This window comes from Trichomycterus rosablanca, chromosome 13, assembly GCF_030014385.1.
Source record: "Trichomycterus rosablanca isolate fTriRos1 chromosome 13, fTriRos1.hap1, whole genome shotgun sequence".
In the NCBI taxonomy this organism is placed as follows: Eukaryota; Metazoa; Chordata; class Actinopteri; order Siluriformes; family Trichomycteridae; genus Trichomycterus; species Trichomycterus rosablanca.
In genome coordinates, this window is record NC_086000.1 from 932321 (window position 1) to 1183386 (window position 251066).

A 251066-nucleotide genomic window follows, 5' to 3' on the forward strand; every position below is an offset into this window, starting at 1 on the left:
TTTCTGAGATACTGAATTTGGGGTTTTCATTAGTTGTCAGTTATAATCATCAACATTAAAAGAAATAAACATTTGAAACAATCAGTCTGTGTGTAATGAATGAATATAATATACAAGTTTCACTTTTTGAATGGAATTACTGAAATAAATCAACTTTTTCATGATATTCTAATTTTATGACCAGCACCTGTATACCACACACCAGCTTACATACAGTGTCATTAATATAATAATAATAATATAATAATAATAATAATAATAATTATTATTATTATTATTATGTTTTACAAATTTATGAGGATTTTGGTAAGTAAAAGACTTGTATTATTAAAAAAAAAAAAGCTCTTTGATAGATCTACAACATAGTGACGTCACACTAGTAAATGAAAGTGAAACTGGATCCATCATGAAACTCTTAAAGTTAGGCTGTTTAATCCGGCCCGCTGAGTATTTACAAAACTGTCCTAAAACCGCATTAATTTAATCTTTTTCCTGCACTAAACTTGCGTTTCAATTGATTCCACTAGATGACGCACACCAGGCGGTTATTGCACCTATAAAAAATATAACGTGTCTCACACGTCATAGGAACATTGATTCGGCTGTTTAACATTTATTATTTTTATTCTTTATAATAATAAACCAGAACCATGTTTTAGGCAAAACAACATCCATTAAGAACATCATGTAATCATGTAACAACAGTGCAACAACATTTTTACATAATCCATATAGCGCCGGCCCTGCCTGCGTTACTTTAGTTTGGTCCTAAGCCGGATTCGAACCTAGGGCGGAAAAACATGAGCGACGCGCTCTGCCCACTGCGCTACTCAAACAGCGGTGTAATAAACAGTTTATGCTGATATAACCTGCACACACACGGTGTTACTGAGACTAACAGTAAACACTACTTATAATAATAACCAAACGCTTTCCAATTCCCACGGCAGCAGCAGTTTCCTTCTGTTTCATACATATCACCCTGTGTCAGTCTAATCTGCTGCATTTCTCTCCCATTGATAAAAAATACAGAACAAAGCGCGTCCAGTATCAGTTCAATACAGAACGCAGCGTTTAGTTTCCAAATAAGGAAGGATTCCGTATTTTACGGGACGGTTGGTGACCCTACTATCACCCCAGTGTGATCAAACCACCTGACTGGTTTAAAATGTTACACATAAACCATTAACTTATGTTGAAAGTGCTGCTTTAAAGGCTGAATTGGTTTTGTTTAGACGGCGATACACCAAGTAGAAACAATGATAAAAATAATAAAAAATACATTTAAAAAATCACATTCACGCATGTGTAAACGTGCACATAATAGGATGAGTCTGGCGTTTCATTTATATTCAAAAATTCATCCTTTAATCACGAAAATAAAGGTTTAAATGTGAATTAATGTTAGTTCCAAACCCCCGCACCCACCCACATCTGTCAATTTTCAAAACCCAGTGTGGCCCTTGAGCCGAAAAGTTTGCCCACCCCTGGTCTAAGGATTAAAAAGGAGGCAGAGAATGAAAATGGCAGAATCTTCACCACCAATCATTTGATCTGATTACCTTAAAACACACATAATAATTTTAAAAAATATTGTATTTTAAAACATTCAGGTCCGAGTCCAGATCAGAATTGATTTGTTATGGCATCCCCAGAAGAAAGTGGATCTTTAAAAAAAAAGAGCAAATTCTGATGGACTCTGGCACTCACTCACTTTCTTAACCGCTCATCCAACCTGGGTCGCGGGGGGGTACTGCAGCCTATCCCAGCTTTTCAATGGGCGCAAGACACACAGCAACATCCCAGGCGGAGCACCAGTCCATCACAGGGCACACACACAGACTCATACACACACCCATTCACTTATAGGGCAATTCGGTGTCTCCAATTAAGCTGGGAGGAAACAGGAGCTCCCGGAGGAAACCCATGCACACACGGGGAGAACATGCAAACTCTGCACAGAAAGGACCCGGACCGCCCCACCTGGGGATCGAACCCAGAACCAGGGCCGCTTTTCTGATGGACTGAAATGCATAAATATCAGATTCTGTGAGCAATGCACCAATTCAGACAAGTTCAAAAACTTTTTTTGCAACTTTATTTCAACTGGATTTTGAAAATGTACAGCACTTCATAAAAAGAACCAGATGATGGCGACCACAGACTGTTGAGCAGCTGAAGTGTAGTACCACGCAAGGATTGGTGTCCATGGATGTCCAAACTTTTTTTGAGTGTGTTGCAAGCATGAAATTATTTTTTTATATTTACAAAATGCAATAAAGTTGGTCAGTAAAAACATTTAAATTATTTTCTTTCTTTTATCAGTTAAATAAAGATTTAAGAGAATTAAATCACAGATTCTTCTTACTGCATATTACAAAATGTCTCAACTTTTTTAAAACTGTTTTTTGTAATATAAACACTTAAACTGGATGAATCAAATATATATATATTTATATATATATGTTGTATATATATAGTGTCTCACAAAAGTAAGTACACCCCTCACAGTTCTGCAAATATTTCATTATATCTTTTCATGGGACAACACTATAGAAATGAGACTTAGATATAACTTAGAGTAGTCAGTGTACAGCTTGTATAGCAGTGTAGATTTACTGTCTTCTGAAAAAGTTATCTTGGTACTCCTCACCAGGGCGCCGCCACACATGCTGGACGCCATCTGAGCCAAACAAGTTTATTTTGGTCTCGTCAGACCACAGGGCATTCCAGTAATCCATGTTCTTGGACTGCTTGTCTTCAGCAAACTGTTTGTGGGCTTTCTTGTGCCTTCTGGGATGACGGTCATGCAGACCGAGTTGATGCAGTGTGCGGTGTATGGTCTGAGCACTGACAGGCTGACCTCCCACTTCTTCAACCTCTGCAGCGATGCTGGCAGCACTCATGTGTCTATTTTTTAAAGCCAACTTCTGGATATGACGCCGAACACGTGGACTCAACTTCTTTGGTCGACCCTGGCGAAGCCTGTTCCGAGTGGAACCTGTCCTGGAAAACCGCTGTATGACCTTGGTCACCGTGCTGTAGCTCAGTTTCAGGGTGTTAGCAATCTTCTTATAGCCCAGGCCATCTTTGTGAAGAGCAACAATTCTATTTCTCACATCCCCAGAGAGTTCTTTACCATGAGGTGCCATGTTGAATATCCAGTGGCCAGTATGAGAGAATTGTACCCAAAACACCAAGTTTAACAGCCCTGCTCCCCATTCACACCTTGGACCTTGACACATGACACCAGGGAGGGACAACGACACATTTGGGCACAATTTGGACATGTTCACTGTGGGGTGTACTCACTTATGTTGCCAGCTATTTAGACATTAATGGCTGTGTGTTGAGTTATTTTCAGAAGACAGTAAATCTACACTGCTATACAAGCTGTACACTGACTACTCTAAGTTATATCCAAGTCTCATTTCTATACTGTTGTTCCATGAAAAGATATAATAAAATATTTGCAGAAATGTGAGGGAAGTACTTACTTTTGTGAGATACTATATATATATATATATACACTTTTGGCTGAATGTTGAGGTAAATGTCTTCTGTTTTACAAATACAGTATAAATGATCATATGGTTCTTTTATTTATCTGCTAGATCTGTCATAGTCGCTCATGAATCCAGCAACATCCTGTCTGAAGATCAGCTGCTGTGTCTCATCTGTATGGATGTGTTTACTGATCCAATCACCACTCCATGTGGACACAACTTCTGCAGGAGCTGCCTTACACAATACTGGGATAAGAGTCCACAATGTTACTGTGGTAGCTGCTGCCTTGTTTGTACACACTTCAGTCGACGCGTTTATGTATAGTGCATAGTGGTTTATTGTTCATTGTTACATCCACAAAATAAATGATCTCTTCGAATGTCTTTATAATTCTAAAGTTCCAATACGTCGCAAAGTGGTCTAAACTGTTTGTTCCCACAGCGTGACCCACATTTAGCACATCAAACACCTTTTTTCCCCCGTTTTATCACGTGCTCTACGTGCAGGTGTAACGTACCAAAAACACGCCCCCCAACTTACGTAATAAATTTATAAACACAAAATCAATAATAAACAGAAAATAATATCAACTTTTTATATATATATATTACTACTAACGGCTACCACAGTTACTGTCCATTATGTAAAGAGAAATTCACCAAGAGACCTGAACTCAAGATCAATACAACACTGAGAGAGGTTGCTGATCACTTCAGGAAGAAAAGTCAAGTTGATAAACCTGAGGTTCTTTGTGATGCCTGCACTGGAGAGAAGCAGAAAGCTCTGAGATCATGTCTGGATTGTGGTCTGACTTTCTCATCTAGAGCCTCATCATAATACTTGGAGGACTACATATGTCAGAAGCATGAGAAACCTTTCGACCGGTTCTGTAGAGACGATCCACAACATTATTCCTATAGAGGAGGAGATTGATAAGAAGAAGGTAAGAAAGACTAGTAAAATAGTGTAAATCAGTCTTTATGAAACACAAGGAAGCAATTGAACATTTACTATTATCTTCTCAGACCCAGCTGGGTCAGACACAGACGGAGGTGCAGCAGATGATCCAAGATCGACTGAAGAAGATTGAAGAGATCAACCACTCAGTAGAGCTCAGCAAAGTGAGTAAATATAATGTAGTACACTCTAACAAAGAACATTAAAATAATAATAGTTAAAATAAAATTCTTCTTCCTACAGAAAAACACAGAGAAAGAAAAATCTGACAGCATTAAAACCTTCACTGATCTGATTCACTCCATTGAGAAGAGTCAGACTGAGACACTGAAGATGATGGAAGAGAAGCAGAAAGTCGTAGAGAATCAGGCTGAACGATTCATTAAAGATCTGGAGCAGGAAATCACTGAACTACAGAGGAGAGAAACTGAACTGGAGAAGCTTCTGAACACTGAGGAACATCTCAACCTCCTACAGGTCAGTGTTCCTCTATCTGTCAGTGTTCCTCTATCTGCTCAGTGTTCCTCTATCTGTCAGTGTTCCTCTATCTGCTCAGTGTTCCTCTATCTGTCAGTGTTCCTTTATCTGCTCAATGCTGCTGCAGAACATCACTGAACATCTTTCACTATAGTGAGAAATTTCTCCTCTTTCCTGACCTGCTGTAGGTTTATCCAACAACCTGCAGCCCTCCAACCACCAAGAACTGGACCGATATTAGTATCAACACTGATCCAGATGTGAAGACTCTGAGAAGATCTCTCTCTCAGCTTCAGAAAACTCTGGATGAGATGTTGAGAGAAACAGGTGAGCAGTTTCATGTTCCAGTGTTTAGACGTTGGTGGACAGTAAATGTAGTTCATGTCTTAAATGTTAAAGCTTTAGTAGATTCTGTGTTTACATTAAAATCACATCTTTATAATCATATCAATGATTTTGTTGTAAACATTCTCCACAGAACTGAAGAGGATTCAGCAGTATGCAGGTACAGAGCAGCTTCTGTTCTTCTCTTTAATCATTCATTCATTTTCACTAACCACTAACTACCAGAAGGAGAACATACTAAATGCCTTACAGACAGTGATCATGATTAAAAGAATGAACCCACTTTGATACAAATACAGTGTGATATAATAAACAATTTTTTTAATGATCTCACATACTGTGTGTTTATTTCAGTGGATGTGACTCTGGATCCTGATACAGCAAATCCTTATCTCGTTCTGTCTGATGATGGAAAACAAGTAACACAAGGAAACACAAAGCAGAACCTTAACAGATGTGTAAAGTAATTTAGTAAATAAACTTTGTTATTGTACATAGTAATTAATCTGTGTAATTAAACTGCTTCTTTTACTCCAATAAATGTTCATCCACCTTCGTTATCTCATAAATAAATAAACAATTGTTTACTTCATTGTGTTTGATTATAAAAATGGAGTGAAGCTGCTCACTCTCACTGCTGCACACAAAGACAAACAGGACGATGCTGCACTGGACGATCTCACTGACCAGTCACTCCTAATAAGTGAACCTTCTAGTGCAAAAGTTAGAATATCAGTATTTTACTGTTAGTGCATTAAATCCTCATAGTCATATTGTTACTCGAGCAAACGCGGCTGGAGTGTCTGTCTTAAGCTGTTGCAGGATGTTGTAAGCAAAATAAGGAAGAACGATTACCACAGAACGGCTTACACCCAAGCTTTAGAGAAAGAGCTGAAACTGTAATATGACTAGAGCAGTATAAAGGGAGGCCCACAGTCCTGTTCTTTGTTCTTCTGCTGATATTTTGCTGTAGGAACCCACGATGGTGCTTATCAATTCTTCAATCCAGTCAACTGTAATCTGCTTTAATCATCTGACCTTATTTTTCTACGACGACCTCTAGTTGTGTAGGTACTATTATAGGCTAAAAAAAATGTGTATTTATTTTTTTGTTGATTATATAATTTCTAATAAAAACATTGTGATACATTTTAAGAAAAGTGCAAAATAAAAGCATTTTTACTTGAGGTCCCAATACTTTTTTAATTATATATATTATAATTTTTTATTATGTGGATTTTAATTTTAGGAATAGAATATTTAAAAGTAATTTTAAAAAAAATATAGAATTATAATATAAATACAAACCACATTTTTGGAAAAGGTTTCTAAAATATCATCAGTATTTTAGTGCTTCACTGATAAACATCATTTTATTATGTAAACATAAACACGCCCTTAAATACCTGCAACACACTCAGAAAACTACTCAATGCTCTCAATGCTTTCTTTATTATTACTAATTCAGATCTTGTCCATTTTTAAATTGGACAGTATGTATTTTTCTCTGTCAGTATGTATTTCATTATAAGTGCTTTAACTTTGTTTACAAATTTGAGGAGAGTTTGGCAAATTTAAGATCCCTGAGTGTCCATACATTTAATATATGAGACACACCGGCTTAAACAAAGTGCCATTAATATAATAATAACAATAATAATATTAAAACTGCTCTTCAGTAGATGTACTAACTACAGGGAGGAAGTGACGTCACACTAGTGAAGTGAATGTGAACTTGGATCAGTCAGAACACGTTTCAGCCAGGAACACTTCTCCTTAATCTGTACTGAATTTAATTACAGTTTCAGCAGAAAAAACAGCATAAAACAGCCAGTTCTGACACCCCAACAAGAGAGAAAAGGGTACGTACCTTAATTACTACTGATTTATAGTGTAGAATGTGTACAGGTGAGTCTTTGTACAGGTAAAGTATGAACGGTGTCATTTCATACACTTCTGTAGCAGAAGGAACGTGATTATATAACATTGTTTTTAACTCGTCCTTTAAAAAGAGAAATTTAACCTCAGTAACCAAACCTGTACATTAGTTTAGAGAAACAGAATATTAAATCCTGAACATTTAAAACACTAAACATTAAAAGTTACTGTAATAATGTTTTACACTTTGCTCGTCACAATGCTGAACCTATATTTCCACTTTTCTCTGCCCGCAGTTCTTGCCTGTACAAGCAGTGAATTCTTATTGATGAATGAATCAGTTCTTTTATTTGCTCGGTGATGTTCAGGTTAAGAGATACAGAAAATAAGTTTTATCAGCTTTTATCAATTTAAGGTTTTATATCCATAAAAATACAATGACATGATCAGTAGCGCTCCAGTAGAGATTCATTTGTGCAGCTCATTTAAAAGCAGCTTTAGTGTTTTATTCTGTCTGTAAAAGTGTGAATTTTATTATTGAGTGGAGCAAAAACACTCTTACACACAACAGTAAGTAAACAATTATTATTGATTCATTACTAATCAGAGACCTCTGAATAAAAATCTGTACTGCACAAATGATGGTTTTATATCGATATTGTGAGAACTAAGTGATGTGTTTTCCTGATTTAGGGATTAAAAAGCAGGAGGACAAAAAATGGCAGAATCATCATCACAACTAAAAAGACGCCGCACAGAAAGCATGGATGATCCACCTGAGTGTAAGTTTCACTGTTCATGTACAAGACATATAGATTCAGAGTTTATCTTCTTTTTAGTTCCTTGTCTTTCAGACAGTTGGACAAAAATGTAAAGATTGGTTCAGAATCAACCTGCATTAATTCATCATAAAATCTGGTCTGATCTTCATCCAAATATTTAATCTACTTCAACTTATTCACTCATAATTATACTAAACAACAGAATTACAACAGAATCATTAAAAGAAAAAGTGTTTTGTAAAACAGGTCAGAGTCCAAATTAGAACCTAAATGAGTTGATGTGGCATCACCAGAAGAAAGTGAATCTTAGTAAAATCTGACAATTGCTGATGAACTAAAATGCATGAATATCAGATCATTTGAGTAAAGCAATAATTCAGGTCATTTCATTTATGTACAAAAAGCTTTTTTGTAAATTCATTTCAACTGTATTTTGAAACGTCCAGCAACTGTGACCACAAACTGTTAATCATTCATAGTAAATAAGTTAAACATCTGTCCCAACTTTTCTGGAAATGGGGTTTGTAATATAAATGATAATATTTATCATTTTAATATAAATGAAAACTAAATTTCTGCTTTCTGGGTGTTGAGGTGAAAGTCTACAGTTGTATAAAGTGTATAAATGATCTTTTGGTTCTTTTCTGTTTCTGTTAAATCTGTCAGTCACACGTGATTCCAGCAACATCCTGTCTGAAAATCAGTTCCAGTGTTCCATCTGTCTGAATGTGTTTACTGATCCAGTCACCACCTCATGTGGACACAACTTCTGCAGGAGCTGCCTTACACAACACTGGGATAAAGGTCCACAATGTCACTGTCCATTATGTAAAGAGAAATTCACCAAGAGACCTGAACTCAAGATCAATACAACACTGAGGGAGGTTGCTGATCACTTCAAGAAGAAGAGTGAAGATGATAAACCTGAGGTTCTGTGTGATGCCTGCACTGGAGAGAAGCAGAAAGCTCTGAAATCATGTCTGGATTGTGGTGTGACTTTCTGTGAGTCTCATTTAGAGCTTCACATTAACGTCCTAATATATAAGAAACACAAACTCATAAATCCTGTGAAGAACCTGGAGGACTACAGATGTCAGAAACATGAGAAACCTTTAGAACGTTTCTGTAGAGATGATCAGACCTGTGTCTGTCAGTGGTGTATCGAGGCAGATCACAAGAACCACAACATCATTCCTATAGAGGAGGAGATTAATAATAAGAAGGTAAGAAACACTAAAGCTTCATCTACACACCTGTGTCATGACAAAAAGCCTCTTTATAAATGCAGCAAGCTTTAAAATATCAGAACAATGACCACCACTCAGGGCCATTTGATGAGACACCATCAACAACTTGCTGTCCTCAGCTTAACCTGCAGAAAATAACTTCTCATGGCTAATTCTGGTCAGTTCATGGTGTCTCCTGTGTTTGTTCGTGGTCCCAGATATACCAGATTAAGAGAAAGTATGAGGAGATAACTGTTTCAGTCTTGCTCACCCTCTCTCTTGTTAACTGGTTTTCATTCAAAAAATCAGTGAATGCCTACAGCCTTCAGTACAGTAGTGAACAGGACACCAATCCTTTGTGTGGTCTTTCCACCCATGACACAGCCAATCACGTCTTTTTGTATGCCTGACTGGTTGACAGCACCAGCAGGGATTCAAATCTGGTTCCCTGAACCTGATTACCCAGGTTTCTGACCTAAAAGTTGTTCTTTTTCTTTGACTTAAATCATGTGAAACTGAACAATAAAACAGTGCAATAATTCATTAAAACTGGATGTTTGAGTACAATTTGTAAAACAAATAATATCAGAAATAATCAAGTCTATATGAAACTTGAGGAAGGAATTTAATCTTTAAAATGATATTATCTCCTCAGACTCAGCTGGGTCAGACACAGACGGAGGTGCAGCAGATGATCCAGGATCGACTGAAGAAGATTAAAGAGATCAACCACTCAGTAGAGCTCAGCAAAGTGAGTAAATATAATGTAGTACACTTTAACAAAGGAACATCAAAATAAATGATTATTAAAATAAAATTCTTCTTCCTACAGAAAAACACAGAGAAAGAAAAATCTGACAGCATTAAAACCTTCACTGATCTGATTCACTCCATTGAGAAGAGTCAGACTGAGATGCTGAAGATGATGGAAGAGAAGCAGAAAGTCGTAGAGAATCAGGCTGAACGATTCATTCAAGATCTGCAGCAGGAAATCACTGAACTACAGAGGAGAGAAACTGAACTGGAGAAGCTTCTGAACACTGAGGAACATCTCAACCTCCTACAGGTCAGTGTTCCTCTATCTGCTCAGTGTTCCTCTATCTGTCAGTGTTCCTCTATCTGCTCAGTGTTCCTCTATCTGCTCAGTGTTCCTCTATCTGTCAGTGTTCCTCTATCTGTCAGTGTTCCTCTATCTGCTCAATGCTGCTGCAGAACATCACTGAACATCTTTCACTATACTGAGAAATTTCTCCTCTTTCCTGACCTGCTGTAGGATTATCCAACAATCTGCAGCCCTCCAACCACCAAGAACTGGACCGATATTAGTATCAACACTGATCCAGATGTGGAGACTCTGAGAACATCTCTCTCTCAGCTTCAGAAAACTCTGGATGAGATGTTGAGAGAAACAGGTGAGAAGTTTCATGTTCCAGTGTTTAGACGTTGGTGGACAGTAAATGTAGTTCATGTCTTAAATGTTAAAGCTTTAGTAGATTCTGTGTTTACATTAAAATCACATCTTTATAATCATATCAATGATTTTGTTGTAAACAGTCTCCACAGAACTGAAGAGGATTCAGCAGTATGCAGGTACAGAGCAGCTTCTGTTCTTCTCTTTAATCATTCATTCATTTTCACTAACCACTTCATCCTGGTCAGGGTCACAGTGGCTAAACAGGAGCAAACATTCACCAGGGTACCAATCCATCACGGGGCAACACACACTCACACATCCACTCACTCACACACCATGGAAGACTGTAATAGCCAATGCACCTTCTGCATGTTTTTGGAAGATACAGTACCAGAAAGAGAACATACCAAATGCCTTACAGTCATCATGACCAAAAGCAAAAGTCTTTCCTAAAAAATAAATTTTCACATTTTAAACTACACTACAAAAAATGTGGAGTAAGAAAGTAAAAAAAAAGCTTAGGAACGTTTTTCCATGTAAAAACTGCTAGTAAATTTAACAGACCATATATTCAAGTAAAGGTTACTCACAATTCTATCTGAATTCTACTAGAAATTCTTCAGTAAAAGTTACTTTGCAACACGCTGCTTCAAGTGTATTTTAATAGCTGTATATTAGTAGATTTTACTCAAACAGTGCAGCACTATATTAAAACATGGCTTTTAAAATGCCATATTATAAAATACCAAATATTTTTACATTATGGAATTCATTTTCTGAAGTGTTAACATGGATGATTACCATATACAAAAGCCACTATAACATTGACAGACAAAGTTTTTGTCAAACTTAAACAGCGTGTTTGTAAAGTCTCACTCGCTACACAAAAGTAAAAACTGTAAATGGAAAACAAACTATAAAAGTGTCACAGTGTAAGGACAAAATAAATATCAATCTTTAGAACTTTTTCTGAAGCCTTGCAGCAAAAAATCGCTCCAGGTGGACTGTAGTTATCTTCTTAAACTCATCTTTCACCTAAGACAAAGATTAAAAAATAACATTATAAGTTAGTAATTATGAAGTTTATGTAGACCTCAGAATGTTATGTGTAATTCAATTTTACTTTCTCACGGTTTGCTCACAGGTCGCCTAATAATGCACATTTGGATTTGAAAGACCTGGGGCTACATCCTCATACACATTTATCTTCGAGTAATAAAATGGGCTCATAATCATGAGACAAAAGAACTATTTCAGAACCAACATTTTAAGTCCATGTACATTAAAAGGAACATTTTGTCACGATTAACTTAACTACATAACATTAATTCTGCGATGCTAACGGGCGCTAATTTGGCGCCATGAGTGTAGAAAGTTAAACAATGTTTTGGCACTGGCACAGTAATGTAATTTCTTAAAAAGTGAAAACCTACCGTAAAACAGTCCCCTTTGGCCAAAGTATGCTCATTGTATAAAATTTTTTTTTTAACTTTTTTTTTAATAGAAAAAACATTTGTGTTCATTTTTTTATTTAACTAATCTGCTAAAAGATTTTATTCAGTATGATACAATCAATGATTTATTAATGATCTTATTTTCATATTACATACTGTGTGTTTTTTCTAGTGGACGTGACTCTGGATCCTGATACAGCAAATCCTTATCTCGTTCTGTCTGATGATGGAAAACAAGTGTCATATGCAAACACGATGCAGAACCTCCCAAACACCCCAAAAAGATTTTCCAGATGCTGCATCATCCTAGGAAAGCAGAGTTTCTCCTCAGGTAGATTTTACTATGAGGTGCAGGTCAGTGGGAAGACCAAGTGGAATTTAGGAGTCGCCAGAGAGTCTGTAAACAGGAAAGATGAGATTACACTAAAACCTCAAGATGGATTCTGGATTGTAATTCTGAGGAATGGGAATGAATATAGTGCTTGTGCTGATCCCTCTGTCCTCCTCTCTCTGAAAGAGAAACTTCAGAAGGTCGGAGTGTTTGTGGATTATGAGGAGGGTCTGGTCTCGTTTTATGATGTGGAGAACAGGGTTCATATCTACTCTTATACTGGTCAGATGTTCACTGAGAAACTCTATCCATATTTCTGTCCTAGTAATAATGATGGAGGTAAAAACTCAGCACCACTCATCATCACTCCTGTAATAAAGACAGAATAAAATTAATTAATCATTGACTTATAAGACAGAATATACAGGTGCTGGTCATAAAATTAGAATATCATGAAAAAGTTGATTTATTTCAGTAATTCCATTCAAAAAGTGAAACTTGTATTTTATATTCATTCATTACACACAGACTGATATATTTCAAATGTTTATTTCTTTTAATGTTGATGATTATAACTGACAACTAATGAAAACCCCAAATTCAGTATCACAGAAAATTAGAATATTGTGACAAGGTACAATATTGAAGACACCTGGTGCCACACGCTAATCAGCTAATTAACTCAAAACACCTGCAAAGGCCTTTAAATGGTCTCTCAGTCTAGTTCTGTAGGCTACACAATCATGGGGAAGACTGCTGACTTGACAGTTGTCCAAAAGACGACCATTGACACCTTGCACAAGGAGGGCAAGACACAAAAGGTCATTGCTAAAGAGGCTGGCTGTTCACAGAGCTCTGTGTCCAAGCACATTAATAGAGAGGCGAAGGGAAGGAAAAGATGTGGTAGAAAAAAGTGTACAAGCAGTAGGGATAACCGCACCCTGGAGAGGATTGTGAAACAAAACCCATTCAAAAATGTGGGGGAGATTCACAAAGAGTGGACTGCAGCTGGAGTCAGTGCTTCAAGAACCACCACGCACAGACGTATGCAAGACATGGGTTTCAGCTGTCGCATTCCTTGTGCCAAGCCACTATTGAACAAGAGACAGCGTCAGAAGCGTCTCGCCTGGGCTAAAGACAAAAAGGACTGGACTGCTGCTGAGTGCTCCAAAGTTATGTTCTCTGATGAAAGTAAATTTTGCATTACCTTTGGAAATCAAGGTCCCAGAGTCTGGAGGAAGAGAGGAGAGGCACAGAATCCACGTTGTTTGAGGTCCAGTGTAAAGTTTCCACAGTCAGTGATGGTTTGGAGTGCCATGTCATCTGCTGGTGTTGGTCCACTGTGTTTTCTGAGGTCCAAGGTCAACGCAGCCGTCTACCAGGAAGTTTTAGAGCACTTCATGCTTCCTGCTGCTGACCAATTTTATGGAGATGCAGATTTCATTTTCCAACAGGACTTGGCACCTGCACACAGTGCCAAAGCTACCAGTACCTGGTTTAAGGACCATGGTATCCCTGTTCTTAACTGGCCAGCAAACTCGCCTGACCTTAACCCCATAGAAAATCTATGTGGTATTGTGAAGAGGAAGATGCGATACGCCAGACCCAAGAATTCAGAAGAGCTGAAGGCCACTATCAGAGCAACCTGGGCTCTCATATCACCTGAGCAGTGCCACAGACTGATGGACTCCATGCCACGCCGCATTGCTGCAGTAATCCAGGCAAAAGGAGCCCCAACTAAGTATTGAGTTCTGTACATGCTCATACTTTTCATCTTCATAATTTTCAGTTGGCCAACATTTCTAAAAATCCTTTTTTTGTTCTGGTCTTAAGTCATATTCTAATTTTCTGAGGTACTGAATTTGGGGTTTTCATTAGTTGTCAGTTATAATCATCAACATTAAAAGAAATAAACATTTGAAACAATCAGTCTGTGTGTAATGAATGAATATAATATACAAGTTTCACTTTTTGAATAGAATTACTGAAATAAATCAACTTTTTCATGATATTCTAATTTTATGACCAGCACCTGTATACCACACACCAGCTTACACACAGTGTCATTAATATAATAATAATAATATAATAATATAATAATAATAATAATTATTATTATTATTATTATGTTTTACAAATTTATGAGGATTTTGGTAAGTAAAAGACTTGTATTATTAAAAAAAAAAAAGCTCTTTGATAGATCTACAACATAGTGACGTCACACTAGTAAATGAAAGTGAAACTGGATCCATCATGAAACTGAAAAAAGTTAGGCTGTTTAATCCGGCCCGCTGAGTATTTACAAAACTGTCCTAAAACCGCATTAATTTAATCTTTTTCCTGCACTAAACTTGCGTTTCAATTGATTCCACTAGATGACGCACACCAGGCGGTTATTGCACCTATAAAAAATATAACGTGTCTCACACGTCATAGGAACATTGATTCGGCTGTTTAACATTTATTATTTTTATTCTTTATAATAATAAACCAGAACCATGTTTTAGGCAAAACAACATCCATTAAGAACATCATGTAATCATGTAACAACAGTGCAACAACATTTTTACATAATCCATATAGCGCCGGCCCTGCCTGCGTTACTTTAGTTTGGTCCTAAGCCGGATTCGAACCTAGGGCGGAAAAACATGAGCGACGCGCTCTGCCCACTGCGCTACTCAAACAGCGGTGTAATAAACAGTTTATGCTGATATAACCTGCACACACACGGTGTTACTGAGACTAACAGTAAACACTACTTATAATAATAACCAAACGCTTTCCAATTCCCACGGCAGCAGCAGTTTCCTTCTGTTTCATACATATCACCCTGTGTCAGTCTAATCTGCTGCATTTCTCTCCCATTGATAAAAAATACAGAACAAAGCGCGTCCAGTATCAGTTCAATACAGAACGCAGCGTTTAGTTTCCAAATAAGGAAGGATTCCGTATTTTACGGGACGGTTGGTGACCCTACTATCACCCCAGTGTGATCAAACCACCTGACTGGTTTAAAATGTTACACATAAACCATTAACTTATGTTGAAAGTGCTGCTTTAAAGGCTGAATTGGTTTTGTTTAGACGGCGATACACCAAGTAGAAACAATGATAAAAATAATAAAAAATACATTTAAAAAATCACATTCACGCATGTGTAAACGTGCACATAATAGGATGAGTCTGGCGTTTCATTTATATTCAAAAATTCATCCTTTAATCACGAAAATAAAGGTTTAAATGTGAATTAATGTTAGTTCCAAACCCCCGCACCCACCCACATCTGTCAATTTTCAAAACCCAGTGTGGCCCTTGAGCCGAAAAGTTTGCCCACCCCTGGTCTAAGGATTAAAAAGGAGGCAGAGAATGAAAATGGCAGAATCTTCACCACCAATCATTTGATCTGATTACCTTAAAACACACATAATAATTTTAAAAAATATTGTATTTTAAAACATTCAGGTCCGAGTCCAGATCAGAATTGATTTGTTATGGCATCCCCAGAAGAAAGTGGATCTTTAAAAAAAAAGAGCAAATTCTGATGGACTCTGGCACTCACTCACTTTCTTAACCGCTCATCCAACCTGGGTCGCGGGGGGGTACTGCAGCCTATCCCAGCTTTTCAATGGGCGCAAGACACACAGCAACATCCCAGGCGGAGCACCAGTCCATCACAGGGCACACACACAGACTCATACACACACCCATTCACTTATAGGGCAATTCGGTGTCTCCAATTAAGCTGGGAGGAAACAGGAGCTCCCGGAGGAAACCCATGCACACACGGGGAGAACATGCAAACTCTGCACAGAAAGGACCCGGACCGCCCCACCTGGGGATCGAACCCAGGACCAGGGCCGCTTTTCTGATGGACTGAAATGCATAAATATCAGATTCTGTGAGCAATGCACCAATTCAGACAAGTTCAAAAACTTTTTTTGCAACTTTATTTCAACTGGATTTTGAAAATGTACAGCACTTCATAAAAAGAACCAGATGATGGCGACCACAGACTGTTGAGAAGCTGAAGTGTAGTACCACGCAAGGATTGGTGTCCATGGATGTCCAAACTTTTTTTGAGTGTGTTGCAAGCATGAAATTATTTTTTTATATTTACAAAATGCAATAAAGTTGGTCAGTAAAAACATTTAAATTATTTTCTTTCTTCTTTTATCAGTTAAATAAAGATTTAAGAGAATTAAATCACAGATTCTTCTTACTGCATATTACAAAATGTCTCAACTTTTTTTAAACTGTTTTTTGTAATATAAACACTTAAACTGGATGAATCAAATATATATATATTTATATATATATGTTGTATATATATAGTGTCTCACAAAAGTAAGTACACCCCTCACAGTTCTGCAAATATTTCATTATATCTTTTCATGGGACAACACTATAGAAATGAGACTTGGATATAACTTAGAGTAGTCAGTGTACAGCTTGTATAGCAGTGTAGATTTACTGTCTTCTGAAAAAGTTATCTTGGTACTCCTCACCAGGGCGCCGCCACACATGCTGGACGCCATCTGAGCCAAACAAGTTTATTTTGGTCTCGTCAGACCACAGGGCATTCCAGTAATCCATGTTCTTGGACTGCTTGTCTTCAGCAAACTGTTTGTGGGCTTTCTTGTGCCTTCTGGGATGACGGTCATGCAGACCGAGTTGATGCAGTGTGCGGTGTATGGTCTGAGCACTGACAGGCTGACCTCCCACTTCTTCAACCTCTGCAGCGATGCTGGCAGCACTCATGTGTCTATTTTTTAAAGCCAACTTCTGGATATGACGCCGAACACGTGGACTCAACTTCTTTGGTCGACCCTGGCGAAGCCTGTTCCGAGTGGAACCTGTCCTGGAAAACCGCTGTATGACCTTGGTCACCGTGCTGTAGCTCAGTTTCAGGGTGTTAGCAATCTTCTTATAGCCCAGGCCATCTTTGTGAAGAGCAACAATTCTATTTCTCACATCCTCAGAGAGTTCTTTACCATGAGGTGCCATGTTGAATGTCCAGTGGCCAGTATGAGAGAATTGTACCCAAAACACCAAGTTTAACAGCCCTGCTCCCCATTCACACCTGGGACCTTGACACATGACACCAGGGAGGGACAACGACATATTTGGGCACAATTTGGACATGTTCACTGTGGGGTGTACTCACTTATGTTGCAGCTATTTAGACAGTAATGGCTGTGTGTTGAGTTATTTTCAGAAGACAGTAAATCTACACTGCTATACAAGTTGTACACTGACTACTCTAAGTTATATCCAAGTCTCATTTCTATACTGTTGTTCCATGAAAAGATATAATAAAATATTTGCAGAAATGTGAGGGAAGTACTTACTTTTGTGAGATACTATATATATATATATATACACTTTTGGCTGAATGTTGAGGTAAATGTCTTCTGTTTTACAAATACAGTATAAATGATCATATGGTTCTTTTATTTATCTGCTAGATCTGTCATAGTCGCTCATGAATCCAGCAACATCCTGTCTGAAGATCAGCTGCTGTGTCTCATCTGTCTGGATGTGTTTACTGATCCAATCACCACTCCATGTGGACACAACTTCTGCAGGAGCTGCCTTACACAATACTGGGATAAGAGTCCACAATGTTACTGTGGTAGCTGCTGCCTTGTTTGTACACACTTCAGTCGACGCGTTTATGTATAGTGCATAGTGGTTTATTGTTCATTGTTACATCCACAAAATAAATGATCTCTTCGAATGTCTTTATAATTCTAAAGTTCCAATACGTCGCAAAGTGGTCTAAACTGTTTGTTCCCACAGCGTGACCCACATTTAGCACATCAAACACCTTTTTTCCCCCGTTTTATCACGTGCTCTACGTGCAGGTGTAACGTACCAAAAACACGCCCCCCAACTTACGTAATAAATTTATAAACACAAAATCAATAATAAACAGAAAATAATATCAACTTTTTATATATATATATTACTACTAACGGCTACCACAGTTACTGTCCATTATGTAAAGAGAAATTCACCAAGAGACCTGAACTCAAGATCAATACAACACTGAGGGAGGTTGCTGATCACTTCAGGAAGAAAAGTCAAGTTGATAAACCTGAGGTTCCATGTGATGCCTGCACTGGAGAGAAGCAGAAAGCTCTGAGATCATGTCTGGATTGTGGTCTGACTTTCTCATCTAGAGCCTCATCATAATACTTGGAGGACTACATATGTCAGAAGCATGAGAAACCTTTCGACCGGTTCTGTAGAGACGATCCACAACATTATTCCTATAGAGGAGGAGATTGATAAGAAGAAGGTAAGAAACACTAGTAAAATAGTGTAAATCAGTCTTTATGAAACAGAAGGAAGCAATTTAACATTTACTATTATCTTCTCAGACCCAGCTGGGTCAGACACAGACGGAGGTGCAGCAGATGATCCAAGATCGACTGAAGAAGATTGAAGAGATCAACCACTCAGTAGAGCTCAGCAAAGTGAGTAAATATAATGTAGTACACTTTAACAAAGAACATTAAAATAATAATAGTTAAAATAAAATTCTTCTTCCTACAGAAAAACACAGAGAAAGAAAAATCTGACAGCATTAAAACCTTCACTGATCTGATTCACTCCATTGAGAAGAGTCAGACTGAGACACTGAAGATGATGGAAGAGAAGCAGAAAGTCGTAGAGAATCAGGCTGAACGATTCATTCAAGATCTGCAGCAGGAAATCACTGAACTACAGGAGAGAAACTGAACTGGAGAAGCTTCTGAACACTGAGGAACATCTCAACCTCCTACAGGTCAGTGTTCCTCTATCTGTCAGTGTTCCTCTATCTGCTCAGTGTTCCTCTATCTGCTCAGTGTTCCTCTATCTGCTCAGTGTTCCTCTATCTGTCAGTGTTCCTTTATCTGCTCAATGCTGCTGCAGAACATCACTGAACATCTTTCACTATAGTGAGAAATTTCTCCTCTTTCCTGACCTGCTGTAGGTTTATCCAACAACCTGCAGCCCTCCAACCACCAAGAACTGGACCGATATTAGTATCAACACTGATCCAGATGTGGAGACTCTGAGAACATCTCTCTCTCAGCTTCAGAAAACTCTGGATGAGATGTTGAGAGAAACAGGTGAGAAGTTTCATGTTCCAGTGTTTAGACGTTGGTGGACAGTAAATGTAGTTCATGTCTTAAATGTTAAAGCTTTAGTAGATTCTGTGTTTACATTAAAATCACATCTTTATAATCATATCAATGATTTTGTTGTAAACATTCTCCACAGAACTGAAGAGGATTCAGCAGTATGCAGGTACAGAGCAGCTTCTGTTCTTCTCTTTAATCATTCATTCATTTTCACTAACCACTAACTACCAGAAGGAGAACATACTAAATGCCTTACAGACAGTGATCATGATTAAAAGAATGAACCCACTTTGATACAAATACATGATGATATAATAAACGATTTTTTAATGATCTCACATGCTGTGTGTTTATTTCAGTGGACGTGACTCTGGATCCTGATACAGCAAATCCTTATCTCGTTCTGTCTGATGATGGAAAACAAGTAACACAAGGAAACACAAAGCAGAACCTTAACAGAGGTGTAAAGTAATTTAGTAAATAAACTTTGTTATTGTACATTAATTAATCTGTGTAATTAAACTGCTTCTTTTACTCCAATAAATGTTCATCCACCTTCGTTATCTCATAAATAAATAAACAATTGTTTACTTCATTGTGTTTGATTATAAAAATGGAGTGAAGCTGCTCACTCTCACTGCTGCACACAAAGACAAACAGGACGATGCTGCACTGGACGATCTCACTGACCAGTCAGTCCTAATAAGTGAAGCTTCTAGTGCAAAAGTTAGAATATCAGTATTTTACTGTTAGTGCATTAAATCCTCATAGTCATATTGTTACTCGAGCAAACGCAGCCGGAGTGTCTGTCTTAAGCTGTTGCAGGATGTTGTAAGCAAAATAAAGAAGAACGATTACCACAGAACGGCTTACACCCAAGCTTTAGAGAAAGAGCTGAAACTGTAATATGACTAGAGCAGTATAAAGGGAGGCCCACAGTCCTGTTCTTTGTTCTTCTGCTGATATTTTGCTGTAGGAACCCACGATGGTGCTTATCAATTCTTCAATCCAGTCAACTGTAATCTGCTTTAATCATCTGACCTTATTTTTCTACGACGACCTCTAGTTGTGTTGGTACTATTATAGGCTAAAACAAATGTGTATTTATTTTTTTGTTGATTATATAATTTCTAATAAAAACATTGTGATACATTTTAAGAAAAGTGCAAAATAAAAGCATTTTTACTTGAGGTCCCAATACTTTTTTTATTATATATATTATATTTTTTTATTATGTGTATTTTAATATTAGGAATAGAATATTTAAAAGTAATTTTTTTAAAAATATAGAATTATAATATTAATACAAACCACATTTTTGGAAAAGGTTTCTAAAATATCATCAGTATTTTAGTGCTTCACTGATCAACATCATTTTATTATGTAAACATAAACACGTCCTTAAATACCTGCAACACACTCAGAAAACTGCTCAATGCTCTCAATGCTTTTTTTTTATTACTAATTCAGATCTTGTCCATTTTTAAATTGGACAGTATGTATTTTTCTCTGTCAGTATGTATTTCATTATAAGTGCTTTAACTTTGTTTACAAATTTGAGGAGAGTTTGGCAAATTTAAGATCCCTGAGTGTCCATACATTTAATATATGAGACACACCGGCTTAAACAAAGTGCCATTAATATATTAATAACACTGATAATAATAAAACTGCTCTTCGGTAGATGTACTAACTACAGGGAGGAAGTGACGTCACACTAGTGAAGTGAATGTGAACCTGGATCAGTCAGAACACGCTTCAACCAGGAACACTTCTCCTTAATCTGTACTGAATTTAATTACAGTTTCAGCAGAAAAAACAGCATAAAACAGCCAGTTCTGACACCCCAACAAGAGAGAAAAGGGTACGTACCTTAATTACTACTGATTTATAGTGTAGAATGTGTACAGGTGAGTCTTTGTACAGGTAAAGTATGAACGGTGTCATTTCATACACTTCTGTAGCAGAAGGAACTTGATTATATAACATTGTTTTTAACTCGTCCTTTAAAAAGAGAAATTTTACCTCAGTAACCAAACCTGTACATTAGTTTAGAGAAACAGAATATTAAATCCTGAACATTTAAAACACTGAACATTAAAAGTTACTTTAATAATGTTTTACACTTTGCTCGTCACAATGCTGAACCCGGACTTTCCACTTTTCTCTAAACACAGTTCTTGCCTGTACAAGCAGTGACTTCTTGTTGATGAATGAATCAGTTCTTTTATTTGCTCGGTGATGTTCAGGTTAAGAGATACAGAAAATAAGTTTTATCAGCTTTTATCAATTTAAGGTTTTATATCCATAAAAAAACAATGACATGACCAGTAGCGCTCCAGTAGAGATTCATTTGTGCAGCTCATTTAAAAGCAGCTTTAGTGTTTTATTCTGTCTGTAAAAGTATGAATTTTATTATTGAGTGGAGCATAAACACTCTTACACACAACAGTAAGTAAACAATTATTATTGATTCATCACTAATCAGAGACCTCTGAATAAAAATCTGTACTGCACAAAACATGTTTTTACATCGATATTGTGGGAACTAAGTGATGTGTTTTCCTGATTTAGGGATTAAAAAGCAGGAGGACAAAAAATGGCAGAATCATCATCACGACTAAAAAGACGCCGCACAGAAAGCATGGATGATCCATTTGAGTGTAAGTTTCACTGTTCATGTACAAGACATATAGATTCAGAGTTTATCTTCTTTTTAGTTCCTTGTCTTTCAGACAGTTGGACAAAAATGTCATGATTGGTTCAGAATCAACCTGCATTAATTCATCATAAAATCTGGTCTGATCTTCATCCAAATATTTAATCTACTTAAAATTATTTACTCATAATTATACTAAACAACAGAATTACAACAGAATCATTAAAAGAAAAAGTGTTTTGTAAAACAGGTCAGAGTCCAAATTAGAACCTAAATGAGTTGATGTGGCATCACCAGAAGAAAGTGAATCTTAGTAAAAATCTGACAATTGCTGATGAACTAAAATGCTGAATATCAGATCATGTGAGTAATGCAATAATTCAGGTCATTTCATTTATGTTCAAAAAGCTTTTTTGTAAATTCATTTCAACTGTATTTTGAAACGTCCAGCAACTGTGACCACAAACTGTTAATCATTCATAGTAAATAAGTTAAACATCTGTCCCAACTTTTCTGGAAATGGGGTTTGTAATATAAATGATAATATTTATCATTTTAATATAAATGAAAACTAAATTTCTGCTTTCTGGGTGTTGAGGTGAAAGTCTACAGTTATATAAAGTGTATAAATGATCTTTTGGTTCTTTTCTGTTTCTGTTAAATCTGTCAGTCACACGTGATTCCAGCAGCATCCTGTCTGAAAATCAGCTGCTGTGTCTCATCTGTCTGAATGTGTTTACTGATCCAGTCACCACCTCATGTGGACACAACTTCTGCAGGAGCTGTCTTACACAACACTGGGATAAGAGTCCACAATGTCACTGTCCATTATGTAAAGAGAAATTCACCAAGAGACCTGAACTCAAGATCAATACAACACTGAGGGAGGTTGCTGATCACTTCAAGAAGAAGGGTGAAGTTGATAAACCTGAGGTTCTGTGTGATGCCTGCACTGGAGAGAAGCAGAAAGCTCTGAGATCATGTCTGGATTGTGGTGTGACTTTCTGTGAGTCTCATTTAGAGCTTCACATTAACGTCCCAATATATAAGAAACACAAACTCATAAATCCTGTGAAGAACCTGGAGGACTACAGATGTCAGAAACATGAGAAACCTTTAGAACGTTTCTGTAGAGATGATCAGATCTGTGTCTGTCAGTGGTGTATCGAGGCAGATCACAAGAACCACAACATCATTCCTATAGAGGAGGAGATTAATCATAAGAAGGTAAGAAACACTAAAGCTTCATCTACATGCCCGTGTCATGACAAAAAGCCTCTTTATAAATGCAGCAAGCTTCAAAATCAGAACAATCACCACCACTCAGGGCCATTTGATGAGACACCATCAACAACTTGCTGTCCTCAGCTTAACCTGCAGAAAATAACTTCTCATGGCTAATTCTGGTCAGTTCATGGTGTCTCCTGTGTTTGTTAGTGAACACAGATATACCAGATTAAAGGAAAGTATGAGGAGATAACTGTTTCAGTCTTGCTCACCTTCTCTCTTGTTTACTGGTTTTCATTCAAAAAATCAGTGATTGTCTACAGCCTTCAGTACAGTAGTGAACAGGACACTAATCCTTTGTGTGGTCTTTCCACCCATGACACAGCCAATCACGTCTTTTTGTATGCCTGACTGGTTGACAGCACCAGCAGGGATTTAAATCTGGTTCCCTGAACCTGATTACCCAGGTTTCTGTCTTAAAAGTTGTTCTTTTTCTTTGACTTAAATAATGTGAAACTGTACAATAAAACAGTGCAATAATTCATTAAAACTGGATGTTTGAGTACAATTTGTAAAACAAATAATATCAGAAATAATAAAGTCTATATGAAACTTGAGGAAGGAATTTAATCTTTAAAATTATATAATCTCCTCAGACTCAGTTGGGTCAGACACAGACGGAGGTGCAGCAGATGATCCAGGATCGACTGAAAAAGATTAAAGAGATCAACCACTCAGTAGAGCTCAGCAAAGTGAGTAAATATAATGTAGTACACTTTAACAAAGAAACATTAAAATAATAAATTAAAATATGTCTCCTTCTACAGGAAAACACAGAGAAAGAAAAATCTGACAGCATTAAAACCTTCACTGATCTGATTCACTCCATTGAGAAGAGTCAGACTGAGATGCTGAAGATGATGGAAGAGAAGCAGAAAGTCGCAGAGAATCAGGCTGAACGATTCATTAAAGATCTGGAGCAGGAAATTACTGAACTAAAGAGGAGAGAAACTGAACTGGAGAAGCTTCTGAACACTGAGGAACATCTCAACCTCCTACAGGTCAGTGTTCCTCTATCTGCTCAATGCTGCTGCAGAACATCACTGAACATCCTTCACTATACTGAGAACTTTCTCCTCTTTCCTGACCTGCTGTAGGTTTATCCAACAATCTGCCGCCCTCCAACCACCAAGAACTGGACCGATATTAGTATCAACACTGATCCAGATGTGGAGACTCTGAGAACATCTCTCGCTCAGCTTCAGAACACCCTGGATGAGAAGTTGAGAGAAACCGGTGAGCAGTTTCATGTTCCAGTGTTTAGACGTTGGTGGACAGTAAATGTAGTTCATGTCTTAAATGTTAAAGCTTTAGTAGATTCTGTGTTTACATTAAAATCACATCTTTATAATCATATCAATGATTTTGTTGTAAACATTCTCCACAGAACTGAAGAGGATTCAGCAGTATGCAGGTACAGAGCAGCTTCTGTTCTTCTCTTTAATCATTCATTCATTTTCACTAACCACTTCATCCTGGTCAGGGTCACAGTGGCTAAACAGGAGCAAACATTCACCAGGGTACCAATCCATCACGGGGCAACACACACTCACACATTCACCCACTCACACACCATGGAAGATTGTAATAGCCAATGCACCTTCTGCATGTTTTTGGAAGATACAGTACCAGAAAGAGAACATATCAAATGCCCTTACAGACATTTAACTAATCTGTTAACAGATTTTATTCAGTACAATACAATCAATGATTTATTAATGATCTTATTTTCATATCACATACTGTGTGTTTATTTCAGTGGACGTGACTCTGGATCCTGATACAGCAAATCCTTATCTCGTTCTGTCTGATGATGGAAAACAAGTCACATATGGAAACACAAAGCAGAATCTCCCCGACACCCCAAAAAGATTCACCAATTACTGCCTTATAATAGGAAAGCAGAGTTTCTCCTCAGGTAGATTTTACTATGAGGTGCAGGTCAGTGGAAAGACCCAGTGGAGTTTAGGAGTCGCCAGAGAGTCTGTAAACAGGAAAAGAAAGATTACACTGAGACCTCATGATGGATTCTGGTCTGTGGTTCTGAGGAACAGGGATGAGTATAAAGCTTATGCTGGTCCCTCTGTCCTCCTCACTCTGAAAAAGAAACCTCAGAAGGTCGGAGTGTTTGTGGATTATGAGGAGGGTCTGGTCTCGTTCTATGATGTGGAGAACAGGGTTCATATCTACTCTTATACTGGTCAGACGTTCACTAAGAAACTCTATCCATATTTCTGTCCATGTATTAATGATGGAGGTAAAAACTCAGCACCACTCATCATCACTCCTGTAATAAACACCGAATAAAATGTATTAATCACTGACTTATTAGACTGAATATATACTGAACAAAAATATAAACGCAACACTTTTGATTTTTATTGTGGCCAGCCTAAGGCACACCTGTGCAATAATCATGCTGTCTAATCAGCATCTTGATATGCCACACCTGTGCTCAGTAACACAGATTTAGACCAATTTAAGAGAAAAAGGCTTTTTGTGTACATAGACAAAGTCTTAGATCTTTGAGTTGAGCTCATGAAAAATGGGAGCAAAAACAAAAGTGTTGCGTTTATATTTTTGTTCAGTATACTTGTCATGACAAACACGTCATAATTTCTTGATGTAACAGAGGTGGAAATGTGATGGCAAACACTGTGTAGAATGCAACAGACACTGCTGAGCTGATGGACTGGACATTCCTCATGTGCAGGCATTGGAGTCTCCTAAACTTTGCCGAAGGCATGCTCAATGACCACACGGCCAGTGTTTAGTTTGCGCTTCTGCCTAGCTGTCAAGTGCCCATTGTCTCTGTAAGGCCTCATCAGTTGGGGCAATAGAGGGTAGGCTGAATCCCCAATTATATACATCCCTTGTGGGACCAGGGACAGGGGATCTTCTTCTAAAAGACGAGCAACCTCTGTGAGGCGAAAGGCTCTGGCATCATGCCAGCTACCAGGATGACCCACACTGATGTAAGTGAACTGCCGGTGATTGTCACAAAATCCAGTGAGAATGATAGAATAGAACTGTTTCCTGTTAAAATATGCCAGGGGGTTGTCACAGTGTGGCTTCTGAATATGAATGTGGCATCCATCTACTGCACAGATAGTGTTTGGAATTCCAGCTGCTTGAAAGCCTAACAACGAATTGTGCAGGGTTTGTCCTAAAGGCCAGGAAATGTGGTGTGCCATGTGCATATTTACCAGAGTACAAAACTCATGGAGATGTTTGGCAAGAGTGGATTTTGTGATATTGAATCTGTCTGAAATACCCCTATATGACTCCTGGTTCGACAGTGTCCATAGACAGGCTAGGACACTCTTTGTCAGTGGCAATTTTATCTGCTGTGGATTCATATAGACAGGGCCAAGGGTGCTTATAAGATCCTACATAGTAAGTGAGAGAAAAGAAGGTTATCATATCGTACCTCCACTTGTCCTTTGGAGAGTCTGAAATGACCTCTAAATTCTGAGAGACTATAGAGGGGGACAACATCCTCTACAAAATGTTGTATTTTTGGAACAAGCCTAAAGAAGGGTAAATGTGATTAAGTCCTTACGTAGACAATATAATTAGACAGTTTGGACTTTAAGCCACTTTGACACAATATAATTGAAGTCTATTTACCATATACACAACCATAATGATGATTAAGGTCTGATTGAGTGCACTTTATAATTTCCATCTAATTATTTCTAGAACAGTTTTACGTACATTGTTTTATCATATTCACTACCTTGAACAAACCGTATATTTGGAATTATGTATTTACACGTTTTCATGTGAAATGTTTCAATAGACAGTCTTGAAAAATAGGCTACTTAGTTTAGGTCTATTCATTTAAATTGTTGTAGACAAATATTTAAATCTATTCAATAACATAAATATGTGTTTGATAGCATGTTTGTTAGAACTTTTCTTTTTCACCAATCTACAAGATAAATGAATGATGAGTAAAACTATATTTATTTACAGATTTTACAGAAACTTAGTTTGACACTTTATGGTCATCTATATTCACCACTATGGATTTGGAAAACAAACGCTGGGTTTAACCTGCTCAATGATCAAGAATGTTTAGTTCGATTTCACGCAAAAGCAGAGCGATTTCTACTGCATTCACTTCATCAGCCACGAAGAACGCAAACGGCGCGAGATCCGCTGTAGCTCACGTGGGTTGCAGGTGGCGACTGTCCGACTTGACGGCTTTCTTTTAACCTCCTCCCCCAACTGCAACCGGCAGCTCTCGCTGACCACCAAGGCGAGGCGCAGTTCATCTCGAACAAGCCTTTTCTCTCTCACTCTCTCACACACATCCTTCAGTACAGCTGTGTTTTATACTGACAATATCATTATCAATGTATACATTCATTAAGACTGAATTAATTACACTTACCGCGTAAACTTGAGAGGAGAAAAATGGTGCCGTCGTCTCCTTGTCTCCAACCGAAGAAGTAAAATGCATGTGTGGAGTTTAATTAAATCTAAATGCATGGGCAAAGATTAAGTTAATCTAAGTTAGGTTAACACCGATGCAATCAATTCTGCCAAATAACTCCAACACTGAACACATTTTAAACCTGAATGTGTTAAAATGACACTTTGAGAGTGAAAATCAACTCTGAAATGTTTAACTCTGAAATTTCAACACAGTTTTTGCTGTGTAAGGATTAAAAAGCAGAATGGCCGAATCTTCACCACCACGACTAAGGAGAGATCGCTCAAACAGCATGGATGTACCACCTAAGTGTAAGTTCCACTGTTCATGTACTAGAGATGTGTGGATGAATTTTTTGTATATAAACAAAATACAATTAGGTTGGTCAGTAAAACACTGGAAATCAATTTAATACAGATTCAAGAGAATGAACAAATCACAGGTTCCTTTCTCTGCATTTTACTAAATGTCCAAAATTCTTTGGAAATGGTGTTTGTAATATAAAACTTCATAATGGAATTACAGTGCCTTGCAAAAGTATTCACCCCCCTGGGCATTTTTCGTGTTTTGTTGGCTCACAACGTGAAATTAAAATGAATTGTTTGAGGGTTTGCATCATTTCATTTACAGAACAGGCCTACAACTTTGTGTGGTGACAGAATTCCAAAATTACACTATAATAAGACACTTAGAGTCAGAGCTGAAGTTAGTAAGAAGATGATAGTTTATTCTCTGCAGAGGATCCAAACAGTCAGCAAAGCGTATGCAGGCTGAAGGACAAATTTTCATTCTTTGTAATGCTTTTTATAGATAGAGGTTCAACCCATATAGATAAGAGCAATGATGTTGTTAAACTGTTAACTTGCTATCAAACAGAAGTGGAATATTCTGTTCTAGTACATCATGTTCATTTCACATATTAAGTAGCTTAAACAGTATAAACAAACTTATTCAAGGTTCGAGTTTCAGTGACAAACAACTTAATTTTTTCTTCCACGACAACTCCTCCCCATGTCACTTGGACACTCGAAACCTTCTACATTCTGAGGAAAAAAGAATACAATATAAAAAATAAAGAATAAAAAAAAAAAAAAATCAGGAAAATAAATGAGATTAGCATAATGGTGGAGTGTGAGAGCGAAAAACCCAACAGGCAGTCAAAACTTTCAAAGATACGTTCTTTTACCAACTAGAAGGGAAAACTCTCTCACGGTCCATCTGCCTATGCGACCACTTAAGGTACTCCACCGAATACTACATAGGATAAACAAACACATTAGAAACAAATGGAAAATAGAAAAAATTCACATGAATACAGAACACAGAGAAGTACATCCATCATTACATGTTTATCACTTTCTGCAATGACTTCATTTACTCTGTATACTATTTTCACCTTAGGTTTCACGGTATTGAATTATTTGTTTGTTGCACTTCAATATCACCAAATTCCTTTAACGCGATCTTTTCCCATCCAGGTGGAGGAGGAAAAGCAAAATCTACCTCTTCCTTGTGTGCAGATTCATACCGCTGTCCAGATAGATGCAGCCATCATGATGAAAGCGACTGCAAATGCAAGTCCCTTACAGAGTTTGAAACAGTTGCCCGTTTCCTTCGCCATGGTGAAATGTGAGGTTACTCTGGAGTAGGAGCCTTTTTGCAATGTGAGATGTGGATCCAGGTGTCCCTCTCAGCAATCTTTACTGCAGTGTGAGTAACCAACAACACCTGGAATGGTCCTTGCCAGCGATCAGCTTTCCAGTTAGCCCTCTTGTAGACCTTAGTCAGGATCCAGTCTCCTGGTTGTACAGTGTGTCCCGTCACTGCCGGACTAGGTAAAGACTGCTTCACCCTCCTGTGCACATCAGACACAGAACACAGAACACAGCGTTGCACAATATCTTTGCATGTGATCGTCTTCTAGGGCTAATGTGTCCCTTTTGGGAGCACATCCCGTGTTTGGTGGCCGTCCGAACATTATTTCAAACGGCGAGAGTTTTGTTCTTGATGACACTCTCTGTCTCAAACTCATACAGACTAATGGAAGGGCTTCAACCCAATTTAACCCTGTCTCCTGACAGACCTTCATCAATTTTTGCTTAATTGTGCCATTTGTTCTCTCTACCACGGATGTCCGTGTGTGTGGGTTTTTTGAACTGCACCTGCTGAATTTACCTTCAGGCAGGTTAAGCACTTTTTTGAAAAAGTTTGTGAGTAATTTGAGAAGCCTTTAACAAACCACTGTTGTTTAACTGCATCTACCATTCCTCCCCTCGAACAATGATCCACACCATGGGCCATTTTCGCAAAATAAGGAAAGTAATAGGAAGGTAGACATGGTTTGTTATCAGGGCCTTTCCAAATCTTCCCATTAAACATACACCCCGAACTACGCCAGGCTTTTACATCCTTGGATGTTCTAGCCTGTTGAATCTCATCAGCAGTCACGTCCTGAGGTTCAATGACTGTGGCTTGTATTGAAAAGTAAGTCGGGTCTCTAGCAGCTTTTTTTGCAGCTGCATCAGCTCGTGCATTGCCCTGTGCTTCAGGGGACGAGCCGTTTGTGTGTGCACGAACATGTACCACTGCAACTTGTTTAGGTAGTAAAACGGCATCCAGAAGAGCTGACACAAGAGTGTGGTGTGCAATCGCCTTACCTGATGACGTTAGGAAGTTTCTTTGCTTCCACAATGTCCCAAAGCTGTGAACAACCCCAAAACTGTACCTGGAGTCTGTGTAAATGGTTACGGTATGGCCTGCTGCAAATTTACACGCCTCCGTGAGAGCTACAAGCTCAGCTGCTTGTGCAGAGTAAGAAGAAGGCAGGCTACCTGTAATCAAAGAGTCAGTCAAAGTGACAACAGCAAAACCAGTTTTAGTCACGCCCATGGGATCCTTGTAGCTAGATCCATTAACTTACAGGATTAAATCAGCATTATCGAGGGGCACATCTTTTAAATCAGGCCTAGGTGAACAGACAAGATCCAATGTGTGCAGACAGTCATGGGGTTCTCCTTCCTGTTCTGTGGGAAGGAGAGTAGCTGGGTTCAGTACAGTGCATCGTTTTACTGTCACATTTGGCATTTCTGTCAGAAGTGTGTGATAACGCAGCCATCTCGCTGCACTAAGATGAGATGTCTGTTTTTCTAACAGAATCATAGATACTGCGTGTGGAACATGAAGGGTAATGTCAGCATAACCCACTATCTCTCTAGAAGATATGATAGCCTTTTCAGCTGCTGCTACAGCGCGTAAACAATATGGGTAGCCTTGAGCCACTGTGTCGAGTTTACCACTAAAATAAGCCACAGGCCTCAGTTTGTTTCCATGTTCCTGTAACAGAACAGAAGTCTTATATCCTTGTTTTTCGTCCACAAATTGTTCAAACCGTTTCTCAGGGTTTGGCAAAGCCAGGACAGGAGAGTTTTGTAGAGCTATTTTTAGATTTACAAACGACTCCTCCCCTTCGGGAGTCCACTGGACTTTAGAAGAAGCCACTAAATTATTTTTGTGTGCCATATCATGCAGCGGTGAAGACACCTGCGCATAATGTGGCATCCACATTCTACAGTATCCTGTCATACCGAGAAATGAAAGTAATTGCTTCTTTGTGGTTGGTCTCGGAATGTGTACAATAGCAGAAATTCTCTTAACACTTAAAGACTTCCCTTTTTCTGACAGAGTGTGACCCAAGTATGTGACTGTTGATTGCACAAGCTGCATCTTGTCTTTGTCCACTCTGTGTCCATTCTGGGCTAAAAAATGAAGCAAAGAGATAGTATCAGTCACACAGGTGTCATAATCAGGCGAACAGATCAATAAATCATCAACATATTGTAGAAGAACGCTGCAGCCTGAAAAAGAAAACTTAGACATGTTATCCTTCAGTGCAGCATTGAAGAACGATGGGGACTCAGCATACCCCTGTGGAACACGAGTAAACGTATATAGTTTCCCATGAAAAGAAAAAGCAAACCAAAATTGAGAGTCTTTGTGCACTTTCAGACTGAAAAACGCGTTTGCAAGATCGATCACAGAAAACCATTTTGAGGTTTCAGGGACTTGACTCAAAATGGTGTGTGGATTTGGAACTTCTGGTGCTCGAGCATGAGTGGCCTTGTTTACTGCTTGCAAGTCTTGCACAAATCTCCACTGAGCAGGTTTACCCGGGATAGTGGCTTTTTTTACTGGCCAGATAGGAGAGCGACAAGGTGAGTCCGGACATTCTACTATAATCCCTCTCTCCAACAAACTGTTGAAGACAGGGGTTATACCTTCAAGGGCCTCTTTCTTTAGAGGATATTGGACAGTGCATGGTCTGTAATCACCTTTGGGTGATATGATTAACTCGGGTGCACCCTTCATGAGACCTACGTCATATTTATCTTTTGACCACAGCCATGGTTCGATTGAATCCAAGAAATCAGCTTGATTTACTAAATTTACATGCTGTGACAAAAGAGAAACCTCAGCCTGTGCTGAGAAATTTTGATCTACAAGCACTTTGTGTACTTTAGAGCTTTCTGAATATTCCCAGTTATCAAATTCACAAGGCTGCCAATCAGAAATTTTTAGGCAGCATAAAATAAATTTAGACATGTCTTTCCACTGTGTATGTTTTTCCTTTGCTAGAGAAATGTGAGGCACATCCCCTTTGAACCAATTATTCTGATCAGGTGCTAGATATACTGTACAGCCGGCCCACTGTTCACCCACGAACAATGTTTTTACAGAGATTGACTCACTATCTCGGTTTTGAAACAAACACATTTGTTCCATATCAACAGGAAAAGGTTCAACACCCACAGTACAGTGCAGATCATTCACATCCTTAACAATGTCATAATTAATTCACACAGAATGGATAACCAGAAATTTGAGTATTCTAAACGCCATCCCATCCAGACGCGTGTAGAACTGGAAGGGATTTGGGGTAAATTTAGCGTGGTTATATCAATTCCCTCTGTCGTACAAGATAATTTTAACCCTAACTTACACATTAGGTCCCTAGCCAAGAGATTTACAGGACAGGTTGGCGATAGCAGGAAGGCATGTTGTAGAGTCGTGTTACTATCAGCATGGTAACACAATAGCTCGTCAGTGAAAGATTCACTCAAAGGAATCCCACCCGCTCCTACTACAAATGTTTTTCTTCCTGATAATCGCGGCTCAGACTGTAGAGCTCCCGTTTTTAACACAGAAATAGTAGCACCACTGTCTACTAGAAATGGGACAATCTGATCTGCAATTCTTAACTCGAGTGTGGGCAAAGCAGAGGGTTTTGTCAATATAATTTGATAATTTAGAACAGTCTTACCGGATTCTTGGTGTCTGGTGGATGTGATGTTCATTCCCTGTACCCCTCATTCCACCTCCTCCTCAAATTGTTCGTCTCGGACATTGTCCTTTTTAGGGCAGTTTCTAGCAATGTGCCCAAGTTGGTTGCAGTTGTAACACTTGTACTTTGAGAAATCCTTTTCGCCATCTGGACCTGACTTTCCTTTTCCTTTTTGTTTTCCCTTTCCTCGACCTCGACCTCGTCCACGTCCGAAACCACCTTTTGCAGCTTCTAAAACTGCGCATTGAAGCTGATGCTCTTTTCTTTCTCTGTCTTCCTTACTTCTCTGTTTCTTTTCGTTCAGTCTCTTTTTAACATGTACCGCAAATGCCAAGATTGTTTGGAGTCTTCCAGTTTCTGCTTCTACACAGTCGTCTCTTACTTTCTTCTGAATCTCAATTCTCAGACCGCTCAGGAATCGTTCCTTCAAGTGGCTCTCCCAGGCTGAGAGGACTAGACCAGGATAATCCTCTGGTTTGTCAATCCCGCAATGAGCTTCATGCACAGCCTCCAGTCTGTGGAGAAAATCGTTGACATGCTCCCCTTCCATCTGTCTGGTTTGAGACAGTTTTGTGAGATCCAGTCTAACTGGAAATCCTTTTTCGATTCTGTTGCACAGGTTTGTATACTCAGTCTGAAATCTGCCTCCCACTGTGGCATCATAAAAGATATCAGTAGTAAGAGGTAGTGGTCCTTGGACTTTTGTCCAGTCCAGCTTGAGTTTGCATGCACATGCTCTTGCCAGTTCATTGATGGATGGCTTCCAACCCTCAACAAACAGTCTCAGTTTTCCCACAAACTTTGGTCCTCCCTCAGAAATGGGTGGAAGATCTTCACACACAGTTCTGATATCCTCCATAGTCCATGGTCTGAAAACATAATCCGGACCACTGGGTCCCATGACCTGAATGTTGGGCATCTGGAAAGGGTCGTGCCTGTTTTCGTCGTAGGAAGGTGCCGACGGCAGCCCTCTCGTTGCTGCTTCTTCAGGAAGCCTATCTTTATTCTGTTTATTTTCCAGCCTAGCGAGTTCCTGATTCAAGTGCTTCTCCTTCTCTTTCATCTTTCTCAATTCGCTTTCAGTCCTTTTGCGTTTCCGTGTCTGCATTTGGGGCGAATCAGGTTCCCCTCCTGCGCTTCTTTCTCGTTCCACATTCTCCACTCCTTCCTCTTCATCCACATCGCCCTCGGCTCCTCCCGGTCCATGGTGAACGGGAGGTGATGGAGGAGGAAACGGAATGAAGTCATCCAGGGAATCCTTCTGTAAATTCAGAAACTGACCACAGGTTACTGTTTTCCTTCTAGTGTGTGTGTTTTTTCTCGCCTGTTCTTTCTTATCTAACTCTTTTTGTGCTTCCTGTCTCCACTTTCCATAGGCGTGCCAACTCGGCTTCCATGGAAAGTTTTCAGGCTGTTTCTTAAGTTTCTTATTTTTACAGTACTCTATGGCTTTATCATAGGCATCTTGTTGTAATTGCAATTGTTTTTTAAACTGAACTAGTTCATCCACATTTAATGTCCCCCCCGGGGGAAAATGGCAGAATTTGACCCATTCATTTATTTGAACGCAGCTATCTGGTTCCCTTTGTTTCATATTATCTATTAATTTTCCATAAGGTGGAATGCTGCAATGCACTATGGGAGGTGGAAAAGGGTTCCCTTTACCCCCTTTTGAATTTCCTTGACCCATCTTTAACGTTTTTCTCGGAACGACCGAGTAAATTTAGGAGTGACCTAAATTTAGCCTAAGTACCCTTCACACGTTAGTACTTACAATAAACTATCAATATCAGACCAAGATCAGCTCACCGTTTTGGAGTTTGCAGAAGTCACACCATAGATTCTTTTCTGGATTTCAGCACGCCGAGGCGGGAGTCCTCCTTTGTTCCTTTGCTCAAACTGGTGAGGCCAGGTGGGAAGAAGGGGTGATCAGTTCCTCAGTCCCCAGAGATGTCCCTCCACGACGGTGTGGAATCCTGCCGACTACGCCAAATTGTGGTGACAGAATTCCAAAATTACACTATAATAAAACACTTAGAGTCAGAGCTGAAGTTAGTAAGAAGATGATAGTTTATTCTCTGCAGAGGATCCAAACAGTCAGCAAAGCGTATGCAGGCTGAAGGACAAATTTTCATTCTTTGTAATGCTTTTTATAGATAGAGGTTCAACCCATATAGATAAGAGCAATGATGTTGTTAAACTGTTAACTTGCTATCAAACAGAAGTGGAATATTCTGTTCTAGTACATCGTGTTCATTTCACATATTCAGTAGCTTAAACAGTATAAACAAACTTATTCAAGGTTCGAGTTTCAGTGACAAACAACTTAATTTTTTCTTCCACGACACTTTGAAGCTGTGATTTTTTTTATTTTTTTTTATTGTGAAGCAAACAACAAATAGGACAAAATAACAGAAAACTTTAATGTGCATAATTATTCACCCCCCTAATGTCAGTACTTTGTAGAGCCACCTTTTGCAGCAATTATAGCTGCAAGTCACTTTGGATAAGTCTGTACCGCTCCAGCTTTTTAAGCTGGATGATTTCCGCTGGTGAACAGCAATCTTCAAGTCTGACCACAGATTCTCAATTGGATTGAGTTCTGGGCTTTGATGAGGCCATTCCAACACATTTAAATGTTTTGCCTTAAACCACTCGAGTGTTGCTTTTGCAGTATGCTTAGGGTCATTGTCCTGCTGAAAGGTAAACCTACGTCCCAGTCTCAAATCACTGGCAGACTGAAACAGGTTTTGCTCAAGAATATCCCTGTATTTAGCACCATCCATCTTTCCCTCGATTCTGACCAGTTTCCCAGTCCCTGCTGCTGAGAAACATCCCCACAGCATGATACTGCCACCACCATGTTTCACTGTGGGAATGGTGTTCTTGGGGTGATAAGATGTGTTGGGTTTGTGCCAGACATAGCATTTTCCTTGGTGGCCAAAAAGTTAAATTTTAGTCTCATCTGACCAGAGCACCTTTCCCCATACATTTGGGGAGTCTTTCACATGCTTTTTGGCAAACTCAAAACGCTCTTTCCTATTTTTATCTTTAAGTAATGGCTTTTTTCTGGCCACCCTTCCATAAAGCCCAGCTCTGTGGAGTGTACGGCTTATTGTGGTCCTATGGACAGATACTCCAGTCTCTGCTGTGGAGCTCCTTCAAGGGTTACCTGTGGTCTCTGTGCTGCCTCTCTGATTATTGCCATCCTTGCCCGGTCTGTGAGTTGTGGTGGACGGCCCCCTCTTGTCAGATTTGTTGTGGTACCATGTTCTTTCCATTTGATGATGATGGATTTGATTGTGCTTCGGGGGATCATCAAAGATTTGGAAAAATTTTTATAACCCAACCCTGACTTGTACTTCTCAACAACTTTATCCCTGACTTGTGTGGAGAGCTCCTTGATCTTCATGGTTTTGTTTGGTTAGTGGTGCCTCTTGCTTAGTGGTATTGCAGCCTCTAGGTCCTTTCCGAAAAGGTGTATATATACTGACAGATCATGTGACACTTAGATTGCACACAGGTGAACTTTATTTCACTAATTATGTGACTTCTGAAGGTAATTGGTTGCACCAGAACTTTTTAGGGGCTTCATAGCAAAGGGGGTGAATACATTTTTACAAAATACAAATTTTTATATTTATTTTTTTTTTCTCATTTCACATCACCAACTTAAATTACTTTGTGCAGATCTATTACATAAAATTCAGATTAAATAGACATTTAAATTAGGCTGTAATTTAACAAAAGAGGTAAAAACTCAAGGGGGGGTGAATACTTTTAAAAGGCACTGTAAATATATGTAGTTTCTGCTGAATGTTGAGGTACATGTCTTCAGTTACACAGTTTTAAAAAGTGTATAAATGATCTTATACTTCTTTTATTTTTCTTTTAAATCTGTCTGAAGATCAGTTCCAGTGTTCCATCTGTCTGGATGTGTTTACTGATCCAGTTACGACTCCATGTGGACACAACTTCTGCAGGAGCTGCCTTACACAATACTGGGATAAGAGTCCACAATGTTACTGTCCATTATGTAAAGAGAAATTCACCAAGAGACCTGAACTCAAGATCAATACAACACTGAGGGAGGTTGCTGATCACATCTAGAAACCTGAGGTTCTTTGTGATGTCTGCACTGGAGAGAAGCAGAAAGCTCTGAGATCATGTCTGGATTGTGGTGTGACTTTCTGTAAGTCTCATTTAGAGCCTCACATTAATGTCCCAAAATATAAGAAACACAAACTCATAAATCCTGTGAAGAACCTGGAGGACTACATATGTCAGAAACATGAGAAACCTTTAGAACAGTTCTGTAGAGACGATCAGATCTGTGTCTGTCAGTTCTGCACTTTAGATGATCACAAGAACCACAACATTATTCCTATAGAGGAGGAGATTAATAATAAGAAGGTAAGAAACACTAGTAAAATAGTGTAAATCAGTCTTTATGAAACACAAGGAAGCAATTGAACATTTACTATTATCTCCTCAGACTCAGCTGGGTCAGACACAGACGGAGATGCAGCAGATGATCCAGGATCGACTGAAGAAGATTGAAGAGATCAACCACTCAGTAGAGCTCAGCAAAGTGAGTAAATATAATGTAGTACACTTTAACAAAAAAACATTAAAATAAATAATTATTAAAATAAAATTCTTCTTCCTCCAGAAAAACACAGAGAAAGAAAAATCTGACAGCATTAAAACCTTCACTGATCTGATTCACTCCATTGAGAAGAGTCAGACTGAGATGCTGAAGATGATGGAAGAGAAGCAGAAAGTCGTAGAGAATCAGGCTGAACGATTCATTAAAGATCTGGAGCAGGAAATCACTGAACTACAGAGGAGAGAAACTGAACTGCAGAAACTTCTGAACACTGAGGAACATCTCAACCTTCTACAGGTCAGTGTTCCTCTATCTGCTCAGTGTTCTTCTATCTGTCAGTGTTCCTCTGTCAGTGTTCCTCTATCTGCTCAGTGTTCCTCTATCTGTCAGTGTTCCTCTATCTGTCAGTGTTCCTCTATCTGCTCAGTGTTCCTCTATCTGTCAGTGTTCCTCTATCTGTCAGTGTTCCTCTATCTGCTCAGTGTTCCTCTATCTGTCAGTGTTCCTCTATCTGTCAGTGTTCCTCTATCTGCTCAGTGTTCTTCTATCTGTCAGTGTTCCTCTATCTGCTTAATGCTGCTGCAGAACATCACTGAACATCTTTTACTATAGTGAGAACTTTCTCCTCTTTCCTGACCTGCTGTAGGTTTATCCAACAATCTGCAGCCCTCCAACCACCAAGAACTGGACCGATATTAGTATCAACACTGATCCAGATGTGGAGACTCTGAGAACATCTCTCTCTCAGCTTCAGAAAACTCTGGATGAGATGTTGAGAGAAACAGGTGAGAAGTTTCATGTTCCAGTGTTTAGACGTTGGTGGACAGTAAATGTAGTTCATGTCTTAAATGTTAAAGCTTTAGTAGATTCTGTGTTTACATTAAAATCACATCTTTATAATCATATCAATGATTTTGTTGTAAACATTCTCCACAGAACTGAAGAGGATTCAGCAGTATGCAGGTACAGAGCAGCTTCTGTTCTTCTCTTTAATCATTCATTCATTTTCACTAACCACTTCATCCTGGTCAGGGTCACAGTGGCTAAACAGGAGCAAACATTCACCAGGGTACCAATCCATCACGGGGCAACACACACTTACACATTCACTCACTCACACACCATGGAAGATTGTAATAGCCAATGCACCTTCTTCATGTGTTTTTTGGAAGATGAGAGGTCTTTACAATTCCAAAAGGAGAACATACCAAATGCCTTACAGACAGTGATCATGATTAAAAGAATGAACCCACTTTGATACAAATACAGTGTGATATAATAAATGATTTATTAATGATCTCACATACTGTGTGTTTATTTCAGTGGACGTGACTCTGGATCCTGATACAGCAAATCCTTATCTCGTTCTGTCTGATGATGAAAAACAAGTAACATGTGGAAACACAAAACAGAATCTCCCCGACACCCCAAAAAGATTCTCCAGATACTGCCTTGTACTGGGAAAGCAGAGTTTCTCCTCAGGTAGATTTTACTTTGAGGTGCAGGTCAGTGGGAAGACCGAGTGGAATTTAGGAGTCGCCAGAGAGTCTGTAAACAGGAAAGATGAGATTATACTGAGACCTCAGGATGGATTCTGGGCTGTGTTTCTGAGGAACAGGGATGAGTATAAAGCTTGTGCTGATCCCTCTGTCCTCCTCTCTCTGAAAGAGAAACCTCAGAAGGTCGGAGTGTTTGTGGATTATGAGGAGGGTCTGGTCTCGTTTTATGATGTGGAGAACAGGGTTCATATCTACTCTTATACTGGTCAGATGTTCACTGAGCAACTCTATCCATACTTCAGTCCTGGTAATAATGATGGAGGTAAAAACTCAGCACCACTCATCATCAATCCTGTAATAAAGATTCAGTCAATTTTACTAATTGATGAATGGGAAGATTGAATACATATACTCATTTACATTTATTACATTTATTTGCCCATGGTTTTAGAATGTAGTGAATCTAAAGTAAGACAGTTGTAATCATTCATAAATCAGAAAGAGAGAATAGTGTATTAATAAACTCATCAGCTTGTTCTGTATCATCAGGATAATAAATAAAGAATAATGAAGGACGCTTGATTACCTTTAAAGAAAACTAAAAACATTAAAAATGCTAAAAGGTTTAATATGTGATTATTGCTGAGTACCTCAACATTACATGGAATCAGATTTTCCAATTGCTACAGAAATGACCAGTGTAAAGAAAATTATAATGATGTTCCATTTAATATGGTTTCATTCATTTCTTGATGTTAAAACATAAACATTCATTGGGTCAACATAAATGCTTGTGGGCTTTTTTTTATTTACAGTACTAAAAAAACTGGTAAATAAAGGAGACGTTGGGGGATGTTTTACTTCTTTTTTCTAAATGTAACAAAAAGAAAATGCTAAATGAAATCATTGTGTATTTAAATTTGTTTTGTTCTTTTTACTGTTTTAGAAATCAGTTATTATTGATTAATCGTTGATTTTGGAGTATTTGTAATTCTTGGGATTAAGACTAGGTGATATGTGGATATAAACCATATAAGAGTATACATGTATCTGTGGTTATAGATTCTGTTTTAGTGTTTATACTGTAACCTGAGAGTAAATGTTGCTTCTTATTTCACTGTAACTGCACATAGCTGATTTATAGCATTTCCTTGTGCTACAGAAGATAAAACCTGACAGAGAAACGTGAGATTTTACTTGTAAATGACAATAAATAATAAAGAGTTTGTACTGAAAATGGCTCACCAGCTTTGTTGTGTAACAACTTTGGAATAAATTGACACATCACTTAAAAATGAGTTCTTCTCATCCAGCATCAGCACCTGACCTAGCTGCAAAGTGAAATGAGGAAGTACTTGGCAACCCAATATTAATGTACATGGATTTGAAACAGGATTTCCAACAAGCTCATGGTCAGGTGTCCACATACTTTTAGCCATATGAGTAACAAAATATATTGACCATAAACTTTAGTGATGCAAACCTGATACATGAGGTGTAGATTTCTTACATTACTGATGAGTCTGGTGTAGTCTGAGATCTGCTTTCTAAAGTAACACTAATGTAGTAACTTGTGACGTTCACTTTTATTTTGAATCATTTGTTGTCAATGATTTTTCTCTTTTTATTCCTTTTCCCTGAAGCAGTAAAATAAAACCATTCCCTGATCATCATGATTCCTTGTGTATTATGATAAAACCTTTATGAAGAGAAGTGTCCAGTATATGTGAGATTATAACAGAGACAGGAGAAGCAACTCTTCGGTGGTTTCCAAATAAAAAAACAACAACACTGCAACCGTTCTTTCAAAAACAAGACGTGACAAGTTTTTGGTTCGTGGTTTAAGAAGACAAGGATCAATCCTGACCAACTTAAAAGTATTTTGTTGGGGGGGGGGGGGGGGGGGTGTTAGTGCCAATGACATGGGTAACTTGAACATCTGAGAAGGTGCCAAAAATTCTGGGGGGTACAAACTTGTTCTGAAGTGAGATAAGCCTTCATGTAAATCACCTATTTTTCAGGTAGGTGGGTAACAGATGACCACCACAAGCAAAGAGAAGTAGACGGGAGAGCAGAGACGATTCGGTTCAGTGTAAGTTACCCATCACATACTTATTTTTTCTACTGTACCAACTATTTTAAAAACTTGAATAACAATTACAAAAAACCTGTAGTCTGTAAATTCTGCCATCTTGCCACTTTGTTTTTTCATCATTAAAAAGTTATTGGTTGTTTTGTGTGGCAGTCACTACGTAGCTGTAATGAAATGTTGAAAATATTTTGACTGGTACAGTTTAGTACACATTTTAAGTCCTAGATTAATCTAAAACTTCTGAAACTATTCATGTAAAAATGTTTTAATGCTTTAATAATGCCTAATCATGTCATTAACATGTACACACTAGAGTGGTTTGTTGATAGGGGATTTTCCTGCCCAGTGTTCGCTCCGTTCTAGTGCTTTGTGTGCACTGTTATGTTTTTAGTTTCTGTTCCCCGTCTCCACCCCTCGTGGGGGATTTCCTCCCAATCATTGTATACACCTGTTTCTGTAATTAGTGATTAAGTTTGATTGTGTGTGTACAGGTTTGTCGTTTCCAAACCATATACTGTACATATTCAAAGCATTTCGTAAACATGTGATTGTTCCTGGGTTAGGGTTTTCTAGATAGAGCCTAATCCTCTTATCCTGCCTTTGTTTATATTGTTTAGTTTGATTTTTACACTTTTTTGTTTCCTTGTTGTCTGATTAACTGAAAATGCTTTTGGATTTTGCCTTAAATAAAGAGTTTGTCAAACGTATGCATGTGGCCAGCCTGCTTCATCAACCCACCATCACACTGACTATACAGTAATATATAAATGAATGAATTCTATTTATCCATGTTCCTTCATCATTTTTTTATATTTTACATATTGTTCGTTCAGCAGTTTCCTGTCTGAACATCAGTTCCAGTGTTCCATCTGTCTGGATGTGTTTACTGATCCAGTCACGATTCCATGTGGACACAACTTCTGCAACAGTTGCCTTACAAAATGCTGGAATCTGAGTCCACAATGTCACTGTCCATTATGTAAAGAAAAATTCACCAAGAGACCTGAACTCAAGATCAATACAACACTGAGAGAGGTTGCTGATCACTTCAGGATGAAAAGTCAAGTTGATAAACCTGCAGTTCTTTGTGATTCCTGCACTGGAGAGAAGCAGAAAGCTCTGAGATCATGTCTGGATTGTGGTCTGACATTTTGTAAGTTGCATCTAGAGCCTCGTCATAATGTTCTAAAACTTAGAAAACACAAACTCATAAATCCTGTGAAGAACCTGGAGGACTACATATGTCAGAAACATGAGAAACCTTTCGAACGGTTCTGTAGAGACGATCAGACGAGCGTGTGTCAGATCTGCTGTTTGGATGATCACAAAAACCACAACATTATTTCTATAGAGAAGGAGACTGGAGAGAAGAAGGTAAGTCGTACTGATTCATGTCTTGCTTTCTTCAGTGCCCAGCAGTGTTGGTACAGTGTTGGTACAGGCAATACGCCTACCTCAGTTACAAACCAGTCCACAAACCAGCTGAATGGAGTTAATCTGACTTGTCATTTTGTAACTAGCTATACAATCATATATTTTATTTGGTAAAAGCCAAAGAACTTTGTAAACTTGTTTAGTCTCTGTGAAGTCATGGTATTGATTTGGTCTTCTGTAATGACTCTATGAAACCCATTGTCTTTTAACCTTTTTATCCCTAAGACTCAACTGGGTAAAACGCTTACAGAGGTGCAGCAGATGATCAAGGATCACCTGAAGAGGATTCAAGAGATCAGACAGTCAGTAGAGTTTAACAAAGTGAGTAAAACATAAACTCGTTCCTTCTTCTAACACCAAACATATCTCCACTGTTCTGTTATAAAAGTTAAAATTTCCTTTTTATTTAGAAAACCACACAGAAAGAGAAAACAGACCATAATAAAGTCTTCACAGATCTGATTCGCTCCATTAAGTCGAGTCAGGCTGAACTACGGGAGGTGATGGAGAAGCAGCAGACAGCTATAGAGAACCAGGCTGAACGATTTATCAAAGATCTGCAGCAGGAAATCACTGAACTAAAGAGGAGAGAAACTAAACTGCAGCAGCTTCTGAACACTGAGGAACATCTCAACCTTCTACAGGTCAGTGTTCCTCTATCTGTCAGTGTTCCTCTATCTCAGAGTCAGAGTCAGAGAGTCAGAGAGGTTTTATTGTCATTTCAGCTACATACAAGTACATATTGAAACGAAACAGCGTTCCTCTAGGATCACAGTGTAACACGGTACAAAAAGTGCAAGACGATACAAAAACAGTGTAAATACAACAATAAATACTAAAAATCCTATAATAAATAACTACAAAATATATTCCTAATTATCCCTAATCTAAACAAGTAATTAGAAGACAGGACTAAAGACAAGTGTTAGTACATGATGGTGAATAGATGGTACAATGGTTCATGAGGTAGTGACATGTTGTACATTAGCAGCGTAAAATTGGCAATGCCAATAAGGTGCCTAAAAAGTAAATAAGGTGCAAAAATACAAGTAAGGTGCAGAAATTACTTGTCCAGTTCCAGGAGGTGTGCAAAAAATGCAAGTAACATAGTCAATACAGTTCAGTGTGTGGCAGCAGAAAATTTCCAGAGGAAATTGTTACAGTACTGAGTTTAGGAGTCTGATTGCTTGTGGGATAAAACTGTTACACAGTCTGGTTGTGTTGGTCCGGATGCTGCGGTGTCGTCTCCCAGACGGGAGCAGAGTAAAAAGTCCATGTGATGGATGGGTTGGATCGTCCACAATGCTTAGAGCTTTGCGGATGCAGCGGGTGTTAAAAATGTCCGTGAGAGATGGAAGAGCGACCCCGATGATCTTTTCAGCTGTCCTCACTACTCGCTGGAGAGTCCTGCGGTCCGACGCAGTACAATTTCCGAACCAGACAGTGATGCAGCCGCTCAGGATGCTCTCGATTGTTCCTCTGTAGAACGTGGTGAGAATGGGGGGTGGCAGATGAGCTTTCCTCAGTCTTCTCAAAAAGTAGAGACGCTGCTGGGCTTTCTTGCTTATAGAACTGGTGTTGAGGGTCCAGGTGAGATTCTCTTCCAGATGAACACCGAGAAATTTGGTGCTCTTGACGATCTCAACAGAGGAGCCGTCGATGTGCAGTGGGGAGTGGTCCCTCAGTGTCTTTCTAAAGTCAATGACCATCTCTTTGGTTTTATCCACGTTCAGAGACAGGTTGTTGACTTGGCACCAGTCCGTTAGATGTTGTATCTCCTCTCTGTACGCTGACTCATCGTTGTTGCTGATGAGTCCCACCACAGTTGTGTCGTCTGCAAACTTAACGATGGAATTCGAGCTGTGCATTGCTGTACAGTCGTGCGTAAGCAGAGTAAACAGCAGTGGACTGAGCACACAGCCTTGGGGAGCGCCGGTGCTCAGTGTGGTGGTGCTGGAGGTGTTCTTACCGATCCGGACGGACTGAGGTCTCTCAGTCAAGAAATCCAGGATCCAGTTGCAGAGAGAGGTGTTCAGGCCCAGCGTGCTCAGCTTTCCAATTAGATGCTGAGGAATGATGGTGTTGAATGCTGAGCTAAAGTCTATGAACAGCATCCTGACGTAAGTGTTCTTTCTGTCCAGGTGTGTAGAAGCCAGGTGAAGTGTAGTGGATATGGCGTCGTCCGTTGAACGGTTAGGACGGTACGCAAACTGCAGTGGGTCCATGGTGGGAGGCAGTAGGGTCTTAATATGCCTCATGACTAGTTTCTCGAAGCACTTCATGATGATAGGCGTGAGTGCTACGGGACGATAGTCGTTGAAGCATGACACAGATGACTTCTTTGGCACGGGTAAGATGGTGGTCGTCTTGAGGCATGTTGGAACGATGGTGCTGCTCAGGGAGATGTTGAAGATGTCAGTGAATACATCTGCCAGCTGGTCTGCACATCCTTTGAGCACTCGGCCAGGAATGTTGTCTGGTCCAGAAGCTTTCCGTGGGTTGACTCTGTGCAGAGTTCTCCTCACGTCCGCTGTGGTGAGACGAAGCACCTGGTCATCACAAGGTTGGGTCTGGAAGTGATGGTTCTAGTGGTAGTGACGTCCTCAATGCATTTGCTGATGTAGCAGGTCACTGAAGTCGTGTACTCCTCTAGATCAGTGTAATCGCTGTATGTTGCAGCCTCCCTAAACATGTCCCAGTCAGTGCACTCAAAACAGTCCTGAAGAGCAGAGATGGATCCTTCTGGCCAGGTTTTCACCTGTTTCTGTACAGGTCTGGAGCGCCTGACGAGTGCTCTGTATGTTGGAATTAGCATTACAGAGATGTGGTCTGAGTATCCGAGGTGGGGGCGGGGCTCCGCCCGGTATGCACCGGCAATGTTCGTGTAAACATTATCCAGCGTGTTCGCTCCTCTCGTAGCAAAGTCCACATGCTGATGGAATTTAGGGAGAACAGACTTGAGATTTGCATGATTAAAATCCCCAGCGATAATAAACAGTCCGTCTGGATGAATGTTCTGCAGTTCGCTGATGGCTCTGTAAAGTTCGCTCAATGCTTCCTTCGCGTTCGTGCTGGGCGGAAGATACACCGCGACAATAAGCACGCTGGTGAATTCCCGTGGTAAATAAAAAGGTCTGCATCTAACAATAGCAAATTCCACCATCGGAGAACAGTACGCCACAACAAGCACAGAGTCCTTGCACCATTCGGTGTTAATGTAAACACAAACGCCTCCTCCTCGTGTTTTACCGGACTGAGCTGCATTTCTATCGGCGCGATACGATGCTAGCCCGTCTAGCTGAATGGCACTGTCTGGAATGTTGTCGCTAAGCCATGTTTCAGTGAAAATTAAAACACAACAGTCCCTGTACTCACATTGGGTAGTTCGCTGAAGTCTGATACAGTCCAGTTTATTCTCCAGAGAGCATGCATTTGCGAGGAATAACGATGGTAGAGCCGGCCGGCTTGGGTTAGCTTTTAGCCTAGCACGGACCCCGGCTCGCTTTCCACGCTTCTGCTTCCTCGAGCACCGCTTGCGGCGCCCCCTCCCCCGGTCACCTGCTTCAGGTAACACCGAGGACTGCAGGCCTGGTTCGCGAAGTAGGCAGAGTTCATGCAGAGTTCGCTGCAGATCATCTTGCAGGTTGGTTTCTGACTGTTTTCTCAATTGTAGCAGTGTCTGGCGGTTGTAAACTAAGTCAAAAGTGGTTTCCATACGTTTATAAACAAAACTGTCCTAAACAAACTTACAAACTTTTCTTGAAAACAACAAAAAAACACAATTTTTCGACCCCAGAGCGGCCGCTGCGTGTTAACGCGCCGCCATCTTGGATAATCTGACATCTGTCATTCCTCTATCTGTCAGTGTTCCTCTATCTGCTCAGTGTTCCTCTATCTGCTCAATGCTGCTGCAGAACAACACTGAACATCCTTCACTATACTGAGAACTTTCTCCTCTTTCCTGACCTGCTGTAGGTTTATCCAACAATCTGCAGCCCTCCAACCAACAAGAACTGGACCGATATTAGTATCAACACTGATCCAGATGTGGAGACTCTGAGAACATCTCTCTCTCAGCTTCAGAAAACTCTGGACGAGAAACTCAATGAAACTCTGGAAGAGAAGTTGAGAGAAACAGGTGAGCAGTTTCATGTTCCAGTGTTTAGACGTTGGTGGACAGTAAATGTAGTTCATGTCTTAAATGTTAAAGCTTTAGTAGATTCTGTGTTTACATTAAAATCACATCTTTATAATCATATCAATGATTTTGTTGTAAACATTCTCCACAGAACTGAAGAGGATTCAGCAGTATGCAGGTACAGAGCAGCTTCTGTTCTTCTCTTTAATCATTCATTCATTTTCACTAACCACTTCATCCTGGTCAGGGTCACAGTGGCTAAACAGGAGCAAACATTCACCAGGGTACCAATCCATCACGGGGCATCACACACTCACACATTCACTCACTCACACACCATGGAAGATTGTAATAGCCAATGCACCTTCTGCATGTTTTTGGAATATGAGATGCCTTTACAATACTAAAAGGAGAACATACAAAATGCCTTACAGACAGTGATCATGATTAAAAGCAACAGAATGATCCCACTTTATCATCTGCATTATCATACAAATCTCACCAGATCTTTCCTGGAAAATAATTTTCACATATTAAACTATACAAGATCTTTATTCACAGAAATATTTATCACCATTCATCTTCAACCTGATATTTAACTAATCTGCTCACACATTTATTTCAGTATGATACAGTAAATAAATTATTAATGATCTCACATACTGTGTGTTTATTTCAGTGGACGTGACTCTGGATCCTGATACAGCAAATCCTTATCTCGTTCTGTCTGATGATGGAAAACAAGTAAAACATGGAAACACAAAGCAGAATCTCCCCGACACCCCAAAAAGATTCACTTATCATCCCATAATTCTGGGAAAGCAGAGTTTGTCCTCAGGTAGATTTTACTATGAGGTGCAGGTCAGTGGGAAGACCGAGTGGGATTTAGGAGTCGCCGGAGAGTCTGTAAACAGGAATGATAAGTTTACACTGAGACCTCAGGATGGATTCTGGGCTGTGTTTCTGAGGAACAGGGATGAATATAAAGCTTGTGCTGGTTCCTCTGTCCTCCTCTCTCTGAAAGAGAAACCTCAGAAGGTCGGAGTGTTTGTGGATTATGAGGAGGGTCTGGTCTCGTTTTATGATGTGGAGAAAAGGGTTCATATCTACTCTTATACTGGTCAGACGTTCACTGAGCAACTCTATCCATACTTCTGTCCTTTTGAGAAAGATGGAGGTAGAAATGCAGCACCACTCATCATCACTGCTGTAATAAAGACTGAATAAAATTAATTAATCAATAAATTATAAGACTAAATATACTTGTCATGACAAACACAAACCTTAATGTTACATCATGAAGTCCATTATTTTTTTTAACAGAGGTGTAAAGTAATTTAGTAAATAAACTTTGTTATTGTACATTAATTAATCTGTGTAATTAAACTGCTTCTTTTACTCCAATAAATGTTCATCAATCTTCGTTATCTCATAAATAAATAAACAATTGTTTACTTCATTGTGTTTGATTATAAAAATGGAGTGAAGCTGCTCACTCTCACTGCTGCACACAAAGACAAACAGGACGATGCTGCACTGGACGATCTCACTGACCAGTCAGTCCTAATAAGTGAAGCTTCTAGTGCAAAAGTTAGAATATCAGTATTTTACTGTTAGTGCATTAAATCCTCATAGTCATATTGTTACTCGAGCAAACGCGGCTGGAGTGTCTGTCTTAAGCTGGTGCAGGATGTTGTGAGCAAAATAAAGAAGAACGATTTCCACAGAACGGCTTACACCCAAGCTTTAGAGAAAGAGCTGAAACTGTAATATGACTAGAGCAGTATAAAGGGAGGCCCACAGTCCTGTTCTTTGTTCTTCTGCTGATATTCTGCTGTAGGAACCCACGATGGTGCTTATAAATTCTTCAATCCAGTCAACTGTAATCTGCTTTGATCATCTGACCTTATTTTTCCACGATGACCTCTAGTTGTGTTGGTACTATTATAGGCTAAAACAAATGTGTATTTATTTTGTTGATTATATAATTTGCAATGAAAAACATTGTGATATATTTTAAGAAAAGTGCAAAATAAAAGCATTTTTACTTGAAGTCCCAAGACTTATTTTATTATATATATATTATCATTTTTATTAAGTGTATTTTAAGTTTAGAAATATTATATTTAAAAGTAATGCTTGTTCTTGTGTGATACATAGTTTATATTAAATATAGAATTATAATACAAATACAAACCACATTTTTGGAAAAGGTTTCTAAAATATCATCAGTATTTTAGTGCTTCACTGATCAACATCATTTTATTTTGTAAACATAAACACGTCCTTAAATACCTGCAACACACTCAGAAAATTGCTCAATGCTCTCAATGCTTTCTTCTTTAGTAGTAATTCAGATCTTGTCCATTTTTATATTGAGTTTTGCTTTTTCTCTGTCAGTATGTATTTCATTATAAGTGATTTAACTTTGTTTACAAATTTGAAGAGAGTTTGGCAAATTTGGGATCCCTGAGTGTCCATACATTTTATATATGAGACACACCGGCTTAAACAAAGTGCCATTAATATAATAATAATAATAATAATAATAATAATAATAATAATAAAACTGCTCTTCAGTAGATCTACTAACTACAGGGAGGAAGTGATGTCACACTAGTAAAATGAAAGTGAATCTGGATCAGTCAGAACACGCTTCAGCCAGGAACACTTCACCTTAATCTGTACTGAATTTAATTACAGTTTCAGCAGAAAAAACTGCATAAAACAGCCAGTTCTGACACCCCAACAAGAGAGAAAAGGGTACGTACCTTAATTACTACTGATTTATAGTGTAGAATGTGTACAGGTGAGTCTTTGTACAGGTAAAGTATGAACTGTGTCATTTCATACACTTCTGCATCGAACTTGATTATATAACTTTGTTTTTAACTCGTCCTTTAAAAAGAGAAATTTAAACTCAGTAACCAAACCTGTACATTAGTTTAGAGAAACAGAATATTTTATTTATTTCTTTTATTTAAAACACGACAATTTTTATTTTAAAAAACCCCAAACATAAGTTACTTTCATAATGTTTTGCACTTTGCTTGTCACAAGGTTAAACCCGGACTTTCCATGTTTCTCTCCCCGCAGTTCTTGTTTGTACAAGCAGTGAATTCTTGCTGATGAATAAGTCAGTTATTTTATTTGCTCAGTGATGTTCAGGTTAAGAGAAACAGAAAATAAGTTTTATCAGCTTTTATCAATTAAAAGTTTTCATCTCCATAGAAAAACAATGACATGATCAGTAGCGCTCCAGTAGAGATTCATTTGTGCAGATTATTTAAAAGCAGCTTTAGTGTTTTTTTCTGTCTGTAAAAGTATGAATTTATTATTGAGTGGAGCAAAAACACTCTTACACACAACAGTAAGTAAACAATTATTATTGATTCATCACTAATCAGAGACCTCTGAATAAAAATCTGTACTGCACAAACCATGTTTTATATCAATATTGTGGGAACTAAGTGATGTGTTTTTCTAATATAAGGATTAAAAAGCAGAAGGAGAAAAAAATGGCAGAATCATCATCACGACTAAAAAGACGCCGCACAAGAAGCATGGATGATCCATTTGAGTGTAAGTTTCACTGTTCATGTACAAAACATTTAGATTCAGAGTTTATCTTCTTCTTAGTTCCTTTTCTTTCAGACAGTTGGACAAAATGTCATGATTGGTTCAGAATCAACCTGCATTAATTCATCATAAAATCTGGTCTGATCTTCATCCAAATATTTAATCTACTTAAACTTATTCACTCATAATTATACTAAACAACAGAATTACAACAGAATCATTAAAAGAAAAAGTGTTTTGTAAAACAGGTCAGAGTCCAAATTAGAACCTAAATGAGTTGCTGTGGCATCACCAGAAGAAAGTGAATCTTAGTAAAATCTGACAAATTCTGATAAACTAAAATGAATGAATATCAGATCATGTGAGTAATGCAATAATTCAGGTCATTTCAGATACAGTGGGGGGAAATAAGTATTTGATCCCCTGCTGATTTTGTAAGTTTACCCCCTTACAAAGACTTGAACAGTCTATAATTTTTTGGAAGGTTTATTTTAACAGAGAGAGACAGAATATCAACAAAAAATCCAGAAAAAAAACATTAAATAAAAGTTATAAATTAATTTGTATTTAATTAAGGGAAATAAGTATTTGATCCCCTACCAACCAGAAAGAATTCTGACCCCCACAGACCGGTTATGTGCACAAAAGGCACACAAATTAGTCCTGTCCCTGTATAAAAGACTCCTGTCACAGAATCAGTTTCTTCCATTCAAATCTCTCCACCACCATGGGCAAGACCAAAGAGCTATCAAAGGACGTCAGGGACAAGATTGTAGACCTGCACAAGGCTGGAATGGGCTACAAGACCATTAGCAAGAAGCTTGGTGAGAAAGAGACCACTGTTGGTGCGATCATTCGAAAATGGAAGAAATACAAGATCACAGTCAATCACCCTCACTCTGGAGCTCCATGCAAGATCTCACCTGGTGGGGTAAGAATGATTCTGAGAAAGGTGAGGTCAGTCCAGAATTACACGGGAGGAGCTTGTCAATGATCTCAAGGGAGCTGGGAGCAGAGAAATGCTGGATATGACCCCAAGAACACCATCCCCACTGGGCATTTCTTTGCCTCCAAACACGGCGAGTGGAGATGATGCCAAAGAGCTCAGTTTTGGTCTCATCTGACCTTATCACATTCTCCCAAGCTTTCTCTGAATCATTCAGGTGTTCATTGGCAAACTTCAGACGGGCCTGTACATGAGCCTTCTTGAGCAGAGGGACTTTGCGGGCACTGCAGGATCTCAATCCATTACGGCGAAGTGTGTTACTAATGGTTTTCTTGGTGACTGTGCTCCCAGCTCCCTTGAGATAATTGACAAGCTCCTCCCGTGTAATTCTGGACTCACCTCACCTTTCTCAGAATCATTCTTACCCCACCAGGTGAGATCTTGCATGGAGCTCCAGAGTGAGGGTGATTGACTGTGATCTTGTATTTCTTCCATTTTCGAATGATCGCACCAACAGTGGTCTCTTTCTCACCAAGCTTCTTGCTGATGGTCTTGTAGCCCATTCCAGCCTTGTGCAGGTCTACAATCTTGTCCCTGACGTCCTTTGATAGCTCTTTGGTCTTGCCCATGGTGGTCGAGAGATTTGAACGGAAGAAACTGATTCTGTGACAGGAGTCTTTTATACAGGGACAGGACTAATTTGTGAGCCTTTTGTGCACATAACAGGTCTGTGGGGGTCAGAATTCTTGCTGGTTGGTAGGGGATCAAATACTTATTTCCCTTAATTAAATACAAATTAATTTATAACTTTTATTTAATGTTTTATTTCTGGATTTTTTGTTGATATTCTGTCTCTCTCTGTTAAAATAAACCTTCCATAAAAATTTAAGACTGTTCAAGTCTTTGTAAGGGGGTAAACTTACAAAATCAGCAGGGGATCAAATACTTCCATATTTCCCCCACTGTATGTTCAAAAAGCTTTTTTGTATCTTCATTTCAACTGTATTTTAAAACGTCCAGCGACTGCGACCACGAACTGTTGAGCAGCTAAAGTCGCATCAAGCAAAAACTGCAACAATTAAATTAATAATTCATAGTAAATGTGTTAAACAGTTATTAACATGCACCTGTCCTAACTTTTTCGAGTGTGTTGCAGGCATACATTTAATTTTCATATTAACAAACTACAATAAAGTTTGTCAGTAAAAACACTGTAAATCTTTTCTTGCTCATTTTTGTAGTTAAATAAAGATTTAAGAGAATGAAATCACAGATTCTTCTTACTGCATTTTACATAATGACCCAACTTTTCTGGAAATGGGGTTTGTAATATAAATGATAATATTTATCATTTTAATATAAATGAAAAGCAAAATTTCTGCTTTCTGAATGTTGAGGTGAAAGTCTACAGTTGTATAAAGTGTATAAATGATCTTTTGGATCTTTTCTGTTTCTGTTAAATCTGTCAGTCACACGTGATTCCAGCAACATCCTGTCTGAAAATCAGCTGCTGTGTCTCATCTGTATGGATGTGTTTACTGATCCAGTCACGACTCCATGTGGACACAACTTCTGCAGGAGCTGCCTTACACAACACTGGGATAAGAGTCCACAATGTCACTGTCCATTATGTAAAGAGAAATTCACCAAGAGACCTGAACTCAAGATCAATACAACACTGAGGGAGGTTGCTGATCACTTCAAGAAGAAGAGTAAAGATGATAAACCTGAGGTTCTTTGTGATGTCTGCAATGGAATGAAACAGAAAGCTCTGAGATCATGTCTGGATTGTGGTGTGACTTTCTGTGAGTCTCATCTAGAGCTTCACATTAATGTCCCAAAATATAACAACCATAAACTCATAAATCCTGTGAAGAACCTGGAGAAATATAGATGCCAAAAACATGAGAAACCTTTAGAACGTTTCTGTAGAGATGATCAGATCATGGTCTGTCAGTGGTGTATCGAGGCAGATCACAAGAACCACAACATCATTCCTATAGAGGAGGAGATTAATCATAAGAAGGTAAGAAACACAAAAGCTTCATCTACATGCTCGTGTCATGACAAAAAGCCTCTTTATAAATGCAGCAAGCTTTAAAATATCAGAACAATGACCACCACTCAGGGCCATTTGATGAGACACCATCAACAACTTGCTGTCCTCAGCTTAACCTGCAGAAAATAACTTCTCATGGCTAACTCTGGTCAGTTCATGGTGTCTCCAGTGTTTGTTCGTGGTCCCAGATATACCAGATTAAGAGAAAGTATGAGCAGATAACTGTTTCAGTGGACTCTCAGTCTTGCTCACCCTCTCTCTTGTTTACTGGTTTTCATTCAAGAAATCAGTGAATGCCTACAGCCTTCAGTACAGTAGTGAACAGGACACCAATCCTTTGTGTGGTCTTTCCACCCATAACACAGCCAATCACGTCTTTTTGTATGCCTGACTGGTTAACAGCACCAGCAGGGATTTAAATCTGATTCCCCAAACCGGATTACCCAGGTTTCTTGCTTAAAAGTTGTGCTTTTTCTTTGACTTAAATAATGTGAAACTGTACAATAAAACAGTGCAATAATTCATTAAAACTGGATGTTTGAGTACAATTTTTAAAAAAAATAATTAATATCATAAATAATAAAGTCTATATGAAACTTGAGGAAGGAATTTAATCTTTAAAATTATATAATCTCCTCAGACTCAGCTGGGTCAGACACAGACGGAGGTGCAGCAGATGATCCAGGATCGACTGAAGAAGATTAAAGAGATCAACCACTCAGTAGAGCTCAGCAAGGTGAGTAAATATAATGTAGTACACTTTAACAAAGTAACATTAAAATAATAAATTAAAATGTCTCCTTCTACAGGAAAACACAAAGAAAGAAAAATCTGACAGCATTAAAACCTTCACTAATCTGATTCACTCTATTGAGAAGAGTCAGACTGAGATGCTGAAGATGATGGAAGAGAAGCAGAAAGTCGTAGAGAATCAGGCTGAACGATTCATTAAAGATCTGGAGCAGGAAATCACTGAACTGCAGAGGAGAGAAACTAAGCTGGAGAAGCTTCTGAACACTGAGGAACATTTCAACCTCCTACAGGTCAGTGTTCCTCTATCTGTCAGTGTTCCTTTATCTGTCAGTGTTCCTCTATCTGCTCAATGCTGCTGCAGAACATCACTGAACATCTGTCACTATAGTGAGATATTTCTCCTCTTTCCTGACCTGCTGTAGGTTTATCCAACAATCTGCAGCCCTCCAACCACCAAGAACTGGACCGATATTAGTATCAACACTGATCCAGATGTGGAGACTCTGATAACATCTCTCTTTCAGCTTCAGAAAACTCTGGATGAGAAACTCAATAAAACTCTGGACGAGAAGCTCAATACAACTCTGAATGTGAAGCTTAATAAAACTCTGAATGAGAAGTTGAGAGAAACAGGTGAGAAGTTTCATGTTCCAGTGTTTAGACGTTGGTGGACAGTAAATGTAGTTCATGTCTTAAATGTTAAAGCTTTAGTAGATTCTGTGTTTACATTAAAATCACATCTTTATAATCATATCAATGATTTTGTTGTAAACATTCTCCACAGAACTGAAGAGGATTCAGCAGTATGCAGGTACAGAGCAGCTTCTGTTCTTCTCTTTAATCATTCATTCATTTTCACTAACCACTTCATCCTGGTCAGGGTCACAGTGGCTAAACAGGAGCAAACATTCACCAGGGTACCAATCCATCACGGGGCAACACACACTCACACATTCACTCACACACACACCATGGAAGATTGTAATAGCCAATGCACCTTCTGCATGTTTTTGGAAGATACAATACCAGAAAAAGAACATACTAAATGCCTTACAGACATTTAACTAATCTGTTAACAGATTTTTCAGTACGATACAATCAATGATTTATTAATGATCTTATTTTCATATCACATACTGTGTGTTTATTTCAGTGGACGTGACTCTGGATCCTGATACAGCAAATCCTTATCTCGTTCTGTCTGATGATGGAAAACAAGTAACATGTGGAAACACAAATCAGAATCTCCCCGACACCCCAAAAAGATTTTCTTGTCTTCCCATAATCTTAGGAAAGCAGAGTTTCTCCTCAGGTAGATTTTACTTTGAGGTGCAGGTCAGTGGGAAGACCGAGTGGAGTTTAGGAGTCGCCAGAGAGTCTGTAAACAGGATAAGGAAGATTACACTGAGACCTCAGGAAGGAGTCTGGACTGTGGTTCTGAGGAACATGAATGCATATAAAGCTTGTGCTGGTCCCTCTGTTCTTCTCTCTCTGAAAAAGAAACCTCAGAAGGTCGGAGTGTTTGTGGATTTTGAGGAGGGTCTGGTCTCGTTTTATGATGTGGAGAACAGGGTTCATATCTACTCTTATACTCGTCAGACGTTCACTAAGAAACTCTACCCGTTTTTCAGTCCATGTAATAATGATGAAGGTAAAAACTCAGCACCACTCATCATCACTGATGTATTAATCACTGACTTATTAGACTGAGTATATACTGAACAAAAAATATAAACGCAACACTTTTGTTTTCGCTCCTATTTTTCATGAGCTGAACTCAAAGATCTAAGACTTTGTCTATGTACACAAAAGGTCTTTTTCTCTCAAATATTGTTCACAGATGTGTCTAAATCTGTGTTAGTGAGCACTTCTCCTTTGCCGAGATAATCCATCCACCTCACAGGTGCGGCATATCAAGATGCTGATTAGACAGCATCATTATTGCACAGATGTGCCTTAGGCTTGCCACAATAAAAGGCCACTCTAAAATGTGCAGTTTTATCACACAGCACAATGACACAGATGTCGCAAGTTTTGAGGGAGCGTGCAATTGGCATACTGACCGCAGGAATGTCCACCAGAGCTGTTGTTGTGAATTGAATGTTAATTTCTCTACCATAAGCCGTCTCCAAAGACGTTTCAGAGAATTTGGCAGTATATCCGACCGGCCTCACAACCACAGACCACGTGTAACCACACCAGCCCAGGACCTCCACATCCAGCATCTTCACCTGCAAGATCGTCTGAGACCACCCACCCCGGACAGCTGCTGCAACGATCGGTTTGCATAACCAAAGAATTTCTGCACAAACTGTCAGAAACCATCTCAGGGAAGCTCATCTGCATGCTCGTCATCCTCATCGGGGTCTCCACCTGACTGCAGTTCGTCATTGTAACCGACTTGAGTGGGCAAATGCTCATATTCGATGGCGTCTGGCATGTCGGAGAGGTGTTCTCTTCACGTATGAATCCCGGTTTTCACTGTACAGGGAAGATGGCAGACTGTGTGTATGGCGTCGTGTGGGTGAGCGGTTTGCTGATGTCAACGTTGTAAATCGAGTGGCCCATGGTGGCGGTGGGGTTATGGTATGGGCAGGCGTATGTTATGGACAACGTATACGACAGCATGTTCCAGTTCCTGCCAATATCCAACAACTTCACACAGCCATTGAAGAGGAGTGGACCAACATTCCACAGGCCACAATCAACAACCTGATCAACTCTATGCGAAGGAGATGTGTAGCACTGCGTGAGGCAAATGGTGGTCACACCAGATACTGACTGGTTTTCTTTCTTTAGATCTTTGAGTTCAGCTCATGAAAAATGGGAGCAAAAACAAAAACGTTGCGTTTATATTTTTGTTCAGTATATTCGTCATGACAAACATCATAAATTCATGATGTAACAGGTGGAAATGTGATGGTAAACATGCTGCTGTCCCAACATTTTTGGAAGATGTTCAAAAACAAATATTTGATTGTTTTTAATAAAAGTTGTGTGTTTGATTTTCTACTTTATTGTTTTTATTTACAAATCAATGCTTTAAGTTTTATTTTATAATTCACAACCTGTCATATTTTCTATAAATTGAGGTATGTATTTATTTCTGTGGGCCAGTATACCGTGCCAACACAGAAAAACAACACAAAAGTCTATGTGTCTTTGGTTTTTTTTATTCTGGCATATATTTATTTAAAACTGTAAATTAAAATGAAATTAAAATAGTTTTCCAACTCCTTCCTTGAATCTTTGAACACAAATGGATCAAAATGTTTGGATCAAATACAAAATACATAGATAAATAAAATAAATAATTGAATACGGTAGTGGGTAACAGTACAGTCTAAACAAAGGACAAAAAAACACAATTAGCCACCCATCTCTGGAACTTGCACTTAAAAACAAAATACACCACAGCATTAAAGCAACTTACAGTGTGTGTGGCTGCACCCACTAATCACATGGCACATTTGCAATGTACAGATTTATTTATTTATTATTTATTAGGATTTGAACGTCATGTTTTACACTCTTTGGTTACATTCATGACAGACACACGGTAGTTACTCGTTACACAAGGTTCATCACTTCTCAAGTTTATATCGAACACAGTCATGGACAATTTTGTATCTCCAGTTCACCTCACTTGCATGTTTTTGGACTGTGGGAGGAAACCGGAGCACCCGGAGTAAACCCACGCAGACACGGGGAGAACATGCAAACTCCACACAGAAAGGACCCGGACCGCCCCACCTGGGGTTCGAACCCAGGACCTTCTTGCTGTGAGGTGACAGTAATACCCACATGTACAGATTTACCTGAAGACAATTTGTGTAATAAAGTAAAACAATTAGGCATAAAGAAATACATTAAATAACATTTTTGAACTTGTTTTACTTTACAAACATCACCTTATCATCACATGTCTATTTGGACGTCTATTAAACTCACCAGGCAACGTTGTGAAAAATCGCCATTAAACCACTGTACAATCCAATGTAATCTGGTATTAATAAACACCATCTACACCTGAACCATGAAAAATATACATCTATTGGTGCTTATCTTTACTTATTGATGAAAAGTATTAAGATAAATCTTAATATTTACCACTTATCTGCCGATGCTGCACACACACTCAGCACTATAACCAGCCATGCTTCAACTGCCATTAATATAATAATAATAATAATCTGTACTATTATGTGTATTGTTTGTACTACTATGTGGACTGTTGTGTGTATCATTGAGTGTATCACCAAAGCAAATTCCTCGTATGTGTAACATACCTGGCGAAATAAAGTGATTCTGATTCTGATTCTGAACTGCCTATTTTACCTGTGCATCATTAGCGCTACACTTACACTGGTGAAAGGGGAGTCTTAAAGCTACAGCACCTCTTTTTCACCCTTTGCTCATCACTTGGCTACATCTAATATTTCTAATTAAAGTGTTTAATTATGATTAAAGTGTTGAAAAATTTAGAGAAAGTACGATTATAATAATGTAGAGCAAATTTAGGATCCCTGAGTGTGTCTGTATGTTATATATACCACACACCAGCTTACACACAGTGCCATTAATATAATAATAATAATAATAATAATAATAATAATAATAATATAAATAATATTTATAATAATACATTAATAATAATAACTAGAGATGTGCATTTCCGGAGAAAATGCGAGTGTGATTGCCGTGTGCTGGTCGGGCGGGAGCGCGTAACCCAATGCTTTATCCAAGTTGGGGTGTCATCAGGGGGCTTTACGATTTAAAATTGGAACGGCGTCGATATCTCGAACTTTCAAAAAATGAATGGAAGTGAATGGAGCCGGAAACCGGGCGTGGCAGGTGGGCGTGGGTTCGAATCCCCATGCTGTACCCATGTTGGGGCGTCATCAGTGGGCTTTACGATATAGAGTTGGAACGGCGTTGATATCTCGAACTTTCAAAAAATGAATGGAAGTGAATGGGACCAAAAACCGGGCGTGGCAGGTGGGCGTGGGTTCGAATCCCCATGCTGTACCCATGTTGGGGCGTCATCAGTGGGCTTTACGATATAGAGTTGGAACGGCGTTGATATCTCAAACTTTCAAAAAATGAATGGAAGTGAATGGAGCCGAAAACCGGGCGTGGCAGGTGGGCATGGGTTCGAATCCCCATGCTGTACCTGAGTCGGGGTTACATCAGGGGGCTTTACAATTTAGAGTTGGAACGGCGTTGATATCTCGAACTTTCAAAAAATGAATGGAAGTGAATGGGACCAAAAACCGGGCGTGGCAGGTGGGCGTGGGTTCGAATCCCCATGCTGTACCCAGGTAGGGGTTACATCAGGGGGCTTTACAATTTAGAGTTGGAACGGCGTTGATATCTCAAACTTTCAAAAAATGAATGGAAGTGAATGGGGACAAAAACCGGGCGTGGCAGGTGGGCGTGGGTTCGAATCCCCATGCTGTACCCAGGTAGGGGTTACATCAGGGGGCTTTACAATTTAGAGTTGGAACGGCGTTGATATCTCGAACTTTCAAAAAATGAATGGAAGTGAATGGGGACAAAAACCGGGCGTGGCAGGTGGGCGTGGGTTCGAATCCCCATGCTGTACCTGAGTCGGGGTTACATCAGGGGGCTTTACGATATAGAGTTGGAACGGCGTTGATATCTCGAACTTTCAAAAAATGAATGGAAGTGAATGGGGACAAAAACCGGGCGTGGCAGGTGGGTGTGGGTTCGAATCCCCATGCTGTACCTGAGTCGGGGTTACATCAGTGAGCTTTACGATATAGAGTTGGAACGGCGTCGATATCTCGAACTTTCAAAAAATGAATGGAAGTGAATGGGGACAAAAACCGGGCGTGTCAGGTGGGCGTGGGTTCGAATCCCCATGCTGTACCCAAGTTGGGGTTACATCAGTGAGCTTTACGATTTAGAGTTGGAACGGCGTCGATATCTCAAATTTTCAAAAAATGAATGGAAGTGAATGGGGACAAAAACCGGGCGTGGCAGGTGGGTGTGGGTTCGAATCCCCATGCTGTACCTGAGTCGGGGTAACATCAGTGAGCTTTATGATATAGAGTTGGAACGGCATCGATATCTCGAACTTTCAAAAAATGAATGGAAGTGAATGGGGACAAAAACCGGGCGTGGCAGGTGGGTGTGGGTTCGAATCCCCATGCTTTATCTGAGTCGGGGTTACATCAGTGAGCTTTACGATATAGAGTTGGAACGGCGTCGATATCTCGAACTTTCAAAAAATGAATGGAAGTGAATGGGGACAAAAACCGGGCGTGGCAGGTGGGTGTGGGTTCGAATCCCCATGCTTTATCTGAGTCGGGGTTACATCAGTGAGCTTTACGATATAGAGTTGGAACGGTGTCGATATCTTGAACTTTCAAAAAATGAATGGAAGTGAATGGGAACAAAAACCGGGCGTGGCAGGTGGGTGTGGGTTCGAATCCCCATGCTGTATCTGAGTCGGGGTTACATCAGTGAGCTTTACGATATAGAGTTGGAACGGCGTCGATATCTTGAACTTTCAAAAAATGAATGGAAGTGAATGGGGACAAAAACCGGGCGTGGCAGGTGGGTGTGGGTTCGAATCCCCATGCTGTATCTGAGTCGGGGTTACATCAGGGGGCTTTACAATTTAGAGTTGGAACGGCGTTGATATCTCAAACTTTCAATAAATGAATGGAAGTGAATGGGGACAAAAACCGGGCGTGGCAGGTGGGTGTGGGTTCGAATCCCCAGGCTGTATCCGAGTCGGGGTAACATCACTGGGCTTTACGATTTAGAGTTGGAACGGCGTTGATATCTCGAACTTTAAAAAAATGAATGGAAGTGAATGGGACCAAAAAACCGGGTGTGGCAGGTGGGTGTGGGTTCGAATCCCCATGCTGTATCCGAGTCGGGGTAACATCACTGGGCTTTACGATTTAGAGTTGGAACGCCGTTGATATCTCGAACTTTAAAAAAATGAATGGAAGTGAATGGGACCAAAAAACCGGGTGTGGCAGGTGGGTGTGGGTTCGAATCCCCATGCTGTATCCGAGTCGGGGTAACATCACTGGGCTTTACGATTTAGAGTTGGAACGGCGTTGATATCTCGAACTTTCAAAAAATGAATGGAAGTGAATGGGACCAAAAACCGGGCGTGGCATGTGGGCGTGGTTTCGAATCCCCATGCTGTACCTGAGTCGGGGTTACATCAGTGAGCTTTACGATATAGAGTTGGAACGGCGTCGATATCTCGAACTTTCAAAAAATGAATGGAAGTGAATGGGGACAAAAACCGGGCGTGGCAGGTGGGTGTGGGTTCGAATCCCCATGCTGTACCTGAGTCGGGGTTACATCAGGGGGCTTTACGATATAGAGTTGGAACGGCGTTGATATCTCAAACTTTCAAAAAATGAATGGAAGTGAATGGGGACAAAAACCGGGCGTGGCAGGTGGGTGTGGGTTCGAATCCCCATGCTGTACCTGAGTCGGGGTTACATCAGGGGGCTTTACGATTTAGAGTTGGAACGGCGTTGATATCTCAAACTTTCAATAAATGAATGGAAATGAATGGGACCAAAAACCGGGCGTGGCAGGTGGGCATGGGTTCGAATCCCCATGCTGTATCTGAGTCGGGGTTACATCAGTGAGCTTTACGATTTAGAGTTGGAACGGCGTTGATATCTCGAACTTTCAAAAAATGAATGGAAGTGAATAGGACCAAAAACCGGGCATGGCAGGTGGGCGTGGGTTCGAATCCCCATGCTGTATGTGAGTCGGGGTTACATCAGTGGGCTTTACGATTTAGAGTTTAAATGGCGTTAATATCTCAAACTTTCAAAAAATAAATGGAAGTGAATGGGACCAAAAAACGGGCGTGGCAGGTGGGCGTGGGTTCGAATCCCCATGCTGTACCAAGGTCGGGGTTACATCAGTGGGCTTTACGACTTAGAGTTGGAACAGCATTGATATTTCAAAATTTCAAAAAATGAATGAAAGTGAATGGGACCAAAAAATGGGCGTGGCAGGTGGGCGTGGGTTCGAATCCCCATGCTATATCTGAGTCGGGGTTAAATCAGTGGGTTTTACGATTTAGAGTTGGAACGGCGTTGATATCTCGAACTTTCAAAAAATGAATGGAAGTGAATGGGGTCGAAAAACGGGTGTGGCAGGTGGGCGTGGGTTCAAATCCCCATGCTGTATCTGAGTCGGGGTTACATCAGTGGGCTTTACAATTTAGAGTTGGAACGGCGTCGGTATCTCAAACTTTCAAAAAATGAATGGAAGTGAATGGGACCAAAAAAACGGGCGTGGCAGGTGGTCTTGGGTTCGAATCCCCCATGCTGTATCTGAGTCGGGGTTACATCAGTGGGCTTACTATTTAGAGTTGGAACGGCGTTGATATCTCGAACTTTAAAAAAATGAATGGAAGTGAATGGGACCAAAAAAACGGGCGTGGCAGGTGGGCATGGGTTCGAATCCCCATGCTGTATCTGAGTCGGGGTTACATCAGTGGGCATTACTATTTAGAGTTGGAACGCCGTTGATATCTCGAACTTTAAAAAAATGAATGGAAGTGAATGGGACCAAAAAACCGGGTGTGGCAGGTGGGTGTGGGTTCGAATCCCCATGCTGTATCCGAGTCGGGGTAACATCACTGGGCTTTACGATTTAGAGTTGGAACGGCGTTGATATCTCGAACTTTCAAAAAATGAATGGAAGTGAATGGGACCAAAAACCGGGCGTGGCAGGTGGGCATGGGTTCGAATCCCCAGGCTGTATCTGAGTCGGGGTTACATCAGTGGGCTTTACGATTTAGAGTTGGAACGGCGTTGATATCTCGAACTTTCAAAAAATGAATGGAAGTGAATGGGACCAAAAACCGGGCGTGGCAGGTGGGTGTGGGTTCGAATCCCCATGCTGTATCTGAGTCGGGGTTACATCAGTGGGCTTTACAATTTAGAGTTGGAATGGTGTTGATATCTCGAACTTTCAAAAAATGAATGGAAATGAATGGGACCAAAAACCGGGCGTGGCAGGTGGGCATGGGTTCGAATCCCCATGCTGTATCTGAGTCGGGGTTACATCAGTGGGCTTTACGATTTAGAGTTGGAACGGCGTTGATATCTCGAACTTTCAAAAAATGAATGGAAGTGAATGGGACCAAAAAACGGGCGTGGCAGGTGGGTGTGGGTTCGAATCCCCATGCTGTATCTGAGTCGGGGTTACATCAGTGGGCTTTACGATTTAGAGTTGGAACGGCGTTGATATCTCGAACTTTCAAAAAATGAATGGAAGTGAATGGGACCAAAAACCGGGCGTGGCAGGTGGGCATGGGTTCGAATCCCCATGCTGTATCTGAGTCGGGGTTACATCAGTGGGCTTTACAATTTAGAGTTGGAACGGCGTTGATATCTCGAACTTTCAAAAAATGAATGGAAGTGAATGGGACCAAAAAACGGGCGTGGCAGGTGGGTGTGGGTTCGAATCCCCATGCTGTATCTGAGTCGGGGTTACATCAGTGGGCTTTACAATTTAGAGTTGGAATGGTGTTGATATCTCGAACTTTCAAAAATGAATGGAAGTGAATGGGACCAAAAACCGGGCGTGGCAGGTGGGCATGGGTTCGAATCCCCATGCTGTATCTGAGTCGGGGTTACATCAGTGGGCTTTACAATTTAGAGTTGGAACGGTGTTGATATCTCGAACTTTCAAAAAATGAATGGAAGTGAATGGGACCAAAAACCGGGCGTGGCAGGTGGGCGTGGGTTCGAATCCCCATGCTGTACCCATGTTGGGGTGTCATCAGTGGGCTTTACGATATTGAGTTGGAACGGTGTTGATATCTCGAACTTTCAAAAAATGAATGGAAGTGAATAGGACTAAAAACCGGGCGTGGCAGGTGGGCGTGGGTTCGAATCCCCATGCTGTACCCATGTTGGGGTGTCATCAGTGGGCTTTACAATTAAGAGTTGGAACGGCGTCGATATCTCGAACTTTCAAAAAATGAATGGAAGTGAATAGGACCAAAAACCGGGCGTGGCAGGTGGGCGTGGGTTCGAATCCCCATGCTGTACCCAAGTCGAAGTGTCATCAAGGGGCTTTACGATTTAGAGTTGGAACGGCGTCGATATCTCGAACTTTCAAAAAATGAATGGAAGTGAATAGGACCAAAAACCGGGCGTGGCAGGTGGGTGTTGGTTCGAATCCCCATACTGTACCCATGTTGGGGTGTCATCAGGGGGCTTTACGATATTGAGTTGGAACGGTGTTGATATCTCGAACTTTCAAAAAATGAATGGAAGTGAATGGGACTAAAAACCGGGCGTGGCAGGTGGGTGTGGGTTCGAATCCCCATGCTGTACCCATGTTGGGGTGTCATCAGTGGGCTTTACGATATTGAGTTGGAACGGTGTTGATATCTCGAACTTTCAAAAAATGAATGGAAGTGAATGGGACTAAAAACCGGGCGTGGCAGGTGGGCGTGGGTTCGAATCCCCATGCTGTACCCATGTTGGGGTGTCATCAGTGGGCTTTACGATATAGAGTTGGAACGGTGTTGATATCTCGAACTTTCAAAAAATGAATGGAAGTGAATGGGACTAAAAACCGGGCGTGGCAGGTGGGCGTGGGTTCGAATCCCCATGCTGTACCCATGTTGGGGTGTCATCAGTGGGCTTTACGATATAGAGTTGGAACGGTGTTGATATCTCGAACTTTCAAAAAATGAATGGAAGTGAATGGGACTCTTATAGGTTGAATAAACGTTATAGAAATAACCATTCAACAACCATTCAAAGAAAATGAATGGAAGTAAATGGGACCAAAAATCGGTACAAAAGTGGGCGTGGTGGGTGAACGGACGGGCGGATCAAAAAACTTTTTGTCAATAAGTGACGCCAATAACGGGCTGGACGATCTAGAGTTGGAACGGCGTCGATATCTCAACATTTTTTTGAAAATGAATGGAAGTCTATGGGAAAAAAAACGCTACAAAAGCGGGCGTGGCGGGCGAACGGGCGGGCGGATCCGAAAGCTGTATACAAGCCCGCGTCGCATCAACAGGCCGGACGATTTGGCGTTGGAACGGCATCGATATCTCGAAAACTGCGGGGCGAGATAGCCGGCGACTAAAGTGGTGGAATAATAAAAAGAAAAATAATAACTAGAGAGTGCATTTCCGGAGAAAATGCGAGTGTGATTGCCGTGTGCCGGTCGGGCGGGCGTGCGTATCCCAATGCTTTATCCAACTCGGGGTGTCATCAGTGGGCTTTACGATTTAGAGTTGAAACGGCGTCGATATCTCGATCTTTCAAAAAATGAATAGAAGTGAGTGGAGTCGAAAAACGGGCGTGGCAGGTGGGCGTGAGTTCGAATCCCCATGCTGTACCCAAGTCAGGGTTACATCAGTAGGCTTTACGATATAGAGTTGGAACGGCGTTGATATCTCGAACTTTCAATAAATGAATTGAAGTGAATAGAGCCGAAAAACGGGCGTGGCAGGTGGGCGTGGGTTCGAATCCCCATGCTGTACCTGAGTCGGGGTTACATCAGTGGGCTTTACGATTTAGAGTTGGAACGGCGTCGATATCTCAAACTTTCAAAAAATGAATGGAAGTGAATGGAACAAAAAAACAGGCGTGGCAGGTGGGTGTGGGTTCGAGTCCCCATGCTTTATCTGAGTCGGGGTTACATCAGTGGGCTTTACAATTTAGAGTTGGAACGGCGTTGATATCTCAAACTTTCAAAAAATGAATGGAAGTGAATAGGACCAAAAAACGGGTGTGGCAGGTGGGTGTGGGTTCGAATCCCCATGCTGTACCTTAGTCGGGGTTACATCAGTGGGCTTTATGATTTAGAGTTGGAACGGCGTTGATATCTCAAACTTTCAAAAAATGAATGGAAGTCAATGAGGCTGAAAAACGGGCGTGGCAGTTGGGCGTGTGTTCGAATCCCCATGCTGTACCCATTTTGGGGTTACATTAGTGGGCTTTATGATTTAGAGTTGGAACAATGTTGATATCTCAAACTTTCAAAAAATGAATGGAAGTGAATGGGGCAGAAAACCGGGCGTGGCAGGTGGGTGTGGGTTCGAATCCCCATGCTGTATCTGAGTCGGGGTTACATCAGTGGGCTTTACGATTTAGAGTTGGAACGGCGTTGATATCTCGAACTTTCAAAAAATGAATGGAAGTGAATGGGACCAAAAACCGGGCGTGGCAGGTGGGCATGGGTTCGAATCCCCATGCTGTATCTGAGTCGGGGTTACATCAGTGGGCTTTACAATTTAGAGTTGGAACGGCGTTGATATCTCGAACTTTCAAAAAATGAATGGAAGTGAATGGGACCAAAAAACGGGCGTGGCAGGTGGGTGTGGGTTCGAATCCCCATGCTGTATCTGAGTCGGGGTTACATCAGTGGGCTTTACAATTTAGAGTTGGAATGGTGTTGATATCTCGAACTTTCAAAAATGAATGGAAGTGAATGGGACCAAAAACCGGGCGTGGCAGGTGGGCATGGGTTCGAATCCCCATGCTGTATCTGAGTCGGGGTTACATCAGTGGGCTTTACAATTTAGAGTTGGAACGGTGTTGATATCTCGAACTTTCAAAAAATGAATGGAAGTGAATGGGACCAAAAACCGGGCGTGGCAGGTGGGCGTGGGTTCGAATCCCCATGCTGTACCCATGTTGGGGTGTCATCAGTGGGCTTTACGATATTGAGTTGGAACGGTGTTGATATCTCGAACTTTCAAAAAATGAATGGAAGTGAATAGGACTAAAAACCGGGCGTGGCAGGTGGGCGTGGGTTCGAATCCCCATGCTGTACCCATGTTGGGGTGTCATCAGTGGGCTTTACAATTAAGAGTTGGAACGGCGTCGATATCTCGAACTTTCAAAAAATGAATGGAAGTGAATAGGACCAAAAACCGGGCGTGGCAGGTGGGCGTGGGTTCGAATCCCCATGCTGTACCCAAGTCGAAGTGTCATCAAGGGGCTTTACGATTTAGAGTTGGAACGGCGTCGATATCTCGAACTTTCAAAAAATGAATGGAAGTGAATAGGACCAAAAACCGGGCGTGGCAGGTGGGTGTTGGTTCGAATCCCCATACTGTACCCATGTTGGGGTGTCATCAGGGGGCTTTACGATATTGAGTTGGAACGGTGTTGATATCTCGAACTTTCAAAAAATGAATGGAAGTGAATGGGACTAAAAACCGGGCGTGGCAGGTGGGTGTGGGTTCGAATCCCCATGCTGTACCCATGTTGGGGTGTCATCAGTGGGCTTTACGATATTGAGTTGGAACGGTGTTGATATCTCGAACTTTCAAAAAATGAATGGAAGTGAATGGGACTAAAAACCGGGCGTGGCAGGTGGGCGTGGGTTCGAATCCCCATGCTGTACCCATGTTGGGGTGTCATCAGTGGGCTTTACGATATAGAGTTGGAACGGTGTTGATATCTCGAACTTTCAAAAAATGAATGGAAGTGAATGGGACTAAAAACCGGGCGTGGCAGGTGGGCGTGGGTTCGAATCCCCATGCTGTACCCATGTTGGGGTGTCATCAGTGGGCTTTACGATATAGAGTTGGAACGGTGTTGATATCTCGAACTTTCAAAAAATGAATGGAAGTGAATGGGACTCTTATAGGTTGAATAAACGTTATAGAAATAACCATTCAACAACCATTCAAAGAAAATGAATGGAAGTAAATGGGACCAAAAATCGGTACAAAAGTGGGCGTGGTGGGTGAACGGACGGGCGGATCAAAAAACTTTTTGTCAATAAGTGACGCCAATAACGGGCTGGACGATCTAGAGTTGGAACGGCGTCGATATCTCAACATTTTTTTGAAAATGAATGGAAGTCTATGGGAAAAAAAACGCTACAAAAGCGGGCGTGGCGGGCGAACGGGCGGGCGGATCCGAAAGCTGTATACAAGCCCGCGTCGCATCAACAGGCCGGACGATTTGGCGTTGGAACGGCATCGATATCTCGAAAACTGCGGGGCGAGATAGCCGGCGACTAAAGTGGTGGAATAATAAAAAGAAAAATAATAACTAGAGAGTGCATTTCCGGAGAAAATGCGAGTGTGATTGCCGTGTGCCGGTCGGGCGGGCGTGCGTATCCCAATGCTTTATCCAACTCGGGGTGTCATCAGTGGGCTTTACGATTTAGAGTTGAAACGGCGTCGATATCTCGATCTTTCAAAAAATGAATAGAAGTGAGTGGAGTCGAAAAACGGGCGTGGCAGGTGGGCGTGAGTTCGAATCCCCATGCTGTACCCAAGTCAGGGTTACATCAGTAGGCTTTACGATATAGAGTTGGAACGGCGTTGATATCTCGAACTTTCAATAAATGAATTGAAGTGAATAGAGCCGAAAAACGGGCGTGGCAGGTGGGCGTGGGTTCGAATCCCCATGCTGTACCTGAGTCGGGGTTACATCAGTGGGCTTTACGATTTAGAGTTGGAACGGCGTCGATATCTCAAACTTTCAAAAAATGAATGGAAGTGAATGGAACAAAAAAACAGGCGTGGCAGGTGGGTGTGGGTTCGAGTCCCCATGCTTTATCTGAGTCGGGGTTACATCAGTGGGCTTTACAATTTAGAGTTGGAACGGCGTTGATATCTCAAACTTTCAAAAAATGAATGGAAGTGAATAGGACCAAAAAACGGGTGTGGCAGGTGGGTGTGGGTTCGAATCCCCATGCTGTACCTTAGTCGGGGTTACATCAGTGGGCTTTATGATTTAGAGTTGGAACGGCGTTGATATCTCAAACTTTCAAAAAATGAATGGAAGTCAATGAGGCTGAAAAACGGGCGTGGCAGTTGGGCGTGTGTTCGAATCCCCATGCTGTACCCATTTTGGGGTTACATTAGTGGGCTTTATGATTTAGAGTTGGAACAATGTTGATATCTCAAACTTTCAAAAAATGAATGGAAGTGAATGGGGCAGAAAACCGGGCGTGGCAGGTGGGCGTGAGTTCGAATCCCCATGCTGTACCTGAGTCGGGGTTACATCAGTGGGCTTTACAATTTAGAGTTGGAACGGCGTCGATATCTCGAACTTTCAAAAAATGAATGGAAGTGAATTGAGCTCAAAAATGGGCGTGGCAGGTGGGTGTGGGTTCGAATCCCCATGCTGTATCTGAGTCGGGGTTACATCAGTGGGCTTTACGATATAGAGTTGGAACGGTGTTGATATCTCGAACTTTCAAAAAATGAATGGAAGTGAATGGGACCAAAAACCGGGCGTGGCAGGTGGGTGTGGGTTCGAATCCCCATGCTGTACCCAAGTCGGGGTTACATCAGGGGGCTTTACAATTTAGAGTTGGAACAGTGTTGATATCTCAAACTTTCAAAAAATGAATGGAAGTGAATGGAGCCGGAAAACGGGCGTGGCAGGTGGGCGTGGGTTCGAATCCCCAAAACTGTATCTGAGTCGGGGTTACATCAGGGGGCTTTACGATTTAGAGTTGGAACGGTGTTGATATCTCAAACTTTCAAAAAATGAATGGAAGTGAATGGAGCCGGAAAACGGGCGTGGCAGGTGGGTGTGGGTTCGAATCCCCAAAACTGTATCTGAGTCGGGGTTACATCAGGGGGCTTTACGATTTAGAGTTGGAACGGTGTTGATATCTCAAACTTTCAAAAAATGAATGGAAGTGAATGGGACTCTTACAGGTTAAATAAACGTTATAGAAATAACCATTCAACAACCATTCAAAGAAAACGAATGGAAGTCAATGGGACCAAAAATCGGTACAAAAGCGGGCGTGGCGGGTGAACGGACGGGCGGATCAAAAAACTTTTTTTCAATAAGTGATGCCAATAACGGGCCGGACGATCTAGAGTTGGAACGGCATCGATATCTCAAAATTTTTTTGAAAATGAATGGAAGTCTATGGGAAAAAAATCGCTACAAAAGAGGGCGTGGCGGGCGAACGGGCAGGCGGATCCGAAAGCTGTATACAAGCCCGCGTCGCACCAACAGGCCGGACGATTTGGCGTTGGAACAGTGTCGATATCTCGAAAACTGCGGGGCGAGATAGCCGGCGACGAAAGTGGTGGAATAATAAAAAGAAAAAAAATAATAATAATATGACTAACGGATAACAATAGTGTGCTTGCCCATAGGCAATCACACTAATAACTAGAGAGTGCATTTCCGGAGAAAATGCGAGTGTGATTGCCGTGTGCCGGTCGGCGGGCGTGCGCAGGTCGGGGGCGCGCATGCGTTTAGAAGTGGTGCGGTGCGTGGGGTGTGAATACTTTCTCCCAGACAGGCCACTGTATCTGTGCACAAGCTGTGGTGTGAGCACAAGTTCACTCTGGGTGTGTTTGAAAAGCCAAACCTGTAAAAAAATGCATTTCTGCACGTTTGTACTGCTTACAAATCAGTACTCATTCATTTACATGTGATTATCACTGCAGGGGCCATGGTATTGCGCAATCTATGATCGGCTGTGTCTCATTTACAGATTTCAGGCATAGTGCACTCAGACTTCGGTCCCTCTTTTAGCATTTAGCAATTCCCATTGATTTCAATGCATCCGTTAGCCTTGAAGCTAACGGATATAAATATCTTTGTTTCTGTTGCAGCGCGAACGATATGACGCTCACTGCAAAGTGTAACTGCACTATAATTTCATTCTGTGCAGCGTTTTCATCTTAAAAATCACTAATACTTTAGTTACAGACCAAAATAAGTCAGATTTTTTGGCGGCCGCCATTTTCTATTCTCAGAACGGCCTGAAGATGCCGTCTACGTCATCACGTTGACGTTCTGTGGAAAGCCAAAGGTGTCAAGATTTTTGTCCAAAAATTCGGGCAAAAACGGGCATAAATGCCACACGGATGGGCGTATCCGGATGATTTTTTGGATTTGGGCGCTAATTAATGACCCGGTCGATCAAGGGTTGGAACGGCGTTGATAGCTCGACATTCATTTCAAAATGAATGGGAGTCAATGGGGAAAAACGGGCACCTTAAAACGGGCACTGTGCCCACAGTGTTGGTTCGATCAAAAAGTTGTATACAAGCGCTCTATTCCCGTATGGGCCGGACGATTTGGCGCTGGAACGGGGTCGATATCTCGAAAACTGCGGGAGAAGAAGCACGGACAAAAAACGGGCAGAATAATAATAATATATTGAAAACGAAAATAACAATAACAATAGTGTGCTTGCATTCTGCAATCACACTAATAACTAGAGATGTGCATTTCCTGCAGAAAATGCGAGTGTGATTGCCGTGCAGCAGTAGGAAACGCCGCTCACTGTAATCTCACATAAACATTAAAATGTAGTTGTGATATAATGATGATAAACAAAACCAGCGTTTATATAAAGCAGCAACATCTCTGTTACTTACATTACCTTACTGATACAGTCACTCAGCATCTCCTCTGCAGAGACCGTGTACATACCATGTATATGTGGAACTTCTGTATGTTCAAAAGCACAGCTGATAATTGTTTATGAAGGATTTTTAAACCACTTAACATTCAATAGTCATATTTTACTTTTATAAAATTATAGATTATAAAAATCACACTATTTAATTTTTTAGGATTTTTAAGACTAAGAAGTTAATGATAACTGAAACTGAAAACACCATTATTAAGGGTCTTTATCACCAACAGGTTATTTGTTGGTAGTCACATGCTGTGGTAATGACATTTTTAAACATTACAATCCATGGATTTGCTAATACTACTCAACAGCCAGTATAAAATACACTTTAAATCCATAGAAATTATGTTCACATTTAAGTGTTTTTGATAATGTCATCAATGCATAAAAGCTAATGAGACAGAATAAGTATACTCCATGATTAGGAGGAACTCATGTTTAAATTATTCACTGTTCCACACATCAAAATGTCTTTCTTCTCAGATTTTTGGTATAGTCAATACCTTTGCTATGTACTTATTTGTTTTAATGATGTAATTTGTAAACATAACATATAAGCTACCCAATAAAAGTAAACCTTAGATTAAATTGTAGTAACTAAACACAACAGGGCACCATGAACCACAAAATCACCCAGGCAGACGGATCTAAATGATAAATCATGAATCATTTAAAATCAGTACACATATGTATTCACTGTAAATGATACATAACTCTGAACATAAATGTTACATAACTCTGAAATACTTAAATGTCATTAAAATATTATACAATAAGACACACAAATACACCGCTAAATAATTGTAACATTTTATTGCTTACAATAACAACCTTTTCCACAACTGTTAAATAGTAAATAGAATAGAAAGGTATATACATTTATATGCATATTATGTGGCTTTTTCTAGTTCACACTGCACCATGAAAGCTGGGCTGGTGTAAAGGATTATGTATTCATCTTGAATATATATATGTGTGTGTTTAGCATCACTGTCCATCCCAGCTTACGCCCTCGTTACCAGAATATTCCAGATGAATACATAACACTCTATATCCTTTATACCAGACCTGATGATGTCTTATCTCATCAAGATAAGAAAAAAAAGAACAGGTGTATAAACATAAATATGCAAGCACAGAACATCTACATACACGTTGGAATATGAATATATGTGTAATGTGTGCTGCCTTTTCCTAGATTTCAGAAGTACACACTCACACTGCACCATGGCGGCTGGGCTGGTATAAAGCATAATGTATTTATCTCGAATGTATATGTATACATATGTGATGGACTCAGACTCTAGACAGCTATCATTCATCCTACATTGAGGAATATCAAGCTTTTATGTCTGTTTAGCATCATTGCCCATCCCAGCTCACGCCCTCGTTACCAGAATAGTCCAGATGAATACATTACACTCTATATCCTTTACACCAGACCAGCTGACATGGTGAACGTCAAACTTCTGAAAAATGGAAACCAGGCACTACAACATACACAGTTCCTGCAGACATGCATAACAATGTTAAGAATAAGAACAAAATAAAAAAAAACACCAGAACAGGTGTATAAAACTCTGTAACATTTTTTTTTTTTTTGTCAACTGTAAAAAAGAAACAATCTTGTTAAGAAAATCACATATGTACATTACACCAAAATCAGTCAGTCCAGTTGCACACATAGCTGTAAAGGTGCATAACATCTGGATAGTTTCTGAAAAACAGGGACATGGTTACAAACACAAATCATGTGCATACACATTCACGGAACGCATGAATAATAACGTTACCAACCACCACCAGAACAGGGGTATAAAAATTCTATAAGTTAATTCTAAATTTTTTTTTTTTTTTTTTTTTTTTTTTTTGTAAGCTGCAAGAAAAAATTAGAACAGGTATACACTACAATAACATACAGTAACATACAGTACAGTTGTATTAATAACCTCTGTGACTAAAGCTATTTCCCACCCACTGTCAGAAATTTAACTTTTGAATTAAGATGCAGGAGTTTATGTTATTACGGTGAGGCAATTCTTTGTTGCTGTGGCCGTTTAAGATCCTATCAGCAACATGTGAAACATTTTTAAAGTTCTTCCACTGTGGCATCATTTAGAATTTCATTAGGAAGTTTTGAGTTGTCTGTGGTTAAACAAGCAGGAGTTTCTCTTATTTTGTTAAGGCAATTCTTCGTTGCTGTGGCCGTTTATGATCCTATCAGCAACATGTCGGGAGTTTCTCTTCTTTTGTTGAGGCAATTCTTCGTTGCTGTGGCCGTTTATGATCCTATCAGCAACATGTCGGGAGTTTCTCTTCTTTTGTTGAGGCAATTCTTCGTTGCTGTGGCCGTTTAAGATCCTATCAGCAACATGTCAGGAGTTTCTGTTATTTTGTTGAGGCAATTCTTCGTTGCTGTGGCCGTTTAAGATCCTATCAGCAACATGTCAGGAGTTTCTCTTATTTCAGTTAGTTTTGTATTAACCTTTTTGATCTAAGCTATTTCCCACCCTCCCAGAACTTTTCTTCACACTTTTATTTGGGTTGCTGGCGTCATTTACAGTGTCATTGGGAACAGTTTCAGTTGTTAAACTTTTTTTGGTTTTTTTGAAGTGAGACAATTCTACGTTGCTGTGGCCGTTTAAGATCCTATCAGCAACATGTGAAACATTTTTAACAATCTTTCACAATGGCATATATTGGGCTGTGGTAGCTGTAATATGATCTTAATGATCCTGATGAAAAGCACTTATCAGGCTGTGAGATGAAGATAAGATCCAGAGTTGTATTTTTTTCGGTGGTAGCTTCTTTTATCATCTGGGTGTATCCTCTTCTTAAAAATAACTCACGGATAGGCTTTGCATTGGTTGAAGTAGAGTCTTCATTGAAATCCCCACAGATGATAACAAGTTCTTCGACCATCATGTCGATGGCATCCAAAAGGTTTCTGAGGTTTAATAAAAAGTCTTCCATGTTGTAGCTTGGTGGTCTATAAATAGCAGCTACTACAGCTTGTACTGGGTCACTGACTTTGAGAGCAAGGAACTCCATATCAGTGACACCCAAAACATATTGTAGAACCTGGGCATTTAGATGGTTCTTTGCATATAATGCAACACCACCACCCTTCTGGTTTGCCAACTGAGGGAAGCTGCTATAAGACACTTGCCTGTTCCTTCTATACATGCTGTATCCTTCCATTTCAAGCTCCCGTGGGACTGCCGATCCGAACATGTGTGTTTCAGTGAAGCACAAAATATCTCCCAGGGATATTTCATGATGTTTTTTGATGTCATCGAAATGACAGTGTAAACCTTCAACGTTATGATGAATGACAGTTAGGCTGGTATTGACCGTGCTTTTGATATGCACCAGAAGTGGCATGACAGTGCTAAGGTTTGCTTCTGCCATGTTTTCCAGTGACGACAAAACTTCTTCATTACAGAAAATCTTCTTTTCGTTGAAGTCAATGATGTGAAGTCCTTGCAATGAGGTGGTTCTGCTGAGGGCTACATAAGCCATACCAGGTTCAAAAACCCGCCTCAGAGATACCACGGCTGATGATGAGGTCATGCCTTGTACTTTATGTGAAGTGCAGGCATATGCAAGTTTCAAAGGAAACTGGCACCGTACCAGTCCCTTTTTCTTGCATCGCTCTTCCACTCTCTCTATGAAAACAATTTTGTCAGCACCACATCTCTTGACTCCAGCTGTAGGGTTATCCAGCTCTAATCCAACTAACTCCACATACGCATTGCCTTTATGGTCAGTCTTACTGATGATTCGTGAGACTTTTCCAAAAGTCCCATTAACCAAACCATCTGCTGTATCCAAATTCCGTGTTATGACCACACGTGCACCCTCTGACAACAATAACGAATCCGGTAGATCTCCTTTGCGTCCTTGAAATGGAGCTGTTTGCCTTACCATTCTTCCTGTTCTATCGTCCTTTATATGGTCTTCTGCATCAATCCGAATTACAATAGAACTAAAGGCAAACAGGGTGTTATTGTTGTGATTATCCACTTCCTTGTTTGTGGCAAAGATGTGTAACACATCTGAGGGGCAATCATCCTTGCTGGAAAAAGTGCGTGAAGCTAGCAGGGCTCTATTACAATCAAGGAGTGGCTCAGCTTTCTTCTTAATTCTAAGCCTATTAAGCATTTCAGCGAATGCTTTGTCCTCTTTTTGCCTCATTATTTCTGTTAGGCTAATAATCTGAAAGCGATCTTGCCAAATATCCATTGTGTTGTCTTCATAGACACACAATGGCTTAGCCTTTCCCACTGGTGGCAATTGAAAAAAGTCTCCAACGGCAAGCACTGATACTCCTCCAAAGGGTTTCTTGCTACCTTTGACCTGTTGAAGTCTCAGGTCCACATATGCAAAAAGCTCTTTAGAAACCATGGATATTTCATCAATAACCATGATTTGCACATGTGAGAGAATGATCCTCATCTCATCCAAGGAATTTCCAAGTCCTTGGTATGGTGGCTTCAAGTTTTTTGGCAGCTTTAATATTGAATGCAAAGTGTTCCCAGAAATGTTAAATGATGCTGTTCCGGTGAAAGACGTTAAAAGAACAGTTGGCCTTGATATGCCATCCTGCTCATCCATAGTGGGCAATCTTCTCAAAATCTTCGTCACTTCATGGTAAATACACTTGATGAGATGGGATTTGCCAGTGCCAGCTCCACCAGTAACAAAGTAAAAGAACTGGTCAGGCTGTTCACCATTTACAAGGCGTAAGCTCCAGTCCCTTACTTTATAAAACACAGCTGCTTGTGTTTGATTTAGCGATTGATACATCTGTCGAAGGACCTTAGAGCTTACTACTGGGCACTCAATGAGTGGCACTGCAGCTGTTTTGTCAGCCTTTCTTTTGTACTCTGGCACATCATCTTGCTCATTTTCTTCAGCTGGATCTACTGGTTGACGGTCTGCATTTGCCTCGATTCGGATGAGCTCTGTATTTGGAGCAAAACTGGCCCATGCGTCCTCAATGGGTCCAGTTTTTACAAAATCCTCAATTGCACGGTCAATAGCTTCACTGTCATTTTCATACCGTTTCCGGTTATCCTTCACAATATCAAACACACGTGTCAATATCTCTGAACCAGGGAGCTTGATACAAGCACTAACATAGAAGGACTGGTAAGAATTAAATGGTACTATCTTAAGCTGACATTCACTCCTGTATGGAAGGTAAATCTTCAGTAGAGTTCCATAAAACTTTTCAGGTTCCTTCTTCTGTGAAAAACGTGCATACCTGATGACTGCAGGTTTGCCTCTTGTCCTCTTCTGAATAAATCCCATTTTGTCTTGAAGTGGGATAACATTTTTACTATTCTTTTCTCTTCCATAGACAACTCTGTAATTTGATGCAAAGTCAGCCATGCACATTGTTTCAAATTCAGGAGTGTGAGGCCTTGCTTTATACTTTTCTAGCAAGCCAGTCATCCACACTTGGTCTGAATCTGGGTCTTTCATTTCCAGATTTTTTAATGGCAGACTCATCTTCAGTGCATCATCGTCTGTGGGAATGAAGATAACATTGCGTGAGCAAGACTTGAGTTTTAAACTGCACACACGGGTGACAGCCTCTTGCACACTGACCTCACGGTTTTTGGAGTATGCTTGCATGATCTTTTTCATTTGGTCAAGGTCCGATGAATTGTCATGGCTTGATTCTGTCACAATCCGCTTGAGATAGTCACTCATCTCATGCTCTGCCTTACTTATGTATGACAGCATGTACATTATGCAGCTATAGGCATCCAGCACATACTGAATGTCCATATTTGCATTCCATGCTCTCAACAAGTGCGGATTGTAGCCATTGACCCAACAGTCCTTGGGGTCACGTTTCATCATTACAGCAGTTTTATCTGTCATCGTCTCAAGATAACGGAGGAAGTTGTCGTAGGTTAAATTGCACTTCGCAAGGATTTCATCAATACTTCCAAACGAAGCTGCTGGGTCATGCAGCAAGTCCCAAACAGGCTTAAGCTTGGCTCTTGACTGTTGTTTCGGGCTTGGGTCATCACGTTCTGATGGCCTTGGTCTACTAATAAAAGTAGACTTTACTGGTGGCTTGGGAAACCCAAAGCGGCAATGTTTCTTTCCTTTCTTGCATGACTTTGTGTGATTTTTGCTGTGGGACTGTACTTCCTTAACAATGCCGAACAATTCAGGGTCTGTTTTTTCATCAGGCAGCTGACAGGATATGTAATTATCAATGAATGCCACAACAGTTTTATCTGGATCATCCTCAAACTTTGGTGCATCCTTAATCCAAAAAAGGCAATGTATATGGCCTGATCCTCTAGCCTGGAACTCCACCCTATAAAACCAGTCCACTACTTCACCTATAGGTTGAGCAGGTGATAAAATCAAATCTCTCATTAGGGCCTCCACCCTTTTTTCGAATAATCTTATCACGGTCACTGGGTTGCTTCGCAGGATGTCACATTTAGTGGTCCAGTCCAACTCAGAGAAATTCACAGTTTCTCCCTGTTGCCTCTTGATTGCTCCAATAACTTCTGGCCATCTCATCTCAGCAGCACTGAAAGTGCAAAAAAATGTGGGCAAGCCTAATTGTCTTAAACAGGCAAAGAGGTCCTTCATAGTTTTCTCCCAAAAAGCAGGTGTCCCTCTTAGTGGCTGCATGAATCTTGTGGCCTCCCCATGTCTAACGAGTTTCTTAACCTCATGCTCGTCTTGCAATAATCTTGTTGTAATTCTTCGTCCATCATTGGTGAACACTTTGCCTTTGCGCAGCTGAATGGACATACTTGACATAGCAAGGTACATCTCAGTCACAAACTGTGCAAAGAATATGTAATTAGTGTCCATGGCAAAACGATTGTCAGCACTAAACAGCCTTGCATTAAAATACCTGCTTGGGGAGATCTTTTTGGGTCTGTCTGATTCATCAAGTGTGTTCCTGCCAGTGTTAAACTGCACAGGAAATGCCATGGACTCCAATTTGGGAGTTTTGAAAAAGCTGACTGGTTGATTTCCTTCTGCTGGGGCAATTGAGTAAATATTGTCTCCAAATGACAATATTTCTTGGCCAACATCAGCTGGCTGCAGACAGGAATCAAAAGCAATGCCATAGTTTTGAGCAATGCTGACCTCTTGCTCTTCAGGTGGGTTTTCAGAGTCAGACTCACCCTCTGGACAGAAATCTTCATTTCTGTGGTCAATATTCTCTGCATTATGCTCCTCTGGTGCACATTCCAGGTACTCAGATTCTGCATCCTCTCTTAAACATATGTCTCTGTATTCTGAATGGATTTCCTTTAATTTTAGTAAGGCCGTTCTTACCTTTTTCATGTCCAGATTCTGAAACTGAAAATGTCCTTTGTACTGTAAACGACGCTTCAGCTTTACTCTAAGAAGTTGTGATTCCGAAGATGGTCTGGGCAAACACTGAACTGTTGACTCAGCCTCAGATGGAACACATACCACTGCTCCATGAATTGCACGCTGTTGTCCCTTTGGAAGTGAAATAATCTTTGCAAAAGGTATGAATTTAGCAATGACGTGCCTCTCAAGAACATTCAGCCCTTGCAATTCATCTGGAATTGAGTCAAGTTTAAGATTATTTGCCACTGCGATAGGTGGTAAATGACCAGACTTAAGATGTTCATTACAGCTATAACAAATCCATTCATCTTTTCTTTCAGGCATTTTACACTCACCTTCTGCACAGCTGTCTTCGCAAACATGGACATACGTACCAGTTAAAGACAGGGACACAAGCTCAGGGTCTTTTGAATAATTTGATAATTTACATAGTCTGACCTGATTAGAAAATAAACATCTGTGGCAAACAGTACAAATATATGTTGGCCCTTGTTGCACGTTCAATTTAAACAGTAATTGTGCCTCTTTTATTAGCGGATTTTCCCTACTACGCTGTGTTGTAGCTAAGTTTTCACTGCTGACCTGTGCTGGAGCATAACAAACAATGGCTCTATACTTGTTTCTAATACGGTTACTACACCTTATACTGTTTAGTGCTTTAAGATCTATACTTTGTCTCAATTTAAAGCCTTGCGACATATACTGTACTCTGTGAAATCTTCCATCTTCAGCATAATGCCTTTTAAAGTATGTCTTCAAATAAACCTTATGTTTAGCACTAAACGAAGAATCTAAATTGTATCGTCTCCTTATATATTCTTTTTGCCTCAAACAAAAAGAAGGATCTTTACTGTATCTTTTTTTGATGTAGTCTTTTTGCTTTAGACGGAATGCAGGCTCATTCCTGTAACGGTCCTTAACATGTTTTTTTTGTTTTTGCTGGAACGCTGAGTCATTTTTGTATCGGTCCTTAATGTGGGTTTTTCGTTTTTGCTGGAACACTGGGTCATTTTTGTATCGGTCCTTAATGTGGGTTTTTTGTTTTTGCTGGAACCCGGGATCATTTCTGTAACGATCTCTGGTCTGCTCTTTTTTCTTCATCTGGAGCACAGGGTCATTCCTGTATCGGTCCTTAAAGTGTTTTTTTTGTTTTTGCTGGAATGCCGGGTCATTCCTGTATCTGTCTCTGGTGCGCTGTTTTTGTGTTTGCTGGAAATAGGAATCGTTCATATACCGATGTCTAATGTACTGTTTTTGTCTTAAATAAAAAACAGGATCATTAAGATATCGGCTTCTGATGCTGGTCCTCTTCTCAGATAAATGCAGTCTATATCGATCCTGATCAGCTTTTTTCCTTTGAGAATTTAACTGTTTTATTTTTTTCGTTTCATTTGGTGACTGTTCGTTCTGTTTGGTGACTGTTAGTCTCTTTAGCCTCCTTGCAACTTTTTCTCGTCTAGGTTTGTCAAGTTTGATTGACTTAGACAAAGAAGAGGTTTGTTGTGACATCTTTTCTTGTTCATGCTCTATTGCTCTTACTTCCTGGTCTTCAGACATTACTGTCTCAAAGCAAACTGGTAGCAAATCATATTGCTGCCCTGCATCCAGTTCCAATGAAATGTAGAAGAGCTCTATTAGCCGGTTAGCTAGATCAGACACAGTGTGGAAAGTAACCATCACAGCCTTCCCATTTTCCTCACAACATGTTCCATTGGCATTACGAGAATGTGGATCGAAAAAACCATAATGGCCATGTTGATCTTGAAAAACACTTATGCACAAAGCACCTATAATCAACAATGCTTGTGAATATCTGGCTCCAAGACCTTCAAGTCGGAGTGATAGATTTAAAAAGTCTTCCCAGTCTTGGGGTGCATCTTGCAATAACATCCCGCTTAGAGGATCGGATTTCTTCACAATATAACAGCCTCTGTCTGTTTTAACTGTGTCTGGTAATTCATCAAAATTCAGATGAACAGAAACAAACCTTTTCTCTTTCTCCAGTCTGCTTCGTATCGAACAATACAATTGGTCTCCTTTTGTTAAAACACAATCCAAAGTTTTTCTATCCATTGGTTCTGTCTCCTGCAGGTGGGCTAGAAACATTAGTGAATTAGCCACACATTGGCTACCTCTGCTGTATTCTGAAAACCTGCAATCAGATTGACTAAATGAGGCGCTCACTGAAATCTCATTTGCTTCATATGTACTGTTACTACTGACAACTCTCTCATGACATTCCACCATCATGTTAACGTTGTCAGACACTTCTTTGGCCACACACTGGCTTCCTCTGCTGTGCTCTGAGTTCCTGTTATCAGATTGGCTGTTTGAGGCGCTCGCTGAAATAGTTTCTCCAGATTCAAAGTTACAGCTCATAGCTCTGTCTTCATCAACCACATGTTTTTCTGAAGCAAAACGTGATTTCCACTGTTCTTTTTTTGCACAGGATTTTCTGTTTTTTCGTGGCATTTTGGTGTGGGTTCTTTTTGTTTCTACAGAGAAACGGCCTGATCAAACAACCCAAACTGAGAATGCAAATCCTACCTAGATATTTATAATGCTTACCAATTTACTTACTGCGGCAAACTATAGTCTGTGAACAGCTATGCCATGCAATAAAAAAACTTTAAAGTAAGGTTAGCACTCACCAATCTGTATCCACCATTACCACCCTAGTGAAAAAAGTGCATTAGTGTATTTAAAATATACTGCAATTTGTCTAAATATACTATAAATAAACTAGCATGTATGTGCTTATTATAAACATCTTAAAAATATAATATCATACTTAAATCAAATAATTGCAATTACAATTTTAAAATACTTTTCAAATATTATCAGAAACAATAGTTTTAATAAATACATCATAAAGTACACATGAAGTTCAAATTAAGTTTAATTCAATTTAATATACTTCTTAACTACTTGTTTTAATAGATGTTTGGTATATTTTTGCAATGTATGTTAAACAACTTCTGTAGTAAATCAGGTAATTAAGGTACACTTTGAACATGCTATGCAAAGGTTTACTTAAGTGTGTTTTTTACTTAAGTTACTTTTTCATGATGAAAAAGGTACACTTTAGTATACTAATCTTTAATTTACTATAGTGCACTACAGGATATTGATTAACTACTGATCATTACACTAAAAGAGTGCCAAAATAGAACAACTATTTTTGAACTTGTTATACTTTAATTGTACAAACATAACACAAAAAAATACTAAACTGTACTAAATTTAGACTAATTTAAGTATATTTAATTCAACTTCAGTATACTACTGCATATGAATTTACTAGAAATGGAACGATCGATCGGCTATAAATCGATATCGGACGATTTTTAATCAAAATATGATATCGCCGATTTCTCAAATGTAGCCAATCTGATCGTGTGATATAAAAAGAGCATGCTAAGCTTAACAGCTCAGTGGATTGATCCAGACTTTGAGCTACAAAGCACCAACCATCACATCACCATTCATCAACCATTGTACAGAAACCATTGTGAAATCTCTTCACGACCTAAAATAACATCATTAACGTTGTCCATCATACATAGTTCAGAATCATCTGCTCTGACTGACAGAAAACTTTTAGCTCCACAGACAGAACAAGTCTGACTTGGTTACAGATCTGTGGTAATAGCAGTTTAATTAAGCTTTTTAATGTAAGAGAGTCACAAAATGTTCTGTAGTAGCTGGTGTTTATTTAAAACCACGACATTAATTAATAACAGTAAACACGGAGAGATAACTGAGAAAAAAACTTACGCTTCGCATAAAATTATTCGACTCATGAATCACTTACATCGATACCGTCAACAGTGTCTTTCTTAAAGGCACACACGTCAATGCTTCTGTCACCGGTTTATCTTCACTGTTCGTCCTATTTTTAAGGTTTTTTTCAAACTGAACTGTATAACATCTAACGTGCGTGTGTGCGTGGTCAGTGAGACTAATGAGATATGTCTCCCATGAGTGAAAAATCAATTGCTTTAGTTTTAGAAGTAAAAGAATCTCGCAATGCCGGCACACCCCCTGGTCAGGCACTCGCGCCCTGGTTGAACCCCCCCTTCCCGATCGGCATTTCATAAAGTGAAATTCAAGCACATTTAACCAGTATTTCAAGTGCACTTTGACTACATTAAAATACTTTTAAAATAAACTTCAAATATATAACATTCCTGTCTTCTAGACCTGATTTTTTGTAGTAATTACTAATATATTTATTTATATGTGCTGTAATCATGTATGTAGTAATACCAACCTTACATAGGTATACTTGTAGGTATACTTTTAATAAATACATTATCATGAAGTATGCTTATAGTTAAGTTTCATTACATTTAATAAAGTTATCAAATACTTGTTTTCAAATAGATCTTTGGTATATTTTTGCAAAGCATGTTAATCAACTGCTGTAGTAATTCACATAAGGGACACTTAAGGTCCGTGTACCTTTGATAATTCTCAAATCCCAATACTGAAAAATGGGAAAACGGGGCGTTATTCGTTTTTCGTTTTAGGATCAAAAATGAAATAACAAATAAGCAGAAATTGAAAAATGGGTTGTATTTTAATTTTCCAAAATCAACATTTTTATCAGTTCAACCAGAAATAAAAGTGCACGCGCTGACATGCGAATACATGCTTCATATAAACTATAAATCAGGCACAAATATTGAGAAAACGAAGCAAAAAGTTATAACGTTACACAGCGTCCCCTGTTATATTACTGTACATAACTCAATTCTGTAATACAGGCGTAACTAAAATTGTACGTCACAGTGAAACTATTACATCTAATGTTTTTTTTAATCAGCGTTCTGCTTATTATTTACCAAATAACTTTTTGAAATATATTTTTAGTGTGATTGCAGTAAGGCAATCACACTATTGTTATCCGTTATTGTTGTTTGCATCTTGTTTACTGCAGAGTTAGTTCGTGCAATTTTATTAATTTTTTGATGTTTATTGGCCGAGAACAAGAAATATTGATTCGCCTCGTTTAAGGATTCGAATCTTCGTACTGAATCAGGAATCACAAGTCCGAGATCTCAATTAACCCGGATCCTATGAGTCCTCTGATCGGCACTGGCTCTGAGTGCACAGAAGATAAGTGACATTTGCTTATTTGTTTTTTTTCAATTTCGTTGTGTAAGTGTACAAGTTCAATGTGCAATGACAACAATACAGGATTCGTATTTGGATGCATTTTCATGCAGTAAATCAATCGTATAAATACTGTAAAACGTGTGTGTGTGCTGATGTATTCTGATATAAACTATATTATCCCCCTGTCCCACCTGTTTACACTCCTCTCCTGTGTTTCCCCTCACACCGTATCCTGCGTTCTCATTGGCTGTTCGACATGTCACTCATTCCCAGCCGTGCGCTCGGCGAGCCGGTCGGATCGAGTTGCTGGATAGTTCACACTTAGCGATCGAGAGCCGAGTTTTAGGGACATGGTATCGGATGTTTAGTATCGGAGCCTCGTTTGCGAGTACGAGTACAAGTTAATGAGCAAATACCCGATACCAGTATCGGTACTCATGCATCTCTAGTAATAATAATGTAAAAAATAATGCAGCATTCTTTTTTCTTAGAATACCCCCTATCTTTTTAGGATGAATAGTTCAATAGTACAGCAGACACAGAAGTTAGAACAGGAGATGCGGCGTAACGTTATTATAACTTTTTGCTCCGTTTTCTCAATATTTGTGCCTGATTTACAGTTTATATGAAGCATGTATTCGCACATCAGCGCGTGCACTTTTATTTCTGGTTGAACTGATAAATATGTTGATTTCGGAAAATTAAAATACAACCCGTTTTTCAATTTCTGCTTATTTGTTATTTGATTTTTGATCTTAAAACGGAAAACGAATAACGCCCCGTTTTCCGGTTTTCCAATATTGGATTTTGAAACAAAAAACCCGTTATCTTGTTTTTCAACTTTGGGATTTGAGATGAAAAACAAATTACCAAAGGCACACGGACCACTTAACACATTATACAAAAGTTTACTTAAGTGTGTTTTTTTCATAAACTGACTTGTAAAATGATTTTACAATTTTTGTTATATTCAAATATAAAAATTTTGAACATTTTAGTGTTAATTCTAATGTGGAAACAATATTAATCATATTAAAGAACATATTTAGGTACTTTTAAATACTATGTTACGTAATTTCACTTCACATGGCATTAATAGGTTTCATTTGATGCTGTAATTACGCTTGCAAATAATTCACTAAATAAATATTCATTCTTTGTAGTTTAAATAGTAACCTGTATGAACCTCATTGGATAAATGCTTTTAAAAATACAGCTAATTATGCGTTTTACCCAATGAGCTCTTGATTAAACTTTAGCACCTACATGACCCTAATTATGATAAGAAGCTGATTAATGAACGAGTTAAAATACACACAGCTCACAGTAATGCTAAACAGTTCATGTAACATACTGTCAGTATTACAGATCAAATTAAGCAGATTTTAAAAACATTTACTTCAATAACAGACTGGTATCCCTGCACATGCACAAAGAATCTGTACACTGTACCTTTATAATTTTAGACACTTTAACGCGATATTTATTGTTACTGTATTGAGACCTGGGACTCGCGATTCCTGATTCAGTACGAAGATTCGAATCATTAACCCGGGTGATTCAGGAACCGGTCCCTTAGAATTTCAACGCATTGATTCCTGATTCAGTAAGAAGATTCAAATCATTAACCCGGGTGATTCAGGAACCGGTCCCTTAGCATTTCAACGCATTGATTCCTGATTCAGTAAGAAGATTCGAATCATTAACCCGGGTGATTCAGTAACGTTCCTTAGCATTTCAATGCGATTGAACATCACAACAGCTTTAAATAGCTTTCAATAAAAATTAACAGAAAAGTCCGTTTATGCAGTATTACTTATTTTGGATGTTTATTAGCCGAGAAGAAAGACAAAAGAAACTCGAAAGTTTAATATAAAACTTCACGGTGCTACAGGTACACAGATAGCTCGCAACCAGCATCCAGATAGGCTTTAGCTAGCTTAGCTGGCAAACGATACGTTTAAATAATAAACTACTTAAAAATGTACCTGTTTAATTTAAAATCTAACCTCACCTATGTGAAATCGCGTCACTTATATAATGATTACTTCAAGAAAATAGAAGCTAATAATGAAACAAATTAAACTGTTTGACTTACCAGATATTTGAAGATGTAATTCAGCTCAGATGAAGTCTGGTCAAATGTGGATTGTAGAAAAACTCGATTCGTCTCCAAAGTGTGTAAATCCGTTTAAGGCAGCAAGAATAATTTGACTTTCCTCACCTCAGTGTCTCAGTCAAATGTGAGAAGTTTCTGGAATATTTCTGACAGATATCACACGCCCCCCCCCCCCCCCCCCCCCGCGCCCCTCCCCCTTGTTATGTCTGTCTGAGATTTTCATATAAAAACACTCAGCTCATTTTACACCTGCAGGATTCAGTCTGCTGTTTTTTTCCACTCTGCTTTTAACTCGTGTTCAGTCACCCAAACCTAAAGGACCAAACTGAGCAATTAACTTCTATTTTAAATAGTGAATTTGTATCACATTAAATCCAATTATGGAATTCAAACACTAATTGTAATGCTATAATACTATACCCAGTACAGTTAACTGGTAGCAAACCTTCTAAATAAAAAATAAAAAAAACCCACAGTAGTCAATTTATATATATATATATATATATATATATATATATATATATTAGGGCTGTCAAACGATTAAAATTTTTAATCGCGATTAATCTCAGAATTTCATATAGTTAATCGCGATTAATCGCATTAAAAAAAATCTGTGTACATGTTATAGAAAACAAGGATTTTTAAGTGAAATGTTACAATTAAAATGGTGTTTTTCATTTTATGCTAAATGTACTAATGTTAAAAACTGCTGGGACAAGAGAAAACTGTAAGGGAGTACATACTAGGCAGTAATACTATCCAATGGTTTGATGGACGTTTCTACACGAAGTGAGTGTGTTTTGACCCTTTGGGGCTTCCATAGCTCATGAACTAACGTGCTTGACTCAGCTGTCCGGTATTCTTTACCGTAACAGAATAAGTTAATAAAGTCTTCTGCTCCCGACAACTTGTGAATATAGCGTGTATTTATTTCTTTATTATGCAAGTGCAGATGCTACGACGCTCTTTTGCATTTTGTTAACAAACCGCAAATGAAAAACGGTGACATGTCCGACATTAAAACGTTTGTTCTACCAGTCAAGTCTCAACATGAACTAGAATTTGCGTTAATGGCACTATTTATCTTAATCGCGTTAAATTGAGATTGCGTTAATGCGTTATTATCGCGTTAACTTCGACAGCCCTAATATATATATATATATATATATATATATATATACATCATAAATCATGTTAACAATTCTTTTGTTAAACATTTTTTTTGGTAAAAACAATTGTTCTATATAAAACCACCAAGAACCATTTGCGTGCTTTAATGGTTATTTGCATGGTGAAAGGATTCTTGAGACTGATGGAATATGGTTCTATATTTTATATTAGATTTTACTTTAAAAAAAAAGAAAGTTTGCATATAGCACCGAAAAGAAGCTGTTGCATAACATTAGATTATTTATTTGTGGTGATTAACAGTACACAGAAAAAAACTGCTGATTTTATGAAGATGGCAGATGTCCTGGATAGCTGTGGGTGTGATTTTGAAACATTGGGGACTGGTGAAGGATTCAGTCAGGTTGGGACAGCATGTACAATGTAAATAATAAAATAATTACTTTGACTTTTATTTTTTATTTTTTTGTCAGACAGGATTAACCTGACATATTTCAGGTTTTGTCTGCTCAACTTCATTTCATGTATTAATAAAACTGAAATTCCTCATAAATTTCTTGAATCATTTCATTATATTATGCCCTGAAGAGGGAGAATTATGAAAATCCCTTCCTATCTTTCTTTAAGATACATTGTTTTTAAACATTTCAATCATACTTTTAAAAAATGAATGGAAGTGAATGAGACAAAAAAATTGGTGTGGCAGGTGGGAGTGCATACCCAAATGCTATATTTATGTCAGAGTGTCATCAATGAGCTGTACGATTTAAAGATGGAACGGCATTGATATCTCAAACTTTCAAAAGATGAATGGAAGTGAATGGGGACAAAAACCGGGCGTGGCAGGTGGGTATGGGTTCGAATCCCCATGCTTTACCCAAGTCGGGGTGTCATCAGTGGGCTTTACAACTTAGAGTTGGAACGGCGTTGATATCTCGAACTTTCAAAAAATGAATGGAAGTGAATGGAGCTGAAAAACGGGCGTGGCAGGTGGGTGTGGGTTCGAATCCCCATGCTGTACCCAAGTCTGGGTTACATCACTGGGCTTTACGATTTAGAGTTGGAACGACGTTGATATCTCGAACTTTCAAAAAATGAATGGGAGTGAATTGGACCAAAAACCGGGCATGGCAGGTGGGCGTGGGTTCGAATCCCCATGCTGTATGTGAGTCGGGGTTACATCAGTGGGCTTTACGATTTAGAGTTTAAATGGCGTTAATATCTCAAACTTTCAAAAAATAAATGGAAGTGAATGGGACCAAAAAACGGGCGTGGCAGGTGGGCGTGGGTTCGAATCCCCATGCTGTACCAAGGTCGGGGTTACATCAGTGGGCTTTACGACTTAGAGTTGGAACAGCATTGATATTTCGAAATTTCAAAAAATGAATGAAAGTGAATGGGACCAAAAAATGGGCGTGGCAGGTGGGCGTGGGTTCGAATCCCCATGCTATATCTGAGTCGGGGTTAAATCAGTGGGTTTTACGATTTAGAGTTGGAACGGCGTTGATATCTCGAACTTTCAAAAAATGAATGGAAGTGAATGGGGTCGAAAAACGGGTGTGGCAGGTGGGCGTGGGTTCAAATCCCCATGCTGTACCCAGGTCGGGGTTACATCAGTGGGCTTTACAATTTAGAGTTGGAACGGCGTCGGTATCTCAAACTTTCAAAAAATGAATGGAAGTGAATGGGACCAAAAAAACGGGCGTGGCAGGTGGTCTTGGGTTCGAATCCCCCATGCTGTATCTGAGTCGGGGTTACATCAGTGGGCTTACTATTTAGAGTTGGAACGGCGTTGATATCTCGAACTTTAAAAAAATGAATGGAAGTGAATGGGACCAAAAAAACGGGCGTGGCAGGTGGGCATGGGTTCGAATCCCCATGCTGTATCTGAGTCGGGGTTACATCAGTGGGCATTACTATTTAGAGTTGGAACGGCGTTGATATCTCGAACTTTAAAAAAATGAATGGAAGTGAATGGGACCAAAAAACCGGGCGTGGCAGGTGGGCATGGGTTCGAATCCCCATGCTGTATCTGAGTCGGGGTTACATCAGTGGGCATTACTATTTAGAGTTGGAACGCCGTTGATATCTCGAACTTTAAAAAAATGAATGGAAGTGAATGGGACCAAAAAACCGGGTGTGGCAGGTGGGTGTGGGTTCGAATCCCCATGCTGTATCCGAGTCGGGGTAACATCACTGGGCTTTACGATTTAGAGTTGGAACGGCGTTGATATCTCGAACTTTCAAAAAATGAATGGAAGTGAATGGGACCAAAAACCGGGCGTGGCAGGTGGGCATGGGTTCGAATCCCCATGCTGTATCTGAGTCGGGGTTACATCAGTGGGCTTTACGATTTAGAGTTGGAACGGCGTTGATATCTCGAACTTTCAAAAAATGAATGGAAGTGAATGGGACCAAAAACCGGGCGTGGCAGGTGGGTGTGGGTTCGAATCCCCATGCTGTATCTGAGTCGGGGTTACATCAGTGGGCTTTACAATTTAGAGTTGGAATGGTGTTGATATCTCGAACTTTCAAAAAATGAATGGAAATGAATGGGACCAAAAACCGGGCGTGGCAGGTGGGCATGGGTTCGAATCCCCATGCTGTATCTGAGTCGGGGTTACATCAGTGGGCTTTACGATTTAGAGTTGGAACGGCGTTGATATCTCGAACTTTCAAAAAATGAATGGAAGTGAATGGGACCAAAAAACGGGCGTGGCAGGTGGGTGTGGGTTCGAATCCCCATGCTGTATCTGAGTCGGGGTTACATCAGTGGGCTTTACGATTTAGAGTTGGAACGGCGTTGATATCTCGAACTTTCAAAAAATGAATGGAAGTGAATGGGACCAAAAACCGGGCGTGGCAGGTGGGCATGGGTTCGAATCCCCATGCTGTATCTGAGTCGGGGTTACATCAGTGGGCTTTACAATTTAGAGTTGGAACGGCGTTGATATCTCGAACTTTCAAAAAATGAATGGAAGTGAATGGGACCAAAAAACGGGCGTGGCAGGTGGGTGTGGGTTCGAATCCCCATGCTGTATCTGAGTCGGGGTTACATCAGTGGGCTTTACAATTTAGAGTTGGAATGGTGTTGATATCTCGAACTTTCAAAAATGAATGGAAGTGAATGGGACCAAAAACCGGGCGTGGCAGGTGGGCATGGGTTCGAATCCCCATGCTGTATCTGAGTCGGGGTTACATCAGGGGGCTTTACAATTTAGAGTTGGAACGGTGTTGATATCTCGAACTTTCAAAAAATGAATGGAAGTGAATGGGACCAAAAACCGGGCGTGGCAGGTGGGCGTGGGTTCGAATCCCCATGCTGTATCTGAGTCGGGGTTACATCAGTGGGCTTTACAATTTAGAGTTGGAACGGTGTTGATATCTCGAACTTTCAAAAAATGAATGGAAGTGAATGGGACCAAAAACCGGGCGTGGCAGGTGGGCATGGGTTCGAATCCCCATGCTGTATCTGAGTCGGGGTTACATCAGTGGGCTTTACAATTTAGAGTTGGAACGGTGTTGATATCTCGAACTTTCAAAAAATGAATGGAAGTGAATGGGACCAAAAACCGGGCGTGGCAGGTGGGCGTGGGTTCGAATCCCCATGCTGTACCCATGTTGGGGTGTCATCAGTGGGCTTTACGATATTGAGTTGGAACGGTGTTGATATCTCGAACTTTCAAAAAATGAATGGAAGTGAATGGGACTAAAAACCGGGCGTGGCAGGTGGGTGTGGGTTCGAATCCCCATGCTGTACCCATGTTGGGGTGTCATCAGTGGGCTTTACGATATAGAGTTGGAACGGCGTCGATATCTCGAACTTTCAAAAAATGAATGGAAGTGAATGGGACTAAAAACCGGGCGTGGCAGGTGGGTGTGGGTTCGAATCCCCATGCTGTACCCATGTTGGGGTGTCATCAGTGGGCTTTACGATATAGAGTTGGAACGGTGTTGATATCTCGAACTTTCAAAAAATGAATGGAAGTGAATGGGACTCTTATAGGTTGAATAAACGTTATAGAAATAACCATTCAACAACCATTCAAAGAAAATGAATGGAAGTAAATGGGACCAAAAATCGGTACAAAAGTGGGCGTGGTGGGTGAACGGACGGGCGGATCAAAAAACTTTTTGTCAATAAGTGACGCCAATAACGGGCTGGACGATCTAGAGTTGGAACGGCGTCGATATCTCAACATTTTTTTGAAAATGAATGGAAGTCTATGGGAAAAAAAACGCTACAAAAGCGGGCGTGGCGGGCGAACGGGCGGGCGGATCCGAAAGCTGTATACAAGCCCGCGTCGCATCAACAGGCCGGACGATTTGGCGTTGGAACGGCATCGATATCTCGAAAACTGCGGGGCGAGATAGCCGGCGACTAAAGTGGTGGAATAATAAAAAGAAAAATAATAATAATAACTAGAGATGTGCATTTCCGGAGAAAATGCGAGTGTGATTGCCGTGTGCTGGTCGGGCGGGAGCGCGTAACCCAATGCTTTATCCAAGTTGGGGTGTCATCAGGGGGCTTTACGATTTAAAATTGGAACAGCGTCGATATCTTGAACTTTCAAAAAATGAATGGAAGTGAATGGAGCCGGAAACCGGGCGTGGCAGGTGGGCGTGGGTTCGAATCCCCATGCTGTACCCATGTTGGGGCGTCATCAGTGGGCTTTACGATATAGAGTTGGAACGGCGTTGATATCTCGAACTTTCAAAAAATGAATGGAAGTGAATGGGACCAAAAACCGGGCGTGGCAGGTGGGCGTGGGTTCGAATCCCCATGCTGTACCCATGTTGGGGCGTCATCAGTGGGCTTTACGATATAGAGTTGGAACGGCGTTGATATCTCAAACTTTCAAAAAATGAATGGAAGTGAATGGAGCCGAAAACCGGGCGTGGCAGGTGGGCATGGGTTCGAATCCCCATGCTGTACCTGAGTCGGGGTTACATCAGGGGGCTTTACAATTTAGAGTTGGAACGGCGTTGATATCTCGAACTTTCAAAAAATGAATGGAAGTGAATGGGACCAAAAACCGGGCGTGGCAGGTGGGCGTGGGTTCGAATCCCCATGCTGTACCCAGGTAGGGGTTACATCAGGGGGCTTTACAATTTAGAGTTGGAACGGCGTTGATATCTCAAACTTTCAAAAAATGAATGGAAGTGAATGGGGACAAAAACCGGGCGTGGCAGGTGGGCATGGGATCAAATCCCCATACTGTATCTGAGTCGGGGTTACATCAGTGGGCTTTACGATATAGAGTTGGAATGGCGTTGATATCTCGAACTTTCAAAAAATGAATGGAAGTGAATGGGGCTGAAAACCGGGCGTGGCAGGTGGGCGTGGTTTCGAATCCCAATGCTGTACCTGAGTCGGGGTTACACCAGTGAGCTTTACGATTTAGAGTTGGAACGGCGTTGATATCTCAAATTAAAAAAAAATGAATGGAAGTGAATGGGACCAAAAACCGGGCGTGGCAGGTGGGCATGGGTTCGAATCCCCATGCTGTACCTGAGTCGGGGTTACATCAGGGGGCTTTACAATTTATAGTTGGAACGGCGTTGATATCTCGAACTTTCAAAAAATGAATGGAAGTGAATGGAGCCGAAAAACGGGCGTGGCAGGTGGGTGTGGGTTCGAATCCCCAATGCTCAGTGGGAAGTGAGCGTATCTAAATGCTGTATGTGAGTGGGGTTACATCAGTGGGAAGTGAGCATATCTAAATGCTGTATAGAAGAGCTGCAGTGTGTGTGTTTGGGGGGGGTGAAGACTCACACAGGCGACTCTGTCTAAATCCTAGCTCTCGATTTGAGCCGAAGGAATGGAAGTCAATGGGACTCATTGGTTACATAAAGGTTGTAGAAATAACCATTCAACAACCATTCAAACGGTAAAAAGAGGGCGTGGCGGGTGAACGGAAAGGCTGATCGAAACGCAAAAAACAAGAAGTGACGACAATAACGGGCCGGATGATTTAGAGTTGGAACCGCGTCGATATCTCAACATTTTTTCAAAAATGAATGGAAGTCTATGGGAAAAAATTTCCGGAAAAACGGGCGTGGCGGGCGATTGGGCGGGCGGATCGAAAACCTGTATACAAGCAGTCCATTCCCGTATGGGCCGGACGATTTGGCGCTGAAACGGGGTCGATATCTCGAAAACTGCGGACGAAGAAAGCCGGACAAAAAACGGGCAGAATAATAATAATAATAACTAGAGATGTGCATTTCCGGAGAAAATGCGAGTGTGATTGCCGTGTGCCGGTCGGGCGGGCGCGCGTAACCCAATGCTTTATCCAAGTTGGGGTGTCATCAGTGGGCTTTACGATTTAAAATTGGAACGGCGTCGATATCTCGAACTTTCAAAAAATGAATGGAAGTGAATGAGACCAAAAACGGGCGTGGCAGATGGGCGTGGGTTCGAATCCCCATGCTGTACCTGAGTCGGGGTTACATCAGGGGGCTTTACAATTCAGAGTTGGAACAGAGTTGATATCTCAAACTTTCAAAAAATGAATGGAAGTGAATAGGGCCGAAAACCGGGCGTGGCAGGTGGGCGTGGGTTCGAATCTCCATGCTGTACCTGAGTCGGGGTTACATCAGTGGGCTTTACGATATAGAGTTGGAACGGCGTTGATATCTCAAACTTTCAAAAAATGAATGGAAGTGAATGGGACCAAAAACCGGGCGTGGCAGGTGGGTGTGGGTTCGAATCCCCATGCTGTATCTGAGTCGGGGTTACATCAGTGGGCTTCACGATATAGAGTTGGAACGGTGTCGATATCTCGAACTTTCAAAAAATGAATGGAAGTGAATGGAGCCGAAAATCGGGCGTGGCAGGTGGGTGTGGGTTCGAATCCCCATGCCGTACCCAAGTCGGGGTTACATCAGGGGGCTTTACAATTTAGAGTTGGAACGGCGTTGATATCTCGAACTTTCAAAAAATGAATGGAAGTGAATGGAGCCGAAAAACGGGTGTGGCAGGTGGGCATGGGTTCGAATCTCCATGCTGTACCTGAGTCGGGGTTACATCAGTGGGCTTTACGATTTAGAGTTGGAACGGCGTTGATATCTCGAACTTTCAAAAAATGAATGGAAGTGAATGGGACCAAAAACCGGGCGTGGCAGGTGGGTGTGGGTTCGAATCCCCATGCTGTACCCGAGTCGGGGTTACATCAGTGGGCTTTACAATTTAGAGTTGGAACGGCGTTGATATCTCAAACTTTCAAAAAATGAATGGAAGTGAATGGGACCAAAAACCGGGGGTGGCAGGTGGGTGTGGGTTCGAATCCCCATGCTGTATCTGAGTCCGGGTTACATCAGTGAGCTTTACGATATAGAGTTGGAACGGCGTCGATATCTCGAACTTTCAAAAAATGAATGGAAGTGAATGGGGACAAAAACCGGGCGTGGCAGGTGGGTGTGGGTTCGAATCCCCATGCTGTATCTGAGTCCGGGTTACATCAGTGAGCTTTACGATATAGAGTTGGAACGGCGTCGATATCTCGAACTTTCAAAAAATGAATGGAAGTGAATGGGGACAAAAACCGGGCGTGGCAGGTGGGCGTGGGTTCGAATCCCCATGCTTTATCTGAGTCGGGGTTACATCAGTGAGCTTTATGATATAGAGTTGGAAGCGCGTCGATATCTCGAACTTTCAAAAAATGAATGGAAGTGAATGGGACCAAAAACCGGGCGTGGCAGGTGGGTGTGGGTTCGAATCCCCATGCTGTATCTGAGTCCGGGTTACATCAGTGAGCTTTACGATATAGAGTTGGAACGGCGTCGATATCTCGAACTTTCAAAAAATGAATGGAAGTGAATGGGACCAAAAACCGGGCGTGGCAGGTGGGTGTGGGTTCGAATCCCCATGCTGTATCTGAGTCCGGGTTACATCAGTGAGCTTTACGATTTAGAGTTGGAACGGCGTCGATATCTCGAACTTTCAAAAAATGAATGGAAGTGAATAGGGACAAAAACCGGGCGTGGCAGGTGGGTGTGGGTTCGAATCCCCATGCTGTACCTGAGTCGGGGTTACATCAGTGAGCTTTACGATATAGAGTTGGAACGGCGTCGATATCTCGAACTTTCAAAAAATGAATGGAAGTGAATGGGGACAAAAACCGGGCGTGGCGGGTGGGTGTGGGTTCAAATCCCCATGCTGTATCTGAGTCGGGGTTACATCAGTGGGCTTTACGATATAGAGTTGGAACGGCGTCGATATCTCAAACTTTCAAAAAATGAATGGAAGTGAATGGGACCAAAAACCGGGCGTGGCAGGTGGGTGTGGGTTCGAATCCCCATGCTGTACCCGAGTCGGGGTTACATCAGTGGGCTTTACAATTTAGAGTTGGAACGGCGTTGATATCTCAAACTTTCAAAAAATGAATGGAAGTGAATGGGACCAAAAACCGGGCGTGGCAGGTGGGTGTGGGTTCGAATCCCCATGCTGTATCTGAGTCCGGGTTACATCAGTGAGCTTTACGATATAGAGTTGGAACGGCGTCGATATCTCGAACTTTCAAAAAATGAATGGAAGTGAATGGGGACAAAAACCGGGCGTGGCAGGTGGGTGTGGGTTCGAATCCCCATGCTGTACCCGAGTCGGGGTTACATCAGTGGGCTTTACAATTTAGAGTTGGAACGGCGTCGATATCTCGAACTTTCAAAAAATGAATGGAAGTGAATGGGACCAAAAACCGGGCGTGGCAGGTGGGTGTGGGTTCGAATCCCCATGCTGTATCTGAGTCCGGGTTACATCAGTGAGCTTTACGATTTAGAGTTGGAACGGCGTCGATATCTCGAACTTTCAAAAAATGAATGGAAGTGAATAGGGACAAAAACCGGGCGTGGCAGGTGGGTGTGGGTTCGAATCCCCATGCTGTACCTGAGTCGGGGTTACATCAGTGAGCTTTATGATATAGAGTTGGAACGGCGTCGATATCTCGAACTTTCAAAAAATGAATGGAAGTGAATGGGGACAAAAACCGGGCGTGGCGGGTGGGTGTGGGTTCAAATCCCCATGCTGTATCTGAGTCGGGGTTACATCAGTGGGCTTTACGATATAGAGTTGGAACGGCGTCGATATCTCGAACTTTCAAAAAATGAATGGAAGTGAATGGGGACAAAAACCGGGCGTGGCGGGTGGGTGTGGGTTCAAATCCCCATGCTGTATCTGAGTCGGGGTTACATCAGTGGGCTTTACGATATAGAGTTGGAACGGTGTTGATATCTCGAACTTTCAAAAAATGAATGGAAGTGAATGGGACTCTTATAGGTTAAATAAAGGTTGTAGAAATAACCATTCAACAACCATTCAGAAAAAATGAATGGAAGTCAATGGGACCAAAAAACGGTAAAAAAGAGGGCGTGGCGGGTGAACGGGCGAGCGGATCGAAAAGCAAAAAACAAGAAGTGACATCAATAACGAGCCGGACGATTTATAGTTGGAACGGCGTCGATATCTCAAAATTTTTTCAAAAATGAATGGGAGTCTATGGGAAAAATTTTCCGGAAAAACGGGCGTGGCTGGCGACCGGCTAGGCGAATCGAAAAGCTGTATACAAGCAGTCCATTCCCGTATGGGCCGGACGATTTGGCGTTGGAACGGGGTCGATATCTCGAAAACTGCGGACGAAGAAAGGGAGACAAAAAACGGGTGGAATAATAATAATAATAATATGACTTTCGGATAACAATAGTGTGCTTGCCTACAGCAATCACACTAATAACTAGAGAGTGCATTTCCGGAGAAAATGCGAGTGTGATTGCCGTGTGCCGGTCGGCGGGCGTGCGCAGGTCGGGGGCGCGCATGCGTTTAGAAGTGGTGCGGTGCGTGGGGTGTGAATACTTTCTCCCAGACAGGCCACTGTATCTGTGCACAAGCTGTGGTGTGAGCACAAGTTCACTCTGGGTGTGTTTGAAAAGCCAAACCTGTAAAAAAATGCATTTCTGCACGTTTGTACTGCTTACAAATCAGTACTCATTCATTTACATGTGATTATCACTGCAGGGGCCATGGTATTGCGCAATCTATGATCGGCTGTGTCTCATTTACAGCTTTCAGGCATAGTGCACTCAGACTTCGGTCCCTCTTTTAGCATTTAGCAATTCCCATTGATTTCAATGCATCCGTTAGCCTTGAAGCTAACGGATATAAATATCTTTGTTTCTGTTGCAGCGCGAACGATATGACGCTCACTGCAAAGTGTAACTGCACTATAATTTCATTCTGTGCAGCGTTTTCATCTTAAAAATCACTAATACTTTAGTTACAGACCAAAATAAGTCAGATTTTTTGGCGGCCGCCATTTTCTATTCTCAGAACGGCCTGAAGATGCCGTCTACGTCATCACGTTGACGTTCTGTGGAAAGCCAAAGGTGTCAAGATTTTTGTCCAAAAATTCGGGCAAAAACGGGCATAAATGCCACACGGATGGGCGTATCCGGATGATTTTTTGGATTTGGGCGCTAATTAATGACCCGGTCGATCAAGGGTTGGAACGGCGTTGATAGCTCGAAATTCATTTCAAAATGAATGGGAGTCAATGGGGAAAAACGGGCACCTTAAAACGGGCACTGTGCCCACAGTGTTGGTTCGATCAAAAAGTTGTATACAAGCGCTCTATTCCCGTATGGGCCGGACGATTTGGCGCTGGAACGGGGTCGATATCTCGAAAACTGCGGGAGAAGAAGCACGGACAAAAAACGGGCAGAATAATAATAATATATTGAAAACGAAAATAACAATAACAATAGTGTGCTTGCATTCTGCAATCACACTAATAATAATATGACTAACGGATAACAATAGTGTGCTTGCCTACAGCAATCACACTAATAATAATAATAATAATATGACTAACGGATAACAATAGTGTGCTTGCCTACAGCAATCACACTAATAACTAGAGATGTGCATTTCCGGAGAAAATGCGAGTGTGATTGCCGTGTGCCGGTCGGGCGGGCGCGCGTAACCCAATACTTTATCAAAGTCGGGGTTACGTCAGTGGGCTTTACGATTTAAAATTAAAACGGCGTCGATATCTCAAACTTTCAAAAAATGAATGGAAGTGAATGGAGCCGAAAACCGGGCGTGGCAGGTGGGCATGGGTTCGAATCCCCATGCTGTACCTGAGTCGGGGTTACATCAGGGGGCTTTACAATATAGAGTTGGAACGGCGTTGATTTCTCGAACTTTAAAAAAATGAATGGAAGTGAATGGGACCAAAAACCGGGCGTGGCAGGTGGGCGTGGGTTCGAATCCCCATGCTGTACCCATGTTGGGGCGTCATCAGTGGGCTTTACGATATAGAGTTGGAACGGCGTTGATATCTCAAACTTTCAAAAAATGAATGGAAGTGAATAGGGCCGAAAAACGGGCGTGGCAGTTGGGCGTGGGTTCGAATCCCCATGCTATACCTGAGTCGGGGTTACATCAGTGGGCTTTACGATTTAGAGTTGGAACTGCGTTTATATCTCAAACTTTCAAAAAATGAATGGAAGTGAATGGGGACAAAAACCGGGCGTGGCAGGTGGGCGTGGGTTCGAATCCCCATGCTGTATCTGAGTCGGGGTTACATCAGTGGGTTTTACGATTTAGAGTTGGAACGGCGTTGATATCTCGAACTTTCAAAAAATGAATGGAAGTGAAAGGAGCCGAAAAACGGGCGTGGCAGGTGGGCATGGGTTCGAATCTCCATGCTGTACCTGAGTCGGGGTTACATCAGGGGGCTTTACAATTTAGAGTTGGAACGGCGTTGATATCTCGAACTTTCAAAAAATGAATGGAAGTGAATGGGACCAAAAATCGGGCGTGGCAGGTGGGTGTGGGTTCGAATCCCCAGGCTGTACCTGAGTCGGGGTTACATCAGGGGGCTTTACAATTTAGAGTTGGAACGGCGTTGATATCTCGAACTTTCAAAAAATGAATGGAAGTGAATGGGACCAAAAACCGGGCGTGGCAGGTGGGTGTGGGTTCGAATCCCCATGCTGTACCTGAGTCGGGGTTACATCAGGGGGCTTTACAATTTAGAGTTGGAACGGCGTTGATATCTCGAACTTTCAAAAAATGAATGGAAGTGAATGGGACCAAAAACCGGGCGTGGCAGGTGGGTGTGGGTTCGAATCCCCATGCTGTATCTGAGTCGTGGTTACATCAGTGGGCTTTACGATATAGAGTTGGAACGGAGTTGATATCTCAAACTTTCAAAAAATGAATAGAAGTGAATGGGGACAAAAACCGGGCGTGGCAGGTGGGTGTGGGTTCGAATCCCCATGCTGTTCCTGAGTCGGGGTTACATCAGGGGGCTTCACGATTTAGAGTTGGAACGGCGTTGATATCTCGAACTTTCAAAAAATGAATGGAAGTGAATGGGACCAAAAACCGGGCGTGGCAGGTGGGTGTGGGTTCGAATCCCCATGCTGTACCCAAGTCGGGGTTACATCAGGGGGCTTTACAATTTAGAGTTGGAACGGCGTTGATATCTCAAACTTTCAAAAAATGAATGGAAGTGAATGGAGCTGAAAAACGGGCGTGGCAGGTGGGTGTGGGTTCGAATCCCCATGCTGTATCTGAGTCGGGGTTACATCAGGGGGCTTTACCATTTAGAGTTGGAACGGCGTTGATATCTCAAAATTTCAAAAAATGAATGGAAGTGAATGGGGCCAAAAACCGGGCGTGGCAGGTGGGCGAGGGTTCGAATCCCCATGCTGTATTTAAGTCGGGGTTACATCAGGGGGCTTTACGATTTAGAGTTGGAACGGTGTTGATATCTCGAACTTTCAAAAAATGAATGGAAGTGAATGGGACCAAAAACCGGGCGTGGCAGGTGGGCGTGGGTTCGAATCCCCATGCTGTACCCATGTTGGGGTGTCATCAGTGGGCTTTACGATATTGAGTTGGAACGGTGTTGATATCTCGAACTTTCAAAAAATGAATGGAAGTGAATAGGACTAAAAACCGGGCGTGGCAGGTGGGCGTGGGTTCGAATCCCCATGCTGTACCCATGTTGGGGTGTCATCAGTGGGCTTTACAATTAAGAGTTGGAACGGCGTCGATATCTCGAACTTTCAAAAAATGAATGGAAGTGAATAGGACCAAAAACCGGGCGTGGCAGGTGGGCGTGGGTTCGAATCCCCATGCTGTATCTGAGTCGGGGTTACATCAGTGGGCTTTACGATTTAGAGTTGGAACGGTGTCGATATCTCAAATTTTCAAAAAATGAATGGAAGTGAATGGAGCCGAAAAATGGGCGTGGCAGGTGGGCGTGGGTTCGAATCCCCATGCTGTACCTGAGTCGGGGTTACATCAGTGGGCTTTACGATTTAGAGTTGGAACGGCGTCGATATCTCGAACTTTCAAAAAATGAATGGAAGTGAAAGGGACCAAAAACCGGGCGTGGCAGGTGGGCGTGAGTTCGAATCCCCATGCTGTATCTGAGTCGGCGTTACATCAGTGGGCTTTACGATTTAGAGTTGGAACGGCGTCGATATCTCGAACTTTCAAAAAATGAATGGAAGTGAATGGGACCAAAAACCGGGCGTGGCAGGTGGGCGTGGGTTCGAATCCCCATGATGTTCCCATGTTGGGGTTACATCAGTGGGCTTTACGATATAGTGTTGGAACGGTGTTGATATCTAAAACTTTCAAAAAATGAATGGAAGTGAATGGAGCTGAAAAACCGGGCGTGGCAGGTGGGTGTGGGTTCGAATCCCCATGCTGTACCCAAATCGGGGTGTCATCAGGGGGCTTTACGATTTAGAGTTGGAACGACGTTGATATCTCGAACTTTCAAAAAATGAATGGAAGTGAATGGAGCCGAAAAATGGGCGTGGCAGGTGGGCGTGGGTTTGAATCCCCATGCTGTACCCAAGTCGGGGTGTCATCAGGGGGCTTTACGATTTAGAGTTGGAACGGTGTTGATATCTCGAACTTTCAAAAAATGAATAGAAGTGAATGGAGCCGAAAACCGGGCGTGGCAGTTGGGCGTGGGTTCGAATCCCCATGCTGTACCTGAGTCGGGGTTACATCAGTGGGCTTTACGATTTAGAGTTGGAACGGCGTCGATATCTCAAACTTTCAAAAAATGAATGGAAGTGAATGGGACTCTTATAGGTTAAATAAACGTTATAGAAATAACCATTCAACAACCATTCAAAGAAAATGAATGGAAGTCAATGGGACCAAAAATCGGTACAAAAGCGGGCGTGGCGGGTGAACGGACGGGTGGATCAAAAAACTTTTTTTCAATAAGTGACGCCAATAACGGGCCGGATGATCTAGAGTTGGAACGGCGTCGATATCTCAAAATTTTTTTGAAAATGAATGGAAGTCTATGGGAAAAAAAACGCTACAAAAGCGGGCGTGGCGGGCGAACGGGCGGGTGGATCCGAAAGCTGTATACAAGCCCGCGTCGCACCAACAGGCCGGACGATTTGGCGTTGGAACGGCGTCGATATCTCGAAAACTGCGGGGCGAGATAGCCGGCGACGAAAGTGGTGGAATAATAAAAAGAAAAAAAATAATAATAATATGACTAACGGATAACAATAGTGTGCTTGCCCATAGGCAATCACACTAATAATATGACTAACGGATAACAATAGTGTGATTGCCTTACTGCAATCACACTAATTAACGATAACAATAATATAATAATAATAATAATAATAATAATAATAATAATAATGTAAAAGAATGAATTTTAATATTGAGAGGAGCAAAAACACTGAAATTGAAATTTTAAAATAGCTTAATAGGCAGCATATTAAGGCATCTAGGATTTTTTCTCAGGAGCGCGTATAGGATGACAAAAAATGCTGTCTATGTAGAGAGCTCACTAGGTTTTCAAACACACCCCTCATGTTTTATATTGATTTTATTGGAACTATGTGATGTGATTTTATTAATCTAAGGATTGAAAAGCAGAATGGCAGAATCTTCACCACCACGACTAAGGAGAGATCGCTCAAACAGCATGGATGTACCACCTAAGTGTAAGTTCCACTGTTCATGTACTAGAGATGTGTGGATGAATTTTTTGTATATGAACAAAATACTATTAGGTTGGTCAGTAAAACACTGGAAATCAATTTAATACAGATTCAAGAGAATTAACAAATCACAGGTTCCTTTCTCTGCATTTTACAAAATGTCCCAACTTATTTTGGAAATGGTGTTCATAATATAAAACTTCATAATGGAATTAAATATATATATAGTTTCTGCTGAATGTTGAGGTAAATGTCTTCAGTTACACAGTTGTATAAAGTGTATAAATAATCTTATGCTTCTTTTATTTTTCTGTTAAATCTGTCTGAAGATCAGCTACAGTGTTCCATCTGTCTGGATGTGTTTACTGACCAGTCACCACCTCATGTGGACACAACTTCTGCAGGAGCTGCCTTACACAGTGCTGCCTTACACAATGTTACTGTCCATTATGTAAAGAGAAATTCACCAAGAGACCTGAACTCAAGATCAATACAACACTGAGGGAGGTTTCTGATCACTTCAAGAAGAAGGGTGAAGTTGATAAACTTGAGGTTCTTTGTGATGCCTGCACTGGAGAGAAGCAGAAATCTCTGAGATCATGTCTGGATTGTGGTGTGAGTCTCATCTGGAGCCTCACATTAATGTCCCAAAATATAAGAAACACAAACTAATAAATCCTGTGAAGAACCTGGGGGACTACATACAGTGGGGAAAATAATTATTTGATCCCCTGCTGATTTTGTAAGTTTACCCCTTTACAAAGACTTGAACAGTCTATAATTTTTATGGAAGGTTTATTTTAACAGAGAGAGAGAGAATATCAACAAAAAACATTAAATAAAGGTTATAAATTAATTTGTATTTGATTAAGTGAAATAAGTATTTGATCCCCTACCAACCAGAAAGAATTCTGACCCCCACAGACCGGTTATGTGCCCATGAGGCACACAAATGAGTCCTGTCCCTGTATAAAAGACTCCTGTCACAGAATCAGTTTCTTCCATTCAAATCTCTCCACCACCATGGGCAAGACCAAAGAGCTATCAAAGGACGTCAGGGACAAGATTGTAGATCTGCACAAGGCTGGAATGGGCTACAAGACCATCAGCAAGAAGCTTGGTGAGAAAGAGACCACTGTTGGTGCGATCATTCGAAAATGGAAGAAATACAAGATCACAGTCAATCGCCCTCGCAGCAATGCTGCTGCAGAACATCACTGAACATCTTTCACTATATTGAGAAATTTCTCCTCTTTCCTGACCTGCTGTAGGTTTATCCAACAATCTGCAGCCCTCCAACCACCAAGATCTGGACCGATATTAGTATCAACACTGATCCAGATGTGGAGACTCTGAGAACATCTCTCTCTCAGCTTCAGAAAACTCTGAACGAGAAACTCAATAAAACTCTGAATGAGAAGTTGAGAGAAACAGGTGAGAAGTTTCATGTTCCAGTGTTTAGACGTTGGTGGACAGTAAATGTAGTTCATGTCTTAAATGTTAAAGCTTTAGTAGATTCTGTGTTTACATTAAAATCACATCTTTATAATCATATCAATGATTTTGTTGTAAACAGTCTCCACAGAACTGAAGAGGATTCAGCAGTATGCAGGTACAGAGCAGCTTCTGTTCTTCTCTTTAATCATTCATTCATTTTCACTAACCACTTCATCCTGGTCAGGGTCACAGTGGCTAAACAGGAGCAAACATTCACCAGGGTACCAATCCATCACGGGGCAACACACACTCACACATTCACCTACTCACACACCATGGAAGATTGTAATAGCCAATGTTTACCAATAATTATAGTATAAATACAAACCACATTTTTGGAAAAGGTTTCTAAAATATCATCAGTATTTTAGTGCTTCACTGATCAACATCATTTGATTTTGTAAACATAAACACGTCCTTAAATACCTGCAACACACTCAGAAAACTGCTCAATGCTCTCAATGCTTTCTTTTTTATTAATAATTCAGATCTTGTCCATTTTTATATTGAGTTTTGCTTTTTCTCTGTCAGTATGTATTTCATTATAAATGCTTTAACTTTGTTTACAAAATTGAAGAGGTTTTGGCAAATTTGGGATCCCAGAGTGTCCATACATTTTATATATAAGACACCGGCTTAAGCAAAGTGCCATTAATATAATAATAATAATAATAAAAATAATAATAATAATAATTAAACTGCTCTTCAGTAGATCTACTAACTACAGGGAGGAGGTGAAGTCACACTGGTAAATGAAAGTGAACCTGGATCAGTCAGAACACACTTCAACCAGGAACACTTCACCTTAATCTGTACTGAATTTAATTACAGTTTCAGCAGAAAAAACAGCATAAAACAGCCAGTTCTGACACCCCAACAAGAGAGAAAAGGGTACGTACCTTAATTACTACTGATTTATAGTGTAGAATGTGTACAGGTGAGTCTTTGTACAATGCGTAATTTCATACAGATTCAGAGGCAACTTGATTTTTTAACATTGTTTTTAACTCGTCCTTTAAAAAGAGAAATTTAAACTCAGTAACCAAACCTGTACATTAGTTTAGAGAAACAGAATATTTTATTTATTTCTTTTATTTAAAATCCGATAATTTTTATTTTAAAAAAACCCAAACATAAGTTACTTTCATAATGTTTTGCACTTTGCTTGTCACAAGGTTAAACCCGGACTTTCCATGTTTCTCTCCCCACAGTTCTTGTTTGTACAAGCAGTGAATTCTTGCTGATGAATAAGTCAGTTATTTTATTTGCTCGGTGATGTTCAGGTTAAGAGAAACAGAAAAATAAGTTTTATCAGCTTTTATCAATTTAAAGTTTTCATCTCCATAGAAAAACAATGACATGACCAGTAGCGCTCCAGTAGAGATTCATTTGTGCAGATTATTTAAAAGCAGCTTTAGTGTTTTTTTCTGTCTGTAAAAGTATGAATTTATTATTGAGTGGAGCAAAAACACTCTTACACACAACAGTAAGTAAACAATTATTATTGATTCATCACTAATCAGAGACCTCTGAATAAAAATCTGTACTGCACAAACCATGTTTTATATCGATATTGTGGGAACTAAGTGATGTGTTTTTCTAATATAAGGATTAAAAAGCAGGAGGAGAAAAAATGGCAGAATCATCATCACGACTAAAAAGACGCCGCACAGGAAGCATGGATGATCCATTTGAGTGTAAGTTTCACTGTTCATGTACAAGACATATAGATTCAGAGTTTATCTTCTTTTTAGTTCCTTGTCCTTTAGACAGTTGGACAAAAATGTAAAGATTGGTTCAGAATCAACCTGCATTAATTCATCATAAAATCTGGTCTGATCTTCATCCAAATATTTAATCTACTTCAACTTATTCACTCATAATTATACTAAACAACAGAACTACAACAGAATCATTAAAAGAAAAAGTGTTTTTGTAAAACAGGTCAGAGTCCAAATTAGAACCTAAATGAGTTGCTGTGGCATCACCAGAAGAAAGTGACTCTTAGAAAAATCTGACAAATTCTGATAAACTAAGATGCTGAATATCAGATCATGTGAGTAATGCAATAATTCAGGTCATTTCATTTATGTTCATAAAGCTTTTTTGTAACTTCATTTCAACTGTATTTTGAAACATCCAGCAACTGCGAACACGAACTGTTGAGCAGCTAAAGTCACATCAAGCAAAAACTGCAACAATTAAAGTTAATAATTCATAGTAAATGTGTTACAGTTATTAACATGCACCTGTCCTAACTTTTTTGAGTGTGTTGCAGGCATGACATTTTTTTTTTCATATTAACAAACTACAATAAAGTTGGTCAGTAAAAACACTGGAAATCTTTTCTTGCTAATTTTTATAGTTAAATAAAGATTTAAGAGAATGAATCACAGATTCTTCTTTTCTGGAAATGGGGTTTGTAATATAAATGATAATATTTATTATTTTAATATAAATGAAAAGCTAAATTTCTGCTTTCTGAATGTTGAGGTGAAAGTCTACAGTTGTATAAAGTGTATAAATGATCTTTTGGATCTTTTCTGTTTCTGTTAAATCTGTCAGTCACACGTGATTCCAGCAACATCCTGTCTGAAAATCAGCTGCTGTGTCTCATCTGTCTGGATGTGTTTACTGATCCAGTTACAACTCCATGTGGACACAACTTCTGCAGGAGCTGCCTTACACAACACTGGGATAAGAGTCCACAATGTCACTGTCCAATATGTAAAGAGAAATTCACCAAGAGACCTGAACTCAAGATCAATACAACACTGAGGGAGGTTGCTGATCACTTCAAGAAGAAAAGTGAAGTTGATAAACCTGAGGTTCTTTGTGATGTCTGCAATGGAATGAAACAGAAAGCTCTGAAATCATGTCTGGATTGTGGTGTGACTTTCTGTGAGTCTCATCTAGAGCTTCACATTAATGTCCCAAAATATAAGAAACACAAACTCATAAATCCTGTGAAGAACCTGGAGAAATATAGATGCCAAAAGCATGAGAAACCTTTAGAACGGTTCTGTAGAGATGATCAGATCTGTGTCTGTCAGTGGTGTATCGAGGCAGATCACAAGAACCACAACATCATTCCTATAGAGGAGGAGATTAATCATAAGAAGGTAAGAAACACTAAAGCTTCATCTACATGCTCGTGTCATGACAAAAAGCCTCTTTATAAATGCAGCAAGCTTTAAAATATCAGAACAATGACCACCACTCAGGGCCATTTGATGAGACACCATCAACAAGTTGCTGTCCTCAGCTTAAACCTGCAGAAAATAACTTCTCATGGCTAACTCTGGTCAGTTCATGGTGTCTCCTGTGTTTGTTCGTGGTCCCAGATATACCAGATTAAGAGAAAGTATGAGGAGATAACTGTTTCAGTCTTGCTCACCTTCTCTCTTGTTTACTGGTTTTCATTCAAAAAATCAGTGATTGTCTACAGCCTTTAGTACAGTAGTGAACAGGACACCAATCCTTTGTGTGGTCTTTCCACACATGACACAGCCAATCACGTCTTTTTGTATGCCTGACTGGTTAACAGCACCAGCAGGGATTTAAATCTGATTCCCCAAACTGGATTACCCAGGTTTCTTGCTTAAAAGTTGTGCTTTTTCTTTGACTTAAATAATGTGAAACTGTACAATAAAACAGTGCAATAATTCATTAAAACTGGATGTTTGAGTACAATTTTAAAAAAAATATCAGAAATAATGACGTCTATATGAAACTTGAGGAAGAAATTTAATCTTTAAAATGATATTATCTCCTCAGACTCAGCTGGGTCAGACACAGACGGAGGTGCAGCAGATGATCCAGGATCGACTGAAGAAGATCAAAGAGATCAACCACTCAGTAGAGCTCAGCAAAGTGAGTTAATATAATGTAGTACACTTTAACAAAGGAACATTAAAATAAATAATAGTTAAAATAAAATTCTTCTTCTTACAGAAAAACACAGAGAAAGAAAAATCTGACAGCATTAAAACCTTCACTGATCTGATTCACTCCATTGAGAAGAGTCAGACTGAGATGCTGAAGATGATGGAAGAGAAGCAGAAAGTCGTAGAGAATCAGGCTGAACGATTCATTAAAGATCTGGAGCAGGAAATTACTGAACTACAGAGGAGAGAAACTAAGCTGGAGAAGCTTCTGAACACTGAGGAACATCTCAACATTCTACAGGTCAGTGTTCCTCTATCTGTCAGTGTTCCTCTATCTGTCAGTGTTCCTCTATCTGCTCAATGCTGCTGCAGAACATCACTAAACATCTTTCACTATAGTGAGAAATTTCTTTCCTGACCTGCTGTAGGTTTATCCAACAATCTGCAGCCCTCCAACCACCAAGAACTGGACCGATATTAGTATCAACACTGATCCAGATGTGGAGACTCTGAGAACATCTCTCTCTCAGCTTCAGAAAACTCTGGACGAGAAACTCAATAAAACTCTGGACGAGAAACTCGATAAAATTCTGGACGAGAAACTCGATAAAATTCTGGATGAGATGTTTAGAGAAACAGGTGAGAAGTTTCATGTTCCAGTGTTTAGACATTGGTGGACAGTAAATGTAGTTCATGTCTTAAATGTTAAAGCTTTAGTAGATTCTGTGTTTACATTAAAATCACATCTTTATAATCATATCAATGATTTTGTTGTAAACATTCTCCACAGAACTGAAGAGGATTCAGCAGTATGCAGGTACAGAGCAGCTTCTGTTCTTCTCTTTAATCATTCATTCATTTTCACTAACCACTTCATCCTGGTCAGGGTCACAGTGGCTAAACAGGAGCAAACATTCACCAGGGTACCAATCCATCACGGGGCAACACACACTCACACATTCACCCACTCACACACCATGGAAGATTGTAATAGCCAATGCACCTTCTGCATGCGTTTTTTTGGAAGATGAGAGGTCTTTACAATTCCAAAAGGAGAACATACCAAATGCCTTATAGACAGTGATCATGATTAAAAGAATGAACCCACTTTGATACAAATACAGTGTGATATAATAACTGATTTATTAATGATCTCACATACTGTGTGTTTATTTCAGTGGACGTGACTCTGGATCCTGATACAGCAAATCCTTATCTCGTTCTGTCTGATGATGGAAAACAAGTCACATATGGAAACACAAACCACAATCTCCCAGACACCCCAAAAAGATTCTCCAGATACTGCATCATCCTGGGAAAGCAGAGTTGCTCCTCAGGTAGATTTTACTATGAGGTGCAGGTCAGTGGGAATACCGAGTGGAATTTAGGAGTCGCCAGAGAGTCTGTAAACAGGAAAGATGAGATTATACTGAGACCTCAGGATGGACTCTGGACTGTAATTCTGAGGAACAGGGAGTATAAAGCTTGTGCTGATCCCTCTGTCCTCCTCTCTCTGAAAGAGAAACCTCAGAAGGTCGGAGTGTTTGTGGATTATGAGGAGGGTCTGGTCTCGTTTTATGATGTGGAGAACAGGGTTCATATCTACTCTTATACTGGTCAGATGTTCACTGAGAAACTCTTTCCATACTTCAGTCCTGGTAATAATGATGGAGGTAAAAACTCAGCACCACTCATCATCAATCCTGTAATAAAGATTCAGTCAATTTTACTAATTGATGAATGGGAAGATTGAATACATATACTCATTTACATTTATTACATTTATTTGCCCATGGTTTTAGAATGTAGTGAATCTAAAGTAAGACAGTTGTAATCATTCATAAATCAGAAAGAGAGAATAGTGTATTAATAAACTCATCAGCTTGTTCTGTATCATCAGGATAATAAATAAAGAATAATAACGAAGGACGCTTGATTACCTTTAAAGAAAACTAAAAACATTAAAAATGCTAAAAGGTTTCATGTGTGATTATTGCTGAGTACCTCAACATTTCTTGGGATCAGATTTTCCAATTGCTACAGAAATGACCAGTGTAAAGAAAATTATAATGATGTTCCATTTAATATGGTTTCATTCATTTCTTGATGTTAAAACATAAACATTCATTGGGTCAACATAAATGCTTGTGGGCTTTTTTTTATTTACAGTACTAAAAAAACTGGTAAATAAAGGAGACGTTGGCGGATGTTTTACTTCTTTTTTCTAAATGTAACAAAAAGAAAATGCTAAATGAAATCATTGTGTATTTAAATTTGTTTTGTTCTTTTTACTGTTTTACAAATCAGTTATTATTGATTAATGGTTGATTTTGGAGTATTTGTAATTCTTGGGATTAAGACTAGGTGATATGTGGATATAAACCATATAGGAGTATAAATGTATCTGTTGTTATAGATTCTGTTTTAGTGTTTATACTGTAACCTGAGAGTAAATGTTGCTTCTTATTTCACTGTAACTGCACAGAGCTGATTTATAGCATTTCCTTGTGCTACAGAAGATAAAGCCTGACAGAGAAACGTGAGATTTTACTTGTAAATGACAATAAATAATAAAGAGTTTGTACTGAAAATGGCTCACCAGCTTTGTTGTGTAACAACTTTGGAATAAATTGATGCATCACTTAAAAATGAGTTCTTCTCATCCAGCATCAGCACCTGACCTAGCTGCCAAGTGAAATGAAATGAAAATGAAATGAAATACTCAATAACCCAATATTAATGTACATGGATTTAAAATGGGTTTTCCAACAAGCTCATGGTCAGGTGTCCATTTGCATAATATGCAAATATCAATTTAGTGATGTAAACCTGATAGATGAGGTGTAGATTTCTTACATTTCTGATGAGTCTGGTGTAGTCTGAGATCTGCTTTCTAAAGTGACACTAATGTAGTAACTTGTGACGTTCACTGTTATTTTGAATCATTTGTTGTCATGATTTTTCTCTTTTTATTCCTTTTCCCTGAAGCAGTAAAATAAAACCATTCCCTGATCATCATGATTCCTTGTGTATAATGATAAAACCTTTATGAAGAAAAGTGTCCAGTATATGTGAGATTCTAACAGAGACAAGAGAAGCAACTCTTCGGTGGTTTCCAAATAAAAAAACAACAACACTGCAACCGTTCTTTCAAAAACAAGACGTGACAAGTTCTTTGGTTCGTGGTTTAAGAAGACAAAGATCAATCCTGACCAACTTAAAAGTATTTGGTTGGGGGGGGGGGGGTGTTAGTGCCAATGACATGGGTAACTTGAACATCTGAGAAGGTGCCAAAAATTCTGAGGGGTACAAACTTGTTCTGGAGTGAGGTAAGCCTTCATGTAAATCACCTATTTTTCAGGTAGGCGGTAACAGATGACCACCACAAGCAAAGAGAAGTAGACGGGAGAGCAGAGACGATTCGGTTCAGTGTAAGTTACCCATCACATACTTATTTTTTCTACTGTACCAACTATTTTAAAAACTTGAATAACAATTACCAAAAACCTGTAGTCTGTAAATTCTGCCATCTTGCCACTTTGTTTTTGCATCATTAAAAAGTTATTGGTTGTTTTGTGTGGCAGTCACTACGTAGCTGTAATGAAATGTTGAAAATATTTTGACTGGTACAGTTTAGTACACATTTTAAGTCCTAGATTAATCTAAAACTTCTGAAACTATTCATGTAAAAATGTTTTAATGCTTTAATAATGCCTAATCATGTCATTAACATGTACACACTAGAGTGGTTTGTTGATAGGGGATTTTCCTGCCCAGTGTTCGCTCCGTTCTAGTGCTTTGTGTGCACTGTTATGTTTTTAGTTTCTGTTCCCCGTCTCCACCCCTCGTGGGGGATTTCCTCCCAATCATTGTATACACCTGTTTCTGTAATTAGTGATTAAGTTTGATTGTGTGTGTACAGGTTTGTCGTTTCCAAACCATATACGGTATATATTCAAAGCATTTCTTAAACATGTGATTGTTCCTGGGTTAGGGTTTTCTAGATAGAGTCTAATCCTGTTATCCTGCCTTTGTTTAGATTGTTTAGTTTGATTTTTTTACACTTTTTTGTTTCCTTGTTGTCTGATTCATTAAAAATGCTTTTGTATTTTGCCTTAAATAAAGAGTTTGTCAAACGTATGCATGTGGCCAGCCTGCTTCATCAACCCATCATCACACTGACTATACTGACTATACAGTAATATATAAATGAATGAATTCTATTTATACATGTTCCTTCATCATTTTTTATATTTTACAGCTCCTTGTTCCTTCAGAAGTTTCCTGTTTGAAGATCAGTTCCAGTGTTCCATCTGTATGGATGTGTTTACTGATCCAGTCACGACTCCATGTGGACACAACTTCTGCATTAACTGCCTTACACAATGCTGGAATCTGAGTCCACAATGTCACTGTCCATTATGTAAAGAGAAATTCACCAAGAGACCTGAACTCAAGATCAATACAACACTGAGGGAGGTTGCTGATCACTTCAGGATGAAAAGTCAAGTTGATAAACCTGCAGTTCTTTGTGATTCCTGCACTGGAGAGAAGCAGAAAGCTCTGAGATCATGTCTGGATTGTGGTCTGACGTTTTGTAAGTTGCATCTAGAGCCTCATCATAATGTTCTAAAACTTAGAAAACACAAACTCATAAATCCTGTGAAGAACCTGGAGGACTACATATGTCAGAAACATGAGAAACCTTTCGAACGGTTCTGTAGAGATGATCAGACGAGCGTGTGTCAGATCTGCTGTTTGGATGATCACAAAAACCACAACATTATTTCTATAGAGAAGGAGACTGGAGAGAAGAAGGTAAGTCGTACTGATTCATGTCTTGTTCTCTTCAGTGCCCAGCAGTGTTGGTACAGTGTTGGTACAGGCAATACGCCTACCTCAGTTACAAACCAGTCCACAAACCAGCTGAATGGAGTTAATCTGACTTGTCATTTTGTAACTAGCTATACAATCATATATTTTATTTGGTAAAAGCCAAAGAACTTTGTAAACTTGTTTAGTCTCTGTGAAGTCATGGTATTGATTTGGTCTTCTGTAATGACTCTATGAAACCCATTGTCTTTTAACCTTTTTATCCCTAAGACTCAACTTGGTAAAACGCTTACAGAGGTGCAGCAGATGATCAAGGATCACCTGAAGAAGATTCAAGAGATCAGACAGTCAGTAGAGTTTAACAAAGTAAGTGGAACATAAACTCGTTCCTTCTTCTAACACCAAACATATTTACACTGTTCTGTTATAAAAGTTAAAATTTTATTTAGAAAACCACAAAGAAAGAGAAAACAGACCGTAATAAAGTCTTCACAGATCTGATTCGCTCCATTAAGTCAAGTCAGGCTGAACTACGGGAGATGATGGAGAAGCAGCAGACAGCTATAGAGAACCAGGCTGAACGATTTATTAAAGATCTGCAGCAGGAAATCACTGAACTAAAGAGGAGAGAAACTGAACTGCAGCAGCTTCTGAACACTGAGGAACATCTCAACCTCCTACAAGTCAGTGTTCCTCTATCTGTCAGTGTTCCTCTATCTGTCAGTGTTCCTCTATCTGCTCAGTGTTCCTCTATCTGCTCAGTGTTCCACTATCTGTCAGTGTTCCTCTATCTGCTCAATGCTGCTGCAGAACATCACTGAACATCTACTATCTGCTCAGTGTTCCTCTATCTGCTCAGTGTTCCTCTATCTGCTCAGTGTTCCTCTATCTGCTCAATGCTGCTGCAGAACATCACTGAACATCTACTATCTGCTCAGTGTTCCTCTATCTGTCAGTGTTCCTCTATCTGCTCAGTGTTCCTCTATCTGCTCAATGCTGCTGCAGAACATCACTGAACATCTTTCACTATAGTGAGAACTTTCTCCTCTTTCCTGACCTGCTGTAGGTTTATCCAACAATCTGCAGCCCTCCAACCACCAAGAACTGGACCGATATTAGTATCAACACTGATCCAGATGTGGAGACTCTGAGAACATCTCTCTCTCAGCTTCAGAAAACTCTGGATGAGAAGTTTAGAAAAACAGGTGAGAAGTTTCATGTTCCAGTGTTTAGACGTTGGTGGACAGTAAATGTAGTTCATGTCTTAAATGTTAAAGCTTTAGTAGATTCTGTGTTTACATTAAAATCACATCTTTATAATCATATCAATGATTTTGTTGTAAACAGTCTCCACAGAACTGAAGAGGATTCAGCAGTATGCAGGTACAGAGCAGCTTCTGTTCTTCTCTTTAATCATTCATTCATTTTCACTAACCACTTCATCCTGGTCAGGGTCACAGTGGCTAAACAGGAGCAAACATTCACCAGGGTACCAATCCATCACGGGGCAACACACACTTACACATTCACTCACTCACACACCATGGAAGATTGTAATAGCCAATGCACCTTCTGCATGTTTTTTTGGAATATGAGAGGCCCATACAATACCAGCAGGAGAACATACAAAATGCCTTACAGACAGTGATCATGACTAAAAGAATAAACCCACTTTGATATGAATACAGTATGATATAATAAACGATGTGTTAATGGTCTCACATACTGTGTGTTTATTTCAGTGGACGTGACTCTGGATCCTGATACAGCAAATCCTTATCTCGTTCTGTCTGATGATGAAAAACAAGTCACATGTGGAAACACAAAACAGAATCTCCCCGACACCCCAAAAAGATTCATGAGCTACATTTTCATCTTAGGAAAGCAGAGTTTGTCCTCAGGTAGATTTTACTATGAGGTGCAGGTCAGTGGGAAGACCGAGTGGAATTTAGGAGTCACCAGAGAGTCTGTAAACAGGAAAGATGAGATTACACTGAGACCTCAGGATGGATTCTGGACTGTGTTTCTGAGGAACAGGGATGAGTATAAAGCTTGTGCTGATCCCTCTGTCCTCCTCTCTCTGAAAGAGAAACCTCAGAAGGTCGGAGTGTTTGTGGATTATGAGGAGGGTCTGGTCTCGTTTTATGATGTGGAGAACAGGGTTCATATCTACTCTTATACTGGTCAGATGTTCACTGAGAGACTCTATCCATACTTCTGTCCATGTTTGAATGATGAAGGTGAAAACTCAGCACCACTCATCATCATTCCTGTAATAAAGACTGAATAAAATTAATTCATCAGTAAATTATGAGACTGAATATATTTGTCATGACAAACACAAACCTTAACGTTACATCATGAAGTCCATTATTTTTTAATAGAGGTGTAAAGTAATTTAGTAAATAAACTTTGTTGTTGTACATTCATTAATCTGTGTAATTAAACTTTACAGGAGTAAAAAATATTTTATACTTTTATTTCATCACATTTCCATTCCAAGCAAACTGTTTCTTTTACTCCAATAAATGTTCATCCACCTTCGTTATCTCATAAATAAATAAACAATTGTTTACTTCATTGTGTTTGATTATAAAAATGGAGTGAAGCTGCTCACTCTCACTGCTGCACACAAAGACAAACAGGACGATGCTGCACTGGACGATCTCACTGACCGGTCAGTCCTAATAAGTGAACCTTCTAGTGCAAAAGTTAGAATATCAGTATTTTACTGTTAGTGCATTAAATCCTCATAGTCATATTGTTACTCGAGCAAACGCGGCTGGAGTGTCTGTCTTAAGCTGTTGCAGGATGTTGTGAGCAAAATAAAGAAGAACGATTACCACAGAACGGCTTACACCCAAGCTTTAGAGAAAGAGCTGAAACTGTAATATGACTAGAGCAGTATAAAGGGAGGCCCACAGTCCTGTTCTTTGTTCTTCTGCTGATATTCTGCTGTAGGAACCCACGATGGTGCTTATAAATTCTTCAATCCAGTCAACTGTAATCTACTTTGATCATCTGACCTTATTTTTCCACGACGACCTCTAGTTGTGTTGGTACTATTATAGGCTAAAACAAAATGTTTTGTTGATTATATAAAATGTAATAAAAACATTGTGTTTTTTAATACAAGCCTGTTCCAGCATGACTGTGCCTCCCTCTTGTTGAGAATATTAAGCTACTTCACATTTCTGGCAAGCTTTTATTTAAGTAGATTGAGGTTCAACAAGACTGCAAAATTTGGGATCTCTTAGTGTGCATGTATTTTATATATGAGACACAACAACCTAAACACTGTGTTATTAATATGGAGGTGTTTTTTTATTATTATTGTAGTAGTATTAATAATAATATTATTCACGATTATGAGGATGTTGGTAAATAAAGTTTTAGTGTAATGAAAAACTAAAAACTGCTCTTCTGTAGACTTGCTACAGGGAGGAGGTGACATTAGTAAATAAACACACAAGTAAATAAAAGTGAAACTCAGAACACACTTCAACCAGGAACACTTCTCCTTAATCTGTACTGAATTTAATTACAGTTTCAGCAGAAAAAACAGCATAAAACAGCCAATTCTGACACCCCAACAAGAGAGAAAAGGGTACGTACCTTAATTACTACTGATTTATAGTGTAGAATGTGTACAGGTGAGTCTTTGTACAGGTAAAGTATGAACTGTGTCATTTCATACACTTCTGTAGCAGAAGGAACTTGATTCTATAACATGGTGATGGTGGACGCTGGCGCATTTGGCTGCCGCTACCGTTACCGTATTTTACCGTATTTTACCGTATTTTATTGTATTTTTATCGTTTTTCGTTTTCATCTTTTTACACACCTTGTGGATCTATTTCTTTTATGTTACTTTTGATACTTTTATTTGTGCTTTTGATACTTTTTGTTCTTTCTACTGTACATCGCGTCTGCGGCCGGTGGTGAACGGTGGATGAGTTTTCCTGGGATCGGCACGATGTTGAACTATTCCGTTGACCAGCTGAGGAAGTTCAACAATTGCACTACTCCATCGTGTATTTCAGTCATCAAACAGCTTGGACTCCTTCGCCGGCCTCGTTATATTCACAGGGGCTCCCGGAGAAAGCTTGTTTATCTTCGAAACGGTAACGCTATTCCATCCTTCTGGTCAGCCGTGCGCACTGTCGCTCCGCAAACACGTCATCAGAGCGCTGCTGCCTTGCACACCAGTAGCGGTGTAGTCTCCATGACAACGCTGTCCACGGAGTGGGATGGGAAACGCGGAGTGGACTTAGCAAATCTCCGTTCTCTTCCTCGTTCCTCACAGCCAACTACACAACAATACCACTTGAAAATGGCATTGCTTAATGTTCGTTCACTCAACACAAAAAGTACTGTACTCAGTGAATTTATATCTGACAGTGAACTAGACTTTTTCTGTCTCACTGAAACTTGGCATAAACCCTTGGATTATTTTACGTTAAATCAGACCACGCCAATGGGATACTCGTATATTGATGAACCTCGTATGGAAGGGCGAGGTGGTGGTGTTGCTGCAGTCTATAGGGATGATATTAAAATAACCACTTTGTCTTTTCCTGCTGCTCTTTCTTTTGAACACCTGGCTTTCAAGTTGTCAGGGCCTACTCCTCTGGTCACTGCTGTAGTTTATCGTCCGCCAAAGCCAAACGCTTCCTTTCTCTCTGATTTTTCAGATTTTTTTAACCCAGCTTAGTGCCCTCTCATCCTCTGTACTGCTTATGGGTGATTTTAACATCCATATTGATGACAACAACTGTAAATTTGCCAGGGAATTTTTGGAATTGTTACAGTGTTTTAATTTCACACAACATATACATTTTCCAACTCATAAAAAAGGTCATACTCTTGACCTTGTCTGCTCTACTGGTGTCCTAGTTCATCAGCCGTCCAGCCATGACCTTACTGTCTCTGATCATTTGACAATCATCATGGACATTGAGGTCACTAGGCCCATCACTAGAGCTAAACGTAAAATATCCTTCAGGAATCTTCAATATATCTCTCCCTCTGCTTTCTCAGATTCTCTTGTTAAAAAGATGTCTGTCTGTCCTGTACTGTCTAGTAATTCATCTGACCTTGTCGATTACTATAATGACATACTCGCCTCATGTCTTGATGAGCTGGCTCCTTTGAGAACCAAATTTGTTTCATTTAGTCATTCCGCACCATGGTACACAATTGAGCTTCACCAAATGAAATCCCGTAAACGCCAGCTTGAAAGACTTTATAAGAAAACCGGTCTAACAGTACATTATCAGATTTATTCTGATTATCTTCAACATTACAAAGACGCTCTTACGGCAGCCCGATCCACTTACTATTCCGAACTCATACATGCTGGATCAACAAATCCTAAGACTCTCTTTTCCACAATAAATAAACTTCTCAAACCAGTTGACAATACTACCAATTCCTTTACAGTTGACAAGTGTAACTCTTACCTCTCATTTTTTCAAACAAAAGTTGAGAATATCCACAATTTTCTGACAGTTTCCCCTGTCATCTCTGTTTCTCCGCCTATCTCATCTCAATTTATTACCCAGCCTCTGTCTCAGTTCTCACCTGTGTCTCATTTGGACCTATCTGAGATCTTAACAGGGATGCGAAGCTCCACTTGTGTTTTGGATCCTGCTCCATCAAAACTTGTTAAGGGTTGTTTTCCAGTTATCTCATCACTTATCACAGAGATAATCAATTCCTCTCTTAGTTCTGGCTCAGTCCCTCAATCACTCAAATTGGCTGCTGTTACTCCCATACTTAAAAAACCTGGACTTGACTCTAACATTATGAGTAACTTTCGGCCCATTTCCAATCTTCCATTTCTGTCGAAAATACTGGAACGTGTTGTTGCCTCACAGCTCAAAGATCACCTAAATTCCAATAATCTATTTGAATCATTTCAGTCTGGTTTCCGCCCCCAGCACAGCACTGAGTCAGCCCTCCTCAAAGTCACAAATGACCTTCTTCTTTCCTCAGACTCTGGACAAATTAATATTCTCGTCCTCCTTGATCTTACTGCAGCTTTTGACACCATTAATCACTCCATTCTTCTGTCCCGCCTTGAATCCTCTGTCAACATCACTGGTACTGCCCTTTTGTGGTTAAGGTCATATCTCATAAACAGACAACAGTTTGTTAATATCAACAATTGTAGTTCTGCCATTGCTCCACTGTCCCAAGGCGTTCCCCAAGGCTCAGTGTTAGGTCCCCTTTTGTTTATTCTTTATATGCTCCCCCTTGGTGACATCATACGTCGGCATGGTTTACATTTCCACTGCTATGCTGATGATATTCAGCTTTACATCTCCTCCAAATCCATTAATACTGAACTTCACTCCACTCTGACAAATTGCATCACTGAAATGAAATTGTGGATGAAAGCTAATTTCCTCAAATTAAACTGTGAAAAATCAGATATGATCATCGTAGGTCCTACAACCCTGGCAAAAACCACAAAAAATTTTCAAATTACCATTGATAATGACACTTTGTCTCCGTCTTCTAACATCCGAAATCTTGGTGTAATTTTTGATAGCAACCTCTCTTTTGACCGCCATGTAAATCACATCACCAAAACTGCTTTCTTTCATCTAAAAAACATAGCACGTCTACGTCCATCACTCTCCTTTTCTGCCGCCGAAACCTTGATTCATGCTTTTATTACATCCAGAATTGATTATTGCAATAGCATCCTTTATGGTACATCTAACAAAATCCTAAAAAAACTTCAGTATATCCAGAATTCAGCTGCTCGCCTCCTTACTCATACTCGCTCCCGTGATCATATTACACCTGTTCTACAAAAACTTCATTGGCATCCCGTTGCTCAACGCATTCAATTCAAAATTCTTCTATTCACTCACAAAGCTCTCCATAATCAGGCCCCATCCTACCTCACCGACCTGCTCCATCAGCACATTCCCTCCCGTAGCCTTCGCTCTTCTGAGGCTAACCTACTGTCCATACCCTCTAGGACCAAGCACCGGACCTGGGGTGACAGGGCCTTTTCCATAGCTGCTCCATCTTTATGGAATGCTCTCCCCAAACACCTACGAGATTGTCCTGACCTGTCCAAATTCAAGTCACTTCTCAAAACTCATCTATTCAGAGTGGCATTTAACTTGTAACAACACAAAATAAATGCTTTTATTTTTGCTATTCTTTTTAATAGTTTTTATACTTAGATCACGACAGAAATGTGAAGTCCTAGATCCTAAAACTTGTAAAGTTTTCAGTTTCCTGATTGCATGTAAATCTGTCCTGCTTCTGTCTAATTTTAAGAAATTGTTCTATATTTGTTGTTCTCTCTCATAATTTAGCTAATTTTTAATGAACTGTCTTATGCTGCTCTCTTTGTTTTTATCTTAATTATTCTTGATGTTGATGTACTATTTTGATTTTGTACTATGATTTGTATGGTGTATGTACGTATTTGTTTTGATTATTTGTCTTATGTAAAGCGTCTTTGAGTATCTTGAAAAGCGCTATATAAATAAAATGTATTATTATTATTATTATTATAACTTTGTTTTTAACTCGTCCTTTAAAAAGAGAAATTTAACCTCAGTAACCAAACCTGTACATTAGTTTAGAGAAACAGAATATTAAATCCTGAACATTTAAAACACTGAACATTAAAAGTTACTTTAATAATGTTTTACACTTTGCTCGTCACAATGCTGAACCTGTATTTCCACTTTTCTCTCCCCGCAGTTCTTACCTGTACAAGCAGTGAATTCTTGCTGATGAATAAATCAGTTCTTTTATTTGCTCAGTGATGTTCAGGTTAAGAGAAAAAGAAAAATCAGTTTGATTAGTTTTTATGTAAGTAAGATTATAGCAGCTCAGTAGAAAAACAATGACATGATCAGTACAGATCGATTTGTGTAGATTATCATTTAAAATCAGCTTTAGTGTTTTTTTCTGTCTGTAAAAGTATGAATGTTAATATTGAGCATAAACACTCCAACACACAACAGGAGGTAAAAACTAATTCATTAATGTTCCAAGACGTTTAAAAAAAAATCTACACTTATTTAGAAAAGACATTAACACCCCAACTATCAGTAACACCTCATGTTTTATGTTGATTTTATAGGAAGTGAATTATGTTGGGGTTTTTTTTATTCTAAGGATTAAAAAGCAGAATGGCAGAATCTGCACTATCACAACTAAGAGGCAGCACAAGCAGCATGGATAAACCACCCGAATGTAAGTTCCACTGTTCATATACTAGAGATGTGTGTGTTTACAGATATATTTGTTTGGTAAGATCCATGGGTGGTATTCGATTTGGATTTACAATTGATGTTTTTTTGTTCTTTAGATTTTATAACATTATAAAATCTGGTCTGATCTTCATGTTTGATCTGCTTAAACTAATACACACACAATTATACTAAACAACAGAATCATTGAATTAAAAAAAAAAAGTGTGTTTTAAAAGAAACAGGTCAAAGTCCAGATCAGGAACCAATTGATTTGTTATGGCATCACCAGAAGAAAGTGGATCTTAAAAGAATTGTGCAAAACAAAAACTTTTTTTGAAATTTTATTTCCACTGTATTTTGGAAATGTACAGCACTTCATAAGAAGAACCAGATGATGGTGATCACAGACTGTTGAACATTAATGTAGAAAAATTCCACTTGCAAACCTGCAATAATTATTTTTCTCAGTTTCCAAACCATTAAAAGTGTCACTAATAGTAACGCTCGCTGTAAAAAAGTTATAAACATTCATCTGTCCTAACTTTTCTGGAGTGTGTTGCCGGCATGAAAGTATTTTTTATTAACAAAATACAATTAGGCTGTTCAGTAAAACACTGGAAATCTTTTCTTTCTCCTTTTGTGAGTTAATAAAGATTCAAGAGAATTAACAAAGTTTCAGTGCATTTATACTGTATAAAATATCTTATGCTTCTTTTATTTTTCTTCAAAATTTGTCAGACACAGTCACTCATGAATCCAGCTCCATCCTGTCTGAAGATCAGTTCCAGTGTTCCATCTGTCTGGATGTGTTTACTGATCCAGTCTCCACCTCATGTGGACACAACTTCTGCAGGAGCTGCCTTACACAGTGCTGGAATCTGAGTCCACAATGTCACTGTCCATTATGTAAAGAGAAATTCACCAAGAGACCTGAACTCAAGATCAATACAACACTGAGGGAGGTTGCTGATCACTTCAAGAAGAAAAGTCAAGTTGATAAAGCTGAGGTTCTTTGTGATGCCTGCACTGGAGAGAAGCAGAAAGCTCTGAGATCATGTCTAGATTGTGGTCTGATGTTTTGTAAATCTCATCTAAAGCCTCATCATAATGTTCTAAAACTTAGAAAACATAAACTCATAAATCCTGTGAAGAACCTGGAGGACTACATATGTCAGAAACATGAGAAACCTTTTGAACGGTTCTGTAGAGATGATCAGATCTGTGTCTGTCAGTTCTGCACTTTAGATGATCACAAGAACCACAACATTATTCCTATAGAGGAGGAGATTGATAATAAGAAGGTAAGAAACACTAGTAAAATAGTGTAAATCAGTCTTTATGAAACACAAGGAAGCAATTGAACATTTACTATTATCTTCTCAGACTCAGCTGGGTCAGACGCAGACGGAGGTGCAGCAGATGATCCAGGATCGACTGAAGAACATCAAAGAGATCAACCACTCAGTAGAGCTCAGCAAAGTGAGTAAATATAATGTAGTACACTCTAACAAAGAACATTAAAAATAATAATAGTTAAAATTCTTCTTCCTAGCTACAGAAAACTCTGGACAAAAAGCTCAGTAAAACTCTGGATGAGATGTTGAGAGAAACAGGTGAGAAGTTTCATGTTCCAGTGTTTAGACGTTGGTGGACAGTAAATGTAGTTCATGTCTTAAATGTAGATTTAGTAGATTCTGTGTTTACATTAAAATCACATCTTTATAATCATATCAATGATTTTGTTGTAAACAGTCTCCACAGAACTGAAGAGGATTCAGCAGTATGCAGGTACAGAGCAGCTTCTGTTCTTCTCTTTAATCATTCATTCATTTTCACTAACCACTTCATCCTGGTCAGGGTCACAGTGGCTAAACAGGAGCAAACATTCACCAGGGTACCAATCCATCACGGGGCATCACACACTCACACATTCACTCACTCACACACCATGGAAGATTGTAATAGCCAATGCACCTTCTTCATGTTTTAGGAATATGAGAGGCCTTTACAATACCAGAAGGAGAACATAGTAAATGTCTTGCAGACAGTGATCATGACCAAAACCAAAAGAATTAAACCACTTCATGAAATAAAATAAAAAATAAATAAAATAAATAAAAATAAACAATAATTTCACATTTTAAACTATAAAAATCTTTTTTACAGATATTACTATTTTCATCTCAAATTTTAATTAATCTGCTCACACATTTATTTCAACTATTATACAATAAATGATTTATTATTAATCTCACTGTGTGTTTATTTCAGTGGACATGACTCTTAATCCTAAAACAGCACATCCTAATCTCATTCTGTCTGATGATGGAAAACAAGTGAAACATGGAAACAAAAAGAAGAAACTTCTTAACACCTCAAAAAGATTCACGAGATACATTTTCATTCTAGGAAAGCAGAGTTTCTCCTCAGGTAGATTTTACTATGAGGTGCAGGTCGGTGGGAAGGCCGAGTGGAATTTAGGAGTCGCCAGAAAGTCTGTAAACAGGAAAGATGAGATTATACTGAGACCTCAGGATGGATTCTGGACTGTGGTTATGAGGAATGGGGATGATTATGAGGCTGGTGCTAGTCCCCCTGTCCCTCTCTCTCTGAAAGAGAAACCTCAGAAGGTCGGAGTGTTTGTGGATTATGAGGAGGGTCAAGTCTCGTTCTATGATGTGGAGAACAGGGTTCATATCTACTCTTATACTGGTCAGATGTTCACTGAGAAACTCTATCCATACTTCTGTCCATGTTTGAATGATGGAGGTAGAAACGCAGCACCACTCATCATCACTCCTGTAATAAAGACGTGAATAAAATTTATTCATTGTTAAATTATGAGACTAATTATACTTGTTATGACAAACACAAACCTTAACGTTACATCATGAAGTCCATTATTTTTAACAGATGTGTAAAGTAATTTAGTAAATAAACTTTGTTATTGTATATTAATTAATCTGTGTAATTAAACTGCTTCTTTTACTCCAATAAATGTTCATCGACCTTCGTTATCTCATAAATAAATAAACAATTGTTTACTTCATTGTGTTTGATTATAAAAATGGAGTGAAGCTGCTCACTCTCACTGCTGCACACAAAGACAAACAGGACGATGCTGCACTGGACGATCTCACTGACCGGTCAGTCCTAATAAGTGAACCCTCTAGTGCAAAAGTTAGAATATCAGTATTTTACTGTTAGTGCAGTAAATCCTCATAATCATATTGTTACTTGAGCAAACACGGCTGGAGTGTCTGTCTTAGGCTGTTGCTGTTACGAGGAGAAAGGAGGACTCAAATGCAGAATTCAAAATCAAAATTATATTTTATTTTTAATTAGAAATAAACAAAAACAGAGGAAAAATGAGAAACAAAATTAAGCTACTTCACATTTCTGCGAAAATTTGGGATCTCTTAGTGTGCATCTATTTTATATATGAGACACAACAACCTAAACACAGTGTTATTAATATAGAGGTAGTTCTTTTTTAATTATTGTAATAGTATTAATAATAATAATAATAATCCACACATTTATGAGGATATTGGTAAATAAAGTTTTAATTTAATAAATAATAAACCTGCTCTTCAGTAGATTTGTTCTACAGGGAACCAAGGAACCAGGAACGCCTTAATCTGTACTGAATTTACACTAAACATTATCAGAAAAACAGCGTAATGTCAGACTGTAGCAGAAAGAACTTGATTATATAAAACTGTTAATAAAATGTCCTTCAAAAAATTATACTCAGTAACCGAACCTGAACTTTAGAGTAACAGAATATTATAAATGTTAAACATTTTAAGCTTTTTCTCCATGGCAACCTTCTCCGGACCGGAGAGTGAGAAAAGGCGCCCCCTAGGAGGGGTAGTGCCGGGCAACAAGTTTATGGCGCAGTCGAACGGTCTGTGGGGGAGCAAGTCCCGCGCCCTGGACTTGCTAAAAACCTCCTGAAGATCATGGTACACAGGAGGAACTGTGGCCAAATCCGGGGTCTCCATTTGTGGTACTGGCGGGTTGAGATTCGTGCCGGCCTGAAGCAAGCACGAATCTCTACACCGTGTTCCCCAAATGAAGATTGACCCGGTGGCCCAGTCGAGGGGCGTCAGGTCGTGTCGACCCCAATTGCATGGGTTCGGGATCGGGATTGTGCGGAGGGGAGCTAGGAGGGACCAACAAGCGAGCAAACGGAGGACAGGAACCCCGTTCCCGCGCTCGCTGGCGAAGCCGGGTGTCTATGGACGTGGCCAGTGTGTAAAAGGCCTTAAGGGTGGTAGGAGGATCTCTAGTGGCCAGCTCGTCCTTTACCTTACTGGAAAGGCCGCGATGGAAAATAGCGGTAAGGGCCCCTTCATCCCAACCACACTCTGCTGCTAGCGTTCGAAACTCAATCACGTAGTCTGCTACTGAGCGACCACCTTGGGTGAGTTCGAGAAGGCGTGGACCCACCTCTCGGCCCCCCGCAGGGTGAAAAAATGTCTCCTTAAGAGCCTCCTTAAAGGAGCTTTCAGACAAACATTCAGGAGCGTCTTGCTCCCAAAGGGCGGTAGCCCATTCCAATGCCCTCCCAGTGAGAAGGGAAATGATATAGGCCACCTTAGAACGTTCTGTGGGGTAGCGAGACGGCTGTAGCTCAAACGCTAACGAGCATTGGAGGAGAAATCCGCGGCACTTCTTCGCTTCTCCCGAGTATCTCTCAGGAGGAGGAATGGGCGTGTCACGGATTACAGACTCCCTAGAGTGAGCAGCGGGACTAGGAGTGGGCCCCGAGATGGGCACTCGGTGAGGGCTACCTCATGCCTGCCCAACGCCACCCCTTGGTGGCGTAACACGTCGGTAACGGTTGTGGGTTCTGCTGAGTCCATGAGTGGTCGCACCTTTCTGTTACGAGGAGAAAGGAGGACTCAAATGCAGAATTCAAAATCAAAATGATATTTTATTTTTAATTAGAAATAAACAAAAACAGAGGAAAAATGAGAAACAAAAACCCAATCGGAAAGTCCGATGGTGCCGCAGAACTGCCGGAAAAAGAAAAACCCAAAAAGGGAAAATAACGATGTAGGACGCGAACCCCGGTCTTCTCGGTACGAACCGGGTGCGTTGTCTCCGCGCTATTGTGGCACGGGTGAATAAGAGACGGAGAGCGCTTAAGGCGCTACAGTGTTGAAACACGGGAGGAGATAACTCCCGGCAATCACTAGCCCCAGCACAGCGGAAGGCTAGGATAGAACGCGATCGGCGTCTGCTTTGCTGAGAGTCGCAGCTGAAGAAGTTCGCCGATCTGAAAAAGAGAAATATCAGGTTTAGATTCAACAGGCTGAGAGTGCGGATTCGAACCGGTGAATGCAGCGCGAGAACCGAAAGCTTAGCGGTGTCGCCACCCAGCAGTTCAGGACTCCAATTACGGGTTGAATCTAAGAGGTTGCGCGGATGCCGTACCAAGCGGACACGCTTGTTGTGTAGTAGCACCGCTAATGCTAACGCATAAACAAAGCAGCGCGAGGGCTGCACGGCGTCGCACCACGCTAATCCTAATAGGTAAAATGAAGACCGGTTACCTCGACCTTGCAGTCTACACACCCGAATAGCACATGCCACCAGGGGATACCGTCTAACCTAAAAGAGCGTGGACGAGCTGCCACGTAAGATCAGGGAAACAAACCAAAGGTGCGACACCCGCTGCTGTGCAGAGCTGGCTTAAATAGCCAGCTCGACAGCTGCGGGTGATCAGCCCTAATTGGTCCTCCTGCCACTTAAGGCCTTTGTTTGCCTTGCTCTGTAAGACCTACTTCGCTGGGAACTCGGGGTGCATTCACCAGCTACCGTAGGTCTCCTAATAGTTGCAGGATGTTGTAAGCAAAATAAGGAAGAACGATCACCACAGAACATTGTGTTTTTTAATGCAAGCCTGTTCCAGCATGACTGTGCCTCTTGTTGAGAATATTAAGCTACTTCACATTTCTGGCAAGCTTTTATTTAAGTAGGCTGAGGTTCAACAAGACTGCAAAATTTGGGATCTCTTAGTGTGCATCTATTTTATATATGAGACACAACAACCTAAACACAGTGTTATTAATATAGAGGTAGTTCTTTTTTAATTATTGTAATAGTATTAATAATAATAATAATAATCCACACATTTATGAGGATATTGGTAAATAAAGTTTTAATTTAATAAATAATAAACCTGCTCTTCAGTAGATTTGTTCTACAGGGAACCAAGGAACCAGGAACGCCTTAATCTGTACTGAATTTACACTAAACATTATCAGAAAAACAGCAACTACAGCCAGTTCTGACACCCCAACAAGAGAGAAAAGGGTACGTACCTTAATTACTACTGATTTATAGTGTAGAATGTGTACAGGTGAGTCTTTGTGAACTATGAACTGTGTCATGTCAGACTGTAGCAGAAAGAACTTGATTATATAAAACTGTTAATAAAATGTCCTTCAAAAATTTATACTCAGTAACCGAACCTGAACTTTAGAGTAACAGAATATTATAAATGTTAAACATTTTAAGCTTTTTCTTTAATAAAACCCGGACCTCTATGTTGCTTTAATAACGTGTTTTGCACTTTGCTCAGTACAATGCTAAACCCGGATTTTTCATTTTCTCTGTATACAGTTTTTACCTGTACAAGATGTTATTTGCTGTGTTATGTGCAGGTGATTCCCAGTTAAGAAAAACATCAAAATAAGTTTTATCAGTTTTTATTAAGTTAAAGTTTTCTGTCTGTAAAAGTATGGATTTTAATATTGAGCATAAACACTTCAACACACAACAGGAAGTAAAAACTTTCATGTTTAGATTATTGTTCAGAGACGTTTTTAATAAAAATCTACACTTATTTAGAAAAGACATTAACACCCCAACTATCAGTAACACCTCATGTTTTATATTGATTTTATTGGAACTAAGTGATGTGGTTTTATTCATCTAAGGATTAAAAAGCAGAATGGCAGAATCTTCACCACCACGAATAAGAAGAGGTCGATCAAGCAGCATGGATAAACCACTTGAGTGTAAGTTTCACTGTTCATGTACTAGAGACATGTGTGTGTTTGTTTAATAATGTCTTCAGAAGTTTTACAGATTTTTACAGTATTTGTTTAAGATCCATGGGTGGTATTTTTGACACTTAGATTCAGAGTTTATGTCCTTTTTGGTTCCTTATCCTTCAGAATCAACCTGGATTTCTGTATTATTTCATTATAAAATCTGGTCTGATCCTCATCCAATCATTTGATCTGATTAAAAAGCTCAATGAAGTTGTTCTGTAAACAATGCAAGTGTGTTGCAGGCATGAAATTATATGTATAATAAATGTCTTCAGTTACACAGTTGTATGACGTGTATAAATTATCTTATACTTCTTTTATTTTTCTGCAAAATCTGCAGTTACTCATGATTCCAGCACCATCCTGTCTGAAGATCAGTTCCGGTGTTCCATCTGTCTGGATGTGTTCACTGATCCAGTCACCACCTCATGTGGACACAACTTCTGCAAGAGCTGCCTTACACCATACTGGGATAAGAGTCCACAATGTCACTGTCCAATATGTAAAGAGAAATTCACCAAGAGACCTGAACTCAAGATCAATACAACACTGAGGGAGGTTGCTGATCACTTCAGGAAGAAAAGTCAATTTGATAAACCTGAGGTTCTTTGTGATGCCTGCACTGGAGAGAAGCAGAAAGCTCTGAGATCATGTCTGACTTGTGGTGTGACTTTCTGTGAGTCTCATCTAGAGCCTCATCATAACGTTCTAAAATATAAGAAACACAAACTCATAAATCCTGTGAAGAACCTGGAGGACTACACATGTCAGAAACATGAGAAACCTTTCGACCGGTTCTGTAGAGATGATCAGATCTGTGTCTGTCAGTTCTGCACTTTAGATGATCACAAGAACCACAACATTATTCCTATAGAGGAGGAGATTAATAATAAGAAGGTAAGAAACACTAGTAAAATAGTGTAAATCAGTCTTTATGAAACACAAGGAAGCAATTGAACATTTACTATTATCTTCTCAGACTCAGTTGGGTCAGACAGAGACGGAGGTGCAGCAGATGATCCAGGATCGACTGAAGAAGATCAAAGAGATCAACCACTCAGTAGAGCTCAGCAAAGTGAGTAAATATAATGTAGTACACTTTAACAAAGGAACATTAAAATAAATAATAGTTACAATAAAATTTTTCTTCCTACAGAAAAACACAGAGAAAGAAAAATCTGACAGCATTAAAACCTTCACTGATCTGATTCACTCCATTGAGAAGAGTCAGACTGAGATGCTGAAGATGATGGAAGAGAAGCAGAAAGTCGTAGAGAATCAGGCTGAACGATTCATTAAAGATCTGCAGCAGGAAATCACTGAACTACAGAGGAGAGAAACTGAACTGAAGAAGCTTCTGAACACTGAGGAACATCTCAACCTTCTACAGGTCAGTGTTCCTCTATCTGCTCAGTGTTCCTCTATCTGTCAGTGTTTCTCTATCTGCTTAGTGTTCCTGTATCTGCTCAGTGTTCCTCTATCTGTCAGTGTTCCTCTATCTGCTCAGTGTTCCTCTATCTGCTTAGTGTTCCTGTATCTGCTCAGTGCTCCTCTATCTGTCAGTGTTCCTCTATCTGCTCAGTGTTCCTCTATCTGTCAGTGTTCCTCTATCTGCTCAGTGTTCCTCTATCTGCTCAATGCTGCTGCAGAACATCACTGAACATCTTTCACTATACTGAGAACTTTCTCCTCTTTCCTGACCTGCTGTAGGATTATTCAACAATCTGCAGCCCTCCAACCACCAAGAACTGGACCGATATTAGTATCAACACTGATCCAGATGTGGAGACTCTGAGAACATCTCTCTCTCAGCTTCAGAAAACTCTGCACGAGAAACTCAATAAAACTCTGAATGAGATGTTGAGAGAAACAGGTGAGAAGTTTCATGTTCCAGTGTTTAGACGTTGGTGGACAGTAAATGTAGTTCATGTCTTAAATGTTAAAGCTTTAGTAGATTCTGTGTTTACATTAAAATCACATCTTTATAATCATATCAATGATTTTGTTGTAAACATTCTCCACAGAACTGAAGAGGATTCAGCAGTATGCAGGTACAGAGCAGCTTCTGTTCTTCTCTTTAATCATTCATTCATTTTCACTAACCACTTCATCCTGGTCAGGGTCACAGTGGCTAAACAGGAGCAAACATTCACCAGGGTACCAATCCATCACGGGGCAACATACACTCACACATTCACCCACTCACACACCATGGAAGATTGTAATAACCAATGCACCTTTTTGGAAGATACAATACCAGAAAGAGAACATACTAAATGCCTTACAGACATTTAACTAATCTGTTAACAGATTTTATTCAGTACAATACAATCAATGATTTATTAATGATCTTATTTTCATATCACATACTGTGTGTTTATTTCAGTGGACGTGACTCTGGATCCTGATACAGCAAATCCTTATCTCGTTCTGTCTGATGATGGAAAACAAGTAACACATAAAAAACACAAAGCAGAATCTCCCCGACACCCCAAAAAGATTCACTAATTACTGCTTCATAATGGGAAAGCAGAGTTTCTCCTCAGGTAGATTTTACTATGAGGTGCAGGTCAGTGGGAAGACCGAGTGGAGTTTAGGAGTCACCAGAGAGTCTGTAAACAAGAAAGGTAGGATTACAATGAGACCTCATGATGGATTCTGGACTGTGTTTCTGAGGAACAGGGATGAATATAAAGCTTGTGTTGATTACTCTGTCCTCCTCACTCTGAAAAAGAAACCTCAGAAGGTCGGAGTGTTTGTGGATTATGAGGAGGGTCTGGTCTCGTTTTATGATGTGGAGAACAGGGTTCATATCTACTCTTATACTGGTCAGACGTTCACTGAGAAACTCTATCCATACTTCAGTCCTTGTGATAATGATAAAGGTGAAAACTCAGCACCACTCATCATCACTCTTGTAATAAAAACTGAATAAAATTAATTTATCATTAAATTATGAGACTAAATTTACTTGTCATGACAAACACAAACCTTAACATTATACATCATGAAGTCCATTATTTTTTAACAGATGTGTAAAGTAATTTAGTAAATAAACTTTGTTATTGTACATTAATTAATCTGTGTAATTAAACTGCTTCTTTTACTCCAATAAATGTTCATCGACCTTCGTTATCTCATAAATAAATAAACAATTGTTTACTTCATTGTGTTTGATTATAAAAATGGAGTGAAGCTGCTCACTCTCACTGCTGCACACAAAGACAAACAGGACGATGCTGCACTGGACGATCTCACTGACCAGTCAGTCCTAATAAGTGAACCCTCTAGTGCAAAAGTTAGAATAGCAGTATTTTACTGTTAGTGCATTAAATCCTCATAGTCATATTGTTACTCGAGCAAACGCAGCTGGAGTGTCTGTCTTAAGCTGTTGCAGGATGTTGTGAGCAAAATAAGGAAGAACGATTACCACAGAACGGCTTACACCCAAGCTTTAGAGAAAGAGCTGAAACTGTAATATGACTAGAGCAGTATAAAGGGAGGCCCACAGTCCTGTTCTTTGTTCTTCTGCTGATATTCTGCTGTAGGAACCCACGATGGTGCTTATCAATTCTTCAATCCAGTCAACTGTAATCTGCTTTAATCATCTGACCTTAATTTTCCATGATGACCTCTAGTTGTGTTGGTACTATTATAGGCTAAAACAAATGTGTATTTATTTAGTTGATTATATAATTTTTAATAAAAAAACATTGTGACACATTTTAAGAAAAGTGCAAAATAAAAGCATTTTTACTTGAGGTACATTTTTACTTATATTATAATTTTTATTGAGTGTATTTTAAGTTTAGGAATAGTATATTTAAAAGTAATGCTTGTTTTTGTGTGATACATAGTTTTCTTTTTAAAATATATAGAATTATAATATAAATACAAACCACATTTTTGGAAAAGGTTTCTAAAATATCATCAGTATTTTAGTGCTTCACTGATCAACATCATTTGATTATGTAAACATAAACACGTCCTTAAATACCTGCAACACATTCAGAAAACTGCTCAATGCTCTCAATGCTTTCTTCTTTAGTAGTAATTCAGATCTTGTCCATTTTTATATTGAGTTTTGCTTTTTCTCTGTCAGTATGTATTTCATTATAAGAGCTTTAACTTTGTTTAGAAATTTGAAGAGAGTTTGGTCAATTTAAGATCCCTGAGTGTCCATACATTTTATATATGAGACACACCGGCTTAAACAAAGTGGCATTAATAGAATAACAATAATAATAATAATAATAAAACTGCTCTTCAGTAGATGTACTAACTACAGGGAGGAAGTGACGTCACACTAGTGACGTGAATGTGAACCTGGATCAGTCAGAACACGCTTCAGCCAGGAACACTACTCCTTAATCTGTACTGAATTTAATTACAGTTTCAGCAGAAAAAACAGCATAAAACAGCCAGTTCTGACACCCCAACAAGAGAGAAAAGGGTACGTACCTTAATTACTACTGATTTATAGTGTAGAATGTGTACAGGTGAGTCTTTGTACAGGTAAAGTATGAACTGTGTCATTTCATACACTTCTGTAGCAGAAGGAACTTGATTATATAACTTTGTTTTTATCTCGTCCTTTAAAAAGAGAAATTTAACCTCAGTAACCAAACCTGTACATTAGTTTAGAGAAACAGAATATTAAATCCTGAACATTTAAAACACTGAACATTAAAAGTTACTTTAATAATGTTTTACACTTTGCTCGTCACAAGGTTAAACCCGGACTTTCCACTTTTCTCTCCCCGCAGTTCTTGCCTGTACAAGCAGTGAATTCTTGTTGATGAATGAATCAGTTCTTTTATTTGCTCAGTGATGTTCAGGTTAAGAAAAACAGAAAATAAGTTTTATCACCTTTTATCAATTTAAAGTTTTATATCCATAGAAAAACAATGACATGATCAGTAGCGCTCCAGAGATTCATTTGTGCAGCTCATTTAAAAGCAGCTTCAGCGTTTTTTTCTGTCTGTAAAAGTATTTATTTTATTATTGAGTGGAGCAAAAACACTCTTACACACAACAGTAAGTAAACAATTATTATTGATTCATTACTAATCAGAGACCTCTGAATAAAAATCTGTACTTATTAAAATATAATTTACTACATTATTTAGACAAGGCTTAAACACACGAATGATGTTTTATATTGATATTGTGAGAACTAAGTGATGTGTTTTCCTGATTTAGGGATTAAAAAGCAGGAGGAGTAAAAAATGGCAGAATCATCATCACGAATAAAAAGACGCCGTACAGAAAGCATGGATGAGTGTAAGTTTCACTGTTCATGTACAAGACATTTAGATTCAGAGTTTATCTTCTTTTTAGTTCCTTGTCCTTTAGACAGTTGGACAAAAATGTAAAGATTGGTTCAGAATCAACCTGCATTAATTCATCATAAAATCTGGTTTGATCTTCATCCAAATCTACTTAAACTTATTCACTCATAATTATTCTAAACAACAGAACTACAACAGAATCATTAAAAGAAAAAGTGTTTTGTAAAACAGGTCAGAGTCCAAATTACAACCTAAATGAGTTGCTGTGGCATCACCAGAAGAAAGTGAATCTTAGTAAAATCTGACAAATTCTGATAAACTAAAATGCTGAATATCAGATCATGTGAGTAAAGCAATAATTCAGGTCATTTCATTTATGTTCAAAAAGCTTTTTTGTAACTTCATTTCAACTTTTTTGAAACATCCAGCAACTGTGACCACAAACTGTTAATCATTCATAGTAAATATGTTAAACATCTGTACCAACTTTTTTTAGTGTGTTGCAGGCGTTAAATTTTTTATTTCATATTAACAAACTACAATAAATTTGGTCAGTAAAAACACTGGAAATCTTTTCTTGCTACTTTTTATAGTTAAATAAAGATTTAAGAGAATTAAATCACAGATTCTTCTTTTCTGGAAATGGGGTTTGTGATATACAGTGAGGAAAATAAGTATTTGATACAATGCCGATTTTGCAAGTTTTCCCACCTACAAAGAATGGAGAGGCCTGTAATTTTTATCGTAATTTTTACACTTCAACTGTGAGAGACAGAATCTAAAAATCCAGATAATCACATTGTATGATTTTTAAATAATTAAATTGCATTTTATTGAACGAAATAAGTATTTGATCACCTACCAACCAGCAAGAATTCTGGCTCTCACAAACCTGTTGTTTGTCTTTCTTTAAGAAGCTCCTCCTATTCTGCACTCATTACCTGTATTTATTGCACTTGTTTGAACTCGTTACCTGTATAAAAGACACCTGTCCACACACTCAATCAATCACACTCCAACCTCTTCACTTTGGCCAAGACCAAAGAGCTGTCTAAGGACACCAGGGACAAAATTGTAGACCTGCACAAGGTTGGGATGGGCTACACAACAATAGCAAGCAGCTTGGTGAGAAGGCAACAACTGTTAATTATTAGAAATTATTAGAAAATGGAAGAAACACAAAAAGACTGTCAATCTTCCTCGGTCTGCTGCTCCATGCAAGATCTCACCTCGTGGGGTAAGGATGATCCTGAGAAAGGTGTGTGTGTGTGTGTGTGTGTGTGTGTGTGTACGCGCTAATTGTGCTCCCATGTTATGCTCAGAATAAATGGTGAAGATTCCAGTCTTGACTCCGTGTGGTTGGTGTCCTGAGCTGTCCGATCTGTTAAGTCTGCTACACCAGCACATGTCCAGGCCCATTTGAAGATCACCAATTACCACCTGGATGATCCAGAGAAGGTATGGGAGAAGGTCGTGTGGTCAGATGAGACAAAAATAGAGCTTTTTGGTATCAACTCCACTCGCCATGTTTGGAGGAAGAAGATGGATGAGTACAACCCGTCCCAACCATGAAGCATGGGGGTGGAAACATCATACTTTGGGGGTGCTTTTCTGCAAAGGGGACAGGACGACTGCACTGTATTGAAGGGAGGATGGATGGGGTCATGTATAGCGAGATTTTGGCCAACAACCTCCTTCCCTCAGTATAAGCATTGAAGATAAGGCGTGGCTGGGTCTTCCAGCATGACAATGACACGGAACACACAGTCAGGGCAACTAAGGAGTGGCTCCATAAGAAACATTTCAAGGTCCTGGAGTGGCCTAGCCAGATCTTTGGAGGAAGCTGAAACTCAATGTTGCCCAGCGACAGCCCCGAAACCTGAAAGATCTGGAGAAGATCTGTATGGAGGAGTGGGCCAAAATCCCTGCTGCAATGTGTGCAAACTTGCTCAAGAACTACAGGAAACGTCTGACCTCTTTTATTATGGTTTTTGTACCAAATATTAACTTCTGTTTTTCCATTGTGTCAAATACTTATTTTATGCAATAAATAAAAATTACAGGCCTCTCCATTCTTTGTAGGTGGGAAAACTTGCAAAATCGGCAGTGTATCAAATACTTATTTTCCTCACTGTAAATGATAACATATATTATTTTAATATGAATGAAAAGCAAAAGTTCTGCTTTCTGAATGTTGAGGTGAAAGTCTACAGTTGTATAAAGTGTATAAATGATCTTTTGATTCTTTTCTGTTTCTGTTAAATCTGTCAGTCACACGTGATTCCAGCAACATCCTGTCTGAAAATCAGCTGCTGTGTCTCATCTGTATGGATGTGTTTACTGATCCAGTTACCACCTCATGTGGACACAACTTCTGCAGGAGCTGCCTTACACAACACTGGGATAAGAGTCCACAATGTCACTGTCCAATATGTAAAGAGAAATTCACCAAGAGACCTGAACTCAAGATCAATACAACACTGAGGGAGGTTGCTGATCACTTCAGGAAGAAGAGTGAAGTTGATAAACCTGAGGTTCTGTGTGATGCCTGCACTGGAATGAAACAGAAAGCTCTGAAATCATGTCTGGATTGTGGTGTGACTTTCTGTGAGTCTCATCTAGAGCCTCATCATAATGTTCTTAAACTTAGAAAACACAAACTCATAAATCCTGTGAAGAACCTGGAGGACTACAGATGTCAGAAACATGAGAAACCTTTTGAACGGTTCTGTAGAGATGATCAGATCTGTGTCTGTCAGTGGTGTATCAAGGCAGATCACAAGAACCACAACATTATTCCTATAGAGGAGGAGATTAATCATAAGAAGGTAAGAAACACTAAAGCTTCATCTACACGCCCGTGTCATGACAAAAAGCCTCTTTATAAATGCAGCAAGCTTTAAAATGTCAGAACAATGACCACCACTCAGGGCCATTTGATGAGACACCATCAACAACTTGCTGTCCTCAGCTTAACCTGCAGAAAATAACTTCTCATGGCTAACTCTGGTCAGTTCATGGTGTCTCCAGTGTTTGTTAGTGGACACAGATATACCAGATTAAAGGAAAGTATGAGGAGATAACTGTTTCAGTCTTGCTCACCCTCTCTCTTGTTAACTGGTTTTCATAAAAAAACAGTGAATGCCTACAGCCTTCAGTACAGTAGTGAACAGGACACCAATCCTTTGTGTGGTCACAGCCAATCACGTCTTTTTGTATGCCTGACTGGTTGACAGCACCAGTAGGGATTCAAATATGATTCCCCGAACCTGATTACCCAGGTTTCTTGCTTAAAAGTTGTTCTTTTTCTTTGACTTCGTCTCTTAAACTGGATGTTTGAGAACAATCTGTAAAAAATAATATCATAAATAATAAAGTCTATATGAAACTTGAGGAAGGAATTTAATCTGTAAAATGATATTTTCTTCTCAGACTCAGTTGGGTCAGACACAGACGGAGGTGCAGCAGATGATCCAGGATCGACTGAAGAAGATCAAAGAGATCAACCACTCAGTAGAGCTCAGCAAAGTGAGTAAATATAATGTAGTACACTTTAACAAAGGAACATTAAAATAAATAATTATTAAAATAAAATTCTTCTTCTTACAGAAAAACTCAGAGAAAGAAAAATCTGACAGCATTAAAACCTTCACTGATCTGATTCACTCCATTGAGAAGAGTCAGACTGAGATGCTGAAGATGATGGAAGAGAAGCAGAAAGTCGTAGAGAATCAGGCTGAACGATTCATTAAAGATCTGGAGCAGGAAATCACTGAACTACAGAGGAGAGAAACTAAGCTGGAGAAGCTTCTGAACACTGAGGAACATCTCAACCTCCTACAGGTCAGTGCTCCTCTATCTGCTCAGTGTTCCTCTATCTGCTCAGTGTTCCTCTATCTGCTCAATGCTGCTGCAGAACATCACTGAACATCTTTCACTATACTGAGAAATTTCTCCTCTTTCCTGACCTGCTGTAGGTTTATCAAACAATCTGCAGCCCTCCAACCACCAAGAACTGGACCGATATTAGTATCAACACTGATCCAGATGTGGAGACTCTGAGAACATCTCTCTCTCAGCTTCAGAAAACTCTGAATGAGAAGTTGAGAGAAACAGGTGAGCAGTTTCATGTTCCAGTGTTTAGACGTTGGTGGACAGTAAATGTAGTTCATGTCTTAAATGTTAAAGCTTTAGTAGATTCTGTGTTTACATTAAAATCACATCTTTATAATCATATCAATGATTTTGTTGTAAACAGTCTCCACAGACCTGAAGAGGATTCAGCAGTATGCAGGTACAGAGCAGCTTCTGTTCTTCTCTTTAATCATTCATTCATTTTCACTAACCACTTCATCCTGGTCAGGGTCACAGTGGCTAAACAGGAGCAAACATTCACCAGGGTACCAATCCATCACGGGGCATCACACACTCACACATTCACTCACTCACACACCATGGAAGATTGTAATAGCCAATGCACCTTCTGCATGTGTTTGGAAGATACAATACCAGAAATAGAACATACCAAATGCCTTACAGACAGTCATCATGACCAAAAGCAAAAGTATGAACCCAATCTTCTGCATCATCATACAAATCTCACCAAATCTTTCCTGAAAAATAAATTTTCACATTTTAAACTACACTGCAAAAAATGTGGAGTAAGAAAGTAAAAAAAAGCTTAGGAACGTTTTTCCATGTAAAAACTGCTAGTAAATTTAACAGACCATATATTCAAGTAAAGGTTACTCACAATTCTATCTAGATTTTACTAGAAGTACTTTAGTAAATGAGTTCTGCCTCAAGTGTATTTTAATAGCTGTATATTAGTAGATTTTACTCAAACAGTGCAGCACTATATTAAAACATGGCTTTTAAAATGCCATATTATAAAATACCAAATATTTTTACATTATGGAATTCATTTTCTTAACATGGATGATTACCATATACAAAAGCCACTACAACATTGACAGACAACGTTTTTGTCAAACTTTTAAAAAAAATTTTGCTTAATTAATTGAAATGCATTTTCACTTCAACAGTTCAGTGGACAAAATGTCTTTTAAACAGCGTGTTTGTAAAGTCTCACTCGCTACACAAAAGTAAAAACTGTAAATGGAAAACAAACTATAAAAGTGTCACAGTTTAAGGACAAAATAAATATCAATCTTTCAAACTTTTTCTGAAGCCTTGCAGCAAAAAATAAATAAAAATAGATGCAAGTAAAAGTGCAAGAGAAACACTCGCTCCAGGTGGACTGTAGTTCTCCTCCTAAACTCATCTGTCATCTAAGACAAAGATTAAAAAATAACATTATAAGTTAGTAATTATGAAGTTTATGTAGACCTCAGAATGTTATGTGTAATTCAATTTTACTTTCTCAAGGTTTGCTCACAGGTCGCCTAATAATGCACATTTGGATTTGAAAGACCCGGGGCTACATCCTCATACAGATTTATCTTCGAGTAATAAAATGGGCTCATAATCATGAGACAAAAGAACTATTTCAGAACCAACATTTTAAGTCCATGTACATTAAAAGGAACATTTTGTCACGATTAACTTAACTACATAACATTAATTCTGCGATGCTAACGGGCGCTAATTTGGCGCCATGAGTGTAGAAAGTTAAACAATGTTTTGGCACTGGCACAGTAATGTAATTTCTTAAAAAGTGAAAACCTACCGTAAAACAGTCCCCTTTGGCCAAAGTATGCTCATTGTATAAAAGTTTTTTTTAAACTTTTTTTTTTAATAGAAAAAACATTCGTGTTCATTTACTATTTAACTAATCTGCTAAAAGATTTTATTCAGTATGATACAATCAATAATTTATTAATGATCTAATTTTCATATCACAAACTGTGTGTTTTTTCTAGTGGACGTGACTCTGGATCCTGATACAGCAAATCCTTATCTCGTTCTGTCTGATGATGGAAAACAAGTGTCATATGCAAACACGATGCAGAACCTCCCAAACACCCCAAAAAGATTCTCCAGATGCTGCATCATTCTAGGAAAGCAGAGTTTCTCCTCAGGTAGATTTTACTATGAGGTGCAGGTCAGTGGGAAGACCAAGTGGAATTTAGGAGTCGCCAGAGAGTCTGTAAACAGGAAAGGGAATTTTATATTGAGACCTCAGGATGGATTCTGGATTGTAATTCTGAGGAATGGGGATGAATTTACAGCTCGTGCTGCTTCCCCCGTCCTCCTCTCTCTGAAAGAGAAACCTCAGAAGGTCGGAGTGTTTGTGAATTATGAGGAGGGTCTGGTCTCATTTTATGATGTGGAGAACAGGGTTCATATCTACTCTTATACTGGTCAGACGTTCACTGAGAAACTCTATCCATACTTCTATCCTGGTAATAATTATGAAGGTACAAACGCAGCACCACTCATCATCACTCCTGTAATAAAGACTAAATAAAATAAATAAATAAAATAAATAAATAAAATTAATTAATCATTAAATTATGAGACTAAATAAACTTGTCATGACAAACACAAACCTTAACGTTACATCATGAAGTCCATTATTTTTTAACAGAGGTGTAAAGTAATTTAGTAAATAAACTTTGTTATTGTACATTAATTAATCTGTGTAATTAAACTGCTTCTTTTACTCCAATAAATGTTCATCGAACTTCGTTATTTCATAAATAAATAAACAATTGTTTACTTCATTGTGTTTGATTATAAAAATGGAGTGAAGCTGCTCACTCTCACTGCTGCACACAAAGACAAACAGGACGATGCTGCACTGGACGATCTCACTGACCAGTCAGTCCTAATAAGTGAACCTTCTAGTGCAAAAGTTAGAATAGCAGTATTTTACTGTTAGTGCATTAAATCCTCATAGTCATATTGTTACTCGAGCAAACGCAGCCGGAGTGTCTGTCTTAAGCTGTTGCAGGATGTTGTAAGCAAAATAAGGAAGAACGATTACCACAGAACGGCTTACACCCAAGCTTTAGAGAAAGAGCTGAAACTGTAATATGACTAGAGCAGTATAAAGGGAGTATAAATGTTCTTTGTTCTTCTGTGCAAAATGCATTTTTTCTTGAAGTCCCAAGACTTTTTTTATTATATCTATATTATAATTTTTATTATTTTATTTTAAGTTTAGGAATAGTATATTTAAAAGTAATGCTTGTTCTTGTGTGATACATAGTTTATATTAAATATATACAGTAGAATATGAATACAAACCACATTTTTGGAAAAGGTTTCTAAAATATCATCAGTATTTTAGTGCTTCACTGATCAACATCATTTTATTTTGTAAACATAAACACGTCCTTAAATACCTGCAACACACTCAGAAAACTGCTCAATGCTCTCAATGCTTTTTTTTTATTAATAATTCAGATCTTGTCCATTTTTATATTGAGTTTTGCTTTTTTCTCTGTCAGTATGTATTTCATTATAAGTGATTTAACTTTGTTTAGAAATTTGAAGAGAGTTTGGTCAATTTAAGATCCCTGAGTGTGAGTGTCCATACATTTAATATATGAGACACACCGGCTTAAACAAAGTGGCATTAATAGAATAATAATAATAATAATAAAACTGCTCTTCAGTAGATGTACTAACTACAGGGAGGAAGTGACGTCACACTAGTGAAGTGAATGTGAACTTGGATCAGTCAGAACACGCTTCAACCAGGAACACTTCTCCTTAATCTGTACTGAATTTAATTACAGTTTCAGCAGAAAAAACTGCATAAAACAGCCAGTTCTGACACCCCAACAAGAGAGAAAAGGGTACGTACCTTAATTACTACTGATTTATAGTGTAGAATGTGTACAGGTGAGTCTTTGTACAGGTAAAGTATGAACTGTGTCATTTCATACACTTCTGTAGCAGAAGGAACTTGATTATATAACTTTGTTTTTATCTCGTCCTTTAAAAAGAGAAATTTAACCTCAGTAACCAAACCTGTACATTAGTTTAGAGAAACAGAATATTAAATCCTGAACATTTAAAACACTGAACATTAAAAGTTACTTCAATAATGTTTTACACTTTGCTTGTCACAATGCTGAACCTGTATTTCCACTTTTCTCTCCCCGCAGTTCTTGCCTGTACAAGCAGTGAATTCTTGTTGATGAATGAATCAGTTATTTTATTTGCTCGGTGATGTTCAGGTTAAGAGAAACAGAAAAATCAGTTTTATCAGCTTTTATCAATTTAAAGTTTTATATCCATAGAAAAACAATGACATGATCAGTAGCGCTCCAGAGATTCATTTGTGCAGCTCATTTAAAAGCAGCTTCAGCGTTTTTTTCTGTCTGTAAAAGTATTTATTTTATTATTGAGTGGAGCATAAACACTCTTACACACAACAGTAAGTAAACAATTATTATTGATTCATTACTAATCAAAGACCTCTGAATAAAAATCTGTACTTATTAAAATATAACTACATTACTACATTATTTAGACGAGGCTTGAACACACAAACTATGGTTTTATATTAATATTGTGGGAACTAAGTGATGTGTTTTCCTGATTTAGGGATTAAAAAGCAGGAGGAGTAAAAAATGGCAGAATCATCATTATGACTAAAAAGACGCCGCACAAGAAGCATGGATGAACCACCTGTGTGTAAGTTTCACTGTTCATGTACAAGACATTTAGATTCAGAGTTTATCTTCTTATTAGTTCCTTGTCCTTTAGACAGTGACAAAAATGTCATGATTGGTTCAGAATCAACCTGCATTAATTCATCATAAAATCTGGTCTGATCTTCATCCAAATATTTAATCTACTTAAACTTATTCACTCATAATTATACTAAACAACAGAACTACAACAGAATCATTAAAAGAAAAAGTGTTTTGTAAAACAGGTCAGTCCAAATTAGAACCTAAATGAGTTGCTGTGGCATCACCAGAAGAAAGTGAATCTTAGTAAAAATCTGACAAATTCTGATAAACTAAAATGAATGAATATCAGATCATGTGAGTAATGCAATAATCCAGGTCATTGCAAATACGTTCAGAAAGCTTTTTTGCAACTTCATTTCAACTGTATTTTGAAACGTCCAGTGACTGCGACCACAAACTGTTGAGCAGCTAAAGTCACATCAAGCAAAAACTGCAACAATTAGTTTCCTCAGTTCTCGAACCATTAAAAAGTTAATAATTCATAGTAAATGTGTTAAACAGTTATTAACATGCATCTGTCTTAACTTTTTTGAGTGTTGCAGGCATAATTTCATAATAATCTTTTTCAGTTAAATAAAGAAATCACAGATTCTTCTTACTGCATTTTACAAAATGACCCAACTTTTTTTGAAATAGAGTTTGTAATTTAAATGATTTAATAGGTAGAAGCAAAGTTTCTGCTTTCTAAATGTTGAGGTGAATGTCTTCAGTTGTATAAAGTGTATAAATGATCTTTTGGTTCTTTTTGTTTCTGTTAAATCTGTCAGTCACACGTGATTCCAGCAACATCCTGTCTGAAAATCAGCTGCTGTGTCCCATCTGTATGGATGTGTTTACTGATCCAGTTACCACCTCATGTGGGCACAACTTCTGCAGGAGCTGCCTTACACAACACTGGGATAAGAGTCCACAATGTCACTGTCCAATATGTAAAGAGAAATTCACCAAGAGACCTGAACTCAAGATCAATACAACACTGAGGGAGGCTGCAGATCCCTTCAAGAAGAAAAGTGAAGTTGATAAACCTGAGGTTCTGTGTGATGTCTGCACTGGAGAGAAGCAGAAAGCTCTGAGATCATGTCTGGATTGTGGTGTGACTTTCTGCGAGTCTCATCTAGAACCTCACAATTATGTCCCAAACTATAAGAAACACAAACTCATAAATCCTGTGAAGAACCTGGGGCGCTACAGATGCCAAAAACATGAGAAACCTTTTGAACTGTTCTGTAGAGATGATCAGATCATGGTCTGTCAGTTCTGCACTTTAGATGACCACAAGAACCACAACATTATTCCTGTTAAGGAGATGATTTACAAGAATAAGGTAAGAAATATTGATGCTATGTCATCTATTGCCTAGTTTTCTGTTTTAATTTTTCTGACCTTCTGGATTTGACAGGCTGTCTTGATAAAGCTGCATTTATGTTTCTGTGTCATGACAAAAGTGTTTCTATAGATGTAACAAGCTGTAAAAATATCAAACCAATGGTCACCACTAAGGGCCATTTCATATAATTTGCTTACATCATGTGCTTTTCCTGTGACATCAACTCTTAATTTTATTTTAAATATTTAAATGAAATTGTTCAATAATTAATTACAACTACTTGTTTTTATGTTTCTTGGATTATGACAGCATTGTGAGAAAAGTGTTGTGTCTTTATGAAACCAAAGGAAACAATTTAACCTCTCAAATGTTCTTCTCTGGCTCAGCTGCGCAAGAAACAGACGGAGATGCAGCAGATGATCCAGGATCGACTGAAGAAGAGTAAATATAATGTACTACACTCTAACAAAGAAACATTAAAATAAATAATAGTTAAAATAAAATTTTTCTTCCTACAGGAAGACACAAAAAAGGAAAAATCTGACAGCATTAAAACCTTCACTGATCTGATTCACTCCATTGAGAAGAGTCAGGCTGAGACACTGAAGATGATGGAAGAGAAGCAGAAAGTCATAGAGAATCAGGCTGAACAATTCATTAAAGATCTGGAGCAGGAAATCACTGAACTACAGAGGAGAGAAACTGAACTGCAGAAGATTCTGAACACTGAGGAACATCTCAACCTCCTACAGGTCAGTGTTCCTCTATCTGTCAGTGTTCTTCTATCTGCTCAATGTTCCTCTATCTGCTCAATGTTGCTGCAGAACATCACTGAACATCTTTGTAATGAAGCTAATGTCTGTTTCAAGGTTTACATGTAAAAGTTTGGTTGTTTGAGGTGCTGCAATGTACAAACAAAAGTGCACCAAACTTTTACATGTAAACCTTAAAACAGACATTAGCTTCATTACAATCTTTCACTATACTGAGAAATTTCTCGTCTTTTCTGACCTGCTGTAGATTCACCAAACCATCTGCAGTCCTCTAATCGCCAAGAACTGGACCGATATTAGTATCAACACTGATCCAGATGTGAGGAATCTGATAAAATCTCTCTCTCAGCTTCAGAACACCCTGGATGAGATGTTGAGAGAAACAGGTGAGCAGTTTCATGTTCCAGTGTTTAGACGTTGGTGGACAGTAAATGTAGTTCATGTCTTAAATGTTAAAGCTTTAGTAGATTCTGTGTTTACATTAAAATCACATCTTTATAATCATATCAATGATTTTGTTGTAAACAGTCTCCACAGAACTGAAGAGGATTCAGCAGTATGCAGGTACAGAGCAGCTTCTGTTCTTCTCTTTAATCATTCATTCATTTTCACTAACCACTTCATCCTGGTCAGGGTCACAGTGGCTAAACAGGAGCAAACATTCACATGGGGTACCAATCCATCACGGGGCAACACACACTCACACATTCACTCACTCACACACCATGGAAGACTGTAATAGCCACTCCACCCTCTGCATGTGTTTGGAAGATGAGAGGCCTGTACAATACCAAAAGGAGAACATAGCAAATGCCTTAACAACAGTGATCATGACCAAAGCAAAAGAATGAACCCACTTCATCAGTGGCATCATCATACAAATCTCACCAGATCTTTCCTGGAACATAATTGTAACATTTTAAACAATACAAATTATTTATTTCCTTTTTATTAGAAATCCCCATTTGTCATCATTTAATATTTGATTTAAAAATGATAATAAATAATTTATTGATGATTTCATATCATATACTGTGTGTTTCTTCTAGTGGACATGACTCTGGATCCTGATACCGCTCATCCTAATCTTGTTCTGTCTGCTGATGGACAACAAGTAACACATAGGAACATGATGCAGAATCTCCCCGACACCCCAAAAAGATTCACTAATTATACCATAGTTCTGGGAAAGCAGAGTTTTTCCTCGGGTCAATTTTACTTTGAGGTGCAGGTCAGTAGGAAGACCGAGTGGAGTTTAGGAGTCATCAGTAAGTCTGTAAACAGGAAGGGGAAGTTTATACTGAGACCTCAGGATGGATTCTGGGCTGTGGTTCTGAGGAACAGGGATGAGTATAAAGCTTTTGCTGGTCCTTCTGTCCTCCTCTTTCTGAAAGAGAAACCTCAGAAGGTCGGAGTGTTTGTGGATTATGAGGAGGGTCTGGTCTCGTTTTATGATGTGGAGAACAGGGTTCATATCTACTCTTATACTGGTCAGATGTTCACTAAGAAACTCTATCCGTTCTTCAGTCCTGGTAATAATGATGGAGTTAAAAACTCAGCACCACTCATCATCAATCCTGTAATAAAAAGTGAGTCAATTTTATTAACTGATGAATGGGAAGATTCTCACATATACTCATTTACATTTATTACATTTATTTGCCCATGGTTTTAAAATGTAGTGAATCTAAAGTAAGACAGTTGTAATCATTCATAAAACAGAAAGAGAGAATAGTGTATTAATAAACTCATCAGCTTGTTCTGTATCATCAGGATAATAAATAAAGAATAATAATGAAGGACGCTTGATTACCTTTAAAAAAAAAGTAAAAAAATTTAAAATGCTAAAAGGTTTAATATGTGATTAAGTATGTGCTGAGTACCTCAACATTTCATGGGATCAGATTTCCAAGTGCTACAGAAATGACCAGTGTACAATTCTTATTATTTTGACATTTAATATGGGTTCATTAATTTTTTTAATGTATTTCTAAAGTTTATTGGGTCAACATAAATACTTGTGGGCTTTTTATATTTACAGTACTAAGTCATTCCTTTTTTCTAAATGTAACACAAATTTTCTTTGATTAATGGTTGATTCTGGAGTATTTTTAATTCTTGGGATTAAGACTAGGTGATGTGTAGATATAAACCATATAAGAGTATAAATGTATCTGTGGTTATACTGTAGATTGTTTTAGTGTTTATACTGTAACCTGAGAGTAAATGTTGCTTCTTATCTCACTGTAACTACACAGAGCTGCTTTATAGCATTTCCATGTGCTACAGAAGATAAAGCCTGACAGAGAAACGTGATATTTTACTTGTAAATGACAATAAATAATAAAGAGTTTGTACTGAAAATGGCTCACCAGCTTTGTTGTGTAACAACTTTGGAATAAATTGACACATCACTTAAAAATGAGTTCTTCTCGTCCAGCATCAGCACCTGACCTAGCTGCAAAGTGAAATGAGGGAGTACTTGGCAACCCAATATTAATGTACATGGATTTGAAACGGGATTTACTACAAGCTCATGGTCAGGTGTCCACATGCATATAATAATATGCAAATATAAATTTAGTGATGCAAACCTGGTGAATGAAGCCTAGATTTCTTACATTACTGATAAGTCTGGTGTAATCTGAGATCTGCTTTCTGAAGTGACACTAATGTAGTAACTTGTGACGTTCACTGTTATTTTGAATCATTTGTTGTCAGTGATTTTTCTGTTTTTATTCCTTTTCCCTGAAGCAGTAAAATAAAACCATTCCCTGATCATCATGATTCCTTGTGTATAATGATAAAACCTTTATGAAGAGAAGTGTCCAGTATATGTGAGATTCTAACAGAGACAGGAGAAGCAACTCTTCGGTGGTTTCCAAATAAAAAAACAGCAACACTGCAACCGTTCTTTCAAAAACAAGACTTGACAAGTTTTTGGTTCGTGGTTTAAGAAGACAAAGATCAATCCTGACCAACTTAAAAGTGTTTGGTTGGGGGGGGGGGGGGGGGGGGGGGTGTTAGTGCTAATGACATGGGTAACTTCAACATCAGAGAAGGTGCCAAAAATTCTGAGGGGTACAAACTTGTTCTGGAGTGAGATAAGCTTTAACGTAAATCACCTATTTTTCAGGTAGGCGGTAACAGATGAAGTGATATCACTGTAAAGTGAAAGTAAAACTGAATTAACAACTGAAGCAACACTGAGCAGGAATACATGCTGAATTTACATCTGAACAGAGGATAAACGAGCACAAAGTGAGAAACGAAGAGGAAGGTACGTACATTCATCACTGTCATTAAAATATCAGATCATAGAGAAAACTTTTAACAACTAATTAACTGAATGTCCTGCTCGGTGACCAAACCTACACCCTTGTTTGTAGTTTTTAAGTGCATCATAAATATGATTGTAACTAAAGTAAACTTCATATTTAAACAATGATATTGTATTTTATAATGTGTAAGGACAAATCTTGAGGTCAGTTGAGCCTTGAGTTTGGGTTAAACCAATGTTCAAAGCAAATCTAGTCCTGGTAACAATCTGCAATCTGCAGCACCTTAAAATGTAAAGTATGTAAACTGAGAGATGTGTTTTACTGCTGAAAGGATTAAAGCAGAAGAAAAAATGGAAATGGAGGAATTTTCACCACCACAAACAAAGAGAAGCAGACGGGAGAGCAGAGATGATTCGGTTCAGTGTAAGTTACCCATTACATACCGTACATGTATTCTCTACTGTCCCAACTATTTTAATAACTGAGTTGAATAACAATCACCAAAAACCTGTAGTCTCTAAATTCTGAGGTCTTGCAGTTGTTTTTCTTTTTTGCATCATTAATGGTTGTTTTGTGTGAGAGTCACTATGTGGCTTAATAGAAATGTTAAAAATATTATTATACTGGTACAGTACTTACTGTAATTTACTGTCATTTTTCATTCTTTACACTGTAATCAAACTATTCATGTAAAAATGTTTTAATGCTTTAATAATGCCATTCCTGTCATTAAAGCGTACACACTAGAGTGGTTTGTTTTAGGGGATTTTGAAGTTCTCACATTACGTTAGCTAACTAACATCCTCCCCAGTGTTCCCTCCATTCTAGTGCTTCATGTGTACCGTTTTGTTTTTAGTTTCTGTTCCCCGTCTCCGCCCCTCGTGGGGGATTTCCTCCCAATCATTGTATACACCTGTTTCTAAAATAAGTGATTAAGTTTGAGTGTGTGTGTGTGTAGGTTTGTTGTTTCCAAATCATATATATACAAAGCCTTGTTTCCTTGTTCTCTGATTAACTGAAAATGCTTTTGGATTTTGCCTTAAATAAAGAGTTTGTCAAACGTATGCATGTGGCCAGCCTGCTTCATCAACCCAGCATTACACTGACTATACTGACTATACAGTGCAAAATAAATGAATGAGTTCTATTTATACATGTTCCTTCATATTTTCTTTTATATTTTACAGCTCCTTGTTCGTTCAGCAGTTTCCTGTCTGAAGATCAGTTCCAGTGTTCCATCTGTCTGGATGTGTTTACCGATCCAGTCACGACTCCATGTGGACACAACTTCTGCATTAACTGCCTTACACAATGCTGGAATCTGAGTCCACAATGTTACTGTCCATTATGTAAAGAGAAATTCACCAAGAGACCTGAACTCAAGATCAATACAACACTGAGGGAGGTTGCTGATCACTTCAGGATGAAATGTCAGGTTGATAAACCCAAGGTTCTTTGTGATTCCTGCACTGGAGAGAAACAGAAAGCTCTAAGATCATGTCTGGATTGTGGTCTGACGTTTTGTAAATCTCATCTAGAGCCTCATCATAATGTTCTAAAACTTAGAAAACATAAACTCATAAATCCTGTGAAGAACCTGGAGGACTACATATGTCAGAAACATGAGAAACCTTTCGAACGGTTCTGTAGAGACGATCAGACGAGTGTGTGTCAGATCTGCTGTTTGGATGATCACAAAAACCACAACATTATTTCTATAGAGAAGGAGACTGGAGAGAAGAAAGTAAGTCGTACTGATTCATGTCTTGCTCTCTTCAGTGCCTAGCAGTGTTGGTACAGGCAATACGCCTACCTCAGTTACAAACCAGTCCACAAACCAGTTGAATGGAGTTAATCTGACTTGTCATTTTGTAACTAGCTATACAATCATATCTTTTATTTGGTAAAAGCTACAGAACTTTGTAAACTTGTTTAGTCTCTGTGAAGTCATGGTATTGATTTGGTCTTCTGTAATGACTCTATGAAACCCATTGTCTTTTAACCTTTTTATCCCTAAGACTCAACTGGGTAAAACACTTACAGAGGTGCAGCAGATGATCAAGGATCACCTGAAGAAGATTCAAGAGATCAGACAGTCAGTAGAGTTTAGCAAAGTAAGTGGAACATAAACTCGTTCCTTCTTCTAACACCAAACATATCTCCACTGTTATGTTATGAAAGTAAAAATTTCCTTTTTATTTAGAAAACCACAAAGAAAGAGAAAACAGATCGTAATAAAGTCTTCACAGATCTGATTCGCTCCATTAAGTCAAGTCAGGCTGAACTACGGGAGATGATGGAGAAGCAGCAGACAGCCATAGAGAACCAGGCTGAAAGATTTATTAAAGACCTGCAGCAGGAAATCACTGAACTAAAGAGGAGAGAAACTGAACTGCAGCAGCTTCTGAACACTGAGGAACATCTCAACCTCCTACAGGTCAGTGTTCCTCTATCTGCTCAGTGTTCCTCTATCTGTCAGTGTTCCTCTATCTGTCAGTGTTCCTCTATCTGTCAGTGTTCCTCTATCTGCTGTGTTCCTCTATCTGCTCAGTGTTCCTCTATCTGCTCAGTGTTCCTCTATCTGCTCAGTGTTCCTCTATCTGTCAGTGTTCCTCTATCTGTCAGTGTTCCTCTATCTGCTCAGTGTTCCACTATCTGTCAGTGTTCCTCTATCTGCTCAGTGTTCCACTATCTGTCAGTGTTCCTCTATCTGCTCAGTGTTCCTCTATCTGCTCAGTGTTCCTCTATCTGCTCAATGCTGCTGCAGAACATCACTGAACATCTACTATCTGTCAGTGTTCCTCTATCTGCTCAGTGTTCCTCTATCTGCTCAATGCTGCTGCAGAACATCACTGAACATCTTTCACTGTACTGAGAACTTTCTCCTCTTTCCTGACCTGCTGTAGGTTTATCCAACAATCTGCAGCCCTCCAACCACCAAGAACTGGACCGATATTAGTATCAACACTGATCCAGATGTGGAGACTCTGAGAACATCTCTCTCTCAGCTTCAGAAAACTCTGAACGAAAAACTCAATAAAACTCTTCTGTCTCTGAATGAGAAGTTGAGAGAAACAGGTGAGAAGTTTCATGTTCCAGTGTTTAGACGTTGGTGGACAGTAAATGTAGTTCATGTCTTAAATGTTAAAGCTTTAGTAGATTCTGTGTTTACATTAAAATCACATCTTTATAATCATATCAATAATTTTGTTGTAAACATTCTCCACAGAACTGAAGAGGATTCAGCAGTATGCAGGTACAGAGCAGCTTCTGTTCTTCTCTTTAATCATTCATTCATTTTCACTAACCACTTCATCCTGGTCAGGGTCACAGTGGCTAAACAGGAGCAAACATTCACCAGGGTACCAATCCATCACGGGGCAACACACACTCACACATTCACCCACTCACACACCATGGAAGATTGTAATAGCCAATGCACCTTCTGCATGTTTTTGGAATATGAGAGGCCTTTACAATACCAGAAGGAGAACATACAAAATGCCTCACAGATAGTGATCATGATTAAAAGAATGAACCCACTTTGATATGAATACAGTGTGATATAATAAATGATTTATTAATGATCTCACATACTGTGTGTTTATTTCAGTGGACGTGACTCTGGATCCTGATACAGCTTATCCTAATCTTGTTCTGTCTGATGATGAAAAACAAGTAACATATGGAAACACAGAGCAGAATCTCCCCGACACCCCAAAAAGATTCACAAGGTACAGTTTCATCCTGGCAAAGCAGAGTTTCTCCTCAGGTAGATTTTACTATGAGGTGCAGGTCAGTGGGAAGACCCAGTGGAATTTAGGAGTCGCCAGAGAGTCTGTAAACAGGAAAGGTAGGATTACACTGAGACCTCAGGAAGGATTCTGGACTGTAATTCTGAGGAACAGGGATGAGTATAAAGCTTGTGCTGATCCCTCTGTCCTCCTCACTCTGAAAAAGAAACCTCAGAAGGTCGGAGTGTTTGTGGATTATGAGGAGGGTCTGGTCTCGTTTTATGATGTGGAGAACAGGTCTCATATCTACTCTTATACTGGTCAGATATTCACTGAGAAACTCTATCCATACTTCTGTCCTTTTGAGAAACATGGAGGTAAAAACTCAGCACCACTCATCATCACTCCTGTAATAAACACTGAATAAAATGTATTAATCACTGTTTTATTACACTAATTATACTTGTCATGACAAACACATCATAACGTCATGATGTAACAGAGGTGGAAATGTGATCGTAAACATGCTGCTGTCCCAACATTTTTGGAAGATGTTCAAAAACAAATATTTGATTGTTTAAAAATAAAAGTCGTGTTTGATGTTTGATTTTCTACTTCATTGTTTTTATTTACAAATCAATGCTTTAAGTTTTATTTCCTAATTCACATCCTGTCATATTGAGGTTTGTATTTCTTTTCAATATGTCTAATTAAAGTGTTTAATTAAGTGATTTAACTTAAAAATGTAGAGAAAGTACAATTATAATAATGTAGAGTAAAATGTAGGATCCCTGAGTGTGTCTGTATGTTATATATACCACGCACCAGCCTAATAATAATAATAATAATAGTTTCACACATTTATGAGGATTTTGGTAAATAAAAGACCGTGTATTATTAAAAACGCTCTTCAGTGACGTCACACTAGTAAATGAAAGTGAAACTGGATCCGTCCTGAAACTTAGGAACACTTCTCCTTAATCTGTACTGAATTTAATTACAGTTTCAGCAGAAAAAACAACATAAAACAGCCAGTTCTGACACCCCAACAAGAGAGAAAAGGGTACGTACCTTAATTACTACTGATTTATAGTGTAGAATGTGTACAGGTGAGTCTTTGTACAGGTAAAGTATGAACTGTGTCATTTCATACACTTCTGTAGCAGAAGGAACTTGATTCTATAACTTTGTTTTTTACTCGTCCTTTAAAAAGAGAAATTTAACCTCAGTAACCAAACCTGTACATTAGTTTAGAGAAACAGAATATTAAATCCTGAACATTTAAAACATCAAAAGTTACTGTAATAATGTTTTACACTTTGCTCGTCACAATGCTGAACCTGTATTTCCACTTTTCTCTCCCCGCAGTTCTTGCCTGTACAAGCAGTGAATTCTTGTTGATGAATGAATCAGTTCTTTTATTTGCTTTTATTGTTCAGTTTGTTGTGTCTTGGTACGTGAACTGTAAAAGCAAGTAATTAAAAGAATGCACACGACAGCAAGCGTGATTTACATTTATATTTATATTTATATTTACATTTATATTTATATTTATATTTACATTTATATTTATATTTATATTTACATTTATATTTATATTTATATTTACATTTATATTTATATTTATATTTACATTTATATTTATATTTATATTTACATTTATATTTATATTTACATTTATATTTATATTTATATTTACATTTATATTTATATTTACATTTATATTTGTATTTACATTTACATTTATATTTATATTTATATTTACATTTATATTTATATTTATATTTATATTTATATTTATATTTACATTTATATTTATATTTACATTTATATTTATATTTACATTTATATATACATCTTCTGCATTTAGCAGATGCTCTTATCCACAGCGACTTACAGAAGAGCTTCCATAGTAAACATTTCATTTCTCTAGTTTAAGTAAACAACAGTCCAAGAACACAAGTGATCACTGCTCTTTATTATCCACCATACTTATCCTTCATCATGTTCTGCATATCCTTCTTATTACCTTTTCTAACAGTGCCACCAACTGGTGAAGCCAAGTAACAGTATTTATGAACATGTACTTTTCCAAATGTAACACAATACATGAATACTGTTTACAGAACACATCTTCCCCCGTTGTAAAAAAAAATTTAAGCATGTATCATTTAAGCATTGTCATAACATAAACTAAATCTGCACTTTCGTTTTTCCTAACTTAGCATTGTAAACAACATTAAACTGAACAACACACTGTTAAACAAAACCTGGTCCTTTACCACAACTTTCTATCATTTGTATTAGTACTCTGGGTTCAGGTGTTATAGTCTTTTAACCAGGCTGGTGGTCTCCGTTTACGCTGGTTTACTCTCCGGTTGTCTACTCCAACCCTGGGGGATGAAACAGAAGTGTGTTTTTCTGTTTGTGTAGGTATTTGATTAGGTAGCATTGCTAGGTGCACTGCATCCCACGAATGTCCATCACTTAAATTGTAGCTGTGTTTTCCTTTCTTTTCCAGGATCTTAAGTGGACCTGTGAATTTCGACTGTCCTTTGTTAACATGAGTAGGTTTTCTAACCCGGACCAAATCACCTTCTTTAAACAACGGTGTTTTGGCACAACGTTTAATGTCTGTATAGGTTTTAATCTTTAGTTGTCTTTTCTCAACTCTGTGTCGCAGTTCATTATCTACACAGCCAGTTTCACTAAGGATGTTGAGCTTGGTTCTCATTTGTCTCCCATAGAGAAGTTGAAAAGGAGACTTGCCTGTTGTGGCGTGAGGTGTAGCTCGTTAATTCTGTAGGAATTCAGTAACAAAAGCTTTCCAAGGAACCTTCTCCTCTCAGCTGTTAGGATAGTCTCTTTCAGCACTTTATTCCAACGCTCTACTGCACCATTTCCCTCTGGATGATATATAGTTGTATGGATATGTTTAACATTTCTTTCTTGCAGGAATCAGAGCTCTAGAGTGCGACCTAATTTCTCAATGGTGCAACTAAAAAAAATCTGAGGTCGCACCGGTGCGACCAGCCATTCGAGAGAAAAGAAAAAAATGTCTTCACGACTCTGAAAGTCTCCCTGTGGTTCAACAACAGACACACATTAGGCCCATATCGTGGTCTAAACCAATCAGAGATAGTGAAGAGGGGGACAATACTGTAGCAGTGATATGTGAGCGACATTCAGCTTAGCCAATCAGAATGCAGCACCAGGTTTATACAGGTGCGTTTGGACGTTCTGCAGTTAGTTTAGTTTTGTATATGAGATTCGCTGTATGGCCCCAGAATTGAAGTTCGGGTGCTGGAGCTAGGTGGTGTAAAGTGCTGTAACGCTCATTGAAGTCCAGACTAAACAGTTAAAGTGACTCTACCTTGTCGTGTGCCTTTATTCCCACACCTCCACCACCGCACGCAGCAAAAGACGCGTAGCAAAAGCCACTTCAGGCCATTTTGAATAATAATCCACTATGGTTAAGACAAATTTACAATCGGCTGGTCCTGTCTGGAACAGGCCAACAATGTCCATGGCTTTTTTCTGCCAAGGTCCATCTGGCAATGGAACAGGTGTCAGTGGTGCAGGTGCAGTTCTGCTGTTTTATCATTTAGTTGGCATGTCACACACATTGTAATTATGGAATTAACCATTTCTTCCATTTTAGGCCACCAATACAGTTCTCTTAGTCTTTGTTTGGTCCTTACGATACCTTGATGGGTCTCATGAGCAAGATTTACTACGTGTCTATGCAGATGTACAGGAACAAGCACCCTGTTACTTCCTTTCATTACACATGTGCCATGAATGGAGAGTTCATCCCTCAACTTGAAATATGGGATCATTTTAGCTGGCAAGGTTTTTGATGTTGCAGGCCGTCCAGTCTCCATGTATGTCCGAAGTGTGGTTATCTCTGGGCAGGAAGAGCAAGCAACAGTAAAATCAGACACCGGTATGGCAGCAAGAAACATGGTGACAGTAGCCACAGTCTCTGGTTCAGTATCTACAGTCGTATCATTGTGGTGAGGTAACGGTAAGCGAGATAGGAAATCAGCAGCACGATTATCTGCGCTCCTTCTGTACATGATGTCATAATTGAAGCAAAGTAGCCTAGCTGACCAACGTGCTATCCATAAACCCGCATGTCCCATGCCTTTGGATGTCAACAGTGTAGTTAAGGCTTGGTGATCGTTCCGCAAGGTGAACTTTGTACCCCACAAATATGTCCTCCAACGTTCTACAGTCCAAACGCATGCTAGGGCCTCTTTTTCAACCACGGAGTACTTCCTTTCAGTAGTCGTGAGAGTACGTGATGCAAAAGCAACTGTCTTTTCCATGTTATTTGGGTGTATCTGTGTTTAAACACCACCTATTCCATAGTCCGAAGCATCTGTTGATACTATTGTAGGAAGGTTTGGATCGAACAGAGCCAGTGCAGAACTCTCAGTCATCAGCTCCTTTACTTTCTGAAAACTTGCTTGTGCAGCATCAGGCCATGTACAGTGCCTTGCAAAAGTATTCAGCCCCCTTGAACTTTTCAACCTTTTGCCACATTTCAGGCTTTAAACATAAAGATATGAAATTGTAATTTTTTGTGAAGAATCAATAACAAGTGCGACACAATCGTGAAGTGGAACGAAATTTATTGGATATTTTAAACTTTTTTTAGAAATAAAAACCTGAAAAAGTGGGGCGTGCAATATTATTCAGCCCCTTTACTTTCAGTGCAGCAAACTCACTCCAGAAGTTCAGTGAGGATCTCTGAATGATCCAATGTTGACCTAAATGACTGATGGTGATAAATAGAATCCACCTGTGTGTAATCAAGTCTCCGTATAAATGCACCTGCTCTGTGACAGTCTCAGAGTTCTGTTTAAAGCGCAGAGAGCATCATGAAGACCAAGGAACACACCAGGCAGGTCCAAGATACTGTTGTGGAGAAGTTTAAAGCTGAATTTGGATACAAAAAGATTTCCCAAGCTTTAAACATCTCAAGGAGCACTGTGCAAGCGATCATATTGAAATGAAGGGAGTATCAGACCACTGCAAATCTACCAAGACCCGGCCGTCCCTCTAAACTTTCAGCTCAAACAAGGAGAAGACTGATCAGAGATGCAGCCAAGAGGCCCATGATCACTCTGAATGAACTGCAGAGATCTACAGCTGAGGTGGGAGACTCTGTCCATAGGACAACAATCAGTCGTACACTGCACAAATCTGGCCTTTATGGAAGAGTGGCAAGAAGAAAGCCATTTCTCAAAGATATCCATAAAAAGTCACCTGGGAGACACACCAAACATGTGGAAGAAGGTGCTCTGGTCAGATGAAACCAAAATCGAACTTTTTGGCCACAACGCAAAACGTTATGTTTGGCATAAAAGCAACACAGCTCATCACCCTGAACACACCATCCCCACTGTCAAACATGGTGGTGGCAGCATCATGGTTTGGGCCTGCTTTTCTTCAGCAGGGACAGGGAAGATGGTTAAAATTGATGGGAAGATGGATGGAGCCAAATACAGGACCATTCTGGAAGAAAACCTGTTGCAGTCTGCAAAAGACCTGAGACTGGAACGGAGATTTATCTTCCAACAAGACAATGATCCAAAACATAAAGCAAAATCTACAATGGAATGGTTCACAAATAAACTTATCCAGGTGTTAAAATGGCCAAGTCAAAGTCCAGACCTGAATCCCATCGAGAATCTGTGGAAAGAGCTGAAAACTGCTGTTCACAAACGCTCTCCATCCAACCTCACTGAGCTCGAGCTGTTTTGCAAGGAAGAATGGGCAAAAATTTCTGTCTCTCGATGTGCAAAACTAATAGAGACATACCCCAAGCGACTTGCAGCTGTAATCGCAGCAAAAGGTGGCACTACAAAGTATTAACGCAAGGGGGCTGAATAATATTGCACGCCCCACTTTTCAGTTCTTTATTTTTTTAAAAAGTTTAAAATATCCAATAAATTTCGTTCCACTTCACGATTGTGTCCCACTTGTTGTTGATTCTTCACAAAAAATTACAATTTCATATCTTTATGTTTAAAGCCTGAAATGTGGCAAAAGGTTGAAAAGTTCAAGGGGGCTGAATACTTTTGCAAGGCACTGTATATTTAGTGTTCTCTTGAAGAACAGCTCGCATTGCTTCAACCACAGTAGCATAATTGGGCATGAATTTAGCGTACCATGCTGTCAGACCTAGAAACGACCTGAGTGTAGATGCGTCCAACAGTGCTGGAGCATCCCGAATAGCCTTGAGATGAGCATCATGGGGTAGTAGACCTTCTTTGCAAATCACGTGACCTAAGAAATTGAGTCTTTCTCGATGAAATGTGCATTTTTCATCATTTATGCGTAATCCTGCGTCTGCTAACGTCTGGAGTACTCTCTGAAGGTTTAGATTTTACATTTACATTTTCAGCATTTAGCAGACGCTTTTATCCAAAGCGACTTACACAGTGAGAGGAACACAATGAGCAATTGAGGGTTAAGGGCCTTGCTCAGGGACCCAACAGTGGCAACTTGGTGGTGGCGGGGCTTGAACCGACAACCTTCTGTTTACTAGTCCAGTACCTTAACCACTGAGCTATCACTGGCCCATGTTCATGTTCATGTTCCAGATCATGTTCCGCAGCTGAGCGACCATACACAACTGTGTCGTCGAGGTAACATTGAACACCTGGAATGTTTCTCAGAACAGTCGTCATAAGTCTTTGAAATGCTGATGGTGCTGAGGCCAGTCCATAGCAAACTCTTTTGTATCTGAACAAACCTTCATGGGTAATAAATGCCGTCAAGTCTCTTAGTTATCTTCATGTAGTGGAACTTGGTGATAAGCGTTTGCCAGGTCTGTAGTAGAAAACATTGTGGCTCCCCTCAGTTGTGAAAACAGTTCCTCAGTGTGTGGTATTAGATAACTATCCACAATGACAGCTTTATTAGGCTCCCTGAGGTCCACGCACATCCTAATTCCACTAGACTTTTTCTGAGTGACCCAGCCTGATGCATTAGTTCTCTCAATGATGTCAGCTTCTAGCAAGTAGTTCAATTCTTTGGATACTGCCTCTCTGACTGAAAAGGGTAGACATCGAAGTTTTTGTTGCACAGGCGTAACACTCTGTCATAGTTTTACTTTATGCACAAAGTTCTTGCACAGCCGAGCACAGGCTTTTTGGAGACCTCGCTAACTGGTTGAACTGAAGAAAGTACTTTGTTGCCTGAAATGCAGATTTTTAGCGAAGTTATTAAATCCATACCAAGTAGGGGTGTTCCCGTTCTTACAATATAGAATGTAGCAGGGACAGAACAGTCCTCATGTTTCACTTTTGTGTTGAAGTGTCCTAGTACAGGTAACTTATCTTGTGAGTATCTAACCAGTTGTATGTTGCTGGATAACAATGGAAGGTCATCAAAGTATTTCTGATAAATGTCCAGAGGCAGGAGTGACACAGATGATCCAGTATCAACCACCAGTTGGAGAAGCTGTGTACCCTTTTTTGTGTCTAATTCAATTGTACATGAAATCTTATTTGCAGCAGGGGCTGAATTGTTCATGTAGAGTACAGTCAGTTCTGGAACTTCTATTTCTCTAAACTGCTGTTTAGCAGCTGAACGACACACCTTAGCAAAATGTCAAATTTTACTGCACAATTTACATGTTTTCTTAAGTGCAGGACACATCGTTGAGTTAGCTAAATGATTATTTGAATCACATCTGTAACGTTTACATGCTGTCCGTGAACCACTGTGAACATCAGATTTTCCTTGACTTTTTTTTATGATTGCTCTTGGACGTTTGCTTAGCATGTAATGCTTGTACCGCATGCTCCACCGGCTGCTTAAACATGCTAGCATTTGCTACAGCATTTTCCACTTGCGCCGCAATCTGTATAGTTTTCTCTAGAGTCAAATCTAATTTGAGCAACAAACGTTCACGAATGCGATGACTGCATGCTTTTTCCACAATCTGATCTCTTAACATCTCGTCTTCTTTATCTCCGAAATCACATAGCGATGTAATATCACGTAGAGCCGCTACACACAGTGCAGTGGTTTCATCCGGCCGTTGCTCTCTCTGCCAAGACAATAAAGTAAACTTGCATGTTTTCGGGTGTCTGGCCAGTCATCTCCCTCTGCATTAACTACAATTAAGTAATTCTTGAACGTCTTCATCCACATTGCAAATGGTATTGCGGGCTCACCCGGGCACTGAAGGAAAGGTGGAGGTAGAGGGACTGCCATCCTCATCACCAGTTTGTTGTGTCTTGGTACGCTAACCGTAAAAGCAAGTAATTAAAATAATGCACACGACAGCAAGCGTGATTTACATTTATATTTATATTTACATTTTCTGCATTTAGCAGATGCTCTTATCCAGAGCGACTTACAGAAGTGCTTCTATAGTGAACATTTCATTTCTCTAGTTTAAGTAAACAACAGTCCAAGAACACAAGTGATCACTGCTCTTTATTATCCACCATACTTATCCTTCATCATGTTCTGCATATCCTTCTTATTACCTTTTCTAACAGTGCCACCAACTGGTGAAGCCAAGTAACAGTATTTATGAACATGTACTTTTCCAAATGTAACACAATACATGAATACTGAATACAGAACACAACATGCAGGTTAAGAGAAACAGAAAAATATGTTGTATCTGTTTTTATGTAAGTAAGGTTATCAGCTCAGTAGAAAAACAGTCATGACCAGTAGAGATGAATTTGTGCAGATTATCATTTAAAAGCGGCTGTAGTGTTTTTTTCTGTCTGTAAAAGTATGAATTTTAATATTGAGCATAAACACTCCAACACACAACAGGAGGTAAAAACTAATTCATTAATGTTCAGAGACGTTTTATTAAAAATCTACACTTATTTAGAAAACACATTAACACCCCAACTATCAGTAACACCTCATGTTTTATATTGATTTTATAGGAACTAAGTGATGTGGTTTTATTCATCTAAGGATTAAAAAGCAGAATGGCAGAATCTTCACCACCACGACTAAGGAGAGGCAGCACAAGGAGCATGGATAAACCACCTGAGTTTAAGTTTCACTGTTTATACAATATTTGTTAGGTAAGAGACATGGGTGGTATTTTTGACACTTAGATTCAGAGTTGATGTTCTTTTTTTGTTCCTTTTCCTTCAGAATCAACCTGGATTTCTGTATTATTTCATCATAAAATCTGGTCTGATTCTCATCCAATCATTTGATCTGATTAAAAAACTCAATTAAGTTGTTTTGGAAATTCTGTAAACAATGCAAGTGTGTTACTTGTACTTTTATATAAACTAAATACATTTAGGTTGGTCAGTAAAAACACTGGAGATCAATTTAATACAGATTCAAGAGAATTAACAAATCACAGATTCTTCTTTTCTCTGTATTTTACAAAATGTTCAAACTTTTTTGGAAATGCTGTTTGCAATATAAATGGAATATATATATATACTGTATATGTACACCGATCAGCCATAACATTAAAACCACCTCCTTGTTTCTACATTCACTGTCCATGTTATCAGCTCCACTTACCATATAGAAGCACTTTGTAGTTCTACAATTACTGATCTGTTTCTCTGTATACCTGCTTTCACCCTGTTCTTCAATGGTCAGGACCCCCACAGGACCCCCACAGAGCAGGTATTATTTAGGTGGTGGATGATTCTCAGCACTGCAGTGACACTGACATGGTGGTGGTGTGTTAGTGTGTGTTGTGCTGGTATGAGTGGATCAGACACCGCAGCACTGCTGGAGTTTTTAAACACCTCACTGTCACTGCTGGACTGAGAATCATCCACCAACCAAATATATCCAGCCAACAGCGCCCCGTGGGCAGCGTCCTGTGACCACTGATGAAGGTCTAGAAGATGACCGACTCAAACAGCAGCAATAGATGAGCGATCGTCTCTGACTTTACATCTACAAGGTGGACCAACTAGGTAGGAGTGTCTAACAGAGTGGACAGTGAGTGGACACGGTGTTTAAAAACTCCAGCAGCGCTGCTGTGTCTGATCCACTCATACCAGCACAACACACACTAACACACCACCACCATGTCAGTGTCACTGCAGTGCTGGGAATCATCCAGCACCTAAATAATACCTGCTCTGTGGGGGTCCTGTGGGTGTCCTGACCATTGAATAACAGAGTGAAAGCAGGTAAAAAAGGTATGTAAAGAAACAGATGGACTACAGTCAGTAATTGTAGAACTACAAAGTGCTTTTATATGGTAAGTGGAGCTGATAAAATGGACAGTGAGTGTAGAAACAAGGAGGTGGTTTTAATGTTATGGCTGATTGGTGTATATACAGTATATATAGTTTCTGCTGAATGTTGAGGTAAATGTGTTCAGTTGTATAAAGTGTATAAATGATCTTATGCTCCTTTTATGTTTCTGCAAAATCTGCAGTCGCTCATGATTCCAGCAACATCCTGTCTGAAGATCAGTTCCAGTGTTCCATCTGTCTGGATGTGTTTACTGATCCAGTCACCACCTCATGTGGACACAACTTCTGCAGGAGCTGCCTTACACAACACTGGGATAAGAGTCCACAATGTCACTGTCCATTATGTAAAGAGAAATTCACCAAGAGACCTGAACTCAAGATCAATACAACACTGAGGGAGGTTGCTGATCACTTCAAAAATAAAAGTCAAGTTGATGAACCTGAGGTTCTGTGTGATGTCTGCACTGGAGAGAAGCAGAAAGCTCTGAGATCATGTCTGGATTGTGGTGTGACTTTCTGTGAGTCTCATCTGGAGCCTGACATTAATGTAAAATAAAAGAAACACAAACTTATAAATCCTGTGAAGAACCTGGAGGACTACACATGTCAGGAACATGAGAAACCTTTCGAACAGTTCTGTATAGATGATCAGATCTGTGTCTGTCAGTTCTGCACTGAGGGAGATCACAAGAACCACAACATTATTCCTATAGAGGAGGAGATAATAATAAGAAGAAGGTAAGAAACACTAGTAAAATAGTGTAAATCAGTCTTTATGAAACACAAGGAAGCAATTGAACATTTACTATTATCTTCTCAGACTCAGCTGGGTCAGACACAGACGGAGGTGCAGCAGATGATCCAGGATCAACTGAAGAAGATCAAAGAGATCAACCACTCAGTAGAGCTCAGCAAAGTGAGTAAATATAATGTAGTACACTTTAACAAAGAAACATTAAAATAATAATAGTTAAAATAAAATTCTTCTTCCTACAGAAAAACACAGAGAAAGAAAAATCTGACAGCATTAAAACCTTCACTGATCTGATTCACTCCATTGAGAAGAGTCAGACTGAGACGCTGAAGATGATGGAAGAGAAGCAGAAAGTCGTAGAAAATCAGGCTGAACGATTCATTAAAGATCTGCAGCAGGAAATCACTGAACTACAGAGGAGAGAAACTGAACTGGAGAAGCTTCTGAACACTGAGGAACATCTCAGCCTTCTACAGGTCAGTGTTCCTCTATCTGTCAGTGTTCCTCTATGTGCTCAGTGTTCCTCTATCTGCTCAGTGTTCCTCTATCTGTCAGTGTTCATCTATCTGTAAGTGTTCCTCTGTCTGCTCAGTGTTCCTCTATCTACTCAATGTTCCTCTATCTGCTCAGTGTTCCTCTGTCTGTCAGTGTTCCTCTATCAGTCAGTGTTCCTCTGTCTGCTCAGTGTTCCTCTATCTACTCAATGTTCCTCTATCTGCTCAGTGTTCCTCTATCTGTCAGTGTTCCTCTATCTGTCAGTGTTCCACGATCTGTCAGTGTTCCTCTATCTGCTCAGTGTTCCTCTATCTGCTCAGTGTTCCTCTATCTGCTCAGTGTTCCTTTATCTGTCAGTGTTCCTCTATCTGCTCAGTGTTCTTCTATCTGCTCAAAGCTGCTGCAGAACATCACTGAACATCTTTCACTATACTGAGAAATTTTTCTTCTTTCCTGACCTGCTGTAGGTTTATCCAACAATCTGCAGCCCTCCAACTACCAAGAACTGGACCGATATTAGTATCAACACTGATCCAGATGTGGAGACTCTGAGAACATCTCTCTCTCAGCTTCAGAAAACTCTGAACGAGAAACTTGATAAAACTCTGGATGAGAAGTTGAGAGAAACAGGTGAGAAGTTTCATGTTCCAGTGTTTAGACGTTGGTGGACAGTAAATGTAGTTCATGTCTTAAATGTTAAAGCTTTAGTAGATTCTGTGTTTACATTAAAATCACATCTTTATAATCATATCAATGATTTTGTTGTAAACAGTCTCCACAGAACTGAAGAGGATTCAGCAGTATGCAGGTACAGAGCAGCTTCTGTTCTTCTCTTTATTCATTCATTCATTTTCACTAACCACTTCATCCTGGTCAGGGTCACAGTGGCTAAACAGGAGCAAACATTCACCAGGGTACCAATCCATCACGGGGTAACACACACTCACACATTCACTCACTCACACACCATGGAAGATTGTAATAGCCAATGCACCTTCTGCATGTTTTTGGAATATGACAGTGATCATGATTAAAAGAATGAACCCATTTTGATACGAATACAGTGTGATATAATAAACGATTTAATAGTGATCTTACATACTGTGTGTTTATTTCAGTGGACGTGACTCTGGATCCTGACACAGCAAATCCTAAACTTGTTCTGTCTGATGATGGAAAACAAGTAAAACATGGAAACACAGAGCAGAATCTCCCCGACACCCCAAAAAGATTCATGAGCTACATTTTCATCTTAGGAAAGCAGAGTTTCTCCTCAGGTAGATTTTACTTTGAGGTGCAGGTCAGTGGGACGACCGAGTGGAGTTTAGGAGTCGCCAGAGAGTCTGTAAACAGGAAAGATGAGATTACACTGAGACCTCAGGATGGATTCTGGTCTGTAATTCTGAGGAACAGGAATGAGTATAAAGCTTATGCTGATCCCTCTGTCCTCCTCTCTCTGAAAGAGAAACCTCAGAAGGTCGGAGTGTTTGTGGATTATGAGGAGGGTCTGGTCTCGTTTTATGATGTGGAGAACAGGGTTCATATCTACTCTTATACTGGTCAGATATTCACTAAGAAACTCTATCCATACTTCTGTCCTGGTAATAATGATGGAGGTAAAAACTCAGCACCACTCATCATCACTCCTGTAATAAACACTGAATAAAATTAATTCTTCAGTAAAAAAAAAAAACCTTAACGTTACATCATGAAGTACATTATTTTGTAACAGAGGTGTAAAGTAATTTAGTAAATAAACTTTGTTATTGTACATTAATTAATCTGTGTAATTAAACTGCTTCTTTTACTCCAATAAATGTTCATCGACCTTCGTTATCTCATAAATAAATAAACAATTGTTTACTTCATTGTGTTTGATTATAAAAATGGAGTGAAGCTGCTCACTCTCACTGCTGCACACAAAGACAAACAGGACGATGCTGCACTGGACGATCTCACTGACCAGTCAGTCCTAATAAGTGAAGCTTCTAGTGCAAAAGTTAGAATATCAGTATTTTACTGTTAGTGCATTAAATCCTCATAGTCATATTGTTACTCGAGCAAACGCGGCTGCAGTGTCTGTCTTAAGCTGTTGCAGGATGTTGTGAGGAAAATAAGGAGAAACGATTACCACAGAACGGCTTACACCCAAGCTTTAGAGAAAGAGCTGAAACTGTAATATGACTAGAGCAGTATAAAGGGAGGCCCACAGTCCTGTTCTTTGTTCTTCTGCTGATATTCTGCTGTAGGAACCCACGATGGTGCTTATCAATTCTTCAATCCAGTCAACTGTAATCTGCTTTAATCATCTGACCTTATTTTTCCACGATGACCTCTAGTTGTGTTGGTACTATTATAGGCTAAAACAAAATGTTTTGTTGATTATATAAAATGTAATAAAAACATTGTGTTTTTTAATACAAGCCTGTTCCAGCATGACTGTGCCTCTTGTTGAGAATGTTAAGCTACTTCACATTTCAGCAAGCTTTTATTTAAGTAGGTTGAGGTTCAACAAGACTGCAAAATTTGGGATCTCTTAGTGTGCATGTATTTTGTATATGAGACACAACAACCTAAACACTGTGTTATTAATATGGAGGTGTTTTTTTATTATTAGTATTAGTATTAGTATTAGTATTAGTATTAATAATAATATTATTCACGATTATGAGGATGTTGGTAAATAAAGTTTTAGTGTAATGAAAAACTAAAAACTGCTCTTCTGTAGACTTGCTACAGGGAGGAGGTGACATTAGTAAATAAACACACAAGTAAATAAAAGTGAAACTCAGAACACACTTCAACCAGGAACACTTCTCCTTAATCTGTACTGAATTTAATTACAGTTTCAGCAGAAAAAACAGCATAAAACAGCCAGTTCTGACACCCCAACAAGAGAGAAAAGGGTACGTACCTTAATTACTACTGATTTATAGTGTAGAATGTGTACAGGTGAGTCTTTGTACAGGTAAGGTATGAACGGTGTCATTTCATACACTTCTGTAGCAGAAGGAACTTGATTATATAACTTTGTTTTTAACTCGTCCTTTAAAAAGAGAAATTTAACCTCAGTAACCAAACCTGTACATTAGTTTAGAGAAACAGAATATTAAATCCTGAACATTTAAAACACTGAACATTAAAAATTACTTTAATAATGTTTTACACTTTGCTCATCACAATGCTGAACCTATATTTCCACGTTTCTCTCCCCACAGTTCTTGTCTGTACAAGCAGTGAATTCTTGTTGATGAATGAATCAGTTCTTTTATTTGCTCAGTGATGTTCAGGTTAAGAGAAACAGAAAAATCAGTTTTATCAGCTTTTATGTAAGTAAGATTATCAGCTCTGTAGAAAAACAATGACATGATCAGTACAGATTGATTTGTGTAGATTATCATTTAAAATCAGCTTTAGTGTTTTTTCTGTCTGTAAAAGTATGAATTTTAATATTGAGCATAAACACTCCAACACACAACAGGAGGTAAAAACTAATTCATTAATGTTCCAAGACGTTTTAATAAAAAATCTACACTTATTTAGAAAAGACATTAACACCCCAACTATCAGTAACACCTCATGTTTTATGTTGATTTTATAGGAAGTGAATTATGTTGGGTTTTTTTTTATTCTAAGGATTAAAAAGCAGAATGGCAGAATCTGCACTATCACAACTAAGAGGCAGCACAAGCAGCATGGATAAACCACCCGAATGTAAGTTCCACTGTTCATATACTAGAGATGTGTGTGTTTACAGATATATTTGTTTGGTAAGATCCATGGGTGGTATTCGATTTGGATTTACAATTGATGTTTTTTTGTTCTTTAGATTTTATAACATTATAAAATCTGGTCTGACCTTCATGTTTGATCTGCTTAAACTAATACACACAATTATACTAAACAACAGAATCATTGAATTAAAAAAAAAAAAAAAGTGTGTTTTAAAACAAACAGGTCAAAGTCCAGATCAGGAACCAATTGATTTGTTATGGCATCACCAGAAGAAAGTGGATCTTAAAAGAACTGCCTAAAACCTTTTTTGAAATTTTATTTCCACTGTATTTTGGAAATGTACAGCACTTCATAAGAAGAACCAGATGATGGTGATCACAGACTGTTGAACATTAATGTAGAAATTCCACTTGCAAACCTGCAATAATTATTTTTCTCAGTTCCCAAACCATTAAAAGTGTCACTAATAGTAACGCTCGCTGTAAAAAAGTTATAAACATTCATCTGTCCTAACTTTTCTGGAGTGTGTTGCCAGCATTAAAGTATTTTTTATTAACAAAATACAATTAGGCTGTTCAGTAAAACACTGGAAATCTTTTCTTTCTCCTTCTGTCAGTTAATAAAGATTCAATAGAATTAACAAAGTTTTAGTGCATTTATACTGTATAAAATATCTTATGCTTCTTTTATTTTTCTGCAAAATTTGTCAGACACAGTCACTCATGACTCCAGCAACATCCTGTCTGAAGATCAGTTCCAGTGTTCCATCTGTCTGGATGTGTTTACTGATCCAGTCACCACCTCATGTGGACACAACTTCTGCAGGAGCTGCCTTACACAACACTGGGATAAGAGTCCACAATGTCACTGTCCATTATGTAAAGAGAAATTCACCAAGAGACCTGAACTCAAGATCAATACAACACTGAGGGAGGTTGCTGATCACTTCAAGAAGAAGAGTGAAGTTGATAAACCTGAGGTTCTTTGTGATGCCTGCACTGGAGAGAAGCAGAAAGCTCTGAGATCATGTCTGGATTGTGGTCTGATGTTTTGTAAATCTCATCTAGAGCCTCATCATAACGTTCTAAAATATAAGAAGCACAAACTAATAAATCCTGTGAAGAACCTGGAGGACTACAGATGTCAGAAACATGAGAAACCTTTTGAACGGTTCTGTAGAGATGATCAGATCTGTGTCTGTCAGTTCTGCACTTTAGATGATCACAAGAACCACAACATTATTCCTATAGAGGAGGAGATTAATAATAAGAAGGTAAGAAACACTAGTAAAATAGTGTAAATCAGTCTTTATGAAACACAAGGAAGCAATTGAACATTTACTATTATCTTCTCAGACTCAGCTGGGTCAGACACAGACGGAGGTGCAGCAGATGATCCAGGATCGACTGAAGAAGATTAAGGAGATCAACCACTCAGTAGAGCTCAGCAAAGTGAGTAAATATAATGTAGTACACTTTAACAAAGAAACATTAAAATAATAATAGTTAAAATTCTTCTTCCTACAGAAAACTCTGGACAAAAAGCTCAGTAAAACTCTGAATGAGAAGTTGAGAGAAACCGGTGAGCAGTTTCATGTTCCAGTGTTTAGACGTTGGTGGACAGTAAATGTAGTTCATGTCTTAAATGTTAAAGCTTTAGTAGATTCTGTGTTTACATTAAAATCACATCTTTATAATCATATCAATGATTTTGTTGTAAACATTCTCCACAGAACTGAAGAGGATTCAGCAGTATGCAGGTACAGAGCAGCTTCTGTTCTTCTCTTTAATCATTCATTCATTTTCACTAACCACTTCATCCTGGTCAGGGTCACAGTGGCTAAACAGGAGCAAACATTCACATGGGGTACCAATCCATCACGGGGCAACACACACTCACACATTCACTCACTCACACACCATGGAAGATTGTAATAGCCAATGCACCTTCTGCATGTTTTAGGAATATGAGAGTCAAGTCAAGTCAACTTTACTTATATAGCGCTTTTTACAATATACATTGTCTCAAAGCAACTTTACAAAATCCAGGACCAACAGATACAAAAACCCCTGTTGAGCAAGCCGAGGGCGACTGTGGCAAGGAAAAACTCCCTGAAAATTACAGGAAGAAACCTTGAGAGGAACCAGACTCAGCAGGGCCCGTCCTTCTTGGGTGGCCTGGAGGATACTTTAAATAAATACACGATTTACACAGAGCATACAAACACAGAATTAAATGATCTAAAAGTCATAACTGGTAATAAATAGATAAATAAACAATTAAATAATAATAGAGTTGTTATCCGCTCTAGTCTTCAATAAAGTCTGTAGTGATTTCTTGTCGTTGCAATTACTCCAGACCCGTCACATCTGACAGGAGCAGCATCGTTGTCCCGGCAGTCTCGACTTTAATCCTTAACCTCGGCGGGTAAACAGGTTTCCATCAGAGAGAGGCCTTTACAATACCAGAAGGAGAACATAGTAAATGTCTTGCAGACAGTGATCATGACCAAAACCAAAAGAATTAAACCACTTTATGAAATAAAATAAATAAAAAATAAAATAAATAAAAATAAAAAATTAATTTCACATTTTAAACTATAAAAATCCTTTTTACAGATATTACTATTTTCATCTCAAATTTTAATTAATCTGCTCACACATTTATTTCAACTATTATACAATAAATGATTTATTATTAATCTCACTGTGTGTTTATTTCAGTGGACGTGACTCTGGATGCTAAAACAGCACATCCTAATCTCATTCTGTCTGATGATGGAAAACAAGTGAAACATGGAAACAAAAAGAAGAAACTTCTTAACACCTCAAAAAGATTCACGAGATACATTTTCATTCTAGGAAAGCAGAGTTTCTCCTCAGGTAGATTTTACTATGAGGTGCAGGTCAGTGGGAAGGCCGAGTGGAATTTAGGAGTCGCAAGAAAGTCTGTACACAGGAAAGATGAGATTACACTGAGACCACAGGATGGATTCTGGACTGTGGTTCTGAGGAATGGGGATGATTATGAGGCTGGTGCTAGTCCCCCTGTCCCTCTCTCTCTGAAAGAGAAACCTCAGAAGGTCGGAGTGTTTGTGGATTATGAGGAGGGTCTGGTCTCGTTTTATGATGTGGAGAACAGGGTTCATATCTACTCTTATACTGGTCAGATGTTCACTGAGAAACTCTATCCATACTTCTGTCCATGTTTGAATGATGGAGGTAGAAACTCAGCACCACTCATCATCACTCCTGTAATAAAGACTGAATAAAATGTATTCATCATTAAATTATGAGACTAATTATACTTGTTATGACAAACACAAACCTTAACGTTACATCATAAAGTCCATTATTTTGTAACAGAGGTGTAAAGTAATTTAGTAAATAAACTTTGTTATTGTACATTAATTAATCTGTGTAATTAAACTGCTTCTTTTACTTGTTCATCGACCTTCATTATCTCATAAATAAATAAACAATTGTTTACTTCATTGTGTTTGATTATAAAAATGGAGTGAAGCTGCTCACTCTCACTGCTGCACACAAAGACAAACAGGACGATGCTGCACTGGACGATCTCACTGACCAGTCAGTCCTAATAAGTGAACTAGTGAAAAGTTAGAATATCAGTATTTTACTGTTAGTGCATTAAATCCTCATAGTCATATTGTTACTCGAGCAAACGCGGCTGGAGTGTCTGTCTTAAGCTGTTGCAGGATGTTGTGAGGAAAATAAGGAAGAACGATTACCACAGAACGGCTTACACCCAAGCTTTAGAGAAAGAGCTGAAACTGTAATATGACTAGAGCAGTATAAAGGGAGGCCCACAGTCCTGTTCTTTGTTCTTCTGCTGATATTCTGCTGTAGGAACCCACGATGGTGCTTATAAATGCTTCAATCCAGTCAACTGTAATCTGCTTTAATCATCTGACCTTATTTTTCCACGATGACCTCTAGTTGTGTTGGTACTGTTATAGGCTAAAACAAATGTGTATTTATTTTGTTGATTATATAATTTGTAATAAAAACATTGTGACACATTTTAAGAAAAGTGCAAAATAAAAGCATTTTTACTTGAGGTCCCGAGACTTTTTTTATTATATATATATAATAATTTTTGTTAAGTGTATTTTAAGTTTAGGAATAGTATATTTAAAAGTGATGCTTGTTTTTGTGTGATACATAGTTTTTTTTTTTTATATATAGAATTATAATATTAATACAAACCACATTTTTGGAAAAGGTTTCTAAAATATCATCAGTATTTTAGTGCTTCACTGATAAACATCATTTTATTTTGTAAACATAAACACGTCCTTAAATACCTGCAACACATTCAGAAAATTGCTCAACGTTCTCAATGCTTTCTTCTTTAGTAGTAATTCAGATCTTGTCCATTTTTATATTGAGTTTTGCTTTTTCTCTGTCAGTATGTATTTCATTATAAGTGCTTTAACTTTGTTTACAAATTTGAAGAGAGTTTGGCAAATTTGGGATCCCTGAGTGTCCATACATTTTATATATGAGACACACCGGCTTAAACAAAGTGCCATTAATATAATAATAATAATAATAATAATAATAATAATAATAAAACTGCTCTTCAGTAGATCTACTAACTACAGGGAGGAAGTGACGTCACACTGGTAAATGAAAGTGAACCTGGATCAGTCAGAACACGCTTCAGCCAGGAACACTTCTCCTTAATCTGTACTGAATTTAATTACAGTTTCAGCAGAAAAAACAGCATAAAACAGCCAGTTGTGACACTCCAACAAGAGAGAAAAGGGTACGTACCTTAATTACTACTGATTTATAGTGTAGAATGTGTACAGGTGAGTCTTTGTGAACTATGAACTGTGTAATGTCAGATTGTAGCAGAAAGAACTTGATTATATAAAACTGTTAATAAAACGTCCTTAAAAAATTACACTCAGTAACCAAACCTGAACATTAGAGAAACAGAATATTATAAATGCTAATCATGTAAAACATGGTGTTGTTTTTTTCCTTTTAAAACACTGAACATTAAAAGTTACTTTAATAATGTTTTACACTTTGCTCGTCACAATGCTGAACCTGTATTTCCACTTTTCTCTCCTCACAGTTCTTGTCTGTACAAGCAGTGATTTCTTGCTGATGAATAAGTCAGTTATTTTATTTGCTCAGTGATGGTTAGGTTAAGAGAAACAGAAAATAAGTTTTATATCAGCTTTTATCAATTTAAATGTATCATCTCCATAGAAAAACAATGACATGATCAGCAGTGCTCCAGTAGAGATGAATTTGTGCAGATTATCATTTAAAAGCAGCTTTAGTGTTTTTTCTGTCTGTAAAAGTATGAATTTTAATATTGAGCATAAACACTCTTACACACAACAGGAGGTAAAAACTAATTCATTAATGACGTTTTAATAAAAATCTACACTTATTTAGAAAACACATTAACACCCCAACTATCAGTAACACCTCATGTTTTATATTGATTTTATAGGAACTAAATGATGTGGTTTTATTCATCTAAGGATTTAAAAGCAGAATGGCAGAATCTTCACCACCACGACTAAGGAGAGGTCGATCAAGCAGCATGGATAAACCACTTGACTGTAAGTTTCACTGTTCATGTACTAGAGATGTGTGTGTTTGTTTAATAACGTCTTCAGAATGTTACGGAGTGAGCGTAGTTTAAGTTGCTCGACAACGCCACCTAGGGGAATTTCACCCCTAAAAAATATAACAGGCACTTAAGGCCCCAAAAGAAAGACACCCAGGTTCAAACACACTTGGAGACCAGTGACGTACTTCCAACACTTAGTCAATTTTATTAACAATTCTTTACAAAAGTTTCCACACGAGACAAGCCACGTTCTGAGACAGACACAATTAGTATAAAATGATTAGCTCGTCACACTTAATACTTTATGGGTCATTTATAATTTGAAGACAAAACCAGGGCAGAAGGAACAGGGCTGAGGGCTTACCACGGCAGCGGGAAATATGGAAGTAAAGGAATCTCCTACACTACACACCACACGTGATCACACCGCACACCTCAATAACACCCAACATGCTCTAGACTGCAGGACAAGTGAAAGGGGTTCCACCACCAAAGTCCGTCTGCCTCCTGCTTCAGCCCACAGCTCCTGTCCAACCAGAGGAAAAGAGAAACAAATAATTATAAACACAACAGGTGGTGGATGGGGAAAGGCCATTGATAATTAATAGCTCAAGAGGCAAAGGACACTTATCTCTCTCGCTTCTCTCACACAATGAGGTAAGCACAGGGTCCCTAGTCTCTTGCAGCCCCCTTACACCACGCAAACAAAAGACAAAAATAGAAAACACATACAACAATACTCAAAATAAATGGAAACTAAATCAATAATATAAACAAAATGTATTTATACAAAACAAATCAAAATATGAAACTCAGACAAAACAGAAATACAAAAGCAGTAAAACACAACAAACTGTAACCTCAGACAAAACACTAATACAGAAATAGCAAAGTCCGACCAAACAGTAGCTCAGGCAAAACAGCAATGTAGGCAAAACAGCAGCACTCAGGGAACTGGAACCGAGCCAGCACGATCCATGCTGAACGCCGCCGGCACGGACATCAGATGTCCCGGGAAAGGAAACAACAGGAAGTGCACCACAGGTAGCCAACCAATACCTATACTTATAGCATGAGAACGAACCGCCCAGCAATTTAAAGTACCTACACATCATCCTTAGCAAGAGAGCAATTCAGGTGAAATCAATCCAAAACCCCTCCTGCTACAAGAAGTTTTACAGATTTATACAAAATTGTTTGGTAAGATCCTTGGGTGGTATTTTTGACACTTAGCTTCAGAGTTGATGTTCTTATTTTGTTCCTTTTCCTTCAGAATCAACCTGGATTTCTGTATTATTTTATCATAAAATCTGGTCTGATCTTCATCCAATCATTTGATCTGATTAAAGAACTCAGTTGAGTTGTTATGGAAATTCTGTAAACAATGCAAGTGTGTTACTTGTACTTTATATATAAACAAAATACAATTAGGTCAGTAAAACACTGGAGATCAATTTAATACAGATGTAAGAGAATTAACAAATCACAGATTCTTCTTTTCTCTGTATTTTACAAAATGTCCAAACTTTTTTGGTGTGTTAGTGTGTGTTGTGCTGGTATGAGTGGATCAGACACAGCAGTGCTGCTGGAGTTTTTAAACACCTCACTGTCACTGCTGGACTGAGAATCGTCCACCAACCAAAAACATCCAGCCAACAGCGCCCCGTGGGCAGCGTCCTGTGACCACTGATGAAGGTCTAGAAGATGAGCGACTCAAACAGCAGCAATAGATGAGCGATCGTCTCTGACTTTACATCTACAAGGTGGACCGACTAGGTAGGAGTGTCTAATAGAGTGGACAGTGAGTGGACACGGTGTTTAAAAACTCCAGCAGCGCTGCTGTGTCTGATCCACTCTTACCAGCACAACACACACTAACACACCACTACCATGTCATTGTCACTGCAGTGCTGAGAATCATCCACCACCTAAATAATACCTGCTCTGTGGGGGTCCTGAACATTGAAGAACAGCATGAAAGGGGGTAACAAAGCAAGTAGAGAAATAGATGGACTACAGTCAGTAATTGTAGAACTTCAAACTGCTTCTATATGTGGAGCTGATAAAATGGACAGTGAGTGTAGAAACAAGGAGGTGGTTTTAATGTTATGGCTAATCGGTGTATATATAATAATATATAGTTTCTGCTGAATGTTGAGGTAAATGTGTTCAGTTGTATAAAGTGTATAAATGATCTTATGCTCCTTTTATGTTTCTGCAAAATCTGCAGTCACTCATGATTCCAGCAACATCCTGTCTGAAGATCAGCTACAGTGTTCCATCTGTCTGGATGTGTTTACTGATCCAGTCACCACCTCATGTGGACACAACTTCTGCAGGAGCTGCCTTACACAACACTGGGATAAGAGTCCACAATGTCACTGTCCATTATGTAAAGAGAAATTCACCAAGAGACCTGAACTCAAGATCAATACAACACTGAGGGAGGTTGCTGATCACTTCAGGAAGAAAGGTGAAGTTGATAAACCTGAGGTTCTGTGTGATGTCTGCACTGGAGAGAAGCAGAAAGCTCTGAGATCATGTCTGGATTGTGGTGTGACTTTCTGTGAGTCTCATCTAGAGCCTCACATTAATGTCCCAAAATATAAGAAACATAAACTCATAAATCCTGTGAAGAACCTGGAGGACTACATATGTCAGAAACATGAGAAACCTTTCGAACGGTTCTGTATAGATGATCAGATCTGTGTCTGTCAGTTCTGCACTTTAGATGATCACAAGAACCACAACATTATTCCTATAGAGGAGGAGATTAATAAGAAGAAGGTAAGAAACACTAGTAAAATAGTGTAAATCAGTCTTTATGAAACAGAAGGAAGCAATTGAACATTTACTATTATCTTCTCAGATTCAGCTGGGTCAGACACAGACGGAGGTGCAGCAAATGATCCAGGATCGACTGAAGAACATCAAAGAGATCAACCACTCAGTAGAGCTCAGCAAAGTGAGTAAATATAATGTAGTACACTTTAACAAAGGAACATTAAAATAAATAATACTTAAAAAATGATTTGTGTTCCTCCAGAAAAACACAGAGAAAGAAAAATCTGACAGCATTAAAACCTTCACTGATCTGATTCACTCCATTGAGAAGAGTCAGACTGAGATGCTGAAGATGATGGAAGAGAAGCAGAAAGTCGTAGAGAATCAGGCTGAACGATTCATTAAAGATCTGCAGCAGGAAATCACTGAACTACAGAGGAGAGAAACTGAACTGGAGAAGATTCTGAACACTGAGGAACATCTCCACCTCTTACAGGTCAGTGTTCCTCTATCTGTCAGTGTTCCTCTATCTCTCAGGGTTCCTCTATCTGTCAGTGTTCCTCTATCTGCTCAGTGTTCCTCTATCTGTCAGTGTTCCTCTATCTGCTCAGTGTTCCTCTATCTGCTCAATGCTGCTGCAGAACATCACTGAACATCTTTCACTATACTGAGAACTTTCTCCTCTTTCCTGACCTGCTGTAGGTTAATCCAACAATCTGCAGCCCTCCAACCACCAAGAACTGGACCGATATTAGTATTAACACTGATCCAGATGTGGAGACTCTGAGAACATCTCTCTCTCAGCTTCAGAAAACTCTGAATGAGAAGCTCAGTAAAACTCTGAATGAGATGTTGAGAGAAACAGGTGAGAAGTTTCATGTTCCAGTGTTTAGATGTTGGTGGACAGTAAATGTAGTTCATGTCTTAAATGTTAAAGCTTTAGTAGATTCTGTGTTTACATTAAAATCACATCTTTATAATCATATCAATGATTTTGTTGTAAACAGTCTCCACAGAACTGAAGAGGATTCAGCAGTATGCAGGTACAGAGCAGCTTCTGTTCTTCTCTTTATTCATTCATTCATTTTTACATTTAAACTATACAAATGCTTCTTTTACTTTCAAAGATATGTAGAGTCAACATTCACCTTAATTCTTAACTAATTTGATACAACAAATAATTTATTAATGATCTCATTTTCATGCCATTGCTTATTGCTTTCAGTGGACGTGACTCTGGATCCTGATACAGCTTATCCTAAACTTGTTCTGTCTGATGATGGAAAACAAGTGAAACATGGAAACACTAATCAGAATCTCCCCGACACCCAAAAAAGATTCACAAGGTACAGTTTCATCCTGGGAAAGCAGAGTTTCTCCTCAGGTAGATTTTACTATGAGGTGCAGGTCAGTGGGACGACCGAGTGGAATTTAGGAGTTGTCAGAGAGTCTGTAAACAGGAAAGATGAGATTATACTGAGACCTCAGGATGGATTCTGGATTGTAATTCTGAGGAACAGGGATGAGTATAAAGCTTGTGCTGGTCCCCCTATCCTCCTCTCTCTGAAAGAGAAACTTCAGAAGGTCGGAGTGTTTGTGGATTATGAGGAGGGTCTGGTCTCGTTTTATGATGTGGAGAACAGGGTTCATATCTACTCTTATACTGGTCAGATGTTCACTGAGAAACTCTATCCATACTTCTGTCCATGTTTGAATGATGGAGGTAGAAACTCAGCACCACTCATCATCACTCCTGTAATAAAGACTGAATAAAATGTATTCATCATTAAATTATGAGACTAATTATACTTGTTATGACAAACACAAACCTTAACGTTACATCATAAAGTCCATTATTTTGTAACAGAGGTGTAAAGTAATTTAGTAAATAAACTTTGTTATTGTACATTAATTAATCTGTGTAATTAAACTGCTTCTTTTACTTGTTCATCGACCTTCATTATCTCATAAATAAATAAACAATTGTTTACTTCATTGTGTTTGATTATAAAAATGGAGTGAAGCTGCTCACTCTCACTGCTGCACACAAAGACAAACAGGACGATGCTGCACTGGACGATCTCACTGACCAGTCAGTCCTAATAAGTGAACTAGTGAAAAGTTAGAATATCAGTATTTTACTGTTAGTGCATTAAATCCTCATAGTCATATTGTTACTCGAGCAAACGCGGCTGGAGTGTCTGTCTTAAGCTGTTGCAGGATGTTGTGAGGAAAATAAGGAAGAACGATTACCACAGAACGGCTTACACCCAAGCTTTAGAGAAAGAGCTGAAACTGTAATATGACTAGAGCAGTATAAAGGGAGGCCCACAGTCCTGTTCTTTGTTCTTCTGCTGATATTCTGCTGTAGGAACCCACGATGGTGCTTATAAATGCTTCAATCCAGTCAACTGTAATCTGCTTTAATCATCTGACCTTATTTTTCCACGATGACCTCTAGTTGTGTTGGTACTGTTATAGGCTAAAACAAATGTGTATTTATTTTGTTGATTATATAATTTGTAATAAAAACATTGTGACACATTTTAAGAAAAGTGCAAAATAAAAGCATTTTTACTTGAGGTCCCGAGACTTTTTTTATTATATATATATAATAATTTTTGTTAAGTGTATTTTAAGTTTAGGAATAGTATATTTAAAAGTGATGCTTGTTTTTGTGTGATACATAGTTTTTTTTTTTAATATATAGAATTATAATATTAATACAAACCACATTTTTGGAAAAGGTTTCTAAAATATCATCAGTATTTTAGTGCTTCACTGATAAACATCATTTTATTTTGTAAACATAAACACGTCCTTAAATACCTGCAACACATTCAGAAAATTGCTCAACGTTCTCAATGCTTTCTTCTTTAGTAGTAATTCAGATCTTGTCCATTTTTATATTGAGTTTTGCTTTTTCTCTGTCAGTATGTATTTCATTATAAGTGCTTTAACTTTGTTTACAAATTTGAAGAGAGTTTGGCAAATTTGGGATCCCTGAGTGTCCATACATTTTATATATGAGACACACCGGCTTAAACAAAGTGCCATTAATATAATAATAATAATAATAATAATAATAATAATAATAAAACTGCTCTTCAGTAGATCTACTAACTACAGGGAGGAAGTGACGTCACACTGGTAAATGAAAGTGAACCTGGATCAGTCAGAACACGCTTCAACCAGGAACACTTCTCCTTAATCTGTACTGAATTTAATTACAGTTTCAGCAGAAAAAACAGCATAAAACAGCCAGTTGTGACACTCCAACAAGAGAGAAAAGGGTACGTACCTTAATTACTACTGATTTATAGTGTAGAATGTGTACAGGTGAGTCTTTGTGAACTATGAACTGTGTAATGTCAGATTGTAGCAGAAAGAACTTGATTATATAAAACTGTTAATAAAACGTCCTTAAAAAATTACACTCAGTAACCAAACCTGAACATTAGAGAAACAGAATATTATAAATGCTAATCATGTAAAACATGGTGTTGTTTTTTTCCTTTTAAAACACTGAACATTAAAAGTTACTTTAATAATGTTTTACACTTTGCTCGTCACAATGCTGAACCTGTATTTCCACGTTTCTCTCCTCACAGTTCTTGTCTGTACAAGCAGTGATTTCTTGCTGATGAATAAGTCAGTTATTTTATTTGCTCAGTGATGGTTAGGTTAAGAGAAACAGAAAATAAGTTTTATATCAGCTTTTATCAATTTAAATGTATCATCTCCATAGAAAAACAATGACATGATCAGCAGTGCTCCAGTAGAGATGAATTTGTGCAGATTATCATTTAAAAGCAGCTTTAGTGTTTTTTCTGTCTGTAAAAGTATGAATTTTAATATTGAGCATAAACACTCTTACACACAACAGGAGGTAAAAACTAATTCATTAATGACGTTTTAATAAAAATCTACACTTATTTAGAAAACACATTAACACCCCAACTATCAGTAACACCTCATGTTTTATATTGATTTTATAGGAACTAAATGATGTGGTTTTATTCATCTAAGGATTTAAAAGCAGAATGGCAGAATCTTCACCACCACGACTAAGGAGAGGTCGATCAAGCAGCATGGATAAACCACTTGACTGTAAGTTTCACTGTTCATGTACTAGAGATGTGTGTGTTTGTTTAATAACGTCTTCAGAATGTTACGGAGTGAGCGTAGTTTAAGTTGCTCGACAACGCCACCTAGGGGAATTTCACCCCTAAAAAATATAACAGGCACTTAAGGCCCCAAAAGAAAGACACCCAGGTTCAAACACACTTGGAGACCAGTGACGTACTTCCAACACTTAGTCAATTTTATTAACAATTCTTTACAAAAGTTTCCACACGAGACAAGCCACGTTCTGAGACAGACACAATTAGTATAAAATGATTAGCTCGTCACACTTAATACTTTATGGGTCATTTATAATTTGAAGACAAAACCAGGGCAGAAGGAACAGGGCTGAGGGCTTACCACGGCAGCGGGAAATATGGAAGTAAAGGAATCTCCTACACTACACACCACACGTGATCACACCGCACACCTCAATAACACCCAACATGCTCTAGACTGCAGGACAAGTGAAAGGGGTTCCACCACCAAAGTCCGTCTGCCTCCTGCTTCAGCCCACAGCTCCTGTCCAACCAGAGGAAAAGAGAAACAAATAATTATAAACACAACAGGTGGTGGATGGGGAAAGGCCATTGATAATTAATAGCTCAAGAGGCAAAGGACACTTATCTCTCTCGCTTCTCTCACACAATGAGGTAAGCACAGGGTCCCTAGTCTCTTGCAGCCCCCTTACACCACGCAAACAAAAGACAAAAATAGAAAACACATACAACAATACTCAAAATAAATGGAAACTAAATCAATAATATAAACAAAATGTATTTATACAAAACAAATCAAAATATGAAACTCAGACAAAACAGAAATACAAAAGCAGTAAAACACAACAAACTGTAACCTCAGACAAAACACTAATACAGAAATAGCAAAGTCCGACCAAACAGTAGCTCAGGCAAAACAGCAATGTAGGCAAAACAGCAGCACTCAGGGAACTGGAACCGAGCCAGCACGATCCATGCTGAACGCCGCCGGCACGGACATCAGATGTCCCGGGAAAGGAAACAACAGGAAGTGCACCACAGGTAGCCAACCAATACCTATACTTATAGCATGAGAACGAACCGCCCAGCAATTTAAAGTACCTACACATCATCCTTAGCAAGAGAGCAATTCAGGTGAAATCAATCCAAAACCCCTCCTGCTACAAGAAGTTTTACAGATTTATACAAAATTGTTTGGTAAGATCCTTGGGTGGTATTTTTGACACTTAGCTTCAGAGTTGATGTTCTTATTTTGTTCCTTTTCCTTCAGAATCAACCTGGATTTCTGTATTATTTTATCATAAAATCTGGTCTGATCTTCATCCAATCATTTGATCTGATTAAAGAACTCAGTTGAGTTGTTATGGAAATTCTGTAAACAATGCAAGTGTGTTACTTGTACTTTATATATAAACAAAATACAATTAGGTCAGTAAAACACTGGAGATCAATTTAATACAGATGTAAGAGAATTAACAAATCACAGATTCTTCTTTTCTCTGTATTTTACAAAATGTCCAAACTTTTTTGGTGTGTTAGTGTGTGTTGTGCTGGTATGAGTGGATCAGACACAGCAGTGCTGCTGGAGTTTTTAAACACCTCACTGTCACTGCTGGACTGAGAATCGTCCACCAACCAAAAACATCCAGCCAACAGCGCCCCGTGGGCAGCGTCCTGTGACCACTGATGAAGGTCTAGAAGATGAGCGACTCAAACAGCAGCAATAGATGAGCGATCGTCTCTGACTTTACATCTACAAGGTGGACCGACTAGGTAGGAGTGTCTAATAGAGTGGACAGTGAGTGGACACGGTGTTTAAAAACTCCAGCAGCGCTGCTGTGTCTGATCCACTCTTACCAGCACAACACACACTAACACACCACTACCATGTCATTGTCACTGCAGTGCTGAGAATCATCCACCACCTAAATAATACCTGCTCTGTGGGGGTCCTGAACATTGAAGAACAGCATGAAAGGGGGTAACAAAGCAAGTAGAGAAATAGATGGACTACAGTCAGTAATTGTAGAACTTCAAACTGCTTCTATATGTGGAGCTGATAAAATGGACAGTGAGTGTAGAAACAAGGAGGTGGTTTTAATGTTATGGCTAATCGGTGTATATATAATAATATATAGTTTCTGCTGAATGTTGAGGTAAATGTGTTCAGTTGTATAAAGTGTATAAATGATCTTATGCTCCTTTTATGTTTCTGCAAAATCTGCAGTCACTCATGATTCCAGCAACATCCTGTCTGAAGATCAGCTACAGTGTTCCATCTGTCTGGATGTGTTTACTGATCCAGTCACCACCTCATGTGGACACAACTTCTGCAGGAGCTGCCTTACACAATGCTGGGATAAGAGTCCACAATGTCACTGTCCATTATGTAAAGAGAAATTCACCAAGAGACCTGAACTCAAGATCAATACAACACTGAGGGAGGTTGCTGATCACTTCAGGAAGAAAGGTGAAGTTGATAAACCTGAGGTTCTGTGTGATGTCTGCACTGGAGAGAAGCAGAAAGCTCTGAGATCATGTCTGGATTGTGGTGTGACTTTCTGTGAGTCTCATCTAGAGCCTCACATTAATGTCCCAAAATATAAGAAACATAAACTCATAAATCCTGTGAAGAACCTGGAGGACTACATATGTCAGAAACATGAGAAACCTTTCGAACGGTTCTGTATAGATGATCAGATCTGTGTCTGTCAGTTCTGCACTTTAGATGATCACAAGAACCACAACATTATTCCTATAGAGGAGGAGATTAATAAGAAGAAGGTAAGAAACACTAGTAAAATAGTGTAAATCAGTCTTTATGAAACAGAAGGAAGCAATTGAACATTTACTATTATCTTCTCAGATTCAGCTGGGTCAGACACAGACGGAGGTGCAGCAAATGATCCAGGATCGACTGAAGAACATCAAAGAGATCAACCACTCAGTAGAGCTCAGCAAAGTGAGTAAATATAATGTAGTACACTTTAACAAAGGAACATTAAAATAAATAATACTTAAAAAATGATTTGTGTTCCTCCAGAAAAACACAGAGAAAGAAAAATCTGACAGCATTAAAACCTTCACTGATCTGATTCACTCCATTGAGAAGAGTCAGACTGAGATGCTGAAGATGATGGAAGAGAAGCAGAAAGTCGTAGAGAATCAGGCTGAACGATTCATTAAAGATCTGCAGCAGGAAATCACTGAACTACAGAGGAGAGAAACTGAACTGGAGAAGATTCTGAACACTGAGGAACATCTCCACCTCTTACAGGTCAGTGTTCCTCTATCTGTCAGTGTTCCTCTATCTCTCAGGGTTCCTCTATCTGTCAGTGTTCCTCTATCTGCTCAGTGTTCCTCTATCTGTCAGTGTTCCTCTATCTGCTCAGTGTTCCTCTATCTGCTCAATGCTGCTGCAGAACATCACTGAACATCTTTCACTATACTGAGAACTTTCTCCTCTTTCCTGACCTGCTGTAGGTTAATCCAACAATCTGCAGCCCTCCAACCACCAAGAACTGGACCGATATTAGTATTAACACTGATCCAGATGTGGAGACTCTGAGAACATCTCTCTCTCAGCTTCAGAAAACTCTGAATGAGAAGCTCAGTAAAACTCTGAATGAGATGTTGAGAGAAACAGGTGAGAAGTTTCATGTTCCAGTGTTTAGATGTTGGTGGACAGTAAATGTAGTTCATGTCTTAAATGTTAAAGCTTTAGTAGATTCTGTGTTTACATTAAAATCACATCTTTATAATCATATCAATGATTTTGTTGTAAACAGTCTCCACAGAACTGAAGAGGATTCAGCAGTATGCAGGTACAGAGCAGCTTCTGTTCTTCTCTTTATTCATTCATTCATTTTTACATTTAAACTATACAAATGCTTCTTTTACTTTCAAAGATATGTAGAGTCAACATTCACCTTAATTCTTAACTAATTTGATACAACAAATAATTTATTAATGATCTCATTTTCATGCCATTGCTTATTGCTTTCAGTGGACGTGACTCTGGATCCTGATACAGCTTATCCTAAACTTGTTCTGTCTGATGATGGAAAACAAGTGAAACATGGAAACACTAATCAGAATCTCCCCGACACCCAAAAAAGATTCACAAGGTACAGTTTCATCCTGGGAAAGCAGAGTTTCTCCTCAGGTAGATTTTACTATGAGGTGCAGGTCAGTGGGACGACCGAGTGGAATTTAGGAGTTGTCAGAGAGTCTGTAAACAGGAAAGATGAGATTATACTGAGACCTCAGGATGGATTCTGGATTGTAATTCTGAGGAACAGGGATGAGTATAAAGCTTGTGCTGGTCCCCCTATCCTCCTCTCTCTGAAAGAGAAACTTCAGAAGGTCGGAGTGTTTGTGGATTATGAGGAGGGTCTGGTCTCGTTTTATGATGTGGAGAACAGGGTTCATATCTACTCTTATACTGGTCAGATGTTCACTGAGAAACTCTACCCATACTTCTATACTGGTATAAATGATGAAGATGAAAATGCAGCACCACTCATCATCACTCCTGTAATAAAGACTCGGTAAATTTTATCAATCAATGAATAGTAAAAATTAATACATATACTTATTTACATTTATTTGCCCATGGTTTTAAAATGTAGTGAATCTAAAGTAAGACAGTTGTAATCATTCATAAAACAGAAAGAGAGAATAGTGTATTAATAAACTCATCAGCTTGTTCTGTATCATCAGGTACAAATAAAGGATAATAACGAAGGACCCCTGATTACCTTTAAAGGAAAGTAAAAAAAAAAAATGCTAAAAGGTTTTAAATGTGATTAAGTATGTGCTGAGTACCTCAACATTTCATGGGATCAGATTGTGCTACAGAAATGTAAAGAAAATTATAATGAAATGTATTATTCATTTTGACATTTAATATGGTTACATTAATTTCTTTAATGTATGTATACGTTTCATAAACATTTATTGGGTCAACATAAATACTTCTGGGCTTTTTTATTTACAGTACTAAATCATTCCTTTTTTCTAAATGTAACACAAATTGTCTTTGATTAATTGTTGATTCTGGAGTATTTGTAATTCTTGGGATTAAGACTAGGTGAAGTGTAGATGTGTAAACCATATAGGAGTATAAATGTATCTGTGGTTATAGATTGTTTTAGTGTTTATACTGTAACCTGAGAGTAAATGTTGCTTCTTATTTCACTGTAACTGCACAGAGCTGCTTTATAGCATTTCCATGTGCTACAGAAGATAAAGCCTGACAGAGAAACATGACATTTTACTTGTAAATGACAATAAATAATAAAGAGTTTGTACTGAAAATGGCTCACCAGCTTTGTTGTGTAACACCATTTAAATAAATCGACACATCACCTAAAAATGAGTTCTTCTCATCCAGCATCAGCACCTGAGTGAAATGAGGGAATACTTGGCAACCCAATATTAATGTACATGGGTTTGAAACGGGATTCCCAACAAGCTCATGCTCAGGTGTCCACATACTTTTAGCCATATGAGTAACAAAATTTCTTACAGTACTGATGAGTCTGGTGAGAGATCTGTTTGAGAACTGTTTTTCTGTGGTTCGTGGTTTAAGAAGACAAAGATCAATCCTGACCAACTTAAAAGTATTTGGTTGGGGATGGGGGGGGGGGGGGGGGTTAGTGCCAATGACATGGGTAACTTGAACATCTGAGAAGGTGCCAAAATTCTGAAGGGTACAAACTTGTTCTGGAGTGAGATAAGCCTTCATGTAAATGACCTATTTTTCAGGTAGGCGGTAACAGATGAAGTGATATCACTGTAAAGTGAAAGTAAAACTGAATTAACAACTGAAGCAACACTGAGCAGGAATACATGCTGAATTTACATCTGAACAGAGGATAAACGGCACAAAGTGAGAAACGAAGAGGAAGGTACGTACATTCATCACTGTCATTAAAATATCAGATCATAGAGAAAACTTTCAACAACTAAATAAATGAACGTCCTGCTGTGTGACCAAACCTACACCCTTGTTTGTAGTTTATACGTTTAAGAAGGTTTAAAATGCAAACCTAACCCTGCTAATGACAATCTGCAGCACCTTCAAATGTAAAGTATGTAAACTGAGAGATGTGATTTACTGCTGAAAGGATTAAAGGAGAAGAAAAATGGAAATGGAGGAATTTTCACCACCACAAGCAAAGAGAAGCAGACGGGAGAGCAGAGATGATTCGGTTCAGTGTAAGTTACCCATTACATACCGTACATGTATTCTCTACTGTCCCAACTATTTTAAAAACTGAGTTGAATAACAATCACCAAAAACCTGTAGTCTCTAAATTCTGAGGTCTTGCAGTTGTTGTTTTTCTTTTTTGCATCATTAATGGTTGTTTTGTGTGAGAGTCACTATGTGGCTTAATAGAAATGTTAAAAATATTATTATACTGGTACAGTACTTACTGTAATTTACTGTAATCAAACTATTCATGTAAGAATGTTTTAACACTTTAATAATGCCATTCCTGTCATTAAGGCGTACACACTGTGGTTTGTTTTTAGGGGATTTTGAAGTTCTCACATTACGTTAGCTAACTAACATCCTACCCAGTGCTCATGTGCACTGTTTTGTTTTTAGTTTCTGTTCCCCGTCTCCACCCCTCGTGGGGGATTTCCTCCCAATCATTGTATACACGTTTCTAAAATAAGTGATTAAGTTTGAGTGTGTGTGTGTGTGTACAGGTTTGTTGTTTCCAAATCATATATATACAAAGCCTGTCCTAAACATGTGATTGTTCCTGGGTTAGAGTTTTCTAGATAGAGCCAAATCCTGTTATTCTGCCTTTGTTTAGATTCTTGATTTACACACTTTTGTAATGTTTCCTTGTTGTCTGATTAACTGAAAATGCTTTTGGATTTTGCCTTAAATAAAGAGTTTGTCAAACGTATGCATGTGGCCAGCCTGCTTCATCAACCCATCATCACACTGACTATACTGACTATACAGTAATATATAAATGAATGAATTCTATTTATACATGTTCCTTCATATTTTCTTTTATATTTTACAGCTCCTTGTTCATTCAGCAGTTTCCTGTCTGAAGATCAGTTCCAGTGTTCCATCTGTCTGGATGTGTTTACTGATCCAGTCACGACCCCATGTGGACACAACTTCTGCAAGAGCTGCCTTACACAGTGCTGGAATCTGAGTCCACAATGTTACTGTCCATTATGTAAAGAGAAATTCACCAAGAGACCTGAACTCAAGATCAATACAACACTGAGGGAGGTTGCTGATCACTTCAGGATGAAATGTCAGGTTGATAAACACAAGGTTCTTTGTGATGCCTGCACTGGAGAGAAGCAGAAAGCTCTAAGATCCTGTCTGGATTGTGGTCTGACGCTTTGTAAATCTCATCTAGAGCCTCATCATAATGTTCTAAAACTTAGAAAACACAAACTCATAAATCCTGTGAAGAACCTGGAGGACTACATATGCTGGAAGCATGAAAAAGCTCTGGAACTGTTCTGCAGAGACGATCAGACGAGTGTGTGTCAGATCTGCTCTCTGGATGATCACAAAAACCACAACATTATTTCTATAGAGAAGGAGACTGGAGAGAAGAAGGTAAGTCGTACTGATTCATGTCTTGCTCTCTTCAGTGCCCAGCAGTGTTGGTACAGGCAATATGCCTACCTCAGTTACAAACCAGTCCACAAACCAGTTGAATGGAGTTAATCTGACTTGTCATTTTGCAAGTAACTAGCTATACAATCAAATCTTTTATTTGGTAAAAACCTAAGGACTTCGTAAACTTGTTCATGATTTGGTCTTGTGTAATGAAAAACCCATTGTCTTTTAACCTTTTTATCCTTAAGACTCAACTTGGTAAAACGCTTACAGAGGTGCAGCAGATGATCAAGGATCACCTAAAGAAGATTCAAGAGATCAGACAGTCAGTAGAGTTTAGCAAAGTAAGTGGAACATAAAATCATTTCTTCTTCTAACACCAAACACATCTCCACTGTTCTGTTATGAAAGTAAAAATGTCCTTTTTATTTAGAAAACCACAAAGAAAGAGAAAACAGATCGTAATAAAGTCTTCACAGATCTGATTCGCTCCATTAAGTCGAGTCAGGCTGAACTACGGGAGGTGATGGAGAAGCAGCAGACAGCCATAGAGAACCAGGCTGAACGATTTATCAAAGATCTGCAGCAGGAAATCACTGAACTAAAGAGGAGAGAAACTGAGCTGCAGCAGCTTCTGAACACTGAGGAACATCTCAACCTTCTACAGGTGTGTGTTTCTGTTAGATAAACTGCAGCCATGGACACAATCTAGTCCTGCAGGTCGCACAGATGAAATGATGTCTATACATAATCGACCCAAAGTACAGAGCTGAGGGCTGCAAGTGGCCCATGAGCTACACTTCAGAACCCTTGATCTATCTGCTTCATGCCAGCGCAGAAAATTATAGAACACCAGAACAAAAATAATGATGTATTTCCTTTTTCCTGATCTGCTGTAGATGACCCAATCAGTCTGCAACCCTCCAACCACCAAGAACTGGACTGATACCAGGATTAACACCGATCTGAACGGGGAGAATCTGATTTCAGCTTTGGTTCAACTTAAGAAAACTCTGAATGAGAAACTGGATAAGAGGATCAAAGAAACAGGTGAGAAAGCTCCATATGTAATGATGGTCACACAGATTGAAGGTGTGGGTTCCAATCCCACTTCTGACACCAGGTTGTTAAATTCAATTATCTCTGTGGTTTGTTGATTCATGTAAGATTCCATAGCAGCTCAAACTGATGAAGACAAAAACATTGCTTGGTTTCTCAGAGGGGTCTGGTTCTTCTCAAGGTTCTTCCTGTAATTTTAAGGGAGTTTTTCTATGCCACACCTCGGCTTGCTCAACAGGGGTTTTTGATCTGTTGGTGCTGGATTCTGTAAAGTTGCTCTAAGACAATGTCCATTGTAAAAAGCGCTATATAATAAATTTGAATTGACTTGAATCTAAGCTGATGTGCTAACGTAAACATAACAATACAGCTAATCCAACGTTATGTGTGTTTGGAAAGCAGGAGAAATATAAAGTTTATGTGAGATTATATTATATATATTTTTTTAAAAGTTTACGTTATTTTTGTCTAGTCATTTTTTAGATTTATTTGGTTCATATTTTAATATCTCACAATCTAATAATATGTTATATTTTGTTCTAAAAAGTCTCTACAGAGCTGAAGAGGATTCAGCAGTATGCAGGTACAGAACAGATTATATCAAACATAATATCTAATTTTTCCATAACATTTCCCCCCTTTTTCATTTTTGACAATCAAACCTTGAAAAAACAACTGCTGATAAGTCATCCAGTTGGTAATAAGACATTAGGAAATGGATAAATGCAAGCAAATAGCAAGCATTGGCCCAAAATAAACATAAATGAGATCAGTTTGGATTCCCCAGTGTTTTTGCTGCTTTTTCATATCACATACTGTGTGTTCTTCTTCTAGTGGACGTGACTCTGGATCCGGATACAGCAAGTCCCTTTCTCATCCTATCTGACGACGGAAAACAAGGGACATGTGAAAACACGATGCAGAATCTCCCCGACACCCCAAAAAGATTCACTTATTATGCCATAGTTCTGGGAAAGCAGAGTTTCTCCTCAGGTAGATTTTACTATGAGGTGCAGGTTGGTGGGAAGACCAAGTGGAGTTTAGGAGTCGCCAGAGAGTCTGTAAACAGGAAAGATGAGATTACACTGAGACCTCAGGATGGACTCTGGACTGTGATTCAGAGGAACAGGGATGAGTACGAGGCTTGTGAAACTCTGTCTGTCCTCCTCTCTCTGAAAGAGAAACCCAGAAAGGTCGGAGTGTTTGTGGATTATGAGGAGGGTCTGGTCTCGTTCTATGATGTGGAGAACAGGGTTCATATCTACTCTTATACTGGTCAGACGTTCACTGAGAAACTCTACCCATACTTCTGTCCTTTCGATAATGATGGAGGTAAAAACTCAGCACCACTCATCATCACTCCTGTATTAAACCGTAAATAAGTTTAACCTCATCATGTCAGCAGGGAATTAAATGAAGGAATAAAAACAGACTGAACTACATCCTCGAATAAGACGCTTACTAACTACCAGAGTTCCAACATCTACCAACATCTTCAAGTTCTTGCTGAGTCTCTCAGTGATCCCATCAAGAAGGCCACCATTGGCACCATCAGGACCTGGATGACTTGTCGTTATTAAAGGAACAAGGAATTCTACTTAAAGAACCCAACATAAATGCTGTGGTGAGACCAGAAACCGTTAATGCAGGGTGGACTAGAGACGGGGACTCGTTTCAAATGACTCGGACTCGACTCGTGACTCGCAAAAAATGACTTGTGTACAACAAAAGTCAGCAACATTAGTTACGCGTGACAATTATATAATACATTGCAATGCACGCAATGTGTAAATGTTCCAGCCAGCTTCCGGCATAATGATGAAGCATCGCTCCCCACCTAAAATGGTGGAATACCCTACGTAGTGCACTTCGCAGTAACAGATAATGTGAATGGAACGCTCCTACAGAATTGGCACTAATGATTGTAAGAACCGCTTTCTGACCCAATCAGAGCTTCTGATTGTAATTGTTAGTAAGAAATGCTGTTATTTGCATTTATTCAGTTTGCGTCACACAGATGACGTGGTAATGAAACGCTCGATCGGCTTTCTAACGACTTCCTGTTTTACTTCACGACCGGGAAAAGTTTGGAGGTTTTTAATTATAAGCACATTTACAAAATAACGGATTCTGTTCCTAATGGGACACACGCTTATAAATGTAATAGCATCTGGAAGAACAGAGGCTAAGGTAAGCAGCGGTTATGGATTTTTTGCTGTGTTTGGGATTTTGGCCGCTGAGCCGTGATTTGCAATGAAAACAAAACGTCAGTTGAAGCTTTTAACTGGAACCTAGGAAAGTAAAGGCACAAAGTAAAACGGCTAAATACACTCGTGGCCAGTGATAGCTCAGTGGTTAAGGTACTGGACTAGTAAACAAAAGGTTGCCGGTTCAAGCCCCGCCACCACCGAGTTGCCACTGTTGGGTCCCTGAGCAAGGCCCTTAACCCTCAATTGCTCATCGTGTAAGTCGCTTTGGATAAAAGCGTCTGCCAAATGCTGAAAATGTAAATGTAATCTGTTGTTGTTTTTTTCATCTGAACTTACATATTCTGTGTTTATTTCTACGATACATTTACAATATATGTTTTGTGTAGATTATATTGACTCGTGTATCGTATTTTGTGACTTGTGAACTTCTCTGGGGTATCATTAAAAAAATTATAACCAAGTCAGGACGACGGATCATGCAGTCATATTGAACTGACTTTTAATGAAATAAAGCCATTAAACACGTTAAATAAGTACATGTATAAACTAATAATGTAAATGAGTAAAATGTTCTAACCTGTTTATAAAACGTTTGAATGTGAAGGCGCGAAAAGATGCGACCGTTAATCGGGCGAGCTCACTCACAAGGAGAAGGAGGGGGGGGGGGCGTCACCCGCACTCGCTCAGAACGTCTGCTAAAAAAGATTAATAAAAACAGAGAAGTAGAAGATTAACACAAACTATACTCAATAATTTTAATCTAATATATTGATGATGTATTGTTATATTCGTTTTGTTAGTGAATCGTATGTGTGTTTACTAAGAAATACCGCATGTTCGGAATGGTTTAACCCTTTAGTTGCTGGCGGGAAAATATGCGCGTGAACAGATTACCACAGCATAGCTCAGTGGCAGCCTGAGGTAAAGGAAGATGAATCTGTACCAAATACATTTGGTACTTTCTGTGGTAATAAACCCATTTGTCTTGGGCAAATATACTCGTTTGTATGGATGTCCTGACATGTAATAACTTAAAGTCCTGGTGTAGTTCAGATAAAAGGCAGATTGAGCCTCATTTTACTTTGTTATCATCAGATTTTGTTTGCTTCTAACGTCTACTGTTGCTATTTTTTAGTACATACATAGGATAAATAAAACTGGTTTCATTTAGGACTAAAACTCTTCATCATGGTTTCCCGTATTCTTCTCCTTGACCTCTTTAACCACACATTTATCATCATTACAAATATAGAAGGTTTTTAGTTGCAGTTATTGCTGCTAAGGTGGTGCAACCAGTTATTAACTGTTCAACTGCTTTTCGTAATGATGATACGGGTGTTGGATAACTGTCCTTTAAATATCTTGTATGTAAAATGGTGTAATTGATCCAAATTCAGTCAATTAGTCAATGATAAAGGGAACTGAAGTGGTGGCTAATACATTTTCACAGCATTATATTGTCTCAAGTACAGTTGTCATGTATGTTTGACAAAACTACACTTCTATGCAATAAAGACCTTTACCACTCACACGCTGTACCTTTTTATTTACAAGTTTACAACAGAATTCGAACAATTTTAAACATATATCACGTCTTACATGTTTTTCAAACAGTTGCACATGATTCCAGCAGCCTCCTGTCTGAAGACCAGTTACAATCTTCAATTTGTCTGGATGTGTGACTGATCCAGTCAGCACTTAATGTGGGCACAATTTCTGCAGGAACTGCCCTACACAATACTGGGATCAAAGTCCACAATGTCACTGTCCATTATGTAAAGAGAAATTCACCAAGAGACCTGAACTCAAGATCCATCACTTCAAGAAGAGTTGATAAATCTGATATTTCAGAAGCAGAAAGCTCTAAGATCATGTCTGGATTGTGGTCTGACGTTTTGTAAGTCTCATCTAGAGCCTAATCATAAAGATATAAAATTTAGAAAACACAAACTCATAAATCCTGTGAAGAACTACATATGCTGGAAGCATGAAAAAGCTCTGGAACTGTTCTGTATATACACACAGAGGTAAAAAAAAAAAGAAAAAAAAAGCTACATCTACTTTTTCTGGGTAGATTTACAGTATCAATCTTTTTATATGAACAAAATGGCTCTCACTGTGGGTCAGTGAAGTCCTAAATCCCATATGTGACTCAAACATTTTTTTATAATAGCTGTACATTTTGGCTGTTGCTGTGTTTGCATGATTGCATGTTGGATTTAGTTTAATTTAATTTATTTAGTATTCATATATTCCACGGTATAAACCTTTTAGACATAAATATAAATCAGTATAAGTAAGTAAACTGGTAACAGGTGAGGGAATCATGATTGGGTATAAAAGGAAAATCCTCTTGGGTCATGGCTCACCACTTTGTGCCACACTTTTTTCTGGAAATGTGGTTTGTAAATAAACTATTCCCTGATTGTCGATATTCCTTGTGTACCATGATAGAAACCATAGAAAGTACGGCTAGTTTTGGTAAAACAGACAACCAACAACACTAGAACAAAAACATTCTTCTTTGTCATTTCCTTTAAAGTAAAAACTGGTTTGTAGGTATGCTGGTCCACATTACTTTCACTGAGCGATGATTGGTCAGAATGTCATTAACAGAATGTATGGCGTGTATAACTGTGGATCAGGTTGTCACATGTCGGCACTTTGGCTGGCAGCTCATTTCTAGACACATATTAAGAGTTTTATTTTTTATGCTGGAAACGTCCCAACATTTACGGTAAGATATTTTACTTCTTACTGATTCTACTAAGAAAATGTAAAATATGTTAAATATCAGAGTTTACATGTCAATCAAGGAACACACTGTAGATAATATTTTATCATTTTAAACAGGGCATTTTATCAGTTTTAATGTCCAATTATTTCATGAAAACAATTTCAAAATTGATTTACGACTATATAGGGCGGCACAATGGCTAAGTGGGTAGCACTGTCGCCTCACAGCAAGAAGGTCCTGGGTTCGATCCCCAGTTGAAACAGTCCGGGTCCTTTCTGTGTGGAGTTTGCATGTTCTCCCCGTGTCTGTGTGGGTTTCCTCCGGGTGCTCCGGTTTCCTCCCACAGTCCAAAAACATGCAAGTGAGGTGAATTGGAGACACTAAATTGTCCATGACTGTGTTCTGTATAACCTTGTGTAATGAGTAACTACCGTTCCTGTCATGAATGTAACCAAAGAGTGTAAAACGTAAATAAAATCCTTAAAATCCTAATAAACAAACGACTATATAAGGAGAAAATTGTGTTCTATCCATTATTTCTTTAATAATTATCCTGCAACTGTGTTTAATTCTGTATTCAGTTTTATACAGTATAATTAATTACAATATAATTATGATTGTGGTGCTCGAGTGATGCAGCGGTAAATTACCTCAGCTCACTAGCTCTGAGACCCGGGGTTCGAATCCCTAGCGATGCTATCGGCCAACACATGCCTTCAGACAATAAACTATAAGCATTTAATAAAAACCCTACCACCATGGAGACTAGAGTTCACGTCTCAGTGGCGCCCACTGGCTTGGTCAGTTTGAGGCATGAGTGGCAGGGCATACAGAAAGTTTGTCAGTGCGCTCTCAGTGCTGGTCCCAAGCCTGGGACAAAAACTGTGGCGTATCAGGTATGCGGAGTTGACAAGTTGAAATGTTTAAGAACTTATTTTAATCACAGTAGGCAAATATGTTTTGGTTTTCTCATCATACTTATTATTATAAATTATTTGAATGAATTGCGCTCCGTGATTTTATTCTTAAAGGTTTAACAAAGAGAAGAAAAGAAGAAACCTGAAAATCTTTATTACCACGACCAAGAAGCAAAAGAAAGACGAGCATGGCTGCAAAGTGTGAGTTATTAACGTTATCAGTCTGAAAAGTCTGGTTACTGAATAAATCCACATTATTTATAGACTAGGCAAAATGTATGAGAGGGTAGCAAGGATGACACCACTGCTAAGATTTCAGATGTTTTTACTTTGTCATTATGGGTGGGTAGGTGTAGACTGATGAGTAAAAATGATCCACAACACAGTAAAATGTGCACAAGGTCAGGGAATCTGAATATTTTCCATCTTTTCATATATATATAGTTATTATTCAAGGATAACGTAGGGTTATAACAGCTGTTATATGATCAGTTAATAAGGTTAAATGACTTTTTTACTTAAATTAATTACATGTTGTCTTTAAGTCGTCTTACTGTTGCACAGTGACATAAGGACACAGCACTGTATTGTTCTGATCACACTTTCAGGCCAGTTTGGTAAGACGATGCTGTTAATCCAGATGAACCTGTTTGCTGTTTATCCAGACAGAAATATTTTTTACAGATCAATGTGAAAGTAAACCACTTGACCAGCTCAGGAGATGATGTGGCACAGAAATGGATGAGATCAGTTCAGCCTTGACATCTAAATAGTCTAAGATATGATTAGCAAAGTGATGGATTTGATTTACAGCAGCAGCTCAGTAAACAGGCAAACACAATTTAACCGAGGACCACAGTGGATGTAGCTAGGAATGATGCTTGTCTTTGGTTCTACAGTATTAAGACTTTTAATGAATCACTTACTTCATTTCATTACAGCTGCATGTAACCTCAGCAGCCTCGTGCCAGCTGAGCAGTTTCGCTGTTCCATCTGTCTGGACATGTTCGAGGATCCGGTCAGCACTCCATGTGGACACAACTTCTGCAGGACCTGCCTCACACAATACTGGGACATGTGCCCTCCTTGCAAATGTCCGTTGTGTAAAGAGAAATTCCAGACGAGACCCGAACTGAAGGTCAATACGACGTTGAGAGACGTTGTGGAACACTACAAGAGGAAAAGTCAAGCTGGTAAGTCAAGCTCAGAAGTCATGTCTGGATTGTGGTCTGACGATGTAGGTTTCATCTGCAGCCTTATTTGACACATAATCTAATAAAGCCAGTTAATAACGTGGAGAACCACATGTGTCAGAGACATAAAAAGCCTTTAGAACTGTTTTGTAGAGATGATCAGATTTCAATTTGTCAGTTTTGCGTTTTAGCAAAACACAAGTCTCACAACGTCACGCCTGTAGAGGAGAGAGGCCAAGAGAACCAGGTGAGAGACACCGACATCAACATCCATGTTAATTACATTAATGTAGTCAAAATTTACAATCTAAATAATGGAATAATTGCAATACCTGCACTAGGTTGTTTTAGTATCAGTTTTACTTATGGATGTAGACAAATTTGGTGGTGCCCTTACAGCTCATTGAAACAATTCTTCATTCCTTCTGAAAAGTGACGGCATGGCATGGACAGATTTGTAAGTACCCCTAGAAAAGATTATAAATAAATGGCTTATACATGTACTAACATTTCAAACTGACCATTTAATTTAATTAGTTTCACTCATCTTCAAATATAAATAATGACCTAAAACACACAGCTAAAACCACTCAGGAATAGCCAGAACAAAACACTGGACTGTTCTTAAATGCCCCTTTACGGGCCTTGATCTGACGGGTTCTTCTTTGTTCATGGAAGGGCACCAACAAATTAGTCCACGTCTGTATATTAGAGTTAATAAATAATAATGTGTATTACTTTCTGTCAGCAGACTGGGCTACAGAGGACCAAGTCAAAGAAGCAGCAGATGATCCAGGACAGACTGAAGAAGATCCAGGAGATCAGAGACTCAGCAGAGCTCAGCAAAGTGGGTGAAACAAACATTTATATCATGGATTTTCATGGTTTTAGTTTTTAAAGCTTACCAGGGGTCGGGTTTACCAGCAAATCGAGCTCTGTAAGGAGCTCAGATGAACGCTCAACCCAACTCAACACTTTTGAGATGAGATAAACTTGAACATCTCTTCCAACATCAGCCTGACCTCACTGACTCTATTGACTAAATGGGCACAAATTCCCACACACACAAGTCTCATAGAATGGCTTTCCAGAGGAAAGCTCTTGGTCACATGTTCCAATACCTTTGCCCATATAGTGTAGCTTGATGATTTACTATTTAATTGAAAATAATATTCTCAATCTAGAAAAGCACAGAGACAGAGGTATCCGAGAGCATTGACGTTTTCAGCGATCTGATTGGCTCCGTTGAGAAGAGTCAGGCCGAGCTCCTGGAGGTGATGTTGGAGAAGCAGAAAGCCGTAGAGAATCAGGCTGAGCGACTCGTCAAAGATCTGCAGAGGGAAATCGATGAACTGAAGAGGGTAGGACCAGACCTGGAGCAGGTTCTAAACACAGAGGAACAGGTCAGTGATCCTCAATCTGCTTGACGATGGTGCAGAACAACGACTCAAACTCGCTTCTTGTCTCTCTTAACCCACCGTAGACTCGCCCATCTGTCCGCAGACGTCCAACCACCCAAAACCGGACTAGCATCGGCGCTGATGATGATCTGAGTGGAGAGACTCTGGTTTCAGCCCTGATTCAGATTCAGGAAGCGGTCGAGAAGAAACTCAGTGCAGCACAAAACAAGATGTTGAGAGCAGATCCAAAACCTTCAGGTTTGAAATTTATCCACGAACAAATGTGTTGTTTTCTTTTCTTTAACTTCCAAACCATGTTTCTAAATCAAATTCATTTCATGTTTTGTTGTTTACAGCCTCCATGGAGTTGAAGAGCGTTCAGCAGTATGCAGGTACAGCGCCAAGTTCCACAACATGTTACTTTAGCCTCTCTGGTTCTTTGCATCAACAAGTTTGCACCCATTTTTAGGTAAAATTCTAAGGGAAGTGCAAAAGGGTTTGCAAAGCCAGAGGTCTGCGCAAAAAAGAGTGGAGATATATAAAGTGTACCTTAGTTAGCCTCCCAAAACCAGGTGTAAACCAGTGCAGCTATGGGAGGCCATGGCAGAAGACTTGAAAAGTCACTAATGGAATCCAGGGTCCAAATCATTTGGAAGGTTGTCGCAAGGACATTATTAGCTAATATCTGAGGGAAAGGGGGATAGGGGTTGGCCAAAACAGCCTAGACATTGGGAGGTGCACTTGTCAGTGAGTTCTCAGTGCTGGTCCCAAGCCTGGATAGAAATAGGATGGTTGCAACAGGAAGGGAGGCCAATGTAAAAACTGTGCCAAATAAGCTAAGCAGACTAGATGCATATTCATATTATTTTAGAATATAAATATGTTTGTATTATTTTTTTCTCAGTGGACGTGGTTCTGGATCCTGACACGGCTCATCCCAACCTCGTCCTGTCCTGTAACGGAAAACAAGTGGCCTGTGGAAACTTCCTGATACCTCAGAAACAACCGTGGAAGCTCCCCGACACCCCGAAACAGTTCACTTGTCATGCCATAATCCTGGGAAAGCAGAGTTTCTCCTCAGGGAAGTTTTACTTTGAGGTGCGGGTCAGTGGGAAGATCGACTGGGATTTAGGAGTGGTCAGAGAGTCTGTAAACAGGAAGGGGAAGATTAACCTGAAACCTCAGGAAGGATTCTGGTCTGTGGTGCTGAGGAAGGGGGACACGTATAAGGCTGGTGAGGAAACCCCCGTCCTCCTCTCTCTGAAAGAGAAACCTCAGAAGGTCGGAGTGTTTGTGGATTATGAGGAGGGTCTGGTCTCGTTTTATGATGTGGAGAACAGGGTTCATATCTACTCTTATACTGGTCAGATGTTCACTGAGAAACTCTATCCATATTTCTGTCCATGTTTGAATGATGGAGGTAAAAATGCAGCACCACTCATCATCACTCCTGTAATAAAGATGTGAATTTTAATCTCAGCATGTCAATTTTTACTTCAGTTTTAATCTCATCAACTGTAAAATGTTTAATCTTCTTTTTTAATTCAAATGTGTTTGTTTTGCATAATCTTACTTTATGTGAATTATACATTCTGTGTGTAAAAGTTGCAGGATTTGTTGTAATAGCGTGTACTGAACTCTTTTGCAGTGTTTTGTTTACCAACATGAATAAAATATTTTAAATCCAACACAGAGTTTGCAGATAATAATAATACTGTATATGAGATATAATATATAATATCATCTGTAGTTACAGTTTAAGACCACAAGGTGTCGCCACTGACCCGCATGTCCGCTGAAGATTGAGCTCTAGAAGAACTAAATAAAGATGCTAGCGATCAATGTTTACAGAAAATATTGTTAATAAGTCATAGAAATAAATCATAAATAAAACAAAACTGTCACCTTATTATTAAAAAATCTGCCTTAAATGTCCTTAAATTAAACACCCATTTCCAAAAAGTGGAGACAGCAAGAAACTTTAATGAATCTTGATTGTAAATACTGTAAATGCTAATCACCAAAGTGCTGCCCGAAACACTTAAACGTTAAACATAAAACGTTTAGACAGGAGCAAATTAATGCTGTAATGTTTATTAAAATGTTATAAACCTTCTACAACTGGTAATGTCATTATCACAAAGCTGTTTAGTTGTTTAAGAGCAAGGACGGGCCAGTGTTTACATCAGAACCTGATTTCTCCACACACAGTTACCATCTACAGTCCATTACATTATTAAAGATTCCATTATAAACAACGACATGCTTATTATTGTTATGAATATACAAATGAACAACAACTTTTTAGAACTGGATTTCTAATTCATCACCTTATTAGCAGATTTCCTCTCAGCATGAGGTAATAGAGTGTTTTCCTCACTACCTTGGCAAAAGACCACTGTTCCATTTACTAAATTAATGTAATTATAACCGTTTGGGTAGATGATCGAAGGATCTGAAGTTGCTCATGAAAATCTATGATTTGCTGACTGAGATCTGTACAGAGCTCTCACCTAAACAAAACTCATCAAACCCCCTACTGCAATGCCTGTGGCTCTGTCTCACAAGTTCAGGCAAACTAGCCCTATTTATATGTGCACAGAGAAATCAAAAGCTGTAGTTACACACTCACACACACTCATACCTAGGGGGCAAGCCGTAGCCTAGCGGTTAAGGTACTGGTCTAGTAATCAAGAGATCATTGGTTCAAGTCCCACCATTGCCAGGTTGCTGCTGTTGGGCCCTTGAGCAAGGCGCTTAACCCTCAATTGCTCAGACTGTATACTGTAAATGTAAATGAAAGACTTTAGTATCTCCAGTTAACCTGACTGCACATCTTTAGATTGTGGGAGGAAACCGGAACTCCTTGAGGAAACTCACACAGACACATGGAGAACATGCAAACATGCACAGAAAGGACCCGGGCTGCTCCACCTACCCACCAAGCCACCCCTAGTTACCCACAATCACTAATGAGGAATTAGGAGGCCATGACAAAGTTAAATGACGTTATTGATCTTTCTGTGCCAGCAAATGAATAATCTAAACTAAGTTTGGACGCGTATAATTAATTATTAAAATCATTATTGTGTCATCTCCCCTTTTGTGTCTGTTGAGCTAAGAGCCATTATAATATGAAAAAAATATGACAAACCACAGTGAATTACTTCTCATCTGAATTAGAACATGTTAGCTCATGCTAAAACGATTTTTTTTATAGCCTAACTGGAAATACATGAAATATTTTACAGTAAGCACAACGTATTCATAAATATAATGTTTACTTTTTGTATTACAGCTAATTAAGCTGTTAATATAATTCCATATAGTGACATTTCCCCAAAATATAGTCCTATAAAGTTCTGGCTTTTACACAGTATTATAAGGGGAATGTAAACTTTTTAAGGCTTATGTTGGTTTATGTTTATTCTGTTCTATTAATACAAATATTAAGCGCCTGTGTATTTTAATACACTTAAGCTAAACGTCAGGGACAAGACACCATGAGAGCAGCGTTCAACTGAGTACATTTGTTTACAATATTTTATTATGAAATAATATATATTACATTTATTATAAGAGTTGATGGTGGGTATCCAGCCGGCTCTATTTACAGCAGCAATCCAAGCGTTTCACTGTGTGTTCTTTTGGAAATCTGTTCACTTTAATCTCTGAAAGCAAGTTTATACCCGGCCTGAGGGAACATCCGCCTTTCTTAAAGTCTCCTCCCCTCCCCCTACTTCCTCCCTTTTGAATTTTGTACTGTATGAGGAGGTAGGTATCACAATATGCTCCAAATTAAATCTATATTAATCATACACGTTTAGTTAATATAAATATCTCACCAAGTTTATATATAGATCCCTGGGTACATTATTATTATTATTATATTATATTATTATGTTATATTTTGTTGATAGTCAGTTTTAAAGTGAATAATACTTCTACTTATATTGCTAATAATGCACAGCATGGTCCACGCAATGTATAAGTCTGTTCTTTATATTCTTTTTATATGAAGATGTGAGGAGTGTAGAGGAGAAGCAGTGGATTTCTACCGGTACTAAGGGCTATATTGTTTTGTTAACAGGTATGCATAATTATATGAATAAATCTGAGAAATTCTGAGTTATGCCAGTTGGTTATGCTAATGCACAGAGCGTAATGGAGTGACGTCATTGCTGTATGTGTTTGTCTGGTCTGTAAATGAAAAGCAATTGTTATTGTTAATAAGCTGTTGTTTTAGTAATTTTCTTGTGTTATATTGTAATCTTTATTATAAGCCCTGCTTCTGTCCGGGTCCCTTTAGAATTTTGTACTGTATGAGGAGATGTGAGGAGTGTAGAGGAGAAGCAGGGGATCTCTACCGGTACTAAGGGCTATATTGTTTTGTTAACAGAATAAAATCCTCATCGAATACACAACGCAGAGTCCATTTGTCTATTGTGGTAGCAGAGTCGACATCCACCGGTTACAGCTGCAGAAAACTAAACCAGTCGTCCAGAACCCAGTTCATAAGTGTATGAAAACTTCAGACCCGACGTGTGTGTTTGTTCATGAACTGGTTCTCATATTTTTGCTCAGTATCATCCAGTGTAAGATGATACTGTACACAGAGCCCCACCCGGCCCTCCCTCCTCTCAGGAGAAGCTCTGATCGCTGCATTAGACCACAGTATGTAGGAGTAGGTGTAGAGATCTGGTTTGACTGGATTCTTATATTCTTACCTTTCGATTTTGTTTCCGTCTGCGCAGCTTTAGGACAAAACTTCAGCTTCATTAATGCCGAGGTAAGATTTTCACTTTTATAATAAATCATAAAGAATTTCTCAGGCTTGTGTTTGTGTTTGAGGAGTTGAGGAGTTGTAGAAGAATTCAGCTGAGGATCTGTGTGTGGGATGTTGAAATGTTTTTATAGGGTTCACAAACTTACTGCACTGTAAGTAGAGAAGCAGAAACATTTACAGTACACGGACAAAAGTATTGGGACACTGCTTCGGATTGATTTTAGTTTAACACAGTCTCTTATTTATTTTCCCACGGCTTCAAACCACGACGGTTGCAGAACGTTCTTGTATAAACTAAAATACACTAAATGGCCAAAAGTATTTGGACACCTGATTATTATCTTTGTCAGCTAGAACAACAGCTGATCTTCCTTTCTGAGAAGCTTCTCACAAGACATACTGTCTGAAGTTGTATCTGTGAATAGGAATTTGTGCCCGTTCAGTCAGAAGATGGCAGCATTTATACAGCTGGATGTTCCGGTTCTTTCCAGAGTTTCTTCAAAATGAGCTTTTCTTCTCGTCTATATAGAGATTGTTCATACTGAAACGGGAAAGGGCCTTCCCTAAACTGTTGCTGCAACGTTGGGAACATGTAATTACCTTTATATCACTGATTTATTACAGCTGTTAGTGACTGTTATGGCTAAAACATGTGAATTCGGTAATTAGAAGAAATGTCCCAATACTTTTGCCCATATAGTGTATTAGTTCTATATGCTTTAAAATTAGTGGCAACAGGTTGGGGAAGGCCCCTTCCTGTTCCTGTGCACAATACAGGCTCTATAAAGGCATTAAGAAAAGCTTGTGAACTCTTGGACCTGCACTCGTTTGGAGGAAATGGACGCTCAGAGATTAAGGTTGTCTACAAGCATGGCTGGATTACTGACCGGGCCAGTGGGGCCAGCGCCCAGGGGCCCTTGAGCCATGCTTTTGGGGCCCCTAGCCATGCTTTTGGCCCCTTATGAAAATGGATGAGGCGTTGTGGCACTGCTCTGACTTCGACTTCTGGCTATTAGGGGTCCTAGGAAAGAGGGGGGCATATTTTTAGAGGGCCCTGGTTATGAGAGCCCCTACCAGGGGGCCCTAGAGAAGAGCAGGGCATACCATTAGAGGGCCCTTGATCACGAGGGCCCAGGGGCCCAGACTATCCTTAATCCGTCCTTGTCTACAAGTGATCAGATGGTTGTTGTTTCAAGCCCCATTGTTTGTCACATTGGATAAAAGCGTCTGCTGATGATGATTCCTCTCAGCTGATCTGGTTAGTAGTCACCTTGTGACCTGCACTAAGTGTGCACGATACGTGTCCCTATGATGGCTAGGTTCATCACCACACGAACTTACTACATAAAGGCGTCTGTTAAATTCCATTAATGTATTTTTATATACAATGAACTCTAACTGGTGTTTGTTGTGTTTGTGTTTTAGAGGATCACCGCTGATCGGGGATGAACTGGGCAGCACTTCAGATCCTCCTGAGCGGGGTGAACCAATACTCCACGGGTTTCAGCCGCGTTTGGCTCTCCATCGTCTTCGTGTTCAGGGTGATGGTGTTCGTGGTGGCGGCGCAGCGGGTCTGGAGCGACGACAGCAAAGACTTTGAGTGTAACACCAGGCAGCCGGGCTGCACCAACGTCTGCTACGACAGCGTCTTTCCCATCTCGCACATCCGTCTCTGGGCCCTGCAGCTCATCTTCGTCACGTGTCCGTCCCTCCTGGTCGGGGCCCACGTGAAATTCAGACAGGAGAAGGACAAAAAGTACGAGGAAACGCACAAGGGCGAGCATCTGTACGTTAAGCCGGCGAAAAGAAACGGCGGCCTGTTTTTGACCTACCTGCTCAGCCTGGTCTTCAAGATAGGCTTCGAGGTCGCATTCCTGTACATCCTGCACTACATCTACGATGGCTTCGACATGCCGCGCCTCACCAAGTGCTCCCTGGAGCCGTGCCCCAACACGGTGGACTGCTTCATCTCCCGGCCCACCGAGAAGAAGATCTTCACCTTCTTCATGGTGGTCACCTCGGCCGTCTGCATCCTGATGTGCACGTTTGAGCTGATCTATCTGATCGGGAAGAAGATCTATAAGATGATCTATATATATCCAGCCAGACCTTTGAAGCAGCAGAGTGAAATCAGAGTAAAAAACAGGACAGAAAGTCGCGTCTCCGCTGCAGATCTCAGACTGCTGAAACAGACGGACGCTGCTAATGAAATAAGCGCTCTGTAGGATGGATTTGATTCTCTCACGTCCAGTCAGGTCCAGTCGTCCGACCTTTACCGAACATTAATAATGGTGGTGAGGGAAACTGTCCCACGCAAACTTCACCCTGTCAGTTTCTCCCTGATTACAGGACGGTTTGTTGGCTCTCATCTCTTACATAAACAAACTGATAAAAAAAACTATTTCAGTCATTTCTCCAAACTTTTTTCTTTCTCCGTCCAAACAAACATTCATTTTTTTGGTTTGTTTGTCTTTGGCTTCCTGAAAATCTTCTCGGTCAGAAATATACACACAGCAACCTGGACGCCATAATTCCTCATTAGTTTTAAATCCAGTTCATTATAATATAAAAACCTCTGCTCATTTTTCTGTGCCCATATAAATAGGGCTGGTTTCCGCGCAGGCGCTGGAGGAAGGGCGTGTCAGGAAAATATACCTTTGTACCTTTGTTGGGCTATGGCGAGACAAGAGGGGGCGGACACACACACAGAGATGTATGAACAAAGATTTAATGATAATAAAAGACAAGACAAGGTAACACAAAACAAAAAAATTTAAAGTATCCTCTAGACCACCCAATAAGGACGGGCCCTGCTGAGTCTGGTTCCTCTCAAGGTTCCTTCCTGTCATTTTCAAGGAGGTTTTCCTGCCACAGTCGTCCTCGGCTTGCTCAACAGGGGTTTTTGTATCTGTTGGTCCTGGATTTTGTAAAGTTGCTTTGAGACAATGTCTATTGTAAAAAGTGCTATATAAATAAAGTTGACTTGACTTGACTTGACATGCAAACAAGACAAGACCTATGCTAAAGGCTAAAGCTAAACATGAAACAGGAACCTAAACCCTAAGCTAAGCTAATAAAATGGGACAAGACAGAATCACTAAGCAAACATAAACAAAGTTAAACCAGAACTAGAATAAGACAAACAGGACTAAACAAAGCTAACAGAGCTAAACTTACAGACAGACAGACAGACAGACAGACAGACAGACAGACAGACAGACAGACAGACAGAACAGTCACATCAAATAGTCTCCCAAAGACTGGTCCCCAGCTCCCCTCTTAAAAACCCTGAGCTCAGACGAGGTGCAGCTGAAGGTAATTATCCGCAGACCAATCACCATGAGCGGGTGTTGGCTTGTCAGCCTAAACAAACACTCTTCCACCAAGTGCTTCTAGAAAGGTGGGCGTGGCAGGTGTACAGGAGCTCCAGCAGGAGAACACAGAGGCTGGATCTGTGTCAACCCTACTCGAATGGCATCGGGGTCTCCAGCAGCGGAAGAATAATTGGCTATGATGAAATTGGGAGAAAATAGAAAAACAAAACGCTTGAATTCAGCTGTCGGCACTTTAATCCTGAATTTCTGTATATTTATAATTATTTTGCACATTTTTAGATTTAAACGCCCCCCCTAAAACAAACGACACTTTAAAAGCACAAGCAGCAGCTTTCTCAAGCTCAGAAACACACTTTTCAATCAAAGAACATGAACCTTCAAGTTATCTGTTAATAATATTATGCGCTGTAGTCGGTGAAATCAATGCATATTACTATACCAGTGGTGAATCTTTTCTTTCACATACATTCTATACCAAATCCTGACAGCGTTTCTTAGTTTAGCTGCTTTTTCTTTGTAATTTTCCACTTTAATTTGCTTCTGTTCCTCCATCTTTAAAAAGTGTTGAAGGGTTAAATAACTGTAATACATGTAAAAGCATCTTCTGAAGCTTGGTGTTTGTATTATTGATACTGCATTTGTGTTGTTTTGTGGGTTAAAGCTCAGGTTCACGACCTATAAAAGCTCTTACACTGCCTGTAGTTTAGTATGAGCGCTGCTGTATCCCGCGCTGTAGCCGCTTGTATCGTGTTCGAGGTGTTGAACGGTGTCAGTAAAATATATTTATGATGTTTGTACACGTATTTGATGGTTGTGTGTGAAACTGTGGGACGTTTCAGAGCTGAAAGATTGTTTGTTTTTACTTAACTAAAGCACTTAATTCTGTATCTGTAATATATTCGTACACCTTGGGACCAAAAGTATGTGGACACTACACTGCCACACATTGCTGTGTAGCACAAAGCGAGCTCCTTAAAGACATGAACTGGAACTCGGACTGCAAGTCAGATCTTATTATCCATCATCAGAGCCTGATTTAACGCTCAGTTTCAGAATGGGCACAAATACCTACGAACACACGTGGAGGCTGTGACTCCATATTAATGCACTTGGTTCGGTAATCGGGTGTCCACATATTTTCGACCATGGAGTGTATTGAGTCAGTGTTTGTTTTGTGTGTGTTTAATGTTCTGTAAATGTATTCCACTGTAAACACTATGACAGAAGTTTGTTTCTGTGGCTGTAATTATAATAATAATAATAATAAAATATATATATTGTAATCAAACTCTATTGTGGTCACTGTGGGTACGGTTGACAGGTAACATGAGCGGTGTGTTTCAGACCTGAACACTCTCACCAGCTTTCACTGCTTTTAGAAATAAAGACTCACTTTAATTAGTCTTACATAAGTGCGACCTCTTGATTGTGTGGTAAGGATTATTCGCCTAGCAGCCATTCGACCGTCCATCGATACCTCCGAACACGGGCTTCAATCAGACCAGCCGTCACATAAATCAAGATCAGTCACAGTCAGTAGATCCTTCAGTAGATGAAGTTCACGTTCACATCAAATCGATACCTCGGACTCACCAGAGAGCTCCAGAGCAAACATCTCACTCAGCCATCCACCCACTCGCTCAGCACCACCTACACACGTGCCCCAGCATTAACACACGGACACGCTGAAACATCCCACACACACCAACACAGCCCGACCAGAGTATGGCCCAAAACGTGAGAAAAGAGCTACCATACAACCCAAAAAAGGAGGGAAAAAAAGGAAAATACAGCCCAAAAAATAAGAAAAGAGGTAGAGTATGGCCCAAAACATGAGAAAAGATGTTGCATACAGTGAAAAAATGAGAAATTAGGTCTCATACAGCCCAAAATTTGAGAAAAGAGTTAATATACGGCCCAAAAATTTAGAAAAGCGGTCGCATAGTCCAAAAATATGAGAATAGAGATGGTATACAGCCCCAAAATTTAGGAAAATAAGTAATATACGACCAAAAAATGAGAAAAGAGGTCATATATGGCCCAACACTTGAAATTAGAGGTAATATACGGGCCAAAAATTTTGAAAAGTGGTACCACACAACCCAAAAAATTATAAAAGAAGTAATATACAGCCCAAACTTTAAGAAAAGTAATACACGGCCCAAAAATGTATAAAAGCGATCGCATAGTCCAAAAATTTGAGAATAAAGATGGTATACAGCCCAAAAATTAAGAAAATAAGTAATATACGACCAAAAAATTTGAAAAGAGGTAGCATGCGGCCTAAAAAGTCAGAAGAGGTAGTGTACGGCCAAAAAATTTGTAAAAGAGGCAACACACAGCCCAAAATTTGAGAATACAGATGATATACTGCCCAAAAATATGAAAAATTGTAGAAAAGTGGGCGCATACAGTCCAAAATGTAAGAATAGAGACGGCAGAGGGCCCAAAAATATGAGAAAAGATGTTCAGAGAAAAAATAAGGAAAGAGGTGACATAAGACCCAAAAAAATGAGAATAGAGGTGGTATATACTGTATATGTTCCAAAATTGAGAGAAGAGGTCGCACACAGCCCCAAAAATAAGAAAATAAGTAATACGGCCCAAAAAATAAAAAGAGGTAACACATGATTTCCTCTATATTATTGATTTATTACACCTGTTAGTGACTGTTGTGGCTGAAACACGTGAATTCAGTCATTAGAAGGGGCGTCCCGATACTTTTGCCCGCACAGCCTCTCTAAACAATAATAAACAGGCCGGTGTGTTCTGGTTCTGACCTCGATCTGAAGTTGGGACGGAGCGTCGCTGCAGGATCGGATCTGAAAGCCAAAATAAATGATCGCTGAACCCCGAGGCAGCCGGAGAACGTGGTGAGGAGCAGATGGAAGATCCCACACTGAGCTCGACGTGGGTCACCGAGATACAACAAACGGTGCCAGCGAGCTTCAGACCCCGATAACACAAACACCAGAACACGCCGCCGCACCGGCGACCCATTTGTGACGACGACTGGAGCGTGGCGTATTAAAAGCGGGTCTTATTAAGTGTGAACTAATTAATTTCTCTCTAAATAGCTCCGATCGGTCGCCCACGTCGCCCCTCGTCCCGTACACATGAGAAATCATACATTTCTAGGCCAGGACACAGATGGAGGAACAGACAGAAGGCAGGAGAGATGCAGCTCGAGGCGGATGAGGAGGACGAGGATGAAGAACGTCGTTACATCACACCAGACGTCCTGTCAGATTCTCAGCTCAGAGTTAAAATAATAAATAAATAAAATATCACGAGACGTCGAATCTGTCGGCAGCTCGGTGAGAACGACAACGCGGCTCTGTCCCGTCATTCGTTTATTCATTCATATTCATTTATGGCCTGTTTTACCTTGCTTTATCCTGGTCAGGGTCTCGGTGGGTCCGTTTCACTGGGCGAAAGCTAGGAAACACCCCGGACAGGTCGCTGATTTATCACAGGGCAAAACAACACACACACACACACAGCTGACCTGACTGCATGTCTTTGGACTTGTGAGAAGAACATGCAAACTCCACACAGAAAGGACTCTGGGATTCGAACCCAGCCCCTTCTTAATGCGCCAGTGTGCCGCTCCAGGAACACTTCAACACTGTAAATATTTGCACTTGTTGTGGCGGGTTGTGCAAACTGAACCAAGCAAATATTTACCAGCACCGAGGATCATCTCGTTTACTCTTCATTATTAGGTTCAAAAGTATGTGGACACGCATCCTCATGATTAAATTTAAGTATTCTGGGAACAGTTTAGGGAAGTCCGCGTTCTCGTTCAGCATGATTACGCCCCTGAGCACAAATCGAGCTCTCACTCGAGGACCTGGTTTAATCGGTTGTGTTGCTCCGAACACTCAACCCGATGAATTGAAGTCGGACTGTGAGCCAGGCCTCCTTCTCTTCTCTGCTGACTCAGTGGGAGCAAATTCCCACAGACGCACTCCAAACTCTTGTAGAAAGGCTTCCCAGAAGAGTGGATGACATTACAGCTATAGAAGATAGAGGAAGCAGTTCATGCTCAGGTGTCCCAATACTTTTGTCCATATATTACATTTATACTTATATAAAATTATAAATTATATATATTTTTTAAATATTAAATCATTTTTTGGCTGTATTGCAGTGCTTTTCAGTCTTTTTATTCCCCTTTCCATCTGCAACCCTCAATTAATGCACATTATAAACATTTCGATCCTTCATACAACATAGAGCCAAAAGTATTGGGACGCCTGACCACGAGCTTGTCGGACGCCCCGTCTCAAAAACAAACAGTATTAAAACAGAGACGTGTATGCGATCCTTTCAGCTGGAACAACAAGTGTGTCTGTGTGTGGGAATTTATGCCAGTTCAGCATTTGTATCTGTATGGCTGGGCGCTGACTGATCAGTTGGTGTTCCGGTTCATCCCAGAGCTGTTGAGGAGGTCAGTCAGGGCTCTGAGTATTGCTGGAACAAGAAAGGGCCTTCCCTAAACTGTTGCTGCTTAATAAACAAATTTTAACCAGCACGTAAACATGAAATAAACTCGTACACGATCGCCTCCTTGTAAACCACAGTGTGACCAGATTGATTTATTACTCATGTGAGCGATTGTAGAGGCTGAAACACACAAATTCAGTCATTAGAACTGGGCGTCCCAATACTTTTGATCATGCAGTGTTGTGTAATAATCAGATGAATAATAATCATCGTTACAGGCACGTAAACTTTATTGATGTAAACACACACACACACACACACACACATCTACCAGCTCTCCGTCAGAAATATGAAAGCACGAGCGATTGTCCTACAGCAGCTCTTACACCACACGTCATATTGCCATCGTTTAATCATCTGATCAAATCCTCTCACTAAAACTCACAAGCCAATAAATAAATCAACAATATTTAATTACAGCCTGATCGCTCCGTTATAAATATCGATAGAAGCGACAAAAAACATCGACTGCATCATGGAAGCTTCGCAGGAGCGAGTGCAGCTCAGAGGGCGTGGCCAGCGGGACCTGTGGATGAGTGGACGAGCATCCGATTCCCCAGACTGTTTGACACGCCCGTTCGATTACATTTACATTTGCAGCATTTAGCGGACGCTTGCATCCGAAGTGGCTTACAAGTGTGACACAATTCGATCGAGGATCACAATTAGACGGAACCGACAACCTTCTGATTACTTGTCTTATTAACATGAAACCCGGTCCAGTTCATGCAGGTATTGCAGCATTTGTAGCAGGTCGCGTTCGGATGGACAGAATTAAAGAGTAAAATACAATAAATAAATAAATAAATAAATAAAATAAAATGTTTATTAAAATGTGCTCGTTGGCAGCCAGTGAGGCATTAAAGGACACAGATGAAGCAGCAGTGATATAGAAGCATCAGCTTGTTTTGGACACTGATTTAAATGTTGACACAAAATGATCTGACTCTCCGTGCGCTATACGGCTCTCTGTGGGAACCCTACGCCAACGGGGCGATGAGAAGCGACCACAGATCAGACAAGCGTCCAGCGTCACGGGGCATTTAGTGGTCAGAATCTTTTTGATCAGAATAAAGGTCATGCAAGCGGAGGCAGATTCACAATTGGGAACTGGTTATGATTAAATCAGGGGAAAAGGGGATTGTCTTTAGGTGTGAGTGTAAATGAGGAGTGACTGATTGATCTCTAATGGATGCCCAGTGTCAAGGGCGTATTGCTTTTCTCAGGTTGTTTAACTTGTGCGCTTATACACTATATGGCCAAAAGTAATTGGACACCTGACCATCAGCTTGTTGGATGTTTGTTTGCATTTGTATGGATGTTCCGGTTCATCCCAGAGTTGCTGAGGTCAGGGCTGAGGTCAGGGCTCTGTGCAAGTGGTAAGCATGTCATTGTTTGGAAATTGGAAGGGATGTCCCAATACTTTTGACCATATAGTGTGTTTAAAAACCCTGCAGTCTTGAGTAATCAAACACCGATTAAATAATGAGCCTAAATAAAACCAGAATTCTGAAACACCGTCTCTATTATTCCTGATTATTATTTTTTGGAAACGTTTAAGTTATTGTGCCGTTCTAAACTGCACACGCCGTCTCTTTTATCTCTTTTATCTCTTATCACTATTGCGAGTATTATTAGGACACAGACTTCGTCTCGGCGTGTTCCTCGGCCCCCCGCCTGTGCCGTGAACACACTTCTGTTTGTTCCTGCTCAACAACAGCATCCAACTCCGCACGCCGGCAACAAACCCGCGGCGCCTGGTCGTCATGGCGCTCTTCGCCCGCTTCCGATTGGTCCTCGCGGAAGAGTCCCCGAAGCACGTCCTGTTCCAGCTCCTCCCAGTGATCCCACTCGCGGTCGGAATCTGAAAGGTCGGAGTCCCAGTCACTGTCCCCGACCGCAGAGGGCTGAACGAACTCCGCCCGGGAGCCGCTGTCCTCCGAGTCCGAGTCCTTCGAGCCGCCGTACATGGAGTGACCTTCCACGGACAGCAGGTGACAGTCGGGGGCGGCCAGGTACACGAAGCTGTCGGTGGACAGGAAGTCACACTCGTCCAGACACAAGCCTGGCTTTGTGAAGATCACAGAGGGCTCCCTTTGAGCTGGAAGGGGTTCACGGTTCGGGGCGGTCTTTGCGGTTTTGGGAGGGGGCGGAACTGAGACTGCAAGGTAGACAAAGCTGTCAGTGGCGACGAAAGGATCCAGGTCACCGCTGTCCAGTAAATGTCCCTTAATCTCATGTTTTGTTGGAGAAAGGGGTAAAGGCGTGTCCATTTCTGATGTGTTCACAGTGCTGTAAGGGTTTTGACCTGTCGAACCTTTGTCCAAGGGTTTGAAGACCTCGTGAAAGTCTTCGGATTTGATTCGAATCTTCTTCAAATAGATATCTTTGCTCGAATCGTTGCGGTCCGTGGACGGCTTCTTATCCCAGGTTAACTGTTTGGGATTGTATTTTTTTGGTTTGAACATCCAGGTCACTTTGGCAACCGCTTGTTCGTTCTCGTCTCCACTGGGTGGGGTGACACCGGACAGGTCACACATGTCCTCTCTGCTGCTCTGGCTAGTGTTCGACATGTAAACCCCACTGGAATCTGACTCCAAGGTCAGATTTGAATCTGGTGATCCGGTTTGGCCGTATTTATTTCCCCCTCGAGCCTCGGCAGTATTAAGATCCAGTGTCGTTGGGACGCTTGGATGATCAAGCGATTGACCCATTGATTGGGGCAACTGGAACCGACCTTTGTTCACTGTTGGCTGTGGATCAGACAGAAATCGGGGCACGTTGTCGAGTTCTGAATCAATCGAGTCCTCTCTACATAATCTCTCCAGCTCCTTCAGGTCTTCTGCACCAAGCTCAGAACTGGTGCCGGAAGGAGCCTGAGAGCCACCAAAACCAGTGGGAGGATGCAAGAGCGGCCAATGTCTCAAAGACCCGAAGCTCTGGGAGTCCGAATCTTTCCATGTTTCATCCCAGAGCGAGTTGACCATCTCCAGCACAGCTTCCCAGTTCTCCTCACAGTCTGAAGGAGCATTGTCATCAGTCTCCTCTGGTTTCTCTTCAACTGGTGGCATCTGGCAAAGGTTCTCGAGGACGACTTCTGTCTCGACTACATTCTTACACGACCCGGCTTTGTGCTCCTCTTTCTCGCGCAACATCTTCCAATCCTGCAGCGAGCACTCCTTCAGTTCCTTTTTCACCACCAAAGATTTACTCAGCCGCCCTTCGACTTTTCCTTGGTGCTCAGGAAACGGAGAAAGGCGTGGCATTGGCTTCTTGTCCGAGACGCTCCGCATGAGCAAGGAGGGCAACGGAGGAAGAATGGGGAGGTTGTGAACCGCCCCGCCTTGTCTCACCGTCCTTCTCCTTCCGATAAGCCTTCGTGGCCAGGTGGACTCTATTGGAGTTGTGCAGATTCTAGGACTTTTGGTGATCTGGGGAGGCAACAGGGGCGCGGTCTCATTTTCAGGCTCCGGCATGGTGGACGGCTGCTCAATGATGGGCTCAATGATGGGTTCAAAAGGTTTGGGTTTAAAAGTCTCAAACGTATTACGTCTTTGTACAACATTCTCTTCCGCTATGTAATCCCGTTCGATCTGTCGCTCCTGCTGTACATCTTGGCCACACATGAGGGCGCTTACGGACAGTTCGGTGAAGAGAGGCCTTGGTGAGGAGGGCTGTGTGGGTAAAGACTGTCTCTGGAACTGCTGATGGTAGGGAATGGGTGAGGGGGAGAAGAAAACAGAGGGGGTGTGAGTTCCAGTGGAGAAAGGGGATCCAGAGAAAGGTGAGATCTGGGGTGAGGCCATGCTGCTCGGGAAGAACGCCACTCCTGGATTTAGGAAGTTCTTTTCTCCAGGTGAAAGCTGTAAAGGTTCCGGGAGAGTTTTGGGAGGTGTAAGGACCTTCCAGGAGTGCCGACAGAGGCTGTCTTTCTTAGCGGAGTCTTGGTAATGATAGCGTTTGGCAACAGATCCACTTGGAGCCGAAGAGCAGGACACACTCGGAGAGACCGACCTCACGAACCCTCCCTCGGATCTCAGTTCATCGTTCGCCAGCTTCAGCGAGTCGAAAATGAACCTCTCGTCGAGTCGTCTCCCGCCGGTAAGGAGGACGGAAGATCTGGTGTCGAACGTGTCGCCGCCCAGGGAGCCGTTACTGGAGAAATCGGTCTCGCGACCTCTTCTCGAGCCGAGAGTGCTGTGGGCCGAACTGTGGTCGATCTGCTCGTTGATGCACATGGTATCGTAGATGGAGCGCTGAGGGATGTAGCCGTCTTCGTTGTAGCCGTCTCTGTCGTTTTTCTTTGAGCAGCAGGGGCTCTGGCGCAGGCAGCCCGGTCGACTCAGTGCTTTACCCATCGTCGCACGAGTAGCTCAACACGCTTCCTTCGAACGCACTTTTCTGGAAGACTTTATGGCTTGAAGATTCCAAATCCGTCCAGTGAAATCATTTCCAGACATCAATTATCGATAACGAGCATTCATACTTATAAAGCTGCAAGAAAGGCAACTTCTGAGTTCAGTTCAGTAAGTGCACGAGCATATTTTTGGAAATTCTCAGAACAGATAAAACACCTCTGGTGCCGGTTAAAGGAATCAACCATCTATTTAGCATTTAGCTCAGCAAATGAATCTGATATTTCTCTGGCATCAAGACGAAAAGAAAAAACAAACACAAAAATAGAAGCAAAACCCACCGCTGTCCCTCTGATCCAGAATTGGCAGTGCCTACTTTGCATCCTCATGGGGGTACTGATAATTACTTCGCCAACTTCCATCTACAGGGATGGGACAGATGAGCCCCTTTTCCCCCAAAATAAATAAATAAATAAATAAAGAATATCACAGCATCCTGGCGATAAGCAGATGGACGGAACCCAGTTCATTACGGTCATGTGGTCCAAGCGTGAAAACAGTCAGAGTAACCCAGAAATAATCCAACGATCCGGAATTAGGAGCCGATCTGCCCGATCTAGCAAAAATCATCCTGCCTTGTGAGGAAATGCTGAAGGTTAGTCGAGTGGCGTCTTCTGTTCCGAACGTCTATTACGAACGTCGGCTATCTGCCTCGCTCTCTCTCCTCTCTCGCCTCCCTTCCTCTCTCGCTCTGACTCTCTCCTTCACCGATTCTCCTCCCCCTGTGACTCCGCTTCAGGGCTTTTTCACTATGCAGGACTTGTTCGTCTCTTAATTTTCCGATTCGAGTCTTTTTCTGAGGTTCGTCATGGATTTTATCTCACCGACTCACCACGGGGCGACTCTACATGAAACGGCCGACGTGCCAAATGTGCCCATGAGCAGAAGGGGGGTAAAAATCAGTACCAGCTCTGTGAGAACAGATGTACAATTATTACTGTCAAAATAAGCTAGTTGGCCTTTGTTAGATTCCTACTCCGCACCCACACACACTCTCTCCAACACACTCCAGACACCTCGAGTGCCCTGCACACACCTACACACTGTTTTACTGAACGCGAACGTGATCGCTCTCCAGGCTTCAACCGTCGAGCTCAGATCGCTGCACATTCAGGGCAGAGTCGGTCCAAAACTTTACGTTTAATCATGCACCGTACGGCCAAAAGTATTTGGACGCCTGACTGTGAGCTTGTTGGACATCCATCCTTGTGATGGAAAGAAAAGACGACTAGAAAGGCAGACAGAGATAATGAAAGACTTATTTATTTTATTAGGACCTTTAACGTCACTTTGTTTACATTCATGACAGATCAGGTAGTAACTAAAGTTTTTAATGTCTAACAGTGGTTAATCAAGAGCAATAATCAGAAGGTTCCTGGTTCAAGCCCCACGACCACCATGTTGCCAAGTAAAAAACATCCACTCTTCTTCTGAGAAGCTTCTCACAAGACTTTGTGCCTATTTAGCCAAAGGTGACAGCAGTTGTACGGCTGGGCTCTTACGTTGGAGTCCCAGTTCATTCCAGAGCCGTTCATTGTGGCAGAATTGCTTTGTCATCCTAAACAGGAAAGGACCTTCCCTAAAGTGTTGCTGCAAATTCGGAAGCCTGGAATTTCCTTTCTATGATTGATTTATTACAGCTGTAGGTAACTGTGTGGTTGAAACACATGAATTCAGTAATTAGAAAGGCGTCCCGATACTTTTGACCACACAGTGTAAGTATCCTCGCCGTCCACGTCGACTGACCTGCAGGGTGAAAAGTGGAGAGGTCAGATTATTAAGGTGCTGAAATGTCCTTGACTGACTGTACGCTCACATGTTAGCGCTGACGTTTCTAAAGCCCGCGGACTCCGGCCAGCACAGCGCTCCAGCTAACGCTCTCCACTCCGTTACCATGGCAGCAAATGACAATCGGCCTGGCATCGTAGGCAGGCGCTGGATGTATCTGTGCAAATATCTGCATAATCTGGTGGCTAAACATGGCACGACCGAGCCGGACCCTCGGGGCGACCGTGTGACCGGGCCCCCTCACGGAACCACAAGAGGTCCGAGTTCTGGTGATCAGGGGTCCGGATGAACCCATTCTAACACAAAATAATACACAAAGAACAAGGAAGATAAAATCATCCTACAGCATCCATTCTGTTCCTGACTCCAGCTCTAAAGAACAGAAAGAAAGACAAAAAAGTCAGGGGAGACAGACAGAAAAGACAAAGGGGGAGACAGACAGACACAGACAGAAAGAAAGAAAGAAAAGACAGACAGAAAAAAGAGGGGAGACAGACAGAAAAAACGAAAGAAGAGACAGACAGAAAAGATGGGGTTAGAAAAGTTAGACAGAAAAAAGAAAAAAGAAAAGTTAGACAGAAAAAAAAACAGGGGGAGACAGACAAACAGACAGACAGAAAGAACAAACAGAAATGACAGAGGGGAGACAGACAGACAGACAAAATGAAAGAAGAGACAGACAGAAAAGATGATGGAGACAGGCAGACAGACAGAAAGAAAAGACAGACAGAAAAGATGGGGGAGACAAACAAAAGGAAGAAAGAAAAGACAGACAGACAGATGGAAAGACAGAAAAGACGGGGCAGACAGACAGACAGAAAGAAAGAACAAACAGACAGACAGAAATGGCAGACAGAAATGACAAAGGGGAGACAGACAGACAGAATAAGACACAGAAAGACGGGGGAGACAGACAGACAGACAAAAAAAAGAAAGGACAGACAGAAAGAAAAGAGACAGAAAAGATGAGGGAGACAGACAGGAAAGATGGGGAAGACAGAAAAAAAAAGACAGACAGAAAAGACAAAGGGGGAGACAGACAGACAGAGAGAAAGACAGACAGACAGACAGACAGAAAAGATAGGCAGAACAGACAGACAGAAAGAAAGTGTCTGGCTTTATTAGTGCTGTTGGGGGAACGGGCACAAATTCTCATAGACACACTCCAGACAGAGTTTCCATAGTTTTAGAATGGAATTTAACAAGCAGATCAGGTGTCCACATACTTCTGGACAGACTGTAGGAAGAAATGAAACCGGAGCCGTTGCTGTTTGCTGTGTGAGATTTATTAATCATTTGAAGAGCAAAAATAAATGGACACCACGTCAAACTAGTTCTACTTCACCACGTCATGCAGCTCCACCTCACAGACCCCCCGTGTACCAGGGTACGAGAGGAGGAGGAGGAGACTGATCTGGGTCCATATCTGAGGACGTTCCTTCAGGAGATGATCTGCGTCTCCCGGTCGGTTACGTGCCGTCCTCCTCCGAGGAGCCCGGCTTGTGCTGCCTGGGATCCAGATGGACGTCGCGGACGGCCAGGACTCGCGTCAGCATGCTGTCCAGTACGCCGCCCTCTAGGGGCCGATCGGAAAACCACACGTCGCTGCCGGGCTGGAACGAGCTCTCGGGCTGCAGGTAGAAAACATCCGGGCGCTCCTTCACCGAGTCGGGACTGTTAACGTGACGAGAGAGACACAAACGATTAGGTACGTGAATTGAGGGTGGTGCCCGGGTGGCGTGGTGGTTTAACACACTGGCACACTAGCGTGGGGCATTCGGAATGGCGGGTTTGAACCTCAGCAGAGCCGCCGACAGAGGGACTGAAGGTGGGGGGCGGTCACATAGAGCTTAGCGTAGCTCTCTGTGTGAGATCCCGACACCACTTGCGGGTGATAAGAAGTGGCCCAGATTGCAGCACCAAGTTTACAGTGGGGAACCGGATATGACTAAATTATAAGATAAAAGGGGGCCACATACGTATGACAAGTTAAGACACTAAAGGATTCCCAAACTAGGTGGAGCTTTGGGCTATCAATCAATCGAAAGGTTGAGGGTTTGAATCTCAGCTCTGCCGCACAGCCACTGTCGGGCCCCTGAGCAAGGCCCTTAAGACTTTGCGCTCACGGCTTCTCACCATTTGGACAGGTAGAACTCGTACAGCCGGACCGGACAGCGCCGGGGGTCCTCGGTGTTCTCGGGCATCTCGGAACCCTCGGTGTTCTCCTCCGCTTCGTCCCGCTTCCTCTTCCCAAGCATCGCTGGAACACACATGATACAGGTTCCGATTCATCCCAAACAAAGCCCCTGGAGTACAACACACTACACTACACAGGACCAGTGGTAACTCCAGGTACTTTTATCTCCTCACCTCTCCTCTGCTCCTGATGTTTGGCGCTGAAGGCGAGCCTGAGGTAGGACAGCTCGCCCAGCTTGGTGCTCCTGGAGGAGCGGCTGATGCAGGAGAAGGAGAGCTGCTGGTGCTGCTCCACCGTCCTCAGGTTCAGGTGCTTCACGCCGAAGAGGAGCAGCGTGTTGAGGAGCACCGGAGGAGAGAGAGCGCCCAGCTGCTTACACTCCCACAGGAAACACTCCTCGACACGGGACTGAGCGAAGCCTGGACACACACACACACACACACACACACACACACACACACACACAAAGATTCTAATTTAAATCATAAATGATGGAACTTCTTCAGGTTGAAATCACAATCGGATCTGAATGATGTGGATGTTTTGCATCACGTCACAGTATTTATGGGTTTTAACCCTTTGATGCACAACCTGGGTCAAAAGTGACCCAACTGAGTTTTTATTTTCTATATCTTTGCAATAAATTTATTTTGTCATTCAAGCTTCCATGAATTCCCCAATTAACTTGTTTTTGATCATCACAAATCCTTATTTCAGTTTTATATTTTTTACTTTATTAATAAAAATCATTTTTGTATCACTACCCTTCTAATGCACAACATGGGTCAAAAATGACCTTTATGTATTTACTATGGAATTTGACAGAAACTACTGACATTTGTAAGTGTTTGTAGTCAAAAACATATTTACTGATCATTTGAAAGACAACCAAAGATTAGGCTCTTGAATCTTGAATATATCCAATACTATTTGCTTGCTAGCTGTTTACATATTCTAGTATAGATAGCTTTTATTAGCTAAGACAGCAAATACATGAATAACTGACAAATGTGCATATGAAAATATTCTTGAATGGATGAATATGGGTCATTTTCCACCCATGTTGTGCATTAGAAGGGGTTTGCTTAGCTTGTGCATCAAAGGGTTAAACGCTATTCCGTCTGCTTATTTTATTTTGTCTTTATATTTTAAGTCCATTTTACATTTTCACTGTAATTTCTATGCCTTTCCCACCCCGTCCCAACCTTTCCGACACCGAGGTTCACGTGAAAGCGTTACCGGCTGGAGTGAGGGTTCGCTCCCAGTCTCTGATCAGCCGCGTGATGTCCGTCGCGAAGCGATTAAACGGAGGATCCATGAAGATGTTCTCCGCCCGTCCCTTTTGGAGAAGGTGCTGTCCAGATCAAAGGAAAACACAACACAAAAGAAATAAAGCTAAGCGTCGAAGACGAGAGGAGCTTTAACGTGAAACTGAAGTAAACCAGAAGGAAAGAAATGGGTCACGACCTTCATATACCAACGGTTATTGATACTGAACCCTAAATCTAAGCGTTAATAAAGAACAATAACAGAATATTAAAAAGTATTAACTATTAAACAGTTGTTCTTCTCATTTAAAGCAAAAATGAAGAGTAGAATGGTAATGAATTAAATGATTTTTGGAATTGATGACAGTCCACAGTTCTAATAAACACAATCCTGATTCCTAACGTTGATTATTTTGATGGTTCGTTTGCTATTCTGGCTATTTAGAAACAAAAACTGATGTCACACTGCGGCACTGACCACACCGATGTCCTAGTGTCCGTTTATTTATTTTAACATTCATTCTGGTTCAGAGAACAAACACATTTAAGCAAAGTCATAATAAATAGTCGACATTTGTCACTAGGATAAATTTGCTCCATCTCTTTCTGCATTTAGTCATATCCAATTCCTGAGTGTGAATCCGGTGCTGCTTGCACGACCCCTGATCTGATCAAGGAGAGCCGGATCGCCACACCACCACACTAGGCTCCATGTGACCCCGCCCTCCCTTACCACTCATGCAGAAGGCAAACCCTGTCCAACCCTCCCTCCCTCAAACACAGCGGATTGCGTTTGGTTGGTATGCCACCGTGCTGGACCAACGTGCCACCCAAGCGCCCCCCAGCATGAATCAGCACCACTAAACTTCTAAACTCCAGGAAGCGGGCGAGATGAACACATCATACCTGCTGAATACCCAGGCACAGGTAGTAGACGCTGTCGGGTGCGTACGTCTGGCCGTTCGGCCTCCGAACTTCGCCGACGAAATGGCACAGAGCGTCGCCGAGCTCTTCAGAGCTGCAGTTCAACACGTTCTCCTTCACACTGAGAGAACTCGCTGGAAAAAACAAACAAAAGAACGAGAGCACACGTCAGGTCACTAGATGGCCAAAAGTATGTGGACACCCCTGCTAAGCATTAACATGGATGAGTCGGATCGCAATATTTGAAGGGACGTCCTACATTAGTGTTTGGCTTTAGGAATGCTAACTGAATAGGCACAAATTCCCACAGACACACTCCAAAGTCTTGTAGAAAGCATTCTCAGAAGTGTGACGGCTGATATAGCTGAATGAAAGACGTGAAATGGGACGTCCAACAAGCTCACGGTCAAGCGTCCACATACTTTTGGCCATATATTGCGAGTGTCTGGATACTTCAGGGGAGTTTTACTATAAATAGAGTAACGCAAATATAATACAGATCAAAATAGTATCAAGTTTAACGTATAAAGAAATAAAATGAGCCGAAAGCCCAATGGAAGATGATCTACCCAGCAGCTCCAAACAAGCAGGTTCTAACAAACTGCCCACGGTTATCATTTAAACTGCACTTATATTCACAGCATGTCCACCACTGACAGTTGAGCTGTTTCTCTATCAAAAAGCGACACGGAGAACCGAGACGCCGTTTCACAATCCACAGAAAGATAAGCACTTTGTCCGGAGACTGTTGCTTAGCAACATCGGTTAGCGACGGCATCCGCGTGACGGACAGCTCGGCCCACCGGGTGCCGCGCATGAACAGCACATGATAATAGCGACGGCGAGGAGGAGGAGGAGGAGGTACATGTGGGTGAAGCTCACCGTCGGCCTGCTGAGATCTCCAGCGCACCCAGCCGGACCAGGCCTTCACTCCGTACGTGTGGTGCAGCCTGGAACCGGGCGGAGAGGCAACCACGCCGCTCGCCGCGTCCGTCACCGAGCGCCTCTGCGCGACACAAGAGACACAATGGATCAGTTGTGCATACAGAAACATCCAGAGTTCCCTTGTGTATGCGGTTTGAGTATTTTAATACGAACAGTATTGATCCATCGTGGATAAAAAGAATAAAAGTAAGACTACGCAGAGTAAATAAAACAAACTTTAATAATTAGGTGCTACAACAGAATGTTAACACTAAGGGAACCTAAGTTGGGCTATCGAGCAGGAGGGTGTGTCTGTGTGAGGAAGGTCGAACAGGTTCCTGCTTGCTGCAACATTGGCGGCCTCTGCTGGCCGGTCGAGGCGCTGCACACAGACGGTGAATAACGGAGAGCAGTGCATTTACATTTTCGGCATTTAGCGGACTATTTTATTCAAAGCAACTTACATTATACAGTCTAAGCAATTGTGGGTTAAGGGCCTTGCTTAAGGGCCCAACAGTGGCAACCTCGCAACTTTCAGCTAACTAGTTCAGTACTACAACTGCCCAGTGCATGACTGGGCAGAATGGGGGGTCTGAACCAAAGAGGAAGTTACGGTTGGGGGAACTGGATATAACACGATTGGAAGGAAAGGGAGAAAAAGCAAAATAGGACGTGATCACAAATCTACCGAACTGGGCTGTGTAAAGGACGTCGGATTCCAAACTGTCTCTTTATGGACCTCTCGTTGTGTACGAAACGGCCAAGATTATAATCATTTAATATTATAGAATTAATTTTATACACTCGTTAGGAACGTGTGTGGCTGAAATACCTGAACTCGCTATTTAGAGGGGGTGTCTACATACTTTTGGCCCTAGTTCAATCTCTGTCTGATACGTTCAGCACTGAATTACGTTCTGAAATGATTACTACTGTGGGAGAAATTGCGGCCTCTAATGGCCAGTCGAGGTACTGCACTGTGATTATGAAAAACGGAGAGCAGTGCGTGACTCTGATTCCTGTGTAAAGCCGCCTCGTGCAGGTAAAAAGAAGTGGTGTGTGTTAGGTACGGCCATCCTCAGAGTGATATATCTGGGGAACCGGGTACGACCAAGTCGGGAGGGAAAAAAAACATCAAAAACTTTTTATAAAGTTAATCAGATTTATTCTCGTCACATCAAAGCGACTCTGAAAGACGATGGAGGATATGGACAGGGTTAGATTTACACATCTGTACAATACGATGCTTTAACAACATACAGTATGTCTGCATGCACACCACAAGTGGGCCACTCCCACCTTAGACGTAGCCAATCATGCCTGAATGTTAACGTGAAAGAATCATGAGTGGTCTCGGATCTTTGGCCCCCATAAAAATGATACTTAAGTGCAGCCAAATGTCAGGGGTCCAATTTTGTTCCATAGTCACGTAAGGGCCTAACAGAAACATCATAACGAGCATCGTCTCAGTAACGGCGCCGCCAGCGCCGCTTTCTTTTACGTCTGGGTTCTTCTGGAGGAGCTTCTTCTGGAGGAGCTTCTTCTGGAGGAGCTTCTCCAGCTCCAGCTCCGTCACCGTGACCGTCATCACCGTCGTCCTCAGACTGACCCGAACCTTTCACCTTCCTCTTCCTTTTCCTAGACTGTAAGGTGTTATGGATGTAATTTTTGACGTCCGTCCAGGTTCTCGACTTCAGAGCGTCCGGCTCAGAGTTGACGCACTTCAGGCAGTCCATTTTACCCGGGACCTTCCTGAGGGTCAGGAACCTTCCCAGCTGTCTCCTGATCGCCTGTTGTTCTTCTTTCTCCCATTTTTTCCTTCTGCATTTCGATGCGTCAACATGCGTCCCAGGACCTAAAACACAGAGGAAGGGTTAGTGGAACCACTGGGGGTGGGCACTTGGTAAAACTGCTACTCTTTGGGTGTTTTTTTCCACTGCACCCTTCTATTTTGTCACCTTGCGAGGAACTGGGGGTCAAGAGTGAGGGGCAATAACAGCGACTGCATTCTCACAGTGTGCCCACAAGAACTAAGAGTGCATCGTCTGAAAATGCACCCTTTCCCCTCTCAGACATAGCCAACCATGTCTGTGCAGATGCCCAACCAGCCAATAGAACCAATGAGATTTGAACCCTGGATGTCAGCGCAAGTGGGCTGGCTTACTTCACCCCTGCGCTACCCAAGCCAATGTAGTGGAGCCAGATTGGTGTACCATTTTGTTCCACTTTGCAAGTTCCAAAAGTACCAGTGCAGTGGAAAGACCGCCAAGTTGCTTCTACGAATTCTTCGAAACGTACCCACGCTAGTCCCTCCTGCACCAGAGTCAAGTTGATTCCTCTCGTATGCGGGTGTTTCTTGGTCCTTTGAAAGCAACCGGTTGCAGATTTCAGCCAACTGAAAGTGATTTTGACGGAGAGTTTGTTCGTACTCGGGGACGCCAACCAGTTTCGCAACCTGCTGCATTTCGCAGTCATCGAGGCTTAGAATTTGGAAAACCGTTGCTATGGGTTTTAGCATTTGCTCATGTAGAGATGTGAGACTGGTGGCACCACAGCTTTGGGCAGAGGTTCTCAGCCAGTCGCGCGCTCTCACACGAGTAGAAGCTGCTATTGGAGGAAACAGGTAAGGGTTGTCTGGAGGAACCCCGACATCCTTGCGATATCTGATGAGGACGTCCACCGACGCCACCATCCTTTCGGTGAGCAGCAACGGGATCAGACTTCCATCTTTGCCAGTGAAGTCAATTCTGAATAATGCGCTGCTAAGACTCTGTTCCAACTGGCTTAGGGCTTCACGACTGCTTCCGTCGCAGCGTTCCTTGGTCTCGTAATCTTTAAGGAGCATTCTATAAACCAAACTCTTCCTTCCTTTGTTAAACAGAGTGATTTTAGCAAGAAGGCTTTCGCGTAGCCTCTTCCATGCACTAGGCTTCGCATTAGGGCTCTCCAGCAGTTCCACTTTGGCTCCATCTTCAGTACTTGTAAGAAAGTTCTCTAGTTTGATGATGTCTTGCGTCAGACTTTTGATATCCACCTTGGTCCCTGCGGAAGCTCTCGTGGCGCTTGTACGTGAGGTCACGTAAGGGAACCACTCAGTTTCAAGCCGCTTGATGAAGTTCCTGGTTTGAGCTCTGGCCTCAGCTCCAATATCAACATCCGCCAGGGCAATTTCAGCAGCGTTCTTCAAGGAACATCCCAGCTTCAAGGTCGTCTTTGTTCGAAACAGGTATATGCTGGGATTGAAACCGCAGACCTTTTTCGCAGCCTCCAGCGACAAATCAAACCTGCATTCAGTGCAAACCTGCTGAAGATCTTGAACCCCCTGATCCAATTCTTTCACGACAAGCATGAATCGACCGAGCTCTCGCATCTTCTGCGATATGTATTCATGCTGGACGGTTTCATGATGGTCCTTTTTAAAAAGGCTGCACCCAAATTTGCAGATCAGGGCATCGTTCCTCACGTGTTCCGAGATGTCGTCGTCTATCATTTGAGAAACGATACTTCTGCAGTCCTCTGGAAGACAGTCGAGAGATGCCAGGTCCTCTGACTCGGCTCCCTCATGAGGCGACTTATCGTTACCATCTTGCTTGTCGTTTTGCATCTTGCATACCTGTTCATGCCGGAACAAGTTCCTCTCAGAGTAAAAACCCAGGCAATGAGGGCAGGCCTGAAAGGCAGACGACTCTGCCTCCTTGACTCGCCGCCTTCTCAGCACGATTTCCCCATCACCATTCTTTAGAACTTCAAGGTTATGCAGGTAGTTACCTTTGTTACAGATCTTCCTGAGCAAGAGAGTCCTGGCTTTGGAGCATTTTGGGAAGCTGATGGCATGTGCGACATCCTGTTCGTCTGCATGGTTGCTTGACAAGTGCCGTGCCATTTTAATAAAGGGTTTTTTGCAGTAGACGCAAAACTGCTGTTTCCCATTTTTGACCATCCTCGACCTTGCCACCTTTGGCTTGGGCAAGGGCTTATCGCTCGACCACAGTGACGAACCAAATTTCGTATTGACTTTGACGTTTGTCCAAAGGCGCTCCTCTAGCGTTCCTCTAGAACTCACAGATGGCTCTTCAGCTTTATGGTCACTCGATGATTCTTCATTCATCTTGCTTGGTTCCTGTGGTTCCATTGAGACGTCGTAGCTCTGGTCGCATTCCTCATCAGCCATTCTGTTACCGTCTTCTTTAAGACTGGGTTTACAGAGGTTTAGACTTTCTAGTGAGGCAGGCACTCCTTTAGGAGTCAGAGTATATTCCGTGGTTATTGCTTCTGCCGTCGGCTTTGGGGTTCCCACGCAACCTTCTGTGTCAGTTCCATCGGGGATGTCCAGTAGTGACCAGTTGCATTGAGGAATCCAGTTTGTCTTCAACAGCTCGATAAATTCTCTAACTTCCGCAGCAGCCTCGACTTCACCAGCCAGTAATCTCTCTTCGTTAAGGATTTTAGCGGCTTGCCTCAAAGAATAGCCGATCTTCGCCAGCAAAGAAGGTGCAGCGTGTTCGGTAGGCGAGTCGTCCAGGCCACAAATCTTCTTGGCGCCATCAAGAGCCAGATCGAACCTGGACGGTGTGCAGAGGTGATGCAGATACTCAACTCTGCTGTCCAGTTCCTTCACAACGAGCACAAACCTTCCTAGCTGCCTCATCTTCTGCGCTATGTACACGTGATGCTTCTTATCAGAGCCGTGCTTCGGGACGAGCCCTTCGCCAAACTTGCAAATCAGAGCATCTCCTCGTATGTGGCGCATGACGACGTCCTGCCTCATGCCGCTCAGAATTTCCTCGCAGGCTCCCGGGTGATCGGTCTGCAACGGAGGCAGCTCGGACGATCCAGCCAGAACTCTTCCTTCGATGGAAACCAAATCGCCGTACTTCCTCCCGTTGCAAATTCTCTCGTGTTTCCCGAGTTCATGCCGGAAATAGAAAGCCAGACAGTACGGACAGGGGACGTATTCGCTCGCGGAGCAATCCGGAGAGGACCGTCGGTAAGTGATCAGCTCTCCGCGGCCGCTTTTGAGAACCTGGACGTTGTGCCGATAGTTCCCTTTCTTGCGGAGCAGCTCGAGGAGGAGTCGCCGTCGTTTGGATCCCTTCAGGAAACCCACGGCGTGCGCCACGTCCGCTTGGTCCGCGTGCTTCTGCTCTAAATGCCGGGCGATTTTAATATAGGGTTTTTGACAGTAGAGGCAGAACTGCTTTTTCTTCCAATCCCTCCCACTAGTCTTCGCCTTGTTCACATTTATTTCTTGGCAAGGCGTCGACCTTGGACCTGACGGGGAATGCTTTACACCGGCCTCCGTGTCAGACAGATAATTCGCGTTATGGTCAAACGCCGGACTTGTGTGGTCTTTTGTGACGGGCCAGACTGAACTGTCATCTGTGTCGCCGCTACAACAGGACTGGTTATCGTCCATTAGATCATCATCAGGCTCGTCCAGACTGGGTTCCCACATTTCACTGCCCTCCACACCGAGGCTGGACCTCACAGCCTGTGAATCCGGGCCGACGGGAACGTTTTTCTTCAGCGTTTCTTCATAAAGTCCATCAGATACCACGTGGAACTGATTTTTATGAGCGTCTATAATATTCTCATCAGCGTCCTGCTCTTCTACTTTAATAATCTTCAAATCTTCAATAAGAGGCGCCTGGTTAGGACAGAAACACGGATATTACGAACTTAAAGAACCCAAACGACAGAAGATTTGTACATGTATTTATTTTAAATGCGTACGGTAGCGTGAAAAAGTAATCGCCCCCTTTCCGTTCGCCTCCGTCATCGCATGTGTGTCACACTGAATGATTTCAGGTCATTCATCAGAACATGACGTTACACCAGAATGGGATCAAAAAAAGGATTTATTTCATTTCACACAGTTAAGTGAGCTTTCAGGCGACACAAAGGGACACAAAGGCAGAAACTCAGTAAAAAAAAAGAACTTCTCCGAACAACAGCGAGAGCCACATGGAGAAAAAATGAAACAGGGATTACTTTTTCACACTACTGTACATCATATCTAATGAACATTTTATCAAATATTGAAGCGTTTCATGTGGGCACGACTACACTACATGGCCAAAAGTATGTGGACAGCTCCCCACACTTTATACACCTGCCAGCGAAAGCGGTGGCAGGCTGAAACACCAGAACTTAATAATTAGCAGGGGTGTCCACATATTTGTAGCTATACGGTGTACAGGAGATGGAATATTTATAATTTCAATGCTGGAATTGAGCAATTTGGCATTAAACTGGAGTCTGATTGTAGAAATCAAGCACTAATGAGCAGGAAATATGAAATAAAAATATAATTTTGTGAAAATAAAATCCGCTTCTAATAAACAAAAACATACATGCCGGTTCAGGAAGTATAGTAAATATAAGTGAATCTTACCGTGGTCAGATTACGAGTCCCTCCGGGAGGCCAGCGTGACGATCACCGCCAAGCGTTTGTGTCAAGCGTTCGGTAAAATGACTCCTACTCATCTAATCCTTCATTATTTTAGTCTTAAAGTTAGTGGCAAATCAAGGAATTATGGGGGACAATGGGGGGCAGGTCACTGTCCACAGTCGAGCAGGCTTCACATCTACATTCCAGGCATTTAGCAGATGCCTTGTGACTGAACACAATGCAAGCAACTGAAAAGCTAAGGGCCCAGACACCCGGAGAAGATGCAGTGCAGTACGAGGGGCAACCACTAAGCCTACACTACAGAGATGTAAAGCTGGCTCGAATGTGGACAGTGTGAAGCCGTATCTGGCAGCTTCTGATTCATAGCACGTGTGTTCGTGATTCTTGGATTAGATCTAACAATCCAAACAAACGTCTATTCACCACATAGGTGGAAATATGTGTATTATTTTAAATAATTTATAGCAACGTGGCATTGAAAGACGCAAAATGTCTTTTAAGAGCGCTACAGTGTGCCACCTACAGGCCAGGCTTGGTATTACTGAAAGATGAAGCCTGTTTAAAACAGGACTTTCAAGAACTGTTCTTAAGATATTTTACTGTTTATTGCACACACACACACACACCCACCCGCCCCAACACTGAAATGAAATGTACGCCCTTTACGACATAATCAATAACCAACAATACTTAAAAAAGATCCAGAGCGTCAGTCTGCACCCTGATAAAATTAGATTTGGATACACAGCACAGCTATTTAAACTACAAAACACAAAGTGTGTGTGTGTGTGTGTGTGTGTGAGAAAGAGAGAGAGTTGCTTAAATGATCGAGCAGTTGCCGGGTGTATATTATTGATCAGAAGGAAAAGTCGGTTAAATACAGCGCTGTGGAAAAGTAATTGCCCCCCTCTCTGATTTGTTTGTGGTTCGGTGGAGTCCTAGAAGAACTCTTCGGTTGCTGAAGTCCTTACTGTTCGGTAGCCTGAAATCATTCAGTGTGACAAACACGCACCAACAGAGAAACCAGAACAATTTCAAACACCCCCCCCCCCCCCCCCACCATCATCTACACTACATGGTCAAAAGTATTGGGACGCCCCTTCTAATTACTGAATTCGTTATAAGGTGTAATAAATCAATTCTATTAAGCTTATACGCTTCCAACTTTGCATCAACAGTTTAGGGAATACAGCCCTGACCTCAGCCCCACTCTTTTGACTAAAAGGGCACAAATTCCCACAGTCTTGTGAGAAGCCTTCTCAGAGGAGCGCCGGCTGTCCTAGCTGGAAAGATCACAGCTCACTGTCAGGCGTCCGAATTCCGTTGGTGCCGTCCCAGGTGGTTGCTAGTGTGTTGCTAAATGGTTGTTCGGTGGTGGCTTAGATACTTTTAGGTGGTTGCAAGGTTGTTTCTAGGGTTTGATCACATTTTCCTAACAAGCTCACGGTCAGGCGTCCGAATACTTTTGGCCGTACAGTGTAGGTACGTGCTGTGCCAGAGAGAAGCTATTTTAGCGAGAGAAGCTATTTTTGGAGCAGAAATTCCCCAATATCAGACTTATTTGTCCTCCAATTTCCAAAAACACACACCCACCCGCCCACCCGCCGCCGAGAGAAAGAATGAGAACCGCGGAGGGTGAGAGTGAGTCAGACTTTCTCCTCCGCGAACCCGACAAAGATCAAAGCTCTTTTATTATAATATAATAAAACTATTCGATCTTTTTAAACCCCGTTCCCGCGTGATCGTACCTTCCGTCCTCGCTTGCGTCGTTTCAGCGGCGCTTTCTGCTCCCTCGGTGCTTCGTGATCGTGTGACTCTGTCGGATGTAAGAAGACAAGAATGTCATTTAAGCTGACCCTCGTCCGTCTGTGGGTAGTTCGAGTTCGAATCAGCGCCTTGACCGGACAGCAGGAGGCGCTGTTAATGCAGCCAATCGTATCTGTGTAGGCACGGCTGAGATTCGAACCCTGGATCACAGCGATAGCGACTCCCCAGTTCCCAAATACTTAAATCAGAACCTTTTCTGTTTCTATTCACTGTTTTATCCTGGTCAGGGTCACAGCGGGTCCAGTTTCACCTGGACACGATGTGCGCGGTCAGAAATACCCCGGACAGGGCGCAGATCCAGGGCGATTCGTACTTACCGAGAGAAATGTCCTTTTCCAGATCGAGCAGGCTGGACGTGGACGTTTTCAGACCACCCTTACGTCCCTCGGACTCGGGCGTGGGGACCGGCGGCTTGGCGTCCGCCCGACTTAAGGGTGTAGACGTGGCCTCCGATTCTAGACCGCCGCTGTAGGTCCTGCCTTGGTCTGGACACACCAAAACGTTTAATTAACATAAAATAATCGTAATTAATCCCGAATGTACCCGATTAATCGTTCTCACGTCCGTTTACCTTCATGAGACGCGGGCCTGCGTTTGCTCTTTTCCACGTCCTCTTTCTCCACCGAGCTTCGTGAGGGAACGTCGTCTTTCACGGCAGCCGCTTGGGCCTCCTGGGAAGCCGAGACGACCACGGGCACGGGTATCTAAAGCCAAAATCAATATATGAGATGGCGACCCAGGTGGTTTCTAGGGTGTTGCTAGGTGTTTGATATGGTAGGATGGTCGCAAAGGTGTTTCGTGGTTGCAGGGCTGTTGCTAGGGTTAGATGACACTCTCACTGAACATTTTGGAGTTAGCAGGGTGTCGTTATTAAGGTAGACCAAGGGCTTGAAGACTTACGGGCAGAGGGAGTCCCAGCGGCACCGGTGTGTACTGGGTGTATAAGTGCACAGGCACCGGAATGAAGACGGGTGTAGGGACGGGGATGGGCACCGGCACCAGCTTCACTCTGTCTCCGTTTTCATCAATCACTGTGAAGGAAAGAGAAGTATTTCAGGCGGTTGCTAGGGTGTCGCTAAACAGCTGCTACAGTATTTAAGTCAGTAAACAAGGTGTCAGTAATGCTCGGTTCACACTACACGATTTTTGCCCTGATTTTCGCTCGGCGCTTGATTTTCCGGGTCGGGAGCAACTCGGCGTTCGATCGGCGATCAAAACTCGGCTCTCGGTCGCCAAGTGTGAACTATCCAACAACTCGACCCGAGCGCTCGGCGACCGGATCGAGTTTTCTAGCACGTCAGATATCTGATCTCAGACGGGAATGAGTGACATGTCGAACAGCCAATGAGAACGCAGGATACGGCGTGAGGGGAAACGCAGGAGAGGACGGGGGACAGGGGCTTAATTAATATAGTTTATATCAGGATACACCGGCACACACGCGTTTTACAGTATTTCTGATTTGATCGTCCTCTACAAAACATAACACCCACGCTGCATTGCAAAATTATTAATTAACCTCCAACTTACTATAGAGGAATCCATACTGTTTGTGTTGCCAAATCCACTCAGATTCATTTATTTTTGCAGGAGATTCAGTCGTGTAGAGTGAACTGTACAGCGACCTGACGACTTGGAAAGTCGTGTAGTGTGAACTTGGCATCAGTGTCTATGGTATTTAAGGTGGTTGTTAGGATGTTGCGTTAAGTGTGTCGCAAGGTTGCTGCTACTCTAGGAGATTCAGGGCGAGGAGGATGAGGGTGAATCATGTGAACCACTAAAGCGAAGAATCTAAACCTACCAGTTTCTCCCAGGGGTTTTGAAGACTCAAGCTGGCACTGGGTGAGCTGCTCTTCAGTGATGGGTCTGCACATGATGGCTTTATTCTTCATCATCCGCCTCTGCTGAGCGTCAGAGTTCACGGCCGCGTCGGTCTGTGTGCTCGCCTAAGACATATACGTCAAATTTATCATCAATAATCAACAACTTGAGATACACGGCACAGCTATTTAAACTGGGTTTGCTTGCGCCACCTGGGTGTGGGTGGGGGTGGTGCAGGCGGCAGGGAAATCACGACAGATAACGGGACATGACTAGATTAGGAGGTGTGGCGTTTACTGTGTGTACTCACGTCGTCGTTGATTTTGGAGCTGGCGTCCGAGGTAGGAAGAGCTCCTGTGAAGAACACGGACCAGGTTAGATCTTCTAAACCCGAAACGGATACGCTGTAGGGCCGAAAGTATGCGGACACCCCGACTAATGATTAAGCTCGGGCGTTTTCATCGATGAGATCAAAACGTATGACCTTCTTCCGAGCTAAAAGGGCACAAATTCCCACACGCAAGTGGATGCACGGATACGCAACGCGGTCACCCCGGGGCGTCTACGTTCTCGTGGCCGTACAGCTTGCAGCATGTTGGCAGACGAACGAGAAGCGGCGTTACCTGTGATAGCGGTGTTACCAGCCAGCGCCGATGCCAGAGACACCACGCCACCTATGATGGGCATGTCTTTACACAGAGAGGTGGCAGCCGACGTTATACCTGCATTCAGGTAAAAACAGTAATAAAACCATGTTGTACAGCACTTTAAAAAATGATCAGCATTATAAAATAAGTTTTTGTTTGGGCGGGCGTTACCGTTGGTGCTCGGCTGATGGTGGACCACGTTCTTGGCGCAGAACTGCAGTAAACAGGGCAGGTTACAGAAGTGGCGGACCGTCCCGTCCCACCTCAGGCTCTCCTTGAGCGCCCCTTGGTTCTTACAGCCGTGGCACTTCGCCATCTGACGACAGAAATACAAGAAATTAACTCGTAACGTCTCCAAAGAATCCACTCAAGTTCTCGGAACTGGTTCTCGAGGCGCATGGATACGATCCCATTACACCACCGATTACGTTAAGTCTAGAAAGTAGATCCGGTCAACAGTTACGCAACGTTTAACTTTATGCAAATTAGGACTGAAGCGATGTGGCGACGACCAATAGAAATTGAGCATCGAGACGAGCGGGACAGACGTCCACCAGACGCTGAGAGTAGATATCCCATGGTGCCTTTTGTTTTTCTGTAGACCCGTTTATGTTTACAGTGGGAGTCTAGTGGGTAGAGCTCTGGGCTATCAACTGTGGGCTAGCCACTGTTGGGCCCTTGAGCAAGGCCCTTAACCCTCTCTGCTCCAGAGGGCGCCATACGATGTCTGACCCTGCTCTCTGACCCCGGCGTTCTAGTTCACTCGAGTCGGATCACGTGACCAATTAAGAGCATAAAGGAAAGGATCGTGGCGGGTCAGGTTCGAGAGATCGGATCGCCGAGATTCGAACCCGAAGGCTGAATCATAAAGCCTTCTGGATGTGTAACCATAGCAACCAGAGCGGGAACACAAAGCGAAGAGAGCGAGGGTACGAGATACCTCGTAGAAGAGCACGGTGTGGAGTGACATGCACTCCTGGCTGCAGAACTCCTCCAGCTTCCCCCCGAAGTGGTTCTGGAGGGTGCGGTGGGTGACGTTGCAGCAGTAGGCGCAGACCCTGCACTGACCGCCGTGCTTTTTGGTGTAGTTGTGCTTGTAGAGCAGTTTGCAGCCTGTCGGGGGGGAGAAAAAGAGAAGTGATGGGAGAGGTGAAGGTTTGTGTTTAACGATCTTATAGAACATCAATATATAAACATATAGATGGAATCTGGAGGCAACAAACTATGCAAGGAAATAATGATGGGCAAACAGAACATCTGGAAGTGAACAGAACGTCTGAAAAGAGACTGAAAATCCAAAAGCAAACAGAACATCTGGAAACAAACAGAACATCTGGAAGTGAATAGAACATCTGGAAGCAAATACAACGTCCGGAAGTAAACAGTACATCTGAAAAGAAATAGAACATCTGGAGACAAACAGAACAACAGAAAGCGAACAGAACGTCTGGAAGCAAATAGAACATCTGGAAGCGAACAGAACATCTGACACCAATCAGAAAATCTGAAAAGAAACAGAACATCTGGAAGAGAACAGAACATCTGGAAGCAAACAGAACATCTGAAAAGAAACAAAACATCTGGAAGCGAACAGAACGTCTGGAGACAAACAGAACATCTGGAAGTGAACAGTACATCTGGAAGCAAACAGAACATCTGGAAACAAACAGAATATCTGGAAGTGAATAGAACATCTGGAAGCAAATACAACGTCCGGAAGTAAACAGAACATCTGAAAAGAAATAGAACATCTGGAGACAAACAGAACAACAGAAAGCGAACAGAACATCTGACACCAATCAGAAAATCTGAAAAGAAAAAGAACATCTGGAAGAGAACAGAACATCTGAAAAGAACTAGAACATCTAAAAAAAGAACAGAACATCTGGAAGCAAACAGAACATCTGAAAAGAAACAAAACATCTGGAAGCGAACAGAACGTCTGGAGACAAACAGAACATCTATAAAGAAACAAAACATCTGGAAGCGAACAGAACTAAAAGCAAACAGAACATCTGAAAAAACACAGAACATCTGGAAGAGAACAGAACATCTAAAAAAGAAACAGAACATCTGGAAGCAAACAAAGTCTGAAAGCAAACAAAACATCATCTGAAAGTGAACAGAACATCTGGAAGCGAACAGAACATCTGGAAGCGAACAGAACATCTGGAAGTGAACAGTACATCTGGAAGCAAACAGAACATCTGGAAACAAACAGAATATCTGGAAGTGAATAGAACATCTGGAAGCAAATACAACGTCCGGAAGTAAACAGAAAATCTGAAAAGAAATAGAACATCTGGAAGAGAACAGTACATCTGAAAAGAAACAAAACATCTGGAAGCGAACAGAACGTCTGGAGACAAACAGAACATCTGGAAGCGAACAGAACTCCTAAAAGCAAACAGAACATCTGAAAAAACACAGAACATCTGGAAGAGAACAGAACATCTAAAAAAGAAACAGAACATCTGGAAGCAAACAAAGTCTGAAAGCAAACAAAACATCATCTGAAAGTGAACAGAACATCTGGAAGCGAACAGAACATCTGGAAGTGAACAGAACATCTGGAAGTGAACAGTACATCTGGAAGTGAACAGTACATCTGGAAGCAAACAGAACATCTGGAAACAAACAGAATATCTGGAAGTGAATAGAACATCTGGAAGCAAATACAACGTCCGGAAGTAAACAGAAAATCTGAAAAGAAACAGAACATCTGGAAGAGAACAGTACATCTGAAAAGAAACAAAACATCTGGAAGCGAACAGAACGTCTGGAGACAAACAGAACATCTGGAAGCGAACAGAACTCCTAAAAGCAAACAGAACATCTGAAAAAACACAGAACATCTGGAAGAGAACAGAACATCTAAAAAAGAAACAGAACATCTGGAAGCAAACAAAGTCTGAAAGCAAACAAAACATCATCTGAAAGTGAACAGAACATCTGGAAGCGAACAGAACATCTGGAAGCGAACAGAACATCTGGAAGTGAACAGTACATCTGGAAGCAAACAGAACATCTGGAAACAAACAGAATATCTGGAAGTGAATAGAACATCTGGAAGCAAATACAACGTCCGGAAGTAAACAGAAAATCTGAAAAGAAATAGAACATCTGGAAGAGAACAGTACATCTGAAAAGAAACAAAACATCTGGAAGCGAACAGAACGTCTGGAGACAAACAGAACATCTGGAAGCGAACAGAACTCCTAAAAGCAAACAGAACATCTGAAAAAACACAGAACATCTGGAAGAGAACAGAACATCTAAAAAAGAAACAGAACATCTGGAAGCAAACAAAGTCTGAAAGCAAACAAAACATCATCTGAAAGTGAACAGAACATCTGGAAGCGAACAGAACATCTGGAAGTGAACAGAACATCTGGAAGTGAACAGTACATCTGGAAGCAAACAGAACATCTGGAAACAAACAGAATATCTGGAAGCGAACAGAACATCTGGAAGTGAACAGAACATCTGGAAGTGAACAGTACATCTGGAAGCAAACAGAACATCTGGAAACAAACAGAATATCTGGAAGTGAATAGAACATCTGGAAGCAAATACAACGTCCGGAAGTAAACAGAAAATCTGAAAAGAAACAGAACATCTGGAAGAGAACAGTACATCTGAAAAGAAACAAAACATCTGGAAGCGAACAGAACGTCTGGAGACAAACAGAACATCTGGAAGCGAACAGAACTCCTAAAAGCAAACAGAACATCTGAAAAAACACAGAACATCTGGAAGAGAACAGAACATCTAAAAAAGAAACAGAACATCTGGAAGCAAACAAAGTCTGAAAGCAAACAAAACATCATCTGAAAGTGAACAGAACATCTGGAAGCGAACAGAACATCTGGAAGTGAACAGTACATCTGGAAGCAAACAGAACATCTGGAAACAAACAGAATATCTGGAAGTGAATAGAACATCTGGAAGTAAATACAACGTCCGGAAGTAAACAGAAAATCTGAAAAGAAACAGAACTCCTAAAAGCAAACAGAACATCTGAAAAAACACAGAACATCTGGAAGCAAACAAAACATCTGAAAGTGAACAGAACATCTGGAAGCGAACAGAACATCTGGAAGCGAACAGAACAGTGCTGACCTTCACAGCAGAAGTTGAGCGGCTTCCTGTCGTACACCACCACGTCCTTGACCACCTTCTCCTCCCTGCAGTACTCGCACGCCGCCTTCACCTCCTTTTCCCTCTTGTAGGCGTCGCAACACAGTCGCGAGCAGAAAACGCCGGCGTGGTTCTGAGGGACACAAACCCGCCGTTACCTTCACGCCCCGCACGTCACACGCACCACCCACACCGGGGACCATACACTGGGACCATCCCACCCACCACCCACACCGGGGACCATCCCACCCACCACCTCACCTTCAGCTGGAGCAGCTCGGGTTTGGAGCAGAACTGCTTCTGGCACTGTTTGCAGCTCAGTCTGACGGACTCGTGAGAGCTGGACGGGCGGGGCGTGGGCGTGGGCGCGGGCGCGGGCGGCTGGGTGGAGTGTCGATGCGAGGCGAACAGCTGAGCAGACGAAGGATGCGGCGCCGGATTGGGGGCGGCGTGGGACGCTCCGTTCATCTGGGCGGATCTCTGCACCCTCTCCTGTAAAGGTACGAACACACTCACGTTCATCATGCGCCTCCGAATCGGGGCAACAGTTCTGTACTGATCACGTCAGGGGTGAATTACCTGGAATTTGGCAACACACTCGTAGGTGCAGAAGTTGCGTATGGATCCGTCGGGCATCGCCAGGTGATACTGGGGTACGGCTAACTTTTGGCAGTTTGTGCAGGGGAACGAAGCACCTGTGTCGAAAGGAACATAAATCATTCAGGACCCTCGTTAGGTTGGTAGCACTCGCTGAAAGATGCTCCAGTGATAAAACCGTTAGCCTGAAACGTACCTGAGAGCGTGCAGGAGGCCTGGCTGTTAGCTACACATCTGGCCGAGCAGAAGAACTCGATGACCCCCTGCGCATTGGTCCCTTCCAACATCTGGTCTATAGCTTTGAGATCCTGACAGCTGGGGCATTGAACCCGCTTCCCACTCTTCTACAGCACCAACAAAAGAAAGAAAGTAAGTCAGAACAGAACGTCTTAAAGCAAACAGAACATCCGGAAGCAAACAGAACATCTGAAAAGAAACAGAACATCTGGAAGCAAACAGAACTGAATAAGAACAGAACTAAATAAGAACAGAACAGAACAAGAACAGAACTAAATAAGAACAGAACAGAACAAGAACAGAACAAGAACTGAACAGTATAAGAACAGAACAGAATAAGAACTGAACAGTATAAGAACAGAACAGAACAAGAACAGAACAAGAACAGAACAAGAACTGAACAGTATAAGAACAGAACAGAACAAGAACAGAACAAGAACAGAACAAGAATAAGAACAAAACTGAATAAGAACAGAACTAAATAAGAACAGAACAGAATAAGAACTGAACAGAATAAGAACTGAACAGAATAAGAACTGAACAGAATAAGAACAGAACAGAATAAGAACTGAACAGAACAAGAACAGAACAAGAACTGAACAGTATAAGAACAGAACAGAATAAGAACTGAACAGTATAAGAACAGAACAGAACAGAACAGAACTAAATTAGAACAGAACAGAATAAGAACAGAACGTACCTGTATAAGAACAGAACAGAACAGAATAGAACAGAATAAGAACAGAACAGAACAGAATAAGAACAGAACAGAACAGAATAGAACAGAATAAGAACAGAACAGAACAGAACAGAATAAGAACAGAACAGAATAAGAACAGAACAGAACAGAATAAGAACAGAACAGAATAAGAACTGAACACAACAGAATAAGAACAGAACAGAACAGAATAAGAACAGAACAGAATAAGAACTGAACAGAACAGAATAAGAACAGAACAGAATAAGAACAGAACAGAATAAGAACTGAACAGAATAAGAACTGAACAGAATAAGAACTGAACAGAATAAGAACTGAACAGAACAAGAACTGAACAGAATGAGAACAGAACTGAATTAGAACAGAACAGAACAGAACGTACCTGTATAAGAACAGAACAGAACAGAACGTACCTGTATAAGAACAAAACAGAACAGAAAAGAACAGAACAGAACAGAACAGAACGTACCTGTATAAGAACAGAACAGAACAGAACGTACCTGTATAAGAACAGAACAGAAAAGAACAGAACAGAACAGAACAGAACGTACCTGTATAAGAACAGAACAGAACAGAACGTACCTGTATAAGAACAGAACAGAACAGAACAGAACGTACCTGTTTGTAGGCGTTGATGCACGCGGGGCTGCAGAACTTCTTGATGGCGTCGTCCACCTGAACCAGGTGATAGTTCCCCGTCACCGTGCAGTTACTGCAGCTCTCACAGCAGCTCATGGAGATCCGCTTGGAGGAGCGGAAGCGCAGGAAACAGTCGTCGCTGCAGAGACGGTGCACCACGCCCTGGTGATTCACCTCGTGCAGAATCTACCACAGGAGAGTCATATAAAAGAACGCTCGCTTCTTTATATATTTATTTATTATCAGATAACCAGGTCCTGTGGAAATAACAGGGTCATGTGATCACGTTTTTCACTGCAGAGAAAGCCATCCAAAATATCTGTACCTCTTTGGGACTCCTGCACATGGAGCATCTGACCACGTCCTTGGATAAGCCTTCCACTCTGGACTTGTAGATGCTCAGACACGACAAGCTGCAGAACTCCTTCAGGGTGTTGGAGGAGTCGATGGGAACGGTGATCAGGTCCTTCAGGTTTGCGATCGCCCTAAAAACGAGAATAAAACAAACACACACACAAATAAATAAATAAATAAAACAATTTGAGATTTTACTCTAAACACACTTTAATAATTATAATTTGTTAATATATTAAATTACACCCAAAAAGCAAAATTAGTGTATATGTAACACAGCAGTCGGAAGCTTTCATTTCAATACGTGAACATTCTGAGTAACAGGACACGACGCTTGGTGGCACTCGGGGACCGGCGCTACCGACCGGTCCGGCGATCAGACAGACACAATGGCCGTGTCTAAGGGAGGAAAGGTGGGGAATTTATCTGGGACTGATCTGAGCGCCGGTATAGCCTGACGGGCGATGATCCAGCAACTGGGTTCTGGTTAGAGGGGGAACGCGAGGCCAGAAAGAAAGTGGTGCAAGCAGCAGTGGAGGATAGGGACTTGGATATGACAAAATTTTATGAAAATTCCAAGTAATAAAGCCTAGGTTTCCTTGGCTTAAAATTCTAACTTAATTACAAACACCCGTTTACCCTACAGCAATTTATCCCCACCCGTTTACCCTACAGCCTTACATCTTAAGTGCTGGAATCAGGGTGCGCCCCAGGGTCCGTCTATCAGAGATCGGGTCAGTACGGAGGACCTTCCTCGAACCGTCCTCATTGCTTCTATTCTAGTTTTGATATTTTATAAACAAAACGAAACCCTCCTTACTTGAGGCACAGGTGGCAGGTTTTCCTGGGCACCACGATGGGCGCCGGGGGCAGCGTGAAGCCCGTGAGACACACGGTGGAGCAGAAGAGCTGATTGGAGCCTTTCTTCTGGAACGCCGTCTGACCCTTCTGCAGGACCTTGGAGCAGCCCGAGCAGCAGATGCGCACCATCTGAGCGGCCGGCGCCGGAAGCTGGGGTTGGGTCTGAGGATGGATCTGGGGTTTGGGCGAGGGCTGGAGGGAAGGTTGGGGTGGACGCTGGAGCAGCGCTTGCTGAGCGGGCTGAAGCTGGGTTTGAAACTGGGCCTGGAGCTGGGTTTGGAGGCGAGCCTGGAGCTGCGCCTGGAGCTGAAGCTGAGGCTGGAGCTGGCTCTGAAGCTGCGCCTGGAGCTGGGCTTGAAGATGCGGTTGAAGCTGGGCCAGGGTCTTGGGTTGGAGCTGGAGGTGAGCGTGAAACTGAGGCGGCATCTGGGCCTGCAGGACTATAGGGGTTCTGATGACCGACGCCGGCTGGGTTATGGTGGCAAACTGAGGTGCCTGAGGGGCAACAGGAGCAGCTGTGAAGGGAAAAAAAGGTTCATAAGTCCCCCGTTCAAGGGAGCAGATCTTCCTAAAGCTTTACCTCATCTGGAGGAAGCACGTGCTAGCCATCGCCTTTTACATTAGTAACCGTAATAACAGGAGCAACTCAGTGGGAACCGTACCAGAGATGGCTTCGCTGTTCCCTCGGACGGAGAAGACGGAGCTGATCCTCAGTTCATCTGGAGGAGCCGACTGGAACAGATACAGAACACACGTTATATACACCGATCAGCCATAACATTAAAACCACCTCACTGTCCATGTTATCAGCTCCACTTACCATACAGAAGCACTTTGTAGTTCTACAATTACTGACTGTAGTGCATCTGTTTCTCTGCATGCTTTGTTACCCCCTTTCATGCTGTTCTTCAATGTTCAGGACCCCCACAGAGCAGGTATTATTTAGGTGGTGGATGATTCTCAGCACTGCAGTGACACTGACATGGTGCTGGTGTGTTAGTGTGTGTTGTGCTGGTATGATTGGTTTAGACACAGCAGCGCTGCTGGAGTTTTTAAACACCGTGTCCACTCACTGTCCACTCTATTAGACACTCCTACCTAGTCGGTCCACCTTGTAGATGTAAAGTCAGAGACGATCGCTCATCTATTGCTGCTGTTTGAGTCGCTCATCTTCTAGACCTTCATCAGTGGTCACGGGACGCTGCCCACGGGGCGCTGTCGGCTGGATATATTTGGTCGGTGGACGATTCTCGGTCCAGCAGTGACAGTGAGGTGTTTAAAAACTCCAGCAGCGCTGCTGTGTCTGATCCACTCATACCAGCACAACACACACTAACACACCACCACCATGTCAGTGTCACTGCAGTGCTGAGAATCATCCACCACCTAAATAATACCTGCTCTGTGGTGGTCCTGTGGGGGTCCTGACCATTGAAGAACAGCATGAAAGGGGGTAACAAAGCATGCAGAGAAACAGACGGACTACAGTCAGTAATTGTAGAACTACAAAGTGCTTCTATATGGTAAGTGGAGCTGATAAAATGGACAGTGAGTGTAGAAACAAGGAGGTGGTTTTAATCTTATGGCTGTAAAATTCTATAAACAAACATAACACGCCAAGTGACAAACGTCAAAAGTAAACACACCCTTTCTGATCTCCTCATTAAACAAGGTTTTCCAACATATATAACCCCTGACCTCCACTTTCCACAATCGACCCAGACTGTCTGATCAGCTCCCTCTCACCTCCTGATCTCCGTTCTCCAGCTCCTCTTTAACCCGGCTGCTGTCCGACTGGCCGGAGCTGAGCAGAGCTTTATCGTAGCCCTCGTCTATAGGCTCGTCCTTAATGTTTATTAAAGGTGAAGCCGGTCTCTCCTCTCGACCTCCTCCGGCCGGGTCCTGCGACGGTGCCTGACGAGGTCGAACAAATTATTAACCACAACAGAGACGTGCGTGTCCACTACTGACGGTCAGTTACTGCTTAAATGAATTGGAATAATGGCTGGAATAGCGTGTTGCTTCTGTAGAACTTACACTGGCAGCGGTTTTGGATGTTCCTTCACCCGTCTGAGATCGTGGCACATTTTTATCTGCAACACACCACAAAACATGAACACAATACAGAAACACACACAATGAACACACGTGTGTAGCCATTAAAGAGCAGCAAAACCTCCTTACCTGCGTCTTTCCCGCCGGATCTCTCGTCTTTCGGAGTGGAACTGGTCTCCATATCGCACTCTTCTTCATCCGCCCCGAAAACAGGAAGTCCGTCCAGCTCGTCCTCTTCCATCGGTCTGTCAGACGCTGCAAATTCGGCACCTGTACAAATCAGATCGGACGAGGACACGCTGGGGGTCAAGGGCCGAAGGGTCACGTTAATTCATGTCCTTAAGACAAAATATCGTAAAATCGACCAATCACATCGTCCCTCTAAGCGGATGGGCTTTGTTAACTTTATGACGAGTGCCGCCCGCTGTGCCGGCTGCAATAATATCTGTCAATATATTGTCAGGTGTTTTGAACTGGTTCGTTCCAGTTCTCACTTTGGGGGTGGTGACCGTTCCTCTGTCCAGCATGACCGAGCCCCTGTGCGAATTTGGTGTAGACCAGCAAACACTGAAGACCTCAGGGATGAACTGTAATGTCGACTGAGTACCCAGTCGTTCAATTAATCATCAAATGCTCTCAAAGCATTCCCATAAAAAGTGGACACTGACAAAAAGTTAATAGATGCCAATGGTTTCAGATTGGATTGTGCGAGAAACTCATGGTCTGGCGTCCACATATTTTTGATCATGGTACTTATATTTTTGAACAAAATGGTATATTTTAGAACAACCGGCAACGTTTGAGGTAATAACCGTGTAATAAATGCTGCATAATTACACGATTATAACATAAACGAAGCTCATGCAGACGTGATGAGGACCGCGGTACTTACACATTCGACCCCGAGTTTGAGAGACGTGTGGAATATTAAATCCATGAATAATAAAAGTCAGAAACGTAGGTCTGTCTAGTTTACGATTTAATTTAGGCGTAGATAAACTCTGATGAATAAGGACCGCCACGGTGACGCCGCGTTTTTACCTGATGGCTGCTTCGGCTGTCTGGGACCTCCCTCGTCGGCAAAGCTGATGGTCTGAAAGGGAACAGAAAAGAGATCCGTGAGCACTGATGTTCCACACGGAGAGGACCCGGACCGCCCCACATGGGGATCGAACCCAGGACCTTCTTGCTACCTGCCATGCCGCCCGTCTTGTGTAAGAATTTCCTTCCTTGGTGTATTTGAGGCATTCTATCACTCGCTCTATCGAGATATGAGTTTGACAGATTTTGTTAGTTCGATTTCGAGTCTGTTTTACAGTCGTAAAGCTTGCTTGACAGTGGACAGCATCACACATGTTCCAGCGGCTTCTAATTCCCATTTCTCGGTGAACAGTGTCACCCACGTTCCAGCCTCTGTTAACTCTCTATTTCTGTTTATTCACTGAATTTCCATTGCTGGGTTTCGGCCGTCCATCCAATCGCGTCGGTCGGTGTGGACGCCCAGCCGGCCGATAGCACCACCGAGATTCCAACCTTGACCGATCCACCTCAAACCTTACATTTTATCTGAAGCCAAGATAACCGAACTGAAATATCGTACTAATAATATTAACGATCGCCTTACAATACATTGACAGATATTATTGCAGCCGGCACAGCGGGCGGAACTCGCCATAAAGTTAACAAAGCCCACTAATTTAGAGGGACGATGTGATTGGTCAATTTTACTGTCATTCCGTTGAATCACCAACAATCTCTTGTGAACCAACAAATTATATTAAATTAGGTCTTAATTAGTAAATATTTAAATCGTTTTTATTTTAATCACTGACATAATTCAGCTGTATGGATTAAAAATAAGAATTCTGTCTTCACTGAACAGTTATGACAATAGAATTCACATCATTATTGTCTGATAATTCTCCAAAATGAGTATAATGAGCAGTTTTTATTATTATTTATTAATATTAATATTTATTATGGTTTAGAAAACACTGTGGGCCCCCAAAACACCACCACAGACCCCCAGAACACGCTGTTCTTACCTGTGCATCATTTCCTATCGTGTTTAATACACAAATACACTTACAATAAGCAATTTCTTCATCATTTGGACATAAATTAAACACTAATTTTTTAAAAATCACACCTACCAGTTATATTAGCATCCCTCTATGTAGCATTTATGGCTAGCGGTTAACAAGCTAGCAGACAAACTCAGTAGTCAAAAGCAAACAGCTGTTTTTGACAAAACTTCCAAATAACCTCGCAAATATATGCACCGGTTCTTATTAACTTCTGGAAATCATAAAATTCGAGTCCGAAACTGAAAATAATTAATATTCATAAGGTGTTTAGCTTCATCGCCAGCTCACACCAAGCATCAGGAGAGCCTTTGCACACCCGTATTCTGAGTCGACTCGCCTCACTGCGCTTTGATTGGTCAATTAAAGGTCCATAGAAAACTCTAGCGAATCACAATACCTCAACAGAAGGTTAAGCCAATCGTGGAGAAGAAGGCGGGACTTGACGGAAAACAGGTAGGACAAAAAAACGCGCCTTTAAAAGCCTCAAATCGCATTCTGGAGGTCTCTATTCTTCTTAAGACTGACCGTCTGGTTCGTTCTTACCTCCCTCATTAAGGCTTTTCTTGCACCGATGTCCAGTTCAGCCGGACGTCCAATTCTAGGAAGGTTCAACGTTGTGCCAAGCTTCTTCCATTTGATGATAATTGAGGCCACTGTGCTCCTGGGAACATTCAGACCCTTGGAGATCCTCTTATACCCCTGTCCTGATTTATGTCTCTCTACAATCTGATCACGCAGATCCACAGACAGTTCCTTGGACTTCATGGCTCGGCTTGTGTTCTGACCGTGCTGGGTTAAAGTGTGGGTTCTTGTAGACCCAGGTTTGCCTTTCCAAACCATGTCCAATCCACTCCAATTGGGGTTCTGGACACATTTCAGGGATGATTACAGCAAACAGGAGGCACCTGAGCACAATCTGGAGAGATACAGCAAAGATCTAAATAATTCTGAATAAAATTTTTTGTCTTTAACTCTAAACCCTGGCCATCACCTGTTTCGGTGCCTTCCATCAGGCCGACGCTTCAGTCACATGAAGACCCGAACGACCAGGCTACAGAGAAGCTTTTATCCAAACTCCATTACGCTCATGAACAATTGAACACTACTGTACTGTTAATGCTCGGGACACTTTCACATCAAAAACTACCTATTTCATTTATGTAATGGCATACACAGGATTTTCACCTTTACTTCCTTTTCATATTTATATATTTTTATATTTTCTATAGTTTTTATATTGCACAAAACTGCACCTTTTTAAAATTACAATGTAAATTGCACATGCTAAATGTTTACAATGTTTTCTATGTTTACAGGTATGAATGTGTGTGTTCGAGAGAGTGAGCTGTGTGAATAAGATTGTCTTTACTGTATTTTTCGTGCACTGCAAGCATCTGTGTAACCAAAACCAAATTCCTTGTATGTGTGAGCATACTTGGCCAATAAAGCCCGATTCTGATTCTGATTCTGATTCTGAACATCTTCACTTGGTCATGATACACGCAGACTGATGTAGTGATGGGAATCAGATGATTAAGTCAACATTCATACTTTTTAAATTCAATGTGTATAATGGATTCAAATTGGGCAGTTGTAGCGTAGTGGTTAAGGTACTGGACTAGTAATCCAAAGGATGTGGTTTAAGCCCCACCACGGCCAGGTTGCCACTGTTGGACCCTCGAGCAAGGCCCTTAATTTTCAATTGCTTAGACTGTATACATGTACTGTCGAAGTCCTGTAAGTCGCTTTGGATAAAAGCATTTGCTAAATGCCGTAAATGTAAATATATATAAAATGTATATTAATGTACAGTACAGTATATTAATCCTAATCAGGGTGGCATTAGGTCCAGTTCCTTTGGAAAACATTTGGCATAAGCAAAAGAAAAACCCTGGACAGATATAATGATTGGGTTATAAAAGAAGATCCACCAAACCAAAGGTTCAGTCTTGGTTCACCATTTTGTACCAAACCTCAGTTAAAAAGAACATTTCCATAATAAAATAACAAGCATTTTATGTATTTCACCATCTGCTGTACAAAATATTATGAAAGTCTGACTTTCAAATCACACTATAATGAATGAGACATCATCATGAGCTTGGGAGCACTTCAGAAAACTGTTGTTACTTAACACAGTCCACCACTGTATCAAGAAATACAGAATGAAATTCTGTTACACAAAGAAAAAGGCAGATATTGTACGTATAATCTGAGCCCAATCTCATCGCTGATGGTCTGAAAGACAGTGGAAACGTCTCATCTGGTTCTGTGGTCAGATGAGTCCATGTATCAGGTTGAAGGATGGGAAGGATGAAAAGAACCATCCACTGTTATCAATGAAAGATGTAAAGGCCAACATCTGGGTGACTTGCATATGTGTGAAGGTACCACTGATGCAGAGGCATGTATTAGGATTTTAGGAAGATGTATAGCATTGTCCTCAGTTCCCAAACCTTAAACAATAGGAAAGGTAATGGAACACAGTGTTAAACATCTGTCCCAACCTTGAGTGTGTTTCAGGCATTGAATTCTACTGTATATTTGTTTATATTTACAAAATACAAGGAAGCTGATTGTACACTTAATAGAGGTTTAATTAACAAATCACATTCGAAATTTTCCTGGAAATGAGGTTTGTAGATTGATGGTAAAATGAAAATCATAACCATTCAAAATCAAATCCACAACATAATAAATTGTGCGAAAAGACAGAGTCTGAATGCTTTCTAAATTCACTGCATATACGCATGTACATATATTTGTCTGTAGTGCATATTTAATGCGTACTGTAGGTTCGCGGTGGGTCCGGTTCCACCAGGAGACAGCCCTTTAGATATAGCCAATCGAAGGCGCTTTTATTTTGAAATTCGGACCTTTATTTTGCTTGTGTGGCCGCTTACTTTTCTGTTCACACTGCTAACCGGAGCAGCTGTAAAACGCAGCCTGATCTTCCTGATCTTTAGTGATTATATAAATATAATTATTATTATTATTTATTCTTTATTTGTATTAGAGAGAATGTTTAAGAGAAAACTAACAGCTCTAGATTATCACAATCCTGCTGGATTTGATAGTTCAGGTAAGATCTGATTCTTCATGATCCAACATGGAAATTCTGATTATATTTAATCAATAATAAACAATAAACTTCTATTATTAATCATTATAACTTTATTTATTTTATTATTATTATTATTATTATATAAGCTACTGGTAGTTTAATGTTTAGCTGTATAGAAATGAACAGATACAGAAGAATGAAACGTCACTTGGAAGTCATAATATAATATAAACTATATTAAATATAATAAATAAATATAATACATGATACATAAGTAGAGTGTTGAATATATACTAAAATAATATAATAATTACATATAATTATGCCAAAGATATATATGATACAATGTAATGCATATAATACTAATAAATCTAATATGCAGAGTAATTATTATAAACACTGTAATGATAAATATAGTTCAAAATTAGTTTTATATACAGTAATAAGCACGGTGGCTCGGTGGGTAGCACTGTCGCCTCTCAGCAAGAAGGTCCTGGAGTTTGCATGTTCTCCCCGTGTCTGTGGGTTTCCTCCCACAGTCCAAAAACATGCAGTCAGGTTAATTGGAGATACTGAATTGCCCTATAGGTGAATGTGTGTGTGTGTATGCCCTGCGATGGACTGACGCCCCGTCCAGGGTGTTACTGTGTGCCTTGCGCCCATTGAAAAGCCCCCCCCCCCCCCCCCCGTGACCCTGATCAGATCAGCCATTAAGGAGTGAGTGAGTGTAGTAGTAAATATTATAATTAGTTTTATAACTTATTGAAACATTACAAATATGCTTGATTATATAAAAGTGGTTAAATAATAATAAAACATTTTATTTATAACCTTGTTTAAATGAATAATTAGATTCACCCAATTTTACTTAGTGCTTTATGGTGGCAGGAAAAATCCTTAAACATCGACATTCCATCATTGCAAGCCCATTATGTACAAACGCACTCACGCTTTGTGTTATTTAATAGCAGCCAATCCACCTTTTGCACGTTATTGACAGATAGAAGGGAACCGAAGCTCAGATGATGTGCTCTACATGTGCAGTAGATGGATAATAATTGTAACATGCTCCTGAGATGCGACCTTGATCACATACTGAAATGCAGGGACGGTGTTGGGATCTTGGGCCCCACCACCCCAGACCAGACCAGACCAACCCTGAAAATACAACACCGTGCTGAACAGAGACTGTGAGGATGCCAATCGAAACCAGAATGACTTAAATAAGACGTTGTGTTACTGATGATGGACAGACCGGCACTTACAATCACCCTGAGTTCCTAAGCAGCTGGCAGAATGTGCATGCTTAGTTAGTTTCTATTCAGGTACTTAATAAAAAGGAAAAAATAAAATAAAAATAATAGTAACACGTCCTGCTTGTTTATTCTCCTCTAATGCAGATGAAACAGAATTCAGAAATTTCATCGTCTGGCTGGAGGATCAGAAGGTCAGACATTATAAGATCGAGGATCGTGGGAACCTGAGGAACACCTCCAGCTCCGAGTGGCCGAAGTCCTTCGAAAAGGTTTGATCATTTTTATTATTATTATTATTATTATTATTATTATTATTATTATTTCATTTTTTCACTTGGAGGTTTGGTTTCTCCGGGACACACTGGGCGGAACAGCCTTGCCAATCCGTTATGTTAAATAACACGAACTCACTACCACTGGATCCAGGGTTCGTGTTATTTGTTACTGCCTTGCACCCCAGTGTTCCTAGTAAAGCTGCAGCCACCACGACCCTGATCAGGACAAAGCGGTGGTAAGACGTGGAGATGAAATGACTGAGTGAATGAATGACGTTTGTGTCCGTTTGCAGTATTTACAGGACGTGAGCTGCCCGTTCAGCGCCAGTGAGAGATGCGAGACCATCGACTGGCTGCTGGGACTCGCCGTTCGCTTCGAATACTCAGATAACGGTTCGTTCCAACATACACACCTTCCGGAAAATGTTGGGACGGAATGTAAATCCACTAAAACATAATCATAACTTGATTATTATTATTATTTCATAAATATGCACTTATTCATCATAATAGTGCAGCTGTAGCGATTAGTGATTAAGGTACTGTACTAGTAATCGAAAGGTTGCTGGTTCAAGCCCCACCCCTGCCAGGTTGCCAGTGTTGGACCTGACGCTGTGACTGTGTGTGTTTGACAGTGGAGAAGTACAGGAAGTGCGAACCCGCGGCCGAGGTGAACAACGCGGCGCAGAAGCCGGCCGATTCTCTCATCAACCTCGACAGTGAGTCTTTCCTTCTCCTCTCCTAACGCCCGGCGTAGCAAAAAGTATACGGACGCCCCACCACGAGCTTATCAGACGTCCTGTTTTAAAAAAATAACGGTATTAAAATAGAGCCACGTCTGGACTTCTGAGCAGCTTCTCACGAGACTTTGTATGTAGTAGTACGTCTGTGGGAATTTGTGCCTGTTCAGTTAGAAGATGGCAGCATTTGTATTTTGTATGTTCCGGTTCATTCCAGAGGTCAGGACGTCATGCTGGAACAGAGAAGGTCCTTCCCTAAACTGTTGCAGCAAAGTCTGAAGGGGCTTCCAGATACGTTTGTCTGTACAGTGTGTGTCCAGACGTGTTAGGAATAGTTAGTAGAAGTGCCTAGGAGCAACAACAGCTCGGCCACACAAACCGGAGCTTCGTGAATTGGGTTTCACTGGTCGTGCTGCAACAATCAAGTCTAGGATCAGCTGTGGAGGAGTAAAGCACAACACCACTAGACTCCGGAGTCACTATCCTGCAGTCGGACGTCTCTGTCGCTCTCTCAACTCCGCGTCCTCTTCTGTTCCGTTCCAGGTAACGATCCCGATTTTAAGGCGGGCGTGGCGGCCCTGGCCAACCTCCTGAAAATCCAGAGGCACGACGATTACCTGGTGATGCTGAAGGTAAGGAGCGAGCTCATGACCCGCCGCCGGCGTCAGGGTCCGGAATTTAATCTAAAAACCTTCTCTCCGCCCGACAGGCCATCAGGATCCTGATCCAGGAGCGTCTGACGCCTGAAGCCATCGCGAGAGCCAGCAAGGCTAAAGAGGTCAGTGGGAAATCACACACACACACACACACACACACACACACACACACACACTGAAGGTCTACAGGACTGATATCATTAATCGTTTCTGTGTTGTTTTTATTTGCTGCTCAGGGTTTGCCGGTGGCTTTGGACAAACACATACTGGGATTCGACACGGGAGGTAAACACACACGTCACACCTCAGTCAGATCTGAATAAAACGTTTTCACACCCCTTCAGGAGACCGGCTGTGAAGTTTGAACTGATTTGTTTGCTGCTGCTCCTTTTGCTGCTTTGTCCTGGTCAGGGTCGCAGAGGGTCCTGGTTCAAGTGGAAACAACTGGAAAGGCAGGGACGCTGATCTTAGTGGTGGAGGATTAAATAAATAAATTAAATAAAGCATAAAGATTGAAGAATAATAATAATAATTTTGGGCGGCACTGTGATGCTGTCGCCTCACGGCAAGAAGGGCTTGGGTTCGATTCTCCAGCTGGGCATCCAGGGTCCTTTGTGTACAGTTTGCATGATCTCCCCATGTCCATGTGTGTTTGCATACTAGAAATGGTCCTGTGTGTGTGTGTGTGTGTGCGCCTGTGCCTGGTGATGGTCTGGCGACCTGTCCGATTCAGACCCCGGGAATCGGGGATCTATGAATTACAGAGGGTCCAGCCACGACGTTTCCATCATCGGGCCCTCGGCCCTTAACCTTCTGATCAAGTGTCCAGTACCTTGTGGGTTTTTTAAATATCACTAGGGTCAAAAATATATATACAGCAAACGAGACTGATGGTGCTGAGAAAAATAATAATAATAATAACAATAATAAAGAAATAAACTTGTACGCGATCGCCCCCTTGTGGAGCCTTGATGTTACTGCTAACTTGTAAACCACAGAGAAAGTACGATGAAGTGTTTGTGTTGCCTGTGTCGCGTCAGAAAACCCTGGTGTAGAAACGTCTATGATGGGATTTAAGTTTGTTTTTGGGTCTCCTAGTTCCTCATTAGTGATTCCGATTAGGGTTTGTGAATCTGTGACCACAAAATCACGGCCAGATTGACGACGCCGATCAAAAATGCGCGGAACATAGAAGGAAACCCAAACCATCACCCTACACCCGGGTGTCCAAACTATTTGTAAAAGGTTATCCTTTCAGAAACGGCCCTTGATGTATTTTAGAAATAAATTTGTTTAAGTTTAAGTTGGCACACAGATCTACGGTTTTAAAACATGTAATTCCTAGTTTGAACGCTGGGTGTCGCTATTACACATGACCGGTTTTTACATTTTCAGCATTTAGCAGACAGTACAGTGACAGTATACAATCTGATCAATTGAGGGTTAAGGGCCTCGCTTAAGGGAACAGAGGGAACCTTATTTCAGAGGGAAATGGGTATGTTTAATTTGTCAGGAAACAGCTGCTTTAACGACGGAGCGTAAAACTCTGTTTTTTAATCATTAACGGGGCGTCCAAACACTTTTGTCCATATAGTGTTATGTTGTGGTTTTTTTAACCTTCCGAGCACAAATTTTAGAAAAAGGGTCTAGGAGCAACAACAGCTCGGCCACACAAACCTTCATGACTTGGGTTTCATTTGCCGTGCTGCAGAATTCAAGCTTAGGATCGCCTGTAATGGAGTAAAGCACACCACCACTAGACTCTGGACACTCTGCACAGAGTCTGTGGCCAGTCATTGCATTTTTTTCCTAAAAAGTTTGGACACCCCTCTGTTTAACGCTGACCCAAAACCCGGTCTGTTTTGCCCACTGTGACCCAAGCACCATTCCAAATCAGGTACCCTGATTATCTGATGATGTGTTTGTAACGTTTACCCGTAGATGCCACCCTGAACGAGGCGGCGCGGATCCTCCGCCTGCTGCACATCGAGGAGCTGCGGGAGCTGCAGACCCGGATTAACGAGGCCATCGTGGCCGTGCAGGCCATCATCGCCGACCCCAAAACCGACCACCGCCTGGGCAAGGTGGGCAGATGATGCGCCGCCGTGCGGTCGGGACGTGAAGACGTTTCGTTTTGTTTGTTTACTTTTGGACGGAGGTGATTAGTGCTGCTCTCGTGAGGACGTTTGGGTTTGATTTGTTATTTTGGGCGTCTCCGTGACCCCTGAACTGTTTCACCAGGAAGTTAAAGGAATGAAACGAATGATTTTCTCTCCGTTCTGTCACATTTACGTTCGGTTTTGATTTAAAAAGGTGAATGAAATTCAGTTCTGTTTGTGCTCATGAATAAAATACATTCAGCATCAAAATGGCTGCGTTTTGATTTGTTTAACCACAGAGAGGCCAAAAGTATTCGGACACCCGACCGGTGTGTGTATGTATATCTATGTGTGTGTGTGTATATATTTATATATAGAGAGAGAGATATACAGATAAATATAAAAGGCTTCATATGATTGATTTATCTCCTGTTAGCAACTGCTGTGGCTGAAACTCAGAATTAAAAAATAGTAAGGAACGTCCCAATACTT

The 251066-nt window shown here is 40.4% G+C and overlaps 16 protein-coding genes and 3 pseudogenes across 19 annotated transcripts; 18 read left to right on the forward strand and 1 right to left on the reverse strand.

Moving 5' to 3' along the window:
• The first annotated feature begins 7882 nt into the window (after positions 1-7882).
• On the forward strand, positions 7883-12760 carry LOC134325136 (E3 ubiquitin-protein ligase TRIM39-like). Its single transcript, XM_063007215.1, has 7 exons — positions 7883-7946; positions 8613-9169; positions 9828-9923; positions 10005-10238; positions 10446-10584; positions 10736-10762; positions 12213-12760. Exons 1-7 carry the CDS (start codon positions 7883-7885, stop codon positions 12758-12760), a joined length of 1665 nt encoding a protein of 554 aa, XP_062863285.1.
• Positions 12761-22099: 9339 nt separating this feature from the next.
• On the forward strand, positions 22100-25753 carry LOC134325087 (E3 ubiquitin-protein ligase TRIM39-like). The gene is made up of 7 exons (XM_063007128.1): positions 22100-22163; positions 22830-23386; positions 24043-24138; positions 24214-24447; positions 24544-24682; positions 24834-24860; positions 25206-25753. Exons 1-7 carry the CDS (start codon positions 22100-22102, stop codon positions 25751-25753), a joined length of 1665 nt encoding a protein of 554 aa, XP_062863198.1.
• An 11351-nt stretch (positions 25754-37104) lies between these two features.
• On the forward strand, positions 37105-39735 carry LOC134325603 (E3 ubiquitin-protein ligase TRIM39-like; annotated as a pseudogene).
• Positions 39736-42089: 2354 nt separating this feature from the next.
• Positions 42090-48224, forward strand: LOC134325604 (E3 ubiquitin-protein ligase TRIM39-like). Its single transcript, XM_063007854.1, has 7 exons — positions 42090-42181; positions 42262-42799; positions 43085-43180; positions 43270-43503; positions 46835-46997; positions 47149-47175; positions 47677-48224. Exons 1-7 carry the CDS (start codon positions 42090-42092, stop codon positions 48222-48224), a joined length of 1698 nt encoding a protein of 565 aa, XP_062863924.1.
• Positions 48225-50560: 2336 nt separating this feature from the next.
• On the forward strand, positions 50561-56044 carry LOC134325605 (E3 ubiquitin-protein ligase TRIM39-like). The gene is made up of 7 exons (XM_063007855.1): positions 50561-50579; positions 52992-53548; positions 54222-54317; positions 54391-54624; positions 54757-54997; positions 55119-55145; positions 55488-56044. Exons 1-7 carry the CDS (start codon positions 50561-50563, stop codon positions 56042-56044), a joined length of 1731 nt encoding a protein of 576 aa, XP_062863925.1.
• A 46371-nt stretch (positions 56045-102415) lies between these two features.
• On the forward strand, positions 102416-109616 carry LOC134325606 (E3 ubiquitin-protein ligase TRIM68-like). The gene is made up of 7 exons (XM_063007856.1): positions 102416-102482; positions 106542-107098; positions 107754-107849; positions 107931-108164; positions 108292-108514; positions 108648-108680; positions 109042-109616. Exons 1-7 carry the CDS (start codon positions 102416-102418, stop codon positions 109614-109616), a joined length of 1785 nt encoding a protein of 594 aa, XP_062863926.1.
• Positions 109617-111125: 1509 nt separating this feature from the next.
• On the forward strand, positions 111126-114986 carry LOC134325608 (E3 ubiquitin-protein ligase TRIM39-like). Its single transcript, XM_063007857.1, has 7 exons — positions 111126-111129; positions 112125-112681; positions 112967-113062; positions 113146-113379; positions 113763-113901; positions 114044-114079; positions 114439-114986. Exons 1-7 carry the CDS (start codon positions 111126-111128, stop codon positions 114984-114986), a joined length of 1614 nt encoding a protein of 537 aa, XP_062863927.1.
• A 5878-nt stretch (positions 114987-120864) lies between these two features.
• Positions 120865-123743, forward strand: LOC134325609 (E3 ubiquitin-protein ligase TRIM39-like). Its single transcript, XM_063007858.1, has 7 exons — positions 120865-120928; positions 121666-122118; positions 122191-122228; positions 122311-122406; positions 122480-122540; positions 122680-122715; positions 123199-123743. The coding sequence occupies exons 1-7, from the start codon at positions 120865-120867 to the stop codon at positions 123741-123743; spliced, it is 1293 nt and encodes a 430-aa protein (XP_062863928.1).
• Positions 123744-127894: 4151 nt separating this feature from the next.
• LOC134325389 (E3 ubiquitin-protein ligase TRIM39-like) lies at positions 127895-130932 on the forward strand (annotated as a pseudogene).
• A 2338-nt stretch (positions 130933-133270) lies between these two features.
• On the forward strand, positions 133271-139718 carry LOC134325610 (E3 ubiquitin-protein ligase TRIM39-like). Its single transcript, XM_063007859.1, has 7 exons — positions 133271-133280; positions 135560-136116; positions 136721-136816; positions 136898-137131; positions 137266-137404; positions 137547-137582; positions 139171-139718. The coding sequence occupies exons 1-7, from the start codon at positions 133271-133273 to the stop codon at positions 139716-139718; spliced, it is 1620 nt and encodes a 539-aa protein (XP_062863929.1).
• Positions 139719-141090: 1372 nt separating this feature from the next.
• Positions 141091-151502, forward strand: LOC134325611 (uncharacterized). The gene is made up of 13 exons (XM_063007861.1): positions 141091-141100; positions 142728-143284; positions 143674-143739; positions 143806-144039; positions 144308-144446; positions 144589-144624; positions 145110-145649; positions 148529-149085; positions 149360-149455; positions 149545-149778; positions 150248-150419; positions 150571-150597; positions 150955-151502. The coding sequence occupies exons 1-13, from the start codon at positions 141091-141093 to the stop codon at positions 151500-151502; spliced, it is 3216 nt and encodes a 1071-aa protein (XP_062863931.1).
• A 9947-nt stretch (positions 151503-161449) lies between these two features.
• Positions 161450-164323, forward strand: LOC134325612 (E3 ubiquitin-protein ligase TRIM39-like; annotated as a pseudogene).
• A 1883-nt stretch (positions 164324-166206) lies between these two features.
• Positions 166207-169606, forward strand: LOC134325613 (E3 ubiquitin-protein ligase TRIM39-like). The gene is given in 6 exon segments (XM_063007862.1): positions 166207-166270; positions 167002-167454; positions 167527-167564; positions 167647-167872; positions 168015-168050; positions 169015-169606. Coding segments are annotated over 6 exon segments (1365 nt in total). The 3' UTR covers positions 169563-169606.
• A 2253-nt stretch (positions 169607-171859) lies between these two features.
• On the forward strand, positions 171860-176511 carry LOC134325146 (E3 ubiquitin-protein ligase TRIM68-like). The gene is made up of 7 exons (XM_063007227.1): positions 171860-171899; positions 174141-174697; positions 174780-174875; positions 174957-175190; positions 175397-175559; positions 175702-175737; positions 175920-176511. The coding sequence occupies exons 1-7, from the start codon at positions 171881-171883 to the stop codon at positions 176465-176467; spliced, it is 1653 nt and encodes a 550-aa protein (XP_062863297.1). The 5' UTR covers positions 171860-171880; the 3' UTR covers positions 176468-176511.
• A 2274-nt stretch (positions 176512-178785) lies between these two features.
• LOC134325614 (uncharacterized) lies at positions 178786-188868 on the forward strand. The gene is made up of 13 exons (XM_063007863.1): positions 178786-178804; positions 181046-181602; positions 181685-181780; positions 181862-182095; positions 182302-182464; positions 182607-182642; positions 182825-183368; positions 185887-186424; positions 186676-186771; positions 186861-187094; positions 187327-187477; positions 188034-188069; positions 188321-188868. The coding sequence occupies exons 1-13, from the start codon at positions 178786-178788 to the stop codon at positions 188866-188868; spliced, it is 3252 nt and encodes a 1083-aa protein (XP_062863933.1).
• Positions 188869-194353: 5485 nt separating this feature from the next.
• LOC134325616 (E3 ubiquitin-protein ligase TRIM39-like) lies at positions 194354-197410 on the forward strand. Its single transcript, XM_063007864.1, has 7 exons — positions 194354-194543; positions 194735-194790; positions 195295-195390; positions 195728-195946; positions 196027-196201; positions 196300-196335; positions 196848-197410. Exons 1-7 carry the CDS (start codon positions 194354-194356, stop codon positions 197408-197410), a joined length of 1335 nt encoding a protein of 444 aa, XP_062863934.1.
• A 2557-nt stretch (positions 197411-199967) lies between these two features.
• On the forward strand, positions 199968-203086 carry gjb9a (gap junction protein beta 9a). 2 transcript variants are annotated; one of them, XM_063007563.1, is made up of 3 exons: positions 199968-200033; positions 200698-200732; positions 202155-203086. In XM_063007563.1, exon 3 carries the CDS (start codon positions 202175-202177, stop codon positions 202952-202954), a length of 780 nt encoding a protein of 259 aa, XP_062863633.1. In that variant the 5' UTR covers positions 199968-200033; positions 200698-200732; positions 202155-202174; the 3' UTR covers positions 202955-203086. The 2 variants fall into 2 exon arrangements, with proteins under 2 accessions (XP_062863633.1, XP_062863634.1); XM_063007564.1 differs by lacking the exon at positions 199968-200033 and having other exon boundaries at positions 200685-200732.
• A 12954-nt stretch (positions 203087-216040) lies between these two features.
• On the reverse strand, positions 216041-243064 carry si:ch211-266o15.1 (zinc finger MYM-type protein 4). 3 transcript variants are annotated; one of them, XM_063008037.1, is made up of 28 exons: positions 243028-243064; positions 241439-241490; positions 240527-240667; positions 240380-240435; positions 240089-240256; positions 239005-239074; positions 238302-238857; positions 237453-237612; positions 237107-237313; positions 235730-235877; positions 235516-235631; positions 235198-235428; positions 234919-235069; positions 231737-231909; positions 230968-231112; positions 230773-230871; positions 230460-230503; positions 230130-230274; positions 229229-229359; positions 228900-229032; positions 228646-228813; positions 228250-228317; positions 220048-220171; positions 219148-219299; positions 218213-218327; positions 217147-217392; positions 216913-217036; positions 216041-216450 (listed from the first exon to the last, which is right to left on the reverse strand). In XM_063008037.1, the coding sequence occupies exons 1-28, from the start codon at positions 243034-243036 to the stop codon at positions 216246-216248; spliced, it is 4137 nt and encodes a 1378-aa protein (XP_062864107.1). In that variant the 5' UTR covers positions 243037-243064; the 3' UTR covers positions 216041-216245. The 3 variants fall into 3 exon arrangements, with proteins under 3 accessions (XP_062864107.1, XP_062864108.1, XP_062864109.1); XM_063008038.1 differs by lacking the exon at positions 243028-243064 and adding an exon at positions 242551-242709; XM_063008039.1 differs by lacking the exon at positions 241439-241490 and having other exon boundaries at positions 243028-243035.
• Positions 243065-245409: 2345 nt separating this feature from the next.
• rtraf (RNA transcription, translation and transport factor) lies at positions 245410-250844 on the forward strand. Its single transcript, XM_063007299.1, has 8 exons — positions 245410-245566; positions 246949-247073; positions 247373-247472; positions 247715-247798; positions 248363-248451; positions 248529-248597; positions 248712-248760; positions 250417-250844. Exons 1-8 carry the CDS (start codon positions 245506-245508, stop codon positions 250569-250571), a joined length of 732 nt encoding a protein of 243 aa, XP_062863369.1. The 5' UTR covers positions 245410-245505; the 3' UTR covers positions 250572-250844.
• Positions 250845-251066: the final 222 nt, after the last annotated feature.

What these genes read in the sequence shown, in the direction of transcription:
- gjb9a (XM_063007563.1), top strand. Translation starts at nt 202,175, where the DNA reads ATGAACTGGGCAGCACTTCAGATCCTCCTGAGCGGGGTGAACCAATAC.
- LOC134325610 (XM_063007859.1), top strand. An exon ending in AGGAGATTAATCATAAGAAG is followed by an intron (nt 136,117 to 136,720) that starts GTAAGAAACACT and finishes TTTTCTTCTCAG; the next exon opens with ACTCAGTTGGGTCAGACACA. An exon ending in GAGGATTCAGCAGTATGCAG is followed by an intron (nt 137,583 to 139,170) that starts GTACAGAGCAGC and finishes TGTTTTTTCTAG; the next exon opens with TGGACGTGACTCTGGATCCT.
- LOC134325146 (XM_063007227.1), top strand. An exon ending in ACTCAGTAGAGCTCAGCAAA is followed by an intron (nt 174,876 to 174,956) that starts GTGAGTAAATAT and finishes GTGTTCCTCCAG; the next exon opens with AAAAACACAGAGAAAGAAAA. An exon ending in AACATCTCCACCTCTTACAG is followed by an intron (nt 175,191 to 175,396) that starts GTCAGTGTTCCT and finishes GACCTGCTGTAG; the next exon opens with GTTAATCCAACAATCTGCAG.
- LOC134325605 (XM_063007855.1), top strand. An exon ending in AACATTTCAACCTCCTACAG is followed by an intron (nt 54,625 to 54,756) that starts GTCAGTGTTCCT and finishes GACCTGCTGTAG; the next exon opens with GTTTATCCAACAATCTGCAG. An exon ending in GAGGATTCAGCAGTATGCAG is followed by an intron (nt 55,146 to 55,487) that starts GTACAGAGCAGC and finishes TGTTTATTTCAG; the next exon opens with TGGACGTGACTCTGGATCCT.
- LOC134325616 (XM_063007864.1), top strand. Translation starts at nt 194,354, where the DNA reads ATGTTCGAGGATCCGGTCAGCACTCCATGTGGACACAACTTCTGCAGG. An exon ending in CAAGAGGAAAAGTCAAGCTG is followed by an intron (nt 194,544 to 194,734) that starts GTAAGTCAAGCT and finishes TTTGCGTTTTAG; the next exon opens with CAAAACACAAGTCTCACAAC. An exon ending in GAGCGTTCAGCAGTATGCAG is followed by an intron (nt 196,336 to 196,847) that starts GTACAGCGCCAA and finishes TTTTTTTCTCAG; the next exon opens with TGGACGTGGTTCTGGATCCT.
- rtraf (XM_063007299.1), top strand. Translation starts at nt 245,506, where the DNA reads ATGTTTAAGAGAAAACTAACAGCTCTAGATTATCACAATCCTGCTGGA. An exon ending in CTTCGAATACTCAGATAACG is followed by an intron (nt 247,473 to 247,714) that starts GTTCGTTCCAAC and finishes TGTGTTTGACAG; the next exon opens with TGGAGAAGTACAGGAAGTGC. An exon ending in ATTACCTGGTGATGCTGAAG is followed by an intron (nt 248,452 to 248,528) that starts GTAAGGAGCGAG and finishes TCCGCCCGACAG; the next exon opens with GCCATCAGGATCCTGATCCA.
- LOC134325604 (XM_063007854.1), top strand. Translation starts at nt 42,090, where the DNA reads ATGCTTTTGGATTTTGCCTTAAATAAAGAGTTTGTCAAACGTATGCAT. An exon ending in AGGAGACTGGAGAGAAGAAG is followed by an intron (nt 42,800 to 43,084) that starts GTAAGTCGTACT and finishes TTTATCCCTAAG; the next exon opens with ACTCAACTGGGTAAAACGCT. An exon ending in GAGGATTCAGCAGTATGCAG is followed by an intron (nt 47,176 to 47,676) that starts GTACAGAGCAGC and finishes TGTTTATTTCAG; the next exon opens with TGGACGTGACTCTGGATCCT.
- LOC134325609 (XM_063007858.1), top strand. Translation starts at nt 120,865, where the DNA reads ATGGCAGAATCTGCACTATCACAACTAAGAGGCAGCACAAGCAGCATG. An exon ending in CATGGATAAACCACCCGAAT is followed by an intron (nt 120,929 to 121,665) that starts GTAAGTTCCACT and finishes AAAATTTGTCAG; the next exon opens with ACACAGTCACTCATGAATCC. An exon ending in TGAGATGTTGAGAGAAACAG is followed by an intron (nt 122,541 to 122,679) that starts GTGAGAAGTTTC and finishes TGTTGTAAACAG; the next exon opens with TCTCCACAGAACTGAAGAGG.
- LOC134325606 (XM_063007856.1), top strand. Translation starts at nt 102,416, where the DNA reads ATGGCAGAATCTTCACCACCACGACTAAGGAGAGATCGCTCAAACAGC. An exon ending in ACTCAGTAGAGCTCAGCAAA is followed by an intron (nt 107,850 to 107,930) that starts GTGAGTTAATAT and finishes TTCTTCTTACAG; the next exon opens with AAAAACACAGAGAAAGAAAA. An exon ending in AACATCTCAACATTCTACAG is followed by an intron (nt 108,165 to 108,291) that starts GTCAGTGTTCCT and finishes GACCTGCTGTAG; the next exon opens with GTTTATCCAACAATCTGCAG.
- LOC134325611 (XM_063007861.1), top strand. An exon ending in TGAGATGTTGAGAGAAACAG is followed by an intron (nt 144,447 to 144,588) that starts GTGAGCAGTTTC and finishes TGTTGTAAACAG; the next exon opens with TCTCCACAGAACTGAAGAGG. An exon ending in TGAGAAGTTGAGAGAAACAG is followed by an intron (nt 150,420 to 150,570) that starts GTGAGAAGTTTC and finishes CATTCTCCACAG; the next exon opens with AACTGAAGAGGATTCAGCAG.
- LOC134325608 (XM_063007857.1), top strand. An exon ending in AGGAGACTGGAGAGAAGAAG is followed by an intron (nt 112,682 to 112,966) that starts GTAAGTCGTACT and finishes TTTATCCCTAAG; the next exon opens with ACTCAACTTGGTAAAACGCT. An exon ending in AACATCTCAACCTCCTACAA is followed by an intron (nt 113,380 to 113,762) that starts GTCAGTGTTCCT and finishes GACCTGCTGTAG; the next exon opens with GTTTATCCAACAATCTGCAG.
- si:ch211-266o15.1 (XM_063008037.1), bottom strand. An exon ending in TGGAGAACGGAGATCAGGAG is followed by an intron (nt 239,075 to 240,088) that starts GTGAGAGGGAGC and finishes TATCTGTTCCAG; the next exon opens with TCGGCTCCTCCAGATGAACT. An exon ending in CGCTGGGACTCCCTCTGCCC is followed by an intron (nt 229,033 to 229,228) that starts GTAAGTCTTCAA and finishes TTTTGGCTTTAG; the next exon opens with ATACCCGTGCCCGTGGTCGT.
- LOC134325614 (XM_063007863.1), top strand. An exon ending in AACATCTCCACCTCTTACAG is followed by an intron (nt 182,096 to 182,301) that starts GTCAGTGTTCCT and finishes GACCTGCTGTAG; the next exon opens with GTTAATCCAACAATCTGCAG. An exon ending in TGAGATGTTGAGAGAAACAG is followed by an intron (nt 182,465 to 182,606) that starts GTGAGAAGTTTC and finishes TGTTGTAAACAG; the next exon opens with TCTCCACAGAACTGAAGAGG.
- LOC134325087 (XM_063007128.1), top strand. Translation starts at nt 22,100, where the DNA reads ATGGCAGAATCATCATCACGACTAAAAAGACGCCGCACAGAAAGCATG. An exon ending in AGGAGATTAATCATAAGAAG is followed by an intron (nt 23,387 to 24,042) that starts GTAAGAAACACT and finishes TAATCTCCTCAG; the next exon opens with ACTCAGTTGGGTCAGACACA. An exon ending in ACTCAGTAGAGCTCAGCAAA is followed by an intron (nt 24,139 to 24,213) that starts GTGAGTAAATAT and finishes CTCCTTCTACAG; the next exon opens with GAAAACACAGAGAAAGAAAA.
- LOC134325136 (XM_063007215.1), top strand. Translation starts at nt 7,883, where the DNA reads ATGGCAGAATCATCATCACAACTAAAAAGACGCCGCACAGAAAGCATG. An exon ending in TGAGATGTTGAGAGAAACAG is followed by an intron (nt 10,585 to 10,735) that starts GTGAGAAGTTTC and finishes CAGTCTCCACAG; the next exon opens with AACTGAAGAGGATTCAGCAG. An exon ending in GAGGATTCAGCAGTATGCAG is followed by an intron (nt 10,763 to 12,212) that starts GTACAGAGCAGC and finishes TGTTTTTTCTAG; the next exon opens with TGGACGTGACTCTGGATCCT.